A 230,845-nucleotide genomic window follows, 5' to 3' on the forward strand; every position below is an offset into this window, starting at 1 on the left:
AAAACATTAAGGTTTCCAAAGTGTGTGTGGGTGCGTGTTAAAATGTGCAAAAATTAATGTTTCCAAAGTGTGTGTGTGTGTGTGTTAAAATGTGCAGAAAATAAAGTTTCCAAAGCGTGTGTGTTTTTGTGTATAAATAGTGCAAAATCAATATTAGAGGCTACAATACACATCATTCAGTACTATATTGTCTAAACACTATGGGGCGGTTTCCCAGACAGGGATTAGTCCTAGACTAAAATAAATGTAAGAGCTTGTCCAAACTGAAAACTACTTGCACTGACATTATCTTAAAATACATCAGTGCCCTTTGTTTGGCCTAAAAATGCACACAAGTAATGTTTTTAGCAAGGCGTGTATGTTAAAACTAGTTATTTTCCTAATTAAACTAATGCCTATTCCTGGCTTAAACTAATCTCTGTCTGGGAAACCACCCCATAATGTTGATTGTTGCTACAACTTCCACATGGGGGAGCAGTGATCTTTTTGGTGAAAGCTTAGAGACTTTGAAGTATATCTAAAATCTAAAAAATGCACACACACACCCATACACGTAGACAGCCTCAAAAACACCAACTTTCTATAATTTTATATACACCTAATATTTACTATAAAATATAACCCTAATAGAAATTTTCTTTACATTTTTTATAACACTTCAAAATTATTTAAAAATGACATAATATTAGGCCACCCCAAATGTCACAAAAACTAAATATGGTCCGATTTTGCTCACTTTTAGGAACAAATCTGTTTTTCGTAGATGCACAAACATGAGAATGCAATAAATCTACAAAAACCAAAACAACCAACGTAAGTGAATACAGCATTTATTTTCACATAAATATTTAAAACAGAATCAATTAACATACCAAACTTTCTTGTACAAAAATGACATGGGCTCCTGTCCAGGCTGAAGAGCCCAAAACATTCATAACAACACTATATGACAAATCAAAGCAGTAACTAAATTAAGGACGTAGTCACACAGAGCTTCGCAATTCCTGTCCCATTTCACCATTAGAGCAGTTTCAGATCAGATCGAATCAATGCACTGGTTCCTTCAAGGACAGTTACAGTTTTGCTATCATACACTCTGAACTCAATGTCACATTGAGGGTGGAAACAACAGGCATACATATATTACATGAATTAGCACCTACTGTACGTGGTCAAATTCTCCCCAAGTTTTTTCATAGGGTGTTATGACAAATGTGTTACCAACATGTCTACACTTTTCCAGCTTAGGCCAAAGAGCTAAACATAAATTGTTTCTAAAACATCAATAAAACAAGGTGATCGCCATGATGAAGGAGCTGTGAGGCTTTTGTCTCATTCACATTTCATTAATGAGGAACTGGAAACACATTAAGTATGCAGAAAACAAAGAGTTAAGGAGTGGCAATGTGAACAGCCCTCAGGGCAACGCGCCAGAATTCGACTCGAATGCCCCGTAGAAAGGAAGAAACAGCCCGGACTGCAATACCCACTCATTACAGTAACTTACCCAGGACATTGAGATAAACCACATGGTATACATATAAATATTCCCGATATAAAAATTCAGCCACACAGCTGTCTTAGGAAGATTGTCATTGCTGATTGCTTGATCAGGTCACACCAGTTATTCTTTTTTGAGATGCACATCATTGTTGTTTTGTGCCATGGTTGCATTTCTTTGGCTCTTGGGAAGCCTCTTGCCTTTCGTGTAGGCGTGGTACCAGAAGTTGAGGAAGAGGATGAGGAAGATGAGGCCGTAGAGAGCAATGATGTAGATGAATATGGGATACTGGTGAGGACAGTCTTTCATGAAGAAGTACTGGCTAATATGACAGGTTACAATGACAAACTGGATCTGGGGAAAGATAATGATTATAATAAACAAAGATTCGCTAAATGGTCTTATATTATATTTTTGTAATACATACTAGCTGCATTGACGTCAGATGTTTCTTCCACCATAGAAACTTCTGGTAGGCAGGCCCCAAAGCTGACAGCCCGTAGTATGTATACATGATGACATGAACGATGCAGTTAAGAAGGCCGTGAAATGTCCCCGATCCACCTGTAATATCAAATCAAACAGAAGCCCAAAATAATGGAAATCTGCATCATTTTTGGTATACTTAGAGTCCCAGAAGATGAAACATACCTGGAGAGAACCTGACTCCAAACCACCAGGTGAAAGGCATGATGGAGTGATGGAAGACATGCAGGAAAGTCACCTGACTGTGCTTTTTCCGGAGCACAAAGAAAACCTGCCCAGAACAGGAGCATAAAGTGTATCATTAACCTTTTCAATGGGTTAAACACTCCTATGACAATTTTAAGAGCTGTTTACACAACAACTGTTTCAACCATAAACGAAAAAGTTTTTATGTAGTTTGGCTGTTCGTTTACACGATGGCAGCATTTTAAAGACGGGTTTTTAAAGTGCAAGTTTTTGATAACCTTGTCATCTCTATGTAAACTACGTAACCGCAAATCTGAGACAACTGTGATGCCATGCGCATGTGTTAAAGAGCCCCCCAATTTACATTGCTTTTGGTGTGTCTGTGTGTCAGGACATGTTAAAGAACTACTCCACTTTCTTAAAAAAAAATCCTGATAATTAACTCACCTCCATGTCATCCAAAATGTTTATGTCTTTCTTTGTTCAGTCGAGAAGAAATTTTAGTTTTTGAGTAAACATTTCAGGATTTTTCTCATTTTAATAGACTTTATTGGACCCAAGTAATTTACAGTTTCAAAGCAGCTTCAAAGGTCTCTAAACGATCCCAAACGAGGCATAACTGTGGGTTCACACCAGCCGCGTTTGAGGCATCAAATTTGCGTCTACCACGTACCGTTTGAGTTTACTCGCTTCATTTGGATGTGAAACCCGTGCGTGAAATTCTAGTCAGAGACATTCACGCGGAATTTCAATCATGGGAGGGGCTTCTGCGACTCTGCTCCCTTTCTATAATCATGTCACTTATAGAGCAAGCTCCTGATTGGTTAACGTGGTGCGTTTTTCCGCCAAACTACAAATTTTTCAACTTGCCGCGGCAATGCTCAATTCGCGCGAATGAGGCGGAATCGGGTATAACGCGCCGCGCTAAACGCCTCATTCGTGCCGCGAGACCTCCAGACGCACATCAACGTGTCTTCACATTGACTTAACATTGAAATCACTCGCGCTTGACGCCTTTACCGCGGCTGGTGTGAACGCAGCATAAGGGTCTTATCTAGCAAAACGATTGTCACCTTTGGCAATAAAAAATAGGCACTTCCAAACCACAACTTCTCATCTTGCACCATGCCAGCACGACCTCACGTAATGCGTTAATGACGTCAAAAGGTAACGCGTTACATGTGAAACACATTTTAAACAATAAACTGACACAATGACATTAATTAGTATAATTCAAATACAACAATGTTGGAACGGTCGTCTTTCTCCACACTTGTAAACACCGGGGCGTGACCTTTTGACGTGCTTACGCATTTTGTGAGGTCGCGCTGGTGCATCACACTTCTAGTGCAAGACGAGATGTTGTGGTTTTTAAAGTACATTTTTTATTTCCTTTGCCAAAAATGACAATTGTTTCGCTAGATAAAACCCTTATGCCTCATTTGGGATCGTTTAGAGCCCTTTAAAGCTGCATTGAAATTTAATTTTAAACTGCATTTAAACTGTAAACTGTTGGGGTCCAACAAAGTCCACTAAACTGAAAAAAATCATGGAATGTTTTTCCTAAAATACTTTATTTCTTCTCGACTGAACAAAGAAAGACCCTAACATCTTGGATGACATTGGGGTAAGTAATTTATCCACATTTTTTAAGAAAGTGGAGTAATCCTTTAACGAAAGTCTACGATGACGCGAGTTATCATCTCCAACTACATTCTCTTTTCTTGGACTACAATAAACATAAGGATTGTAGGTAACAGTTTACTTCCGCAGGAAGTTGACGTAGAAACATGCACAATATCCTAACTCCACCTGTTCTAGGTTTTCATATTTAAAAAGAATTCACCATTGACTATTCAAACCATGATTCAAACACACGTTTTGAGCAGTGTAGACTAGAAGCGCTTGTTTGTCATTTCTACGAACATAGATGTTATGTTTTAGTATCCTTACTTTACCAATCTGTTACATTCTGCTATGGTCTGCATTTTCTAGATCAGATTCGGGCTCGTATTGTTTACAGGTAGTAAAGACAATATTAACTTCTGTCAGTATTGCATTGGGTGCTGATCTTCCAAATATGGTAAGGAGCGCCACATTTCACGCTTGAGGTGTTTGGCCAATCACAACACCCTGGATAGCTGGACAATCGGAGCACATTGCGCTTTTCAGAATGATGAACTTTGTACAAATTGACACGTTTCAGAAAGGCAGGGCATAGAGGAACAACAGTAATGTACAGTATGTATATTTATTAATGCTTCTTTAACAAAGTACAACATTTTGGCACTTTATAGTCCAGGGTAGTAAAAAACCACATCATCGTCTTCCAAACAAAACTACTCATTGCTTCTGTCATCTTGATTATGTGTATTTATCAGATCTGTATGCATGCAGGCTTTTAGTGTTTCTTCACAAAGTAACATCGCCATCTACTGGTCTAGCATGAATAATACAGTGGATTTGACTTTCACGGATCTGTGTAAACGCAGATCTTTTTGACACAGTGTCGTGTGTATGTCAAATTTTTCTTAAAGGCAAAAAAAATTTTTTACTTTTTCACCACCTCCTTGTCACGTAAACATAGCCTTGATGTGCAAATCCACAATAGAAAATTAACAGGTTGACTCCCATAGAAAAGCAGGGATGAGGGACAGGAAATTAATTTGAAAACATTATTCTCCATATCCATTTTACGTTCACATTATAAACTTGCATGCCACAGATGCTGAAAATAGACTTGAAGCTTCATTGTTGCTCTACTAGACAAACAAGCACCTCCGGCATAAGGTTCCTCCCAACAACCAAAAATGTTCTCCTTTCCTATAAAACTCATCCCCACCCTTATCCTACTAATAAACAGTTACTAAAACAGGCTGCCTGCCAAATTACCCTTACTCATTTATCCTATATGGCTACTTTTCCAAGTGTTTGACCATATTTACAACAAATGTGACAAATTGTGACCCTGCCTGTGACATCCAGAGATTTGGAGCATCAAAGTTTAATTGCACATTAATTTCATTTTTTGACACGACGTACTCACTCAATATTAAACATATTGAGGTGGTTTCCCGAACAGGGATTAGCTTAAGCCAGGACCAGGTCTTAGTTAAATTATAAAATATAACTAGTTGTAACAAACGTGGCGTACTAAAAACATTATTTGTGTGGATTTTGATGCAAAACAAAGAGCACTGATGTATTTTAAGATCAGTGCTAGTTGAGACAGCTCTTACATTTATTTTAGTCAAGGACTAGTCTAATTCCTGTCCGGGAAACCGCCCATCATGTTTTTTACATTATGTAGAAAACACAAAAAATGACTTTAGCACAATTCATTTATAAACTAATGAACAAAACCATTTATTTCAATAAACATGATTGACACCCCTATTCAACTGGTGTGTGGACGTAGCCAATGTTGATCAGAGGTCATAAAAAGAAAGTATTACTCACGGTGTCTAACATTTCAATGAACTTGGAAAAGTAATAGAGCCAGCAGGTCCATGCCATCTGGAGACAGAGAGACAGACATGAATGCCACCATTACATTCAAACCACTTATGCAAACAAATCTTTTACTGTGTCACTTAATGCATCAGATATATAAATTCAAATTATATTACCAAAAAATGAGTTGGGTTCACCCAAAAATAAAAATTCTATCATCACTTACTTTTTACAAACCATGTTTACCTGATGACCAAAAATGAAGATATCTTAAGAAATGTTCGAAATCAAACAGTTTGTGAGCCCCATTTACTTCCATAGTATTCTCTTATCATACTATGGAAGTAAGTGAGGTTCCTCAAAATATCTTCCTTCGTGTTCATAAAATATATACAGGTTTGTAACAACACGAAAGTGTGTAAATGACAGAATTTTCATTTTTGGGTGAACTATCCCTTTAAAGAGGTCTAGAACCGTGCACCTATTGACCAAGTTCACATTTTGGTTCACAAAAGGCAACTTGACAAACAACTTTCCAAGCCAAATACCTAAAACTGTCAGATTAGGTGATAAGCAAACAAAACAGGTGTGATGGGTGCAGCTAGCACTTTACACAGCAGGTAAAACAGCATTTCTCCCGTGCTCATCCTCATGGCTTGTGGCGACTGCGAGTAGTCCACCAGATCGCAATGGAATGAATACCCTGTTCCCCAACCTGACATGACAAACTGTAGAGAGAGAAAAGAATAAGCCTTGTTGAAATGCAGTTACACAACATTAGCTAATTTACCGACACACAGCTATTGGCTTGCTTAGTTAAAAACCAGTTACAATTCTGTAATATTATCGAATGCACTATTGGATGACAGCAAAACCTGAACTGCATTGAGCTAAACGATGACATAGTTTTCCAGAAAGCTTTTTATTGGACCATATATTGATCATGTATTCCTGTTTATTACTGTTAAGCTGCTTTATAACAATCTGTATTGTATATAAAGTGTTGTACATGACTTAACGTTAAGATACATTTAATGCTTTTTAGACTATTAAAATTTGAAATACCCACATTGTGCACAATTATATAAATATATAATTATAATACAAATATTTAACTTAGACTTTAAGACATACTTCACTACAAGCATACTCATTCCACCCTTTAACACGACATTAACATATCACCAAAAAGGATCATCACTCAGTGGCGTGGAATCCAGCCAAGCTCGTTCATCATTACAAAACACACAAAAAAATTTGTTGTCAAAATATAACGCGACTCCCGACCCCCCCCGAGCAAAATGATTTGAAGCAGAAATGTGCATGTGTGTTTGCTAATAAATGAAATAACTTTACCTCATAACACATGTAAAGAGAATAGGCCACGACGCTAAAATTATAGACGACGAGGACCCGCTTCAGTTCGAATGGCTTCCTGTTCTCCATTAATCTCGGCCCCAGCGACACCACAAAGTAGATATATAAAGAAATAATGATGGTTTGTGGCAGTGGCGATGACATGAGAAGCCAGTCTTCTGTCCTGGGGTCTAAAATCACATCACAATCTGAACTCATGTTGCACTGTGACATCTATTGTTATTGAATTATGTTTATTTAAAGTGGATTTGTGTTTTTTTTGCTAACATAGATGTATGAAAAGCAATAAGTAACCATAACAAGCTTGTCATTTAAGATTCAACAAATAAATTATCTTGTTATAAAGACTAATAGTATCTATATATAAAGTATTTATATGTATGTGACTACAAATACTACATTTTGTTGAGGTGTAAATGTGGGCATTAAAGGAACACTTCACCCATTTGCATTAAAGGAATAGTCTACTCATTTTCAATATTAAAATATGTTATTACCTTAACTAAGAATTGTTGATACATCCCTCTATCATCTGTGTGCGTGCACGTAAGCGCTGGAGCGCACTGCGACGCTTCGATAGCATTTAGCTTAGCCCCATTCATTCAATGGTACCATTTAGAGATAAAGTTAGAAGTGACCAAACACATCAACGTTTTTCCTATTTAAGACGAGTAGTTATACGAGCAAGTTTGGTGGTACAAAATAAAACGTAGCGCTTTTCTAAGCGGATTTAAAAGAGGAACTATATTTTATGGCGTAATAGCACTTTTGGGAGTGCTATTACGCCATAGCTTTGTATAGTTAGAACCCCAGTCATGTTTTTGAATGGTCGTGCATCATTTCCTCAGTTGCCGCTGAGACAGGAGAAATACAGATTTCAGTGTTGCACTTCCTTCTTTCAATGATGTAAAAATCATCATTTTGCATCATTAAAAGAAGGAAGTCCAATATCTTTGTTGAGGGGATGAGACTACAAACATCCCTTTTCTCGGTCAAATAGGCACCAAATTCGAAATGTATGTTACATTTCGACTACAAATATGATGCACGATCAATAAAGATCAATGTTTCTATGGGTGAAATGCTCCTTTAATATGCTTAATTTATGCTTCCGATGTCAGAATTTATACGATTTTAAAGGTGTTTTACGACAACAAAAAAACACTTTACCTGCATCTTTGATCCAGTTGTCATACAGTTGTGCAGCTGTGGTTGTGAAATCATGAATCCCCATTGCTGCCAATGATCAGAGCCTAAGAAATTCAAGACCAGCAAAATTACAAACTACGAAGTGGAAATTAACACAATTAGTTTTTAGTTTCAAAATCCACGCAGCAAAAAAATAATAATTATGCGTCAATAACTGATCGATTGTGACACAGCCTGTGAAAACCCAGCTAAAGTCACTTTTTGTGAACATAATGTTAAAATATAACCTTGAAAAAGATTAAAATTAGATTAGATTATGAGACTTTAGCCTGGATTTCACAGACAGGATCCCAATTTTTCAAATGTGAATTGTTCCTCGATTCACTTATCCCATAAACTTTTAACATTTGAAGAAAAGTACTTGAATGGCACATACAAATGACACACTACAAGCAGTTTATTGAATACACCGTTAGAGTACTGCTATTGTCCTTATTAAATTGGCATGATGTGTAACCTAAGGGCCATAAAATGACATTCGAGATGCAAGGAGGACTCGTGCATGGAGGCACGATGAAAGGTTGTATTGTGATATGAAAACACATGAAATGTTAAAATGGCCAGCAAGACCATCCTCTTCGGCAAACTCGGAGCTAAACAAGAGGATGAGTGTTGGGACACAATGGACAGCAGCCAGTGTATGTTAGAGACACAGAAGTCAGGGCAGCCCATACAATAATGGGGGTGGATAACCAAAGAGATGCACAATGCAGAGAACAATTTACAATAACGTACTGAATGCAAAATACAATGGTTCAATTCGTAGACATATGAATAATAAGAAGATACAATTCAAGTGAATAAGGGGTTTTCATTTTATAGCAATGGGCAGCTTGGATAGTCTTATTATCAGTAATGGGAAAACTTGAACTATTTAATGTGTACTGTATACAGATATAAAAATGTGTAGTATGTTAAAGGTCACCACTTCTTTAGATGTCAGCTCAAGTGTTTTTTTAAAATCCTTTCACCACGCAAATATTCATCCAATGTTCGGAAAAAGTAATCCAACATGTGTTTCAGGGTGTACCGGTTGAATTATCGGCACAGAGCTGCCTGCCTGGATACTGTCATCTTTACCGCAAGCCTTGACACGCCTGTTGCTATGAGATTAAGAGGTTGCCGGTGCACAATAAGGAAACCACCTTCGCTATCAACAGGTGCATTTGACTCTATAGCTTGAGAAACCTCAATACTATCAAAACTGACCCCAAAAATGCACTTTTATGGTTAATAATGGTACTGGTAAAAACATAACAAGGCTTGTCTGTGTTTTTATTATCAAAACTGTGACAGAATTCTCTCTTTGTCACTTTTGCAACAAGTTCGGGAAATAGAGATTAATGTTACATTTTTTGTCTATCATAGTTATATATTCACTAGAGCCATGATAAATATCAGCAAAAATATTTATTACTGGTCAACCAAATGTATACATGTAGTCTCAACACATAAGACTCTACATTGAGCAAACCAATGAGATTAATAAAAATAATTTTTATACCTGATGAGTAAGGACACTATAAATAAGGTCTTATTATACAGACTTCTTAACGTTACTGTATATAAATAACTAGTGTTTAACCATGAAAGACAAAAGTTGAGATGACACTGATGGGAGAGATTTGAATCCAGTCCCAGTGTTTATCAGGAAAGACAAAATATTCTTGCTTTTATGATAGCTAAACATCACAACAATACCAGATCGCATGAAGTTGACCACCATATATAAACGAATCCAGGTGCGCGTGCACCTGTCCTACCGTAAAACAGTCTCAGAATTCAAATTGGTATTACCACTCACCCCTTGAGATCCTCCCACGGTCACCAGCACGCACGTTTTCCACCCTTCCTCGGTCAAAGTGGTTTAAAAACTTAAAGTTAAGGGTGTGTCGACACGAACTCCATCAATTATGTTTCAACAGCGGGAGTTCGTCTACACACTACTGACACTAGCAGCGGTGGGCGGAGACATTCACCTGATTGAGAGACTGATGGATCTGATTGGTTCAACGTCGTATCAGGATTTATAATACCTGCCACTTATTGGTTATGTGGCTCGCATAAAAAAGCTTTTATTATTTTAAAGCAATTTATGTAGCAACAGTACAAAAAGGTGTAGACAGCGTATGATATCAAAGTACTGCACGGGGCACAGCTTTTGAATCGCTCTCGCGGTACTTTGATGTCATAAGATGATGTGTCTGCGCAGCGCCGCATAGAGTAGAACACGCCCATCAACGTATGAAATATTAACCACAATGACTTTATCCGTTTAAACATGTTTTGGACAGATTTAAGCGTAATATTTCATATTCTTGTGAGTTTTGTGGACAGGAAAAGGAAACAATTTTGCATTTTTAAAAATTGTATCTACTCAATACTTTTTGGAAATATGTGGAAATTTATATTAGTAGAAAATTGGGTTGTGTGGTAGAAATTGGTGTATTTGATGTTTTTATTTTTATTTTAAGAGAGCTAATTTGGGAAATAATGAACAATATAACAGTTATTTATTGTATTAGGAAAGTAACAAAGTAACATTTACACAAAACAAAATGGGCCCCTTGCAAACCAAATCTGTCACATTTTATGAATGATTTCAAATTATAATGTACCCATTTGGAAAAAGAAAAAACAAAAAAAGCTCTGAAAACATGTTTTATTTTAAAAGTACTAATTTTATGTAATTTTTCTTCTTTCTTCTCTGGTAACATGTGATTAATTCCTCTTGTTCATGTGGCATTGAGCAAAATTAGATTTTTGTATTTAATGTCATTATTCAATAAAAAAATGTACCTAAGACTTTTACATAAAAAATGGAAGAAACCAAAAACCTCCAATTACAACATATGCAGTGTCTGTCTGCATTTTGTTTCCTAATCGTACATCCATAAAAACTATTACAGTAAATAATAATTTTAACACTTTGTTAATGTATAGTATAACATTCTGTAGCATTTACTATCTTGAATTGATAAACTGTAGAAAATAATGTAGTATATTTTAATGTTTACTACAATTAAGTAAAAAACACTACAGTTGAAGTAAATACTAAAATATACTACAGTATTTTTTGTGTGGAATGTTGCATGATTTATTCAATAACCTGTTTAGCACCATTTATGTACATCAACAAACACAAACAAACATTTCTAGTAGGCTCTAACATGCTTAATGGTCTTCTAATGGTATAATTTCCACCTCAAGGCAAAAATGCAAATCCTGCATAAGCAAACCTCAAGACACCTGTTATGTAAAATATAAACATCCACTAATCTGCTTACGGTGCCACAGGCCCACAAAGTTTGTGTTTGGTATTTTCCAGGGTAAAATGCCCACATTTCTGATTAATAAATGTACAATTTGTGCAATCATTGATGCAGTATGCAATTACACGTAGTAAAGGCACGTTGACCTCTGAAGGAATGTATATAGTGGTTTATGTGGGTTTTCATTAACAAAGAGCTGGACTGTTAGTCTTCATCGCTGCTCCAAGCATCTTCAAAAGCAGGATTGATAGCAGCTTGTGGTCCACCCTATGAAAAAATAGAGTATCCAGAATATTTTGAATTAAATTCTATGTGATTCAATGATGCTATAGTTTTGCAAACAGATGCTAAGTGTGTGGTCACTGTACAAAATTCCTTGTTGCACTTAAATGTTGTGCAAAAAATGTGAACTGTCTTGACTATTGAGGAGTTGCTAGTGTATAAATGATTAAAAAAAAGTTGAAATAACAACATTGCAAAAAATATTTTTTATTTGTCTTATTTTTTTGTCTTGTTTTCAGTAGAAATATCTAAAAATTCTTAAATCAAGATGTATTTCTTGATGAGCAAATTACCTAAGAAAATAAGTCTAGTTTTTAGACGAAACGTATCAAATTTAAGTGAATGTGTGCTTAAAACAAGAATTTTTTCTTGAATTTACTTAATAAAAGAAAAATTCAGCAAAAATATTTCTAATTCCATTGGCAGATTTTTTTGCTTGTTTTAAGCACAAATTCTTTTAAATTTTATATTTTTTGTCTAGACTTATTTTCCTGGGTCATTTTGCTTATCAAGAAAATACATCTTAATTTAAGAATTTTTAGATATTTTTACTAAAAACAAGACAAAAATACTAGATATGAAAGTCATTTTTTTGCAGTGAAGCTTATGCAACTTTACTTTCATAATTTAAGCAAAACCTCACTTGTTAAGAAAGTTGAAATGAATTGTAAATTTAAGTTGATTCAACTTCAAAATTTAAGTGCAACAATAAAAAAATGTTCAGTGTACTATTAACAACACACTGACATACTTTAAATGTGTAAACCAGTTTATTTACAACTCATTATTTAAACACGTTTTTTTGGGTTGAAAACTGGTAAAACAGGATGTTTGAGTTTTGATAAACCACAAACCATCTAGATGTGACGGCACTTGAGTTTATATGTGCACCTCACACGTACAACGTGTGTGAATGCATACATGACAAAGTGGACATAGTCTTTTCTGATCTAATCTTATCTATTGGCTAAGGTCAATGAGGGCATTAACAAAGAGTGTTTATGTGAGCACAAATGAATATTTGCTTTCAATGCCCCACCTAATTCAAACCCTACTTGCAGATCTGGAACAGAAATACCCATTAATATTTTACTATAGAAACATTTTCTAGACAAGATCTTGGATATTGCCATTTTTCATGTTCCCACACCTTAGTTAACTTTAAATTCAAGGACCTTTCAAGGACTTTCCAGGTCCAATACCCTCAAATTCAAGGACTAAATGTGGGGACACATTTCAAGTGAAAGCAAGGTTACATCGTGTTACCTTTTAAGATACATTGTTTCAGTTCCCTTTTGAGGGAACTCGCGCTGCGTCACTGCGGTGACACTTTGGGGACACTTCCAGGGGTAAGTGCGTCTGAATGTATATATCAAATTAAACTAATGGTGAGGCTTAATGACAAAGACAGGGTGACGCGGAAACCATGAAGTATATCGCTATCTGAAATATTGCCAAAGATGGAGTTCAGGGAACAACAGTTACATACTTAACCCGAGATGTTTTCATGTGTCAAACACAACTATGCAAAAAAGCATTTTGGTATGAATCAACATTCGCATACAGAAGATATAAGCATTTAAAGCGAACAGTTTAGCACGTGTGCTTAAAAAGTCTAGAATTTTTATGATATTATCCTACACTACACAGGGAATAATATGGATTTTTTTCCAGAAAACTTCTTGCATAAAATAGATTCAAGCACTTTCAATGACCTGTATCTATGTATGTATATTTTCAAAAACTTCCCAGGGCCTTGAATTATTTTCCCCAGATTCACAAACTTTCAAGGACCCGTGGGAACCCTGCATGTATACATTCGGCTGACACTTTTATCCAAAGCAACAAATAGGTATTATTACATTTCATCACCACATGCCTTGCCTGGGAACCAAACTTGGTGTACCATGTTTTACCATTTGCTCTTACCTTTGCAGTGTTGCTTCCTTCATCTTCCATGTCAGGCTGTCTTAGCACTGGGACCCAGGCCAGGATGTTACAATCTTTACCTCCACTGTACAGTTCCTATAGATCCACAAATAAGACTTGACTTACAGGGTGAGTTAATGCTGTGTAAATATGACAAACTACTAATGAATAAACTTGATAATCAATCAAACAATGAAGACTCAATTAGTTCAAAGCAATATTACCTGGTAATCTGGATGAAACTCACAACAGTCTACATAATTATAATGTCCTCTCAGCATGGTGATCAGCTCTCCCGAGTGAAGCCCATAGACTGCCACCGAGCTCCCACATGGCACAAACACAAACTCCGGGTTGCAGCCCTTCGATACGGTGAACTTGAGGCCTTTCCGGCTCTCATTTACAACCTTTCCATAGTTTATCTGTGGGGAGAAATAACCACTTCCATTGTTCAAATAATGGAACTATTTAATACAAAAATGCAGGAAATATTCTGAACATTAGGCAAGAAACCAGTTTAGACAAAGTGGAAAAAGTATTAGCCATTTTCAAAGAGCAAGTTTCTTGTGAATAACAAAGAAAAGGTTACCAAACAGACCAACCTTATCTTGTTATAGCCTAGTGATAACCAAGTCGTCTAGCAGCATTCTAGCTTAGCTGCTAGTAAAATAACAAACTCCTTTGAGTAGTATCGGTTCATTAGAGAAAGCAAATTCCTTCTGCAATATGAACCCTAGGTTATAAAGACAACGTTTAACAAAAGATTTACGTAAAAGCCTTAAAGGGACATTCCACTTTTTTGAAAATATGCTCATTTTCCAGCTCCCCTAGAGTTAAACATTTGATTTTTACCGTTTTGGAATCCATTCATCTGATCTCCGGGTCCGGCGCCAGCACTTTTAGCATAGCTTAGCCTAATCCATTGAATCTGATTAGACCATTAGCATTGCGCTAAAAATAACTAAAGTGTTTCATATTTTCCTATTTAAAACTTGACTCTTCTGTAGTTACATCGTGTACTAAGACCGACATAAAATTAAAAGTTGCGATTTTCTAGGTTATGTTAGGAACTATACTCTCAAACTGGCGTAATATTCAAGCACTTTGCTGATGTAACATGGTGGCAGCAGGCGTAGTGATATTACGCAGTGCCTGAAAATAGTTCCCTGCTATTGAAAGTAATATCACTACGCCTGCTGCAGCCATGTTACATCAGCAAAGTCATTGATTATTACGCCAGTTTGAGAGTACAGTTCCTAGCATATCTGCCCAGAAAATCGCAAGTTTTAATTTTCAGTCAGTCTTAGTACACGATGTAACTACAGAAGAGCCAAGTTTTAAATAGGAAAAATTTTGAAACACTTTGGTTATTTTTTAGCGCAATGCTAATGGTCTAATCCGATTCAATGGATTATGCTAAGCTATGCTAAAAGTGCTAGCGCCAGACCCGGAGATCAGCTGAATGGACTCCAAAACGGCAAGACTCAAATGTTTAACTCTATTGGAGCATGACAATCAGCATATTTAAAAAAAAAGTGGAATGTCCCTTTAAGGGGGCACTTCATACAGCAATAAAAAAACAAATGTTTAGACTTCCCTGCTTGTGTTACAAATGAGAACATGGGGTCTAAAATGACATAAGAGTAAATATTTAATGATGACCCTACAAATTAAAGGCACAATATGTAAAATTTTTCAATTCTCAGTCGCTAGCACAATGTTATTTATTTTCTTTACATGTGTACTTACATTATCCCAAATGTTTTCAAAATAGTTTGAATTCAGAGAATTCATAGTTTTTTTGTCCATTTTTGCCCTTTATTTGATAGACAGTAAGGAAAGGACAACTAAGAACAGGGTGGAGAACGGGGTACGGCATCGGCAAAGGATTAAAACTCGGATCGCTGAAAGTTTGTCTGCACCATATGTCGGAGCAATGCCCACTACACCATCAGCTCCAACGAGAATTCACTGTTTTAATCAGGACCCCACCACTCTTCATAGTATGATAAAAAGTTCCTGGACCCTTTTTGACTGCTACTTACTAGCGTGTTCTCCCCCGTGGCACTATTCCACAGCCGCATACGATCGTCTGTGCCCGTGGTGAGTAGATAAAGTCCGTCATCTGTGAAGCACAATCCATTCGCTCGCCCATTGTGGGCTGTATTCACTGAAAAATGAACAAAAAATTTTTACCTGCAACATAAAGGCAATGAATCTAAAAAGACTCTATTAACTTTCTATTCACAAATTTATTCAGATTTTGTTTTGATATACTTAGAAGACAAGAATGCAAATTATAAGTGCACAGGTGATGATGAAAGTCCAGACCGGCCTATAAAGCGTATATTGTAAACAGTGTTTATCTAACACTGTAATATGATCTAACAGCAGTTGCTTTTAGACAGAGCGGTTATTGTCCCAGTTCCTCTCACTGCACTCGTCTCTATGGTAACAGCTCGATAATAGTGATGAAGGCCTATGATGTGACTGTAAAAGTCCAGCCCAAACTCACGTGAATTCGTACGTACGTTTTATGAGTTGGACTGATTAGTATGAAATCGTTCAATGTGAATCGTACAAAAACGTACAAATGTCATAAAAACAATAAATGAACCCAAAGCTATCTCATGGAAATATGTACGCATTTTACGAGGTGGTTAACAGTATTAATTTATACAATCACAATCATAAATTTTTGTTCGATTTCCTTGTGCCCCGTGACGTTGGTGTTAGGAGCGAAGTTAGGAGTGTGATTTTGTTTTTTATGATGAATTTACGCTTTTGTTACGATTCACTTTTTTAATTAATACGAATTAGCTTACTCATAATATACACAAGGATTCTTGTGAGATCAGGCACACTCCTAACCCAAACGTCACATGGGCGGGCGAAAGCAAGTCATATGAAAACATATGAACAGTACAAAATAGGGATGCATAACGATTAAAGCAACACTAAAGAGTTTTTTGCTCTTTGCTCCCCCTACAGGTTGGAAGCAGAATTGTCCATTACCACTGTCGCAAAGCTGGCTCTGATTGGATTGTAGGTCTGCCGTAAAGCAAGTTTTTGTAGTTTTTACTCGAACTACAGGACCGCGACCCTACGGTTGGAAACTTCTTTAGTGCGGTTTTGGCCTATAGAGGGCTGCAAATCGAATGTGAAAGTGCCGTTCACCCTGTTTCGGATGGATGAACGACTGAAACTTTTTTGAAAACGTTATTTTAAGGTAAAAAAAAATCTTTGGTGTTGCTTTAATCACGATTAATCTATAGCAGAATATAAGGTTTTGTTTACATCATATATATGTGTAAACTGTATGTAATAATTATGTATATATAAATATGCACACATGCATGTATCATTTTAAGAAAAAAAATATGCTTATATAAAGTATTTATATTTATATATAATATCAATTGTATATTTTTTATATCTTAAATATTATACATGCATGTGTGTGCATTTATCTATACAAAGTTATTATACACAGTTCACACACACAAATATCATGTAAACAAAAACTTTTGTTCTGCTATAGATTAATTCCAATTAATCGTTATGCATCCCTAGTACGGATTGACATGATATTGCACTGAAAACTACATAACACTTCTCATTCTCACCCAAAATCAATTTTTACTACTATCAATGCTTAAATGCATTATACACATTACATACTGCTTCATAAATCTACCCATTATGTGTATCTCAGTTCAGAAATATCAGATTACAAATTGTAGCATTTTCAATGAGTATCGACAAAAAAAGTTTGATTGATTTCACCTCCTTCAGATGAGACTTTGGATTTGTCCCCATTGTGTTCATCCAAAGTGAAAAGACTCCCTGTAGCTCTCCTAACGTCCCAGACGCGGACCCTGCTGTCAGTGCTGGCAAAAAAATCCCATAGACAACAGTTAAAGTCATCTTTAGCCATCCACATTATAGTCAAACTTACTTATAAATGCATTTCAAGATAAACACAAATGAATCCCTCTTCTAATAGGTCTAGACAGTCAGGTCTTTAAACCAATTAGATCCTTCTGTTTAGTTAATGCTTAGTGTTTCTCATACCTACTGTATGATGTTGTTATTGCAAACATCAGCCTTCGCATTTGGGAATGAACAACAAAGCACATGCCAAAGTTACTGAGTTATACTCCTGTGGCAGAGCATTGCATTAGCACCACAAAAGGTAATGGGTTCAAACCCATAAAACACAGATTCTGATAATAATGTATACCTTGTAATGCAATGCAAGTAGCTTTGGATAAAAGCATCTGCCAAATGTATAAATGTAATTTTCCTCATAGATATTTTTGCTGGTAAAATTGTGCTACAGTAAGTTTTGTTTAAAACGTTTACAGTATTTGTAATTGATACAGATCTCACAAATTAATAAGTAAAAATCCTGCTCTGCATTCTTAATTGTTTTCCAGGACAGTTTCAAAGAAATCCCCTAAGGCTCTAATTCCCATTCCCATTAGGGCACAGGTGAGCAATGAAGCTGTACATAAGCCTGACAACAAAAATGCACAAGACTGCATTCAGACTTTAGTATTAAACAAAACAAAAATAAATAAATAAAAAGGCCTCAAGTAAATAAACAGAAATTTTGTATTATAAATCCACATTCTCCTATGTGCAGAAAACAACTTGGAAAATAAAATAGCATTAATTAAACATGTGGAAATGTCAAGGAATACTCAATGGATAAACAAACAGCATCAAATAACACAGGATGAGTTTTTTGTCATTGTGGTACTAAGCGAGGTAAAGCCAGGTGTAATTATATTTGCACAGGTGTTGAAGTCCTTACCTGGCAGTGGCCAGGATGTGCTCATATCGTGGAGACCATCTCACTGAAAGGATCTCACCCCTGTGACCTGCCGGGGAAGACACGCTTCAACAAAACTGACATTTGATTCAACACTCTTTATTTCTCACATAACCATCATATGGCAAAACAAAATGTTCATGATCACAAATGGTCTAATATACTGGGTAATAAAAGGTTTAAAGTACAACTTGTCGAAATTAAGCAATGGGTTTTTGTAACACAAGCCTCCAGCCTGACCTTAACTCTCTCCTGAACACACATACGGCTGTAGTTTATTAAGTTTGAAACAGAGTTTCCTCAACAACAACAAAAAAAAACATCGCTTTACCCCGGAAGATATTTAATAACTGTATGGATTCGTTTTTGATGTGCATTTTGAAGCTTTAAAAATGGAGTACAATGCAATATTTTAATATAACTCCAACTGGGTGATTATTATGAAATCCAGATTTAGAAGGTGTCCAGGATCAGAATTTTTCAAAAGCCCTTGAAGCCAATTTTTTGCACATATAAGATTAAGGTCTGAACTTACTATAACCATCATTTTTAGAGGATTTAAAAAATATTTCCTATAGAATTATTTAAATTTTTTATATTATCAATATAAAAAAATATCATTACCGCAACATGATATTACATTAAATATATGCATTTACAAACTCATTTTTCAGTAATAAGAACTAAAAATTTGTCTATGTACTATGACAAACAAAATTTAAACTTTTATCTGGGAAGAAAAAATAAGAACGGCTTACCTGGTAGCCATCTTGAGTGTCACAGTCAATTATGTCCCTTCCAAAATCTTTTGCGAAGAATGAGAAAATTGGTCTTGGACACATTTATATTCCTTATTATTGTCTCTACATTTACCAATGATCATCAAATACCACATGTTTCTTTACTGTAAATGTTTATAGTATAACATGCACTGAAGCTTTTTATTTTTTAGATTTTTTAATTATAAATATTTCCATGTCAAGGACCCAAATCCAGTCATGGACACGTTGCGGTAATGAATATTTTCCCCTTAAATGTGAAAAAAAAAAACAAAATTGGTTTGTATGAGGTCATTTGAAATCATGTGCAAAATAGTACATGAAGAGATGTGTGTAACTGCATGCTTCTTATTTTGATATCATTTACTTTTTTTATCAAAAATAACCCCTCATAAGTCTAATTTCGTGAGAATCACCCAACTTTGTTTGGCTAAAAGAGGAAAGTCTTATATAACAAAGATGACACGAGGGTATTTTCATGAGTTTTTAAAAGTAAACATTTTCATTTGGAGGTGAACTTTAAGAGTCAACAATTGCTCTGTTTAAAACATCTTTGGCTTTTAAAAGAGTACAATATCCATCAACCAGGGCTGTCTCCATTCAGACAAAACAGGCATTACTTACCCTGTAGAATGTGGATGCGAGACCCAGACTTCAGATCACAAAGCTGCACTTTAGGGTCTTTAGTACCAACTGCCAGCACAGAGCACAATAGAACGGAGAGAGAACAATAAGACAACAGCACGAATACACTAATTCACTGATTTGTGAAATGGACTCAGAAGTATAAAGAAAGCCACATGTAGGGGTGAGCGGGGCACAAACTAATGCACGGTTAATTGTAACACGGCTACTTTACATATTTATACAGGGCCGAGCAAACTGTGCTTTTTGTCTTCATCTCTTACTGTCAGAAGATGATCTCCTGTGAATTTGTGAAAATTTTTGATATATTTTCGTTAAGATATTGAACAAAGAGTGTTCTGATGCCATGGAAGTAAATTTCTTCATATTATGTTTTTTTTCCGATTTCTGAGTTAGGTGTGTAAGTCACCAAATCCAACCTTATATTATTTTAATCACTGTCTTGTTACCCAAAACATTAAACCAATTTGAAACGTCAAAAACTCTTAGTAACTGATAGCGGGGACTAAAAACATTTTTACACAGCAGGGTTATTTGTCACACAGTGTTACAATTAATAGAAATAACTCACACTTATGATTTTCTTACCGTATTTATATGCATTGATGTATATAATACAAGGATGGTTAGATGAAGGATCATGAATGGATAAATGTGTGGATATCTATCTATTATAGGCAGATATATAAACAATATCCACCTTTAGTATATAGACAGAATTTTAACAACATTTTCTAGCAGGTGTTACAACAAACCTTCTGTTTGTTACAATAACCCCACCTAAACCTAACATTTGCACTCCTGTCACTTTCGGTGTAATTGTACAATAACTGTAGTTCCCACAAACAAAAGTTTAAAGGGACACTCCACTTTTTTTTGAAGGTATGCCCGTTTTCCAGCTCCCCTGGAGTTAAACATTTGATTTTTGCTGTTTTGGAATCCTTTCAGCTGATCTCCGGGTCTGGCGGTACCACTTTTGGCCTGGCTTGGCATAATCCATTGAATCCGATTATACCATCAGCATCGCGCAAAAAAACCCAAAGAGTTTCGATATTTTTCCTATTTAAAACTCTGTAGATACATTGTGTACTAAGACCGACGTAAAATTAAAAGTTTAAAAGTTGCTATTTTCTAGGGAGATATGGCTAGAAACTATACTCTCATTCTGACGTAATCATCAAGGAAGCTGTAGTAACATGGCTGCAGAAGGCACAATGATATTACTCAGGAGCCAAAAATAGCCCCTTAGTAACTTTCAAGGGGACTATTTTCGGGCAACGCGTAATATCATTGCGCCTCCTGCAGCCATGTTACTTTTTTAGAGTGATGCTAATGGTCTAATCCAGTGGTTCTCAAACTGGGGGCCGGGGGGGGGGGGGGGTCGGGGGGGGGCGAGATGGTGCCAGGGGGGCCCCAGTTTTATTACATTTTATAAAATACACAAATTTATCGTGAATTCTGTGTAATATATATAAAAAATATATAAGGCTAGTAGGCTACTAACCAACAGCACTACTTTTAATGTTTAATTAAAATGTTACATTTTAGAACAAATTTGTCATATATTTTCTTTGGGGGGGGGGGGGCGCAAAGAAATGCACTGTACACAAGGGGGGCCGCACTCTGAAAAAGTTTGAGAACCACTGGTCTAATCAGATTCAATGGACCATGCCAAGCCATGCCAAAAGTGGCACCGCCAGACCCGGAGATCAGCTAAAAGTTTTCCAAAAAGGTAAAAATTAAATGTTTAACTCAAGGGGAGCTGGAAAATTAGTATATTTTCAAAAAAAGTGGACTGGCCCTTTAAGTGTTCATTTGTAGCAGAGATGTGTGTGTTGATAGTGTAAAAACTTATTAATCTAACTTAAATATTTTCTGAATGAAAGTCAAGGCTAAAAAGCGTTACTTTGTGCCCTGCTCTCCACTACAAGGATTGGTTTAGCCTTCAGACATTCAGCAGAGAACACACCTGCTATAAGACAGTGCTTCCTAGCTATAGAAGACATGTGATGGCAGTAGACATTGCCATCAAACTGGAACTCCTCAGCTGGCTGAAAATAAACACATAAAACATGCTAAAATAATAGTATATGATAATTTTTTGGTAGATAAACCATGCACTACAAATTCACAATTGGTTTGTTTGAGGTGGAAGGATGTACCTTCAGAGTTTCTGTGTCCCAGACTTTCATGGTTTTGTCAAATGAGCTGGATACGAACATACCAGTGTCATGTGGGTACCACTGCACTGTTTCTACACTGAATTTATGAACATACCGGCTGGACCTTTATATAAAAAAAGAGTGGTCACACACGTGCATCAAACCAACATTAAAATCAGATTATCAATTACTGCCATCTTGTGGTCACTGTAAATATTGCATGATGAAGGAGATATGCTGGACCTGCCTACTGTGCAGATTGCTTTGCAAGTGTAATGAGGTTTCTTGCTGCTATTTTCCAGGTCATAGACCACAATTACTCCATCAGATCCACCTGATAACATACTGCAATGCAAAACAGCCCAGATATGAACTTAATTTAGGTTTGTGTGAATGCTCCACCTTGGGTATTAAAATTATAGCATATCACATAAGCCAACAGCCTATAAGTTCCTCTCTTCTGACATTTTGGGTAAAACTTACTATCTTCCTTCAATAGCTTCAATGTCCAGGCTGTTAATGCCGTTGCCATGGATACGATCAACATCTCTGTCGTGGTTCAACTCCAGACTCAGGACCCTAAACATACAGTACACACATGATTATTGATGACATGCCAAAGAAGACATATTAAAGGATGGATTACACAGATGGAAATCATTAAATTGAATATACCAGTACCTTCGTGTGGACTCTGCACGTCTCAGACGAACCGGATCGTCAAGCCCTGACTGCCTGGCATAAAGAAAACTGAGCATCGTTAACGTTACATACACATCGAGGCGTTATGAGTTTAACTTCAGTTTATGTATTGTTTGTTATGACTGTGTTGTTGTCAGATTAAAATAACTAGGATGGCTGGCTACAATATTCAGCAAAACCACAGAGAAATTGTGGTGCTTAGTTGCCGTGTAAAACCGCGTTCTTAAAGTAAATAAAATCATTCTGCATTACACATTAAACGCTATTTCGTCTTTCATATCTGACTGTTTTTGTTTTAGAGGAGGCGGCCATGTTCTGACGAATAACACGTGCCTACATCGTGAACTCTGATAGGTCGGGGCCAGTGAAAGAGCCAATCACACGACACTGTTGATTCTACGTCATTGCGCAGCCGTGGGACGCAAGCGGGGTATGTGTTTATGTATGTGTACTTGAGCGGTATGTATTGACTGAAATTTATCGTAAAACTTTAAGCGATGAGCCGCTTTACATCCCTCTTGAGGAGAACCTTCGGAGTGGTTAAAGAGCACGTGGGTACGGATCATTTAGGAAATAAATATTACAACATACCCGAGCAGAAGACATGGACAGGTAGGTCAAGAAACTATCGACATGTAAACACAGTAAATTTCAACTTGAGTTAGGTTTTTGTTGAATAAATACGAATAAGATTGAGACTTTAATGTTTTTATTTTTAGTGTAATTTAGGTTATGTTTTTATGGAGAGATGATATACACCATGCCCAATCCATAGACCCTTTTACAACGCACGTGATCATAGCCTGCGCGCACATTTTGGCAACAGAAGTGGTGTTATTCCTCAGTGGTTCTAACGTGTTCGCAACTCAGAAAGTTTATCAAAACGGTTTCCCAGCATCAAAATGTCTGGTTGTTGCGTTTGGTTGCACTAATGTAATATACATATGTATCTGGCAATCTTATCTTATCTATCTAATCGTATCTTTATTTTTGGCCATCTGCTAACGTCTTCTATCCACTCAAGTACACGGTTCTGGTAGCTGTGTTGAAAAAGTTGATAAAGGTCAACTTTTTAAAATAACTTTCTCTGTCTGTGTTGCTTCACTGCTGATTCTTGCCATACTTTCGTTGCCAAGATGCGCGCGCATACGCTGCACGTCATCAGTGTGTACAAACAGTAAAAGGGTCTATTAGTTTCACCCTACTTTTTCTTGTCCTGCAGGAAGGGTCATGCGGCCCAGACGTCTGGTGGAAACTATCAATACATCAGAGTTTGAGTACTCAGAAAACAGCATTCCCTCTGAATGGGATGGTAATAAAGAAGGCATTCATAAATCTCACTGTAATCCAAACCAATAACAACATAAATCACACTCAGTACTTCAGTTCTGCATATCTAGTCTTTAGAGTATATACACCTTTTTACAGTATTAAAGGTGCAGTGTGTAAATTTAAGCGGCATCTAGGGGTAAGTTTGCGAATTGCAACCAACGGCTCAGTCCACTGCTCACCCCTCACTTTTGAAACATAGAGAGAGGCTACGGTAGCCGCCACCGAACAAACATGTCATCGTCGGAGACAACTTAGTAAAAAAAGTTGTCTGTTAAAGGACAAGTTCGGTATTTTACACTTAAAGCCCTGTTTTCAGATTGTTTATGATGAAATAGAACGGTTTTAACTGAAATTTGGACATATGATGCTGGCCCGAGAATTTTCGGGTGTTTCTTGTATCACCTCCCACCTCTATTATGGCTCTATAGGTGCACGGGAACAATCCTTCCTAAAATGCATTAAACTTTCATTTACAAAGATGTGAAACTCACCGAGTGGTCAGGGGTGTTCACTGATATGCTCACACAAAAATCGCTGCAAAAGACGCATTCCAACAGGTTTTATCGTAGTTTTGTCCAACTCTATTGACTTGTATTAGATGTGCTGTGAGGTACGGTATTACTCCGCGCCGGGAACTTTGTTTGTATTCTTGCAATTGGCAAAGGTGGATTATCGCCACCAACTGGGCTGGAGTGTCTATTTTTCAAGCTCTCAACGGAAGAATATACGGGTGTGGGGCGTTTGGAAAAATAGGTCCACAGGTTTACAACGAATGCTAAAACACCTGTTGGAGGGCGTCTTTTGTAGCGATTTTTGTGTGGGCATGTCAGTGAGCACCCCTGACCACTCGGTGAGTTTCACGTCTTTTAAATTGTTTACATATTGTCTTAGAATTTAAGGATTACATTGGTATTAATTTTAACAACTAGTATTTCTTTTCATGATCTTAATATTTTAAACATTGTCATCAAATTATCTAACTATGGACTTAATCTCTCATTTTATCCCTTAGCTTGGATTAGAGGCAGGCGGAAGCAGCCACCTACTGTAGAGGTATTATTTCTGTCAGATCAAGAATGGCTACCCATCTATTTCTAAGAACCTGTATAAGCAAAGCCAAAGAGGAACATTTTACATGTTTTACATTAGAATAGAAAATGATCTGTCAACATACGTTTCTTTCACTGTCTATAGGAGTTGCTAAAGAACAAGCACTACAGGGAGAAGATTAAAATCAAAGCCCAAGAGGCAGATGAGAAGGACAAGACCCTGCAGTCCATCGAGTATGAGGAAGGTTTGGTGGCTCAACCTGCTCAGACTCAGATCAAAGGTCACGCATCTGCCACACAGTTTGGACAGTCTGAAGTTAACGAGGACCCTGTAAGCACTGCCAACTCATTTCAGCCAGGATCCTGGACACCCCCAGGAACCAAGAAATAAGACAATTTCAAGACAAAATGGCAGTTTAAATGAGTTATGGGTTGTGATCGCATTTTAGTGTTCATTGTCTTAAATTATATTCGGAGGGCTATAGCTACAACTCAGTGTGAATGACATAAAGATGATTGAATAGCTTTATAATGTTTATAACGTACAATTCAGACAATCATGCAATAATGCATAGCATGCATTGGATTAAATGTAATGTCATTTCATTAAAGTGGATCAATCTATGCATTTTCTTGAAGAATCTCAGCAGAGTGAAGATTTTACATCATATAGACTAATTTCAAATTACAGAAATTTAAAAGTTTAGTGTTTCATTCAATTCATCTCAAATTATGTCATGCAGTCTGTGTAAAATAAGATTTAGGAATATAGTAATCACAGACATTAGACCATTTTGAGGCAAATCACGTTAATATGTTTTATTATTAAAAAAAAAACATAAATTAACTGTTAAGTGGATTTAACTTGGAAATGGCAAGAATAAACAAAACAGTAAAAAATGGAATGCAGAATACTGCACAAGTGTGCAGAGCATTATTTACTGCATTAATAATAGTCTAGAAAAGTACTGCAGTCCTGCCACTGAGATCAATCAACCCCTCAGAAAGGCCTCCTTTAAGCACAGTCTTGCTCCAGATCCCATAAGGCATAACTGTCCTGGGTTATGATGGAAGTTGATTTATCAAGAGAGATTGGGCTATTTATTTGACCCCTCTACGTCTCATGATGTCAAGCTCAATCTTTCTTGGCTCTCTTGGCTTTTGCAATGTTCTCCTGTCGTTTCTGTTTCTTCTTCTGATCACGGTCCTTGGCTTCTATCATCTTGGCGAGTTTCCAGGACAACAGGGCACTGACGATGAACAGAGGAGTCAATGCCAGGATAACCGTGGTGAGAAAGCCATACGGGTCTTTGGCTGCCCACTCCACCACATATTCTGCCCATGCTTTAAAATCAATCATTGTCTTCTGACTCTGTCCTCAGCACCAGATGCTAAAAGGGAAGGCAGAATGTCAACGTTTCTTTACAAGAGATTGACATTATTAGCAGTTATGACATTGAGGCATGCCTAAGTTTTAAGATGAGGTTTTAAAAGTTTTCTGTGTTAACTATTTTTTAGAAAAAATACACTGTTCAGGAATTATGAATAGTTAATTACATTCTTATGTAATACTATGTAAACGTAAGATTTAATTTATCTTTTTTTTAATCCCGGACAGGGATTAGACTAGTCCTAGACTAAAACATTTTTAACCCTGGAGAACCCACAGGGTCAAATTTGTTATATAGAATATATGGGTTTTTGGATTTTCCTGAGTTCTCCAGGGATAAGAGCTGTCCAAACTGAAAACAACTTATACTTATATATCTTAAAATACACCAGTGCCTCAAAATGCAGACAGGTGATGTTTTAGTAAGGCATGTTTGTTAAAATTAGTTATATTACCTAATTAAACGAAGGCCTAGTCCTGGATTAAACTAATCCCTATCCGGGAAACCGCCCCTATGTGGTTTAGAATAAATATTCCGGTTGATTCATCACACTGCTTGCTTGCTAGCCAACGTTAGCTAGCTAGTTAACTAGTTTAGCAAGCAATCGTGCAGAATAACATTTTTGCTTTTTCAGTCTGAACAAAAATATTTTAATTTATACTTTTTTGAGAAAAAGGTAAATTAGTTACATTGTCTAGCTATGATAGCTACAAGTTAGCAACACAAACATTTCTAACGACCCCTGCTCCCATTACGATTAAATAAAATCGTAATTATCATTACTTTATATATGTATAATAGAATGTTTATCAATTTGATCAACTGAGAATAAAAACGACCACCCACCAAATAAACCGTTCAGTATTTGCCGAACAGTTATGGGTCGATAACTGTAGCCTGAATCATACGGTAATACAAGCGGAAATGAAACTCTTAACTTGCGTTTCTAGTGCAGTATGGGAAATGTAGTCCCTTTCTCTTTCTTGAACATTGGAAAATAGAGTTACAAAATATCTATATTATATATTCAAAAATATAAAAATATACAATATAAATATACAAACACCATTTATATAAAATCGATAGTTGAGATATACCTCACTTGTCATATCTACCTAAAAAGTTAAATAAACAATAACATTTCATTAGAAATGTCTATTCAAAATATACAATAAACAACATCTTGCAAAGTTTAGTTTATTATTTATTTATTTATTTATTTATTTATTTATTTTTACAATTTTTAAACTTTATATTTAAATTCCTTAAAACAAAAATATGCATTGTAATTAGACTGAAAAAAAATTATTGAGGAAAGAGGACAAACAAAAAGCATATCATCAACTAACAGCCTCACTATATCGAATATGGTATAAAATATGTAACAGTAAAAACAGTAAAATATATATAAAATAAATATATCGAATTAAGTATTTATTTAAAAATACCTTTAAAAAGTTTGTTATGCGTTATTCAGACCATTATTTTGACATCCAAATACATCACCAAGAACAACCAATGGCTGTCGTGTTATCAGTCATGTGACCAAACAAACTATCCAATCACAAGTATCCGAAGCGTTGCGTCGTAATTTCAAACGGGTGCGAATCTATTTACACAACGAGTCGTAAGCTAATGTTTAGCGATTTGTTTTATATACATTCATTTGAGTAAGTAAGTTACAGTTTACAGATGCTACAGTAACCTCGCTCGTTTCTGCAGGTAACGTTAACAATGAAAGCGGTCATATAGGTGTTAATACATCCCTAAACTTTTCAATGAGTTCTCACATCGTAACCCCAGGTCCGTACAGGGCCACTAAACTGGTGAGTACCTTTAAAAAAGAAATTTAACATTATGTTTATTCAGTTGGATTTTATTGTAAACGAATGAAAACGACGGGAACCTGTTTTTTTATGTTTTGATGCAGGCTTGTATCAAGCTCCTTCTAGTGTATGAATTTTTGTTTAGTAGGATGCTGTTACATATTTGTGTCGCAATTTTTGTCAGATTAATAAAAAAATGTGGAGTCTCTCTTGCTTTTTGATGCATATGAAATATTTTCTGATTCTCACTTGGCATCTTCTGTGTGTTTTTCAGTGGAATGAAGTGACAAAGTTGTTTCGGGCAGGGATGCCCTTGAAGAAACACAGGCAGCACTTCAGACTTTACGTGAACTGCTTCAGTGCATCAGCCGCTGTGGACTGGCTACATGAACTCCTGAAAAGCAACAGCAATTTTGGACCAGAGGTCACCAGACAACAAACTGTCCAGCTGATGAAAAAGTTCTTGAAGAACCATGTTATTGAGGATGTGAAAGGTCGATGGGGCATGGAGGACCTGGAAGACAACAGCCAGCTTTACAGGTATGACACTGCAGACCTTTTAGGAATGTTTTTGTTGTAAAGTATAGAGAGAAGTGTAATAAACTGGATGTAAATTGTGTTTCAGATTCCCATCAACATCTCCACTGAAGCCGATTCCCAACTGCTCCCCTGTTAAGAGGAAAAAGAGCATATCTATGATGGACAGGGAGGGTTTTTTCAAATTCAGGAGCTCTAAGAAGTTAGACAAAGAAGTTTTGGTAATTTTTGCTGTTTGGTGATTGTTATTGTGACGTTTAAAATGCATCATTTTCGATACGTAATATCACCTTGCTATTTCACGCAGGAAAATGTGGATCCAGAAATGCAAGATTTTCCCGTAGAATCTGCCTCCGCTGAGGCGGAGCGCTGTAGGGAACTCGCAGAGGAAGACATTCAAGTGATCTGGAAGAATGTGACACTTACACAGTAAGTTTCTCACCTCACCATTTGTCATTAGTTGCATAGTTTGTATGCGTTGAGATACTCTGTTTACACCCTAAGCAGATCCTGTTCCCTTTCTGCAGGTGGCACTGTGGTACAATAATGATAATTAGCAGTTAATGCTATGGTGTTGACATGGTGCTTCAAAATATTAGTGGTGCATGTATAAAAAATTAAACAAGATATCATACTAATTTTTGGTGCATTTGTGAGAAGTGAGCACAAATGGACAGCTGTACTTGAGGCGTTTGGCGATTATGTGATTGTTTCACCCGTTATTGTAATCCCGATTAGTTTTCAATTAATTGTGCAGCACTACTTCTTATTGTATCTGTAAAAGATTTTCTTTTTGCATAAAATTTTTAGATTTTGTCTAGCTTTTCTATTGCCTTTAAACATGCCTAGCTGTTTTTAATTAAGTCTATGACACAGATAAATCTGATCATTTTTTTGGTATGTCAGTTTGCAGAAGTTGTTGGGATCCTGGTGTCTTGAAGATGTTTTGGATCCTTCCCAAGTCAACCCTCAGTTCATTGTACATAATATGACCAAAGTCAATAAACATGGAGTTGTTTCCTTGGAGGACAAAACAGGTAGGTTGAATGCATGTGTCATTTCAAGGTTTCCAATCAAATGATGGCCAAAGTCACCTTTTGAATGCTATTTTTTATTTCCCCTTGCACAGAGGATTTGCCACACTGGGTTTTGTCTGCCATGAAATGTCTTGCAAACTGTAAGTTAAGTTTTTTTTTTTTTTTAAGAAAACATCATGAAAATTGGACTTTTTCCATGTTTAAGTGCTATAATTGTGTCCCCAGTGCTTCTATCAACCTAGAAAATATTAAAAGAACAACCCAGTAACTTAGTATTGGTAAACCATTCTCTGCAAGCATGTGGGAAAAATAGGTTATTGAAATTGTGATGTCAGAAGGGGATAATACTGCCCCTTAATCTGCATTATCCAACCACAGCCCTTCCATTTAGTGCAGAGATCAGCTCATTAACATTTTAAAGGACACACCCAAAACAGCACATTTTTGCTCACACAAAGTGGCAATTTTAACAAGTTATAATATATAAATTATCTATATGATATCTTGAGCTAGAACTTCACATACGTACTCTGTCTGGAGAGACCCATAGATTTATATGACATCTTAAAGTCTTGTGAAATGTCCCCTTTTAAGAGCATGTTAAGTTTTATTGTTGTAATCAAACTAAGATTAAATAAAATTATTTAATTCAAATTAATTAAATAAAATTGCTGATTGATAATAATGATATAATAATGCATTGCTATTTTCCAAACTACAAAGGGCCAAAGTATGACTCAAACCAGCCATCGTACCCGGGCTTTGAGCGAGATGTGTTCAAAACGGTCTCCGGCTATTTCTACAGTCTGTCTCAGCCACTGCTTACTTATCAGTACTATGAACTCTTTGTCAACATCTTGGTTATGTATGAAGCACTTATAATTGTTTCACTATTTAAGACAAACGTATTGTCTTTTTGCATTTAGGCATTTTACAAAGCTATACATATAATAGTATGTTATGTGTGTTGCCTGGGGGTTCGAACCCAGAGTTTTTGCACTACTAATGCAATGCTCTACCAATTGAGCGAGAGTACTTATAGTCTTATTATTAAACTTGCCTTAAAAGGATAGTTTACGCAAAAATCCGGTATAAAGTAAATCCTGAAACAATCCACCATTTATATTTCATGGAAAGTCACACAGGTTTTGGGTAAACTGTCCCTTTAATCGCTGGTTTCAAGGATGAAAATATGGGATGTGGGTCGTAACAAACAAAATACAGTACTGTGCAAAAGTCTAAAGCCACCATGCCAAAATTAGATTTGTTGTTTTTGCAATGTTATAGTGATCATATATAATTGTTTCTCATTCTGTTTAATAGAATACAACAAGAAAATACAGGAAATGTGTATGTAGTATTAAGACCAATATAAAAATGTAAACTGATGTGTTAAGTTTTTATGGTAAACTCCACTTCCACTTGAGGAACAGCAGGATCTCTTAAACCTAAATAAAATTAAATCCTAATATCTAATTTTAAAGAAATTAGTCTTTTTACTTCATTCTGCTCAAAAACGCTCAAGATGTGTTTAGTGCCAAGAGAGGTCACATTAAACACCGACGATGCCTGAAGAAGACATTTAGTCCTGAAAACTAATTAATATTTCCTGTATTTTCTGTTTGTATCTTAATAAAATAGCTTGAAAAATAGATGTGGATGGACATTGAAACTTCTAAAACAACAAGTGTCTGGTGGTGGTGGCCTACGACTTTTGCACAGTACTGTACTTTGACAGAACAAACGGTTAAGTCACGCAGTTTCTTTTGACTTCACTGTTTTTGTGTTGTCAAACTGTGTTTGATACTAACTCAGTCTGCTCTGTTTTTAATGTCTTCTTTCATTCCTAAGTGTCTTTGCCTGCCTGTTTGTTGTTCATGTTCTGTTGTCTGGTCCTTTGTCAGTTATGTGTGGCTACATCAAGGCTCCTAAAAGTCAGTGTGGGAAGCGTAAAAACCAGGAGGAACCGACCTGCCCGCAACCAGCCAAAACCCTTCATCTGAACGCTACCAACCTGTTCAAATCAACCGAATGCTTACTCATGAGCTTACTAAGAAAGGAAGCCTATGATGAAGTAGATTCTCCCATGAATGAAGTGTTTAGTTTTAAAGCAGAGACTCAGTTAGAAGCTCATAAAGCACAACAGCCCGTTTTTAGAGGTAGAAGGGTCAGCGCTGGAGATGGACTGGAAGGCAGCTATCTAGAAGCTCCAGCCTGCAGGCTGCGATCCAGAAGTTGCTCTTTGGAGGGAATTGTAGATAACTCTGCAGATTTCTGTTTCAAGAATAAACTGTTTAGGTCATCTGACAGTTTACATTCTTGCGGGAGCGATAAGTCGTTACCTCAGACAGATTCTTTAGTAGATTCAAACCTCAAATATGAGATTCAGGGTTCTGCAGTATATAGAAACCCTTGTTCAAGTGTGGCTGATCCAAAGATCCAAAATGTGCAAATGTCCAGCAACAAGGCAAACTTCCCACTTCCATCAGACCTCCGGCGAACCAACCAGAGACCCTCCAAAGCCCGGCCCAGAAGCATCGGTAATTTGTTTGACATTGAGGAGACCAAAGAAATGTCTGCTAGCAGTTTTAGCATCCACGCCCCTGTGGCTGAAATTACCATGAGACCGGACTGTTCCTCTAGCATTGACCTTAGAGTTCCCGGTTTGCCTGTGAGTTTGCATGGAAGCTGCATGGATGTTAGAGCAGGTCCGACCATTAGCAGGCGCTGTCAGAGCTCTTTGGACCTAAGCAAACCTGCACCCGCTCGGCCCCCTTTGGCCCCATTAGCACGCCGGCTGAGTCCTGAGCAAAGTAAGATCATAAGTGCATGCATATTTAAAAAAAAAATCAAAACCTTAGGATGTGCTTGTTGTTTGTGCTTGAGCATGTGTTTGTCGCGGCTGCCAAACTAACATTGATTGTAATTCCTAATACTAATTCATGCTAAAGATGCCGTCCTTTCGGTTTAACTTAACTAAGGTAATATTTGAATTAAAGAAGTAGTTCACCCCAAAATAAAAAATGTGTCATTTATTCACCCTCGTGGCATTTGAACCCCCATCTTTGTTCTTCAGAACCCAAATGCAGATAAAAAAAGTGTTGCCTCTCTTTCAGTGCACATTTTCTGCCCAAACTGTTGTTTAGTTTTAGGATGTTTACTTTAAAGGGACACTCCACTTTTTTTGAAAATATGCTCATTTTCCAGTTCCCCCAGAGTTTTTATCTTTTTGAAATCCATTCATCTGATCTCTGGGTCTGGTGCTACCACTTTTAGCATAGCTTAGCATAATCCATTGAATCTGATTAGACCATTAGCATCGCGCTAAAAAATAACCAAACTTAAAAATAACCAAGCAATGCTATTACACAGCAGCCGAAAATAGTCCCCTTAGTGTCTTTCAATGGCAGGCGACTATTTTCGGGCAGTGTGTAACATCATTGCGCCGCCTGCAGCCATGTTACAGCAGCAAAGTCACTGATTATTACGCCAGAATGAGAGTGTAGTTCCTAGCCATATCTGCCTAGTAAGTCGCAACTTTAAATTTTTTATTGGTCTAAGTACATGATGTGAATACAGAAGAGTAAAGTTTTAGATAGGAAAAATATTAAAACTCTTTGGTTATTTTTTAGCGCAATGCTAATGGTCTAATCAGATTCAATGGATTAAGCTAAGCTATGCTAAAAGTGGTACCGACAGACTCTGAGATCAGCTGAATGAATTCCAAAACGGTACCAATCAAATGTTTAACTCTAGGGGAGCTGGAAAATTAGTATATTGTCAAAAAAAGTGGAGTGTCTCTTCAAATAATGTGTAACAATTGAAACAACATGGATAGCCACAACAAGAAAGTGAAAGAGTAGATGTCTTTAGGACACTCCACTTGACTTGTGTCATATATTTGAAGTTATTTATTTTAACATTTTTGGGTCACTTTGAGGCTTGAAGGGTTTTCTGGTTCCCAAGGTGGCCAACATCCACTCCCATAGTAACCTGAAAACCCCTTCAAAAACTTCATTAAAAATCTGTAAAAAAAAAGACATTGGGGGTACAAACAACATGATAGTGAGTAAATGATGATAGTTTTAATTTGGGGGTGAACAATTGCTGAATTTTAAATGTGCAATATTGCACTGTAAAAAATACTTTGCTGCCTTAAATTTTTTTGTTAAATCAACTCAGATTTACAAGTCATGTCAACAGAGATGAGTTGTCACAACTTATAAAATATAGTTAACACTAGTAGTTAATATAGTTTTCACTATAGTTAGTGAAAAGTCAACTTAATTTTACAAGTAATTACAACTCACCTGTAGTTATAACAACTCATCTCTAGTCAAGATAAATAATAGTAAGTTGAAATGACTTGTAAATCCGAGTTGATTCAACAAAAATTTTTAAGCCAGCAAAGTTTTTTTTACAGTGTGGGTGGCTTTTCTGTATGGTACTCTTTTCAGTTAACTAGTTTTAAAATAATTTTTTGCATTGTAGGTTTTTTATTTTTTTCAAAATCTTAAGTGTGTAGTTGGCTTTATTAAATTCTGCTAGAGAGTGGTTATCTTATTAGGTGCTGTAACAGTTGTGTTGGGTTTGTGTTTTTGTCTTACAAGGCTATTTACAAAGTTGGTCATCAGTAAGTTTAAACATACTGTTCAGTTTGATTGTATTTAAAGGAGTATTTCACCCCAAAATGAAAATGTGTCATGACCTCAGTCATGTTGTATCAAGTTTTTCTTCTGTGGAGATTTTTATTGAATTGTCTAAAGCTCCACCTCTTAAAATGGATTGAAGGCATAGTTCACCCAAAAATGTAAATTCTGTCATCATTTACCCACTCTTATGTTGTTACAAACCTGTATACATTTCTTTGATCTCATGAACACAAAATAAGATATTTTGAGAAATGTTTGTAAACAAAGAAAAAACAAAACTATGGAAGTAAATGGGGTCCACAAACAATTTGATTACAAACATTTTTTTAAATATCTTTCTTTGTATTCATCAGAACAAAGACATTTATACAGGTTTGTAACAACATGAGAGTGAGTAAATGATGACATAATTTTCATTTTTGGGTGAACACTTTAAAGTAGATATGTCTTTCTATGGTTAATAATGTAATGTATTTTCATTTTGGTCTGAACTTTACCTTTAAGGTTGTAGTCATAGTTCAATTCTTTGCTGTGTTTGCTTTTCGTGCTGTTATTGATGTATATGGTTTACCCGTGGGACACATTGCACCATTCCAGGTCTGTTGCAGCCATCACTGGAGCGTGTGGCCATCGAGGCTCTTCAGCTCTGCACATTACTCCTACCGCCCGCCAGTCGCCGCAAGCTGCAGCTACTCCTGCGAATGATCTCGCGCATGAGTCAGAACGTGGACATGCCACGACTGCATGATGTCATTGGAACTCGCACACTGGTTAGGAACAGCAACACAAACTTTACAGCTCCCGTTGTCTTTTTAGCAAGAGCAATAGGCCTATATAGTTCATTATGAACAGATTTTGAGATTTTTTTAGTATCTTAGACTTATAACACAGGTTGTAATATAAATATGTAAAATAAATATATCACATAAAGGTTTTTAAAATATCACTTTATCTGCTTTAAAGCGATAGAAACCCAAAACTCCAACTTAAAACCCTGACATAATTTACTTAATCTATTTTGGGATGGTCTTCTGGACAGGTCTTATTCTAGTCCCAGACTACAATGCATGTTTGAGCTGCCTTAATTAAAAAAAACTCTTGCACTGACATATCTTAATATATACCAATGCCATTGTTTTGTCTTTTGCACACCAGTATTGTTATTTTGTAAGGTATGTTTGTAAAAACTACTTAAATGTCCTAATTTAACTAAGACCTAGTCCTGGATTAACCTAATCCCTCTCCGGGAAACTGCACACAATCTGTTACAAACTAATATGACTTCTTTCAAGTTAAACACAAAAGGCACCATTCACTTTCATTGCATCTTTTGAATGCTATTGGACTGAGCTCTGCTTTTGTGTTTCACAAAAGAAAGAAACTCATGTTTGAAACAACATATACCACATCATTAAAACTAAAGTGACTAAAATATAGTTGTAATATTTTGAGAAAAGGTCAAAATTATAAAATAGGTTTAAAAGAATATTGATGTAATATTTAAAAAAATTATAAAACAAGAATATTGATGTAATCTTTTGAGGGAAAAAATACAAATTATAAAATAATATACAAGAATATTTAAGTAATATTTAAAAAAAATTATAAAACAAGAATATTGATGTAATGTTTTGAGGAAAAAAATTACAAAATAATATACAAGAATATTAATGTTATATTTTAAGAAAAAGTCAAAATTATAAAATAAGATTATAACAATATTGATGTAATATTTTAAGGTAAGGGCAAAATTATAAAATAAGATTACAAAAATATTGATGTAACATTTGTAGAAAATGAAATTATAAAACAACAATATTGATATAATATTTTGAGGGAAAATTTAAAAAATAATATACAAGAATATTGATGTAATATTTTGAGAAAATAAAATTATAAAACAAGAATATTGATGTAATATTTTGAGGGAAAACCAAATTAAAAAATAATATTACAATAATATTGATTTAATATTTTTAGAAAAGTCAAAATTATAAAATAGGATTACAAGAATATTGATGTAATATTTAAAACAATTATAAAACAAGAATATAGCTGCAAGCAGCAATTGCGGGGTCAAGCACCTTCAGCGCAATGAGCACCCAAAGCACAGCAAAAACCACACGACGCAGAAAATGCGCAAAGCGCAGAAAGCAAGCAATACAGAGCCCGAACCCGAAGCAAAGCAAATGCAGAGCAGAACCACTGCAGTGCGGAGCAACAACAGAAAATATTTCAAAAATATAACACGTGTGGAAAACCAGACAGGTCGAGAAGATCGTGTTAAAGGAAACGCAAAAGGAAATCTCAATAAGTGAAAGTAAGAGCTGGGATTCAAACCCATGACCCCATGTTCCCAAAGCACAGCACTAACCGCATGCGCCACTGAGTAAACGATTAAACCACTGAGTTGGTGTGTCCAAGCTATAGAATACAGCTTTACAGCTATAAACATTGATATCCAGCAATTACCAAAAGTGTAGAAATGACAACAGAGAGCACAAATAACTGAAATACAATGTATAGTATGAAAATCACAATACTTAAGTGAGAAAAAAAGTTAAGACAAAAAACCACTGCACATGGGATTTGAACCCATGAACTCAGGTTCCCAAAGCACAGGACTAACCGCATGCGCCACTGAGGAATCATGGGTTGAAAGGCTGTGGAAAAGAGGCTTCAAAGCTGCAAACATTGACATGCCAATCACTGAAAGGGCAGAAATAACACAACAAAGCAAAAAATAAACAGAAATACAAAGTGTAGGGCAATCAGATAACTTAAATGGCACTGAATTCGTGAAGAACATTTTGTACAATAATGAACAACATGGGCAAATTTTGTCAGATTCTTTTTAATATGACAAAGGGACAGCATGACAGGCATGGTCCGCTTTACAGAGGTATTTCTCAAAAATTTGACACTCAGCAGAAAAATCTGTTCAGTCATGTCTGTGCGGATTGCTCCAAACATTATACAAGCAGAACCTGGCATAAAATAAACAAAATTTGTAAAAGGAGTAGCGAAAAAATCATTTACCATATGCTTTACAATAACACATGAACAGAATGATGGAAAATGCCAAACAAGGTATTGTTGCGATCGGCAAAAACCAGTGAATAAAATGTCACAAAGAAAATGTATATCAGTCAAAGTATTCTGAAGATATAAGCAGTTCTATAAGAACTGTTATAGTTTATAACCCCTAGGTGGCGCTGTACTCTGACTTCCCAGGAAACTTTTAGGACATCATGCCGAAGCTCCCTAACTATTTTTGCACGAATATGTCCAATAGTTCAAAAGATATAACAATTTATGACCAATTTCAAAATGGCGGACAGGTGGTGTGGTCAAACCCGACATAATACATATCGACAGATTCTGCATGAGCCAAGGAATCCGTAAACACCAAGATCATAATTTTCTGACAAACATTTCAGTAGTTATGGGCAAAAAAAGCCATTTTCCATATCTCATGACCCATAGGTGGCGCTGTCACCAAATTTGGCATGGACCCCCAGTTTATGGTCGACATGACGTGTACCAAATTTCATTTCAATTGATGAAAGAATGACAGAGATACAGCCTCAAAACTATTTTTGTGTCAACCTCGTTAAGTTTGCACATTTATTACTTTTGAACAAAGATAAATATCAAAATTCTGTTTGGTCATTTCTGTGCGGCTCACTCCAAAGTTCACCTGTGCCAAATTTCATAACAATTGAACCAAATTTGAAGGAGGAGTAGCGAATAAACGGAATACTGTATATTTCAAAATGGCCACTACTGTAATGGGTGGAGTTTTACTGTAAGGTATTAAAAACAACAAGCATGAGGAGAGCAATCACGTGTACTAAGTAGAATTTTCATAGATCAAGCGGATCAGCAGTTATAACCATTTGAACATTGAATTTTTGCACTGCTGGTGGCGCTATAGAGTTAGTACTAGAGACCCCATTTTTGGTCACATGACTTTTTAAGACCACCACTACAACTGTGCTAAATTTCATCATTTTCCTATGTACGGTTCATAGGGCTGCCATAGACGACTATGGCTAAGAAGAGGAAGCAGAATAATAATAATAATAATACTAACAATTCCAATAGGTGTCACAGCACCTTCGGTGCTTGACCCCTAAATATTTATGTAATCTTTTGAGGTAAAAAAATTATAAAATAATATACAAGAATATTTAAGTAATATTAAAAAAATTATAAAACAAGAATATTGATGTAATGTTTTGAGGAAAAAAAGTACAAAATAATATACAAGAATATTAATGTAATATTTTAAGAAAAAGTCAAAATAATAAAATAAGATTACAAAAATATTGATGTAATATTTGTAGAAAAAAATTCAAAATGATAAAATAGGATTACAAGAATATTGATGTAATATTTTGAGATAATGAAATTATAAAACAAGAATATTGATGTAATCTTTTGAGGGAAAAAATACAAATTATAAAATAATATACAAGAATATTTAAGTAATATTTAAAAAAAATTATAAAACAAGAATATTGATGTAATATTTTGAGGGAAAACCAAATTAAAAAATAATATTACAATAATATTGATTTAATATTTTGAGAAAAAAGTCAACATTATAAAATAGGATTACAAGAATATTGATGTAATATTTTTAGAAAATCAAATTATAAAAAAAGAATATTGATGTAATACTTTAGGAAAGTCAAAATTAAAAAATAATATTACAATAATATTGCTGTAATATTTTGAGAAAAGTCAAAATTATAAAATAGGATTACAAGAGTATTGATGTCATATTTTAAGAAGGTCAAACATTTAAGAATGTAGTTAAAATACATTTTTTAATGACTTTATTTTCTTCGTTTTATTCTCAAAATATTACAACTTTAATCTAATGTTGCTGTGAATTTAATCTTGTAATTTTTACTTTATTTTCAAGGTTTACTTTTACAATGCTATGACCATATTCTCAAAAATATCAACAAAATATTACAACTTTAACCTCATTGCTGCACCTTTATTTCTCTAATTTTAACTTTATTCTCAAAACATTACGACTGTTTACGACTACATGGCACTAAAATGCCATAAGGGTGGTGAATCTACAGTGAGATTTTTATTTTTGGATGATCCCTTTTAATGTCCTGTGCTGCTTTTGTGTACAAACATATTTAGATTTTTTTTTTAATGATACCTCTGTGCTCTAGTTTATATAATCCTTTACATATTAAATGTATGTTTGTGTGTGTGCAGTTGGTGCAGACGTTCTCTCGATGTGTTTTGAGTTGTGAGGATGTGGATGATCTGGACGAGCTCTTGGCCACAAGGCTTTTATCGTTTCTCATGGATCACCATCAGGAGGTCATGCAGGTGCCTCTGTACTTGCGCAGTGCCGTGGAAGATCACATCAGCTATCTCAAATCACTGGTGCGTCCTCATAACATATTATTTGTTCATTAAATATGGCTTGCCATGTTATATTTTAAGTTTATCCTCCTAAAATTGATTTGCATGCATTCCTTATCACTGACCACATGGCCAGGCTCTGGCGTTGCCATGCCGACGTACTCATTCTGCAGGCAGATTAGCACTCAAGAGTTTGAAGAGCAGAAGCTCTCCGTATCCCAGGCAGCTTTAGCTGATCTCCTGGAGAATCTCATCAAAGACAAGACCATGTCTGTGAAAGAGAAGAAAAAGAAACTGAAACTGGTATTTATTTAGCATGCTTTTAACATAGTTTATTCTTTCAATAAATATGACACACATTGCATTAAAATGAATACATTTGGGATGTTTATGCATTTGGCTATCATGGTTCATTTTACCTGTCAATGTCCCATTGCTATTTTACAATCGTGTTACATATATGCAGCACTTCCAAAAGCACCGTTTAGTACTCTGGTATGTGTCTAAAATACCATGGTAATGCAGTGGTACTTTCTGGTTATTTGGTTATGCATGTACCCATTTGTTAAAAAGTTAAGGCCTTGTTTGTGAAAAGTTGACTTTATTTCTTGATGACGTTTTTTATTTTTTCTCTTAGTTTCAGAAGGAATATCCTGACATCTACTCGAGACGTTTCCCCACGACAGAAAGTGAAGCTCAGCTGTTTGCAGATAAGCCAAAGATAAAGCCGCCAATGTTGTTAAACATCAAAAAAGGCAAAACATTCAGTATTCGAAACTGAAGACCTCTTTGGGTGATGTATGTATTTGGGAGACTGCTTGTGAGTTTTGAGAGTTGATCTGATGTGGTGGGATGCCTGTATGCTCTGTTTTTTACTTTTCTAAACTGACATCAGATCACCTCAGTTTGAAGTCTTTTAAGTTTCATGTGGGTTTTGGCTCAGTGACTTTTAATGATTTTTTCAGTTATCATAGGTGTCAGACAGTTTTAATGTTATTTATTTTGTTATAAGTTATTGGGAGTTGTCATATTTGTAGTGTCACAGGGTTCAAAACTCAAAAGGCCCACGGCAAATGCTATGCAAATAGTTTAGATATGCTCTAAATATTGAGCCTCTATTAAACAAAATGAAGTCCGATTTGTTTTTTACAATTACTGGTGTGACTTTTTTTATATTTGTTTTATTTAGTTTCATCTTTGTGTGTGTTTACAGAGTTCAGGTGCACAAAAAGTGCTACGTTTTAATATAATCATTTTCTATGTGACATGGGTGTTTTCTATCTACTAAGCCTGTATGGGCTAATTTGCACATCTTTTCAATCTCAAATATGCTAAATTGTCATCTTTATGTACATAAATTCAGTGCTCATTATTCATCAGAATATTTTGTTTCATTGGATCTTGCACTCTGTCTCTGTACTGATTTAAATGTTTATATTTGTAATCCTCAAATTTTATGTTTACATTCATTTACTTTTTATCAATTTATTATATGAGCCCATATGTTTTAACCCTGTTCTATGCAATAAACTGTTTTGAAATGAGAATTTGTTTGTTTTGTGGGGGTTCATAAATGCAACTATAATAGTTCAAATATACATCTATATATTTTACAGGGGACATATCATGAAAATCTGACTTTTTTCATGTTTAAGTGCTATAATTGGGTCCCCAGTGCTTCTGTCAACATAGAAAATGTGAAAAAGATCAACCCAGTAACTTAGTTTTGGTAAACCATTTTCTGCAAGCATGTGAAAAAATAGGTCATAATAGAAATTTGGCTCCCCTGTGATCAGGGTTCCCACGGGTCCTTGAAATCCTTGAAAGTTTGTGAATCTGGGGGGGGTTCAAGGCCCTGGTAAGTTTTTTAAACTATACATGCATAGATACAGGTCATTGAAAGTGCTTGAATCTATTTTATGCAATACGTTTTTAAAAAATCATATTCCCTGTGTAGTGTAGGATAATATCATAAAAATATCATAGACTTTTTAAGCACACATGCTAAACTGTTCGCTTTAAATGCTTATATCTTCTGTATGCGAATGTTGATTCATACCAAAATGCTTTTTTGCATAGTTGTGTTTGACACATGAAACGTTTCATGTTACATATGTAACTGTTGTTCCCTGAGAAGGGAACGAGACGCTGTGTCTCCCTTGCCATACTTCCTGCATTCCTGTAACACCGTCTTTGGCAATAGTTCAAATAGCGATATACTTCCTGGCTCCCGCGTCACCCTGTCTTTATCGTTAAGCCTCACCATTGGTGGAATTTGATATACACATTCAGACGCACTTACCAGTTTCACCGCATTGACGCAGCACGAGTTCCCTCAAAATGGAACTGTAACAATGTAACTTAAAACGTAACACGATTTGCTCTTACTTGAAATGTGTTCCCACATTTACTCCTTGAATTTGAGGGTATTGGACCTGGAAAGTTTTTGAAAGGTCCTTGAATTTGAAGTTAACTAAGGTGTGGGAACCCCATGTGATGTCAGAAGGGGATTATACCACCCCTTAATCTGCACTATCCAACCACAACACTGCCATTTAGTGCAGAGATCAGCTCATTTGCATTTAAAGGACACACCCAAAACGGCACATTTTTGCTCACACCTACAAAGTGGCAATTTTAACACGCTATAATAAATTCTCTACAGCATATGGTATTTTGAGCTAAAACTTCACATGCCTACTCTGGAGACACCAAAGATTTATTTTACATCTTAAAAAGGCATCAGTATTTAAATCATATCACGCTAGTCTCTGTTTATGAATATGTTACTCCAACCCTGGAAAACAAATCATCTGTCATCCAGAGACATGAAAGGACGTGTGATTAATGAAATTCATGCTGCCACATTCCATTGTCCTTTGTTATTATGAAGACAAACTTCTTCATCACAGAGTTTAAATTTCTTCATTTTAGTCATAAATAATAAGAGCTTCAGTGTCAAAAAGTAACTTTTTACATTACTTTGTCTTTCTTGGCTGAGGCTTAATCTCTCTCAGGCCTTTCAAGTTTTCATGACTGAGAAGAAATTGCATATTTTCATTGCAAAAATGTCAAGCTCTGACCTGCCATCTCCGTTTCTGACTCAAAAAGTCCCGCACAGGCGTGCACGCATAGGGTTTAATTCAGTACATTACTTTAGTTTTAAAGTAGTTACTTCCATTACTTTTTTAAAAAGGTAACTTAAATATTAATGTGTACATTTAAAAAAATGTATCAGTTGCTTTACTCATTACTTTAGAAAAGTAATATTATTACATAATTGATGTTACTTGTAATGCAACAGAGGAGCCATGATGCAAATGTACTTTTACAGACATCCTCATGACATCAGAGCCTTCTGATTGGTTGGAGGAGGAGTCCTAAGATTCTCTAGCAGTGCCTGTGGTTTACACAGGGACATCATCCACTCTCACATTCACTTCATGTGCACTCATTCAGGATGGCGAGCCGGTGAGTAATGGAACTTTGTAGAAGTATTTAATTTTGGCTAGTACGTAGGAAAACATTCTTTTTTCACAATGTTTGCAAAAAGGTCCTATAATCATTCTTGATTTTCTTAAAAAGTTACATTTTTTGCTTAAGTTTACGGTGATATTTAGTATACCCAAAAATTTATATTCAGTTGTTGTCTATTTCACATTTTAATAAAGTCTAAAATGTTGACATCTGTTTTCATTTTCAGTCTTGAACACCCAGCTGGTGGCTATAAGAAACTGTTTGAGACGTGTGAAGAATTGCCAGAGCCCATTTCTGCTCAGGTCTCAGGTCTGTAACTTTGCAATACTTAAACTTTTATCAATGTTGAACTTTTGAATGTTTTAAAATTATACAGAGTGAAATTTGCTTACTACATACATTTTATTGTGATTTGTTTGTATTATATTTGTCAAATACTATTAAAACACATGGCACATTCTCAATCCTTTTATTAAAATTATGTTAGATGAGCAAGCTACAGTAATGGCTGTAGATGCCTTTGTTTAACCTCTTAAGACCCGAGCTTTGGTTTGACTTGCATTTAAGATTTTTTTCAGCTATTGGTTAGGAAGAACCAATAAATATAATAAAAAACAATTATTTGAACATGAAGGAGTGTAATTGTCCACGTTTGTTTACAACAGGTTCCAGTTACACAGAATTAAAGGTGCAGTGTGTAATTTTTAGAAGGATCTCTTGACAGAAATACAAAATAATATATATGATCAGGGGTGTATAAAGACCTTTCATAATGAACCGTTATGTTTTTATTACCTTAGTATGAGCTGTTTTTATCAACATACACAGAGGGTCCCCTTACATGGAAGTCGCCATTTTGTGCCACCATGTTTTTTAAAGAAGCTCTTAACAGACACACTTTTTTATTAGTTATCTTCAACAGTGATATGTTTGTCCTGTGGCGGCTACCGTAGCTTCTCTATGCATTTCAAAAGCGAAGGATGAGCTGTAAATTGAGTTGTTGGTTGCAATTTGCAACCTCACCACTAGATGCCATTCAAATTTACACACTGCACCTTTAAGTATTATTGTGCAAACAACAAAAAAATGTGATGTCCACGTGTGTGGACACATCAGGTCTTAAGGAGGTTAATAGATGTTTTACAAGGACCGTAGTATGTGTAGTAAAAAAGTAAGAATTCTCTTTCCAGGCAAAATCCCTACATGGCTGACCGGCAGTCTTCTCCGTCTGGGCCCCGGACTCTTTGAGATCGGAGATGAACCTTTTCACCATCTTTTTGACGGACAAGCTCTCATGCACAAGTTTGACTTAAAGGATGGGCGTGTGACCTATCATCGCAGGCAAAGTCTTCTGTTTAATTGTGCCTGTAAAGCCTGAACGATATGTTTTGCAATCGTTCACTGGATTTAATAAGTCATGTTGAGATGAATTCCATTGAGCTGATCTTCTTAATGTTTGTGGTTGTGGTCATATTAAAATAGAGGAGCTGGCACAGAAGAGTCATTCATTACAAACAAATAAATTTGAATTTGATGCATTTTCTTCTTATAACTTTACTGTTGAACTTCAGGTTTATCCGAACTGATGCGTATGTGCGTGCCATGACTGAGAAAAGGATTGTGATCACTGAGTTTGGCACCGCTGCATATCCAGATCCGTGCAAAAACATCTTTTCCAGGTTTGGAAAGTATTTTGCACTTATTTTATAGGAATGAAACAACTTTCTTTTTAAAGTCGGTTTATTTTGGTATACTTCCTATTTTGGCATCAGGTTTTTCACTTACTTCCAAGGCATTGAGGTGACGGATAACTGCCTTGTTAACGTCTATCCCATCGGTGAAGATTTCTATGCCTGCACGGAAACCAACTACATAACCAAAGTCGATCCTGATACATTGGAAACAATTAAAAAGGTTTCTGTTTGCACAGATTTAAGCCCATCAACAAGAACACGAATCCTTAACAATCTCTGCTCGCACACAGGTTGACCTTTGCAAGTACGTTTCGGTCAATGGAGTGACTGCGCATCCACATATTGAACAAGATGGTACCTTATATAACATTGGAAACTGTTTTGGAAAGAACATGTCACTGGCCTACAACATAGTCAAGATTCCTCCTGCACAGGATGGTTAGTGTTTTTATTTTTATTTTGCTATTTTATTGTTATTCATTCTGTATGATGAGGTTTTTAATGACAGTATGATTTGTTTATTCAGATAAATCAGATCCCATTGAAAAGTCAGAGGTTTTGGTGCAGTTTCCAAGCAGTGAGAGATTAAAACCTTCTTATGTCCATAGGTTGGTTGCAATTATTTAATAGATTTGATCAAATATCTTGATAGTTATATAGTTTTTAAATATATTTTTATATACAGCTTTGGCATGACAGAGAGCTACTTTGTGTTTGTTGAGACCCCAGTGAAGATCAATCTGTTGAAGTTTTTGACATCCTGGAGCATCAGAGGGACGAATTATATGGACTGCTTTGAGTCAAATGACCAAATGGGTGTAAGTCGAGGCTTATTTTTTCTTCTGAATGGTTTTTAAAGAACCTTTAACATCCACAGAACCATTTAAAGGGGTCATATTATAAGATTTTTTTAAAGATGTAAAATAAGTCTTTGGTGTCCCACAGTGCATATGTAAAATTTTAGCTCAAAATACCCCACAGATAATTTATAGTAACTTTATGATGTTAAAGTTACCACTTTGTAGGTCCGAGCAAAAATGTTGTCTGGGTGTGTCCTTTAAAATGCAAATGAGCTAATGAAATGCAAACACTGATCGCAATGATGGTGGCTTGTTGAAATTGCAACTCAATTGTGCTGTCAACTTTTTTCTCTTTACTCCTTTCTAAATGTCAGTGCCGTGGTTGGATAGTGACGATTAAGGGGCGGTATTATTGTAATTGGACTTGCTACCTACGTCACAAAACAGGCAAAATCTAAAAACAGGCAAAATCTAAAAACAGGCAAAATCTAAACTACATATTTTTTCACATGCTTGCAGAGAATGGGCCCTATGGTCGAAAAGGGTTGGACCTATTTTTTTAATGAGTAATGGGAGTATTTTGGGCGTAACGTGGAATAAATCAGTAAGAGTCTCAGCTCTCATCCCCTTAAAAAGCCAGTTGCGCTGGCGCTATGTCTAATCCCTATTTAGATGACGGACTTTGTAAACTGAAAAACTAAGCGGAGGAAGAAGATCCCCAGTTTAAGATTAATGTTAAATAATTGTGTTGTTTTTCACTTGTATTGAAATTGTTATTTTTTTATTAAAACCTTTAAAACCCGTTTTATTTAGCCATGGAAGTTAAAAAGCAGGCTGTTAATTGGTTTAAATGTATGGCTATCCAATATCATCAAAAATAATTTACAAGTATGTAAGAAAAGGTTTGTACTGTAAAAATACTTTATTGGTAACAAACAGGAGATAAAGAATTTACAAACGGCTCTCCGCACGTTTCAGCACTTGGACAGCGTCATGGTTTTTTTTAACCATTACTTCAAAATGTTTCTCATCTCACCATATCCACAGGTACAGAGTCATCATATACAATAAATCCGTGAGGTAGCATTAAAAAAACATTCAAAAACAGATGCATTTGTTTAAAGCAAAGCATTTATTTACTTACCAGGCTGCAGATGAAGCAGCTCTTTGCGCCTTCTAACATCTCATAATTCGTCCTCATTTATGTCTAAGAGACTCAATAATAATCTTTTACATTCAATCCTTTAATCTTTCATATTTAAAAACGTTTTTGTGCTGCTGCACATTCATGTATGTGATAAGCAAACCCAGTTACAGCTTTTCAACATGGAAAAAGTCCGGAATATAAGAAAGACATTTTTTTATTAACGTGAAGGTTCTTTGGGGAACCAAAAATTTTTTTCTATGCCAATTTTTTCTAGCTCCATTACTAAAGGGTTGAATCACTTTTATAAGTTTGGAAATCATGTGGAGCGAAAAAACCACCAAACATTCGGTTTTATTGCCACATCCATTGTATCTGGTTCCATTCCCAGACTTGGTTTCATTTAGCCACCAAGAATCCTGGAATAAACATCGAGCACAAATTCAGAACATCTGCCTTCAATGTGTTCCATCATATTAACTGTTTTGAGGACCAAGGCTTTGTTATTGTTGACCTTTGCACATGGAAGGGGTAAGGTTGTATTTTCTTATGTCTGGACAAATAACATCTCATGATGCACAATTGCTAAACAGAGAAATGAAACAAAAACACTCACTGTACTTTTTATATGTTTTTGACAGGCATGAGTTTGTGTATAATTATCTGTATTTGGCAAACCTAAAACAAAATTGGGAGGAAGTGAAGGCGGCAGCTTTGAGAGCGCCACAGCCAGAAGTACGGAGATATGTGCTTCCTCTGGATCTTCACAGGGTAAGAGACATCATGCTCAGGAGCAAGTGAATTGGGACATTGGTTTTACTGTTTTTTGTTTGTTTCTAGGAGGAGCAGGGGAAGAATTTGGTTTCTCTACCGTACACCACAGCCACTGCGGTTTTATGCACTGATGGGACAGTTTGGCTCGAGCCTGAGGTTCTGTTTTCTGCACCACGTCAGGGTGAATGCTAAGCCCTAAATATCTCAACAATTAGCAAATTAAGCAATACAGCAATTGTATGAGAAATTATTGGATTTAATACAAACTTCAATCATGGTATATTTAATACAGTTTTTTAAAAAATCAGTGGCGGTCAGTGACTTCTTTTTTCGAGGGCCCACGAAGCAAAGTTCGTCACAACATGTATGTAGCCCGTCATGGGTGTGGTTCGTAATTTCAAAATATGTGTTCTGCGCTTCGAGTAAATATGTGCATCTCGTGTCTTGTCAAAATAAGTGCCTGCTGCAGACGTGTCTAAAGGGTTAATGATAAAAGAGACGCTCGCGTTTGCCAGATACTCGCAAAATCTCATGCATAATCAGAGTTTACTGTTAAGGGAGTGTCTTGCATCTCTTTTATCATGAATGGTTTTCACGCGTGTGCAGCAGGCACTTATTTTGACAAAACATTTGATGCACATGGTTCACATGACGCAACAAAACATATTTTGAAAACATGAGCAACACACGACACTCTCGGAAGAGCAGTCACGAGCCGCCACTGAAAATATTTCTTCCAAATAAATTTTAGCTGAAGTTTAAAGGTGCATTATGTACATTTTTGTGGCATCTAGTGGTGAGGTTGCGCATTGCAACCAACGGCTTAGTCCACTGCTCACCCTTCACTTTTGAAACGCATAGAGAAGCTACGTAAGCCGCCACGAAACAAACATGTCATCGTCGGAGACAACTTAGTAAAAAAGGTTTGTCCGTTAAGGGCTTCTGTAGAAACATGGTGGCACAAAATGGCGGCTTCCATGTAAGGGGACCCTCGGTGTATGTAGATAAAAACAGCTCATTCTAAGGCAATAAAAACATAATGGTTTATAAAGAAAGGTCTTTCTACACCCCTAATCATATAGTTTTATTTTGCATTTCTGTAAAGAGATTCTTCTAAAAATTACACACTGCACCTTTAAGCTGTTTTGTGTTCATTCTGTTTATTTTTTTTGACAATTTAAAAATGAAAAGTAAATAGGATTTAATGTGTTTTTTCTTTGGGTTGTTTGTGTGCTCCAGCATTTGAGTTTCCTCAGATCAACTACCAAAAACACTGTGGGAAAAATTACACTTTTGCTTATGGACTCGGACTGAACCACTTCATTCCAGACCGGGTAAATGCGACAAGATATTTTCCAAGTTCAATAATTGTTTCATTTGGGAGCATGTTAGTTTATTTATCTATATGGGCTTCTAGATTTGCAAGTTGAATGTGAAAAGCAAAGAAACATGGATATGGCAGGAGCCAGACGCCTATCCGTCCGAACCTCTGTTTGTACAAAGCCCTGATGCCAAAGATGAAGATGATGGTATTACTTAAATGTTACTAAACAAATGATTTCAGATTAGTTTATTCTCTTGACATAAATTAATCTTTACTTTGCTGTTCTCAGGCGTTCTTCTGAGTATCGTGGTTAAACCAGGGGTTATCCAGAGGCCAGCTTTCCTTCTCATACTCAATGCCACTGACCTGACAGAAATAGCTCGTGCAGAGGTTGATGTCATCATACCGGTCACCTTGCATGGCATGTACAAACCGTAATGAACCAGAAGAGCACAGACTACGTTTTCAAACAATCAAGTGGAACATTTAATGCTAATAACATAGGTACAGATTTTTTATAATGTATTGCTTTTTCTTTTTTTTAAATGAATGAGAACATAGCTTTCATGTTTAATAACAGTTATTTATTCTCAAGAAAAATGTACAAATTATTTAACTATCTAAAAAAATTAGTCTTGGCAATTTGTAATAAAATAGACATTTATTATTCATTATATAAAACACATTATACGTGTTTAAAGTCCAATGAGTTACAGTCGGAGAAGAGGTGTCCTCATCTTTTCCCTGGACAACTGATATTCTTGTTGTTTAATAATTTTCAAACACTTGCCTAAAACCTAGTGAACAGAAAAGAGAAGAATATTTTAAATTGTTTTTATTTTCTTTCTTTTTATCTTAACATGCAATCATTTGAAGAAATTTTTTTATGTGAATATGTGTGTATACAAGCACAGAAGATTAACCAATAAACCACTTAATCAATCGAAATTATGCTGAATATATTCTTTACATTCATACATTTGTGAGACGCTTTTATGCCCAAGCGAACTACAGTGCATTACGTCTATACATCTTTTTTTAATCAGTATGTGTGTTCCAGTGGCGGTCGGTGACTTCTTTTGATCGAGGGCGCTCGATGTGAAGTTCGTCACAACATGTTTGTAGCCCGTCATGTGTGTGGTTCGTAATTTCAAAATGTGTTCTGCGCATCGAGTGATCCTATGTGCATCACATTTCTTGTCAAAATAAGTGCCTGCTGCAGATGCGTCTAAATGGTTTATGATAAAAGAGACGCTTGCGTTTGCCAGATACTCGCATAATCTCATGCATAACCAAAGTTTACTGCTAAGGTAGTGTCTTGCGTGTATTTTGTGAACGCAAGCGTCTATTTTATCATAAACGGCCTTGACGCGTGTGCAGCAGGCACCCACCCCGACAAAACACGTGATGCACATGACGCAACAAACACAAGCCACACATATTTTGAATTTGCACCTGTCCGATGAGCAGTCACGAGCCGCCACTGATGTGTTCCCTGGGATTGAACCCATGACCTTGCTAATGCAATGCTGTACCAACTAAGCTTTACCTTTCTGGTGTCTTGAGGTAGAATAACTCCATCATCCCACAGTCGGCCAGTGGAGAAGAAAGCTGAACTCTCATCCTCCAACCTTTACATCAACACAGACAATCTTATTGTATGAAAATCTCACGCACTTAAGGTTTTAAGTCACCAAAACATTTCGCATCATGTTTTAGTGGAACCATCATGTCGCCTCTTACATCTCATTAATCTGAGTGATTTCCTCTTCTGTCTGCACCAGTGCATCCGAGTGGCCCGGTGCCAAAATGGACACTTTAGCATTGGGCCACAGGAACAGAAAGTTAGGGTCGAAAGCCCTTCCACACTAAACGTCCAAACAGACAGAGATGGAGTAAGTAGCCATTTAATAAATAAATAAAAAATTAAAATTTTGTTTAACTCACCATAGCATAGCTATCACTTCCGTGGCATCCTCCAATTACAACAGTGATTTTGGGAACTGAGGCACAGGCCACAGCAGACATCATAGATCCCTGAGCTTTTAGTCTGTTAGTGTTGGACTCTGCCTATGAGAGATAGGAAAAAGAAAAAAGATGTAGGCCATTTAAATCTAGAATGAAGGAAAGACAGCAACAAAGTAAAAACTTCAGTGGCATCTGGTACAATTTAAAAAATCTAGTTTGTTTAAAGGTGCCATAGAATGTAAAACTGCATTTACCTATGAATAAATGAAAAATAAGAGTTCTGTAGGTAATGACATATTGTGAGCCTCAAACACGAATGTTTCCTCCTTATGTAAACCTTGTGCATGCAAAAGACCGCTGGAAAACAGCCCAATTTCAACATAACACTAACTCTGACCCCAACATCAAATTACACATTAAATTAATAACAATGTTGTTACAATGCTAAAAACATAGCTGTAACTGCTAAGTTAAAGGTATAGCGGAGGATTTTCTCGAATTTTAGAAAAGAACCGCCTTCTCCACTTTCTTAAAAAATGCAATTGCACAACACTCTTGATTGACAACTTGGAGGACCAATAGTCTTGATGATCCACCAGGAAATAGAAAATCCTCCGCAATACCTTTAACGCCATATGCTAGTTAATGCTATATGCTAGCATTTAGCCTGAAGTTCTAGTATTGATGCCACGGTTATGTTTTGCAGGTCCATACTGAAAAAAACACAAACAAACTTACTACACGTACATCAACAATCTCCAAACAATTGATTATTCCTCAAATTCTGTAACACAGGCTCAAACATAAGGTCTGTTTACACACACACAGAGCTACTGAAGGAGGTCAACATTATTATTCATGACCCTATCAAATAAGGTAATAATAGACCATTTTATTCTATAGGTTGTAAATGGTAAATGTAAAACCGTGTTGGGATCATTTTCGCACCTAATAAAGCCAAACACATTCTATGTAGATATCAAAGAACACTTTAGCCTATTATTTCAATGCATTCTTTGGCACCTTTAAAAAAATTCACAAGAAAGGACTCAAGCAACATTTTTTAACAATCTTTAAACATTTGCATGCAACGAATGCTGATTTATTGAATCAATGTTAAGTTACTATAAAAATATTCAAGGAAATTGACTGAAAATCTATTTTACACATGCATAAATGATGCCTTGTGATGTACCTTGGCTTGTGAGAGGGTGTGTGGAGGCACTGGTGATGTGTTCTGTAGGAAAACAAGGGGGATGTCTCTTTGATCACACAGCTGGACAAAATGACTGCCTTTCAGGGAAGCTTCATATGTCAATTCTCCATTATTGGCCACAATTCCAATCTGATGACTAAAGATTTATGAATAAAATGAATTTACTTTAAAATCGGACAACAGTCAAGTAAAAGTTAATATTCTATACAAGTATTGATACCTTACCCTTCAACTCTGGCAAATCCTGTGACAAGGGTGGTACCATAACGCGCCTTGAACTCCTGAAATCGACTCCCATCAGTCAGTCGACTCACAATCTGAACAAAAACATTAAATATGTCAAATTAATAACCTTAAAATGTGTCTTTAGAGTCTTATTAACTCTTTCCCCATCAGTGTTTTTTTTTTAAAGTTTTCACAAAAGATTAAAGGGACATTACACTTTTTTGAAAATATGCACATTTTCCAGCTACCCTAGAGCATTTGATTTTTACCGTTTTGGAATCCATTCTGATCTCTGGGTCTGGCGGTACCACTTTTAGCATAGCTTAGCATAATCCATCACATCTGATTAGACCATTAGCATGGCGCCCAAAAATAACCAGATTTTCAATATTTTTCCTATTTAAAATTTGACTCTTCTGTGGTTACATCGTCTACTAAGACCGACGGAAAATTAAAAGTTGTGATTTTCTAGGCAGATATGGTTAGGAACTATACTCTCAGGGGCGGTTTCCCGGACCAGGATTAGCTTAATCCAGGACTAGGCCTTAGTTTAATTAGGAAATATAACTAGTTTTAACAAACATGCGTTACTAAAAGCATTACTTGTGTGCATTTTGAGGTAAAACAAAGGGCACTGATGTATTTTAAGATATGTCGGTGCAAGTTGTTTTCAGTTTGGAGAGCTCTTAAAAGTGTTTAAGTCTAGGACTAGTCTAATCCCTGTCCGGGAAACCGCCCCTCAATCTGGCGTAATAATCAAGGACTTTGCTGATGCAACACGGCTGCAGGATGTGCAATGATACCACGCAGCAGCCAAAAATACTCCCCTTAGTATCTTTCAATACCAGGGGACTATTTTCGGGTAGTGCATAATATCATTGCACCTCCTGCAGCCATATTACGGCAGCAAAGTCCTTGATTATTACGCCAGAATGAGAGTATATTTCCTAGCCATATCTGCCTAGATAATCGCAACTTTTAATTTTCCATCAGTCTTAGTAAACGATAACTACAGAAGAGTCAAGTTTTTCCCCCAATGAGGGGAAAGAGTTAACACATAGGTTAGTTACTAAATATTGCAAGAACACTTACTAGTCTGATATCCATACTGTACTCATAGCTCCGTGGGGCAAGACCCATGAGATCATCAATACTGTACAAGGGCTCCTCAGGACGAGTGCTTGTCTCCTCAGGGAGCTCATAGTTTAGGGTGGAGATGATGTTTCTGGCATACTCATATGCTTCACTCTCAACTGTGGCAAAATGATCCACACAGCCGCTCACTCTGAGGATTCAGGTAGAGAGATGAGACATCATTAATAAAAACTGACATAATGCGTTGAACACAACCATGCAAGATCCTTTTAAACCCACAATTCAACACATTTCACTGAATTACTTTACTATAACCCCTATCAACCTATGACTTTAGACATGATACTATAAAAGTAGCTTTGAATACCATGTAAAAACCATAATACATACATTTCAGTACCACCTCTACAAAAACCCAATAGTACAGTCAGTGATAGTATCAGATTGTATAACCATAATACATTTATGGTGTTTATCAAAGTTTCTGTGTATGACTATAACTTGTTAACAGCATACTCTGAGTGTAGCGTGGCTCCTCCCAGGTCCTCTGGAGAAACCTCCTCCCCAGTCGCAGCCTTTACCAGTGGTGGACCTCCCAAAAATATTGTTCCTATCCTGTGGACAATCACCGCCTCCTCAGCCATAGTTGGCACGTAGGCACCACCAGCAGTGCATGACCCACACACTACTGCCACCTACAGGTATGAAAGGATATTGCAGTAGTGTTAGGTAGTAAATAAAGAAAAACTTCAGAAAGTAAACTTGCATGTAAAAAACAAGTCTTGTTACCTGTGGAATCTTCATTGCTGACATAACCGCTTCATTGTAAAAGGTCCGACCTCCTTGATTTTTATCAGGAAAGATTTCTGACTGTTGATTGTGAAATTCCACATAAATCAACAATGATGAGAAATGTCATATGTCACATTATGAGATACTATGGTAGTACCTGTAAAGGCAGAAATGCACCACCGCTGTCTACCAAATATACACAGGGCAGGCGATTCTGCATGGCCACGTCTTGCGCCCTAAGCTGCTTTTTAACTGTGATGGGATATGCTGTGCCTCCTTTCACAGTAGCATCATTTGCGATGAACACACACCATAGTCCATTAATCTGACCGATTCCTATAGAACAATTAATTAAGAAGTTATTGACTTTATTGAAATGTTTTAAGAAGAACATCTTAGATAATTTATTACAATATTATTATAACCATGTACCTGTAAGACAGCCTGCTGATGGGATGTCTCCATAAGGCAGTCCAAATCCAGCGAAAGGAGAAAGCTCTAAATAATTTTCATCATCCAACAGCATGCGGAGTCTTTCTCGTACCAGGACTTTTCGATTCCTCTGCGTATGTCTGGCTATGGCGTTTTCACCACCCCCTTTGAAGACCTTTTGCTTGTGGTCAAGGTACCTGATGTAACAGAGCAATATTATTATCATTAATAATATTAATAATAATTTTAAAAAATGCATAAAAGGTATGCATATAAGATTTTAAATGCATCACACTTACTTTTGCTGACATATCAGGCTGTTCCTGAGATTTGCTTCATATACGTGCTTGTGAAATGGATGAAATGTTCCATCTATAACTGGAAAGGCACTTGGCATCCGTCTCCTTCGTACAGTGGAGCTCATACAGCGATATGATGCTGTCTGAGACCTGTGTCTTTGCAGAATGTGTGTCAAGGGTGAAATAGGTGAATGTGTGGTGTGACATGCGGTGCAAAGCTTTAATGATGTATCCCATAACTGTGGATTCTGTGAGACTGAAGCTCTTGCGAGTTGTATGAAGTTATTCCCCCTGAAAGACCTGTTGAAATAAGAGGAGACATGCATGTTATTGTAAGAACTTTAGGCTTTTGAGCATTGGGGCGACAATAAAAAAAGACTTGATGAGATATGCATGCTATTTGTAACTCATTTTGACACGTTTTAGAATGACCTAACGTTATATGCTTACTTGTTTCGTCTCTCGTTTTGTGTGTCAAAGGTCGTAATGTGTCAGTGCGGTTCTTGTCTCACATCGCATCAAACAGTATAATTTAGAGCCGTAAAACCACATAATGTTATTTTAGCATACAATATATGAGCTTACCTTAACATACAGTAGTACATTACGAGACAACAAGTAAGCAGAAAATGTGATTGAATAGTGGCTGTGGAAGTTCGCGTTTTTTTTGCGAATTCTCGCGCAGGCGCAAGTAACTACGTCTGGTGGAAGACAAAACGTTTGTCTTTATGATTTCATAGTTTATATCACCGACGATGTTAGGAAGATATCAGTGTCTATGTATGGAGTGTATATGGTGTAACAATGTTCATAATACGGGTTAATAATCCACAGAACAGCACGTAAATGTGCAAAGGATTTTTTGTCTGTGGCACGCTAGACCAAGTATTCTCGCGAGAACACCACAGTACCAGCGCTACAAGAGATATGTCTACAAGTCAAATGATACACGATGATGACCTGTAGAGAGCACTATATACTAGCAAATACGTGTTTATATCTCTAAATGTTAACATTCTTTTAATATTTTCCTGGTACCTTAGTGAATGTTTATATACAAATTTTCACATAACAATAAATAAAACGGACATATTCTTATTTTTCTAAACATAGAATTAAAGGGATAGTTCACTTTAAAATGAAAGTTCTGTCATCATTTACTCATCATCCTCATGTTGTTGTAAACCTGTATGAATTTCATTTTTTTGATGAACACAAAAGAAGATATTTTGAGAAATTATGGTAAACACACAGCAGATAGTGACCATTGACTTCCATAGTAGGAAATAAATATTTTGGAAGTATTGTGATAAATGATGAAGACAATTTTTTTTATTCCTACTATGGAAGGTAATTATGACATTGTTTTCATTTTAAAGTGAACTATCCCTTTTTATATATATATATATATGAAAAAACATTTAAACCACAATTAAAAAAATGAGATCACCTTTACGTTTTACCTTGCTTTTTGATGCCCTGCCCCTGAGTCTCATAACTTGCATTTCAATGTAGAAATTGTCACTGCCATGGCGTCTGTGCAAATGACAGATACATTTGATACTTGAAACTACCAGGTAAAAAAATTGTACGTTCTTGTCCTATTCAAACTTTGTAAGTATTTGCACAGTTTTCGACATTCTTAGCCTTTTTTATATAAACTTTTGACCTGCCTAATAGCTGTTTGTATACGTATGTATATAAAGCCTTTTTTATAGTCAACTGTATTTTATACAGCTTTTTTACAGTGTAGTTTCAAATCAGCACATGCACATGTGAAAAAAGAAATCCACAGAAAATGGAAACATATTAATATAATATATATAATTGTATTATTCCGAATTTTTATATTTTATTAAACATAATACACTGTATTAATAAGGTTGTTGACTAAAATAAGCTAAACCTTCAGCTGGTGACGTCAGGCGCATGTTTTTTTCTCGCTACTCGCTCCTCCCCCCGAGCACTCTGGCGAAGTGTAAAAATGGCGTCCATCATGGAGGGGCCGCTGAGCAAATGGACTAATGTCATGAAGGGATGGCAGTACCGGTGGTTCGTGCTGGACTATAATGCCGGGTTATTGTCATATTACACCGTAAGTCTTTCTCGCACTCTTATGAGATATGAGACGTGGCTAAATGCTTAGTGGCTCATTCTGCGATCGGTTATTGCCATGAAGCGACGAGTATTGGGAGGCCTGTCAGGAGTTGGAAATCTCAAAGGGGGCGGGGCTCTGCTAGAGTGATTGAGACATTAACCAATCCGAGCTTGGCTCAGGCAGTCTTAAGCCAATGAGCAGTTTGAATCGATGTGTTGCCAACAGGAAAGCCACCTCCCTTGAAAAAAATGCTTACTGTAGTTTAGTTGGCGAAATGAAAAGGGCGGAGGCGCCCACATGTGACAGCTGTTAGGAATGTGGTAGCTTCGGGTTATTTACACCATGAAGACGAGGTTTTTGCTTTCGTTTATTGCTCAGTTATGAATTTTACAGCCAGACTAGAGCTGCAGTAGTTGTCATCAGTAAATCATACACAACTTGACCTCTCAGGCTTGTCAATGTCTGCCTTTAGGTCATGTAGGTAGTAATTGTTGACACTGTTACCTAGGAAAAAATGGACTAAATACCATGCAAAAATGTAATTTGACGCAAATTTAAATATCTGCATAAAGACTGAGGTGCAGCAACTCATGTCAAACTGAAGTACAAAGCCAAGATGATACTGTATGTACATAATTATTACTGTACATATATACCAAAGGTTTGGAATCGCAAATATTAATGGTTATTTTCTACTATTTATGCATAATATGTGTTTGATGTTGCATTTAATCAATATTTTGTGCACAGCCTCATTTCTAAAGGGGTTATTTGGATCTCAGAAGTCTTATTATGAGCACAGAAAAACACTCTAGGATGCAGGTTTTTTTTTAAAGAAACATGCAGGCTTTTGAGGATTTTAGCTTATTCACCGTATCCTCCAGAGTTAGATAAGTCCATACATAACCCTTTCCTCTCTGTGCACCCCGTAACTCTGTCTGATGCACCCACCACCGCTAGCCTAGCCCAGCACAAAGACCGGAAGTAAACGGCTCCAGCCAGCACACTGCTCCCAACAAGCGACAAAACAACGCCGACATTTTCCTATTTATATGTTGTGATCTGTATACATTTGTATATTTGTTCACAGCACCCGAGAAGCCCCGTGGTGACGAGTTCGCTCAGAGTTGCGCTAATCACTCCGCCAGCGTTGCAGTACGTTGCCTTCTGAGAATATAGTTCTCAGTATGTATACGGTTAAAAATTTGGCTGTGTCTTATAAGACCTTGTTATTTGTACACAATGCGACTATACAAATCACAGGAACATTTTGGTGTTGTTTTGTCGCTTATTGGGAGCAGTATGCTAGCTGGAGTCATTTACTTCAAGTCTTTGTGCTAAGCTAGGCTAGCGGATGGGTGCGTCAGACAGAGTTACGGCACGCACAGAGATGAAAAGGGTATGTATGGACTTTTCTAACTCTTGGGGATACGGTGCATGAGCCAAAATCCCACAAAGACTACGTATTTCTTTAAAAAAAAATGCATCCTAGAGTGTTTTTCTGTGCTAATAATAAGACTTCTGAGATACAAATATCCCCTTTAGAAATCAGGCGGTGCACAAAATATTGATTAAATGCAACATCAAAAACACATGAGTAACCAAGTAAAAATGCTATTTCAAATAAATGAAAGGGCAAACTGGGTTTAATAATCTAAAAATTGGTTGGTAAACATTTAAAACAGACAATCATAAATGGATTAATCTAATTTTGAGATATTAAGATAAACAGTTTGATCATAGAGCTGTGGGGAGTGAAGCAAAAATCATTGACTTAAACTTTACCTTGATATTTTAATAAAACTGTGTGCTTAAATGTCCAGAAACTAATAGTGCAGTAAACAAATAGCATTATGCTGCGTTCACACCAGCCGCGGTTGAGGCGTCAAGCGCGAGTTAAGTCAATGTAAAGACGCGTTGACCGCATCTGGAGGTCTCACAGAACGAATGAGGTGTTAAGCTCGGTAGACGCAATTCCGCCTCATTCGCGCGTCTAGTATTTGAAGCAAATTTTCGCCTGAATGTCTCGATGACTAGAATTTCACGTGCGGCTTTCACGCGAGAATGAAGCGATTACACTCAAAATGTTTAAGCGTCCAACTACGCACAGTAGACGGAATTTGACGCCTTATACAAATTTTTTTAGTGATCTAACAATTGTGAACAGTTCAAACTTCATTTTTATGTCTTTAAAAAAAACTTGCAAAAAAAATAGCAGTTTACATACCCAAATGAACAAAAGACCAAATACTCAAGTTTTCACTGTATTTTAAGCCCCAACAAATGGCGCTTTTCCATTGCATAGTACCCCACGGTTTAGTTTAGTTTGGGTCGGGTCAGCTCACCTCACTTTGGCGTGGTTAGCTTTTCCATTGAGTTTAGTATCACTTCGCAGTGGGAGGGATTATAGGCGTGTCGTTATATTTGCGCTGCATACGGCTGTGACATCATACAAGTGAGAGGAGAGCGTTGTTCTACATTCCCATTCATTTATTTATTTCTCAGTCCGCCACAAAATTAAAATTGGCCACCACAAATAGATGTTTGCACGTCGCGTTTATCACTACCTCTGTCTCACATGACAGTTTCTCGGTTCAAACACCCGCGGCGTCAGCTGACGGCGCTCCGCTGAGCCTCACTGAAGTTGCATTTAAGCACATAATGCGGACGTGCTCGTCGCGAATGTTTCGCCACAAACTGCAAGTCTGGAAAAAACTGTTAAGGTGTCCCTGATACTCAACATGTGGATGTTTTTCATCGCTAAAAGGGAGTTTTGGAACTTATAGCAGAGCACAGATGACAACATGTTTGCTCCAGACAGCGCAAGCTAGCCTAGCACAGGTAAAGCTAATTTCCATTCTAGCAATGACGCTGATAGTGACGTTTCTTTCAGACCAATCAGTGATCTACAATGTTTTCGCGTCACGTTTGGTATCAGCTCGGGTCGCTTGGAACCCAAACCGAGGTGGTACGAAAAAAAGTATCGGGTACCACGTACCGCACCTAATGGAAAAGCTCCCAAAAGTAAACTGACCCGACCCAAACTAAACCAAACCGTGGGGTACTATGCAATGGAAAAGCGCCAATAGATATTTTTTTCAAAGACGGTAATGGTTAAAGCGAATGTTTTCTATCAGTATTTTGGTCATTTATCAAGATCTTTTGATGATCTTTTTCTTGTTTCTTTCAGTCCAAGGACAAGATGATGCGGGGCTCTAGAAGAGGCTGTGTGCGACTCAGGGTAAGAACCTTTATTTTAAAGAGCAGGACTTGTTTCCCTCAAACGTATTGCTGTTTAGTAGATTGGTTGTAGATGATTGATCAATATCAAACTGTCATTAAAGGTCCCGTCCTTCCTGTGTTTTTAAAGCTTTGATTGTGTTTACAGTACGCAGTATAACATGTGTTCATGTTTCACGTGTAATAAAAACGCATAATTTTTTTATACAATTTACTTATCTCTCTCGATACCGCTGTTTTCACTGTCCTAAAAACTTGCTGATGTCTTCCTTGTTCTATGAAATCCCTCCTTCAGAGAAACGATTGACGTATTCCTGTGGGCGGAGTTTAGTCAAACATTGACACCATTTAAAGGGGAAGTAGAGGGCTGTAGTTCAAACCGGTCGTTTGCTGTAAGCATTGAAAGGCAAATTCTGTTAAAGAAAATATATATCGCCTGGCAGTGAACTTTGAGCTTTATCATTTTGCAGGTTTTATTTATGATCTAACCGCAACCTTAAACACTAACTAAAGTTTAAAAAATGGGATCAGGAAGAACGTGACCTTTAACCCAGTTTATGTGGATTTTGTTTATCATGTGGACATGGTACAAATGCATAAGGCACAGTGCTGAAAAACTCTTTACCACCAGATGGCACACTGGGCATCATACATACAGAACACAGAGGACAGTTATGAAATGTACAGCGTACACATAATTTAAAGAGCATTTTGATTAGACCCAAAGCCTTTTTATATATGGATTGAGTAAGAATAGAGCATACACATACGTAAGTAATTAGTTATTATTTCCAGGGGCTCTTGCATACATACATAAATACATATACTGTATAAACATTAAAAATAAATATTAAAAGGACATAGAATAAAAATGTTATGTTGAACTTTAGTCTGCATGGCTTTGTGTCATAAACCATAATAAACCAACAAGAAACAGTTAATGTTAGTTTATATCAGATATATGGCTTGTGTGTTATAATCCTTCTCGAGTCGTTAAAAGCGTTTCAGGGCAAAGGTTTATCTGACATCTGCTTGCAATAAAATGTTTAGTAATGAAGTTTTTCTGTATCGTCTTTAATGCGCATCTATTGCACAGTCACTAAACTTAATCTGAACCCATTAGTGAAACTAAACGCTGATTCCCGACATTGCCCAAGCGCAAACTGTTTGTTTAAATTTAAGACAGATGTAAAATTGCTAAGGGTCTGATTTGATCTGAATGTTTTTCTCTCAGTTGCCAGTACAGACAATGCTTAGTTCATCTTTATTCAAAGTCTAGACCTTCTTAATATATTCAGCCTTGTGAATTTTCCACTTTCTGGGATGAGATGATTTATACCAGATGTCAAAAGGTCACCACAGACTTGCGCATATTGTGTGATACGCATTATGTGACTCGCATAGGGTTCACGGTCTGTGAAACACAATTTATTGGACTGTGATGATTTTAATTCCTTGTGGAAAGTGGTTTGTTTGGAAATGTTAGTTTTTTCATAAGGATTATAAAAATCTCGGATTTCTGAATTGCACTTCTTGTGTGGTAGTGGATGAATTGAAAGAGTTTAATTGTATGTTATTCTTGTGGTCTTACAGACTGCTGCAGCAAATCTCTCTCTCTCTCGCTCGCTCGCTCACTCTCTCCATCCTCCATTCTCAATTTACATCTCCTTCCTCTTTTTATTTTTCCTACTTTACTCCACCCAATCTCTCCCACCCCTTTGCTTCTATCTCTCTCTCTTTCTCTCTCTCTCTCTTTCCTCATGCATGTGAGGGAGTGGACCAGAGGAGCGGAGAGAGCGAGCGAATGACGTGTCCCTCAGTCTGAATGGTTTTGCTTGCGTTCCTCTTTCACAGGGAGCTGTGATTGGAATCGATGATGAGGACGACAGCACGTTCACCATTACTGTGGATCAGAAGACTTTCCATTTTCAGGGTGAGGTCTCAATTTTCTCTCTCTTTGGGGCTATTGTGTTCATCTTTGCTCTCATCTTCTGTCTCTTGCCGTGCTGCTATTACCACTGTTTGTACTGTGGCTATTGGCCGGCTGCTCACGTGTGTCTGGTCTCTCTCTCTCTCTCTCTCTCTCTCTTTCTCACTCACTCACTACTCACGCTTGCTTTTTCTGTCTCTCTCTTTCCTCCTCTCTTCTTCCACTCAGTGTTTTGCTCCTGCTTACTCAGTTTTCCCCTCACGCTGTTTTCAATTTGATTTTAAAGAGGATTATGACATCAGTAACCTGCCGTCTATTGCAAACATTGCTCACACTCTAACACACACACAGTTTCCAAACATGCATTAGGCCTGCGGTGCATTTGTCCAGCTTATCGGCGTGTTTAGCTGCAACCACTGACCATCTGAGAATTTGCAGTTGTACGAATCGAGGTCTTTCCCATCATCGCAGCGATGCATAAATTACTACTTGGAATTTGAATTTCTGGAAAGTTTGAAATACGGACAGCAGAACGGGAAGGACCCAGCGGACGGACAATATCCCTTCCTTCCTTCATCCGCAGTTACGCACGTCTGCTGAGCTTCAGGTTTTTAATCTCTAGCCTCCACCTTTTTTCACTGGCTCATCTATCCTCCTCCACCCCCCTGGCATCCGCCGTGCCGGGGGTGCGTTCACTCTCCTCATGCCCTCACCCACTGCTATGTTTCGACACTGTATGCTGTGGCTTTACAATAAGAAGGGTAAGGTCATGCTCATCTACATCCTGATCTTGGGCTCGTCTGGTTGCTTCTTCTGCAGTAAATGATTTAGAATTGTTAATTTAGCTGTTGTTCATTTGTTCATTGAGATCCAGAGGTTTGTTTTGATTTGCTTATAGCAAGCTTAACACTGACCGATGGTGTTGTTAACTATGTGTGCCTGACTGTCATTTATACTCAGGAGTTACAGATTTTGTAAGTAAGTAGGGCTGCAGAATATATGGAAATATATGGAAATGAATCAAATGCAAATGTGTAAATCGCAGTGGTTTGCTATATCTGAATGATTTTTTTTACTTTGTTACGTATAGTTTTTGGTTGATGCGACTGGCTAGACAAAAAGAGGGGTGCTTTCAATTTTCAAAAAATAATGTAAAACGTGTATTTTGGTTATATAATTTTATTTTCAAGCAATTGTTTAGTTTGATTTTACAAACTTTAAGCATGATCATATCGCATTGTTTAGCAAGTTATCAAGAATTTTTTGTCTCTGGTTACGTATGTAACTGTTGTTCCCTGAGAAGGGAACGAGACGCTGCGTCTCCCTTGCCATATTTCCTGCGTCCCTGTAACGCCGTCTTTGGCAATATTTCAGATAGCGATATACTTCCTGGCTCTCGCGTCACCCTGTCTTTGTCGTTAAGCCTCACCATTGGTTGAATTTGATATACACATTTAGACTCACTTACCCCTGGAGGCGTCCCCAAAGCGTCATTGCAGTGACGCAGCGTGAGTTTCCTTAAAAAGGGAATTGTTACAATGTATCTTAAAAAGTAACACGATGTAACCTTGCTCTCACTTGAAATGTGTCCCCACATTTAGTCCTTGAATTTGAGTGTATTGGACCTGGAAAGTCCTTGAAAGGTCCTTGAATTTGAAGTTAACTAAGGTGTGGGAACCCTGTATAACCCTGTTTTGTAACTTATTTTTATTATTGTTGTTTAGGGTTAAATCTTGCCCTAAGGCTTGCTGCTTTTACGCACATATTGAACAAGAATTACTATTTTTCTCACTTATTAGTTTTCACTTGAAGCACATAATGCCATAGCAGTGTTGTGGTGTGCCAATCCAATGCCTTCTTTGGGAAAGAATATCCCAACGTGCCGTGTCATATTTCCCGCCGTGCGTGTGTGTGTATGCCTGTGCCTGAATGTGTGTAAGCTTGAAGCATGGGCTTCTGTCTCCGTGATCTTCTCATAACATCCACCTCTCCAAATCCTCAGGGACTCATTCTATCAATACTCGCATCTCCATTGCAGCAGAAGCCATTTACCCTCTAGCGGAAATGGTTTTGAGCATCTCAATGTACTGTACCTTAATTGCAGCACACTTTGTTCATGGCGTAGTTGCTTTTGGCATACGCGGTGTTCACAATGAAGCGATCTTGAGCGAGGTAGTGTATTTTGTTGTTGCTGTAAGCAGCAAGTACAGTAGTTATATGGTAAATTGAAGAAATAAAGATTTAAATTTTCTGGCTTGTTGAAAACCCTGCTCGTCTCAACCCCGGGTGGCTCGCCCACAGGCCATTCATGAAGCGTCTGATGTATATTGCACATAAAAATAGCAAGAGCTGGCTCATATCGCTGTTATGATCTGATTGGCTGGCTTCTAAGCAATATTCGTCAGTCGGGGTGCCCAGCTTTTATGAGTCCACTGGGAAATAAGAGGTTTCAAGGTACTTGTTTGATGTAATAAGTTGTTTACAAAGATGTTTATAAACAGTTTCTTTAGCACACTGATTTAATATTATTATATTGATTTTTTTTAGATTAACAAAACAACCCATGGTTAGTTGGTTTAAATGTCAGCCATGCAGTTTTCCGGTGCACGTGAGCAGTTATGGCCTAAATCGAACTGCGTTGTTGACCAGGAGGTACTATGCTACCTGAATACGACTAAAACCAGGTCTTTGAATTGTGAAATGGTTTTCAAACTTTGTTTGCTGGGATGCATTTTAACATCAACAGGATTACAGTATATGTAAACCTAAAACTGAACAACACCCTATCAGATGGCAAATTTACACTAGAATTGCGCATACTAATGGGAATATGACGTACCAAACCACATGAATATAAAATCTATTTGCGTTTTAATCTTTCACAGCCATGATTTTGCCGTATGAATTTGTATAACCGTAGGTCAGCACAATACCATCCACTGCAGAGGCTCAGAGGAACTGTACTATTCAGAGGACCATTCATAATTCATTATAGTCATCTCTGCCCCAGTATCGGCCCTGCCTGGAAGCCCCTTTTTTCCACTGAGCTAAAAGCCTCTACCTGTCTTCCTCTCAGACGCTTGACTGGAAACAAACAGTCAGCAGTTTAAAGCTCTCAGCATCTGACACTGAGCTCCTGCTGGCAGAGGATCAACGTGCACATTCATTCTCTCCGGGGGAATGAAATAATAGAGAGCAAGAAAAAGACGTAAAGGGAGCGTGATGTATCTTTCTTATCGTCATCAAACTCTCATGTTTCTACAATTTATATTTATGCACTTGACTCTTTTATCCAAAGCGACAAGATGTACGTTTTTGTCAGTATGTGTGTTCAAACCCTCTACCTTTGCACCTCTTATGCAGTGCTCTGCCAATTCAGATACAGGAGCACTGGAAAGATGCAGAGATGTTGGGAACACGTTCTCCAAAACCACTTTATCTGTTTGGAAAGCTTCATGCCACTTAGGTGTAATAGCACACTGTGTATTTTGTTTGTCCACCTTGAAAAAATCTTTACAAGATTGATGCATGATTTTCACGATCGCTAATGTTTGAAAGATGCTTAGGTTTGTTTGGAAGCAGGTTGTAGCATGTTTGCCAAATATCCACAAGCCGAAATGTATTTTCCATTGTTTTTTAAATTGTCAGTGAAATGTCAGTATTATCTTTTGTTAGGAAACTATGACTAGGTGGGTGGTTGTTCACCTAAATAATTTTCTTGTAACACAACTAGTAGAGGAGTGCATTGCAACGTGACAGATCATGGGTATAATCCCAGAGGAGCAAAGAACTGCAACGACTTATCGATGATTTAATGATGACCGATAATGAAAATCGTGTTCAACGAATGTCATTATTGATTCATTTGGTCTGTGACATCACTTGCCTAACGCCCCACTGCAACAGTGCTGGCTGTGTGATAATAAAGTAAGGTGAATCTGTTTCAAACAAAGACAAAGTAACTTCTATTAGTAAGTAACTTCTAACTTTTAAAGTGATACTCCAGCCAAATATCAAAATTACCTCATGATTTACTAACCCTCAAGCAATCCGAGATACATGTGTCCATCATCTTTCAGACGAGCACATTTGGAGTTATTTTAGTAAATGTCCTTGCTCTTCCAAGCTTTATAATGGTAAAAGATCAGGGAACAACAAAATTTGGCGCCCGGAGGGGTGCGTTTATCCTTCGTGGAGGTAATCCACACGGCTCCAATGGTTCATAAAGGTCTTCTACGGGTTATCAATGTGAATAATCCATATTTCAAACTTTATAAACTGTAATAACTAGATTTATTGGACTCATGCGATTCATGCGACAATTTAAACATAGTGAGCGCTCGTTGCCATGGGTACATTGCGCAGTGACTCCCGTGAATCGGCAAGTCCAAGATGGCGTCATTGACGGAAGCTAGTTATTATAGTTTATAAAGTTTACAATATGGATATTTTTTAATAAATTACCTGCAAAAGACTTTTATTAACCCCTTGGAGCCGTGTGGATTACTTCTGTGAAAGAAGATTGCACTTTTTTGGGCTTCAAAGTCAGAAGTTGTTTCCTGATCCCTGTTTTCAATTCAATTTGTCAAACAATGTTTGCCTCTTTTATCATCCTGTAAATCAAACTCCTAGGGGCGGTTTCCCGGACAGGGATTAGACTTCTTTCACTTCTTGGAAGAAGTGAAAATAAAAGTAGAGAAAGCGATAGTGTGTGTGAAAATGCTGTCTATTTCCTTTGTGTCGTTTTTGTAGTGGAGTGCCTCAATGTTTTCTCGCGCATGCACTGTTCAAATTCGCGTCTACCGCATCTAGTTTGCCGCTTGAACATTTTGAGTTTACTCGCTTCATTCACGCGTGAAAGACGCACGTGAAATTCTATTTATCGAGACATTCACGTGGAAATTCGCATCTTGGGAGGGGCTTCTGCGACTCCGCTCACTTTCTGTAATCACGTCACGATTAGTTAACTTGGCATGTTTTTCCACCAAAGTTCACATTTTTCAACTTGCGCGTTTCCCGCAGCAACGCTCAATTCATGCCATTCACGCGAACTAGACGCACGAATGAGGCGGAGTTGCGTCTAACACGCTACGCTACACGCATTCGCGCCGCTAGACCTCCAGACGCGCATCAACGCATCTTTACGTTGACTTAACATTAAAATCACTCGCGCTTGACGCCTCTACCGCGGCTGGTTTGAACGCAGCATTAGGGCCCATTAATGGCAAAATAGTCTTTAAAACACCAACATGAAAAAGAACCATGATTAAAAAAAGAGTGTTACGTGATACAATATTTTTCCCATATCACAGACCAAACATCGCAGACCAAACAAATCGAAAATGACGTTTTTATAATCGATTATTTGATTAGTTGTTGCAAGCATAAAGCATCTCGTAATGCGCTGTAGATTGCTGCTTTGCGTAAAAGCGTCTCCCAAATGCAAATTATTTTTGAATAATCTGCACCTGAGACCTCACAGCTATGCCACAAGCAACTGCATGTGACCTGCAGCTAGTTTAGAAATGCACACATGCTTGCTTATTCTCATGGCCTCCTAACTGGAGAATTTCAGTGTGTTGTTTCGCTGTCTTTTACAATTTTCTTGCAGCTTATTAGCAGCGAAGAGATCTCACCCTTTGACAGCAGCTACTAGTTTAACTATAACATTTATTAGGTTTAAAAAGCAAATGATGTTTCACCTCAGTATGTTTGCGAACTTGGGTCTCTCACTTTCCTTTTCATACCGCTGGGTTGTCATTAGAAGGGCACGTTGCATAAGATGCCCTCATTTTCTGCTAAAGTTCCCCATTACTTTTCAGAGACACGCTGCACCTTACTTCCTTACTTTCAAATAATGATGTGCAATATTGCATTTTACATGTATTACTTTGACTTATTTTTGTACTTTGTATTTTGCTTTTGAGCAGGTCTGTGTTGTTGTGCCCTCAATGCCAAATAAAGGCAGAGTGCACTGTGTATTGTAATCAACTCCACTAGCTCACCTCTTGAAATCTCATTGGCTAGTAAATAGAGGTAGCCCAGCATCATGGGTCATGTGACCTCAGCTCTTGCGCCAGTAAAGCAGGGAGGGGTCATGTTTGTTTTAGGCTGTGAATATCACACATATCTGGGACACAGTTTCAAACATGTTTCATAGATGTGAAATGGCACGGCTGGAGGAAGGATAACACTGTTGTACTTCAAAAGCAGGTATTAAAGCCATTTTCTGGTCACTTTTGGAAGCTCCTAAAGCACTTTCTCTTATTGATTGTTTCTGATTGATGTGCATTGTTTTTTATCTGGGTTAGTGTATGTAGTGCTGCACTACAGGTCACACAAACAAGGGTTTAGGGTTATTCGGCTTTATTTGACTTGGAAATGAGATTTTGTGTAAATGCACACATGCTCGCCTTGCTTTGTGCTGCTAAAAGCTTTTAAGTTTCTGCTGAGCTTTGCTGCCTCATCCATTGAAGTGTCAGCTATATCTCACGCTCAAAGTACAGATTCTCCTCAACCGCTCCCTGAGGAAATGGTTAAATGTATTCCTGAAGACTCATAAAGACAATGAGAGCGAATTTTAGGCAAATATCTGTCTGTGAGCGTTATCGTGCCGTGCCTTCTTGCTCAAATCAGTAAAGCAAACTGGCATTAAAAGATTTTCTTGCAACTTCCTGTGAAATCATTCTTTTGAAATGTGAATTTAACCAGATACCGACTCCTTTAAAGGTATCTTTAAAGGTAAAGTTACCCTCTTTTGAGGTGAATTTCTTTTTCATCCCTCTTTTTCATGCAATTAAAGGGTAACCAGTGGCTCTCAAGCTTACAACAGTACCATAACAATGGTCTGCACTTTTTACGTCAGTCATTTGAGACCATTCTTTGTATAAGAAATAGTTTGAAGTAGGGGTGGGCGATATGACCAAAATCTTCTAGGATAGGATTCATTTTATATCATTATAACGATATGTATCACGGTAGAGTTTTTTATGTTTTAATAAGGTTTTTCTGTTATTAAAATATTTAATACTATAGAAATTTTCATAATTCTCACAAAAACCTTATACAAGCATAAAAAGAAGATAAAAACAAACAAAACTCAAGCTCTGTAAAGATAAACAGTCAATGATAAAGGGATGATAATAAATAATTATGTATGTATATATTTTTTTTATTTAAGGTAGAAAAGTGATTTAGTCAAGAGCAGTGAGAGATTTTCTCTTGCTGTTTGATGAACATGAGTAACAGACAGGAGCAAAATTAGGTAACTTCCCCTTTAAGACCGGATCCAATATACTGTTACACATGCGTTTTATCTTTTAGCTGTTCACTTTCTCTTAAGCCCTAAATGGTCGTGTTTATGAGGATACTTGCAAAAACAGGAATTTTGACGCATAAATGTATTTAAAGCGAAAAAGAGCGGGAAAAATGCTCACAAGCTAAATGAGCAACGGTTGCGTGACTTGCACGCTCCTCATAGACAGAAAGAGCAGCGGTTGCGCGACTTGCGCGCTCCTCACAGAAAGAGCAGCGGTTGCGCTACTTACGTGCTCCTCACAGACAGAAAGAGCAGCGGTTGCGCGACTTGCACGTTTCTCACAGGCAGAAAGAGCAGCGGTTGCACGACTTGCGCGACTTGCGCGCTCCTCACAGACAGAAAGAGCAGAGGTTGCACTACTTGCGCGCTCCTCACAGACAGAAAGAGCAGCGGTTGCGCGACTTGCGCGTTTCTCATAGACAGAAAGAGCAGCGGTTGCGCGACTTGAGCAATCCTCACATAAAGAGCAGCGGTTGCGCGACTTGCGCGTTTCTCATAGACAGAAAGAGCAGCGGTTGCGCGACTTGCGCGCTCCTCACAGAAAGAGCAGTGGTTGCGCTACTTGCGCGCTCCTCACAGACAGAAAGAGCAGCGGTTGCGCGACTTGCGCGCTCCTCACAGACAGAAAGAGCAGCGGTTGCGCGACTTGCGCGCTCCTCACAGACAGAAAGAGCAGCGGTTGCGCGACTTGCGCGCTCCTCACAGACAGAAAGAGAAGCGGTTGCGCGACTTGTGCGTTTCTCACAGACAGAAAGAGCAGTGGTTGCGCGACTTGCACGCTCCTCACAGACAGAAAGAGCAGCGGTTGCGCGACTTGCGCGTTTCTCATAGACAGAAAGAGCAGCGGTTGCGCGACTTGTGCACTCCTCACAAAAAGAGCAGCGGTTGCGCTACTTGCGCGCTCCTCACAGACAAAAAGAGCAGCGGTTGCGCGACTTGCGCGCTCCTCACAGACAGAAAGAGCAGCGGTTGCGCGACTTGCAATGCTCCTCACAGGCAGAAAGAGCAGCAGTTGCGCGACTTGCGCGCTCCTCACAGACAGAAAGAGAAGCGGTTGCGCGACTTGCGCGCTCCTCACACACAGAAAGAGCGCACGCATATAGATCTGTTGTCTGTGTTTCAATGGCTTAAAATAACTTGTTTTAAAACTGCAGTGCTTAAATACGTGTACAAATGTTACGTTTTCGTGAACATGTGCACAGGAGCGTAACGTGGGCACGTAACCTCGATAGAGCCGATAGTCCAAAATCTCTACCGGTTCACTAATTTCTACCAGTTAATCATGGCTACCGGTTTATCGCCCACCCCTAGTTTGAAGTGAATATAACCTTGTTCGCCGTAGCTCGTAATTCTCATCTTATTCACCCTTAGATGCATTACATCAAATTTACATTTATGCATTTGGCAGACGCTTTTATCCAAAGCGACTTACAGTGCAATAGAAACAATTTTTTTTTATCAGTATGCGTGTTCCCTTGGTTCGAACCCTTTACCTTTTGCGCTGCTTACGCAATGTTCTACCACTGAGCTATACCCGAAAATTCAAACCCATTAAACATATTGGTTCCTGTGTCTATTGATCGATGGCTACTTGTCCGCTATATACTGCAAGTTAAAAATATTATAAAAATATAAAATCATTTTTAGATGTACGATTCCTTTTAGAACGTACATCTATGGTGACCTGACATTTAAAAATGCGTAGTGCATGATTTATAGCTTAAGCCCATTTTCTAATTGTTTTAAAGTACAGAGGAAGTGTTTTTACTCTTACGCAAAAAATTTCATCCCTCATTTTCTGCAAGAAGCTGTAGTCAGTTGCGACTCGCAAGCGTTATTTACCTTTCGTATTTACTCAAGGGCAGAGGCATCAACCGTGAGTATTCCTGTTTAACAACCCTTGCCTTCTTGAAACTCTCTCCCTTTCGTAAAGGAAAACAGGATACAACTACAGAGCTCCGGTTACCATCCACTGTCACCCCAACACTTCCACTAAAACCATTCTGCACTCTCCATTTCACATGTGCCAGTGTGTGTTTACAGTCACCCTGTGTGTTGCTAATGGATGTGTCTTTGGATGTTTGCCCCACAGCCCGTGATGCTGATGAGCGTGAGAAGTGGATTCAAGCCTTAGAGGGAACGATTCTTCGTCACACCCTTCAGCAGGTAAGACCTTGACCACATGTACTGCATTCACCAACAAAGTTAGGTAACACACCCAAAATCTCCTTTAATAATGCGAACAACTACTTTAAGTTTTAATCTGGGCTCTTATTGGCTGTTTTTCCTTTAATGTTCAGCTTAAGTCATCTATTTCAAAAATAATATTTTAAAATAAAATGTTAACTTTCTAATAACAGAAATGAATCTGTTTGGCACAGGTATATTTTTGTGTACAAAAGAAATTTAAAGCATTTAACCATACACCATCAGATTAAATGATTTTTAAGATCATAGTTAACATTTCCGTCAAGTGTTTTGAAAACTATGACCAGTAGTATTGTGTATACAAACAAAGTAAAGTATTTTCTGAATAGTGATACTACCTGTCATCTAAATCATAAATGCTTCATGCCTTAAATTATCAATAGTAGTAAGAAAATCAGTTCTGTTTTCGATTTGTGCTAATTCTAGTACTTTCATTTTCTTACTAGTTTTTGTAATTTAGTCTTTATTTTTTTCTCCCAGTGTGGTTGTGCTTATATGCAAAGTAGCGTTCACATTTGTAGATCTGTTCTCTTAGTTCTTTTGTTCTGGTTCACGGTTCACTTACCGTACACTGGCTTTTTTTTTTTTTTTTACAGCAAACGGAACCTAAAGTCATAAGGATAAGGTCACTACTACAGTGAGGAAAATAAGTATTTGAGGGGTCTGAAATTGTCATTGTAGGTGCATGTCCACTGTGAGAGACATAATCTAAAAAAAAAAAAAATCCAGAAATCACAATGTGATTTTTTTTAAACTATTTATTTGTATGATACAGCTGAAAATAAGTATTTGTACACCTGAGAAAGTCAATGTTAATATTTGGTACAGTAGACTTTGTTTGCAATTACAGAGGTCAAACGTTTCCTGCAGTTTTTCACCAGGTTTGCACACACTGCAGGAGGGATTTTGGCCCACTCCTCCACACAGATCTTCTCTAGATCAGTCAGGTTTCTGGCCTGTCGCTGAGAAACATGAAGTTTGAGCTCCCTCCAAAGATTGCTACCACCTCCATGCTTCACAGTGGGGTTGGAGTTCTTGGGATGGTACTCATCATTCTTCTTCCTCCAATCACGTTTAGTGGGATTATGACCAAAAAGTTCTATTTTGGTCTCATCTGACCACATGACTTTCTCCCATGACTCCTCTTGATCATCCAAATGGTCATTGGCAAATTTAAGACGGGCCTGGACATGTGCTGGTTTAAGCAGGGGAACCTTCCGTGCCATGCATGATTTCAAACCATGACGTCTTAGTGTATTTCCAAGAGTAACCTTGGAAACAGTGGTCCCAGGTCTTTTCAGGTCATTGACCAGCTCCTCCCGTGTAGTTCTGGGCTGATTTCTCACCTTTCTTAGGATCATTGAGACCCCACGAGGTGGATCATGCATGGAGCCCCAGTCCGAGGGAGATTGACAGTCATGTTTAGCTTCTTCCATTTTCTAATGATTGTTCCAACAGTGGACCTGCTTGGCAATTTCCCCGTAGCCCTTTCCAGCCTTGTGGAGGTGTACAATTTTGTCTCTAGTGTCTTTGGACAGCTCTTTGGTCTTGGCCATGTTAGTAGTTGGATTCTTACTGATTGTATTGGGTGGACAGGTGTCTTTATGCAGCTAACGACCTCAAACAGGTGCATCTAATTTAGGATAATAAATGGAGTGGAGGTGGACATTTTAAAGGCAGACTAACAGGTCTTTGAGGGTCAGAGTTCAAGCTGATAGACAGGTGTTCAAGTACTTATTTGCAGCTGTATCATACAAATAAATAGTTGAAAAATCATATTATGTTTATGATTGTGTCTCTCACAGTGGACGTGCGCCTGCGATGACAATTTCAGACCCCTCTATGATTTCTAAGTGGGAGAACTTGCAAAATAGCAGGGTGATCAAATACTTATTTTCCTCACTGTAATTGTGTCCCCAGTGCTTTTATCAGCCTAGAAAATGTGAAAAAAAAAATATAACATGTGGTTTTGGTGAACCATTCTCTGCGGGCATGTGGAAGGAAATTGGTCGTTGGGGTGCGGCTCCCCTTGTGATGTCGGGGGGGGATAATACCACCCCTAAATCCAACCACAGCACTGCCATTTAGTGCAGAGATCAGCTCATTTGCAAGGACACACCCCAAAATGGCAAATTTTGCTCACACCTATAAAGTGACAATTTTAACATGTTATAATAAATTATCTATATGGTATTTTGAGCTGGACACAGAGATTTATTTTACATCTTGCGAAATGTCCCCTTCAAGGCAAAAAAATATACATTGTAGTTTCAGCAGTGTGCTTTTCCTTTAACAACGCATATAAACAACACATTTTTAATGATGGTTTGTTGAAGATTTACTTTGAAAAATCCAAATGCTATAAAAAGTGTGTGAGGTTATTAAATGAGTCTGATAAGCCCCATGTGACCCATTCTAACAGCTATAAACCAGGACAGGCTGAGAGAGACCGCATGCAGCTAAAGTTTCTCTCTCTTTTATACTCTTTATTTAAAAATATTCTCTTTCCCTTACTCTATCCATATCTGTGTTTTTTCCTTTGCTCTTCCTGCTCTTTCCTTTTTTAAATGCGCTGACTGGCAGCTGCGTGCACGTACACGCAGAGAGTCTGCAGTCATCCTGTCACATGATCTACTTAAGCCAATCACAGCTTTGCTTATTCAGCTAGTCCCTCCTGTGCAGCAGATAACAGATCCAATCACAGCGTTACGTTACAGCCCGTAATGTTAGTGCTTTTTTACTTCTGCCTTTGTTTTATTTTTAGAAAGTCTGTTTTCTCAGATCAGGAGTGGTTTACAGGACAGCTTTTAGTTGGTTTGCCGAAAAGCCAGTTGGTACTTGAAATATTGTCTCTCCTATTAAGGGGAAACATACAGGAAAGGGTGTGTGGCGGTAAATGGTGACAGATACAGAAAGTGTTTTGTGGAGAGGTTGGGTCAGATTTGGAAGTTTTTAGAAGAGGCATGTACCGCAATGGGAAATACCAAGTAAGTACCTTTGTTTTGCTAAAGTTCATCCATGCGTTTTAAATGGGTCACAAATGCATGTGTGCGCATGTAGGGCTGTGTTTACATGTGCAAGAATATGTGTGTGTTTTTATGAAGGTAGGAGGGTGTTTATTTTTTCAAAGAGAAAGAGAGAGGTCAAGTTTGTGTAGCTCAGATAAACTTTGACTCTACTTGTGATTTCAGATGGTTTAAAGCCATAACATAGGTTTGTTGTAAATAATGTGTCTCTGTTGACATAATTGAACGCTTGACTTTAAGTTAAATAGTCTGTTTTTAGTACGTGTTGTATTCATTGGAACTGCATTGGGATCAAAGACTTTCCTCTTGGAAACCATTGCCCGGCTCAAATTCTTGCTTTTGTTTACAAAGAAACAAGTCAAGTCAAATTTATTTATATAGTGCTTTTTACAATGTTTTATTGCTTTAAAGCAGCTATACAAGAAAGATAAAGAAAAAAATATTTTTTATTGATAATATATTATATAGTGTATATATGTGACCACAAAACCAGTCATAAGTCGCACGGGTATATTTGTAGCTATAGCCAACAATTTATTTAAAGGTGCAGTGTGTAATTTTTAGAAGCATCTTTTGACAGAAATGCAAAGTAATATACAAAACTATATTATCAGGGGTGTATAAAGACCTTTAATGAACCCTTATGTGTTTATTACCTTAGAACGAGACCTTTTTATCTACATACACCGAGGGTCCCCTTACATGGAAGTCGCCATTTTGGCCGCCATTTTTCTGGTTCTCAAACTTTTTCAGCATGTTGCCCCCCTTGTGTACGGTGCATTCCATTGCGGCCCCCCAAAAGAAAATTTAGGACATAAACAGTTCTAAAATGTAACATTTTAAATCAAAAAAACATATTAAATTATACCTAGTAGTGCTGTTGGTTAGTTGGCTTATTTTTTTTAGGTTTAATTACACAGAATGTCATAAAACTGAGGCCCCCCCTGGCACCATCTCGCGGCCCCCAGTTTGAGAACCACTGCATTAAAGGACAATTTCTTTTACTAAGTTGTCTCCGACGATGACATGTTTGTCCGGTGGCGGCTACTGTAGCTTCTCTATGTGTTTCAAAAGCGAGGGATGAGCCGTGGACTAAGCAGTTGGTTGCAATTCGCAACCTCACCACTAGATTTTGTTAAAATGTACACACTGCACCTTTATTGGGTCAAATTATCTATATTTTTATGCAAAAATTATTAAATATATAATTTTCCGTGAAGATAAATTACCGTAAATATATCAAAATTTATTTAACATTAGTAATATGTTTTGCTTTATTTGGGCCATTTTAAAGGTGATTTTCTCAATATTTGGATTTTTTGCTCTCTCAGATTCTAATAGTTGTATCTCAGCCAAATATTGTCCTATCCTAACAAACCATACATCAAATGAATGTTTATTGAAAGAGTGACATATTTAGGATTGTAGCTGGACCATTACAAGATAAGCTATATTAACATAGTTTACAAAACGCTAAACTAATCTCAACAGTCGCCCACAAAGCATGCCAAAGGGCGACAGCGGCAAGGAACCAAAACTTCACTTGTGGAGAAAAACACAGCGTTGTCTTGATGCTCTCTGCAGTTGGATTTCTCTCCTTGCGTTCAAAATCTTATACTGTAACAATATGTACCAAATTTGATGAGATACCTACTGCTTGACTGGTAAAACGGTATGTACTATATAATTGACTAAGATATTGTTAAACAAGTACAATTTCTCGTGGTCCATACTTCATTACAGTGATGTTTTTAATGTATTCAGTTTTTGAATTTTGTAGCTTCCATGACCATACGGGATAGAAATGGTTCCATCTAATGCATATTCGTTCGAGCACCTCTTGAGGTTAGGGAGTGATGTTTACTTACTGCACAGCTCTTACTCACTAGCTGGCCTCCATTACACTAAGAAATCTTGGAGGAAGCAGTAGACCAGTAGACCATCCATTATTTCTCACATATTTCTTACATGTTTTGGATATACTGTTCATTACGCATACAAGTTTTGTCGACTGTATAGGTTGGAAGTAGGCGATTTTGGAAGCAGGGTATGATTCAGACTGTAGGAGTGAGTCAATGGGAACAGCTTCCTATCTGCACTATCTATAATTGCAGCTGCCATGTAGATCTCAGTTAGCCTGAGCCATGGCTGCTGCTTCTGTCAGGCACAGGCTTGAAATAATAATGTAGCAGTCTCACAGGGTTCTGGCTTGCTTGTTAGGGAATGGTTGAGTAATTTATACATAAATATATGAAGAGTTTGGTTCCAAAATGCAATAAATCCATTTTGACTTATTTCTAGGGCTGGGTATCGATTCAGATGTTTTCAGATCGATTCAATTTCGATTCGCAAGCTATCAAATCGATTTGATTTCGATTCTCGATTCAATTTTCGATTCCGGTTCTCGGGACAGTTTTTATAATCGATTCTCGATTCAACTCAATGAATATAGATTTAATACAAATACTATATTAATAAAAAAGAACAGTGAACAGCAGTTTACAAGTGGGTAATTAATAAAAAGAAATTAAAAGCCACAACACTATCGTTGTCGTCTTGCTTGCGAAATTCAAAATGCTTCCATACCTCTTACTTTTTATGTGAAGGTGGCATCAACGGCGATGAAGCACCTAAAACTGCCATTTTAAGCACTGAATGAAAAAATGACAGGCTCCTTGGTAACATCGCGCAAGGCAAAAAAGAGGGTGACATCTAGTGTAGAAGACTAGTAATTAGATTAACGTTAATCTTACGTTCAATGTTTGCAGAAAAATATATGGAGAAAAATCGATTCTGCTCTTTGAGAATCGATTCTGAATCGACCACGTTTACAAAAAATTATTAATCGAAAAATCAATTTTTTTCCCAGCCCTACTAATTTCGGTGAAAATGTGAAGAAAGTGACATAATGAAAACCACTATTTTCTGTTACAAACTTTCACATAGCATCTTTAGGTTGTAATAACATTAAAAATTCAAATCCATACTTTGATTTTCAAAGATTTATTATAAAAACGAATAATTATTTCCACAAAATGCAATAAATCCACGTTTTTTCTTCAAAATGCTATAAATCTATTGAATCAATATATAAATGTGCATTCATTTTTGCCATGTTATATTTAGTCATTTAGTTGACTAGTTGTATACACTGATAAAAAAACATTAATGGCATTAATAAAAAAAAAAAAAACACTTACTTTGTCATATTAAGAACACTGTCATTGCTGCCGTTATCCTTGGGACGTCGTCGCTGAACGTTTTTGAGAGCGATCAGCTGTAAAATGTTTTGGTCCTGCTCGATTTTCGTTGACTTTGCGTAAAATTAGGGGTGGGCGATATGACCAAAATCTTCTATCACGATAGGATTAATTTTATATCATGATAACGATATGTATCACGGTAGAGTTTTTTTATGTTTTAATAAGGTTTAAATCTTTAATACTATAGAAATGTTCATAATTCTCACAAAAAAACATATACAAGCATAGAAAGAAGATAAAAACAAACAAAACTCAAGCTCTCTGAAGATAAACAGTCAATGATATAAAAATGATAATAAATAATTATGCCTGTATGTATAAGCCTACATATATTTTTATTTAACGTAGAAAAGTGATTTAATCAGGAGCAGTGAGAGATTTTCTCTCAATGCTGTTTGGTTAACACGAGTGACAGACAGCAGCAAAATTAGGTAACTTCCCCTTTAAGACCAAAGTCCGGATTCAATACACTGTTACACATGCGCTTTCTCTTTTAGCTGTTTACTTTCTCTTAAGACCTAACTGGTCGTGTTTATGAGGATGCTTGCAAAGATGGGAATTTTGACGCATATGTGTATTTAAGGCCAATAAAGCGTGAAAAATGCTCACGAGCTTAATGAGCAGCGGTCGCGCGACTTGCGCGCTCCTCACAGACAGAAAAAGCAGCGGCTTCGCGACTTGTCGCTCCTGACACACAGAAAGAACGCACACATACAGATCTGTTGTCAGTGTTTCAATGGCTTAAAATAACTTGTTTTAAAACTGCAGTGCTTAAATACGTGTACAAATGTTACGTTTTCGCAACCACGTGCACAGGAGCGTGACGTGGGCACGTAACCTCGAACGGTTGACAAATTTCTACCGGTTAATTATGTCTACCGGTTTATCGCCCACCCCTACGTAAAATAATGGAAAGTTTTTCATAAGATCCCCTGGGGTCAATGTGTTAGCATGACAGAAGCTTGATGCTGTTGTGTGAGAACAAGCAACAGCCAGCATTTTTCCTTCTCCCAAGTGCCTCTCGCGTAAATTATTCGTAAATTATTTGATTGCTTACGTTTCTTCCCCGCCACAGAAAACCACCAGAGGTTTGTCAATGTCATCAAAATCACTATTTAGTTTTTGTTTGTTTGTTAATCACGAAGTACGAAGTAAATGAGGAAAACTTGGATTCTGTGTGTATTAAAAGCGCCGCCATTGTTGTTTACAATGCATGGAATGGTGCGCTGTGATTTGTTGAGTGGATTCATTGCATTCTGCAAAGAAGGAGAACTGGCGTTTGTTGCGGTTTGGAAAAAAAGGGAGAGAAGATGACAGAATAACATGGTGGATATCGGATTTTGGATAAAATTAAAACTGTACTTTTATTACTGACCATATACAATAACGATTTTGGTGGTAACTAATTAAAACAAACTGTTTATCGCGTTTTGTAACCAAACTCTTCATATATTTATACATCCATTCACATATACATATAAACAGCCATTATACAAGGCTGGTGGAAGCAGTGGTGATGTCATAATGGCTCCAGGGTCAGAAGTCATGTTTTTTGCAGCTTAGGTGATTGGCTCAAAAAGTTTTGTGTGTCCATGAGCCAAGATAGCAAGCAAGCAAGCAGATAACGTCCCTTATGGCAGTGCTGACAATCAATCACATACTTGCATTGCCATGTGACTTTACACACTTGAGAGCAACATGTAAATCAAAAGGGTTTGTGCTGATATAGGCTGAATGTGCAGACTGAGTATTGCTTTGTCAGGAACCGTTTACCAATTTACTATTCACTCACTGTATAGCAAATAACATTTGAGTCCAATATATGGGAAAGAATGAATAAACCGTTTCAGACACTGATACCATGCATCGTGGACATTTTAACAATATAAACAGTAACACTATCCTGTATTGCCATCTGTGTGGCATTGTATCGTAAAATCACTACAAAACGATCAATACCAAATATATAGTGCACTTTATGGGAAACAGGGAGCGGTTTCGGACATAATTTATGTTTTAGGTGTGTGGCTATTCAATAACCCTGCTCTCATTGCTAAGGGTGTGTTTGATTTAATAGTATTACATTCTCACACACATTTATATCTCCAGTAATTCTTCTAGATGACAGGGGTACACATGACCTGTAGGTCAGCACAATCAGGCCACGCCTCCAGGGTGTTGAGTGGGAGGAGCTTGATTTTTATTCCATTTCCAAAGCAAAACATCTCTCTCATTTGCGGCTTTAATGGCATTTCTTTTAACTTTTAAGCACATGGTTTACATTGGTATACCCCAAACCTTTGATTTATGTGCAGGAGACGCTCCAGTCCTGTATAGTTTGGCCTATTTTTAGATTGTTTACTGTTTTGATTGTGGTAGCATGGGCGCTGGCTGCATATGGCTTTTCTTCATTTTCCTATGCAGTTCAGTTGCACGAATCTTCATCGCAAAGTAGTTCGCAGTATCTGGCGAGACCCAAAAATCACGGTAGGAAACCCCCGGTCAAGGGTTTTTATTTTGTGTTAACCAGAATCTGTTAGCATTGCTGTAGGTTTAAAGTCTGATTGTTGGCTAAGTTCAGAGTTTACTTCTAGCCTAAGGTTTGTTTGCAGATTCGCTCTGTGTAAAAGACAAATTGTGGTTGGTCTTTCTAAATGTTAGCACATTCTGATGCGTTACGGCAATATTCAAGATGTTATCGTTTTAAGGCAGCTTCATTTCTTTAAATTGGTGATCAGAGATTTTTTATCTTGGTTCATTTAACATTATTGTTTTATGCAAATTTTTAAGCTTTATCTTATAATTATGTTATAATGTTATATAAGTTATGTTTATGAGTTTTTGGGTATGCTAGTATTTGGTTGATGATCTTTGAATTCACTCATAATAGGTTGCACTCTCAAAACTCTTATGTTTCGTTCTGGTCCATGAATGGTTTAGATGTTTGGGTTGTTGAAGTGAAATCAATCCATGAAATCTTTTTATATGATTGATCTTGAAAGCATGCTGATCTTTTTAAAGGGTTTCTCAATTCTTTTACCGCAACCTTGAATTGCTTGATTCAGTTATGTTGAAAGAAAAGGAGAAATGTGTGCTCATGGAGATAACCTTACGAGGTTTATTAAAGTCCCCCTATGGTAAAAATCTAGTTTTTATTTTTGTTTATATGTCTATGTGACACTTTTAATAAAGTCATACTATGTGCAAATTCATCATTCAAAGTTTTTTTCTCCATAGAATTTTAGTTTTCCAAATACAGTTTTATAATCATGATTTGAAATCGACTTGGTTTCCTATGTCACAAATATCCAACCAATCACGTCAACACAGTTTAACGAGTGGATCAGGCATAGTCTGAGCCATAGATATTTATGTGCTGAAATGATCGCACTACCTGTGTTGGGGAAATTTACTTTTAAAAGTAATGCATTACAATATTACATTACTCCCAAAGTAGCTAATTGCGTTACCTAGTTACTTTTCATGTAAAGTTATGCTTATGTTACTTTTTAGTTAATTTTGCGTTAGTTTTTCTTGGCTGAGGCTTGATTTCTTTCAGGCCTTGAAGGTGTTTTTATGACTGAAAAGTTCTGCATTCAGAAATTGCATATTTCATCACAAAAATGTCGAGCTTTGGCCTGCCATCTCAGGTCCTGACTTAAACTGTTTCCAGACAGGCATGTACGCATAGAGTGCATAATGTGACTACGGTACGTTAGTTTAATTCAGTACATAATTTTTAATTGAATCAATTAAACTAAAAAAGTAACTTGCATTACTTTAAAAAAAGTAACTGAAATATTAATGTGTTAAAGATGGCAGCTTTTTACTCTGCTTCAGTGTAACTTTTTAAAACTCTGCAAGATAGACTCACATACACACACAGCAGTTTCCATACATCAATTGCATTCAATACTCCGACCCCTTTCATCACTTCAGCACTACTTTTTCCAAAAAAAGAAAACAAAAACCTAGAGACAGGAACAATTCTAAAATTAAGTTGATTTGACATGGAATGACCAGCATGTGTTCACCACTAATGTTTTAATCAACACTTCATTATCTCATTAACTTTAACACTGATTCAGTGTAAATTTAACACTCTGTAGAGTGGGACCATATATGCTCCCAGCGGTGTTAATTCAACACTGAGAGTTTTACTGTGTACATTTAAAAAGTAATGCGTTACTTTACTCATTACTTCAGAAAAGTAATATTATTACGTAATGCACGTTACTTGTAATGCGTTACACTGCGCAGCACTGATGCTGTAACTTTACTTCTACGACACAAGAATGTGCTGCTCACACGTGCATTGCTAACCTGTTAAGAGTACAGGTTGCACATAACGGCATAATCAGCAGCAAAAAAAAAAAAAAACTCATGAAATGCATTGTGAAACCATAGCCTCATTCACACAGCACTTTGGTCCCAGAAATACCCGTAAAATTGGCAGACAGGCTTCTGTGTGAATTCAATCACATCCCATAAATGTTCTGGGATTGCTCCCAGAAAGAGGACCTAGTAACATTCCCATAACATTCCCGGAAAGCCCTCTGTGTGAACAAGACAGAAACAATGCTGTAAGGGGCGTGTTTTCGCAACAATGAAGTTCAGCTCTTTAAAATTAGGGATTTACATTCACGACGAGAAATGTCTGCTGACTGGACTGAAGCAGAGATCGGGGAGCTCGTCACTATCTGCGCTGAAGCTGAGGGCATTCAGCAGCATAAAAAAGCATGTCACACGCTCATATGAACTTATAATAAAAAAAAATGCCCGGCATCATCGCAACAAGATGTTTCGTTTAGCTCTTCAAAACGGGGGTTTTAAATGCACATTAACAATCACGATGAGAAATGTCTGCAAACTGGAATGAAGCAGAGATCAGGGAGCTCATCAAATACCAGCATACTAGAACTTTATAGTCTTATCATAAACAAAAAATTCACATGAGTGGTGTCTGGAGAGAGAAATAATGGATAATAAACAAACTTTCTGGAGAAAAAACTACCAAGTACAGGTCATCTAATGTCTTTCCAGGAACCCACATTCAGATTTCAGAAAAATCATTGACAGTGTTAATGAACCAAAAATCAAACGATCCCCGGCAAATTGCGAATGCATTTCCAGTGTATTTTCCTTTATGTCTGCCAAATGTGGCATCTATGTGCGGATATGTCTTTGGTCTGAGCTTGTGCGATTAAGTGGAGGCGGGGACTAATTTGCATAGATCCACTTACTAAATGAGGCAAGGCTGTAAAGTTACATTCAAGCTATTTGTTTTCCTGTGTAAATATTATCACAGGAAAAAACTTTTACAAATGCTGTTTTGATGCTGAAAGATGAGTTTAAAGGGATAAAATGCTTATAGTAACACAGTCTCTGCTTACTTAATTTGATATACATTGTTGTAGCCATCACAGCATCTCTTTATTCTGTATAGGAGTTAAGTTTTAACTTTTAACTTTTCTCATGACCTGATCTCTGTTTAATTGTGTAATTCGGTTAAAGTTATAAAAAGAGAAAATGTAAACAGGCAGGGCACAGTTCTGCTCTGTCCACTGGTCTGTTTCCTCTCGAAAGCAGAACGTTACCGATTTCAAGACACCATGGAAGCTTTGATGTGCAGAGGAAACACTGAAACCTCTCTTTCTCACTTTCAATTGCAGGAGGCAGAAGCAGGATTCGTTCCCAGCGTTCAAGACTTTGACAAAAAGCTAGCCGAAGCAGACGCATATTTGCAGATTCTGATCGATCAATTAAAAGTACGTTTTTGAAGTATTTTATATGAAAAAAATTCACATTTCCTGTTTGTTTTTTTAAATTCCTTCACTTGTTGCATTTCTTTCTCAAGCTTTTTGATGAGAAGATTAAAGACAGCAAGGAAGATGAGTCACGCAGGGTAAGACATACGTTGTTTGTTTACACTGGCAATATACTCATTTGTACATTATGCATGTGATTTATTTTATGGAGTTTATGTGCATCTTTAAAATGACAGGCAGCTTGTACACCGTCAGAAAAAAAATGGTCAAAATATGGTCCCGGGGGCAGTACTCTTTAAAAAGATTTTAATACCATTTATTTTAATACCATTTAGGTATAGACCGTATCATCGGGCGCACGCGCGGTGACGCGATAAGCGTCTGGTCCGAACTTTACTTCTGGTTTCTGTTTGTTTAATGGTCTGATTAGTTGCTGAAACTGAACTCTTAAACAAATACCTCGTCAAAAATAACAAATGTTTTGCGTTCCTATGTAATCTACGTGTTGTTTTTTTGCTTGTTATATAAATAAACTACTTTAAAAGGACTTGTTGTTATTTATTCTTCGCGGAGTTTACCGGAAGTTACGTGATGACCACGAAAGCCGCGTGTTTATGTTGTTACTGTCCATAGATATGTATAAGTTTGTTACCAATATTTATCTTTTGAGGTACTAATTTGAACTATTTAGGCGCTATGGTGTATTTGTTTTGAAAGGGTACTGCTTGGGACCTTTTTATGTGTATGAAATGGCCTTTTTTTAAATATACGGTCCACATAACAAATATTATGCAAATGATTTAAATCTGGGGCTGACACATTACCATTCTCCTCCCTTATTAAAATGATATAATTATAATTTGTGTATGTGTTGTGTGTGTTTGTATATGTGTAATTACATAAACATTCACAATTATATAGTGTAGAATAGAGCTGAGCAATATACTATTGCGAAATGTCAACCGCAACAGATTTTTCGATTGCATTGTGTACTGTGGTATGTAAATAGTAAGTGCGCGTGGCCAGCTGTCACACAGATAAAGAAGACACACAAATGGATTACACAAATGTTGTTACCATGAAATAAAATTAATCATTACATGAAACAGATTTTTGGTCAAACCACTCACCTTTATTTTAAAGGAAAACACCAGTTTTCAATATTTTACTATGTTCTTACCTATCTTTTTTCAATGTGTGCGCTTTTAATCTTCGTACAATGCTTTGTGAATGTGTTAGCATTTAGCTTAGCCCCATTCATTCCAATGGCTCCAAACAGGAATGAATTAATAAGCCACCAAACACTTCCATGTTTCCCTATTTAAAGACTGTTACATGAGTAGTTACAGTAAGTATGGTGGCACGAAATAAAACTTTTGTTTGGAGCCATAGGAATAAATGGGGCTACGCTAAATGCTAACATATTCACGAAGTGCTGTACAAAGATTAAAAGTGCACACATTGAAAAAAGATAGGTATGTATTAATTCATCTAAGTTGGGGTAAGAAAAGTAAAATATTAAAAAACTGTGGTGTTTTCCTTTAAGATGTGCTAAGCTTTTACAAAATTGCTGCAATCTGTGTATGACTTAAAACAAAAGATTTTAAAATTTCGTTTCTGCTTTTATAAAGGCTTGTTAAAGATGCATGTATTGTGGTCTTATTTGAGGGAATTTCACAGTTTTAACTCTTTATTTCTCTTCTATTTTCTTATCCGCAGAAAATCGAGAACCTGAAGGATACGACTTGTGTAAGACCGTCTGCACCTTCACCCTGCTTATGCCTCTAAATTTGGTTGCAGAATGCGTTTTCATTTCTTGTTTTTTGTTTTGTAGACTATGATAGAGTCCATCAAACATTGTATCGTACTGCTGCAGATTGCCAAGGTAAAACGCTCGTCTTTATGGTTCGTGTTACATGCCCTCGTGTTTTGTTTGTGACCGTGCTCATGTGCCAATGCTGTGCAAACCCAACCTGTAATTTTCCACAACCCAGTTAATGTTTATTTTGGCCAGATTATGTGCATTCCAGTAGTTATCATATTAATGGTTTGGAGTGGTGATTCGTATGCACACCAAGTGATTCAGGAAGTTAAAAATACCACAAGTGACCTTTGTTATTGTCTCAGTAATGAAAGAAAACAATCTGTGAAGGTCATTTGAACAAGATTTGAGAGTTTTTCTTTTTAACTTATGTGCCTTTGGAGTTTTATTTCTCAATTTGTGTTTTCTTTTTTAAAATTTTAAGGATCAAAGTAACGAACAGCAACACGCAAACGGACTGCTAGTAAGTTTTGACGTTCCTCAGCAGTTAACTAGTTTAAATGAAACAGTCCTTCTTTTCTTTTCCATTGAAATCATATTTTCACTTGAATAAAACTAATTCGAGATTTGCATGAGATTGATCTGATCACGTCAGCTCTATCTCGCTATCTCTCTTTTCGTTTTTTCACTCTTTCTCACTCTTCCTGTTGGGACATTTCTTGCCCTTTACTTACGGTACGAATGGCAGTAATTTAGTAACAAATTGACGTGACATTGAACCAAACTGTTCCAGCCTTGTAAGCTTAAAATATGCACATAAATTCACACAGAATAACTGTTAACTATCCATTGTCATACATACTATTGAACCATGTAGGACAAATAGATGGCTTGTTACGACCTACCCGCAGGCTTTCATTGGGTTAATAGCCGTCAGGGTAGCGTAAAATACAATTATATTTAACCTCTCTTAAAGACTTGTAACTTATTTATTGTGTCTGTCTATTTGACTGCCGTGTATCTTTGCCACTGAATCATTTTTATACATTGATTTAATCTGGTTCTATTGTTTATGTATATCCAGCAGAGCTTTGCTGCAACAGCCTCTATCGCAGTCACATTGGTGTTGTGATTTAATCCTTTTCAGAAAAGCCCCTCCAAATCTCATTCCTGACAGTCACACTCATTTCCCTGCATATCTTGATTTCTGGGTGGAGTTACCTCAATGCTGTGTCTTGTTGCCTGGTGCATTATGGGTATAGAATTGTCATCTCTCCACCTCGCTGCCTATTCGGTGCACGCATTTAGACTTATAGGCTTGTTGTCGTGGAAGCATAGCTTCATAGCCTCCTATCTGAGTCACTGTCGACTGACAGATGCTCAGTGTTTGTTTACCATATGGCAGAGATTGACCCGTAGCGATTTTGTGCAATGACAGAATCAGTGTGACGGACACAAGCCACAGCTGAGAGGTAGCTCAAATTGACACAGTTCATTAGAAAGCAGTGAATGTGATTTACTTCTATTCTTTCTCTTGATATATTAAGCTCCATCTGTTAAATAAGTGCTTTTGCCAAATGAAATGAAATGCTTGAATATGATCCATGTTCCGGTGGTCAGTTTGGCCACTAGTCAGACCAATAAACAAACACAGACCAGCACGTTACGGTCTGATTAACTGTGTATTTCTGATTGTTGATTATTTCGCTGATTTCATGTTGTCTCGAACAATAAATGACTTGTTTTTACAGTTTTATATAAAATATAAATGCTTAAAGGTGCAGTGTGTACATTTTGGAACCAATGGCTCAGTCCACCGCTCACCCCTCCCTTTTGAAGCACATAGAGAAGCTACGGTGGCAGGACAAAGATGTCACCGTCTGAGACAGCTGAGAGTAGCCAGTCAAGCAATGACGTTAATATAGTAACGTTGTAAAGCAGTTTGTACATTTAGGGCTACTGTAAAAACATGGCGTTGCAAAATGGCGACTTTCCATGTAAGGAGGTTCTAGCTAGAGGGATACAGATACGGCCAGTTCTCGCGAGATGTTAGGTTTAGGGTTAGGTTTGGTGGTAGGATTAGGATGAAAAACAATGATTTGGCTAGATAGGATACAGCTACAGCCTAAATCCTGTGAAATGTTGGGTTTAGGGTTAGGTTTGGTGGTAGGATTAGGATAGAAAACAACGATTTTGGCTAGATAGGATATAGCTATGGCCTAAATCCTGTGAAATATTGGGTTTAGGGTTAGGTTTGGTGGTAGGATTAGGATAGAAAACAACGATTTTGGCTAGATAGGATACAGCTACGGCCTAAATCCTGTGAAATGTTGGGTTTAGGGTTAGGTTTGGTGGTATGATTAGGATGAAAAACAACGATTTTGGCTAGATAGGATACTGCTACGACCTAAATACTGTGTAATGTTGGGTTTAGGGTTAGGTTTGGTGCTAAAATTAGGATAAAAAAACAACGATTTTGGCTAGATAGGATACAGCTATGGCCTAAATCCTGTGAAATGTTGGGTTTAGGGTTAGGTTTGGTGGTAGGATTAGGATAGAAAACAACGATTTTGGCTAGATAGGATACAGCTACGGCCTAAATCCTGTGAAATATTGGGTTTAGGGTTAGGTTTGTGGGTAGGATTAGAATGAAAAACAATGATTTTGGCTAGATACGATACAGCTACGGCCTAAATCCTGTGAAATGCTGGGTTTATGGTTAGTTTTGGTGGTAGGATTAGGATAGAAAACAAAGATTTTGGCTAGATAGGATACAGCTACGGCCTAAATCCTGTGAAATATTGGGTTTAGGGTTAGGTTTGGTGGTAGGATTAGGATAGAAAACAACGATTTTGGCTAGATAGGATATAGCTATGGCCTAAATCCTGTGAAATATTGGGTTTAGGGTTAGGTTTGGTGGTAGGATTAGGATAGAAAACAACGATTTTGGCTAGATAGGATACAGCTACGGACTAAATCCTGTGAAATGTTGGGTTTAGGGTTAGGTTTGGTGGTAGGATTAGGATGAAAAACAACGATTTTGGCTAGATAGGATACAGCTATGGCCTAAATCCTGTGAAATGTTGGGTTTAGGGTTAGGTTTGGTGGTAGGATTAGGATGAAAAACAACGATTTTGGCTAGATAGGATACAGCTACGGCCTAAATCCTGTGAAATGTTGGGTTTAGGGTTAGGTTTGGTGGTAGGATTAGGATGAAAAACAACGATTTTGGCTAGATAGGATACAGCTATGGTCTAAATCCTGTGAAATGTTGGGTTTAGGGTTAGGTTTGGTGGTAGGATTAGAATAGAAAACAACGATTTTGGCTAGATAGGATACAGCTACGGCCTAAATCCTGTGAAATGTTGGGTTTAGGGTTAGGTTTGGTGGTAGGATTAGGATGAAAAACAATGATTTTGGCTAGATAGGATACAGCTACGGCCTAAATCCTGTGTAATGTTGGGTTTATGGTTAGTTTTGGTGGTAGGATTAGGATAGAAAACAACGATTTTGGCTAAATAGGATACAGCTACGGCCTAAATCCTGTGAAATATTGGGTTTAGGGTTAGGTTTGGTGGTAGGATTAGGATGAAAAACAATGATTTGGCTAGATAGGATACAGCTACAGCCTAAATCCTGTGAAATATTTGGTTTAGGGTTAGGTTTGGTGGTAGGATTAGGATAGAAAACAAAGATTTTTGCTAGATAGGATACAGCTATGGCCTAAATCCTGTGAAATGCTGGGTTTAGGGTTAGGTTTGTGGGTAGGATTAGGATGAAAAACAACGATTTTGGCTAGATAGGATACAGCTACGGCCTAAATCCTGTGAAATGTTGGGTTTAGGGTTAGGTTTGGTGGTAGGATTAGGATGAAAAACAACGATTTTGGCTAGATAGGATACAGCTATGGCCTAAATCCTGTGAAATGTTGGGTTTAGGGTTAGGTTTGGTGGTAGGAATAGGTTGTAAAACCACGTGTTTTGATAGTTCGGATACAGCTATGTCCTAAATCCTGTGAAATGTTGGGTTTAGGGTTAGGTTTGTCGGTAGGATTAGAATAGAAAACAACGATTTTGGCTAGATAGGATACAGCTATGGCCTAAATCCTGTGAAATGTTGGGTTTAGGTTTAGGTTTGGTGGTAGGATTAGGATGAAAAACAATGATTTTGGCTAGATAGGATACAGCTACGGCCTAAATCCTGTGAAATATTGGGTTTATGGTTAGTTTTGGTGGTAGGATTAGGATAGAAAACAACGATTTTGGCTAAATAGGATACAGCTACGGCCTAAATCCTGAGAAATATTGGGTTTAGGGTTAGGTTTGGTGGTAGGATTAGGATAGAAAACAAAGATTTTGGCTAGATAGGATACAGCTACGGCCTAAATCCTGAGAAATATTGGGTTTAGGGTTAGGTTTGGTGGTAGGATTAGGATAGAAAACAAAGATTTTTGCTAGATAGGATACAGCTATGGTCTAAATCCTGTGAAATGTTGGGTTTAGGTTTGGTGGTAGGATTAGGATGAAAAACAACGATTTTGGCTAGATAGGATACAGCTACGGCCTAAATCCTGTGAAATGTTGGGTTTAGGGTTAGGTTTGGTGGTAGGATTAGGATGAAAAACAACGATTTTGGCTAGATAGGATACAGCTACGGCCTAAATACTGTGAAATGTTGGGTTCAGGGTAAGGTTTGGTGGTAGGATTAGGATAGAAAACAATGATTTTGGCTAGATAGCATACAGCTATGGCCTAAATCCTGAGAAATGGTGGTTTAAGGGTTAGGTTTCGTGGTACGATTAGGATAGAAAACAACGATTTTGGCTAGATAGGATACAGCTACGGCCTAAATACTGTGAAATATTGGGTTTAGGGTTAGGTTTGTGGGTAGGATTAGGATGAAAAACATCGATTTGGGCTTGCTAGGATACATCTACGGCATACATACTGTGAAATGTTGGGTTTAGTGTTAGGTTTGGTGGTAGGATTAGGATGAAAAACAATGATTTTGGCTAGATAGGATACAGCTACGGCCTAAATCCTGTGAAATATTGGGTTTAGGGTTAGGTTTGTGGGTAGGATTAGGATGAAAAACAACGATTTGGGCTAGATAGGATACAGCTACGGCCTAAATCCTGTGAAATGTTGGGTTTAGGGTTAGGTTTGTGGGTAGGATTAATATGAAAACAGCACTGATGAGATTTTATCCATAGCTGTATCCCTTCTAGCCACATCCCATGGTGCATATAGCTAGAAATGGCTCATTCTAAGTAATAAAAACATAAGGGTTGATTATGAAAACATAGTTATCTATATTTTATCGCATTTCTGTCAATAGATACTCCTTAAATTTACACACTGCATCTTTAAGTGTCCACTATAAAATATGCCCTGTATGGAAAGAATAGTAATATCTAGAAATGAAACATCCAATTACACACCCACCAAACAATAGACTTTAATTCTTCTGTAAAACATGAACGTTTACATTTTACAGAATATTCTGGCTGCTTTATACCAGCTGCCAGGATCTCCCATTTATTTCCCAGTAACTCCATCACAATTGCTAGATGGTCTACTGGAAAGTCCAGTGATAGTCAAATTGGACGTTGGAAATTTGTAGGGTGCATTTTTAACGTGTTCCTATGAGAGCTGTGTTTTGTATCACGTCTGTGGTTCTCCACAGAGCACCATAAACCCAGTAGATGGGGTATACCATCCCTCCCCGCTCAACTCCTCTGTAGTCACTTCCAGTGCCATGCCAACACAGACCACCCTCCCCACAGGTGAGCTCTCTCTCTGTCTTCTTAAAAAGCTCTTTGGTTATAAACATCTGTGTATTAGTTGTCCACTGATTTAAAAACTCAAACATTAGATTTGGTTTGCAAATTTTGTGTGGGTTTTTTCAGAAGGTCATATGAGGGGTGTGTCTGTGTGTGTTCATTCACAGATGGAGCTCAGCTGTGTAAAATGGACCAGAGGCCTTCTTCTTTACCCATGGGCCCTGTTGTCACGGTGATGGGCAGCCTTCAGACCCCTACTCCTACCAGTACAGGTACGAACTACTGACCAGCTAGCCATTAAAGAAAGTGTAATAATTTAGGAAAAAAACAAAACAGAAAATATGAGGAAAAATAGACAGGATAAAAATTTTGCTAAACTCAATGACAATTTCTCTGTTGTTTCATGGTTATTAAATTCCGTTTGAGAAAGTATATTTGTTACAATATGATATGTCAATATCCGAGTTACAAAAATCAGACTTGCCTTGAATGATTTTTGTTTTTTTCTTCATTATTTATGAGTTACTTTTTTATGAGTTACGTACAAATTAGTTTTGTAGATGTGAACACAGTTTAAAGGATTAGTCTATTTTCTTAAAAAAAAAATGCAGATAATTTACTCCACCATGTCATCCAAAATGTTGATGTCTTTCTTTGTTCAGTCGAGAAGAAATTATGTTTTTTGAGGAAAACATTCCAGGATTTTTCTCATTTTAAAGGACCCCAACACGTAACAGTTTTAATGCAGTTTAAAATGGCAGTTTCAAAGGACACTAAACAATCTCAAACGGGGCATAAGGGTCTTATCTAGCGAAGCACTTGTCATTTTTGGCAAGAAAAATAAAAAATATGCACTTTTAAACCACAACTTGTCTTCCTCCGGCTGTGTGACGCGCCAGTGCGACCTCACGTAATGCGTCATCACGTCAAAAGATCACAGATGAGGTATGTGAAACAACACCCCAGTGTTTACAAGTGTGGAGAAAGAGGACCGTTCTGACGTTGTTGTATGTCGAATGATAATAATGAATGTCTTTGTGTCAGCCTTTCCACGGCATTACGCAATTACTTGAGGTCACGCTGGCTTGTAACACAGCTGGAGGATGACAAAAAGTTGTGGTTTAAAAGCATATTTTTTATTTTTCTTGCCAAAAATGACAATCATTTCACTAGATAAGACCCTTATGCCTCGTTTGGGATCGTTTAGAGTCCTTTAAAACTCTTTTGAAACTGCATTAAAACTGTTAAGTTTCGGGGTCCATTAAAGTCAATTAAAATGAGAAAAATCCTGCAATGTTTTCCTGAAAAAACATAATTTCTTCTCGACTAAAAAAAAGAAAAACATCAACATTTTGGATGACATGTACTTTAAATGTAGTTTATTTATATAACAAGCAAAATAAACAAAAAGTAGATTACCTAGGAAACCAAAACATTTGTTATTTTCGACGAGGTATTTGTTCAAGGGTTCAGTATAGCAACTAGTCAGACCATTAAAAAAAACTGAAACCGGAAGTAAAGTTCAGACCAGACGCATATTGCATTACCGCATATGTGTCCGATGTAACAGTCTATAGCAGTGGTATCCAAACTTTTTCAGCATGCGGCCCACCTTGTGTACAGTGCATTTTTTTGCGCCCCCCAAAAGAAAATTTATGACAAAAAACAGTTTTGAAATGTAATATTTTAATTAAACAAAACATATAAAATTATACCTAGTAGTGCTGTTGGTTAGTTGGCTGATTAGTTTTTAGGTTTAATTACACAGAATTCATGATAAATGAATGTATTTTATAAAATGTCATAAAACTGGGGCCCCCCTGGCACCATCTCACGGCCCCCAGTTTGAAAACCACTGGTCTATAGCATGGCACTGGTAACGGCAAGGCTATGGGTTTCATTGTCAGGAAATGCATTTCATTTAAAGAGCACCTATCGTCCGATTCACGGTTTTAAATTTCCTTTGGTGTGTAAGTGTGTATTAATAAATGTTAATGATAAGCAAAAGATACAAACCCCAAAGTAAACAATGAAGCGAGTTATCGTCTCCAAAGTAAATCTCTTTTCTTGGACTACAACAAACAGAAACACATGTTTTGTAGGCAACAGTTTACTTCCTGGGATTGGTGATGTAGACAAGGCCGACATTATCATAATTCCTCACGCTTCGACTCACAGCCTGTAAGTTAACTCCTGTTAGCAACCCAATCTTTCAAACATGGTAAGGAGCGTCACGTTTCCGGCTGACGTCAGTATTCAGGTATTTAGGCCAATCACAACGTATGGATAAGCTGGACACATATCTTTCAGGGGTGCAAACTTGTCACCTTTCGGCGAAATTCGCCGTTTTTGATCCAAAATAGGTCATTCTTGTGATTCGTCTAGATCCGATGAGTTTTTGAAAATGAGGGGTGAGGGGGGTCTGCGACATGGTAGCAGTAAATGAAATTATGAAAATCATGTCCAGCTATTGTGGTAACGATGTCAAATTACTAGCCAGTTTGGCGGGTTATGTTTTACAATTTATAGCCACCGAAGTTTAAGCAGTCTGCAGATTGAGTGCACACACTTAACTCGTAGTATTTTCTCATTTGAGGTTACGCGCCCACGTCACGTTGCTGTGCGCGTGTCATAAAGCTTAACATTTGTTCACGCACCGCAGTTTTAAATTAAGTGATTTTAAGCCGTTGACAACAGTGCTATATGCGCTATATACCTGTTTCTGTTTAAGAGGAGCGTGCAAGGCGTGTATCCGCTTCTCCTTAAGCTCGTGAGTATTTTGCCGTTGTATTAGCCTTAAATGCATACACGCGTCAAAATTACTGCCAACCTGTACGCATTTTGCGTAGCAGGTACTCATTTTGACCTCAAAGTACGGTAGTACGATTTGTCACTCTAAACTACGCAAAAACCTGATGATGCGCTTTGCCGCGCGAAGTACTCAAAAGAAGCAACAGAAAAAAGAAAAATATGTCCAATCATAGCACTGGGCTCATCCACCACATAGAAAGTGGGGATGATTGACAAGTCGCATGGCCAATCAGTAACAAGAGTCTGCTATCGATGGAATCACAAAATCCAGCGTGATCTCCTTTCTCCACCCAGTTTCTGACCATCTTTTTCAACGAAGAGTCAAGACGTCTGACCCGCTAAGGTAAACTGGTCAGGGTGGATGTGCAAATAATCCTTTGAAGTCGATGATCGAGCTGGCTCCGTTTCATAACGTGCACTTGCCGCAAGATGCGCTAACATTACTTCTGATTTGTAAATGAGCATCATTTATAATTAAGCGCTTACGAAAAAGTACAATGATTTTACCATGGGGCAGATCATCCAGTTTTAGTCAAATAAAAACGGAAAGTTCACTCTCAGTGAAGGGAATCCACCTGACATCCGAGTGAAGCGGATTAGATGCGTTCTGAAATAACGCGCTCTTGATAATTGTCAATAAAATAAAACGTCATATACAAACCACATAAAATTAAGTTTAATAAAGGGAGAATATCTCGTGTCTCGAGCGCCCACGTGATAGGTGCCTATGCCGTCCTGTACTGTACTGTAAACAAAGCTACAATAAATTACAGACAGACATATAGTTAACAGCACTACTGTCACAGTTATGGTTGAATTTAAAGCAGTGTTAACTCTAAAATACTGTCTTAAAGGGATAGTTAACTTAAAACACGTATTTCAGTCATAGTTTACATAACAGAACAGACTATCCAAACATTTCAGTTTCTTTATTGTGTGATACACAAGTTATTTTAAAGTGTTGATAACCACAGTGTCTGGTCCCACTCCATTGTATTTTTTGCTAGTCAGGGAAAAACAAAAAAACATTTCTCAAATGTGTGTTCACATTAGTAAATGCATTATGAACAAAAAATGAACATTATATTGTATATAAGCATTCATTAATTCTTGTTTATGTAATTACAGTAATTGATGTTAGTAATTGATGTTGCATTAACTATGCTAACAGGTTCAAATTTGATTTAAATTAAAATGCTAAAATCATATATATATATATATATGAGCGCTTGTGTCTTTGTCACCTTTTTCACCCCTGATGAGTTTGCACCCCTGTCTTTTCAAATCCGTGCGTTTCAGTAAGAGAGTAAAATCTGGAGCTACAAAAATGTACGGTATGTTGAAAATAATGTGTTTTTTAACCATAAACCACGCGAACGCAGTGTATTATACCAAATACACAAAATGACATTGTTTTCAAGCAATGAAATGGGTACTCTTTAAAGAAGTCATTTTAATGTGTTCCAGTAGGTCAGCTTTCAGTCACCAGAGCAAAAGTTGGTTGGTTCGATTCCCAGGACACAACATACTGATAAAATCTATACCTGGAATGCACTGAAAGTCGCTTTAAAGTAAACGCGCCTGCCAAATAAATGTAAATATAATGTTAAAATACGCAGTATTCCAATAGTATTCCTCTGCAGTGGGAATGCAGTGAGTGCCGTCCTCTCTGCATTTAGTCGGTTTTCCCTGACTATCATTAGCGATCTGGATGGAGGACTCGGAGAGTTCAGCTTCTGCTGAGGCAGTACAAGAAAAGCAAAGCTCAGCAAAAACCTTTCAAACAACACTGCAGGAATCTGTACACAAAACACAGCCAAAAGCTTCAGCGTGCAAAATACGAATCAAGGTTTCTTATTATAAGGCTCGGCGTGAATCATTTTGATATATCGTTATATCAATATTATATCATTGGAATTGATGTTGATACTTAGTTTTTTGATCTTTGTACATTATTTACCTGCATTGAATTATTTACTCGGCATTATAAAACAGTGTGACCGCATGAGTTATCTCAAGGGCTTTGAACTCATTTGCATAAGAAGGGGCATGAGTCTTATATTTGAATATGCATGTTGTGCATGCAAGAAGTAAAATGGCAAAGGTGGAGCTTGGGTTCATGAGTCATGAAACTCTGGCTTTGAACTGAATGTTTTAAGTATAAAATTGTTGATTAAGTCACCATAGATGTACAGGTTGGCTGTTTTGATATGTTAACATCACTGTCATATTGCAAGTTTTAATAATCTGATATAATGATGTGTAATATATTACTAAGTGTCTCATTTAACTCTTCAGCCTTGTTGTTTATTTCAAGACTTGCCAGCCGTTTATTCAAAAGCACAAAACCTCAGGCCACGACAGGAAGCTATAATGACCACAGGCTGTGCTAGATTTATAAATACATGCTGTACTCATATTTGACCGGTACACACACAGTTGCATATATACATACACATGTTAACAGCCTTATTTCCTGTGGTTGTAGGAAGTGGACCCTCAGCTCCCAGCAGCAGTGTGACGTCGCCCAGTCACATGAACGTACCACCCCACACAGTTCCTGACTTCTCCTATTCCAGCAGCGAAGACGAATTTTATGACGCAGATGAGTTTTATCAGACTAGCACCTCACCAAAACATTGCATAGAGTGAGTGACACACACACACACTTCACAGAAACACTGCATAGATTGAGCTACGTAGTACTTAAACAAAACACTGCATGGGAAATGGGCTTTTATTTACATACAATAAAAGCCCATTTAAACACTGCTGTGTGAGTAGATTATAGAAGCACCTGCCCACATGCACATTAAGTAACGTTGCGTAGTGAGAAAACAATACTGCTTAGAGATAAACAAACTCCTCCACTTTGTTTACTGCGAATCCCAGAATACCCTGACCTAATTAAAACACTACAAAGACTTGATAACACACACAAACACGTTTGCTCTCCTCATCATTTAAACTGGAATGAACAAACATAATGCTTTTGTCTCTGAATCCAGTCTTAACAGAACCGGTGCGGTGAATAGTGAAGACAGTTCTGCCCTGAAACGGCCGGACACCAACGAATCCATCAACTCCTCAATGTCTAATGGCACCAATGATGCAGGTACGCAAAATGCACACCCATCACATCTTCAACATTTCCCAGTATATCACTGCGTATAATGTATCTTTTTATTGTCAGAAATGAACAACGACAAAGGAAAAATATGACATATTTAAAATGTGAAGGCAGAAAGTGAATTCTTCTGTTTTTACCATTCAAAATATTTCATAATATAATATTCCAAAATTTAAATCCGGGGGCAAAATATTAGCCCTTAAAGGGACACTCCACTTTTTTGAAAATATGCTGGTTTTCCAGCTCCCCTAGAGTTGAGGGTGTGGTTTTTACCGGTTTGGAGTCCGTTCGGCTTGTCTCCGGGTCTGGCCGTGCCACTTTTAGCATAGCTTGGCATGGCCCATTGAATCTGATTAGACCATTAGCATTGCGCTAAAAAATATCCAAAGAATATTTTTCAATATTTTTCCCATTTAAAACCCGACTCCTCTGTAGTTACATCGTGTACTAAGACCGACGGAAAATTAAATGTTGCGATTTTCTAGACCGATGTGGCTAGGAACTATACTCTCATTCTTGCGTAATAATCAAGGACTTTGCTGCCTTAACATGACTGCAGGAGGCGCAATGATCTTACGCAGCACCTGAAAATAGTCCCCTTGGTTACTTTCAATGGCGGGGGACTATTTTCAGGTGCTCCGTAATATCATTGCACCTCCTAGAGCCATGTTACAGCAGCAAAGTCCTTGATTATTACGCCAGAATGAGAGTATAGTTCCTAGCTATATCTGCCCAGAAAATCGCAACATTTAATTTTCCATCTGTCTTAGTACACAATGTAACTACAGAAAAGTCAAGCTTTAAACAGGAAAAACACTGAAACTCTCTGGTTATTTTTTAGCGTGATGCTAAGGGTCTAATCAGATTCAATGGATTATGCTAAGCTATGCTAAAAGTGGTACCGCCAGACCCAGAGATCAGCTGAATGGATTCCAAAACGGTAAAAATCAAATCTTTAACTCTAGGGGAGCTGGAAAATGAGCATATTTTCAAAAAAAGTGAGGTGTCTCTTTAATTATATGGGATATTTATTGTTTGCCGGGTTCATGTTGTGTGTGTGTGTATGTTTCTCAGATCAGTTTGACAGTCAGGATGAGAGGGATGATGATGGTGAGGGTGAATCGGTGGAAGAACACAAAAGTGTCATTATGCATCTGCTGTCTCAAGTGCGACTGGGCATGGATCTTACCAAGGTAAATACAAACAGCCTTCTTCTTTTTACATGATTTCATCTTTCTCCCAAATTGACATTTTTAATCCATCTTTTCATACTTAGGTTGTCCTGCCGACATTTATTTTGGAGCGGAGGTCGCTACTGGAAATGTATGCAGACTTCTTCGCACACCCGGAATTGTTTGTAAGGTAAAGCTCAAAGTTTCTTGGATATGGATCTCACATGCCTTTGTTCTTTATTGTGTGTATGCTTACTGCTGTTGCTGTCTAGTTAACTAACTAAACATAAGTCGGTGTGACATGTTTTGTAAAGTATGTTAATCCATACTCCATAAGGTGCCTTGCTCAAGGGCACCACAGACGCAACCAAGCGAGCAGAGAAAAAACCTAAAACTGCTAGATCATCTCTCATAGTATTTGGATGGCTGAATCGATTTGTTAGGCTGATTATTTATTCATATTTTGTAAATTGAGTAGTGTTCCCTCGTAAGTTTTAGTACTGATCTCATGATTTATTACTCTGTGTTGACAGTATCGCTGACCAAGAAGATCCAAGGGACCGCATGGTGCAGGTGGTAAAATGGTACCTCTCAGCCTTTCACGCTGGTCGGAAAGGATCTGTGGCCAAAAAGCCCTACAACCCCATTCTGGGTGAGGTGTTCTTTTGTCACTGGGACTTGCCGGAAGATCCAGAAGATCCTACTTCTTCTGTAAGTGTGTACTGGAAGGTGTAGGAAGCAATTACAGCATTAGTATGTTATATAAGTAGTTTGATTCAATGAAATAAAATTGTGTTGCTTTTCACAATGCATATTCCTCTCTCTCTCTCTCTCTCTCTCTCTCTCTCTTTCTCTCTCTCTCTCTCTCTCTCTCTCTCTCTCTCTCTCTCTCTCTCTCTCTCTCACACACACACATAGGAGTCTGTATCAGATGGGCCAGTGCCATGGAGTAGCAAGAACAGTGTTTCATTTGTGGCAGAGCAGGTTTCTCACCACCCACCCAGTGAGTGTTTAACTAACTAGTCACTTAATTAGTTAACCATAATCTGATCCTAAATGGCCAAGAACTGCTAGTTTTATTTAAAAAAACTATTTCTAAGCATGTCATTTTATGTGTGTAATTTATTTAATTATTTATAAGTACTTTAAAGAAATATTTTTGTATTATTTGACAGCCATACACTAAGAATGCTGTTGTATTTTAAAAGGTACAAACCCAGCCTTTGGATTAAATTAACCCAGAAAATATTTTACCCAACAATGGGTTAAAACAACACAGCATTGGTTAAATAACAACCCAACCGGTTGTGTTCGTCCCTTATTGGCCCAGTGGTGTGTTAAAAATAATCCCAGCATTTTCTAGAGCAGTGATATATATATATATATATATATATATATATATAACGGGGAAAATAAGTATTTGACACATTAGCATTTTTATCAGTAAGAGGATTTCTAAGTGGGCTATTGACCCAAAATTTCCACCAGATGTAGCCATCAAGCCAAATATTGAATTATATACAAAGAAAACAGAACATTTAAGTATACAAGTTGAGTCATAATAAATGAAGTGAAATGACAGGGAATAAGTATTGAATAAGTGTCAAATACCTTTTTTGTGTGTGTGTGTATATATATATATTTATATATATATATAAATGTATATATGTATACACACACACACACAAATGACCTGTGGGGTATTTTGAGCTGAAACTTCACACATTATACACATTCTAGGCACACCTGAGACTTAAATTACCTCCTGTAAAAATAATATTGGCACTTTAAATGTCAGTTAATTGTTTATGTAGTTATTTAAACACTTAATCAACTTAAAATATGCTTTCTTACAAGATGTGTATGGTGTGTTTTTGGGCACATGTAGATTTCCTAACATGTATTGTGTTCCACAGTATCAGCGTTTTATGCTGAGTGTTTCAACAAAAAAATCCAGTTCAATGCTCACATATGGACAAAATCAAAGTTCCTGGGAATGTCAGTTGGTGTCCATAATATCGGTCAAGGTAGGTAACGACATCAGTCAATAGTTAATCCATACATCATCGGTGCTGGTGTAATGCTTACTCATTTTTCCTGTCTACCGTAGGTTGTGTGTCTTGTCCTGAATATGATGAGCACTATATTCTTACTTTTCCTAATGGCTATGGGAGGTAAATAGGTTCTGCTTATGTAATTTTCGTTTTATAAAGGGTGGAGTATCTTATCCATCTTAACTGTGCCCCCATAGGTCAATCCTCACTGTTCCATGGGTGGAGCTTGGTGGCGAGTGTAATATTTCCTGTTCAAAATCTGGCTACAGTGCCAATATAATTTTCCACACCAAACCCTTCTATGGAGGAAAGAAGCACAGGATAACGGCTGAGATATTGTAAGTCAGATTTCTGTTAAAAAATAAATCACTCAAATTAAAAAATTCTGCATTAATTTACATATATTATACAAAGCTACTTAAAAATAACGTTCACCACTTGTATTTATATAAAAAGTCTTAAACTTGCATGTTAAAAATAATATGCTAACTAATTAAAAACCTCTTTTAGTGCCCCCAATGATAAGAAGTCATTTTGCTCTATTGAGGGCGAGTGGAATGGAGTAATGTATGCAAAATGGGCCACGGGGGTAAGTTTGAACCCTATTGATCATACAGAGATGGAAGATTTAAATGAAAGAGAGGTTTTTGAGAGAGGTTAATATTTTTGGTTTTCTCCTAGGAAAACACAGTATTCATTGAAACAAAGAAAATGGGAATTATTAAGAAGAAGGTGAGGAAATTGGAGGACCAGTTGGAGTATGAATCCCGAAGGTGTGTAGTTCTTCAAAAATACATTTCTTAATACATCTTTAAGGGGGCGTGTACACCAGAGCTTTTAAACGCGTCTGAAAATGCCAGGCGGACACCGACTGTGGGTGCTTGCCAGCGTTTTTAGCTTTGCTTTAGCTTTGGTTGCTATGATACAGTCATTGAACGATGCACCAGTTGGTTGTTGTGATATTTGTCCTGCCCCTCCTCCATTGTGATTGGACGGCCGAATGTGAAAAAATGCAGAATGCGAAAAAATGTCAAACGCAAACTACTGCCATTTTTAAAAAAAAGCACGACACAAATGAAAAAACGCTGTCCGCCTGTGTAAATGCCTTGGTGTACAGGCCATTTTCTCTTAAGCTTCAGCTCAGATTCACTATTGAAAACTTTGGTAAGGTGCGTCCCAAATCGCACTCTCTTACTGTGGGTTCACACCAGACACGTTTGAGGCGTCAAATTCGCGTCTACCGCCCGTAGTTGGACGCTTGAACATTTTGAGTGTACTCGCTTCATTCACGCGGAAATTCGTGTCATGGGAGGGGCTTCTGCGACTTCCTGTAATCATGTCACTACTAGAGCAAGCTCTAGATTGGTTAACATGGCGGTTTCCCCATGCTGCCTTGTGCGCAAATTTATTCAGGCTGCAAGTCTAGCATGGAAACCATGGACCAATTTTTCCCCTGAAATAGGGAACCAATCACAGAACGGAGAGGGGGAAGCAAGACGATAACGACGTCTATGCGACACACCGAAGCAGTTTTCTTTATCCAACATGGCGCAGACATAAAGTTACTTTTCAGTGCAGACTTAGATAATGTTCTAAGTAGTTTTGAACGCAAGTTTATTTAAAAAAATAAAAGAGCAACTTTGGGCGTTAAACAATTTCATATCCAAGAAGGATGTTTGGATATGGCAAGATATGATAGCCACAGAGTTTTATAGGACCAACCTGCTAGACATTGTCGTCAACAAAGTCCAATTAACTTATAAATGGTAAGTGGTATTTATTAATATCATATTGTCATTATGCCTGTACTGTGGTTGTCACAGTGCCACTAAGTTGCGTTGCTTTTCAATATCAATATACACCTACCGGATTAGTTGCATAGCTTTCAGCTGTGTGCACACGTACCCGATAAAAGTTGTTTACGTATGAATTTATCTCGCTCTACATCTGTCATCTGGTATAATTTAAACGATTGGCTATGAGCTACGTACAGACGCATTTGATAGACATTCGTAAAGCCCAATAAACGGCTCTGGGCATTCGTAAACAACGCCTCAAATACGAGAAAATGAGCATGTGGTTTCCAGACCACGTCTCATTCTCTATAAGACTGGTCTGATGTTAGCCAGGCTAGCGGCAACGCTCAATTCGCTCAAACTAGACACACCGCGCTAAACGCCTCATTCGTGCCGCGTGAACTCCAGACGCGCGTCAACATGTCTTTACATTAACTTAACATTGAAATCACTCGCGCTTGACGCCTCTACCGCGACTGGTGTGAACGCAGCATTATGCACCATTCTATGCCATTTACACTGAATAATACCAATTACACTGAAAATACCAAAAAAGAAATTGTACTTTAAGTACCTGGATGATGAGATCAGATGCTGTGAGAGAAAAGTTTACCCGTAGAGACGGTTTCAACTCAGTCTGCCACTTACTGAAGTCATGCTGAAAAAAACAAATAAGAATGACATTAAAAGAAAAGTGATTTTCATTGATATTGTATTATGCGTTTGACGTCATTTGCCCTCATCTGGGAAACCGCTTATACTTTTGGTTACAGGGTTCTCATGGGTCCTTGAAATCCTTGAATGTTTGTGAATCTGGGGGAAAATTCAATGCCCTGGGAAGTTTTTGAAAATTTACATACATAGATAAAGGTCATTGAAAGTGCTTGAATCTATTTTATGCAAGAAGTTTTCTGGAAATAAAACATATTATTCTCTGTGTAGTGTAGGCTAATATCATAAAATTTCTAGCCTTTTAAGCACACATGCTAAACTGTTCGCTTTAAATGCTTATATCTTCTGTATGCGAATGTTGATTCATACCAAAATGCTTTTTTGCATAGTTGTGTTCGACATGAAAACGTCTCGGGTTACGTATGTAACTGTTGTTCCCTGAGAAGAAAACGAGACGCTGCGTCTCCCTTGCCATACTTCCTGCGTCCCTGTAACTCCGTCTTTGGCAATATTACAGATAGCGATATACTTCCTGGCTCCCGTGTCACCCTGTCTTTGTCGTTAAGCCTCACCATTGGTTGAATTTAATATACACATTCAGACGCACTTACCCTGGAGGCGTCCCCAAAGTGTCACCGCAGTGACGCAGCGCGACTTCCCTCGAAAGGGAACTGTAACAATGTATCTTAAAAGATAACACGATGTAACTTTGCTCTCCCTAGAAATGTGTCCTTGAATTTGAGGGTATTGGACCTGGAAAGTCCTTGAAAGGTCCTTGAATTTGAAGTTAACTAAGGTGTGAGAACCCTGCGGTTAGTAAAAAACCATTAAGTGTTCCATTTGGGACGATACTATTCTAAAATTCATACACAGATGGTAAGTACATAGTGCATAGCATGTCATTTGGGACACAGCTTTAGTCTTAGGACCAAGTCATGGGAATCCAGCCTTAAAAACCCATTAAAATTTTGTGTATACAGAAATGAACTTTAATCCCCTGGTTCCTAAATCCTCTTCATTTGTATAACCATGCAGTCTCTTATTTTCTTACTCAATCTGGCAGCTATTCATGCATTTGATTTCTAGTCAGTTTTTTTACCCACTTTGTCTGCTAAATCTCAAGGCATTCGTTTTTTTGCTGTCTGCTCTGGGGATCTGCTGAAGTGATGGTTATTACCTCAGTTATTTCTCTTCCTCTATACCTGTTATTTTTCTGTCTGTCAATCAGGTTGTGGAAGGACGTGACAATTAACCTGAAACTGAAGGACATTGATGCTGCGACGGAAGCCAAACACAGGCTGGAGGAGAAACAGAGGGCGGAGGCCAGAGAGAGGAAGGAGAACGAAATGCAATGGGAGACGAGAGTATGTTGGCTTATACACGCACACACACATAGAGATGATTTGTTAAATGAATAGATGCCTATATGGCTCTGATAAATGGTTATTAGTTATGGTTGTTTATAGCAAAATTTTTGAAAGCTAAGCATTACCCATGATGCTTAGAGTTATAATTGGCAGTCAGCTTACAGGAGTGCAGTATTTTATCATTCATTTTCATTCTAGTAAACTCGAGTTGATATTAAATTAAAGTCGAAAGAATAGTTCCCAAAAAAATACTTTTGATCATAACGATTTGGGCTGAATGGTGCCGGCTGCGCTCATGTTAGTCTGTGCGTTAACAGTTTGCTTATGTTTCCTACAGCTGTTTCACGAGGATGGCGAGTGCTGGGTCTACGATGAGCCTCTTCTGAAACGACTAGCGTCACAGCGACACTGAACCCGTTTCCAAAACCACAGAGTCTAAGACAAGAACTCTTGCAAACCACTTTTCTTACTCAGCCTTGGAATGACTGATGAATGAACATTTACAAGCTTTGCATTTTTGAAATATGAACAATCGAAAAGATGAACCTAAATCTATACAAATAAAAGCTCCCTGCTCGCTAGTTCAACACTTCAACACCTCTCCACCAACCCACGGGAAAAGAAACACCACAAAGACACGTGATCAGCTGACTTTAAACATTTCACACAGATCCCAGAGGACGCCACACCCGCTCCTGAGGGGATGGGGTGTTTTGATCGAACAAACTCTTGACAATTACAGCGTTCAGCATCTCAGGGAAGCAGTGGACTGAGGATTGAAAGCTGTATCTCCTGACCTGATGTTCAAAAGGCCGTTATGGTGAAGACATAAAATGAGAACTTGGTTCACATATTGCTAGCTACAGCTATTTATATAGAAAAGATATGATATATATTCTTGTTTTCCTTTTTCATCTTTGCGGCAATAGTTGATGTTTGCAAAAACATACTTGATGACAACCATTCCTTTATGTTTCACTTCAGTTGATGGCAGAATGTTCATTTTAAAACCGCCCCTTTAAGAGGATGCTTTTTTTGTGCTTGTTCAAATGATTTTTCAGATTTATTAGATCGCCATGGTTAAAATCCATTCCAATGTCTTGATTTTTTGTATTTTCAGTAATGATTTGTTATCATGCTCTAAAGCCTCGGGGAGGCAGTTTTTTATCGATTGCTGCTTGAGCATCCACGTAATTTATCAACTTACATTAAAGTTGGACGGTCCAATGAGAAATTACAATTGTGCACAATGAACCATTTAACAAATACGTTCTTATTCCAATGAGGTTCAGCAACATTATCACATATTACCCTGCAATCTCTCTGTGCAATGTCACATTTTAATCCAAATAAATATACATTTCAAATAGTCGTGTGTTGCAGAAATTGGATTCTCTTTTCTGTCTATCCACACAATTTCACAAACATCTTTTAACCATGGAAAATCAAATGTTATTGTCTTTGTTTTCTTAGATTCAGTTCGAGTTCAATCTGGTAAAACTACTTAAGGTTGCTATTTCTTTCTCTTTAAAAAGACACCAAATCTAAATTAAATTAATCCTAAATGAATGTCTTGCCACGTGTAGTAATGTTCACCTATGTCTATTGCTTTGCAAAAGACAGCCCAACAAAAATGTTCTTCGCCCGACAATGATCGATTGTATCAGATTTCTATGTATCAAAATATAATATTAAATTTCAGTTGAGACGAATTTGTGTGAGAAGGTTGAATGAATATCTTGTCGCAGACATCCAAAAGATTGTATTGAGTTGAATGATGCTTATATTATAAATGTTTATATATAATGTATTGAGATATATATATATATATATATACACTAGTCAACATTCGAAGTGGATCAAAACCTTTAATAAGAGTTTACATAAAACCAATCTCTAATACCCATTCTTGGCTTAGGAGAATTTTGATAAACTTTTTTGATCGACTTCAAATGTTGACTAGTGTATATAAACTGTATGTATAGATGATAGATATAAAGAGTCATTGCAATTTGATATTGAACCAAGTGCATGCAAGCTTTTTGGTAAAAACCTTCGCTTCAAAAAAACTACTTTTTTGGATGAGACATAGTTAACAGTTGCAAAATCATTAAAGATGCAAATAGAAACATCATGGAAGTAATAACTTTGAATTTTTAAATGAAGAAACCACACATTAGGGCAGTGGTTCTCAAACTTGGGGCCGGGCCCCCCTTTGGAGGTTCCAGGGGGCCCCAGTTTTATGGCATTTTATAAAATACATAAATATATTATATGTTTTGTGTAATTAAACCTCAGAAAAATAAGGCTACTAACCAATAGCACTACATTGTATCATTTCATATTTTTAGTTTAATTCATATTCTTTTGAGATTTGAGATTATTTAATGTCATGACATTTCTTAAGGGGGCTGTGCTAGTGGTGGAAAAAACAAAGCTTTTCGAAGCACTGTTTCAATGCGTTTGAAACTCCATACACGCTGGCGACACCTGCTGGTCTAAATGTGTAAATGCAACGAGATGGCCCAAACATAATCTACAAACAATTGCAAATATGTTCAGAACAGTGAAATGTTTTTAATATAATTTGCTAATTATTAAATGTCAGTAAATATTAGTATTATTGTGGTATCTCAGGTGATTACATAGACCTAACAATTCTGTTTTCCAAATTTTATAAATGTTCCCAAACAATCAGCCTTTGTCACTCATACAAAAAACTTTATATGCCAAATAACCAGCAAACAGTGGGTACTTTTTATTTGATTAACATTCATAAGTAAAGCGTAGACATGATTCATAAGTTCATTTTTAGAACAAACCCCCTAGTGGTGAACCATTGGAGTTTCGAAGCGTTTTGAAACAGTTATGACATAACAGCCTTGTTTGCTAAAAACACGCTATGAACCAATGATACGAAACAAAATAATCATAAAGGTTTCGAAGCCTTAGTGTTTCGAAAACGACCAAATCCTTGTGCAAAGGAATGCACCTTACAGTTACACACAAGAAGGGGGCACGCGAAAAGTTTGAGAACCACTGCATTAGGGGGTGCAGTGGGGCATTTGGCTGCCACATTGGAATTGTATTCAGGTCCAAGTTTTCAAAGGGTAAACTTTTGCCTACAATCCGTGTGTTTGTTATAGTCCAAGAAAAGAGATTTACATTGGAGACGATAACTTTGGGGTGTACCTTTTGCAGATCGTTAACATGTACTATTACACACCAAAGGAAATGTAAAATCGTGAATCAGACCATTGGTGCTCTTTAACCCATTGAATTTTTGGATCTTTGTATAATCATTGAGCAACAGATCCCATGATTACATCTAGTCGTGTAAAGCTGCTTTGAAACAATTAACAATTGTGAAAAGCGCTATATTAATAAAATAAAATTGAATTATCGTTAGGAACACAGATGTAACAAGACCATATACTAAGATACAATAAAATACTTTTGAGACAAAAACTCCATAGTTATTAATTTTTAATGAAACAAGCCATCAACATAAAAACAGATGGTAAGAACGTCAACAAAACAATTAATTGATTTAATCATTTATGTGACTACCAGACTTTGGTCAGCAGTCTGACTAAACGAAGGTAGGTGCATTTCGAAAAAATGGCACCATATATGCAAAAATGTTTCTGTTTGTAATAGTCATGTTTATCATGATAAAACGTGTAAATAACATTTTATTCAAGGATCTTCTGCAATGGTCTACAAATCTTACAGGATCTAACGACCGGAAAAAGAAAAGAGCAAGTCCTGCGCAAAGTGATCCGGCTATGACATTCAAGTGTCGCGAGAGTGATTCAAAAGCACAATTTTCGCGATAGTTTGATGTCATACCCTGATCGATCTGCATTTTGCCCCATTAAATCAGCCACACATCTCAGGTCCTGTCATAAGAAAATGACTACAATTGGAACAGACCAGAAAATACCCCAAAAAACATCATTTTAAGTGTTATATACTACGGATTCATAGATATAATCTATACATTTTATTCTTTTTCTTTTTTTAACGTGTATTTGTTTGTAAAATGTTTATTTAATGTTTCCAACAGGCCATTTTGAATCATGAAGGGACTGCAGCGCCACCTGGTGAGTCAATGCGGAAGACTTTTCCCAGAAATCATTGCGCTGAAGGCCTATAAAAAGAAGGAGAAGCGTTCATCCGGTCTCATTCAACGATGGACCGTTCTGGAAGGTACGTTTGGAGTCTTAGCTTTATTTCAATATCTTTAAATTACTAAAATGTGTGTGTATTAGCCCAGGCTAAACATTGTTGAGTTAGTATTTGTTTTGTTAATATGGTTCATGCTTTGTTAGAAATTGTATTTGCTGAAAACTTTGTGTTTAGACCCACGTGTTCCTAGGCCTTAAGCATATCTATTAAATTCTAGTTTTATTTGTTTAAGGTCGTCTGCAATGTTAAATTTGTTTAGTAGTTTAACCTGTTATTTTAAAGGAGTGTTTATATTAAAACGCCTTTAAGGGTAGTCCACGTGGTTGGGTTGCGTTTGCCTAGCATGACTTATGGCCACGTGTATGATGAAATAAAAATGTTGGTAGGGACATCTGAGAAAAATTGATGAGTACCAACATTTCTGATACGTGTGTTTCGTTCTTTTTGCAGTTTATATTTATAACATACAACACTTAACTGGTTTATTTCGGTTGTTTTCAGGTCCAGTTTGATTGGAGTCTATGAGCAGCAGGTAACTAAACCAGTAATTTTAAGTCTAGTCCGTGCCTTCTGGGTGTTTTAAGCCTATGATGAAGAAAAACGTATAAGAGTAGTGGACAGAAGTGATTTCTGAGAATCTGTATTCTGAGGCATTGCAAACATTTTTAATTTGCATTATTTAAAATGAGTGCATGTTGTAATGAGCTTCTCTTTGCAGGTATTTGAAATGCTGCCGGTCCATTGCAAGTCCAACAAGGTATCTAATGGTTGCATAATTGCTTAATTTTGAGTGATGCTTATGATGACCCTATTTGCTACTCTTGATTTCAGAGTGATGAGACTTGCAACCACCAAAATTGCATATCTGAAGCACAGCATTTTAATACTGTGCTTTTTCTTTATTTCTTGGTTGTCCTCACCTGTTCCGTTTTTATCTTTAGGAGCATGTGCCATGCGGATGAATTGAAAGGTAAACTTTTTAAAGTGACCTCTTCAACCACAATAATTAACTGTTAATGATGATTGTTTTTAAAACAATGGGAATCTCTCTGAATTAGACTGAAAGACATCTTTGTACTGAAACAGTGTAGATTTGTAAACCAATATCTTTTTATCTTTGTCCTGTATTAAATTGCTTTATTGTTGCTGTAGGTTCCACCTGATGCAGAAAACTGGTGCACGAAGATGCCATCAGCTCCACACGGTACTGATTTTAAATGCATTTTGATAAAATCCCTGTGATGCAAGTGATGACTGCATAGTTCAGCAGAAAAACCATGTAGAATACAGAGCAATGTCTTTCGCTCCTAGCTGATGCATCACCCATTTTCTATATTTCTAATGTAGTTGTTGCTTTGGGTGTCTTACCGTGTTTTCTCTTTGCAGGAGTTTACCAAAAAGTGGTGTAAACTGGTAAGTTGCCACACTTTGCTTTTTTCTTCCCAAGTTCGGATGCAGATGATGACTGCATAGTTCAGCAGAAAAACCATGTAGAATACAGAGCAATGTCTTTCGCTCCTAGCTGATGCATCGAAGACCATAAATGTATCATTCATGGCTCAATCATGCCATGGTTTTAAATGCCTATATTTCTTGTAGATCTTCAATGTGAAGTCCTGACTGTGGTGGCAATGGTGGTCCTCATGTTAGTTCTGGTAAGTGTGTTAAGTAACATCTCAAAGTTGGGTGCTGTCTCAAAGTGATGCTTTTGAATCAGGTCTCCTATTTTTGTTGAGGATATAAATAACACTTTCTGATTGAGACGAATAACATTTTGCTTGATCTATTCTGCATTAATTGCCTCTTTGTTAACAGTTTGCTTGTTCAATCTTTAGGTTTAACATGAAGCAGGGCTGAAGATCCTGTTTCACTTATGGAGTCCAATGTGCAGAAGACCCTAAATTTCTTCTCCCCTCTGTGCTGCAGGGTATGTATGTTTTTATGGTTATGGTGTAATGTTGTAGGTTTTGACCATTGTGATGAATTAAGTCCACTGACTTTACCATGGGGGATGGATATTAGCTCTGGCTGATCTGGTCTGTTAAGATCTAAATCCTGAACCTCATTGTGGATGTTTTTGATTCTAACAGGTGTCTGATCATTGACAGGTGGTGCAACCCTTGAGGTGCTGCATGGAGTTGTCATTTGCCAGTTACAGGTTGGTTTTGTCTAGATGTATCTTTGTCGTGTAGTTTGGTTTTGTGATGTTATACAAATGTCTGACCTGAATCCATAATGTGGACAGTCTTGAACTGAAAACCACGTCCTGAGTTGGACCAGAATTTCATTTTGTAATCAACTAACCAGTTGTAATCTCTGTAGGTGGCTCTGCAGCACGAGGATGTCTCTGGAAGGTTTTAAGGTATAAATTCTCCCAAATTCTTATTTTGCTTATTCCTTGCAACCAATGATGTCACGATTCTGCCAAATGAATCCGATGATTATACCCATAACCGTTCCATTTATATCTGAGGTTGATTCCTTATTAAACCCTTTATGTTGGTGTTTGTGCTATTTGCTAAACTATATTTTCCCCTTCTCGACAGAATGACGATTGGCGGACATTTTCTTTCCAAAGCTGTTATCTACCCAAGCTGAACCTGAAGTACTTGTGGAAATTAAGCTTTATGTAGTTTGGAAGTACCATGTGTTATTTTAACGGTTCTGAGTGAATAAAATCATTTTGATACTAATTGTCTCTTGCATTTGGTGGTTGTGTTTATGCTAATGTATTAGTTTTAAAGGAACAGTATGTAGGATTGTGGCCAAAACTGGTACTGCACCACTGTTGTCAGTGATACAAGTTTTTAAGATGAAAATTATTTTTTAATGTCTAGGGACATCAGGGCCATTTTATGATTATTGATAATTTCTTAACTACTGTTCCTTTAACTATACCAGTCTCTAGAAAGCATTAAGTAATGCTTGTGTAGTCACTGTATCAAGATTTGCTTGCTGTGGGATATAAAGTTGCAGTGTGTTAATGTACTTTAAAGATTCAGTAACATTTCTGCTTCTCAGCATTGTCTTCCTTGCTTTATTGGAGGATTTAAAAAAAAAATTAACGTGTAATTTTTGAGTTAAAACACTAGTCGTACATTGAAGTAGACAACAGATCTCTCTAGTGGCCAAGTCACGAAGTTGCATCCTAAGTTACATGTGGGCAAGATGGTCACCTTTTTACACTTTTTATTTTTAAAATACACGTTGGTTTTGTAAATATAGTACTATTAACTAAAATTGGTTTAAAATTTTCTAGTATGTCATGAAGCTGCATCACATCCTAATTCCGTAACCATGCACCCTTTTTATTCGTGCATATGGACGGCAGCGAGGCAAAGAGTGACGTGTACCACGTGACAAGTCAGTTTATTCTGCTGTTGTTTTAAGTATAATTATTTATTTTTGAATAAGTAACCATTACGTTAAAAATGGCGTACTGGTTATTTTTAATTATTCGGACAAAAAAAATCAGACCCATTTTGTCCGAGAAAGTGAATCCACTACGTTAAGCCCCGCCTGATGCTGTGACGTCGACGTGGCTCGCGGAACACTGGTCTCTGAAGAAGCTGTGTATCTGAATGGACCTTACGATTACTTCTGATAGCTCAATGATACAGTTGTTGCATTATCTATGTTTTCGTCGGCACCGATGATTTCAATCGTAATCTTGCTCTTGGCTGTTTCGGCTGAAGCGGATTTATTTCAATTCGAAAGCATTTCAAATGTTTCTACCTATTATTTCAATTACATCTATTGCAATATATGGGAAGGGGACTGTCAGCCAAACCAAGATGATGCGACCCAGCAAGGTACAATAAAGATCTGTATATAATTTAGTTATTGTTAAACAATAGTTCAGCGATGCATAATGGATATTTTTCATATAGGCATATTGTCTACTCCATGTATATTATGCATAATAAATGGTGTAATGGTGCTACATTGCTTTGAATAAAAAACATGACAAAAGATGCTCACGCAATAATAGTAAGAAGTAATAAAAGTAGCACATTTAAAACGCATTTCATTTATTTAGGCTATTCATTTGTGTATTTGTGGTTAGTTGTAATATGATGCAATGCAATCTTCGTAGTGCCTACATGGGACATTTGGTCAGGCTTTCCCCAGTATTACACTGGTATGCTGATGGCTTGGTACTGCAGCCTGGGTCAGTGCTGTGATACAGGAGACTGTAGGATTACAAATAATATCACAGGTAAAGCAATACTTCATTATTAGCACCTTCATTTATAACAACATTAAGGAATTCCACTATCATGGAAATCTCAGAAAAATTTACACATCTTATTTCCAGCTCTCAATAACCTTACAAAGTCATGTATATTTTTGGAGCCGATGTGTTTTATACTCCAAGTTATATAAAATAATTAATTTTTATCAATATTCAGGACTGGGAAGAGATCTGCAGGTAAAGCTTCACGGTCAGCACCTGGTCCAGTCAGTGGTTCTGAAAGCGATTCAAGGCTTCATCAACAACCCAGAGTCCAATAAGCCACTGACTCTCTCCTTTCACGGCTGGTCTGGGACAGGCAAGAACTTTGTGGCCCGGATGGTGGCAGACAACCTGTACCGGGATGGTATAAAGAGTGAATGTGTGCGTTTGTTCATTGCACCGTTCCATTTTCCTCACGTGAGACTAGTGGACGTGTACAAGGTGAGCAAAGTTTGCAACAGTGGCCGGGTCATTTTTTCTTATTCAGGGGTTAATTTATTACATTTTAACTAGATCATTGCTTAGATCCTCAGACGTCAGTTTAAATATGTGTACAATAAAAAAAAGTCAAATAGTTCTTGCAACACATTTCACGTCACGAAGGCAATGGTCCAGTACACTTACACTATTTGGATATTAAGGGAACACTGGGCCACTGCCATTACTAGATATCTTCACAACTGTGATATCATTGTATTATTACACAATTCTTGACCTTAGGTATAGCTGGACACAGACATAGTCTAGATCAAATATTTATTCATGTGCGTACAATTGATTGCTTTCTAATGTGAACATTTTTAAGAGTACCTTTATGTGTTATTTAAAGGTGCAGTGTGTAACTTTTAGAAGATTCTCTTGACAGAAATGCAATTTAATATACTGAACTATATTATTAGTGGTGTATAAAGACCTTTCATAATGAACTATTATGTTTTAATTACCTTAAAATGAGCTGTTTTATCTATATACACAGAGGGTCCCTTACATGGAAGTCGCCATTTTGGGCCACCATTTTTCTACAGAAGCCGTTAACGGACAAACTTTATTTACCAAGTTGTCTCTGATGATGACGTGTTTGTCCTATGGTGGCTAGCGTAGCTTCTCTATGCGTTTCAAAAGCGAGGGATGAGCCGTGGACTGAGCCGTTGGGCGCAATTTGAAACCTTAGCACTAGATGCCGCTAAAATGTACACACTGCACCTTTAATCGTTGGGTAGTGTTTGTTATATTTGTGTATTTGTTTATCAGGGCCAGCTGAGAGAAGCTATTCGAGACATGGTTTTGAGATGTCCACAGACTCTCTTTATCTTTGATGAGGCAGAGAAGCTGCATCCAGGTCTTATTGATGCTATAAAGCCATACATGGACCACTATGATAATGTGGATGGGGTCAGCTATAGGAGAACCATATTTCTGTTCCTAAGGTTAGTGAGTTCTTAACGGGACAAAATATTTATACAGACCTATTCAAATTTAGTTTCAAATGTGTTCACAAAGTCCTACAGATTCCCAACTCCTTACACTTTACTTTTTTTGTATTGACATGCTTTAGCAATATCGGTGGTGGTGCCATCAATGAGGTGGCATTAGATTTCTGGCATTCAGGACAAAACCGGGAAGACATCGGCATGGAGGACTTGGAACACCTTTTGAGAGCAGAAGCTATGGAGGCAGAAGGTATATAGTCAAATGTAGTAATTATATCACTGTATTTTTCACACATACTGTATGCACTGTTCAAAAACATATTCATAATGCTCCGAAGTCTTACTCTTGATATAACAATAATTCCATGAAATCTTGTGAGGTTTGCAGGAGGTTTTGCCCAAAGTGAGCTGATGTCAGGCCATCTGATTGACTTCTTTGTACCATTTCTGCCACTGGAGTATCGGCATGTGAAATTGTGTGCCCATGATGCATATGCAGCTCGTGGCCTCCAACCAGATGAGAGAACGCTGGATGAAGTGGCCAAAGCCATGATGTATGTTCCTAAGGAGGAGAAACTTTTCTCAGCACAGGGGTGCAAATCAATTCCTCAAAGGATCAATTTCTTTTTACCATAACGGAGCGTAACATCAGTAAAGATCAAGAATCACAGTGTGTGTGAAGGTGAAATGAAGCTGCTTATATTGTAATGCAAAACATGGGTTATGCAACACTGAAAATGCATAAGAAACTTAGAGTTGCAACTCTATACCTCATTCTTAAAACACTCTTGAGGACAGGGAGAGTAGATGACAAACTCTACTTTAATAGTTTTTTAATAACTTTATATCTGCTTTGTTCTTATCTACTCCTCCCAACTAACAGAAAAGTTTACATGAATAGAGTGCCGCAGGGATGGCGTTTTTTTGAAGGCCAACTTGGAAGTTTGCGGGACACTGGTTCCCTCACCTAATAGACCCCTTCAAGGTTTGTAAACATTGAATGACTATCGGGTGCGCGCGCAGCATGGGGTCAAACTGTTCATACCATTTAGGCTTTCTAGTTGAATCTAACAGGGCTGAAAAATGATGACTTACCTGAAATGAAATGAGCACTACAAACACAAGCCTCTTTGATCTTTGCATTGTCCCAGTCTGCACGTTTAATTGCTTGCAGCACAGATGTTGTATTTTTTTGTTTTTGAGATTCTACAGGGATCCCGAAAAACTTAACGGCAGACCTGGTGCGATTTTCAAAGCCCACGACGCAAGTAGGCATTTTTGACGATACCGAATAATACGCAACTCAATCTGCTGTAATGACTTTTCTGACCCCGACATGCGCAGTGGGAACCTCCTGTGACGTGAACTGTGAAAGGGTCTATAGCCCATTCGGTTTTCCCATAGATTTTGGATTATTGCAAAAAATGAGGTGTGTTTAACAAAAGTTTGCACATTTGCACGTTTTATCAAACAAGGTCTTTGCAGATGAACACAATCTTTATAAAGTTGAAAGTATTTAAAAGCTAACCTTAGGCCACAAGCAAACCACACCGCAGTCTCTTGATCTCAACCATCCCCACCAAGCTTCCGACATCTCTTTCATACTTCATTAAACACATTTAAAAACATGTTTTTTGATAAGGAAATACTCTGAGGATGAATGTTTGTTGGGAATTGTGCCCATGTTGGATTGGTTTTGAGATCAGTATTCGATGATGTTTAAAGTCCCCAACAACGTCTCTAGTCCCATATTTTTTTTCTTGTTAGCAACCACCCTGTTAAAGCTTAAAAAAAATCACAAGTAGGGGTATTATTGTTTTATGCCGTAGAAAAAAATGTGACAATATATTAGGCTTATTCAAAAAACCTATTGACTTCAGGACGATGAAACCGGAAGTGCTAACATGCTAAATTCCGGGTTTTGCCTACAAAAATACATCATCTTTGCAGCACTCTATAATTTGTCTGATCGTAAGGAACAAAAATTTCTGAAAAATTCAAATGATTTTGTGTAATGATGAGTAGTTGTTTTCCGACAATGCTGTGGATGCAGCTAAATATTTAACCTGGAATATTTTATGTTAAGTGCTATGCACTGCACATTGTGGGCATATTTTGAAATTCAGTGTTTTTATGGGCATTTTTTTTTAAATCTGTGTCTGCATTAATGGTTACACATCTAACATATTACAATCTTATGTTATACTGGTATTCTTGTTTGGTGAATCATGGTTGTTTTAAGGTTACAATGTGTTTATTAAAAAAGACACGCCAACCATGCCAGTGTTCCAATAGCTGATTTTGGGGCGGTTTCCCAGACAGGGATTAGACTAGTCCTAGACTAAAACAATTGTAAGAGCAACTTGCACTGACATATCTTAAAATACATCAGTGCCCTTTGTTTTGCCTCAAAATGCATACTAGTAATGTTTTTAGTAAGGCATGTTTGTTTTCCTAATTAAATTAAGGCCTAGTCCTGTCTTAAGCTAATCCCTGTCTGGGAAACCACCCCTTTGTGTTTGATTAAAACAAAACTTACAATGGGGCGGTTTCCCGGACAGGTATTAGACTAGTCCTAGACAAAAATAAATGTAAGAGCTTTCCAAACTGAAAACAACTTGCATTGACATATTTTAAAATACATCAGTGACCTTTGTTTTACCTCAAAATGCACACAGGTAATGTTTTTAGTAAGACATGTTTGTTAAAACTAGTTATATTTCCAAACTAAACTAAGGCCTAGTCCTGGCTTAAGCTAATTCCTGTCTGGGAAACCACCCTTATAAGTTGTCATTTCTTTAATTGTACCTGTTGTATTTTGAGTCTTGTAAAAGGAAAACACCACCGTTTTTAAGTGTTTTGCTATGTTCTTGCCTCGACTTAGATAAATTAATACATACCTATATTTTATTAATGTGTGCACTTTTTATGTTCAACGCTTTGTGAATGTGTTGGCATTTGGCCTAGCCCCATTCATTCCTATGGCTCCAAACAAAAGTTTTATTTTGTGCCACCATACTTACTCGTGTAACTAAACATGTAACAGTTTTTAAATAGAGAAAACATGGAAGTGTTTGGTGGCTTCTAAATTCATCCCTGTTTGGAGCCATACGAATGGATGGGGCTGGGTTAAGTGCTGGCGCATTCATGAGGTGCTGCTGTACAGGGATTTAAAGTGCACGCATTGAGAAAAGGTGGGTGTGTATTGATTGATCTGAGTTGAGGTAAGAACATGGTAAAATATTGAACGGTGGTGTTTTCCTTTAACTCTTCAATGCCAGCACTTTTTTTATGCAAGTAGATCTTTGATCATTTCCTTGCTATATGGTACATAAGCTTTTGTTTATAATTGTTAGCTTTTGAATTTTTCAGCCTTAATAATGTTTTTGCAATTAAATAAAGGTTTAAAGTGGGAGTTAAACTAAGGGGTAACTGACACTATTTTAATGTTTTAATGTACTATTCAAATTCACCAGCTGAAATGACATTTTGTAAATGTTTTCTCTACAAATATTATCCGGATGTAACAACAAACTCTGTGGTAAGCTTGGCTGTCTGTCAGCAACATTTAAAATATATATATATATATATATATATATATATATATATATATTTCTGTTTAAGGTTAGCATATCCTAGGCTGTTATTTATGTGTACAAAGCTTTACATTTTGGATTTTTATTCCCCTAATACATACACCAGTGAGAAATGTTTAAATGCTTGTTATTTATTATTTGTTTAAAGTGGAAATAAAATTCAAATGTGCCAAAGATCTTAAAACTCCTGACTTAAAATGTGAATTTTGCTGATCATCAAGACCTTTGTCTGAACAACTCTGCATCTTTCCAATGTTTTTGAAGCTCAGCTGGTCTCAATTGATCCCCAGGGAACACAAATAATGATTAAAGCAATGTATAGATCGTATTCACCGTAGGTTGGATAATAAATGTAAATGATGCATGATTTATTGACCTAAATATATATTAAATACATGAAAATCATAAGTAGATGCTATCCCTGTTTTAAACAACTGGTCAGAAACATTCAGGGTCTTATATCTTCCCCTATGGTCATCCTTTCTGTGTCCTCCTATGTGTTTGTCTGTCAAATGCGTGGTCAGCTGGCATTGGTCAAACAGGACGTTCTCTGTTTTCCGCAAATTAAGCTGATTGGCTGGACGAAGTGACGCTGTAGTCTCCAGCTGCCATCCAATCAGATGCAGCCATCTGTTCTCAGTCTAGAGGCGAGACTGCGCGAACGATCATCAGGAGCGCACATTGATTTCGGCAGGCATGCGAAGATCCAAACAGAACTAATAAATAGGCGAGCCTTAAATTGCTTATTATAATAAATTACTTTTATATTTTACTTCGTTACCCTTCTAACAAGGGAGTACATTGTGTGCAAAAATGACAACGCTATCATTGCTGTTTATGGCCGTGTCGGTCGCTTTAATAACTGCAGAATCATCTGTTCATTTCCGAGAGCAATTTGAAGACGGTGGTAAGTTTGAAACGGTGTCGTTTAATGTTTGTTTTTTAATATTATTTTTGACTTTCGAGTATGTGATGGAGTCACCTTAGATTTGTTTATCTATGTTATGTTGTTACTGTAAAATTAATAATTATTGTAAGTAATAAAGCAAAATCTACGCTTGATTTAGACACTAGAGAATACATTTAGATGCATGCTAAATACTAAATACTATACTCTAAATACTACATAATAAGTAACGTACAGTCGTTGTAGAATGGTTAAACACTAACCAAACAAGCTTCGTTGATTTTCACATATTTTGTTTATAATTATGCAATATGCATACTGATAATGGTTTTAAATTTTATATTCATATTAAACATTTTTCCTTGTAATCTGTAATCGCAGACACCTGGAGGAGCCGATGGGTGGAATCAAAGCACAAATCCGACTACGGGAAATTTGTGCTCACTGCAGGCAAATTTTATGGCGATGCCGAGAAAGATAAGGGTGAGTGGTGTTTTACCTAATTGTAAAGGGACACCGGTTTGTTTGAATTTGTGGTTTTCTTCTGGTTTGCATGATTTTAACAATGCGCGGGGGTGGAGCTACAGTATGTGACGTCATCGCAATTCTCTTCCGTGCTGTAGGCACGTGACACCATTTGAAATTTGCTGTGTTTTAAAATATTATAAGGCCACGTGTACTGTTAGGACTAGAGGATTACTCTAATCTAGTTTGATCAATCCAACAATAATTATAAAATTAAAAAATATTAGTAACGGTAACAAATTGAGCAATACATCTGACCTCATTTCTTGTTACTCAGATATCTTGTTATATTGCTTGTTATGAATGTACAGGTCTTCAGACAAGTCAGGACGCCCATTTCTACGCCCTGTCATCTCGATTCACGGATTTCAGCAACGAGGACCAGCCCCTTGTCATCCAGTTCAGTGTAAAACATGAGCAGAGCATTGACTGTGGTGGTGGCTACATCAAGCTTTTCCCATCAGATCTGAAACAGGAAGATATGCATGGAGACTCCGTATACAATATTATGTTTGGTGAGTGCTTCAAATATATAGCTATAATATGCATTTACAGTTTGTTTGCATTGGAACAAACAAGATGTTTTTTGAAGACCCAAAGCCTTTATGTTCTATCTCTTCCAGGCCCTGACATTTGTGGCCCTGGCACCAAGAAAGTACATGTCATTTTCAATTACAAGGGCAAAAATCATTTGATCAACAAAGACATCAGATGCAAGGTAATCCTGTTGTTTATTTTTCTCTATAAATCACTGTGACAGACTAAAATCTTGAAATTCTAACTCTAATCTCATATTTAATATAATCCAGGATGATGAATACAGCCATCTGTATACATTAATTGTCAATCCTGACAACACTTATGAAGTCAAGATTGATAATAAGAAGGTGGAGTCTGGATCTCTGGAAGAGGACTGGGACTTCCTGCCAGCCAAAAAGATTAAAGATCCCGAAGCGAAAAAGCCTGAGGATTGGGACGAGAGGGAGAAGATCGACGATCCTGATGATACGAAACCAGAGGTGAGAACAGTGGTCGTGTTTGTAGTCCGAAACCTAGAAAACGTTTCTTTTTTCTCTTGCTTGTTGCAAAACAGGTTAACTGACAACTGTTTAGGATAAATATTAGTGCCCTGTTCAGACTAATGCTATATTTACATGACAACAATGTAGTAAAAACAGAAGTTTTTCCATGGCGTTTTAAAACAAATTTATGTGCAGACAGGCAACAACACTACCAAAAATATACATGCGCATTTTCTACAAAGCGATTAACATAAACAATTAAGGCGGCAGTTTTGTTTAGACGGACAATGAAGTAGGTTTTGTAACCCTTGAGTATAAAATCCCTAAATGTTGGAAACTTTGTTGGAGGATCCAATTTCCTTATCTTGAGCAGCACAAATACAGTCCTGTAGGCTACCATTGTTTTGGTTATTCGCAGACATGCCTATAGAGACAGAGCGCAATGCGTCATAACCTGTAAACCACGCCCATCCGTCTCCGTTGACTTTGTGTTGCGAGAGGCTGCCTCCTTGTCATTTCTGGCTTATAACAAAAAACAAAATGATGCCTAAAAGCTGCTGTGTGGGGGGATGTACAGCTAACAAGTCAAAAAACCCAGAAATAGGTTTTTATGGGCTGTCGACCGCAAAAAACGTGCGTTTAAAGACACAAAAGTGGAAACAGGCAACTTTTCATAGTACTACTATTAGTAGAACTGCGCCCACTAGAGAGAAACGTAGTCGGGGACTCACTTTTTTCTCCCTTAAAGGCTGGGTTTTACGGCTCAACAGCTTATAAAAACGTATTTCTGGGTTTTTTGGCCGGTTAGCTGTACATCTTGTCACACAGCAGCTTTTAGGCATTATTCTGTTTTTTGTTATAAGCCAGTAATGACAAGGAAGCGGCCTCTCGCAATACAAAGTCAATGGAGACAGTTGGATTGTTTTCCTCTGGTGGGCGTGGTTTTCAAATTAGCATAACTGCACTATGTCTCTATAGATTAAATTACCACATGGGCAAAAGAAAAAAGCCAATATGCCATTTAAGAAATGTTCATCTTTTTATTCGTTAAGCGATTTTAATTGTTAAAATTGCCTATTCAAAATCTGAACAAAGTATAATTAAAGGTACACTTCAGATTATTTCTTGATTTAAAGGACCAATGTTTAATTTTAAGCGGCATCTAGTGGTGAAATTGTGAAGTGCAGTCAATGGCTCAAAACGTGTAGTGAAGCTACGGTAGTCACCACAGAACAAAAACGTCATCGTCTAAGACAACATAGTGACCAAATGTGCTCTGTAGAGCAGTTTATCTGTTTGGGGCTACTGTAGAAACATGGTGGGGCGAAATGGCGACTTTTATGTAAGGGGACCCGCAGTGTATGCAAATAAAAACAGCTCATTATGAGATAAGAACAACAATAGAGTTAATTTTGTAAGTTTTTCTTACAGTACTGATAATATAGAGATCCTTCTAAGTTACACAATGCACCTTGAATTTTTTTCTGCTGAATTAAATGAATGAAAAATTAGGACTATGTGAATGACTGGAGTTACTTACTGATTTTTATGCAATTTCCAGCTCTGTTAAACTGCCTGTGTGCTTTTGTAGGGTTGGGACAAACCTGAGAACATCCCTGATCCTGATGCCAAGAAACCCGAGGACTGGGATGATGAGATGGATGGGGAATGGGAGCCACCCATGGTCACCAATCCTGAATACAAGGTACTTTTTCATCCATCAAAATACATACGGCAGAGTTCTTGACCTGTTGTCTTATTTCCAAATTTATTTTTGAATCTTTAAGGGTGAGTGGAAACCCAGACAAATTGACAATCCTGCTTACAAGGGGAAATGGGTACACCCAGAGATTGATAACCCGGAGTACACACCCGACAACGAAATCTATAAGTACAGTAGCTTTGGAGTAATCGGACTGGACCTGTGGCAGGTATATATATGCTTTTTAAACGCGTCTTAAAGGTTTTTTTAGTAAGTGACTTAATAATGTGTTAAACCACTTTGCTTTTATTTTATGACAGGTGAAGTCTGGCACAATTTTTGACAACTTCCTCATTACCAATGACCCAAAGCTGGCAGAAGAGGTTGGCAATGAGACATGGGGTGCCACAAAGGATGCTTTTAAACAACTTATTTATCTTCTAATTTTCTCTAGTGTTTTCATATTCTTAAGTCTGAAAAAAAAGTAATTACAATACGTTTGCTTTCTGTTTTTCCTACATAAGGATGCAGAGAAGAAGATGAAGGAAAGCCAAGAAGAGGAGGAGAGAAAGAAGCGGGAGGAAGAGGAAAAGACCAGAAAGGAGGATGCAAAGGACGAAGAGGAAGATGAGGAAAAGGAGGAGGAGGAAGACGAAGAAGAGGAGGAGGGGGAAGAGGAAGAAGAAGAGGAGGAGGAAGAGGAAACAGACTCTAAACTCAAAGACGAGTTGTAGATTTCAATAAGAACTTATGAAGAAATGTCTCGTACCTTATGATTAATGAGGTATAAGGCAGAGAACTGGACTAATGCTGGACCTTCTCTTCAGTTGGGTGTCAGATGATTCTGACAGATTTTTTCCTTCCTACTACTTCAGATCTATTTATAGAGTAACTTTCATGATTTTCATTTGCATTTGAGCAGGTCCCAAACATTTTCTGTCAGGGAGAATAGGAGCAGCAATTCTCCATCTGTATTGAGACATCTATTAAAACACTTGTGTACAGTGTCAGATATTATCCAGTAGCATCTGTTTTATTTACGCAACTTTGTGACATAAAACTTGAAACATAGCAGTCATCAGACATTACCTCAATAAATATTTTCTTTGTCAGTTTTGTTGACAATTAGGAGCAATTTGGAGGTACTGTAAAGGTAACTTTCTTTTCTAACTTGTCACCATTTTGTTCATTTCTGTTAGAGATTGTTTGTCTTTCATCGAAAGCAGTTTTGCTGCACTGGGTTCAGATATGTATCGGTTATTTCTCATTCACTGCATTTTGGGCTTGGGCTCTGTGTGTGTTTGTGTGTGCATGCGCGCGTGTTGGTTGAAAGCGTTTGTGTTGTGTTATGTCTTAACCCAAACCTCATATTCACAACATTGTTACTCATGTTTTCGTGTCAGTAATCAGGTTTGTTTATTGGCTGTACATTTTCCTGTAAGCACTGGATGGCACAAGCTTTGCTTTAGTCTTGACTTGGTCAGTTAGCAAATGTTACAGTGATAATTCATACCTGGTAATTCAAATGTGATTCACAACTATATTGGGTTGTGTACAATTTGCATATCCAAACAACTGAATATTTGGCGTATCCGTATTCCTGAGCAGCCACAAATACATGTGTGGTTTTTGAGTGTCTGTTTTGGCTACGAAATTATTTAAGCAAAGACTAATTATAATCAGGGCCCAGCTGAACCTGTGGAGCGAGAAATGATTAAAGCTTGTGAGATAAAGAGTTTTACAAGGAAAGGTTTCATCCTATGGCAGACTCTAAACACTTCTTTGTCTCAGAGATTTCACAGCCATTGTGAATATTGCACTGCTGTACTGCTTTCAATTGTGTTTCTCCCAGCAAACTAGATTTTGATCTTTTTTTTAAGATTTTGTACTTTTTGTTTGACAGATGTGTTCCTTGACTTAATGAAATGAAAAGCTCTGGTAAGGAAGATGTCCAATAATAAAACTACAAAAAGAGTCATTTATATCTTGGCTGCACTTTTTCAATCCATTTCTTCAGGACACTTTTATAAAAATGAGTAAACGGGGTAGATTCACGTAGAAATTCTCAGAGGGTTCCCAATATTTGGGGAGATATCACCTATGCTCTTACAGGTATTAGCCCAGACCCATTATTAACATTGAATAAATATGATGAAAGTTTAGTATCTGCATGTTCACTTTTGAAACTGTTCAATTACATTTTATCAACCTTGTTAATGTACATGTATAGCATGCAACCTTTCCATTAACTCTTCTCAAATATGACAAAGCTTAGTTCCTTGAAGAAATGTATTTTCCATTGGAAAATACTATATAAGCATGCTTCTATTTGTTTTAAGCCATATATATTGTCCTGTCTAAATTTAACTAGTCATTTATTTACAGCCTCCTTGTATTGCTCATTGTCAGTTGCTGCCCTGTTGACTACTTGTCATGCATCAGTAAGGGTATCTTGGTATCTTTGGCAACGTTGCTAGCATAGTTAGCCATACTTGTAGTTTCCCTAACTACACCATTATGGGGGCAAAAAGCCTGGATCTTAACTTGACATCAAGGCCTCACGTTTATTTGAAGCACGACAATTTTTCCCCAATGAAATAATCTCGAGTTTGCCCTAACTAGAAAGGTGTTTGTTAAAAAAATATATATATACATTTATTTATTTATAAATATTATTTTAGCTTGAGCTTCGTAAATTGCTGTAATTTGCTTATGACTTGCGAATTTAATGCCGCGTTAACTTCAATAAACCAGGCTTGATGACGTATGCAGCCTGCATATGCGACCTCTGGAGGCTGCAGCCTTTGGATTGAGAAACGGACTTTTTATTTGTTTTACCTTTATGCATGGTTTTTTATTATTTTAAATAATTTTAAATAAATTAATAATTTTTAAATCTTGAGGTTTGTAGTTGGAAAACAATAAGTGATTAATATTTTACAGAAAAAAAAAAACGCATACGGGTACTTTTGAATGACTGTCAATAAACAGTTCGACGATCCCTTGTTGTGTACGGCCTCCTCATCCACTAGGCCTCCAGCGCCGTGTTTTGGGCTCGCTCTTCATTCCACTTTCACTGATAACTCCAGTGCCTGGTTTTGCAGTGTCGCTGTACAGATATCTCCCTCTCCCTTGACTCACAGGCTTCCGATAACTCCAGTGCCGGGTTTTGTATTTCTTTAATCCACTGAGTGAGTAAACCGAGTACTCTAATCCAGTGCCAGGTTTTGTAGCATGCCTATATTGCCATTGCCTATCGCAACGCAAGATGAACTAGTGGGAACAGAAACACTATGGCTGCCAGTCTCTCCCTGACTCAGGTAATGCTCGCTTTTTAGTCAAATAGCACTTTTCAGATCACTTTCTAGCACGTTTCGCCTGTTCATTAAATCCGCTGAACTTTATTTTTGCGGGTTGAAATGGTAAAGGGTCACGCCCTTGTGTCTGATCGCAGCTGTTTAAAGTTGTTTTCAGCCATTTGCTTGAGGAGAGAAAAAGTTTCAGTCTGCTCTTTTAGGGACTTGCATAAGGGCGTAGCTTAGTGCTTCAGTACTGAACTTGGGTGGATTAAAGTGTATGTAATTTGTAGCTCTTGCTTTCTTTTAATCGCCAAAATCGATTGTCAACTTTAATATCATCTTGTCGTTCACAAGTCTTGGCTTTAAACGTGTGAAGGCGCGTGTAAATTGTGTATTGTTAACTAGAAGAAGAACTCGTATGACTATTATTTATTTAATTAAAGATTAAAGCAGCCTTGACTTTCACTGGCGATTGGTTTCGGTTGATTTAAACACTTTTGTAGCAGTAACGTTATTATAAATCAGCAGGAAGTTATTGTGCTGCTTGCTAGCTCGCTTTCAGTTTTTTTGTCTATAAATAAATAGGAACTTCACATTGTTTTCTGCTGATGGGGTGTGTGCTATGCTAGTTCAGTCACTTCGTGTTTTTATCTTGTTTATAGACTTCATTATCATATATTACAGCAACTTTTTTTCTCATGTCCACTGAGTTTGCAAACTAATTAGCCTGTTAGCTAAAGCACATTTGACAGTAACGTTAGCTAACTGGCAAAACTGCCAGTCAACCGCCAAAAAGTATACAATCTAAAATTAAAGAGTTAAAATCTGTCAGGGTCACATCTTAAAGAGCCAGAAATAAAAACAAAGATTTTTCATGTGCATGTTTATGGCACATATTCTTCTTTAAGGATAAAGTCAGACATCATTACATTCATAGAAACACTTACAGCTGTTTTAAGCCCAAATTTTTCACTGGGATTTTTGCATTGATCAGGTTGATGGCCTTGAAGTGTTTCTTTGTATGTCATCTTTTTTACTGCTTGAAGAAAAACACTGTTCTCTAATGGCAAGGATTGAAGTGTTGACCACATGGTTTTTAAAGTGATGAAGAAGGCTTGCTTGCATGAAATATGCATGGCATCCTTTCATTACTGAGAAGACCTTCATGTGTATGATGTGTCTTTGATGTGCTCTGGTTCATACAATTCGTGAAATACCCATTGATCGGTGTGCATATAGCTCATATGAAAAAGCTTTATATTAGCAAAAGATATGGGTTCGATCCTCAGGGAACACACATACTGATAAAATGTATATCTTGAATGCACTGTAAATCGTTTTTGATAAAAGCATCTGCCAAGTGCATAAATGTAATGTAATGATCTATATATGTGAGAAATATAGCACTTTTGTAGTGAAATTCAAGCAGGTTTACTTTTTTCAATGGAATTGTAAAAAATATGAATGGATAAAGCCAAGGATGTAACGCTAAATTTTTTTTTTGCCGATACTGATATTTGATTACTTTGAGAACCGATGACATCTACCACTGAAAGATGTCAATTGTTTTGCTTTTAAGGTTCACTGTAAAAAAATTGCTGTAATTATGCAGCTGGTTGCCAGAAACTTACTGTAGAAGATAAAGATTGAAAATGTTTCATGTTCATTTAACTTTGAACAAACTGTTGCCAGTAAATAACATAAATGTAAAATCTACACAGTAAGTTACTGGCAACTAGTTGCCAGTAATACCCAGTAATACTGTAATTTCTACAGAATTTTTTTACAGTGTTGCAAAAAGTCATGGGTTCAAACCCAGAGAACAAACATACTGTTCAAATATACCTTGTAATGCCATGCAAGTCGCTTTGGATAAAAGCATCTGCTAAATTCATAAATGTAAATGTTTATGCTCTAAAATCCTAGAAAATTCATATCATACAAATTCATATCATACAAATTCATATCGCATCCTTGGTTTTCGCTCTCCCGCTGATTGACGTGTGGGTGTGTTTTTCCGGGGGAAGTGCCCATAAAAAGAAATGATACGTATGGCTTACCCCTGAAACATCAGCTGGACTCGTATTAGAAAAAAACGCTCCGAAATTGTACGAACACTGGCCAAGTGCATTCGGCACAGAAAAACTCTCTAACACATCCAACAGTTTCTTTGACACTTTTCATTTGTTTAGCATGAGGAAACCAACTCTTAAAGTCGCCATGAAACGAAAGTAGCGATTGCCTTATTTTCCCCAGGGTGACGTATATCCCAATGAAACGGCTTTTGAGATGAAATAAGGCAGGGCTGGATTTGAATATGTTCAATTTCATTGTGACTTTAAACTGTGTTAAAGTCAGAAAGCATGAAATACCCTTTAAGTGTACATGTTGTGATTTGGTGAAAGCAATTTGGTAAAAAAAAACTAGGCACTAACCCATCCTTCATGTTTAACCTGGTTTACAGATTAGAGAAGCAGTCATCAGTGACTTTTGTGGTATCGTATATACATTTAAACTACTGATTGTTCACAGCCGCCTTCTTGGGAGGCGTAAATTAACCAAATTGGCTTTTACAGCGCAGAGAGAGAGAGAGAGAGAGAGCACATCATTGATATGATGTAGTCCACAGCGCTCGTGTATTCGAGAGACAACGTAGAACGCATTGAAAGGCGTAACGTCACAACTTTGTGAAAAAAGGAATTGAACTCTGTCTGGACATCTCGTTCCAGCGACTTCGAGTCGATTCTTTCTTTTGATAGCCATAACTTAAGTTACGATTCACTTTCAGCTTTGCAGCTGTTGCAGATTGTTTACATTCACTTACATGATCTTGGACATGACACGCTGCATGAAAGGTTATTTTAGCGATGGCATTTTATATGCTCTTTAAACAATTGGCTGATAGTGGGAACATTTGCTAATATCTGCTGATACAGATTATAGGCCAATATATTGGTGCATCCCTAAAAAAGCTTAATATTACCCTTGCACAGAGTTAGTAAGTGTGTTTTGTTGATGGCATTTTATATTGTATGTTTAATCATGACCTACTAAGCCTTTGCAATAAGTAAACGCAGAATATGCCAGAATAAGTTTTAGGAAATGAGGTGGTGTATGAAAAGACTGAAAGGCCCAACAAGTCGTTTCGTTCTGTTAAAAGCGCAACAAAAACTACTGTTCTTTTCTCGGCAGGGCAAGAAAAGGTTTGGTGGCTGTCTACTAAATATTGTCTGCCAGCATCACATTAGCATGCACCAGTAACCACCTGGCGAGAGAAAAAGTTGTTGTACTACAACCAGAAACCAGCTAAGATCTAACAGAATTTAGTGTTTACAGCAATATGCTCATGCATTATTATACAGACATGTTTGTCGGAGTTTCCTGATGATGGATTGAATGTCGAATAGCTTTTTATTGAGAGGGTGTTTTAAAGTTTGTTCATAATAACACTTGCAACATTCATATATTTGTTTCTTTTATACTTCTCTTTTCACTCGATTTATCCATCTGGTATAGATTAGTCTTTTGAGCATAACTAAAGTCAACAGATTGGGGCGGTTTCCCGGACAGGGTTTAGGTAAATCCAGGACTAGGGCCTAGGCCTTATTTATTTTAGGCCAATTAAGAAGTTTTTTACAAACATAGGGGAGAGCGGGTCACAACTTAACGCTTTTTGGTTTTGGCTCAATCCTTCAAAAAATATTGAGTTTGATTAATTATATTTTTACACAAGCAACACACACATCTCTGCTACAAAGGACCATTTGAAGTTTGTTTCTAGTACTTACCATTCTTGGACAAATACACCAAACGTGATAGAAGTGCAAACGTTATAACTTACCCCATACTAGATGGGATTAATTGTAACAGGCAGGGGGTTAGTTGTAACACTTGCTAAAATTAAGTTTGCAGGAAAAATCAATACTATTTTGTCTATATACGTGAAGTGGATATTGTTTCTGTCTATAATAGACACTCAGGTATCCACACTGTATTTATTCATCCAGCCCTTTTCTAACAATAGTTCAATTATAAATGAATACAAATGTCTAAATATGTGAGAAAAATTATGACAAAACATTTTTTTTATGTGACCCAGTCTGTAATAATCATACTACAGTATAAAAAATCAAATTCTGAGATTATGAGCCTCAAAGTCTGAATTTAGCCATTAATTTCATTATGATTTAAATCTTTGACGTGACCTTATTCAATCAATATTAAAGATATGAACAAAAATAAATGTGACAAACGATTTTTGATAAGACAGACACATTTATTTTGTTGGCAGACAGCAATCATTTGTGTGTAGTCTATTTGAAACAACGGCATGAATTACGCTAACATTAGCGGTTTTCATATCGTAAGTGCTGAGGGGTTAGTTGTAACACAGTGTTACAATTCACCCCGCTGTGTCAAAATATTTTCAAGCCCACCAAAAAAGTTGCCAAGACCTGTAGACATATTTCAAAACGATGCTATGTTTTAGTCAACAAGACACTGATTAAGATGACATAGCATTGGATTTTGATCTTACACACCCAAGTTAGAAACCGAAAAAAACATATTATGAAATTTATTTACTTACATGCCACCAAAACACTCGTTCATTAATAACTCTCTGGAAAAACATTATACATTTCCAATAATTTGCAGGAGATTGTCTTTTTGCAGCGTGAAAAAACAAAATGCTCAACCTTGTGCAACAATGTAAAGAGTCCGTGTTACAACTAACCCCGCGTTAGTTTTTGCCCCGCGCACCCCCCTACCTTACAAAAAACACTACAGATGTGCATCTTGAGACAAAAGAACGTCATCGATATATGTTAAAATTAGTCAGGACAAGGTGTTTTTAAATTAAAGCATCTTAAACATGCATTTCAGTCCGGGACTAGGATAAGCCCTTTCTGGGAAACCACCCCTTAAGGTTTGGCTATCGCAAAGCAAATTTGTTGTAACGCAACTAAATGTGTTTGTGTTGTGTATGTCAGGGAATGGCAAAGCACTGAAGTAATCCTCAAATACTGTGTTCACGACTGCTTTATCTTTTTGCCCAAGCATGACTTTATAATCTGTCATATAACACAACGGTGCGAGTACTTGAACTCATTGTGAGACTGTCTATTACCACATGCCTATTAAACAAACATTGCCAGATGGTTTTAATGCTTTCGAGATGTGACGAATTCTGCCAAGTAATGGACAAATGATGTTTTAGAAAACTGTGACTTGTTTACATCTTTTAAAGACTTTCCTTACTGTGTTCTCTTTCATTCGATTGCAGCTTTCAAGTGGAAATCCTGTCTATGAGAAATACTATCGACAGGTAAGTGTTTAATCAGCTTTATCTGTGTTATTATGTCTCGCTTTGTCATTATATTCAATGCAAGAAAATAAAAACCTCACCGCACTGTCAGTTTGAGCTGAGTGCCTCCCATAAGTGTCGTTCTCTCAGTAAGTGGATGCCTCTATGAATTAGTGATGAATTTTGCCAACCGAACAGGGGAGGATGAGCGAATCTGCCTTTTTTAAACTGACATGTGGTTTAAGCTTCTTGTTGCTGGCCTCTTTTTCCAGGGATGAGCTCCAGTTAAGCATGTGTGCATTGCATTGTTTGTTTTTGGTGTAATTTTACTTGTGTTAAAATACTTTCACATACCCTGGAATAATATGCCATCTATAAATAAGCCAGTAGTTTGATTTTCCCAAAGTGTAAACAGTGTGGCACTAATAAAACATTGCACTATTTGTCTGAGCATTCCGACAATGAAATGAGTTCGAGTTTGTTTGTTTGGACAAGCAATGGAAGATGAGAAGTTTTTGCAGTTCTGGTCGCTGATACTAGTGATGCAGACATTACATGTGGAAACTTAAATCTTCTAATTTGTTTTTGTCTAGAAATTTGCATGCTTGAAGGAAAAGTTAATCAAAATATGAAAAATTGTCTCATAATTTACTTATTCCATGCCAGACAATCCAACATTATAAAGTGCTTTAATGCAGACTCTTTCCTATTTAGGGCAGCCGTGACACAACTTTACATTAGGTGTTGGTCTAATAAATTAGTTAAGGACTTACTTTCTTCAGTTAAAGCCACAATGTGTGGGAAATTGACAAATTAACCATACATGTGTCATATGGTGTTACATAGAAAAATTTAGAATACATTTTTCAAAAATGTAAAGTGAAAACTCTCATGTTGTTTGTAACTCCAACATTAATATAAATCTCTCTCAAGCTATTTGTATATTGTGAGGGTTTTTCCCCAATTTTTTTCGTATGGCACACCATATGACACTAGATTTTTTTGTAATATCCAAAAACCACTTGCATAGTGTGATATATATTTAATGCAGTTGTGTACGCTTATATTATCCCAAAAGTTCCCAAGGATTTGTAAGTCCAGAGAAATTCCTGTTTTAAATAATGGCTTGTGATTTAGTGATTTAAAGGAAAACACCACCATTTTCAATATTTTACTATGTTCTTACCTCAATTTAGACTCATGAATACATCCCTATCTTTTTTCAATGTGTGCACTTAATCTTTGTACAGCGTGTCGTGAATGTGTTAGCATTTAGCCTAGCCCCATTCATTCTTTAGAATCCAAACAGGGATGAATTTAGAAGCCACCAAACACTTCCATGTTTTCCCTATTTAAAGACTATTACATGAGTAAGTATGGTGGCGCATAACAAAACGTGGTGATCTTTGGCGAGCACTTAGTTTTCAGCACTTTGACCTCGGTGCGCAGTAACATCATCACTTCTGTCAATATTACTGCGCCCAAGGCTGAAGTTCTGCAAGCTAAGTGCTCTTCTGCCATACAATATAGTTTTCCTTTTTTATCTGCTTAAAAAATCGCCACGTTTTATTTTGTGCCACCATACTTACTCGTGTAACTACTCATGTAACAGTCTTTAAATAGGGCAAACATGGAAGTGTTTGGTGGCTTTTAAATTCATCCCTGTTTGGATCCTAAGGAATGAATGGGGCTAGGCTAAATGCTAACACATTCACAATGCGCTGTACAAAGATTAAAAGTGCATGTATTGAAAAAAGGTAGGTATGTATTAATTGATCTAAGTTAAGGTAAGAACATATTGAAAACGGTGGTGTTTTTCTTTAATATCCGTGCTATTTACTGAATTTTCTATTGGTATACACATCAAATACTTCTTACATTGGCATTTAAAGGTGCAGTGTGTACATTTTAGCGAAGTATAGTGGTCAGGTTGCGAATTGCAACCAACGGCTCATTCCACTGCTTACCCCTTGCTTTTAAAACGCATAGAGAAGCTACGGTAGCCGCCACCGGAAAAACATATCGTCGGAGACAACTTAGTAAAAAAGTTTGTCCGTTACGGGCTTCTGTAGAAACGTGGCGGCACAAAATGGCGACTTTCATGTAAATGGCGACTTTCTGTGTTTGTAGATAAAACGTCTCATTCTACGGTAATAAAAACATTACGGTTCATTATAAAAAGGTCTTTATACACCCCTGATGATATAGTTTTGTATATTTTTTGCATTTCTGTCAAGAGATCCTTTTAAAAATTACACACTGCACCCTTAATTACAACAACCAGTTTTATTTGTTAGTTGGTTTAAATTAACCGTCAACATGTTGCTTTAAAGAATTGAACTAAGAAATAGTGAAAACAAATAAGCGATGAAACGTTTGTAATGACTGTCTGCATTATTCTTCTACAGGTAGATCCGTCCAGCAGTGGACGTGTAGCAGCTGGTGATGCAGCCTTATTTTTAAAGACGTCTGGCCTTGCCGATCTGGTCCTTGGCAAGGTAAAATCAATTATACAGCATGTCTTCACTACAACAGTGGGGGGGGGGGCATTGAATTGATTGGCATCTACTGGAAATATCAAAATGATCCAAAATAGACAAGAACAGATTTTATTTACTTTCCTGCAGTGTACTCTGTAGTAATTTTTGTGTTGTGTTGAAAACTAGCTAGCTAGTACCTCTTTCTACTGAAACTGCTTAGTTTGCACGTTTCTGTCTTGTGAAACAGGTTGTCCTTAACTAAGCCTATCTTTGTTATTTCGTCCACAGATATGGGATTTGGCAGATTCAGAACGCCAAGGCTCACTTAACAAGCAGGTATTTTTCACTTTAAACTCCTGTTGTTGCCGATTCTGTATTTTAAACAATATTTTTAACCACTTTTGTCCATTCTCAGCAATTTTATGTAGCCCTTCGTTTGGTGGCGTGTGCTCAGAATGGATTGGAAGTGTCTCTCAAAAGCCTCAATGCTGCTGTGCCTCCCCCAAAATGTGTGAGTTAGCCCTTTACTTCCTCTTCCTGTTCACAGCACCAGGAAAACGACAGCACTGTTTCCTCATAAGCCAGGAAGACCTGGGAGTGAATTTCCTTATGACTAAAAACAGCTGAGTCTGAATTATTTTTCGCTTGCATTGCAAAAACAGCTTCATGTGCTTTCTGAGTTAATGTCAGTATTCTGTTTCCTGTCTAGCATGACACTAGCAGTCCTCTTCAGTTTGGACATGTGCCCATTGACTGCCCATGGATAGTTAAGGTCAGATATCACCATCAGATTAGTTAATTGTTAGAAATTGAATCGCTGGCAAATATCTTTGTTAAAACCACTCACAATGTTGACAAATTACTTTTGCACATTCATTTTACAGTTTAATGCACTGTTTGTTTAATTGCTCATTGTGTTGTGTGTGTCATGTAGCCAGAGGAGAAGCTGAAATTTGACGCCATCTTTGACAGCCTCTCCCCGGTGGGTGGCATGCTCACGGGTGATAAGGTCAAACCAGTGCTCCTCAATTCAAAGCTCCCTGTGGACGTTCTTGGCAGGGTAAGATGAGCAGGCTGACAACCATGTTTAGTAGTGAAATGTTTAAGGTTTTATACATGTACATCTTATGCTTCATCATAAAAGTGCACATTTAGGTTTAACCACCAGGCTGCGCCCCAGAGTCACAAAATGAGTGTGTTGGAGCAGTGTTGTGCTCTATCAAAAGAAAAAGATTGTGGTTGCTAAAAATGAACTGAATTAATTAAAGAGTCATTTTGCAGGTATTGGGCAAATTTAATGCATCCACCAAGTGATGAGAGTATAAAGATCAGTCCCAGTAAGCAATAGCCATCATTTCACAATATAGTCTAGGTCAACTATACTTGATATAGTCGGACTGTGAGTATAACCCACTTCAAGACAAAATAAACTTGAATCGGTTAGCTTTTTTGCCTAAATAACTTGCAAGATTTATGATAAAGTTAACAGTGATTGCAAGCTGTTTGGTTTCTATAAAGGTTGTTGTGCATGTTTCTCAATGGTTAGACATTTGTAAAATTTTCACTGACAGACCAAATTTTGCCTTTATTTAGCCTAGACTTCTGGAGCCTCATTCATAATCCTGCGTAGAAACTATCCTATATGTGATCTTACGATACTTTTTCTAAAAGCATGCGTGTGATTCATAGAACGAACGTACATGCGTAAAGAAAACGTGCATATGCCTTAATTTGAGTTGTGAAATCTAAAATCGCAAATGATCTTCAAATTGTGCGCAGCTGAACAGTTTAAAATGTTCACCTTTAAACGATGCCGAATTAATCAGTCCTTACAGAAAAATGCAGAGGTTTTTTGTGATTGCTGCGGGCAAAAATCCTTGATCTTGCGGCATGTTTTCTTAAAAATGAGATGGAATATGCGGGATATTTATGCAATTTTATTCGATGAAATTGCGGGAACTTGCAAAAACTGCGGTTGGGGTTTGCAGCTTTTCAATGATGTTCACATCACGTAATTACGTCACTTCATAACGTTCCCATAGCAACAGGGGGCATGGCTGTGCTTGTGTGAAGTAAATGCAACATTTTTCAACTTTCTTCTAAGATATATGTGACTTTTTGCTATGAAAATGCGAGGAATATGAAATCATGCAAGCCCTGCATATTTTGCGAGTGGAAATCTGCAATTTATGTGGTGAAACTGCAGCGTATTTGAAAAAATGCGGCCCCCGCATGAATATGCAGACTTTTGCTGATTATACATTGAATCATGCGATCGCATAATTGCATTTTCTGGAGGGACTGATTAATGTCGTTGAATTCTAAAAGAGCACCTGACAATGTTTAAAGGTGCAATGTGCAATTTTTAGAAGGATATCTTGACAGAAATGCAAGATAATATACAAAACTATATTATCAGGGGTGCAAAAAGACCTTTTTATAATGAACAGTGATGTTTTTATCTACATACACATAGGGTCCCCTTATGTGGAAGTCGCCATTTTGTGCCGCCATGTTTCTACAGAAGCCCTTAACTTTTTTACTAAGTTGTGTCCGTCAATTACATAGCTTCTCAATGCTTTTTAAAAGCAAGAGGGTGAGCAGTGGACTGAGCAGTTGGTTTTAATTCACAACCTCACTACTGGATGCCGCTAAAATTTACACACTGCACCTTTAAATCCTTTATATTTTTAAAAACTTGGACAAGTATAAGTGTGTAAACCTGCTCAGACCCTGACGTTGCGCTAAGCACATTTCTACATCAACTACCTTTTTCTAAAATATGAACTGTTGCTGTGGATTTTTGTGTACGAACACTCTACGATCAAATCTGTGCGTACGCATGCTTTATAAATGAGGCCCATGTGCTGTGTTGAGATTACATCTTTTAAATGCAAAATTGCTTGCTGGGATGATGCCAACACATTTTATGTATAACGTAGGTCTGACCAATATATTGTTTCTGCATTGACACTGAAATGTGCGCATCTGCAGTAGTCACATTACAGAGCATTTTTAAAAAAGGAAAACTTTCAAATGCCTTTGCCACACTAGCAATTAATGCAGTTACGTAGCAGGTTTTTATAACACGGTCTACTTGCTATACAATACCATTGTGCAATACCAACTATTAAGTTCCCAGAGCTATACAAGAAATGCAAGTCATTTCCTCTCAAACAGAGCTTTTCCAGTCATCTGGTGAAGTTATCCTTCATAGTAATGCACATTGCAAGGGAATCAAATACCACTGATGGCCATAACATTACAGTTCAGTAGCAAATATATTACAAAAAGCCTTTTATTGAAATAGGATTGATGTGGTCTCTCTTTTGGCAATGATTGTTGCAGGTTTGGGAGCTCAGTGACATTGACAGAGATGGTATGCTGGACAGAGATGAGTTTGCAGTGGTGAGTTCTGTCATATTACAGATGCGTTTATTGCTCGAGTCTAGAGCCTAAATCCAGTCTGTAAAAACCTGGCTAGTCATTCAAATATAATCATACTACATCAGGGATGTCACTTTTGAGAAAAATCAAATTCGAACGGCGCATCAAAAAAAAAAAAAAAAAAACGTAAGGGAGATTCAATTTATTAACCGTGACAGTCATAAACAGGGCTGTCTGCATTACTTTTTTTACTTAATGTTTGAAGCAGCAGGTTATCAACTTATGAATAATAATGTCTCAGAACAGGTGACAACTTAAACAGCAGCAGTAAGCCATATAGCCAAGCCCAAACGAAATCCGCGCCCGCAGATTTCGGCGTAAAACTCCGCAGATTTAAGAGTGAGCCGTCATTGACAAGTGCATTATCTCTGCGCGTGCTGTTTGCTTGACCGTTTTTAAAGATAGAGAGCACAAACCATTTGATATTTGAGATTAAATGAAACTTACAGCTGAGTTAAGTAGATCTCACTTGACTCTGTCGTCTATGTGATGCGCGACAGTAAGCACATGATCATTTCAAATCAGTTTACAAGACAAATGCTGTTGTTGTTTAATATAAAGCTTACATTGCGTTGTAAAAATAATTATCTTCATACATGCTAATTTCATAATGCGAACATATTAACACAAGCTTTTAATTGCTATAATATTTAACACTATAATAATATGTCATGTTATATACAAACTATAATTATATCTTGACATGCACATTAGGTTCATGTTGGTCCAATTTGATTCCCTCTCTTGCGCACAGTTGCCGTCGGTCTCACTCTCAGCCTCCTTCCCCTTAGAGAGTTGTTTCTGTGAAAAATGCGCTAAACATGTCATTTTAAAAACCGGATGGTTTATTTAAAGTTCGAATACGGATATTTCACGTCATGTTCGAATGCATATTCGAATATCGAATAAAAAGTGACAGCCCTATACTACATAATGTAAAGAACATTTATGTGAATTACAACTTTTATATCTTAAATATTGTGGCAGGTCATGTCAAAGATTAAAGTCAATGAGTGAAATTGAACTTTGATGCTCCTAATCTCATAATTAGATTCAGACTGCAGCCTGGATTTCACTGACAGGATCACATATATTAAAGTCTAGACCTCAGCTGACCTCGTAGCAGTTCCCATATCTTTGACAGTTTGTCTGGTTCCTCTGACTTGAAGATAAAAATGGTGTTATCTATTCTATTATAGTGTTGATCTTAGCTCATGACCTCTGCTATATTCTGGTTATCTTCCCGACCAGACTGACTTTGGGTCTGGTTATGCTTTGTTAAACTCTCTTTCATTGTAAAACTGTAAAAACGTTGTGACAGCAGGCTAAAATATACAGCAAATATAACATTTGTTTCAAAGCAGATGATTTTTGCCTTTGCTGCTTTGATGAGTTTGCAGCAAAGATGCAGTAGCACATTTAAACAAGTAGCACATTTTGCATATATGTTTAGCATTTATACCCTTTTGACTTCCATAGTAGGAAAAACAAATACGATGGAATTCAATGGGTACTGTCAACTGTGTGCTTACATCATTTATCAAAATATCTTTTTTTGTTTTCATCAGAAAAAGAAATTAATACAGGTTAAGAACAGAATGAGGATATGAAAATGATGACAACATTTTTATTTTGAGGTGAACTATCCCTTTAAGTAAATGCATTGACTGTAAGGTTGCTCCGGATGTTTGTGTTTTAGGCCATGTATTTAGTATACAGAGCCCTGGAGTCTGAGGTGGTTCCCATGACTTTGCCTGCCGGTCTGGTTCCACCGTCAAAAAGAAGAAAAATGACTCCGCCCCCAGTGTTGCCCCTCCTACCGTCACCTGCACAACATAAAGAAAGAAGCCGCGCCCACTCTGGCTCCAAAACACTTCCGGCAAAACCCGCCCCGCCACAGGTCCTGTTCATCTTACATTTCCAGCTACAACAGATTCAGTTTTTACAGCTTGAAGATGAATCAAGTGTATAGCACTTTTACAAATGTACAAATGTCTCAAAATCTCTTTAACAAAATTTGTGTGTGTGTGTGTCTATATACAGTGGGTGGTATCACCAGTAGATAAAGCCAAATATGATGACTTATTCACTATGACAGACAGTGACATGGATGGTTTGGTATCAGGTGCTGAGGTCCGAGATATATTTCTGAAGACTGGTTTACCATCAGCCACCTTGGCACGCATTTGGTGAGTTGCCACTGCCTAAGGGTTTAAATCTCCATAATTGATAAAGTTTTGCTTATGGAGAGCTGAATACCACTCTTATTATAAGTAACATTTTAGTCCTTTGAAACTTGATTTTTGTAATGACATACTATTTAAAATTTGTCGGTTACATGTATATTTCTATAGGGAACTTTGTGATATAGGTGACATTGGAAAATTGACCAAAGACCAGTTTGCATTGGCCCTCCATCTAATTAATCAGAAGCTCTCAAAGGGAATAGACCCACCCCAGACGCTCTCTCCAGAAATGATTCCTCCTTCTGATAAGCTTGCACGACAGGTGAGAAGTTTAATAAGTTGATGTCTTCTTTTTTAAAATCAAAACATTGTACCATAGATGGTTTCATCGGACGCACGTGCGGTGACGCGATTGTGCATCTGTTCCGAACTTTTCTTCCGGTTTCATTATTTTTCTGACTAGTTGCTAAACTGAACTCTTGAACAAATACCTCGTTGTTTATTTTGCTTGTTATATAAATAAACAACTTTAAAAGGACTTTGTTGTTAGGGCTGAACGATGTGAGGAAAAGTTGCGATGTGCGATGACATTGTTTAATGTTGCGATGACGATGTGAGTTGCGATAAATATACAGGGAGTGCAGAATTATTAGGCAAGTTGTATTTTTGAGGATTACTTTTGTTATTGTACAACTACAGTGCTCTTGGTCAATTCAAAAGGTTAACAAACCCTCAAACCTGAACATTTAAGTAGTTAAAGTGAAATGTTGGCTTTCTTAAGAGAATATTTCTATGTACATCATTATTAGGCAACTATTAGTGTGCAGAATTATTAGGCAACTAAATGAAAAACAAAGATTTTACCATCTCACTTGTTTTTTTCACCTGTTAAAGTGAGAATAATAAACAAACTCTACATTTACAAAAAATAAAAATAAAACAATAAAAAATTAAAAAATATATAGACTCAGTGACCAATATAGCCACCCTTCTTTTCGATAACAGTCACAAGTCTTCCATTCACGGATTCAGTCAGTTTCTTGATCTGGTCTGAACCAACATTTTGTGCAGACGCAACCACAGCCTCCCAGACACTGTTCAGAGAGGTGTAATGTTTACCTTCACTGTAAATGTCCTGCTTAAGAAGGGATCAAAAGGTCTCAATAGGCTTTAAGTCAGGTGAAGAAGGGGCCATGTCATTAGTTTTTCACCTTTAAGGCCTTTACTGGCCAGCCATGCAGTGGAGTACTTGTGATGCATGTGCTGAAGCGTTGTCTTGCATAAAAAAGTCTTATTGAAAGATGCAGATTTTTTCCTGTACCACTGCTTGAAGAAAGGGTCTTCTAAAAATTGGCAGTAGGTCTGAGAGTTGTTTTTTATTTCCATTTTCAACCCAAAAAGGTCCAACAAGCTCATGTTTAATAATACCTGTGCCTGCCTGCCTGTAACGTAGAAGACACTTTCTTCAAGCAGCGGTACAGGAAAAAGTTTGCATCTTTCAAGAAGACTGATTATTTTGTAAGACAACGCTCCATCACATACATCACAAGTACTCCACTGCATGGCTGGCCAGTAAAGGCCTTAGAGATGAAAAACTAATGCCATGGCCCCCTTTTTCACCTGACTTAAACCCTATTGAGACCTTTTGATCCCTTCTTAAGCAGGACATTTACAGTGAAGGTAAACCGTACACCTCTCTGAACAGTGTCTGGGAGGCTGTGGTTACATCTGCACAAAATGTTGGTTCAGACCAGATCAAGAACCTGACTGAATCCGTGAATGGAAGGCTTGTGACTGTTATCGAAAAGAAGGGTGGCTATTGGTCACTGAGTCTATATATTTTTTTTATTTTTTATTGTTTTATTATTTTTTTTTTGTAAATGTAGAGTTTGTTTATTATTCTCACTTTAACAGTTGAAAAAAACAAGTGAGATGGTAAAATCTTTGTTTTTCATTTAGTTGCCTAATAATTCTGCACACTAATAGTTGCCTAATAATGGTGTACATAGAAATATTCTCTTAAGCAAGACAAAATTTCACTTTTACTACTTAAATGTTCAGGTTTGAGGGCTTGTTAACATTTTGAATTGACCAAGAGCACTGTAGTTGTACAATAACAAAAGTAATCCTCAAAAATACAACTTGCCTGATAATTCTGCACTCCCTGTATGTTTTTTTCATGTTTTAGGGGCCATTCATATGTCGCGCCTAAAAACACGTGGAAAACACTAGACACGTAGGTTATTGTCACATGACCTGCACGCTGTGCTTGTGTCATTCTGAAAAGTTAAAATGTTTTTGAAATACCTGGAAAAAACGAGCGTGTCGCGACCGCGGCGCTTCCAGAGCACACATACATTTGAAATAATGAACTTGAGCGCGCAATAGACGCAATATGAGAATCACCGCTTCCACAGTACTTGTGTTTGCGGCGTCATCTCTCCTAAATCTAAAATAATTCCATGATATAGCTGAAGTGCTGTTCATTTTCACCACAAGGTCTTCGTCTGACAACACATTTTCCTCACTCTTCTCTCCTTCCTCTGCCATCGTTTTTGCTAACAGGCACAGCGTCGCAACTGACACCTCACAAATCAATCTGAGCGTAGCTGACTTGGGGGTTCCCCTGATTGGCCTAATAGCATGAACGCGCAAACCATCGCTGCGTTCGAAACCGCCTACTTCCATACTATATAGTAGGCAAAGTAGTGCTTTTTGCATACTATATAGTATGGTAGTAGGCGATTTCGGATGCAGCACATGTCTTCAGGACTAAACGTGATAGGTAAAACGTTTATTACATGCGCTTACTGTTTTCCCTTCATTCAGCGCGTCAAGGCTGTCTGTTGCGATGTGTTCAAAATTTGATGTATCGTTCAGCCCTATTTGTTGTTATTTATTCTTAGCGGAGTTTACCGGAATTTACGCATTGACCACGAAAGCCACTTGTTTATGTTGTTACTGCTGAAACCGTCTATAGACTGCTATAGGGTTCGTTTTAGTCAAGTGATGCTGAACCAAGTCCTTTTAACGAAGTCGCGTCACTTTGCAGCCATATTTGCAACGCTTCCTGGTCTTGTTAAAAGCCCATGCGCAAAGTCCCTCTCCCAGAGGATTCAGATTGACGATTGGCTCTTTTACTGGGAGGCGGAACTAGAGCGGCCATTCTGACCGTGGCAATTTCTCCCATTTATATCAATACCAGTGACGCATCTTGTAAATGTTTACTATCTTTGGCTGAATTTATAGAATGTTCATCAGAAACTCAATTGTGCCATAGTTATAAAAAGCATAACATAAATTAAATAAATAATGAAAATAAATGAAGAGTTTGGTTCCAAAACGCAATAAATCCATTTTGACAAATTTCTGTAAAAATGTGTTTTCTATACCAAGAAAGTGACAAGATGAAAACCACTATTTTCTGTTGCAAACTTTCACATATCATCTTTAGGTTATAAAAACAAATTCAAATCCTTAATTTGATTTTCAAAGATTTATTATAAAAACTGATGCAATAAATCCATCACATGTTTTTTTTCAAAATGCTATAAATCTATTGAATCAATATGTAAATGTGCATTCATCTTTGCCATGTTATATTCATTTAGTTGACTAGTGGTATACACTGATTAAAAAATAAACATTAATGGCATTAATCAAAACACTTGCTTTTGTCATATTAACTCTTTCACCGCCATTGACGAGATATCTCGTCAATTAAGAGAAAACGCTTCCCCGCCAATGACGAGATTTTCCGTCTTTCCACAATACCGCTATTATCCACAAGGTGGCGCCCTTCCGCAACTTTTTAAACCCGGAAGTATTGCCCTAGGGCAGTGTTTCTCAAACTTTTTCTGCCATTCCCCATTTTGGAGGTGGGGAAGGGCTTCAAGCCCCACCTGTCCCAATCGCCCCAACAAAATCGTAATCAGCTAGGCTTTAAGTTACCGCGTGACATTTTCTACAGTCTGATTTATTTAAGTTTTAAGCTAGGTTTATGTTTAAATGTGCCGTTTTGAGTGTATGGTGAATAAATAATTGAATTAATAGATTTTCTCCCATTTGTCATGCCCCACTTGTAATGTTCCTATTCCCCACCAGTGGGGCCCGCCCCACACTTTGAGAAACACTGCCCTAGGGCAAGCGGCTGCATGTCCGTGTTGTTTTAAAGATCGCTCTGAATGGGATCTCTATGAAAAGTCCGTCACAAAAATGGAATTATCTCTGCTTTTTGCTCAAAATATGGTGTTTTTGCAGAAACCTACCCATATTCAAAAGCTGATTACAAAAGAACCACTTAAGGTAGGATAAAACGTTTTTTTTTGTTTGAAAGCAGAGGATCTGTTCTTTCATTTGGTATATTGTATGTTTATTTATTTAAAGAAGAACATTTTCTGGAAGCCATTAAACTTTGGTAAAAATCATGAAAAACGCTGGCGCTGGCTGGCAACTTTTTTAAAAAACGCTGGCGGTGAAAGAGTTAAGAACACTGTCATTGCTGCTGTCTTCCTTGGGACGTCGCTGAACCTTTTTGACAGCGATCAGCTGTAAAATGTTTTGGTCCTGCTCGATTTTTGTTGGCTTTGCGTAAAATAATAGAACGTTTTTCATAAGATCCCCTGGGGTCAATGTGTTAGCATGAGAGAAGGTTGATTCTGTCAGGAGAACAAGCAATAGCCGGCATTTTTTCGTCTCCCGAGTGCCTCTCGCATAAATTATTAGATGTTGATGGCTTACGTTTCTTTCCCATCACAGAAAACCACCACAGATTTATCAATGCCTTTAAAGTATTATTTTTTTAGTTGTTTGTTGATCACGAAGTACAAAGTAGATGAGGAAAACTAGGATTCTGTTTATTCAAAGCTCCGCCCTTATTGTTTACAATGCATGGAATGGTGCGCTGTGATTTGTTGAGCGGATTTATTGCATTCTGCAGAAAGGAGGAGTGGCGTTTATTGCGTTTTGGGAAAAAAGGGAGAAAAGATGACAGAATAACTCGGCGGATATTGTATTTTGCGTAAAATTAAGAATTTACTTTTAAATACTGACCTAATACAATACTGATTTTGGCGGTAACTCATAAAAAAAAAAGCGTATATCGTGTTTTGGAAGCAAACTCTTCAAATACTAAACTAGTTTAGATAATTTGCCTCTGATTTCCACCCTATGAGTCGGTTTAACTACATAATTGCACCCTTTTCAATAATATTAATAATATTTATTTTTTTATTTTTCATGCTACCTCCATCCCTGCTACTCAGCAGAACCTTGCCTTATCTGTTCAGGCTGCAGATTTCTCAGCTATTAAAGAGTTGGACTCGCTCACTAATGAAATCATGGATATACAGAGGGAGTTACTCTTTCGTAAAACAGCTGGTATGAATGTGAAACACCTGATTAAACCTGACATTTCAGTCCTAAATTGGTATACCACGTTTTTATCTTTTTAATATACCTTATTGCAAACTTCTGAAAATATAGACATATTAAAGGCGGGGTGCATGATTTTTAAAAAACACTTTGGAAAAGGGAGTCGGGCCGAGTACCAAAACACACTTGTAGCCAATCAGCATTAAGGGCATGTCTACTAACCGTCATTGTTGCCTGGGTTGCGTATGTGTGGGGCGGGTCTATCAAAACAAGGTCCAGATTCTATTGGGGTAGGGGCGTGTTTGTTTTTCAGGTGATTTCACATATCAACATTAGCTTTCAGAGATCATGCACCCCACCTCTAAGTGGTTAAAGAAAGCTTCATTACCCTTGAAATGTCTTACTGTACATCTAACAAATCATTGAATACAATATTTTTATTTTACTGGTTTGGCAGACTTCTTATCACCAGGCCACCTGTGTTAGTATAGCACTTATGTGATTAAGGTTTTTGTGTAGTTCCTGTGTGTTGTTGTTGCCACACAGGTGCACAAGTGTATCTGAAACCGCAGAAACAGAAGTGTGTTGGTGAAAGTAATCTCAGTATGTCTTATGGACGAATCTTTCTTTAGGTCATAACAGATGCACTCAAACTTATGAATGCTTTCTTTAATGAGTATCCTGTTACTTTGTTCTCTCTTGAAGGTCATCTCAAAATAAACTGGATGGGCAACACTAGTATCATATACAGTGTGTGGATTATTTTAATTTTGTTTGAGTCGTTTTTGAGTGGTTTTATGTGGATTATGCAGCAGACTGCTATGATCTTGCATATTAACTTGCACTATAACCATACTTGATCTCTTCATTACTGTGGTCCAGACATCTGAATCAGCTCTGTATTATCCTGAAAGTACCGAAAAGTTTTTTTTTTGCAATGCACAATTTAAGATTTACAGAAAATCATTTGCATTGAATTGTTTTTATACGCTGCACTGTACCAGCGCACATAATGCTTTATTAAACTGTAATATTGGTGAATTACACAATTGGTGGCATACTGTAGTTTTTTTTTAAATAGGAAATTTGTTAAGCAAATGTGTACATGTGCGACAGTGAAGGTGCTTGGTGCTATATGTGTGCGTAGGGCGTATATCCAAATCCTTAAGTCTCTTCCTGTAAGCAGCGAGTCTCCAGAGGTTAACGCTCCTAGATGAGAACAGAGGAGGGGCTCTTAGACAGAAAAAGCAAGACTCCCCATCCCATAACTATTGTTTTCCCTCCATTTCTCATTTATAGCGTTTGAGAGTGTTGGAAGCTGACAGGTGATGCTCTTTGGTTTTGCTCGGTGTGTTAGATGGACAGCGGTTTTAGCACTTCTCACTTCCACATTCACAGAAAGTGAAAGTGAGTTACTGTAGAGATAACAATCAGTCACTTTGAAATGGTGAGAGAAGATGATGATCAGGAAGAATAGATAATGCAATAATTCAACAAATACGATGAGCTGTTATTTTATCCTAAAATGATGCGGGCGGTTTGGGATTGCCTTAATTCTCCACGGCAACGTGACGGGTAAGGATAGGCCACACCCTCTTTCTAAAAGAGGAGCAATTATAAATGCTCTGTTTTTGCTGAAATTGGCTGTTTGATGCATGCTGGGAAGTTTATGGATGAACATAGGCCTGTTGCCAAGATTTGCCGTTCTGTTAACCTATGTGTTAACTGTTAACCTTTACTATCCTGCTTTAGTTTCTCTCTCTGCTTATTTTTTTCTTGCTCTCTTTTCTCCTGGGAGTCTCTGACTCATTGTGTGTTTGCCTTCTGGTCGGTTCGCTGTGAATGTCTTTCTGGTTGCTGGGAAGATTACAGCAGGAATACTGGAAGAAACCTTGAGTCAGAGCTTAAAGCAGTTAATCCTAATCAGGAATGATGGTTATTTTGTTATGAATCCTGTTGGAAAAGATGACTAATAATCGTGTGACTGTCTTGCCTAATCTTACTGGGCGTTCACACCAAATGCGGTAGATTTACACAAGCGCAGGTGATTTACATGTTAAGTCAATGCAAAGTTATTGGCATCCTGTGGCGCGGTACTTGCAGTAGGCGCAGCGCAAATGGTGTGTTAACCATTTAGGACCTTGCTGTAGTAGTGACGTGATTACAGGAAGCGAGCGGAGTCGCAGAAGCCCCTCCCATGATACAAATTTCCGCGTGAATGTCTCGAATTACTAGAATTTCACGCACAGCTTTCATGCGCAAATTAAGCGAGTGAACTCAAAATGTTTAAGCGTCCAACTACACACAATTAGCGTGTTTTTGCCGCCTCTACCGCGGCTGGTGTGAACGCACCATTAGAGATATTCCACATTGAAAAATTGCATTTAAATTAGTCATCATAAATAAGTTATTGCCATTATAGCCTCAGTTTGGTGTTGGGTTTAGGCTCGCTCGACCTGCTTTATAACCTCTAGCTATCTAGAAATGCCCTAGCAACCACTTAGCAACTGCATAGCAATATTCTATAGCATCGTAGCATAGGTTTTGCACAAGCAAACATCACCCACCCTTGTTGGCTAAATCTAACCTGCATGACCTAAAAAAGATGAGTGAAAACATGGCTCTAATTTATTCCACACCCCCATCATCATCATTCTCTCTCTCTCTCTCTCACACTCTCTCTTTCTCTCCACTTCCCTCCTCCCATTCATCCTGACGTTAATAAACCATCTGCTCATGTGCGGCTCTGACACTCGTACATCCAGTACGCACATTCGCAGCTCCAGCAGCAGATACAGAGATGGTGCTGGAGGGAGATGCCATCCACCCTGCTCCCACCGGCTGGCTGTCTGTGCCCGCCGTCGCTTCTGTGATTAAATATTCGTGTCTGTGTTGGTCTTTCAGGGAGAAGGGTACAGTGGAACAGGAAATCAAGGACCAAGAAGAAACTATAAGACAGAGGACAACCGAAGTACAGGTAGGAGTGAACCAATGATTTTAAACATACAGTATTGTCATTTTTATTTGACAAGTCAGACAATGCTGGAATGACAAAGATATTCAGACATCTATGCACCTAGACAGATTGTAAGCATAACTTCAAAGCATATTAGGAGAATATAAATGAGATAAAGAATACTTTATAAAAGGCTAGTGCCTAAAAATAATTTATATGTTCGCCCTTATGTGGTTTCAAATATGTGTGACTTTCTTTAGTGGAACACAAAAGCAGATTTTTATCAGAATATAAGGGATTGGTGGCATTGTATGAAAAAGCAAAAATTTAATAGTCATGATGAATCTATGCAAGACAGTTTTGCTTTTTTAATGCGTCATGTTTATTGACCCTTATTATTGGATCAATAAAGGGCTGAACAAAGTGAACAGAAGCCAGCCGTTTTCGGTCTATTTTCTCCCTATCACCTGTCTGTCTTATCTGCTGATAGACGGTGATAAGAGGACGTATTTGTGATTGTGCAGAGTTGTGAGGAGTTCAAGGTCTTTGAATCTACAGCAGCATCTTTCTGTGTCATAAATTTGCACTCCCCCTCTTTCCGGCACTGTATGATAATTCAACTTCCTGTGCATAATGCCAAGACAAAGTCATTGTTGGATACTTTAAGCTTCTGTGCAGAGTATTTTACTATGATTTAAGTGTTCAGGTTACTGTGTTAATAAATAATCATTTGTTAAGGGTGCAGAATGCTGCATGCCAGTACTGGTGTTGTTGACAGATGGGCAGCTAATGGAATGGAAACGCAATTGTGTGTGTGTTGTGTGTAATCACACAGGAAGTAAATGCAGCAGTTATGTGTGTCTGTAGCTCCATCTCCACCATATTGACAGCACAGCTGGTTCTTCTCTCTAGGGTTCTCCTTGTCTGTCATCCAACGAGGCCACTTATCCTCCTGATTTTCGGTTTGCATTTTTGGATCTGAAAATGTGCCACCTGTGGTCTCTCAATAGTCAAATGAGGGCTGTGAATTTTATTATACAATAAAGAGACCTGACCTGCATGTAATCTTTATAGCGAAAATGTTTGGTGATTCTCACGAAATCCAAACTTCGACGGCATCAGATTTTTTTTTAAAGCCCTTTAAGCCATTTCTTTTCCACATATAAGGCCTGAACTTAATATAACCATTATTTTTAGAGGATTTAAAAAATATTTCCTTAAATAATTTACATTTTTTAGATTATCATAAAAAATTATCATTACCGCAACATGATATTACATTAAATATATGCATTTACAAACTCATGTTTCGGTAATGAGAACTAAAAAGTTGTCTAGGTACTATGACAAACAAAATTTCAACTTTTATCTGGAGAGAAAAAATAAGAACTGCTTACCTGGTAGCCATCTTGAGTGTCACAGTCAATTATGTCCCTTCCAACAATTTTTTTTGAAAATGTTAGTTCTATGACGGCCTAAACAATAATTGAAAATTGTTGCGGAGGATGAGAAAATTTTCCTTGGACACATTTATATTCCTTATTATTGTCTCTACATTTACCAATGATCACCAAATACAACATGTTTCTTTACTGTAAATGTTTATAGTATAACATGCACTGAAGTTTTTTTTTTTAGATTTTTTAATTATAAATATTTTCTTGTCAAAGAATCCAAATTCAGTCATATACATGTTGCGGTAATGAAAACTTCCCCCTTAAATGTGGAAAAATACAAAATTGGTTTGTATAATGTCATTTGAAATCATGTGCAAAATATTACGTGAAGAGATGTTTGTAACTGTATGCTTCTTATTTAATAGTCTTACTTTGCATTTACTTCAAAATGTTTCATGACACCTCATAAGTCTAATTTTGCGAGAATCACCCATATAAGCTTGAAGTACAACCTATGCAAAATATGTATTTGCATGCCTCTATGTTAATTGCATTTATCATTCTTTAAATGTTATAATCAATCCAAATCCCTAGGATTAGGTATGGATCTTTTCATGGCTCAGTGCAATGGGCATCCATTAACCCTAAAAGAAGGTTGGATTAATGAACTCACTGACACGAAAGGGAAACAACGATTATTGAAAGATCAATAATGGAAGCTACAGCTCACAAATTATAAATGTGATCAATAATTGTTTAGGCTTTTAATAGGTTAGCCTTGAAACACAGTCTTTGTAGACAGCAGCAGTCCTTGAATAATTAAAAAATAAATGTATGTTGAGTGTAGGTTACTCTCTCCGCTGTGCTTAAACCTTGGGATGATGAATAGGATGAATCTATTTCGGGAGCTGTCGGCTGGCTCGGCTCCCAACGCAGCTTTTGATTGGTGTAGAGGACGTTTGTGCATTAAACGTGTAAAGATTTGTATCTTCACCATAAAAATGTTTTTTTAGCTTTGCGGATATAGAGCTGTTATTTTTAGCACATGCACACAGAGTCGCTCGCAGTCTCCCAGCCTGCTTATGACACTGATAGCTAAAAAGGAAATGACATGGCTGTTCTTTGCCAGCAGTGATTGAAGAACTGGTCTTTGTCTTTTGTTGCATTTGTGACCTTTCTGCTCTTTCATCTTTTGAATAGGCAAATGCACTGATCTCTGTTGTATTGTATTGTTTTTATAGCTCATGTAAATGAGCATGACACTGGCCTGGGTCATGGGTTTTACTCCCAGGAAATGCATGAATTGTGTTAAGAAACCCAGGTTTTTCTTTTATTTAAAAGCACCATCTTTAAATACGGTGCTCTTTTTCACTTCTGTCAGGGTGTTGATAAGTGAAAGCTGTTGTGGTACTGAAAGGTGTCATTCCCTTATTTGGAGTCTCATATTGATAGTATCAGACTGTTGTGTTATTATTAGTTAGTATGAAAGTGCAGGCTTTCTCTTTGATGTTTATTTTTGCTTTTCCGACTGGTGTGCTTTTATAAACTTGTATTACCGTATATTGTATCTTCTCGCCCCTATTGTTTTTTTTATCTTTGTGTAATGTAACACAGACCTGTTGTTTGATAATTTCCTCTAGCTTAAAGTTCATTAGGGAACATACACACTGTATTTAAAGAGTTTGGTTCCAAAACGCGATAAACATCATTTAAAAAAAATAATAAAGTTACCGACAAAATCGGTGTTGTATCTGGTCAGTATTGAACAGTAAATTCTATTTTACGTCAAATCAGATATTCGCCATGTTATTCTGTTATCTTTTCTCCATTTTTTTCCAAACCGCAATAAACGCCAGTCCTCCTCTGCAGAATGCTATAAATCCGCTTAACCAATCACAGCGCACCATTCCACGCATTGTAAACCGTGATGGCGGCACTTAAATACACACGGAACACTAGTTTTCCTCATCTACTTTGTACTTCGTGATCAACAAACAAACAAAAACAAAATAATACTATAATAATTTGAAACACAGTTTAAGATGTTTTCTATTTAGTCCGAGAGCTTTGAAAATCTACGTACGGTATACTGTCCATGTCCAGAAAGGTAATAAAAACATCATCAAAGTAGTCCATGTGACATCAGTGGGTCAGTTAGAATGTGTTGAAGCATCGAAATAACATTTTGGTCCAAAAATTACGACTTTATTCAGCATTGTCTTCTCTTCCGCATCTGTTGTGAAGCGCATGCGCAAGACTAAAGTCACGTGACTGCAATGACGCAGATGACGTATGACGCGGCTGACATGTTTTCTGGTGCGCCCCAGCTGTTTTTTTTTTGCGCCCAGGCTTCGTTTACAGTCTGAGGGAGATGCACGCTGTAAGGATAACACGTCAGCTGCGTCACTGCAGTCACGTGACTTTAGTCTCGTGCATGCGCTTCACAACAGACATGGAAGAGAAGACAATGCGGAATAAAGTCGTAAATTTTGTTATTTTTGGACCACAATTATTATTTTCAATGCTTCAACACATTTTATTGACCCACTGATGTCACATGGACTACTTTGATGATGTTTTTATTACCTTTCTGGACATGGATGGTATACCGTACGTACATAGATTTTCAATGAAGGGTCAACAAGCTCTCATTAATGACATTATTTTCATTTTTAGGTGAACTATCCCTTTAATGTTTATTTTTTTAATCAATGTATACCACTTGTCAACTAAATGAATATAACATGGCAAAGATGAATACACATTTATATACTGATTCAATAGATTTACAGCATTTTGACAAAAAAAATTGATTTATTGCAATCTCATTTATTATAAATCAAATTATGGAATTTTTATGTTATTATAACCTTAAGATAATATGTGAAAGTTTGTAACAGAAAATAGTGCTTTTCATCTTGTCACTTTATAGAAAATATAGAAAACACGTTTACCGAAATTAGTCAAAATGGATTTATTGCATTTTGGAACCAAACTCTTCATTTATAAAAGTTGCTTTGGATAAAAGTCTCTGCCAAATGCTTATGTTAACAACACTAATCTCTCCCTCTCAGGACCTTCAGGAGGAGGTGCAGAAGGGCTCAGACGAGCTGGGCCGTCTGCAGGCGGAGAGACAGGAGGTGCAGGAGAAGGTTGAGAGGCTGGATGAGCAGAAACGATCTCTGGAGGAGCAACTCGCACTCATACAGCAGCAGTGCAGCCAGGAAAGCCAACTAGTATGCGACCGTGAAACTGTTACAGTAGTACTGCGTTTCTCTTTTGTGCCACAAATGTCCTTGTTACATATACGTTTGGATTGAACTGTACTTCCATAAATCCAGATCCAGTCACTGCAGGTGGAACACTCGGAGCAGGAGCAGAGAATTGGCGACTATGAGGAGGAGCTGTCCAGGGCCCGGGAGGAGTTGCTCCGTCTGCAGGATGAGACGCGCTGCCTGGAAGAGAAGGTTCAAGCTGCTCGTGCTCAACTCTGCCCTCTAGAGGACGCTGTTAAGGAATCTCACACACACATTGCTGAGGTTAGTGAGCTATTTCTTTCTAGCTTCTTCTGTCTATCTATCAGTCTATCCACCCATCTCTTACTTTCATTTGATCAGTCTATTTATTTTTCACTGTATCACACACCTCTTTCTTGTTTGTTTCTTTGTTTGTTTTTATCCATCCATCTCTTACGGTACATTCACACGGGGCATACGCGTTAATGCTTGATGGAAATCTTGTCTGAAGCGTGGCCAACAGCCAATCACACTGGCCGCAACAACGCTCCGGTCTTGCATAAACGTAATTGGTTGGCTCGCACTAGGTCATTTGCATACGGCGATCTGATTGGCTGACGCCGCATTGGCGCTTGAACAGTTGAGAAATGTTTAACTTCTGCTGCGAGCAACGGCAGTGGTGCAACGTTGATGATCCATAATTCAGTTTGGCAACCCATGGCGTCACCCATTAAAAGTAAATGAGAACCGTTAACGCTACGCCCCATGTGAATGTACCATTACTTTAATTCTATCCATTTTTTACTGTTTCAAACTCGTTTTTCTTTCTTTGTTTCTTTCTTTCATCCATCCATCTATAAATCCATACATCTATCTTTCTTACTTTCTTTTCTATTTTTCACTATATCAAACACCTTTTAGTTTGTTTGTTTGTTTGTTTGTTTGTTTGTTTGTTTTTTTCTGTATGTATGTCTGTCTGTCTATCTATCCATCTATTACTTTTGATCAGTCTATGCATTTTTCACTGTATCAAACACCTTTTTCTTTATGTCTGTCTGTTTGTTTTTTCTGTTTGTCTGTCTTTATGTCTGTCTGTCTTTATTTCTGTTTGTCTGTCTGTGTCTGTATGTCTGTCTTTCTTTCTGTCTGTCTGTCTGTCTGTCTGTCTGTCTGTCTGTCTGTCTGTCTATCCATCTATTACTTTCATTTGATCAGTCTATCCATTTTTCAAACAAACATTTTTTTGTCTGTCTTATGTCTGTCTTTCTTTAAGTCTGTCTGTCTTTCTTTATGTCTGTCTGTCTGTCTGTCTGTCTGTCTTTATGTCTGTCTTTATGTCTGTCTTTCTTTCTTTCTTTATGTCTGTCTGTCTGTCTGTCTGTCTGTCTGTCTGTCTGTCTTTGTGTCTGTCTGTCTTTTGTCTGTCTTTCTTTCTTTCTTTCTTTATGTCTGTCTGTCTCTCTTTCTGTCTGTCTGTCTGTCTATCCATCTATTACATTAATTTGATAAGTCTATCAATTTTTCACTGTATCAAACACCTTTTTCTTTATGTCTGTCTGTCTTTATTTCTTTATGTCTGGCTCTATTTCTGTCTGTCTGTCTTTCTTTATGTCTGTCTGTCTTTCTTTCTTTCTTTATGTCTGTCTGTTTGTCTATGTCTGTCTGTCTTTCTGTCTGTCTCTCTTTCTTTCTTTATGTCTGTCTTTCCTTTTTTCTGTCTGCCTGTCTTTCTGTCTGTCTGTCTATCTATCTATCCATCTATTACTTTTATTTGATCAGCCTATCCATTTTTCACTGTATCAAACACCTTTTTCTTTGTGTCTGTCTGTTTGTTTTTTCTGTGTGTCTGTCTTTATGTCTGTCTGTCTGTCTGTCTGTCTGTCTGTCTGTCTGTCTGTCTATCTATCTATCTATCTATCTATCTATCTATCTATCTATCTATCTATCTATCTATCTATCTATCTATCTATCTATCTATCTATCTATCTATCTATCTATCCATCCATCCATCCATCCATCCATCCATCTATTACTTTCATTTGATCAGTCTATCCATTTTTCACTGTATCAAACACCTTTTTCTGTCTGTCTGTCTGTCTGTCTGTCTATCTGTCTATCCATTTATTACGTTCATTTGATCAGTCTATCCATTTTTCACTGTATCAAACACCTTTTTCTGTATGTCTGTCTGTTTGTTTTTTCTGTTTGTCTGTCTTTATGTCTGTCTGTCTTTCTTTATGTCTGTCTTTCTTTCTTTATGTCTGTCTTTCCTTATGTCTGTCTGTCTTTCCTTATGTCTGTCTGTCTGTCTGTCTGTCTGCCTTTGTTTGTCTGTCTGTCTGTCTTTCTTTCTTTATGTCTTTGTGTCTGTCTGTCTGTCTGTCTGTCTGTCTGTCTATCCATCTATTATGTTCATTTGATCAGTCTATTCATTTTTCACTGTATCAAACACCTTTTTCTTGATGTCTGTCTTTCTGTCTGTCTGCCTTTTTTTCTTCTCTGTCTGTCTGTCTGTCTGTCTGTCTTTCTTTGTGTCTGTCTGTCTGTCTATTGTCTGTCTGTCTGTCTTTCTTTCTTTCTTTCTTTGTCTGTCTGTCTGTCTTTCTTTGTGTCTGTCTGTCTGTCTTTTGTCTGTCTGTCTTTCTTTCTCTCTTTGTCTGTCTGTCTTTCTTTCTGTCTCTCTGTCTGTCTGTCTGTCTGTCTGTCTGTCTGTCTATCCATCTATTACATTCATTTGATCAGTCTATCAATTGTATCAAACACCTTTTTCTTTATGTCTGTCTGTCTTTATTTCTTTATGTCTGTCTCTATTTCTGTCTGTCTTTCTTTATGTCTGTCTTTGTTTCTGTCTGTCTGTCTGTCTGTCTTTCTTTATGTCTGTCTGTCTTTCTTTATGTCTGTCTGTCTGTCTGCCTTTGTCTGTCTGTCTGTCTTTATGTTTTTCTTTCTTTCTTTGTCTTTCTATCTGTCTGTCGGTCGGTCTGTCTGTCTGTCTGTCTTGTCTGTCTGTCTGTCTGTCTGTCTATCCATCTATTACATTCATTTGATCAGTCTATCCATTTTTCACTGTATCAAACACCTTTTTCTTTATGTCTGTCTGTCTGTCCGTCTGTCTGTCTTTATGTATGTCTTTCTTTCTGTCTGTCTGTCTTTCTGTCTGTCTGTCTGTCTTTCTTTCTTTATGTCTGTCTGTCTTTCTGTCTATCTATCCATCTATTATGTTCATTTGATCAGTCTAATAATTTTTCACTGTATGAAACACATTTTTGTTTGTTTCTTTTTGTCTCTCTATCTATCTGTCGGTCTATCTGTCTGTCTTTTGGTCTGTCTGTCTATCTCTCTAATCTCTCTCTGTTTCTCTCTGTCTGTCTCTACTGTATGGTTTATCTTTATTATTCCCCTGCCTGATAAAACATAAAATAGTTTCTTGTTTGCATTCATTGTAGGAACAGGAGCGTTTGGCTGAACTGAATGAAGAGGAGCGAGAAGTGACAGCCCGGCTTACCTGGAGAGTCCTGGAGGAGCCTGTGCTTGTCAATGGAATGGCACCCTCATCTGAGCACCCAGAGCAACTGCAGTGGCCTCAACCCACAACATCTCCACCTGAGAAACCCAAGGAGAACAAAAGCCAGAATGAAGAGACGTCCACAGACGAGATGCAGGAGCTCAGAGTTACAGGGGAGCAGCCCGCATCCAAAGCAGAGGTCAGTCCAGAGGAGCAGGAGCCTAAAACTGACCTTTACTCCAGCGACCTTTTCTCGTCTGTCAGTTCCAGTTTTTCTGCCTGGCGTAAGGGTAACATGGTGAGCTATCACTTTATTTACGCTTATAGACAAAATCCTCTTGTCTATAAATGTGCTTCAATCCCAATCTGTTCTTAGGAAATGTATGCAGGTCCAGCTGACACAGAGCTGGAGGGGGAGGTAGAAGAGGAGAAGGAAAAGGCAGATGAGCAGCCGGCAACCAGCACACCAAAGGTAAGAATAAAGTTTCATTCCTCAGAATATTGAATATTGTGCTTACATACTTATAGACAGTATGTGTAAGTTATAATTTTAATAAATACGTTCATGCTTATTGATTTGAATTTAATGACTTGTAGGCTGAAACTGTGGAGCTAGAGATAAAGGAAACCTCTCACCCGATTTCAGTCACCCCCACTAACCTGCCCACTGGTCCTGCCATTGACTTTTTCCAGTCTGACCCATTTAAAGACAGTAAGAACTGCACACATGAAATCTTCGGCAACCCAATTGCTCCAGGGATTGTGCTTTTTATGTATACTTTAATTTGTTGTTATTAAAAGCATCACCTTATTTGCAGGTGACCCATTCACTGATGACCCTTTCTCAAAGGTTGTCCCTGGTGAGCATATCGTAAAGTGTGTTTGCAATGTGACCATTCACAACCCAAGTTAATTTTTTAAGTGTATTACTTTGTTCATTTTGTCCAGATCCATTCGGTGGCGACCCATTTAAAGGCACAGACCCATTTGCGACAGACAACTTCTTTAAACAGTCATCTAGTTTCCCATCAGGAGACCCTTTCAGCTCTTCGGATCTCTTTAGCACCACCACAGGCCCAAAAGAGACCGATCCATTCTCATCTAAGACCAGCAATGCAGTCCCTCCAGATCCATTTTCTTCTAACAGTAGTAACATCCCAGACGCGGATCCGTTCGGATCCAAAATGGACTCGCTGGCAGACTCTGATCCCTTTAGCTCGACTGGCACAGGGCATGATCCATTCGGAGGGCCAGAAATTCCTGCAGTAAGTGCCTCTAAAGCTGAAATCTCTTTGAAATCTAAGTATGCATTGTTTAAAGAACATTCTGTGAAAATGAAACCTTGATTTTTTTATTAATACTTTTCTAGTAAGGTAAATCTATGTGAAATCAATGAGGGAAATCAAACTTAGAAAATTAGATTTTGAGACTTTAGCCAGGATTTCACAGACAGGTTTACATTTGGTTGAATTTAAATTTTAACTTTGACTTTTCATCTCAGAGAGATGTGCCAGCAGCGACCAATGATCCATTTGCTCCAGGAGGAACTACAGTGACCACTAACTCAGACCCGGGTAGGGCATTCATTAAAGGGCACATATTATGCCCACTTTTACAAGATGTCTTAGGTGTGCCTAGAATGTGTCTGAGCCAAAATCCCCAACAGGTCATTTGTTATAGCAGTCCAAAATGCCCCTATTTGGGTAGGAGCATTAAAGTGCTGTATTCATGTGCAGGGTTTCCCGCAGAAAATGTGTTAGTTAATGTGGTAGGGTTTGCCGCCATACCGGGGGGAGGGGGTGCTTTTTTGTGCAATAGACTTCAGACTCTGTACTACATTTAACAATTTTTTATTAAATTTAAAATATAAATTGTATTAACAAAAAGGAAAAGCCATTTTATTACTTTTGTGCAGTGGATTTTTTTGGACGACCTAGTTAAGGCGGTAGGGTTCCCCAGCTTAGGCGGGCTGCCCGAACTGCAAAGTGCTGCGGGAAACCCTGATGTGTGTACCTTTAAATGCAAATGAGCTACAGCTCCTCACTCCCTTACCAACACACAGTGAGCACTTTCGGTAAAAGGAATATTCCACTTTCATTAAAAAACTCCTATATTTTACTCACCCCCATGTCATCCAAGATGTTGATGTCTTTCTTTGTTCAGTTGAGAAGAAATTAAGTTTTTTGAGGAATATAGTAGACTTTAGTGGACCCCAATATTTCTCAGATTCAATGCAGTTTTAAAATTGCAGTTTCAACGCAGCTTTACAGGGCTCTAATGGCGCTTTTCACTTGCATAGTACCCCACGGTTTAGTTTAGTTTGGGTCGGGTCAGCTCACCTCACTTTGGCTTGGTTAGCTTTTCCATCGAGTTTATTATCACTTCACAGTTGGAGGGATTATAGGCGTTTAGTTATATTTGCGCTGCCTTCTGCTGTTACATCTTACAATTGAGAGGAGAGCTTCGTTGTACATTCCCATACATTTATTTATTTCTCAGTCCGCCACAAAATAAAAATTTGCCACCACAAATAGATGTTTGCACGTCGCGTTTATCACTACCTCTGTCTCACATGACAGTTTCTGTAAAAACACCCGTGGCGTTAGCAGTTGAAGAGTCTCATTGAAGTTGCATTTAAGCATATATAATGCTGACGTTCTCGTCGCGAATGCTCCCCCACAATGTGCAAGTTTGGAAAAAACTGTTATGGTGTCCCTGATTCTCAACCTGTGGATATTTTAAATCGCTAAAAGGGAGTTTGGGAACTTATAGCAGAGCACAGATGACAAGCTAACCCGACCAAAACTAAACCAAACCGTGGGGTACTATGCAATAGAAACGCAATCTCAACTGAGGCATTAAAGGAATATTCAATTTTCTTAAAAGAAAAATCCAGATAATTTACTCACCACCATGTCATCCAAAATGTTGATGTCTTTCTTTCTTTGTTCAGTCCAGAAGAAATTATGTTTTTTGAAGAAAACATTGCAGAATTTTTCTAATTTTAATGGACTTGAATAGAACCCAACATTTAATACTTAACTCAACACTTAACAGTTTTTTTCAATGGAGTTTCAAAGGACTATAAACAATCCCAAACGAGGCATAAGGGTCTTGTCTAGTGAAGCGATTGTCATTTTTGACAAGAAAAATTAAAAATATATACTTTTAAACCACAACGTTTCGTCAAGGTCCGGTCCAGCGCGACCTAACGTAAATGCGTAGTGACGTAGGGAGGTCGCGTGTTACATATATAAAACACACATTTGCGGACCATCTTAAACAATAAACTGACACAAAGACATTAATTAGTATCAGTTGACATACAACAACGTAGGAACGGTCCTCTTTCAAGACGCTTGTAAACACTGGGGCGGAGTTTCGCGTTCGTCCTCTGTGACCTCTTGATGTCATGACGTATTGCGGTGACGTAGTGGGGTCAGCTGGCGCATCACGACCGGATCTACACGACGAGAAGTTGTGCTTTAAAAATGTTTATTGGTTATTTTTATTGTCAAAAATGACAATCGTTTCGCTAGATAAGACCCTTATGCCTCGTTTGAGATTGTTTATAGTCCTTTGAAACTCCGTTGAAAAAAACTGTTAAGTGTTAAGTATTAAATGTTGGGTTCTATTAAAGTCCATTAAAATTAAAAAAATTCTGCAATGTTTTCTTCAAAAAACATAATTTCTTCTGGACTGAACAAAGAAAGACATCAACATTTTGGATGACATGGTGGTGAGTAAATTATCTGGATTTTTCTTTAAGAAAATGGACCAATTCTTTAAGGTCTTAACTAGCAAAACGATTGTCAGTTTCGCAAAAAAAGTATACAAATATGTGCATATATATATATATATATAGGAGGTTTTTTTCTCTTATGGGTTTTTTTCAACCCCTGGGTTGTCAGCTGACATTGGTTTAACTTAGCACCCTTTTCTATATGTTACATTATTACTACGCTTGCTAGTACAGTTTAATCTTAGCCAATGTATTCTGCTGCTTATGTTGTCCATCGTTTTTTCTGTGTTTACCCCGGAATATTAATGTAAAGCTGGTTTGAAACAATTACACAATTGTGAAAAGTGCTATATAAATAAAATTGAATTATAGATTTGTATTAATAGTAATTAGTATTAATAACTAGTTAAATAACTCTGGTACCTGTCTTTTCTACTTTCAATTTCTACTGTACTACTTTAAACTTTCTAGATTTGGGTGATTCTATTCCAAAACATCATCTGAAAGTATCTAGAAATCGATTATTTCACGCCCTTACCTATGCTGTTCGTTACAGATCGATTTGCTGCAGTATTTGGCAATGAGACCTTTGTGGGAGGATTTGCAGACTTCAGCAGTTTAGCAAAGGTAGGAATGTCTTGGAATCCAAATAGTGTTGACTTAACATGATTTAGATTAGATGGTGAACTTCTCCTTTGCCTTTCAGTCTAATGGTGATCCATTCGACTCGAGTACAAACATAAATGTATTTAAGGAGAACACGCAATCGGATGTTCCTCCAGCATTACCACCCAAAACGGGAACACCCACCAGACCTCCCCCTCCACCCCCAGGTGAGTCCTGCTTTGTGTTTGGGACAAATTCAATGTTTTGTATCGCTTTAGTGATTCGTCTGTGTGTGTAATTTAAGGTAAGCGGTCCAACATCCAGAGATCGGAGTCATCCGAGTCATTTCAGAGGCGTGGTCTGTTCAAGGCACAGGGATCTGGAGAGTTCTCCTCCCTCCCAGCTAAAGACTCGGTATCAGACCCTTTCGCCCCTTCCTCACCCAACCAAGCCCCGCGTGACCCCGCCCGATTCGCCAGCTTTGACAAAGTGAGCTCCTCCCCCTCTTCCTCTCCTGAACCCCAGTAGTGTGAACCCTGACATTTCATCTTTGCCGAGCGGCAGCCTTGACCTCTCCTCCCTTCACAGCCAAATCTTTCTTTCATTTTGTTTTTATACAAAGAATTGTTTCCTATTCAGTATTTTATGTCCTCTGCTGCTTTATAATCTTCGTTTCTGACAAGCTGATTTACTAAACATGCGACTGTGGATTTACAGTTATATACAGCCGTCATTGTTCATATATTGTTTTTTTGTAAATATACTGTACTCAAATGGTCTGGGAAAGACTTATGCTTTACAAGAAGAGTACATATGAATGTTTAGTGTAAAATATAAATATATATATTCATCACAGTGTTTCTAACATCACGCTTAAGTTCTCACTGGCTGTGGAAGGAGAGGCGGGGCTGCTTGCTATTGGCTGTTCTCAATTCATCCTCATGTTCGTTTTGTCATGTTCTCCATCATTGGTCAAGGCTTTATTCTATCTTGCACGTTTACTTTGATTCACTGATTTGTCTTCCCTTACTTTGCACTGCACAAACTAATATTTTCCTGTCTGATTGGCCTTATCCTTTCCACCATGTGACCGTATTTTCATTGGTTGAGCACTTCCTGGTTGCAGAGGCATTCCAGCTACATCCCATGAGTCTTTGCACCATCTTCTTAATATATAGATGTATATTTTTTGTTCTTATACTGAAATTTTTTTACATAATGGACTAGGGTGCTGACATTACTTGTAATTAATTAAAAAATATTATAATTAAAGAGCTTGTCTTCTCAGATTTTGCCATCTTTCTTTAAAATAAATACATCTTTATCATTAAATAAAGAAGATTGGTAACAATGACAAACTTCTCTGATCTTTCAAAACGACTTTTTCCAATGAAGAGACTTCTTATCTGTTGCCGTGAAGAATGATCTAATCTTCATTGTGTGATCTTTATGTTGAAATGCTTTCTGGCCGTACTGTGTCTGTTATAACATCTCTACATCCATGGTTGTTCACATTTACACGTCTTGGTGAAATGTCTGCTGCATGTCCAGCATGATGCATATCAGAGAACTCTTTTAAAGACTAAATGTCTCCCTAAACGTTGATGCCTTCACCAAATATGTACAACAATTTCCTAAAACAATATTAGTTACATCATTACAATCCTTCACTACTTAATCACTAAGCAAAGTTTCTCTGTAAAAAAATGTAATGAAAAGGGCCGTCACTGGACAGGGCTTATCCTAGTCCCACACTTAAATGCATGCTTGAGCAGTCTTAACTGCATTTACATTTCTCAAAATATATTAGTGCCATTGTTTTGTCTCAAGATGGACACCAGTAACGTTTTTTGTAAAATATATTTGTAAAACTCCTTAAAGGGTTAGTTCACTTTGAAATGAAAATGCTGTCATCATTTGCTCATCCTCATGTTGTTTTGGACCTGTATGGATTTCTTGTTTCTGATGAACACAAAAGAAGCTGTGTGTTTACCATCATTTCTCAAAATATCTTCTTTTGTGTTCATCAGAATAAGGATATTGGTGCGGGTTTGGAACAACATGAGGATGAGAAAATGATGAGAGAATTTTCATTTTAAAGAAAACTATGCCTTTAAGTGTCATAATAACTAAAGGCCAAGTCTTTGCTTTATCTAATCCCTGGGAAACCACCCAATAAGATTGGATTTCGTTACATTTGTTACAGGTCCATATTTTCGGGAGAAAATAATTATTATGTGCTTTAAAACCATTAGCCTTAAAAAAGTTTTTGTCCACTTCGGGGCCAACTTTTACTTGCATTTGTTGCTTGGTGAGTAGGGGAGAGCAGGGACGAAAGTACATTTTTTTTAAAAACTTAATTTTAAAAAAGATAATGTTTTTAACAAAGATATATTTTTGCTTTGATCAATAACTCGCAAATGTGGTCTATCAATACCAGGTGTAATTTTGATCAAATGTTAAACGACTTCAGTATAATATCACTTTGAACATAAGTAGCACATTGTTACTTTTGACCCTCTCAGCTCGGACGAAAGTAACACAGGTGGGTCAAAAGTAACACAACAGAACAAGATAGATTTTTGTGTTATACTTGTTTTTGTAAATTACTAAGAACTTGTTAATATGTAACTGCAAATCTATCTTTGCAAAAAAATTATTAAATTACATTTTCATTTTAAATTTCAGTTTCATCAAAAGCAACCTGTCCGACAGTACAAACACTTGAATTTTTGAGAGTAAAAAAATTTCAACAGTATGAACACTTTGAAAATAAAATTAAATAAAATTAGAATCAGTGTTGGGGGTAACGCAAGTATCGTGCATTACGTAATAATATTACTTTTCTGAAGTAACGAGTAAAGTAACGCATTACTTTTTAAATGCACACATTAATATTTGAAAAGTTACTTTTTTAGTTTAATTAATTTGATTAAAAAAATTATTTACTGAATTGAACTAAACTTAGTCACATTATGCACTCTATGCATACACGCCTGTGTGGGAACAGTTTGAGTCAAAAACTGAGATGGCAGGCCAGAGCTCGACATTTTTGTGATGAAATATGCAATTTCTGAATGCAGAACTTTTCAGTCATAAAAACACCTGCAAGGCCTGAAAGAGATCAAGCCTCAGCCAAGAAAAAGTAACGCAAAACAAAAGTAACTAAAAATCAACTTAAGCATTACTTTCCATGTAAAGTAACGCAATTAGTTACTTTTTTGTGAGTAACTTAATATTGTAATGCATTACTTTTAAAAGTAACTTTCCCCAACACCGATTAGAATAATATACATTTTCAACATAATGCAACAGTATTAACAGCGGGAGAAAAGTAACAAGGGTAACTTTTGTCCCGACACGAACTCTTGACATTTAAACACGATTTACTTTTATTTTAAAAAACTTTAAGGCAAACATCAGGATGTGTTACAGCACTAAATAATCTGTAGATTGATCAGTACTGTAACAAATGAAACGAGAAACGTATAAGAAAAAAATTACCTTTTTAGGAATTTACTTATCAAGAGTGAAAACAGCTCCTACACGCACGAAATGATGACGACATGGCGTAATATATGTCAGCTCTGCCAAGGGTTTCATGTTAAAGATGCTGCCATAGAGCCCTGATTTGCATTCCAAACTGAGAAAATCAATGTTAATTTCGTCTGGCGTTACTTTCGCCCCAGTTCTCCCCTATTAATTGGGGACCATGTGAAATGTAGGATATAACCTGCAGTTTTAACTGATCCATACATACATTTTATAGAATAATTTTTCCTCCTTTGTATACTGTAGTTATGTAGAGATGTTGTTAGGTGTTGTGTTTCAGCATGACCTTTATTGCAGATATGTAGAGAAGGTTTAACTTGTGTTTTCCTTAAATTTAAAGTTGGCACAGTATGCATGACTCCTTCATTAGCATAACAAACAAAGAAATCTTTCTTAATGTAAGTGCGGTCTGATGGGGTTGTGGTGTGTGTTTGTGTGTGGAGCAGTACCCCACGGAGGAGGACATGATAGAGTGGGCGAAACGGGAGAGTGAGAGAGAGGAGAGGGAGCGTGTGGCTCGTCTGACCCAGCAGGAGCAGGAGGATCTGGAGCTGGCCATAGCCCTTAGTAAGTCGGAACTGTCCTGACCCAAACTGGGTCACGGCACTAACAGCACCCCGTCACATCGAGGAGGAGAGGAAGAAGATCTTTAACCACATTTACTAGCAGGATCCTTGGTTTGATCTTAAACCACATGATGCTCCTTCTGTGTGTCGACTGCGTTTTCCTAGTTTGCTGGGAAAGTGAAAAGTAGAAGGTAACAGACTAATTGCAGCCCTATTGGCTGAAAACCTCCGATGTGATGCCCAAGTTTTTAAAAAACCTCAAATCAAGATAACGCTCTTGAAAAGTGGACGACTCAAAATTCATGCAACTAAGACCCGTACAAATTCAGGTGTTTCCCAATGATTTTGAAGTTTTAATAGAATTGTACCAATATATTTACTTCAGCTGTGACATTCAGATGGGGACAGGTTGAAGAAATCCATTACAAACATACTCAAGGTGTTAGGTTTGCTCTCATCCTCTTTTGAATTATAGTTACACATTTGTTTAACGTTTACAAGTAACCAAACTTGGCAGCTTCATCCACCTTTCAAAGTTTCAGCAATGCTTCTCTGACATGAGAGGTTTATTGTGGGCATCCCTGTCCGGTCTCATGATCAAATCCCACAAGCTTAAAAGCCTCAGATCTGCAACCTGTAGGTGCTTGTGTAGTACTCCATTGTGACAAAATCATCTTTCTTAAACCGCTAATGGAGATACTTTTTGAAGAGAACATTGGTGAAATTTTGGAAGGAACAGCATAACCACCACGTTTGATCTCTGTTCCTACAGTACAGCATTTATACTTTATGGTGACCTTTTGAAGAATCAAAATCTTTAAAAAACTGCTTAAAGAATCACTATTTGAAAAATTACAGATTTTGTTATAAATAATGAACATGTACATATTGTGAATTTGTTTGCCAGTAATCTTGTACTACAGTGTATACATATCCTAAATCATATTGTATTTTATCAGTGTCGTAGTGAATGCAGTTTGCTTTATACTTCAAAAAACAAAATGTCCTTCGTCTCATGTTGACAAAATGCCGAAGCAAGATTATTTAGGAATATACCCTCTCAAAAAGTAGAGCAAATTGCTGTTATAAGCACCAGAAAGTGAATTATGTCTAAAGTTAAGTATACATAAAAATATAGCCATATTTAAGCAGGCTTTAAAAGTGCCTAACCATTATGCCTTTCCTTCAATTTTAAACAAGGAAAGAATAAAACTGCTTGCTAAAAATTCAATTGATGAATAATTGGTGTGGTTTCACCTCTAAATGTTTCGTTGTTCACAGTGTCATTTTAAATCCATATGAGGCTCACTGTTTTATATACACACACGTTGGTATAAGATTATATATAGAGCTATGTAATAACTAAATTTGCTACATCATAACCATTTCAGTTGTCTATACTGTATGTAGTTTCACCAGTAGGTGGATCCACTTAAACACACACTCCATATGCCTGAAATACAAGAACCTGCTCCCCATGTCCAGCCTCGTGGGCATTGTCTGGAGTCTTCATTGGCTAGTTTCTGTTCCCTGTTTGTACAATAGATTTCTTTTGTGAAAGTTTGCTTTCCCACAGCCTTTATATATGAAAGCATTTGACAGCAGGTTGAGAATATGGACTTCTTGCAAATGCTTTCAGATGTTTTCAGTATTGCCCTCTGGCATCATTATGCTTTGGTTTTAAGGACACTAGTTTGCATTTGGGCACAACAATATGTGGTAAAAAGAGCACAGCAGATAGAAACAAGTAGCCAACAGTTACATTAAAATTATTAGTATTTGGAGCATTACTGTAAGTCAACAGCATTACAAAATACCTGTTTGCACTTCTCATTTCAAACCCAATGCTTTATGTTCTGTTTATGACTGCTGCTTTCTTATTTTTATCTGTCCTGCTTATATCCTCTTATGCTCTATTGTTGATCATATATGTATGTATGTATATGAATGTATATGCTTTGTGTGCCTCTTAAGGAAAACCACTTATAAATGTTGACCACTGACTGCCTTTTAAGAACGGGCTAATTGTATTTTATTTTTTTAACTTTCCCTATTGGAGGCAATTGTTTAATATGTTAAGTAACATATAATTAAAATGAACAAAAATAAATATTAAACTATTAATATGGTGGTGTTTCTTGTGATTTTTATTATTAATATATTCTATAGGTAAAATAATTAAGGTAAACATTTATGAACTGTAGTCAGGTAGAACCTTTTCAAACAAGACTCCTTAATGAAAAGGGAAGAGAAGCAGAGACCCCTACTACATTAAGACCGTATTTATTATTATAACACACAGTTTGTTACAATGGTTATGTTACAAACATTTTCAAATATATTTTTTTGTCATACTACATAACATTTTAATTTAACTTAATGACGAACATTTTATCGTGGGAAGATTTGCTCTTCAAATTTAAAAATGTTTATTATTAACTTATTAATGCATAATTTGATTTTTCCAAAAAATATTTTGAACTCGAACAATAGTTTGATGACCCCCTGTTGAAGACCCATGATCTAGATATCTTGAAGTTTCAACATTTTTGTAGCCTAGCCAATTAAGTTTTATTTCACTTTTTCTGTTTTCCAATCTGTTTTCTGTTCTCCAACCAAAGCTTATTAACTTAATCTCTATCTCAGAAGTTTTTAAACCTGTTAAAAATATTTAAAAAATAAAAAATGCTTCATATGAACACATTATATTTGATGCAGAACAGGTAACCATGGCAACAGTGGGCCAATAGTGCACTTTGTTACTTAACTGTGAATTAATGTAGTGTACACAAGGTCACGTGTAAGGACCTTCCTCATTTGGACTGCACTTGGTACAGTAATGACTAATTTATTTCTAACGCCATGACAATGATATAGAGTGCCGCAGGGATTATGTATTTTTTTAGGATAACCTATAACCTATAAATAAAAAGATAATTTTTTCACATAGACTTTTGGATTAAACAATAAGCTCTGTGTTAAACGTTTATGACACTTACACGTTTTGTCCAACAAATTAGTCTTCACATATGAAAACTATTTATATGAGTTTTGAAGACAAAATGTAGCTTTTTACATTTCTAGTAAACACATTTACAATTCAAAATTCATCAAATTTGTATTCATCTGTGAAGAATAATTTGTTGGACAAAACATTTAACTGTCTTTAACTTTTGTTAAACACAAAGCTTATTTTTTTGTGATTTTCCAAAAATCTATTGGAAAAATGTATTGATTTTTTTGCGAGGGAACCAAACCAGTGTCTGGCTAACTTCCGGGTTCCATTTTAAGTGGCTCCTCCCTCTTTTAAATAGCAAATACCATAGTTTACCTCACAGCTCAAGTGCACAATGATGTCATAAAAATCGTTGATCCGTGTTAACCGAAGAGAAGTAATAAGTTTTGAATTTTGTGGATCACACTAGTTTATAAATATCCTTTAGACCAACATATTTATTCTAAAAGTCAAAAATCCTCCATTTTGATTTCATAGGGACTTTAACGTATAACATAGATTAAAACAACATTGATAGGCTACTTAAATTTTCATCTTACATTTTTTTTAAGTTGACTGACAATTATAGTTGCACTTGGGTGAGACAAACCAGCTAAGCATGTCCCGAAAATTACTTGTAGATGAAAGTACACACTTTGTATGGCCTATTACGTCACACATCATCATTTTCTGTATGATTTACATGGAGGACTTTAAGACCAGGGAAGAGTTGCTGCGCTGCATTCCAGTACTTTTAGCAAAGGATCGCTTTATTGTTAAAATGAGTTTCTCCACACCTCCCTGTCTCGCATCACATGTAGGAAACAGGCAGGCAGAGATTCGCGTCCAGTATTACTTTTGAAACAAAACTTGATTTAGTGCTCACCTGTGAGGTAACGAATGTCCAGGTAGTGATTATTAAACTCTTCACCGTCTTATTGGATTAACTGTGCGCTCTTCCTCTTTGGAATGAGTTTCTTAAGACGCAACAAGAAGAATGAGGACAAAAAGTAAGTTGGCTGAAGTGATTTACTTCATTTCTTTTTTGGTCATAATAATCCATAAGAGAAATGCATAAGCCATCATGATTTGCATAAAGGAGACGTAAAATACACTGGGCTTTATGTTTAATATGCTGGGGGTGCTCTCAACACACGAGTCTGGTTTGTCCTGTATTAAGCTGGACTTTAATAAGAAAAGTATTTTCAATTTATATTTTAAACGCTGTGTTCTAACGAATATATTTTTGGGATTTTTTTCGGATGCTGTGATTTAGCGTTTATTGATGCGCGTTTGATTGGTCGGAGTCCCTTACGAAAATTAGCAATACTTTTTGTTCTTATTTGTGGCAAAACCAGTCACACTTAAGCCATAGTCTAACTTTGGTTTTGTATTTTAACTGTGGTAACTCAAATGGTTATCAATCTGCCAAAAGAGATGGTTCGTTTACTTTTATGACTCCATGATAAATTATCCTAAAGAGGAAGCAGCTGCATAACTTGTATCGAAGTATGTGAGTTACCTACAATTAAATTGTATTCAGGAGATTCTCTGTATTGATTCCATATTGACTTGATATCATGGGAAAAAATAATGGAACAATAATTATTTGTAATTTTTTCTCAATGCTATTAAAATGAATAGTAAAAAATATAGATTTATCGATGTAATTTTTTTGCATGTATTTTTTGCAAAATAGTCTCAATCACAAATATACAGCAAGTGATGTTTGACTGTCAAATGAATAGACACGTTTTAACTTAACGCTGCGCAAAACCGATCAGGTATGACATCACAGCACCGCGATAGCGATTCAAAAGCAAACCGAGCAGTCTGCTCTCGCAGTACTTCGACGTCATACGGTCGTTCTGGTTCTGTGCAGCGCCGCACAGCACACTCCTAAGCAACCGGCCTAATGTCAACAACAACGGAGCTGTTGATGTCATAACATTTATGAGATTTGGAGCAAGCTAATTGGATGATCATTCTTATTTCGCTGTAGGCTCACCCCGCCCCCCTTGATTAAAAGCACGTCACGTGCTGTTCAACTGTTGTTAATACTTAACACCGTTTATTATTTTATGACAGGTGTGAAGTTTCCTCTCAGTTCTTTGTAAGAGATGGAGCTTAAAGGGATAAATCACTCAAAAATTAAAATTCTGTCGTCGTTTGCTCATCCTCATGTTGTTTTGAACCTGAATGAGTTTCTTTTTTTCTGATTAACGCAGGATATTTTGAGGGATGATGGTAAACACACAGCATATAGTCTAGTGTCCATTGACGTCCATAGTAGGAATAAAAAATATGATGGAATTTAATGGGTACCGTCAACTGTGTGCTTTCCATCATTTACCAAAATATTTTCTTCATCATTTATCACAATACTTTCAAAATATTTGTTTCCTACTATGGAAGTCAATGGACACTAAGCTGTGTGTTTACCATCATTTCTCAAAATATCTTCTTTTATGTTAATCAGAAAAAAGAAATTCATACAGGTTTAGAACAACATGAAGATGAGTAAATGATGACAGAATTTTCATTTTTGGGTGAACTATCCCTTTAAAAACGCGAAAAGAACTTTGTGTATCTCCGGCACAATTAATTGTTCTTTTGGTACAAAAACTTGAAGTGACAAGAGCCTCTGGGTACTATACAAAAATCTTATCTTGCTGGGTTTTCCAAGGACAAGATTATGATATTAAGGAAAATCAAAATCATATAATGCTTGTGTTTAGGAAACAGTACATTACATCCATCAATAAAGAAGCAAGGATCAGATTTTGCTAAGATGCTTTTATTCTTGTTTTAGGGGTTCACTCAAGACTAAAGATGCACTGGACAGCCCCACCTCCCCACTAGAGTGAGTGTACCACACTTTGTAACCTTCATGATATTTTTAACAGGTATACTCTGTGTGGACCAAAACACAATGCTGGTCTAAAATCACATACCTGTCATTTAGTTGTAAATGTTAAAATGTAAATGCAAATAAAATCCCTTATTGCCCAAAATAGGCCCTTATAGTTATTACAGTAGGAGAGGAACCAAGGTGATATTATCTACTATTTATAATGGCATCGTCTGTTAATTTTACCCCTGACACCCTATAATCTGGGAAATAGGGAACATATTTGCACATCCACACTGTGTATACTGATAACTGATCTGTAGCTTATCTGTCCAACATAGAAATGTGATAAGAGTTACAAAAGCTCTATTTTTGTTCCCTCTTTTTTTAGGTCCCCTATCATAGAGGATGACGTACTGGACCCTGTCATCACTGATTATGGGTAGGACTCCACCTCCACATTTACTTTTTAAATCTTACCATGCACTTTGCTCTGCTATGTCTTGTTTTGCGAAGAAAAATATGTATTCTTGAGTGCTCATGCATAACTGAGCATGAATACAGATCTCTTGGTAATCCTCTGTGGTGTGACTCTCGAGTAAATTAGATGCTGCTATCGTGTTACTTTCCCACAATGCACTCCATTAGTCATGTGTTTTATTCCTAACAGTGGCATACTTTGTATCAGCACAGGTAATTTAGTAACATCGAAATTCTTGATTCTTTGGAGATTAGTGCCACAGGATTTAATGATTTTTCTCATGAAGCGCAGGTTCATACCATTATACAAATTTATTACTCAAAAGTTTGCTTTAGTTGGGATTCATATCAGCTACAACCATAATAAGGCTCCATAATGTTTGTTCCCCATTCAGTAGAAACTGATAGGGCTTAGACATATGGATGGCAGCTGACCTGTTTCAGGGTGAGAGAGTTTTAAAACAGTTGGGAGGAAGTGATGTTCAATTATGTTAATTTTCACAACAGATTGTCTCTTTCTGTAATGGCTTTGCCATGCTGGTTCCTATACTACGATAACACAACATTGCTGCTATAGATACAGATGAGCTATAAGGATTTTCTGAAAGCTGTTTCCTTGTAGCTTTATCATGAGGTTAAATAATGACTTTGTTTGTAGTAGAATCACTCTTGCAGGGTTCTCACGGGTTCTTGAAATCCTTAAAAGTTTGTGTGTGAATCTGGGGGGAAAAATTCAAGGCCCTAGGAAGTTTTTGAAAATATACATACATAGATACAGGTAATTGAAAGTGCTTGAATCTATTTTATGCAAGAAGTTTTCTGGAAAAAAATCCATATTATTCCCTGTGTAGTGTAGGATAATATCATAAAAATTCTAGACTTTTTAACACACGTGCTAAACTGTTCCCTGTTAATGCTTATATCTTCTGTATGTGAATGTTGATTCATACCAAAATGCTTTTTTGCATAATTGTGTTTGACACATGGAAACGTCTCGGGTTACGTATGTAACTGTTGTTTTCTGAAAAGGGAACGAGACGCTGCGTCTCCCTTGCCATATTTCCTGCGTCCCTCTAACACCGTCTTTGGCAATATTTCAGATAGCAATATACTTCCTGGCTCCCGCGTCACCCTGTCTTTATCGTTAAGCCTCACCATTGGTTAAATTTGATATACACATTCAGACGCACTTACCCCTGGAGGTGTCCCCAAAATGTCATGGCAGTGATGCAGCGTGAGTTCCCTCAAAAGGGAACTGTAACATTGTATCTTACAAGGTAACACGATGTAACCTTGCTCTCACTTGAAATGTGAAAATCCTTGAATTTGACGGTATTGGACCTGGAAAGTCCTTGAAAGGTATGGGAACCCTGTCTTGAAGCTAAAGAGAATGATTTGTAGGGTCCCTGATAATGTAAATTATGTCACTTTTGCCAAATTGAGCCCACCATGTGCACACCTGTCTGTGTAGCTCATACATTTAATTCACATACAGTGTATTATATGATTTGTTCAAGTATTAATGTGCATTGAGTAATCAATTATTCATTATGTCTTCCGTAAGAGAATTTGTTAACTGCACCTTATGTCAAATACCACTCCAGTGTCTTTAAATAATTTTACATCAATGCTTTTGGTAGATGCTTTCATGCGAATCAACCTACAGTGCATTAAAGCTATATATTTTATCAGTAAATTTTCTCCCTATATGGTATGATGAACCCATGACATTTGTATTGCTAACACAACGCTCTACTAGTGTAGCTAAAGTAATAACTCAATATAGCGTGCTGCTTAAGCATCAGACCAAATTATTACAGTTAAGGATTGCAAGTGGTTCGTTTCATGGACAGTGTTTTCAGGTACAAATTGTATTTGTGCTGTGCGTATCAGAGTGTTTACAGCAGTGCTTCTCAAATAGTGGGGCGGGACCCCCAGGGGGGGCTCGAAGCAACACCAGGGGGGGCGCGCGAGACCCTGGGGAAAATACTTTTTCAGGAAGAGATTATTTTTTGCACTGTCACTTAAAGACATTACACCCCAATCACGCTGATAAGCCCCTTGAGTTTTTATTATTATTTATTGATTATATTTAATTAAATTTTTCAGTATCAAATGGTCAAAAAATATTATACTTTAAATAAGGATTGTTTTTTTTTCAGGCAAATTGATGCATTTTAAGTCTTTTTTGTTACAGACTAAAAAACAATGTTAATAAAGTTATTCTTTGTTGTAAGTTGATCGATATTTCTATTTTTGTGTTTTCTTTAATGTTAATAAGGATACAATGTTTTGCAGATGTGTCATTTTATAGACAAATTATACTATTTACAGTCGCTGCGGAGAGTTGGGGGGCGCGAAATGTTTACTTCTTCCTAGGGGGGGCGTGCCAGAAAATAATTGAGAAGCACTGGTTTACAGTGACAGTTTTGCATTCCATCCCCACCCCCCCAAAAAGCGAAATGTACCCGAAACCACCTCTGTGAAGCGTACCTGGGTACTCTTAAGTTTACCGCACGCACCCTGGTACAGTACGAAGCAATCACAATAGTTAAACGAATCGTATCGGGGTTAAACGTTCTTCGTGATACATGCCAATCAATAAACCGGCTATGCAGACAACTGCGTTTAGATGGGACTTGGAGATTTGTCAGGTTTCTCGTAAGGTAGTGACGTCATCGCCTATAGTACATAATAGTCGATCAAAAAGCCGACGGCATATCTGTCTTAAGCTATATTGTTTTATCTCTTTTTGTGTCTCCAGAACCTGTAAATATAACATCAGTTTTTATTTTCGCACTTTCTCTGCCAACTGCTTTAGTAGAGCAGAGACTTTTATGCGTTACTTTGCGCTTACTTCCGCGTCTGAGGCTTATCTTTCACACGTGGAGACATGCACACGGACAAAACCGCGAGACAGCTGTTTAAGGTGTTTACATGCCACGCGAAATCGGGGTAATGAGCAAAAACTACCGATGTCGATTGATTTTTGCTTACGCCGTTTATGAGCTTTCCCCGATTAAAGAAAACCGTCTTACGCGTTTACATGACCCCACGTGTTATCAGTTTATTAAGCATAATCGGCGTAAGACTGTGCAACTGAAAACACACATTTGTGTCCAGGCACCTTGTAAAAGTGAATTTTGCATAATATGTGCCCTTTAAAGATCCAGTTTATTTTCATAATTAATGTCCCTGGTCTTACCGTGCTCATTTAGCACTTACAATTGGCAGACGGTTTTATCAATAGGGTCATTTAAAAAAAAAGGTGGAAATGCTTGTCCCTTGCTTTTGCAGACCCCTTAATCATTTAATTTGACCCAATAATCCCATAATGATATATATTTAATAAATATAGACTGTCCTTAAAATGATGAGAGAGTTTATTTATTTTAATTTCTTTTTTTCCCCTTTTTTAAACTTTTTTTTAAATGTCTGGTCCTGAAAATTGCCCTGTCCATTTGATCATACATGGAAGTTAAACTGTGTACTTATTATTTAAAACCATGTTTTTATAAAACAAATCTAATTTACATTTACCTTTAACCCTGTATGAATGTACTACAACACTGAAATGGTAAAAATACACTATTAATATGAGTAATATCAAATAAATATTTGTCCACCAAATTTATGTCATTGGTGTTACCCTACCCAAAGCACTTTATTTTGAAACAATGCATCAGCTCTTTGAAGTTTTTCTTGGGTCAAGAGGTCAGTGAAAGAAGTGCAGTGGAGGAAGGCACAACGTTTTTGAGATGTCTTACCTTATTTGTCTAATATTTCATGATATATGTAAGAATTTTGAGATAAAATTTTTTGGATGTCATTATTGTTACTGTTTTTTATAGCTGGAAGTGTTAAGATCTTTACATAAAAATACATTATACTGAATAAGTATGTGATTGATCATCTCTGATGAAATAGCACATGGCTAATGGCAGTCATTTTGTTAAAATATTAGTTTTTTCTGTAAATTGTCATTGGTGTTACTGTCATTGGTGTTACTGAAATTGGTGTTACTTCTCTAATGAGTACTTCCTAAGCACTATTCCTTTAACTGACCAACATAAAAGCATAAAAACAAAACAAGATGGAACATTTTTTAATTTTTATCATATTCATTATCTATTATTATATTCTAATGTTGTCATTGGTGTTACATTGTGTCATTGGTGTTACATTATGTCATTGTTGTTAAACCAAGTGTTGGTGTTATGAATGTATTTTCTTGTACTTTCTAGAAATATTTTGTTGTTGATATGGGACGTAAGACATTGTTGATATTTCAGTCTTTGCATCAAAGCCTTTTTGCTTGAATATTTTTTTTGTTGGTTTTTAAAGAAAAAAGTCAAACTGAGAATCAAATAATTTCATACAATGCTAGGTAAAGATGAAGAATTTAATTAAACAAATATTAATAATCAATTATTTTTCTTGCTGTTATCATTCCTCTACTCAACCATTAACTAAATATACAGGCTGTAATGAGAAAAAATATTTCATATCAACATTAATGTTGTTTAAATCACAGGTAACACCAATGACAAATAAATGACTCATGGATTCTTTATTAAAATGTATTAAAAAGTTACAAATAGATTAAGCTTATTAAAGAAGTTTTGGGTATGTTGAAAGAAGTTCATTTAAGCAGATTTCCATCACCCAAATTCCACCTTTTCCGTAGAATGACCCAATAACAGCATATATTTACAGTAAGTGCATTTACATATTTTATTAGAATAACTGTTTTACAAAGTCTAGGGCTTGTCACAGAGACAGGTTGATATCTGTATCTGTCATGCATTATTGACGCATATACCCCACCCTCCAAAAAAAGAGCCTTCAGCAATTGCATCCAGCAAAAGCAGTGTGCCCTAGATTTACAGGCTGTGATTAATGTGATAAGGCTAATGTCATTACATATGGTGTTGGTTTTAACATGATTAACACACTACTAGAAAGTTTCTAGTTGAAAGAATCTGATGTATAGTTAGAAAGATTAACCCTTTGTAGTTTTCATCCTCATTTTTTGTCTTCAAACTCCTTAACTTGCCTCAGGCTGTAACTTCCCTGACCTGATCTGCGGTCAGCAGCTGTCCTCTGTCTCGTGATATCTCTCCACAGTTGACCACAGATTTACAGGCCTGTCCTTGTCTCTATTGCTGTTGAATATGTTCAGATAAGTTCAGATTGTCCTCTTTATCACTTAAAGAAAAAGATACCTCCCCTGCTGCATCACTGACCAATGAGAAGCCAGGATGCAGCGTACAGCATCAGGGCGATGCTGCTGAGAAGAGGAGGAGTAAGGGGTGGTGAGCTGTACATGTGTGTGCACGCATTTATTCCTCTGTATAGTATGTGTGTGTGTTTGGTTAGGAGGCGGGCAGACGGCGATATAGTTAATGAGAATGTTCACTTTTTCTCTGTATGATAGTCATCCCAATCTTATTAAGCTTCAATGTGTATTTGTGTGTGTGAGAGAGAGAGAGAGAGAGAGAGAGAGTGCGTTTGTGCTGTAGCCAGAGGGAAGCTGCTGCTGATAGGAGCCAAAGCGAAGGCCTGATCTCACTGTGATTTACTCTGCGTCTGTTCTTTCTCTCTTTTTTTATATCTCCATTAACTCTATCTCGCTTTACCGCACTCTTCGATCTCACTGTACCAGATGAAAATGTCAGGAGAAGCAGAAACTCTGTCAGATGGGTAAGAACGCCGCACAGCTAATAGCCTATTATTCTGTGTCATTGTGTGTTTTAGCAGTGATTGAGAACTATTTAAAGCTTTCTTAAGAGAACAGTGATAAATGAGAATGCTTATAAGTTGCATAACCAGAAAAGCAGGGGAGGATTTGGAAATTTTAGACAGGTAATTGTTTTGGATGCCCTTGCTTTCAGAGCTGTTGTGTTGTGTACAATTCAGTTGTTGAAGTGTAGAGAATGGCTTTTGTAATAGTCGTGGGAGTCTCTTAGCTTTGTGCATGTGCGTATGTTTTTTGTTTCAGTTGTTGGGGTGATGAGCTTTTGGACTTCATTTAGTCTCCGGGCAGCATCAGCTTTTCAGTATCGCTTAGCATCACCACGGTTATTTGCTGAGTAGTGTACAGATGGTCCAAAGGTTGCTGTCTCTGAACAAACCTCAGCCCACATCCTCAATGTAGCATACATGGCGTTTCATTCACTAAAACGATCCTCGTCTGATATCAGATGTCAGGGAGGAAATAGTCTCGTGTTTCTTCTGTGGAAGATCTGATTGTTATTGACTGTGATGTAGTTTTACTTGGTTGTTTGGTGGTTGAAGGGCCTGGCAAACTCATTCTGCAGTGTAAGGTTGGATGTTTGAAGTGATTAAATTCAGATTTTTTCCCTCATGTGGCACAAATTGGATATGACCCACGAATGTGTAAGCAGGAAAAAAGCCCCTAGATTCTGTTATTCTCTGATCAGTTTCAGGCCTTATTTACATGTGGAAATTAATCGGATATGAATCGGATACATGGATTCGCATTCGCAATGTCTCAAGACAGGTTGTGCGTCATTATTGCTGGGCAAATAAGTGGAGTAATAATGAAGTTTCATGTGTTGTTACAGAAAGAAAGCTCTATAATCTTGTATAATCATTTTGTCTATGTCCATTGCATATCTCCACATTTTACTTCCTCTGTGGTTTAAGATGTTCCTGGTCAGAATTGCTGCGTCCGAAACAGCCTACTGCTTACTATATAGTACGCGAAAAGCAGTAGGCGAGGCGAGTAGTATGTCCGAATACATAGTATTCGAAAAACAGTATGCGAAAAGTACCCAGATGACCTACTACTTCCGGTTAGATTTTGCAGTGTGCATACGATGGACGCTTCACTATCCCATGATGCCCCGGGAGAGGAGTTATCCAACGAAGAAGACGAGGCATGCGGTTGTTTTCGCGCTGAAATGACATGACGTGATGACGACGTATATCACGTGATGTAGCAACATGGCGGATGTAGTATGTCCGAATCTCATTCATACTACCAGGATTCATACTATACAGTACCTACTGTTTTAACGCTAAGTAAGTAGGTACTTCATCTAATTCAATACCTACTATACAGTATGCGGTTTCGGACGCAGCCTATGTCTACCTTGAATTGTTTTTTCAAGTGTTTAATGTAAATGCAAGGTATAGACGGTTTCATCGGACGCACGTGATACACGTCTGGATCCGAACCTTATTTCCGGTTTCGTTGGTCTGACTAGTTGCTAAACTGATCTCTTGAACAAAAGCCTCTTCGAAATTAACAAATGTTTTGGTTTCCTAGGTCAGTGGTTTTCAAACTGGGGGCCGCGAGATGGTGCCAGGGGGTCCCCATTTTTATGACATTTTATGAAATACATTAATTTATCATGAATTCTGTGTAATCAAACCTAAAAAAAATAGGGCTACTAACCAAAAGCACTACATTTTTGTATAATTGAATGTTTTAGAACAGTTTTTTGTCACAAATTTTCTTTGGGGGGCTGCAAAGGAATGCACCGTACACAAGGGGGGCCGCACGCTGAAAAAGTTTGGGAACCACTGTCCTAGGTGATCTGTTTTTTTTTTTGCTTGTTATATAAATAAACTACGTTTAAAGAACTTTGTTGTTATTTATTCTTAGCGGAGTTTACCGGAAGTTACGTGCGGACGCGACAGCCGCTTGTTTATGTTGTTACTGCTGAAACCGTCTATTGGATACGAGTTGCTTTTAAAAAAATTATGTAAGCAGGTCGTCTCAAAACATTAAGTTTGCATGTAAATCCAGCCTATGAGACCATTTGAAAATATCTTATATATGTCAACGAGATTAAATAAGCAAATAGAGACTTCTGCATAGACTTTTTATCTTCCGTTGAGTTTAAAGGGCACCTATTATGCAAAATCCACTTTTACAAGCTGTTTGGACATAATGTGTGTTGGCAGTGTGTGAACACAAGAAATCCACCACTCCATGTTGTTTAATCCCCATTGAACTAAAGCCGTCTCATTAGACATGCCATTTTGATTCTCTTATCAATGTGAGGTCACATTGATAAAGCCCCGCCCACTTACAGTCCTGCATTAACTGTAATTCTCTGTCCACTAGATACTATTGTCTCAGACTGCATTAATCAGATATATTTGAACTGAAAGCACTCACTGTCTGTTTGTAAGGAAATGAGGAACTGAAGCTCATTTGCCATTGAAGGGGACATATCATGTAAATCTGACTTTCCATGTTTAAGTGCTATAATTGGGTCCCCAGTGCTTCTATTAACCTAGAACATGTTAAAAAGAACAACCCAGTCTTGGTGAACCATTCTCTGCAAGCATGTGAAAAAATAGGTCATTGAAATTTGGCTCCCTTGTGATGTCAGAAAGGGATAATACTGCCCCTTAATCTGCACTTTACAACCACAGCACTGCCATTTAGCGCAGAGATCAGCTCATTTGCATTTAAAAGAACACACCCGAAAACAGCACATTTTTGTTCAAACCTACAAAGTGGCAATTTTAACATGCTATTATAAATTATCCATATGGTATTTTGAGCTAAAACTTCACATACGTACTCTGGGGACATCAATGATTTATTTGACATCTTAAAAAAGTCTTGTGAAATGTCCCCTTTAAAGGTACATTTAAGGACATTTTTTGCTCCCACCAAAATAGGGGCATTTTGGACATGCTATAACAAATGATCTTTGGGGTATTTTGAGCTGAAACTTCAAAGAGACATGCTGGGCACACCTGAAACTTATATTATATCTTGTAAAAGGGCCATAAGGTGCCCTTTAGAAGAGATCTTGTTTCTCAATAAGCCACAATAGGTTTTAATATAAACTCAAACAAGACTTTTTATTTCTCCTACAGAATTTCGAGTCAAGGTTGAAATCGAAAACTTTCGAAAACTACACCTTTGTACCCAAAGAGTTCATTTTAGTACCTCAACAATACATATTAGTATCTCAAAGGTGCATATTGGTACCAAATATATACACTTACCTAAAGGACTATTAGGAACACCTGTTCCTGAACTCCAAACTGAATGTTAGAATGGGAAAGAAAGGTGATTAAGCAATTTTGAGAGTGGCATGGTTGTTGGTGCCAGACGGTCTGAGTATTTCACAATCTGCTCAGTTACTGGGATTTTCACGCACAACCATTTCTAGGGTTTACAAAAAATGGTGTGAAAAGGGAAAAACATCCAGTATGCGTCAGTCCTGTGGGCGAAAATGCCTTGTTGATGCTAGAGGTCAGAGTAGAATGGGCCGACTGATTCAAGCTGATAGAAGAGCAACTTTGACTGAAATAACCACTTGTTACAACCGAGGTATGCAGCAAAGCATTTGTGAAGCCACAACACGCACATCCTTGAGGCGGATGGGCTACAACAGCAGAAGACCCCACCAGGTACCACTCATCTCCACTACAAATAGGAAAAAGAGGCAACAATTTGCACAAGCTCACCAAAATTGGAGAGTTGAAGACGGGAAAAATGATGCCTGGTCTGATGAGTCTCGATTTCTGTTGAGACATTTAGATGGTAGAGTCAGAATTTGGCGTAAACCGAATGAGAACATGGATCCATCATGCCTTGACTCTTGAGGGAAGTTTTCTTGGCACACTTTAGGCCCCTTAGTGCCAATTGGGCATCGTTTAAATGCCACGGCCTACCTGAGCATTGTTTCTGACCATGTCCATCCCCTTATGATCACCATGTACCCATCCTCTGATGGCTACTTTCATCAGGATGATGCACTATGTCACAAAGCTCGAATCATTTTTTAAATTGGTTTCTTGAACATGACAATGAGTTCACTGTACTAAAATGGCCCCCACAGTCACCAGATCTCAACCCAATAGAGCAGTGGTTTTCAATCTTGTCCTAGGGGACCCACTGCTCTGCACATTTTGCATGTCTCCCTTATCTAACACACCTGATTCAGATCATCAGCTCATTAAGGGAGAGATTCATAAACAGAACTGGGTGTGTCAGTTAAGGGAGACATACAAAATATGCTGAGCTCTGGGTCCCCTAGGACAAGATTGAAAACCACTGCAATAGAGCATCTTTGGGATGTGGTGGAACGGAACTTCGTGCCCTGGATGTGCATCCCACAAATCTCCATCAACTGCAAGATGCTATCCTATCAATATGGGCCAACATTTCTAAAGAATGCTTTCAGCACCTTGTTGAATCAATGCCACGTAGAATTAAGGCAGTTCTGAAGGCGAAAGGGGGTCAAACACAGTATTAGTATGGTGTTCCTAGTGTATATCTGTACCTAATAGTACATATTAGGACATATACTGCCCCAGTGACAGCTGTAATATATATTTTGACCATCCTTTTTAATAAGCCAACAACCATTTAGTTAATAGTTTAATCTCTGGTTAAACTCTATTGACTCCCAGTCTGTTTCATGCTGCTAGAATATGATTACGTTGTTTGAGCCGGAAGTGCCTTTAGCATCAGGAGACGACAGCATGGAAGTCATCTGCCAGTTATTACTCAGGCGAGAAGACCCGATAGCAAACCTCTCTCTTATTCTGCTGGTCTGACAGTAGCCTGAGGCACTAGACGTGATCCTATTGGCCGAAATGGTTCCTCCACAAAGAAGGTCTCTTTGTGGACAGCCATTTGGAATGTAAAGATGTGGTGCTCATTTAGTCACACTTTTTAATTTGATTTGCCTCAGCGGAGAATGGACACATCCATCCACATAGAGAAGCTATGTGAACAGTTGTTTTCAGGATGTTTAGGCGAGGAAGACTGTATCTAAGGGTATGTTAAGTATTATCAGATTAGGCAGCGTGCTTAGTAGGGCAAGGCAGAGGTCAGGACCATTACAAATTTGAGCTCAATTTATAAATTAAATTACATGGTTTGAATGTAAAGGAATATGTCGTTTTTGCAGCAATACATTAGGCTTTGATCTTGTCTTTCATTTTTAAAGGAAAACACCACAGTTTATCAATATTTTACTGTGTTCTTACCTCAACTTATATGAATTAATACATATCTTTTTTTCAATGCGTGCACTTTTAATCTTTGTACAGTGCGTCATGAATGTGTTAGCATTTAGCTTAGCCCCGTTCATTCCTTAGGATCCAAACAGGGATGAATTTAGAAGCCATCAAACACTTCCATGTTTCCCCTATTAAAAGACTCTTACATGAGTAGTTACACGAGTAAGTATGGTGGCACAAAATAAAACGTTTGTTTGGATCCTGAGGAATGAATGGGGCTAGGCTAAATGCTAACACATTCGTGAGGTGCTGTACAAAGATTAAAAATGCACGCATTGAAAAAAGATAGGTATGTATAAATAAAAGTTGAGGTAAGAACATAATAAAATATTGAAAAACTGCAGTGTTTTCCTTTAAAGATACTACTAAAATGCTTAGTGTTGCTTTTGGCTGAATTGGTGGGGTATTTGTAGGCCACTGTTTTTCTTAGACTGTTTGGGATAGTATGTATGACAAAAAGCATTATAGAAATAAACATTCAAAAATCTCATTCCTATGGTATCAGATCCACTGAGGTTGTGATTCATCAAATTGTAACAAGTATGAACAGCAGCTCCATTAAAAAATCTCATTTTATGAGCTGTTAGGTCTTGTCTTGTGCCTTGGATGCCTCTTTCACATTTCACATTCACAGACATTTTATGAAAACCCACAAATGCAGTAAACAAATGCAATATTACACAAATAAACTCATATTCCTAGATGTACACATACACATTAACTCACCCATGTGTCAGTGTGTTTGAATGTAACAGCAGTCTCTTGGATCTAAATTGGAGACTCTGTGGAAAGTCTGTGCAGCAGAGAGTTAAAGCTTCACGTTCACATGAAACAGCCTGTGTGGAGGCAGTGTGAGATTTTCTGCAGATGCTCAGAAAGACCTGCAGCGTGAGCATGAGCTTCCTGTCCAGATAAAACACCTGATCATAGAGACTTCACAATAGAGGTCTTCACGGGCCTACTTAGATCCGAAAACCAGAAGTCCGACCTGAGTGTGTTCAGGGGCTAAAAGTTTATAATATTAGTGGCCTCGGGTAATTTAAAAGGAATGTTTTTTTGTCAAACGGACCCAAAAAGACCGAACTATCTCACCTGTGTGAGTCCTTTTCCAACCCCCCTCTGTTTGCCAAGAGTGCTTGCGACATTGTGTGGCTGGCAGTAGGTTAATTTTGGTTGAGCCAATCCTGTCAATCAATTTTGAATGCACATTCTAGCGGTTACCTTGGTGTCGTCGTCAGATAATAAATGGAGCACCAAGCCAAATTGGTGGGTAGGCCACCGGGGTTTCTTTCTGTCTGACTGCAGCTGTCTGGGTGGCTGTGGTTCAGTGGGCCATGTAGGTTGTCTATCGTAAGGTTGGTGGTACCCTGGCTATGCCTGACCAAGGGTCGAAGTATCATTGAGCAAGACACCTAACCCCAGCTGCTCCCGACGAGCTGGATGGTGCCTTGCATAGCTGACATCGCCGTCGGTATATGAATTTTTGAGTGAATGTGAGGGAATATGTAAAGCGCTTTGGATGGCCATTGGTCTATGAAAGCGCTATATAAATGCAGTCCATTTACCATTTACTGGTGCGTTCGGGGCTGCAGACTGCACACATGTCTGTGATGTTTACATTTGGGTCCAGTTTGGTTAAAGAATTGCCACTGGGTCGGATTTGAGTCTTATTTTCTCAGTTTTTTCTCCGGTCAGGTCTTTAAAAACAATTATTTATGCATGTCATGTTTGGGTAAAAAGTGTTTTGGGTCATTTTGTGTTGGGTACATTTCTTTCGACCCGAGAAGACCTTTATTTCACAAGCTGTTGTTTTGCCTCAAAACACAACCATTAGAGGAATGCGATCAGTAGTACTGATGTCTTATTGCTTGTGTTTCTATTTGTGTATTTTATTACATTCAAATAAAGGAAGGAGAGCTTTCAGTGGGGCAGTATATTTTTTTTAAGTATTAAATTAAGTGCATGTAACTCATAGGTACATATTGGTAGCTAATGTATACATATCTGTACTTAAATGGTACATAATTAGCCTCTTTCTAACTGCTTATTTCTGGTTCGGATTTCTCGTGGGGGTTTTTTGTCATTCAAACTTGCTAAATATGACCAGATTCCAATTACACATGTAGAAAAAGTGTGAACATGGTATAAATTTTCCCCAGTATAATTTTCCTCTTTATCCCAAAAAGCAAGTAGTCTTACAAATAGTTTGGATTCCCATGGTGCACACGGGGCTTTTACTAAATATTTTAAGGTGTACCGTCCCAGTGACGGCATTTGTAAAAAAAAAATTCTGATAGTCTAGTACCTTTAAAATGAATTTGGTTTGGTTAAAGAGCACAAATGGTCCGATTCACGATTTTACATTTTCTTTGGTGTGTACGTGTGTATTAGTACATGTTAAGGATATGCAAAAGGTACAAACCCCAAAGTAAACAATGACGGGAGTTATCGTATCCAACATAAATCTCTTTTCTTGGACAACAACAAACACACGGATTGTAGGCAACAGTTTACTTCCTGGGATTGGTGATGTAGTAAAGACCGACATTATACTAATTCCTCCCGATTCGGACTCACAGCCTGTAAGTTAACTCCTGTTAGCATTGCATTGTGAGCGAATCTTTCAAACATGAAAAGGAGCATCACATTTCCGGCTGACGTCAGAGATATTCAGGCCAATCACAACGTACAGATTAGCTGGACAATCAGGGACACAACACTTTTCAAATCTTCTAGTTTTGTACAAAATCTGTGCGTTTCAGGAAGAGAAGGAAATCTGGAGCTACAAAATATGTGGAAAATATATATATTTTTAACCATAAACCACGCAAACACATTGTATTATACCAAATAGACAAAACAACATTGTTTTTTAGCAATGAAACAGGTGCACTTTAAAATCATTGGAAATAGAATTTTTAAAGATATAGTTCACCCAAAGATGAAAATGAATTTGTGATCATTTAGTAATGCTTACATCATTTAAAAAATGTATGGCTTTCTTATGTGGAACACAAAGATAAACTTGGAGGACATGCGTTGCATTGACTACTTTTATGACGTTTTTAAGTTGCCTTGTCATCTTGGATTCTTCACATTTCTTTCATTTTTACTTTCATATGATCCATCACTCACCTCTGTAATTATTTCTGTGTGTTAGGTCGTCGAACTCTGACCTGTCTGTGGCTCTTCAAGACTGCATGACAGCACTGGATCTTTTTCTTTCAAATGAATTTGAAGATGCTCTCACCAGACTCAAGAGCAGGTAAGCCTGAACGTGTTGACCTGCTGGGAGCTGGAATGATTACATAATTCGGAAAGCCCAGCTGAAAAAAACAGCATACTAGCAAGACCAGCATATGTTGTGTAAAACCAGCACCAAACCAGCATTAGAACCAGCTAAACCAGTACCAAACCAGCATAAGCACCAGCATCCCATGCTGGTCATACCAGCAAGACCAGCCTATGTTGTGTTTTGGTGCTGGTATGCTGGTGAAGACCAGCTAAACCAGCATAAAACCAGCATAGACCAGCATAATTCCCATGCTGGTTTGATGCAGTTTTTTTTATACAGAGCAGGGAGGTTCTGCTCTGAGAACATGTCTTACTAAATTGAACCCTCAATACACTATTAGCCACTATTATTTATTTTAGGTGTAGACTTGGGGTGGGCTTTTTTGGTTTTGGCCAGTACACTAAAAAATAAATAAAAAAAATGCTGGGTTATTTTCAACGGAGTACAACAGAGTGGGAGGGATTATAGGCGTGTCGTTAATATTTGCGCTGCCTACTGCTGTGAGATCATACATGTGCAAGTGTTGTTGGAATGCTACATCCCCATACATTATTTACAAAATTAAAATTGGCCACCAAAATATATGTGCGCTCCGCTGAGCCTTATAAGTTACATTTAAGCATATGTGTACGAATGTGCCGCCACAAACACTGGTATTGTGTTCCTGATTCTCAACCTGTGGATGTTTTTCATCGCTAAAAGTGAGTTTGGGAACTTATTGAAGAGCATAGATGACAAAATGTTTGCTCGAGACAGCGCAAGCTAGCATGAAGGTAAAGCTAATCTTTTACATTAGCGATGACGCTGGTAGTGATCTACAGTGTTTTTGCGTCACGTTTGATATCAGCTCGGGTCGCTTGGAACCGCAACTGAGGTGGTACTAAAAAAAGTATCAGGTACAACATACTGTTACCACTGGAAAAGCTCCAAACAGTAAGCTGACCCGACCCAAACCGTGGGGTACTATGCAATGGAAAAGCATCAAAGTGTAAGCAACCACCTATCTACTCCCTAGCATCTCCATAGTAATGTGCTCATGTACAACAATGGGTAACAATAATCCAGGATTTTGGGTGGAAACATCCCAGCATAGGTTAACTAAATTACAACCTAACGGGTTGGGTTTGTTCCTTTTTGACCCAACAATGGGTTGAAAATAATAACCCAGTTCTATTTATATTAAACCTCCTCACCTAAGTTAAGAACAAAGCTAGGCAGACTATTTTGGGATCTTCCTTGTTAATTATTATGTGTGTTGCAGGTATATTGCATAATCTGCATTAAGTTCCTGTAACATTGTGTCCCAGTATTTTGTAAATGTGAGGTACAGTTATCCACAGTCAGTCATTTATTGAATGTTTCTCTGTTAAATCTCACAAAACCCAAACCGTACTTACCGGTAATAAGTTTAGCTCTCTTATGTTTACATCTATACCTTTTCTTGTTCTCACACCGCACCCTGTTTTCATATGTATGCTGATTTAAAAGACTTTCACGTGGTTATCTTCCTCACCACTTACAGCTGTGGATGGGTTTGCATCATTGTGGAAATTATAAAATATGTCATAATTCATTTCTACATTTGCCCCATTTTTGTGTCCTTAAGTCTTTTTGGGTTTTACTGTTAATAGTTTTGTTTCGTCAGTCAGTATGAATAGCAGCTGTCGTTTGACACTTTCATCTATGCAGGGTATAAACAAGCATAAAAAAATGCTTTCAGGAAGGAAATGGTTTGAAGGAGTTTACCTAAGGACACAGACGCAGACGCAGCTCACAGATTACTCTACACCATTAATCCTCACTGTTTGAACTTGCACAGTGAAGTCACAGTTTTGTGATAGACCTAATGGGTTTGCTTAAGTCGCGTCCCACCCCATTCCAACCGGCAGGGCTTGGCCGCTAAAGGCGTGGAGCTAATGAAGATACATTTGTGAGGAAGGAGGAAGGGAAGTTACAAACAGAGAAAAATAAAAGGAAAGAGAGAGAAATTGTGAAAGAGAGAGAAATGCTTGACTCACAAAACTCCATGTCTGTACAAGTCCAAAGATGGAAACGATGCAGAATATTAAAGAAGATCAGATCAGAATTGAGGGGGAAACCAAACTCTAAAAAAAACATTAGTGCTAAATAGCCTTAAAAGCTCGTAATCATAGGCGAACCATTTTTAGTGCTATATAGCACCTATAAAGCACCTATAAAGAACCATCCAGGAGTGATATAGCACCACTATAGCATCAGATATGGTTCTATATAGCACAATATGGTTCTATACAGGTGCTACACGGGTACTTCATAGGTGCTATATGGCACTTAAAATGGTTTCCCTGTGATAATGACCCAATGAACCACTTTTAGTGCTATTTAGCCCTGTTTTGTTTTTATACATTTACATTTAGTCATTTAGCAAAGTGGTTCTCAATTCCAGTCCCCTCCCAGATCATTTTAGATGTCCCATATATAAAAACACCTGATTCAGTTCATCAGCTTATTAGTGTGTTAAGTAGCCTGATGAGTGAAATCAGGTGTTTCATATAAGGAGACATCTAAAACATTCTGGTAGGGGGGTCCCGAGGACTGGAATTGAGAACCACTGATTTAGCAGATGCTTTTGTCCAATGCGACTTACAAGTTAGAGTCACTTTACCCAAAAATTTAAATCCTGTTATCATATACGCGTGCTTACAGACCCATGTGAGATTTTTTATTCATTCGAACACAAAAGCAGGTTATTAAATGAATAATCAATTGGGCAAAATCAATACAATAGCATTATACTACGGGTCCATTAAAAGCTTGAATTTGATTGGCTGATGAACGTTCAGAGGTGTGCAATTATTTTCTGGGAAACGCACAGTAGTTCCAGGCAGCTCTCTTGCCCGCATTACAGTTCACTTCGCATAGTTAACTGTAATAACGGACTAACAAAAACAACATGACAGACGATTTTCCGAGGTAATAACAGCACTGTTTAGAGACGCACAGAGATAACGTTAGCCTTGTTCACACAATCTCTCGCTCTCACTTGCCCTCTCTCTCTCTCGCTCTCTCTCTTTCTTTCTTTTTCTATCTGTGTCTCTGTCGGTCTCGCTCTCTTTCTAATAACTTCATTAATAACTGCATTAGTATGCTATCAATGGATTAAGCCTCCATTGCCAGCTTTAAAATTACGTTTTGGAACAAGCAAAAGAGCCGTTGTATGAGACGCAGAAGAAATAGTCATACTCACAATAGCAATTTATGTACAAAAACCGATGAATCCCTTTAAATATATCATGTGATCGATGTCTTGAGGTGTGGTAACCATAGTATAAGCGAAATAATTGACTCCGGCCCGTTGAATTATTGAAATTAATGCACACTGGAGGTGTGCATTATTTTTCTAATAATTCAACGGCCCGTCGTCAATTATTCCTTACATACCTTATCATTTATTTTGAATGCTTAAACCACTCAAGAGTGCGGCTCACTAATCAAGAGTTAAATATAACACTATTGACAACTTTATACAGCTCATTTATAATGATTGTGTTCCATTAGAAAGCAGGTTTGTCTCCATGTTAAACATTGAATTGCACATTTGTGTGGTATGCCTTTGGTATGCATTGTGTAGAGATGGTTATTTAATTAAAGGGATCGTTCACCCAAAAATTAAAATTCTGTCATCATTTACTCACCACTTTGTTGTCACAAACTGTATTCATTTCTTTGTTATGCTGAACACTAAGAAAGATATTTTGAGCAATGTTTTATAACCATTTTGGGCACCATTGCCTTCCATAGTAGTATTTTATTTTATACTATGGAAGTGCTTCTGTTTCATGCTTCATTACAAATATCTTCCTTTGTGTTCAGAAGAACAAAGACATTTATACAGATCTGTAACAACACAAAAGTGAGTAAATGAGGACAGAATATACATTTTTAGGTGAGCTATCCCTTTAACTATTATTTACTGACGTGATATATACCTGTACAGCCGTCACATCGACATAAGTCTATTTCTAAAGGTGAACCTGTTTAACTTGAGTCTCAAGCCAGGAATGTTGGACCAGTAGTGTCACATTCTGTCTTGTTTGTGAGAGTCATAATAAAAAATAAACACACTAAAAAGTTATAAAAAGCAGTATACACTATAAAACAAATCAAAGTGGGCCACAAAGGCACAAACCTAGCCAGTTGAGTTGTAATTTAACCTATGCCTTGTTGTTTCAACCCAAAATGCTAGGTTGGTGAAAATAAAAACGTTTTCTGGGTTAATTTAAAGGTGCATTGTGTAACTTTTTAAAGGATCTCTTTACAGAAAGGCAATATAATATACATAACTATATTATTAGTGGTGTATAAAGAGCGTAAAAAATTAAGTGTATTGTTTTTGTTAGAATGCTTAGAATGAGCGTTTTTATCTACATACACCGCGGGTCCCCTTACATGGAAGTTGCCATTTGCGTTGCCAAGTTTCTACAGTAGCCCTAAACAGTGTTGGAGAAAGTTACTTTTAAAAGTAATGCATTACAATATTAAGTTACTCCCCCAAAAAGTAACTAATTGCGTTACTTAGTTACTTTTCATGGAAAGTAATGATTACGTTACTTTTAAGTTACTTTTAAGTTAATTTTTCTTACATGGCTGAGGGTTGATCTCTTTCACGCCTTGCAGGTGTTTTTTAAGATCGCAAAACTCTGGCCTCCGTTTCTGACTCAAACTGTTCTGGCTCAGGCACACAGTGCGCGTAATTCTACGTTAATATGTTCAGTTTAATTCAGCACATTATTTTATTTTTAAATTGAATTAATTAAACTGAAAAGTAACTTGCATTACTTTTTAAAAAAAGTAACTCAATTATTAATGTGTACATTTATAAAGTAATGCGTTACTTTACTCGTTACTTCAGAGAAGTAATATAATTACGTAATGCGCATTACTTGTAATGCGTCACCCCCAACACTGACCCTAAACGTAAAATCTCCTCTATAGAGCGCATTTTGTCACTACGTTGTCTAAAACGATGACATGTTTGTGCTGTGATGACTACCGTAGCTGTGGACTGAGCCATTGGTTGCAATTCACAGTCTCACCACTAAATGCCCTTTACCCAATGACTGGGTTTGTCCCTTGCTTTTTTTAAGTTTATATTGCTTGTACATTTTGTATTGTTATTGCAATACCATTCTGTATGAGCTAACCTCTCTTTTCCGCCCAGGTCTCACTCTTGTCCATTTAATGTTTTTAAGTGGTTCAAAGATTAACTTTCTCTCACAGTCATTGAGTCACGCCTCATCTGCTGTTCTATATATAGATCTAATGCAGCATCTTGCTTTGTGTTCTTTGGCAGAAATAAGGACAGCATGTATCACGCGCTCACGTATGCCACCATACTGGAAATGCAGGCCATGATGACCTTCAACCCCGAGGATATCTTGACAGCGGTAAACACTATGAAAGAAGCACAGGCTTTGTGCCAACGGTGCGTTCCCTAATTTTCACAATGTTATGATGTCATTTCATGGTTTGTTTTATTATGTACAAAAGTATGATATGCATACATTGAGGTCCAAAAATCGGAGACATTTCCATATGAAGAGTTTGGTTCCAAAACGCAATAAATCCATTTTGACTAATTTGGGTAAAAATGTGTTTTCTATAACCTGAAAGTGACAAGAGGAAAACCACTATTTTTGGTTACAAACTTTCACATAGCATCATTTGGTTATAAAAACATAAAAAAATTCTAATCCATAATTTGATTTTCAAAGCTTAATTATAAATGCAATAAATCTATTGAATCAATATATAAATGTGCATTCATCTTTGGCATGTTATATTCATTTAGTTGACTAGTGGTATACACTGACTAATAAATAAACATTAATGGCATTAATCAAAACACTTACTTTGTCATATTATTAACACTGTCATTGCTGCTGTCATCCTTGGGATGTTGTCGCTGACCTTTTTTTGTGACAGTGATCAGCTGTAAAATGTTTTGGTCCTGCTTGATTTTCGTTGACTTCGAGTAAAATAATGAATAGTTTTTCATAAGGTCCCCTGGGGTCAATGTGTTAGCATGACAGAAGCTTGATGCTGTCGTGTGAGAACAAGCAACAGCCAACATTTTTGCCATCTCCCGAGTACCTCACGCGTAAATTATTAGATTTTGAAGGCTTACTTTTCTTCCCAGCCACAGAAACCACCACAGGTTTATCAATGCCATCAAAATTGTATCAATGGGCCGCCATTGTTGTTTACAATGTGTTGAATGTTGTGTAAAAGTTTAAGCCATAAATAGTATGTAAGCATCAAAAGATGTGGACATGGCAACACAACAGGACACTATTTTGAGGTTATGTCACATTTGTATTGGTGATGTAATTCTCTAATGCTGCTGGTTTGAGACTATCACTGCATACCAGATGGCAGAGGAATTTCAGAAGCCAGCGTCACACTGTTTTGGGGGGGTGTAAAAATCTGCTGGATGCACACACACACACCCTTTGTAACTCATTGTCATTCCAAGCCTTATAGCAATGAAATGTGACTGCCAGCTGATTCCACTAACAAGCACACACATAAGCTCTTTAACCACCATACGTCAAATTTTGTCTGTGATAATAGCAACCAAGTACAGGGAGGTTAACCGGTTTTGTAACAAAACATTCACTTGTAAACCTTTTTAAAGCAGCATGACCTCAATTTGTACAAATAGACTTGTAATGGATACGCAGATCTGTGCTATGGAGCTAAGTCAATGTATGTTGCATGTCTTTCATACATTTGAACCACTCAGGGCCAATTATAAACAAGACAAAATTGCTAATTTTTATAAATTAGAGGCAGATGGGATATTTAAAAAAAGTAATAAAAGTTTAATAAAAGTCATTTGCACAACTTGTGTGGTAGAACATAAATACATAAATACTATAGAAGCTGATGTTTTAATAAGAAGTTACGACTTAAGGAAAAGACTAATCTTTCCAAGTAGCCCCTGGGAATCTGCTTTAATACTGTTTGGTGTGCATGTACCCCAGATTGGGAGACAGTGGAGTGTGGATTTACACTGTTAGAAAAAAATGTCAATTCATGGTTCCTTCGAAAAAGTCCTAATATGTACCATTTAGGTACATATATGTGCACATTTGGTGTCAATATATACTTCTGAGGTACTAATATGAACGGTAACACTTTACTTTGAGGGGTGTTCATAAGACTGACATGACGCGTGCTATGAACATGAAGGAGATTTTATGCATGTTTATGACAGCTGTCATTAAGTATCATTCATTCAATTATGTCATTTTTAATACAAAGATGACATTGTTTGAGATGTCTTTGTTATGACAACTTGACATTAACCAATACATCATAACTTGTAATGACAACTTGACATTACCAAGACAACATACCTGACCTCTTTTTACCAGTGATACAAATTGAATTCGTCATTAAAATGTCATTAAGTGTTAATATTCTGTCAAATAGTTTTACAAAAACGTCATAAATATTTTTCTTGACCTCAACTAAAGTGGTACAAATATAATTTGTCATTAAAATGTCATTAAGTGTTAATACTCTGTCTAATAGTTTTATAACAACGTCATGAATATTCTTCAGTTCATAATGTGTTTTTTAAAGTTTCCTCCAGGTGTTTAAGAAATAAAATCAATCATTCAATAATAATAATAATTGAAATTAATAAAATTATATTTCATTGCATTTGGAGACCGATTCACCTAAAATTAAATGAAAACAGTACAATAATGGGTTGAGCCATGCAGCGTTGGGTCCTTTGCTTGAAATACACTTAATTACATTAAATGAATGAAATGTTTTGTTAGTTTTTTCTTCTGTGTCAAAAAATGTCAGTTCAGTTAATTGTCAGTTTTTTATATATTGAGCACATACAAGTGAAATATTTTGATGTGTTTGTTGCTTTTTGTAAAGGTATTTAAAATTATTTGACATAGTATTACATATAGACAGTTTAATAATGTTAACCCATACTAGGCACTAGGTAGTTTCTTAAGTTTGATCATTATTTTTCTGTCATGTTTATGACAGATTTATGTTAAGTTACGATGTACTGGTTTATGTCAAGTTGTCATAACAAAGATATTTTAAACAATGTCATCTTTGAACGAAAAATGCCATAATTGAGCAAATGACACTTGTTTTCATAAATGTGCATAAAATCTCCTTCATGTTCATGACATGTGTCATGTCATGATTATGAAGGCATCATGTCAGTCTTATGAACACCCCTTCAAGAAACTCAAAGCTTTGCGGTGTTTATGTCACCTACAGGTCTGACCCCCAGCATGTCTTTTATTTGTGTAAAAGCCAGACTAACCCAGAATAAATTATGTTTGCCCCTTCGAGGTTTTATATCATGCAGAAAGCAAACAGCCGCATCTCGGATGTTTTAGGTCATTGGTGTCCAATCCTGCTTCTGGATGTCCGGTGTCTCTGCAGAGTTTTGCTCTAACCGTAATGTTGAGGGAAGTTTCAGCTAAACTCTGCAGGACACCAAGTTTGGACACCACTGTTTTAGATTTTTCTTTAGAGATACAATTAATCAAGCATTTTTTTATTTTTAAGTTCATCTGCTGTACTGCGACACACTCAGATTCTAACAGAGAATTTAGCAAAAACTTTAGCAGTCGCCAGCCACTGCCAACTGGGCCAACAGTTGGTGTTATACTGAAAGGCCATTGTGTTGTTTTAATACAGGACTGAAAAGACTGTGTTTGTCATTACAGGTACCGTAAAAAGTCTTCTTTAAACAGCAAAAACATAACAGAAGGTGGGTGTCTAAATATCTCACCAAATTATATATTGAAAATAAGTATGTATTGATTAAAAAGAAATATTTTGAGATTGTTATTATCGGCCCCAGAATAAATTTGCACATTCAGGCCAAACATAAACATGCATGAAATGTTTGCATGTATATAATACAAAATATAAAACAAAGTAGCTGTTTTGTAAAGTGATATAGCATTGAGGCAAAACATGAACAATATCGTTTAGATTTAAGACAAATGTATCTGCACACTTTCTAGTCATGTTTGTAGATATAGTGGTCAGCTATAGCTTTGCAATGGTTTCTTTGTCTTGGTACTGTTATGATTGTAATATTGTTATGTTTTCAGTGGAGCTCCATGCTGAAGTGTGTTATGCCGAATGCCTCCTCCAGAGGGCAGCACTCACTTTCCTGCAGGTATGTCCATATGCCTTTCACTCTGTTGCTAATGTTATCTGCTTTGCTCTGTTGTTGTTTGTTTAAGTGAGTTAAAATTATTACTGATAAGTAAATGAAGTAGTTTTTCTGAGATTTATGTTCATGCGCATCTGCTTTTGCAGGATGAAAATATGATCGGCTTCATTAAGGGAGGAATAAAAGTGAGAAACAGTTATCAAATATACAAGTAAGACCTGATCATTGTCTATCGTTCACATTTGAGTTAGTTATTTGATGTGAATTACGGGAGACTTAAATCTGTTGCACCTAAATGTTGTTCTATGTATTACAAAGAAAATTCCCTAATGCAAAACATTAACAAAAAGTATTAAGGAAAACAAACACATTACAAAAGAATTGCATGAATATTTGTAATTCATAAATATGACCTCATAAATAATATTACTATAGTAATCATCTCTCAAAACCGCTTGTTTAGGTTAATTTCAATAGTAAGTTGCTTCATATCTAAAGGTGCTAAAAGATGTCTCTGTACTGTAAATAATATTTTGTCAGAAACCCCAAAAAGTGCTGCATTCGCTACAATTTACCTTAATGGGTTATTTAAGTCAAAAATTACACATAAGGTAATTCTCACGAAATCCAGATTTAGAAGGTGTCCAGCATCAGAATTTTTTAAAAGCCCTTGAAGCCCTATTTTTGCACATATAAGATTAAGGTCTGATCTTACTATAACCATTATTTTTAGAGGATTTAAAAAATATTTCCTATAGAATTATTTACATTTTTTAGATTATCACTATCAAAAATTATCATTAACGCAACATGATAGTACATTAAATATATGCAGTTACAAACTCATGTTTCGGTAATGAGAACTAAAAAGTGGTCTAGGTACTATGACAAACAAAATTTTAACTTTTATCTGGATAGAAAAATAAGAACTGCTTACCTGGTAACCATCTTGAGTGTCACAGTAAATTTTGTTCCTTTCAACATTTTTTTATTTTTGAAAATATTAGTTCCTTGAGGGCTTAAACAATGATTGAAAATTGGACACATTTATAATCCTTATTATTGTCTCTACATTTACCAATGATCACCAAATACCAAAATGTTTATAGTATAACATGCACTGAAGCTTTTTATTTTTTTAATATAAAAATTTCAATGTCAAAGAACCCCAAATCCCGTCATGGACACGTTGCGGTAATGAAAATGTTCCTCTGAAATGTGGAAAAAGTCTTATTTCGCAAGAATCACATTAAGATTCAGAATAGGTACATAGTTTTATAAGATAACAACTACAATTTAAAGATGTACTTTTATGCATCTGGCAGAACCCTGTGTTCGAACCTTGGCCTTTTGTGGTGCTAACACAATGCTCTAGCAATGAGCTATACAGGAACACATCAATAAAAAATAAAAAGTTTGTGTACAAATTTGTGCTAAGTTGCACGCTTAAGCGTATCTATTTGCATAAGTAATGAATGATGTTTATTTGTGTGTGTCTTTATTGTAAGGGAGCTACATACAGTCCTCAAGTCCTCAAGTTATGTAAATGGTGACAATCACAATCATTTTGAAGGAGGCGTTAAGCTTGGGGTCGGGGCATTTAATCTGGTAAGTGTGTTATGTTATATGTTGACTTGTGTCTTCTCTTTTAGATGTAAATTGAATTAAAGTTTAACAACCTCCTTAAACGTGCAGTGTGTACATTTTAGCAGCATCTAGTGGTGAGGTTGTGAATTGCAACCAATGGCTCAGTCCACTGCTCACCTCTCGCTTTTGAAACACATAGAGAAGCTACGGTAGCCCCCACTGGACAAACATGTCATCGTTGGAGACAACTTATTAAAAAGTTGGTCTGTTAAGGGCTTCTGTAGAAACATGGCTGCACAAAATGGCGGCTTCCATGTAAGGGGACCCTCTGTGTATGTAGATAAAAACGTCTCATTTGAAGGTAATAAACACATAACGGTTCATTTTTAAAGGTCTTTATACACCCCTGATCATTTAGTTTTGTATATTATTTTGCATTTCTGTCAAGAGATCCTTCTAAAAATTACACACTGCACCTTTAAAGTGAACTTTTATGAATCCTTGCACTGAGTTCACTGAGTACAGGGCTGTTTTCTCAACCCCTCACCTGTTTCTCCTAGATGTTGTCGCTGTTGCCAACAAGGACTCTGAAGTTGTTGGAATTTGTGGGCATCTCTGGTAACAAAGTGAGTATTGTGTAGTGCCGAGCTTAAAGCTTCGCCTCTGCTCCCTTTGGCGTGTGCAGACGAAATTGAATCTTACCTTGCTTATTTTTTCTAGCAGTAAAGTGTATCTAGGTGCATGCTGGTGCTTTAAAATTGTGTCGGGTCTACAGTAGCAAGCGCAAATATGTGTGAATGACAGCCCGATCTGTTTTCAGTGTGTGTTTTGTCTGTCTCGGGTATTTTCAGTAGCGCCTCACTGCAGAACGCGACATCCAGGGGGCGGGGTTGGATCCAGATCCTGAGGCGGAGCTGGATCCCGATCCAGAGATCCCATTGGTCGGCAGTTTTACCACAAGACACGTCATACACGTGTTGCTGCGTTACCATTTCCGCATTAAGTCGTACCTAAATTAAGTTATTATTTTGACATAAAAACTAACTTTACTTATGACTACAATAAAAGTAGTGCCTTTAGGGTGAAATGTAAGTTTTTTGCTATAATCTTTTGGAGTAAAACATTTCGGGTAAGCCTACTATGAGTAATCTTACCACATGCAGTTTAAGACCTATTAATGGATACAGTATAAATATGCATAATTATTAAAATATATAGGCTATGGCATGTTATTTAGAAATTAATAAATTGAATGTTTATCTTGTATGGACTTTGAACTTGTTTTACCGCGTCTTTGCTTACAGCCATTAGGAAACAGGTTTCCCTCGTAGATGGTTTACTTTTTTTATTTGCTATTAAAGGATATCAAATAAATTTGTTTTTATATTTACTCGTATAGGAATAGCTGTGTTATAAGTGGGATAATGTACAAATAAATATCTTCAGTGATATCAAACTGTCGGGAACGTGTCCGTATCTCTCCTTATACCTAACTGTGATACTTTCTAAATTATAAATCTTTCTCAACAATATTATTAATCAAACATACACTTAAATTGATAAGAGCAAACGTTGGCGACCACAGTTTGCAACTAATTGCGGGCTGCAACAACGCAAATATACTGTTTCATTTGGCGAAACAAAGTATATAAAGTGGGAGGAGTTGGATCTAGATCCAACCCCGCCCCCTGGATGTTGTGTTCCGCAGTGAGGACCATCTCGGTATTTTTGATATGGTTATCCTTCAAACCACTTGTTGTGCGTGTTATAGGAGTTCGGCCTAGAGCAGCTTCAGGAGGGCTCAGCTGAGCACACGCTTAGGTCTTTAATATGTACCTTGATGTTACTTTGCTACCACACCTTCATGAGCTTCATATTGGGTAAGAAAGATTTTTTAACCAGGATGATGTCATTAAAACTATTCTGCTTTTAAAACAAATAACAAGACATAAAATAAAATTTTACAGCAACATTGTGTGACATTGCGATGTTCTGTGTCGACTTGTGTTTTTTAGGCACTGGAGAGGGAGATGTGGAAGATGCTGAAAAACTGTTGGCACCTTATCTGAAAAAGTATCCAAAGGTAACCAAAACAGGAGGAATCTGCAGTATTTACAAATACTCATTTTGACACATGATCTGTTTAAAGGCGGGGTGCGTGACTTTTGAAAAACACTTTGGAAAAGTGAGTTGGGTCAACTACCAAAACACACTTGTAGCCAATCAGCAGTAAGGGGCGTGAGTTGCGAATGTGTGGGGCGGGTCTATCAATAGAAGGTCCAGATTCTATCATTTCAAATGTCAACATTGGATTTCAGAGATCATGCACCCCGCCTTTAATGATGTTATAAATGTGACCCTACATGTGAAAGCCCAGCTAAAGTCTTTTTTATTTACTGTTTTTACATAAAATATAACATTGATATCTTAACATTCCTTCCAGAATTTTTTTTTGTGATTGTCGCAGGCAAAAATCCTTGATCTTGCGTAGTGCTGCCTCATTATTAGTCGCGACTAATCGTTTGCAGAATAAAAGTTTTTGTTTACATAATATATGTGTGTGTACTGTGTATAATAATTATTTATAAATTTACACACACACGCACACACACGCACGCACACACACACACACACACACACACACACACACACACACACACACACACACACACACACACACACACGCATGTATATAATTAAGAAACATTTGCATGTGTATATACATGTTTATATTTACATGTAATTTATATTATATATAAATATAAATATTTATTAAATACATATTTTTCTCATATTTTTCCTTAAAATTATGCATTTATATATACATATTTTTTTTAAACAGTACCCACACATATATTATGTAAACAAAAACTTTTATTCTGCAAAGGATTAGTTGCGACTAATCGTGAGGCAGCACTAATCTTGCGGCAAGTTTTCTTAAAAAATGCGATGGAATATGTGGGATATTTATGCAATTTTATGCGAAGAAATTCTGGAACTTGCAAAACTTGCGGAAATTTATAAAAACTGCAGTTGGGATTTGCATATTTTTAATGATGTTCACGTTGCGTAATTACGTCACTTCATAACGTTCCCATAGCAACAGGGGTCATGGCTGCGCTTGTGTGAAGTAAATGCAACATTTTTTTTATTTTTTATTTATGATTTATTTATTACATTTTCCACAACAACAAAAGTAAACAATCATTGTAAGTAGCAAAAATTAGGAATGATGATAAATGCAACATTTTTCAACGTTCTGCTAAGATATATGTGACTTTTTGCATATTTTGCGTACGGAAATTTGCTATTTATGCGGCGAAAGTGCGGCGTATTTGAGAAAATGTGCTTACTTTTGCTGATTATGCATTGAATCATGCGATTGCATAATCGCGTAAGGTCAAAAGTGATCAAATCAGTGAATGAAATCAAACTTTGATGCTCCTAATATTATAAATAAATTATGAGACGTTAGCCTGGATTTTACAGACATGGTCACAAACAACATGATTTACAATAGTTAAATAGACACTGAAAACTACTCTGTGCCCTTCAGGGATCCATCTTCCTGTTTTTCGCTGGCCGAATAGAGGAAATCAAAGGAAATATAGATGCTGTAAGTGATTGCTAGTCTTATCTAATGCATTAAAAGATATGGATTTTACTAGTGGCACGCATGTGCTTATGTGTGCATGTTTGTGTCTTGCAGGCTATCAAGCGTTTCGAGGAGTGCTGTGAGGCTCAGCAGCACTGGGAACAGTTTCATCACATGTGCTACTGGGAACTGATGTGGTGTTTTACATATAAGAGGGAATGGAAGATGGCCTACATCTATGCAGACCTGCTCAGCAAGGAAAACACCTGGTCCAAGGTGAAACCCTTAACACACGGTTTATTGGTGAAGGTTACTTGATTCATTTGGGTGAAACAAAATTGACATATTTTAATGGTCACCTTTGCACTGGCTACATGTGTTAAAATGTGGAATTGAGGATTTGGTTCTGAGTTTAAAGGTTGTGCTGGTTTAAAATGAATAAAGGATGCAGACAGTTAATCTCCTGCTGGGGTATTTGTGTTTGCTATGCAGTTTTAATCCCATCTGTTTCTTTCACACACTTTTTCCTGCAGGCCATGTATGCATATATGAAAGGTGCTTACCTCAGCATGCTGAGTCGTGAGGAATGCCGGCCGTTCCCAGAGAATGAGGTGGAATTGTTTAGGTAATGGCAAAAGAAGCGCTTTATAAAGGATGTATCTGAAAGCTGACTAAACAAGTTTTTCATTGATGTATGATTTTTACATACAACTGAGATACATACAACTATTTTAGATAATCTGGAATCTGAGGGTGCAAAAAAATCAATTAATACCAATTTATTGTGGTCTGTTTCATACTCTTTAGACAAGTTCCTGGTCTGAAGCAGAAAATAGCTGGAAAGTCATTGCCCACAGAGAAGTTTGCCATCAGAAAAGCTCGACGCTATAATACAGAAAATCACATTCCTCTCCCTGCACCGCCATTGGTCAGTACCTAGACTGAATGAAACAACTTTGCAGTAACCTACCTACATTTTATAGAGTTGTATTATGGCCAAAAACATGCATCCGGAGAAAACGTGATGTGTTTTTGCATTTGTGTCCATGCTTGGTCTAGTTACATACAGTATGCATTTTTTTGAATGGCTTTATACAGTAAAAAGGTCAAGAAATGTGACCGTCTTGACTCTTGAATCTTGAAAAGGGAAACATCTTGATGATGCATTTACAGATTTTCACTTATCATGCCGATATGTTAACTCAACAGGAAATGATGTATATTTGGAATGGCTACACTGTGATCGGGAAGCACAAGGACTTGACTGAAGGCATGCTGAAAACCCTGAATGAGGCCCAGCAGAAGATTGAGCAAAGTCCAAGTAAGGTCTTGCAGAGATTATAGCTGTGTCCCAATTCTAAGGCTGGATATTTTGAAGGTCACTTCTTTCGAAAGTGAGGATCCGAAGTTCGAAAGATGCAGCATTCTCATTTCGGTTTGCTTGGTGGACTTTGGAGGCTGCATGCCTTGAAGAATTCTCTCTTTGAAGGATGCAGTCTCCAAAGGCTGTGTCCTTCAAAGGACTTGGTTTTGGAAGGATGCAACCTCCGAAGTTCTCGCCGTTCAGGACTCGGTCTTCGAGGGATGCAGCCTTCTCATTTCAGTTTGCTACGTGGACTTGGGAGGCTTCGAAAACTGCGTCCTCTGAATGTCTCGTCCTTCAAAGGACTTGGACTTTGAAGTATGCAGCTGCTTTGTGGACTTTTGAGGCTGTATCCTTCAAAAACCGAGTCTTTGCCTTCGAAGGCTGTGTCCTTCAAAGGACTTGGTCTTCAAAGGATGCAGTCTTCTAAGGTCTCGTCCTTCCAAGGACTCAGTCTTCGAAGGATGCAGCCTTCTCATTTCAGTTTGCTACGTGGACTTGGGAGGCTTCGAAGGCTGCGTCCTTCAAAGGATTCATCTTCGAAGGATGCAGTTTCCGAGGGCTGCGTCCTTCAAAGGCCTGGTCGTCGAATGATGCAGTCTCCAAAGGTCTCATCCTTCAAAGGACTTGGTCTTTGAAGTATGCAGCTGTTTCATGGACTTTTAAGGCTGCATCCTTCGAAAAAAGCCTTCTCATTTCAGTTTGCTACGTGGACTTGTGAGGCCTCGAAGGCTGCGCCTTTAAAGGACTCGTCTTTGAGAGATGCAGTCTCTGAGGGCTGCACACTTCAAAGGCCTGGTCTCTGAATGTCTCGTCCTTCAAAGGACTTGGACTTTGAAGTATGCAGCTGCTTTGTGGACTTTTGAGGCTGTATCCTTCAAAAACCGAGTCTTTGCCTTCGAAGGCTGCGTCCTTCAAAGGACTTGGTCTTCAAAGGATGCAGTCTTCTAAGGTCTCGTCCTTCCAAGGACTCAGTCTTCGAAGGATGCAGTCTTTTCATTTCTGTTTGCTTTATGGACTTTTGAAGCTGTATCCTTCAAAAACCGTGTCTTTGCCTTCGACGGCTGCGTCCTTCAAAGAACTTGTCTTCGAACGATGCAGTCTCCGAGGACTGCATCCTTCAAAGGCCTGGTCGTCGAATGATGCAGTCTTCGATGGTCTCGTCCTTCAAAGGACTTGGTCTTCGAAGGATGCAGCTGCTTTGTGGACATTTGAGGCTGCATCCTTCAAAGGCCGAGTCTTTGCCTTCCAAAGGGCTCGTTATAGTTGTGCGTAGGTCTTACGGCATAGCCGCGACGGCGTAGGATCCGCATCGGTTTTCATTTATACTTTTGCGTCGTCGTCCGCGTCGACGTGCAAACACACGCGCAGACCGCTGGTAGGCAGTAACCACACGTGTAACCACAGTAGCAGCGCGAACGTCAAAGAAGAAGAAGCTTAGCAAGTTAACCCACAAACGAAGAAGAAACAGCAACTTGTTGTGTATAATTTGAGAAGATCAACAGTGATAGAAGTAAATAAACAACGACTTTTGATGCAGTTTGAGTTAAATCTCTCCTCAACTTGGCTCATCTTTGTTTTCACCGTCACAAATGAAAATACCTATGACGCAGTTTTTTTACCTGACGTGAGGGGTTGTGGTGGACCAATCACAACGCTTGCGGTCCGCGTAGATCTGACGCGCTGTTAAAACTATAAATCGCCCTTAAGGCTGCGTCTTTCAAAGGACTCCATCTTCCAAGGATGCAGTCTCCGAAGGTCTCGTACTTCAAAGGACTCGGTCTTCAAAGGATGCAGCCTTTTCATTTCAGTTTGCTTCGTGGACTTCGGAGGCTGCATCCTTCGAAGGACACAACCGTTACAGGATCCAGCCTTCAAATTGGGACACAGGTTATCTCTCACTATTAGCTTATTTTCTATATTTTTACAGCAATATCTCTCTGTGTTTTCCACAGGAACTCAGTTCACCACGGATGACCTGTGTGTTGTCAGTCTGCTGAAAGGACTCTGTCTTAAACACTTGGGCCAAAAGCAGGAAGCCGAACATTACTTCACTCTGGTCCTTTGCAAGTCAGTCTGAATCTTAGTATTCTTAGTGATCATATAAAGTGTAGTGTTGCAGAACTTTTTTATGAGGTCTAAAGTGAGACACAGACTATTTCCTAGTTTTGGCCCTAACAAACTTGTACAAAACATACAGTGATGTGCATTTAAATGAGTCTGACCGGTAACATTATGTGTTTGTGGAATTCTAAATGTGATTTTAAGTTTTAACAACAATCTAATCAATCTCTCTCCGTATGCCTGTTTAGTGAAAGTCAGATAAAATATGATCACTACCTGGTGCCAAATGCTCTTCTGGAACATGGTTTACTGTGCTTGGAGGACGGCAGAATAGAAGAGGCCATAACACATCTGGAGTCAGCCAAGTGAGTTCAGTAAAAAGTGCTCTCGTTTTTCCTCTGTGTATTTTAAAACATTTATACTGCTACATAAAGATCAAATTTATATTCAGTCGTTCCCTTGTTAGTCTTTAACACTAATAACCATAATTTCTTTGACATGCTACTAGGCAAAATTACAAGAACTACTCAATGGAATCACGGACACACTTCCGGATTCAGGCAGCATTACAGAAGGCGCGAGGGACGGCTGTGAACGGAGACCAGTGCTCAGCCTCCAGTCCTTAACAGGGGTCACCAATGGGGTCATAGCAGCCGAGAGGAATAAAGGAAGCCTAAAACTGCAGAAATAAACATATGAATCATACAGGACATACAACTACAGGCGCATGAACAGTTAGGGCACAGAAATGACGCTATTAAAATTAGTAAATGTACCATTATTGTTTTTATTAATAGTAGTACACATAGTACAGGAATAATAATAATAGCTAAAGAAATTGTGCCAGCTCCAAAGACCATTGGAGATATTTAGGCTACCTTTAGATCTTATATTGGTAATGCTCTCCACAACCTTTGGCCACCATGTGACATAAGGAGCCCAGACATAGCTGTGCCTTTTGGCCAATCATAATGCATTTTTTATTTGGTTTTGAACACACAACTTTGCAATCTTTGGAGGTTAGATAGCTTATAAGAACTATGCTCCAGAGGTAAAATGATAAATGCAAATTTTCAAAGCATGGATAAATATTTGGTTATAGTATATACAGTAGCCTTGTCGAATCTTATGCAGAGGATGAGTCACATGTCTTTGTGTACATAATCGCTTTTAGCAAGAAAAGAATACAATGTACACTGGAAATTTGGGGGATTTATTTAGCTATTTCTTTATTTAGTATTTATTCACTGTTACATTGGCTTCTAAAACTGTCCAGGTTTAAGTGGGCAGTTGAATGTGTCTTTTAGAAAGGCGGTCTCCTTCATGTGGACTTGGTCCAAATCGTACTCGAGCTCAAACAAACAAGTCTTTGGATACATGCAGGGCAGGCTGGTGTGCCAGTTTTAACCAACATGAGGGATGCATTGATAACCACTACAGCCTTACATTATTAAAGGAGAGAAACTTTAAGCTGGTTCAGGACAGAGGAATAGATTTTGTTCAGTGTATGAATGCTACTTTATGGAGCTCTTCACCGTAGTGTGGAATTAACAGTGGCAATTTTGTTCTCAATTGCAGTGTATTTTTTGTTTTAATTGTGTTTTAAATGTATTTATCCCAGATTGCATTGAAGGATTTTTCCACTGCAATGTATTTATCAGATCCACTTCAACTGAAGTCATATTTTCATCAAGCAAAAACAATCATAAAACCATGTACTGGATTATAAATGTCTTAGCAATGAACTATTGAATGACATGACCAGTCAAAAATTACATAGACACTCATGAATGGCAAAGAAGAAATGTGTGAAAATGAATGATGAATATGAAAATATTTTTTTATTTGTAACCCTACCTGTGAAATCTAGGCTAAAGTCTCATTATCTAGTTAGGATATTAGGAGCATCAAAGTTTGATTCCACTTCAAAGGGCACCTTTTATCCCCATTTTTACAAGATGTAATGTATGTCTCATGCATTCCCAAAATGTGTTTCAGCTCAAAATATCCCACAGATAATTTATAATAGCATGTCCAAAATGCCCATTGGCCCCTGTGTGTACCTTTAAATGCAAATGAGCTACTGCTTCTCACTCCCTTACCAAAACAGACAGTGAGCACTTTCAGTTAAAACATTGTGTAACTCGCTGAGGGAAAAACTATGGTAATGCAGGACTGTAGGTTAGTGGCCGTGGGCGGGGCTTTATCAGTGTGACATCACATTAACAAGAGAATCATAACAGCATGTCTTATAAGACTGCTTTGGTTTAAAAAAGAAGATGAGGGTGGAATTTTTTCATTATAGGGTGGTTGAGTGATTTATGTCCGAACACCTTGTAAAAGTGGATTTTGCATAAAAGGTGCTCTTTAAAGGGGACATATCATGAAAATCTGACGTTTTCCATGTTTAAGTGCTATAATTGGGTCCCCAGTGCTTCTATCAACTTAGAAAATGTGTAAAAGAACAACCCAGTAACTTAGTTTTGGTAAACCATTCTCTGCAAGCGTGTGAAAACATAGGTCATTGAAATTTGGCTCCCCTTGTGATGTCAGAAAGGGAAAATACCGCCCCTTACATTTTTGCTCACACCTACAAAGTGGCAATTTTAACATGGTATAATAAATTATCTATATGGTATTTTGAGCTAGAACTTAACATACGTGCTCTGGGGACACCAAAGATTTATTTGACATCTTAAAAAAGTCTTGTGAAATGTCCCCTTTAATCTTTTGACAGGACCGTAGTCATTTTCACTGAATGTTCTGTACATTATATAGGATGATTTTATGTAGAAAACTGTAAATCATAAAAAAAATGACTTCAGCTGGGTTTTGACTGGCACATTTATCTCATTGAACATTCTTACTGATTGATTTTACAGACTTTGGGCTATAGAGGTCAGCAAATCCTGTATGTGGTGCATGGCTACTGTACAAATAGACAATCCTGTAAATACTGGACTTACATTTTCTAATGTAAAAATTAAATTATATAATATCATTCCAGACATTGCTTTTCTCTATTTGGATTAAGGAGACTTGCCTCCTTGTGTGGTGTAAATGACATGACCGTGACTAATCCATACACAAATATCTCACCTATTTATTTTAAATTGTTACACATTATTTAATATTAAAATATAAGCCTATGTTTGTGCACAAAATCTATTTTTTTTTAAAACAGCCTAAAATATTTAAAATTAATGCAGATATCCTGTCTACCTGTGTATGTGTCTATAGATCGCTTCATTAAACCCACACGATTAATACGTCTAGTAATGCGGTCAAGTTTACAGGCTTTAAACCCTCTGTTGTTGCTGTTGTATATCTGAAATCTGATTGGGCGACGAGTATCCACTAACAACTTCCTCCCCGAAGAACACATCCGCTGATAGGCCGAGAGAGTTTCCGAGGCGGGACTTGGACTGACTGCCTGAAAGGCAACATTGCCCGACTGTGTCTGTCGCCATTGAGAACGAGTGCTGAGTTGTTATGGTGGATATTGATAGTTAAATGGTCACTAGTATTTACTACCGAGTCGTCGAAGAAAAGATAACAATCTTTACATGGTTTTAAAACAGACTGAGTATTAGTAGACTATATGTGTTTATTAAAAAAACGTCGTTTCGTATTTGTACAGGGGCTGCGCGCGGCTGACATTTCTCGTCCAGGCTCTTTGTGTGTCGACAATGGTTTGTTTTTCTCTGTCATGACCTTTCGTAGCTCTGATCGGACCGTTTTTAATTAACGATAGAGTTGTAATTACTTATTATTAATCGACGGAGGTCTGGTTGGAGTGATTAAGGGCGAAAAGGAGGGGATTTCAACATTTAGATAACGAGGACTTTGGAAAAGGGAGATGGGAAACTGTCTAAAATCTCCCACTTCGGATGACATCTCCTTGCTCCACGAATCGCAGTCAGACAGGGCCAGTTTCGGTGACGCCAACGATCCCGATCTGGAACCGCCGCCTCCATATCAGGTAAGTGAAGGAAAATCATGAAAATAAACAAAGTTGCCCTAAAACTTGCGTTTTGACTAAAACGCTGTTTTGAAGCAGAAAAGCAGGTCGTTAAAATTGTCATGCTATCGTCTGAATGTAGACAATTGCACTGCTAGATGTTTAATTTATAATATCTTTTATATTTATATTATCACTATAACGTTGCATGTATCCGTAACACTGGGCACGTCTATTGTGCTCCATTTGTGGACAGTGTGCCGTACTAAATCCTCTTTGTTTGACATAAACTTCAGGCCGTCCAGACAGACAGACAGACAGACAGTTATTTAATTTTTCACCGCCGCCTTTATTGCGGCAAAGTAACACAACTGATGGTGACGCGATTTGTTTGGAATGCTGTCATTGTGACGTCATAACGATGGGGGATTTCCATCATGTTCTAAGGATATATGTAGCAAGATGGGAGCTCGTGTGTGTTTAATTATTATATTTATAGGTTTATTAAGTTTAGTTTAAATTGTAGACATTTTTGTTAGGCCTACAGGGCGCAACAATACCATAGGAACTGGTTTTGACTGGATGAGGAGTCTTTGTGTGGAGATACATATCCTGTAAACACGGTGCACAATAGACAAATAATTTATGGACTGTCAGTGTTGAGAAAGAAGAACGTGGGTTGTTGTGTTTATGTTTTGAACTGATAGGATGGCAAAGCTTTATATTGGTCTGTACTCTGACGTGATTTGATCTTTGCTTCATTTTTCATTATCATATAGGAGGCTTTAGGCTTTTAGGAGTAGCTTTATTTGTCATTTCAACCATATACAGCTTGTGCACAGTAAAACGAAACTTTGTTTCTCCAGGATCAAGGTGCTAAATGCTAGATAAAGGCTGTGTCCGAAAACCAAGGCAGCTGACTTGTTGCCTCGCTGCCTCATGAGACAGTGACTTCTGAGTCATGAAGGCAGCTCAGAAAAACGCATTTGGACAAACTTGATAGGCAGCGTAATAGAATTCTGTTTGAAAGATAAACAGAGAGCACAGGGATAACTAATCCCATATTTGAAAACTGCAATACTAATTTCTCACTAAATATAACCTTATTTACACTAAATTTGTGCTCCAGTCGCTTTCTTGGCCGTCATTTTATTTTTTCGAATTTGACTAGGCTCGACCAATCACATTCCTCACTCACACTAGACGATTAAGGTATCTCAGTATTTAGGAAGCATAGCAAACATTGGATTCGGACGTGCCTTGATGCCTTTCTGCCTTTGTAATGTTGCCTCTAAAGGCAGCAGTTTAGATATTTCGGATGTCGCCATAGTTTATTTAATCGTACATATAAACAGATGTTAGACGCATGCACTAACTTTCCTGGCATGCATACAAAGTATGGGCGGTTACAAAAATCTGGTGGTGCACATTGTACCCTAACACCCGGAGTATAACACTTTTTTTGACGTGTAGACGAGCGTACACGCACAGTTGAATGCACAGCCTAGCAAAGCATAGTTTATTGACTCATACGTGTACACAGATCCCTGCTGAAAAAAACAATAAAACCATTACAGAAAATTCAAATGGTTTCCATTAAAATACCAATAGGAACCATTAGCTTTTACCATTAAAACCACTACACTGTAGTGTGTTTGGGCCATATTCCATTAGAAAAAATACATAGAACCAATACATACCATTAGAGACCAACAAAGACCAATACACTGTTGTGTGTTTTGGGCCATATTACATTAGAACCAATACAATTCCCAATAAAACCAATATCATTTTTGTGATGGTGTCTATTGGTTTTTTTAGTAGGGAGGTTTAACGCATGCGCATTACGACAAAATGCAATGCATGTCCTGGGCTACATACTAAATTCTCTAGGGATGCTCCGATCGATCGGCCGCCGATCGGTATCAGCCACTGATGGCATTAAATGACTCGATCGGTACTCGCTAAATTTGCCAATCTTGTGAACCCACCTTTCTGTTCACTTTTGTCATCATAGGGGTCATGAATGCGGCTGCAATTACAGACAATTTTTTACATAGTGCGAGCATTTTTATAACCCGTTGCTCATGTGCGACGTGCAGATTTGGATTTCTCCCTTTGCCTTTACAGAGATATGTGTATTTTCTATGAGAACGCGACCCGTCAACAGCGCAACGCGTCTTCACATCCCAACTTTTTGTTGATGTTTGAACTGTTTTCAAACAAACGGAGCGTAGCTAACTCCTCCCTGTCCCCCTCCCTTTCGTGCTTTCATGAACGCGCCTAACCCCCACCCCCCAAATCCTTCTTGTCGTTTATTGGCTGGAACACTTTGTTATCGTTTCTGGTGGTAGGTTTGGCTAATTTGTTTTTATTGCAGTTTGTGAAGCCTAGGCTGTCTACAGAGATCACGTTTTTTTACAGTTTGATCAGCGGACAGGCAGCAAGCAGATAGTGAGGAGATTTTTGCTGTATGTAACAAAAATGTTTTATGGTCTAAATCGCGTTTAAAGCTACAGTAACCTAATTCATCTGTCAATAAAATCACTCTCTGCTCTTTACTGAAGAACTGTTATACTTCATCCGAATGAGTGTATATTTAATTCATACAGTAAAGCATGTGAAGTGTTTAATTTACATTCATTTTAAGAGACATAAACTTTTTTAAAGAGATATTAAATATCTCTTTGCAGAAGAAATCTTTGTTGTGCTTATTTATTTGATTAGCTATTAACGCAAAAATATACCTAATTACTGCAAGTTATATAACAAAGGCAACATATGTGGTATTACTTTATCTAGAAAAAATGTTAACAGTTACAGTCATCAAAGAGCTTGCATGTCAGCTTAAAAAAAACGGTATCGGTATTGGCCGATCACGAAGATAACAAATCGGCTGCAAAAATCCTGATCAGAGCATCCCTAATAAAAAGGACTAAACTTTAAAACACCAGTGCACTGTCCGATACTTGACCCAGATAATCGAATGTGTATCTTTTAGACAATGATGCAGGCATTTCCTCAGATCCACTGAGACACAATTATGTTATAAATATTTTATCTGATGTTTACAATGTGCTTTTCGCTCTTAATGTTACTTTTGCCTGAAGAATCTGGATCTTGAGATCCTCAGTATAAGCAGAAGGTACAAACTAGGACGTTTTGTGCTGTACCTCGCACATTTGTTTTATCAGCTGTACAGACTGTGGTCTAACCATTTTTAGCCACTTTCTCCTTCACATAATTGTCTGTAAACTGCTTGAATGTTTTGATGTGCCAAGAAGAGATTAGAGATTTTAATATAGCTTATACAAGTCTTACATCATTGGCTCCAAAACAGAAGTCTTGATTACAAAACATTTCAAGGAAGTGTTGTTATTTGCGCTGATTATAGAGGACACTTCTCAAACTAGTTTTGTATTTTCTAGTAGTCAGTGGTTAGCATTAGACAGAAAAGATGATCTGAGATCAGAACACAAATTTGCTTCCCTAATACTTACTGGTAGTTTGTTTTCATTCTGTGCAGTGAAAGATTGCGATTATAGGAGGAGCATCAGTTTTGTTGTGTTTCTTTCACAGCTTATCGCTCCAGAGTTGAAGTACTGACAGAATTTCAATAGAAGGAAAAATACACTGCAAAAATCTCTTTCACTTTCTCCTTTTCTTGTGTTACCGGTGTGTTTTCAAGTGAAGGAGGCTCTTTTTTGATGAACCCCAGCAAAAACTGTGCTCAGCTGTTCTGTTTGGTGAAGTTATTGAGTCTCCAGGGTGCAAGATCAGACGAGGCTGTAAAAAATAAGTTGAATCTGCACTGGGCCTTATTCAACCACTTTCAATGCTGCTGTGTGCAATATTCTGATACACATTTTTCACACTGTCATGAGTTTAATTTGTCCATCAATTCTGTGACGGCATCATTGGGATTATTTAGACCACAATCTTTCACAGTTTACCACATCTTTCATACATATTATGCATGTATTTTGGAATATAGAGTAATGCAATTAAAGTTTTTTTGGGAAATGACAAAGTTTTAGTGACACTATTGGTTGCACATAAGTTTCACCCAATAAACAAAGAGCTCAGATGCAAAAGCCGCTTATTGCCAACTCAGTCAAAATTGAGATAATAATATTGACGTGACATTAATTTTTTTGTGTCTGTATGGTTCAATTAAATGTAAAAGGGTTCAAATGTGCATTTTCTCAATGTATTAATTTTAATGAATTACGGTGAAATCCCGGCACATCCCAAAGCCAGGGGGCGCTCTCGTGCAGAAACTCCCTTTGTGCCACAGAAGAAGTAGCATAATACGAACGCTATTCCAGGATGTCTACATGAATATTTATATCGCTGTTCTTCAAATTGTTACAGGTATTTTCATGATAATAAACAATATTTTGAATGATTTTGTTTAACGAGTGATGCTTTTTTAAATGCACGTTATAAACGACTCTGACACTTGATAATTATTTTAGATTGATAAGGACTTCCTACTGACCAAATGCCGTAGTACACGCACAAGCTGTGCATGAAACATAGAATCGATTCTGTATCTATTTCAGAGGCATTTTTAATGGGGCACGTGATTAATTGTTGCAGCCCTAAAATGGTTAAAATTTCAAAATAAATTGACAGATTACTTGCATACATTTTCTATTTTGAGGACCAACCCTAAAATTTCTGGTTTTATTTTGTTTTGAAAGACTATTTGGGGTATAATTGCAAAACTGTCAATGTAGTGTAACCGGTCTGTGTCAATTGGTGTAACTAGTATTTTTAAAAATGAAAATATAAATATATTCATTAAACATGTGGAATAAAATATAATCCTCTTATTTTAATGTAATTTGATTTTTTTTCTTTCATTTGTCAAAGATTATTTAGAAAACAGAGCTGTTTTTGGCAAATGTCAGGACAAATATTACAAAAACACATTAACATTTACATTTAGAATATTTCTTTTTTGATGATTACGCTGATTACATGCCATCAAGGTAGATAAAATATTTAATATTTCTCATTCTTTGGCGCAATTGGAGGTTACACCATTTGACATTTTCAAGTCCATTCAGTCTTAACTTTCATAAAAATAGTGCAAATGTAATTTTTTATTGCATAAAATCAACATAAATATAAATATATAAATATAAATATGTGCATTAATTTTACCTGATGCATGCTTTTAAAACAAGCAAAAAAATGTTTTCGGCTTTCGCTTCAAATTTGCTTAATCCATGTCAGACGCACTTAGAGGTTTTTGCATCTAAGCTATTTAAATAATAAAAATTATTAATACTTTATTATTATTTCTCTCTTGTGTAGTTTTTATAATATCATGGATATTTTCATAATGCATTTTCATAGTCAAGATGAAAAGGGTCTGGGACTTTGGGACAAGAATGTTAAATTGTGTCAGACAGCGCTGGTCTGAATTTAGCCAACTCCTCCGCTGCATGCAATATTCTGATGGCACAGTTAAGTCTATTGTTGGAATGTTGGACAGACAGGAAGGCTGTCTGAATCACGCACTTGACTAAAAAAATGCACAGCCTCCTTAAGAACCCAAAACATTCCTGATCTCAGCGCATTCTTTCGTCGCCTGCCAAAAATACTTGCCGTTTTATTTCTCCCAGAGTCTTGGGCAGGGGCTAAAATGGGGTTTCAAGTATGTGCAGAAAAAAACTCTGCTTATGTAAACCTCTGCTTAACATAAATCTCGCCCCAACCTTTAGCAAAGTTATGAAGGGATCTTTATTAAAAAGATACAAAGGGAGGCTATATAAGTTTAACATATAGTGATAGCGACAGCTTTGTTGGTTTCACAGAGAGATGTACCCATGTGTTTGTATTTTTCTGTGATAACAACCTATGAACATTTGATTTACTTTTTATAGTTGTCTAACTAAAAAGTGATGTATTATCAAACTGTCACTGATCCTGCGGTTTTCTTTAGCCGGCTTTGTTAAGAAGTATTAGTGTCATTGTGTAAGGAGCTCAGTAGCTTTAGCCTAGTTTCAACACTCCGGGTCTCAGACGGAGATTAAACAGATGAGAACTCTATTTCATAATTAAAGGCTGATCTAGAATCAGCATTCGTTGTTATATACTAAGTTTGCTGTGTTGGGTAACTGTGTTGTGTATCTATTCGGACTTTCTTTCTCTCTCTGAGGGTAGCAGCTGACAGCATTTGCTGACTCATGTGAACCTGGCCATGGTGAGATAAGCGTCTGTGTGTGTAGAGAAAGACAGGAGCCAACATTAGGAATAATGTAGGGTTCCCTTTAGCATGCAGTGCAGTGGTTTTCCACATCTCCAATTAATCGTTACTGTACCTCTCTGGTTCTTCATTGGTTTACTTTAAGTTATGGCTGCTTTATCTAAAAGGCTGCTTGCTGTTCTCAAACACGAAGAGCTGACGTCATACAGAGCCAGACAACTCGGATTAAGTGAGGCAATCTTTAACCTCACTTTACCTCTCTCTTACGCAATTTTTGTAACTAACTTGTTGTGTTTATTAATGTTTAAATGATAATGGTGGAAGTTTTTAAGCATTTTTGTAATAAAATGGTAGTCATCTTTTCTGGCTTATACTAATTTCTTGCTAAATCCAGCCTTTATTAATTTAACTATTCTAAATGCAATTACCGTACTTTCCGGACTATAGGCCGCACTGGAGTATAAGCCGCATCATTAAAAAATGCGTCATTAAGACGAAATAATAATATTTAAGTCACAGTAGACTATGCGTCCCGTTTATTTAGAAAATTATTTCACAAAATCCAAGCCGAAGAACAGACATTTAATCTGGAAAGACAAGTTATTAAACTAAACAATAGCTGACAGAAGAGCAGGCTGAATAGATGTTTGTATGTTAAAGTAATATTATCAGTTACTTAAATGATAAACCATAGAATAAAGAACTTACCTGGAAGGTTGAATAGGCTAAATTAACCGAGCAAGCTAACTAGCGTGAAGTTCGCATACTTGTCATTCCACATTATTGAATCCATTGAATTACAAAAATACAGAAGCAGCATATGGCGGACTCTTTTTCATTTTTGGGTGACTTTTCGTTTCATTTTTCACACTTTCAACATATACTGACAATATTAGAGCTTTAATGGAAACAATGTTGTGCTGATGCTTTTTATTTAGTTTGGATTAGGATTGCATAATGATTAATCGCGATTAATCTATTGCAGAATAAAGGTTTTTGTTTACATCGTATATGTGTGTGTACTGTAAATAATAACTTTGTATAAATAAATACACACACATGCATTTATATATTTAAGAAATGTTTACATGTGTATATACATTTGTATATTTATGCATAATTTATATTATATATATAAATACTTAATATATCAATTAATAATATTTATTCTCAAAATTATACATGCATGTGTGCATATTTATATATACATAATTATTATTCACAGTTTACACAAATATATGATGTAAACAAAAACCTTTATTCTGAAATAGATTAATCGCGGTTAATCGTTATGCAACCCTAGTTTGTATTTAAAGGGACAGTGCTCTATAATGTATTGTCCAAATGTCCAAATTCATTATTTTACAAGAAACTGATTATTTTTTTAATGATTGCACAATGTTTTGTCAAGCACTTTTTAATAACTATAGGGCTTTTCACACTGCGCTTAACCCTGGGTTATCTTCGTTGAAACCCTACTTTTAACCCTGGGTTAGGATCGTTTCACACTTGTAATTTAGAAGCAGCGTTATCCCTGAAATTAACCCAGGGTTATGAAACCTGTTTTGGTGCCAAACACATGCAGTGTGAAACGAAGCAGGGTTAGAATGTTATGACCCTAATTAAACACAACTGAAGTAGCTAATCAAGGTGTTCATGGTTGCTTGATAATTACGGGCAGGTGTGTTGGAGCTGGGTTGGAGACTCCTGACCCAGGGTTTAGGAATGCACAGTGTGAAACGTCAAATTATGAATACCCAGGGTTATCTCTTAACCCCTGATTAAGTTTGAACAGTGTCAAACATAAAAAAAACAGGATTCCGTTAACCCTGGTTTTAGAATAACCCAGGGTTAACAATTTCAGGTCTGAAAAGTCCTTATGTGTGCCAGTTGATCCATGTAAAAGAATGAGAGAGCTTAGAGCAGAAGGAGGATCTTACTCCCCTCTTAATGTGGCTGTTTCCCGATTTTCTTTGAAAAAGGTTTGAAGAAAGGTGTTGATTACTATGAGGGGAAATCCATGTGGAGCACAATGAAACCATTCATAAGAGGTATACGTTTGCAAACTGTGTCCTGAGGCTTCCAGTATCTGACACTTTAAACATCCAACAGTGTGATGTCCTAAATCTGTGGTGCATCAGAACATATGGTGCACCATAAAGAAAATTTCCATTAACTGATGTTATGCGACTAAAACGTAATGTTTTTCGTCCTCATACAGCGTCACAAAAACCGACATGCATATGTCATCAAAATACAGCGAGAGCGGTTTGAAAGCATACAGAGCAGTCGACTCTCGAATTGCTCTTGCTGTATTTTTATGTCATGCTTGTCTGTATTTGTGAGTGCGTTCTTTTCTGTAAATTTTCTGAAGGCTAGTTACATTTCTGACAATTTCATGTGCCACACTTTTTTAGGTGTTTATAACTAGCACATTTTACATATTTTAATCAAAATTTTGATAAAAACAAACTAATTAATATTTCCTAAATGTCCCCTGATCTTGAAATCATCATGATGGCAGCCTCCGTTTTAGAAAAGACTGGATTTAGGTTAATTTGTCTTTATATTTCAAATATTGGTAACACCACAGACATAGGTGAATGTTTCAGCAGTGCTTGATTAAAATTATTTAAAATTAAAAATGTTACTAACTAAGCTTAAATTTTAATGGATATAGCATTAAACTATAATATTAAACAATTTTAAAAGAAAACAAACAAGCTTTGTTTTACAATTTCTGCCTCTCATTAGCCGATTTTCAATTTTCACATTTTCATTTCGCTACTTTAATTTGCACAGTTTGAAGGGTAGTGGAAACGTAGCTACTGTAAACCAATTGGGCGCATTTTCAATTCGCTACTTCAATTTGCACAATTTGAAGGTTAATGGAAACGTAGCTACTGTAAACCAATTGGGCGCATTTTCAATTTGCTACTTCAATTTGCGCAGTTTGAAGGGTAATGGAAACGTAGCTACTGTAAACCAATTGGGCGCATTTTCAATTTGCTACTTCAATTTGCGCAGTTTGAAGGGTAATGGAAACGTAGCTACTGTAAACCAATTGGGCGCATTTTCAATTTGCTACTTTAATATGCGCAGTTTGAAGGGTACTGGAAACGTATCTACTGTAAACCAATTGGGCGCATTTTCAATTTGCTACTTCAATTTGCACAGTTTGAAGGGTAGTGGAAACGTATCTACTGTAAACCAATTGGGTGCATTTTCAATTCGCTACTTTAATATGCGCAGTTTGAAGGGTACTGGAAACGTATCTACTGTAAACCAATTGGGTGCATTTTCAATTCGCTCCTTCAATTTGCGCAATTTGAAGGGTACTGGAAACGTAGATACTGTAAACCAATTGGGCCCATTTACAATTCGCTCCTTCAATTTGCGCAGTTTGAAGGGTACTGAAAAAACGTAGCTACTGTAAACCAATTGGGTGCATTTTCAATTCGCTCCTTCAATTTGCGCAATTTGAAGAGTAATGGAAACGTAGCTAATGTAAACCAATTGGGCGCTTTTTCAATTCGCTACTTCAATTTGCACAGTTTGAAGAGTAGTGGAAACGTAGCTACTGTAAACCAATTGGGCGCATTTTCAATTCGCTACTTCAATTTGCGCAGTTTGAAGGGTACTGGAAATGTAGCTGTAAACCAATTGGGTGCATTTTCAATTCGCTACTTCAATTTGCGCAATTTTAAGGGTACTGGAAACGTAACTACTGTAAACCAATTGGGCGCATTTGTAATTTACTACTTCAATTTGAAGGGCCTTTTATCCAGCTATTTTATTTTTATCTATTTTTATTTAAACATTCCCCTTGGCCTGGCATGAGTCAAAAAGAGTGAGTATTAATGTATCTAAGCAGTGTTAATGTGTCGTTTTTGTGCCATAGTGCTGTACATACAACCATGTTTGTTTGGTAAATGTGTGTTTCTGGGTGCTAATAGAAGATCAAATTTTGTGCTGGTAAAGACTGTTTCTACACCACTGCTAACATTTAAACAACTATTTGTTTAACCCTTCTGTATGGAGGACTGGGGGTGCAAAAATATAAATAAATACATGTACAAAGATAAAAATACAAAAATAAATATGCAGAGAAATATAAAAAACAAACTGAGTTTTTTTATTTTATTTAAAAAAAGAGTATTGCAACTTTTATTTCTTTATTTTTGTATTAAAATATTTTTAACACATTTATTTATTTCTGTATTTATTTATACATTTTTTTTATTCCTTAATTAATTTACACATTTATTTATGTATGTATTTATGTGAGCATTTAAATTATTTTTTACATCTATTTATTTCTACATTTCTGTGTCTAATATGTTAATCAGGAGGGGGTGTGTTTTTCTTCAGCTATAGCAATGGAGCACAGAGTGGCAATGCTAGTGTAGACACGTGTTCTGACAGTCACATCTTTTGCTCTTACAAAATGACACGCAAGAGCGTGGACAAGATTTTGAGTGTAGTGCAAGTGAAATGAATGTTGAGAGAGGTGGGCAATATGGCAAAAATCAGAGTTTAAGTAATTTAATATTACTGTTTCTGTATGTATTTATAGAATAAGCATACATATTCTTTACCCCGGACATTGCGTTATGTCCGGGGTAAAGAACTCCCAGTCCTCCATACTCCTGTGCTTAGATAAGAGTTTATCTCCCAAGCATACTCACTTCTTAATTAAAATTTGTGTGTTTGTTTGACAGAGAAAAATTAAGTTCCAACACAGGTGCATATTACTTTGGCAGGTTTGTTTGTCTAAAGTATATGTCTGACTATTCTCTTAAATTTAGAACTATTTATAAAACTTTATAGTTATCGTCCTTGCGTCTATGGACAGTTTTTTAGTCTCAGTCTGCTGTGTAGGTTGGTTGGGTGTTTGGCAGAGTTATACTAGCCTTGTTTTGGGATAATCAGATGACATTCATACAAAGGAATTTGCCACACACAGATACAGTTGCTTCAGTGTTTCTTAAGAAAACACTACAGTGACATTGGTTTGATTTCTAATGAAATGAGTTTAGTAGATGACACTGTTATCAGGAATAACAAGTGTTGTATTGGCAGCAGGTCAACTTGAGATTCAAAGCTGTGTCTCAAAACCAGACAGCCGGTAAAGGTTTTGACTGTTTTGTCTAGTGAGTCCAGTGAGTCTTGGAAGGGCGTGGTGCCTTTAGAACTTACTGGAACAAACGTAGAAAAAGCCAAGCAGAAAATGGACCACATGATGGTTTATATGTTCCAGTTTTAAGTCAGGGCCGGATACTGGACGGCCGGATTTGTTTAGCACCCAAAGCCTACCAGACCAAACAGAATTCACTTGCTCTATGCTCTCGTTTCTTCTTTTCTTTCATTTTGTTTGTCTTGTCTGTTTATTTAAAGCGATTAAATCATTGTCTCTTGCGAATGGTGCCTATTGTTGTTTTAAAAAAGATGACTTCTTGATGGCTGAAAAATGTCGCTTTCTGAGACAATATCAGAGCTAGGAAAGCATCATGGCGTTTTGGAATCCAAAAATCATGTCTGCTAGGATGCTACCATTTGGGAAAGTTTTTAAGGGTAGTATAAAAGTATGCTTTAAGTAAGGGATAATGTATAGGCAGCAGGTTTTGATCTTAATTGTATCACACTGTAGGGGCTTTTTTCAAGATAACAACCTGCTGCCTGTACATTATCTTGGTAATTACATGGCTATATTTACCTCATATGTAAGGTAGGGAATATGGATGCATAACGATTAATCGCGGTTAATCTATAGCAGAATAAAAGTTTTTGTTTACATCATATATGTGTGTGTGAACTGTGTATAATAATGATGTATATATAAATATGCACACATGGATGTATAATTTTAAGAAAAAAATATATTTATATATATATATATATTAAGTATTTATATTTATATATAATATAAATTATACATACATATACAAATTTATATACACATGTAACATTTCTTAAATATGCATGGGTGTGCATTTATCTATACAAAGTTATTATACACAGTTCACACACATATATGATGTAAACAAAAACTTTTATTCTGCTATAGATTAATCGCGGTTAATCGTTATGTATCTTTGGTTAGAAACATTAAAAAAATTAGAAATATTTTATTTGCTCATTTTTAACTAATGCAGACCTTCAGCGAGGAAAACCCGTTTACTTTCGGTTTTAACTATTTCCCCGCCATTGACACGTTATCTTGATGAGTTATCTCATCAATTAAGAGAAAATGCTTTTCTGCCAATGACGAGTTTTTACAGCAATCATTATTTCCGCTATGTTCTTCCACTAAGTGGCACTCTTACCTAACTTATAAAGCACTAAGGCATCCACTGATCCAAAAACAGTAAAAACCCCATGTATGTTTTGATCAAGGTTCTGAATCTTATCTCTAACAAAAGTCCTACAAAAATGCAATTATCTCAGCTTTTTGGTCAAAATGTTGTATTTTTAAGAGGTGATAAATGAACAAAAACTTTTTTTCATTTTTAAAAGCAGAGGCTCTGTTCTTTCATTTGATATATTGTATGTTTATATATCAAGAAGAATATTTTCTGGAAGGCATTCAACTTTTGTGAAAATCATAAAAAATGCTGCCGCTGGCAGCTTTAAAGGGGCCATGGCATGAAAATCAGACTTTTTCCATGTTTAAGTGGTATGGTTGGGTCCCCAGTGCTTCTATCAACCTAGAAAATGTGAAAAAGATCAACCCAGTAACTTAGTTTTGGTGAACCATTCTCTGCAAGCACATGAGAAAATAGGTCGTTGAAATTTGGCTCGTTATAGTTGTGTGTAGGTCCTACGACGTAGCCGTGACGGCATAGGTTACGTGTCGGTTTTTGTTTATACTTTTGCGTCGTCCTCCGCGTCGATGTGCAAACACACGCGCAAACCGCTGCTCGGCAGTATCCACGCGTGTAACCACATTAGCAGTGCGACCGTCAGAGAAGAAGAAGCTTGACAAGTTAACCCACAAACGAAGAAGAAACAGCAACTTGTTGTGTATGATTATAATAGTAGTAGTTATAATAATACCGCCCCTTAACCTGCACTATCCAATCACAGGCACTACCATTTAGTGCAGAGAAAAGGAGAGAGAGAAAATAATTCACAGCACAATTGAGTTTCAGTTGCAACAAACCGCTCATTTGCATTTAAAAGGACACACCCAAACCGGCACATTTTTGCACACACCTACAAAGTGGCAATTTTAACATGCTATAATAAATTATCTGTGGGGTATTTTGAGCTAAAACTTCACATATGTGCTCTGGGCACACCAAAGATTTATTTGACGTCTTAAAAAAATATACGTTGGCGGGGAAAGAGTTAAGGTAGGACAAGACATTTAAATGTCACGAACACACAATTTGGTTTAATTATTTGTAAATATAATGTCATTTATAGTATTAAAATATAAACATATTTATATTTAATTTTTGTGTAATATTAAACTTTACCTTTTTGTGTCTTTTGAATAGTTGCCTGGTTGTCTCTAAAGCTTACACAAATTTGTTATAAATCATCAGATGTGACATAATGGTGCCTTGTAATATTTGCCTTGCATTTGTAAAGCATTTTTATGTTAAAGTACTACTCCCAGCTTAATATGTGGAGATGTTAAAGTAAGGCATTTATTTAGCTTAAAGGCATAGTTTACAAAAAAAAGTATATTTGCTGTCAGTTTATTTACCGTCAGGCCATCTAAGATTTTCAGAAGTAGAAGAGTAAAGAAGATTTTCGGTCCTTAGTGTTTCATAAAATGCAAGTCCACATTTGTTATTTAGAGACATAAAAGCAGATACAGGCAACATAAAATAAATACCAATGGGTCCTAAATATATATTGATGTCTTTTAAAGTGAAACAATCGTACCGTGCGTAAAAACAGAACGATATTTACAACATTACTACCAGAAATCGTTTTATTCTCTTTAAACTCACTGTTGTGCTAAACATTGCTCTGTTTGTTTAAGAGACATCAACCAATGGTCTGAATTTACAGAAGAGGATTATGTTCAGGAAACCTGTTTGAAACCAGTGCTTATTTTGTTAATGATGTTTGGTGTGGTGACACCATCTCCAAACAGTCCTGCTTATTAATATGCTGCCAGTTTTGGACATATTCTCATAAGCTTTTAGTGAAGCAGAACAAAAGCATTTTATAAGACAACACCATTTGCTTTCAGAACGATCATGTTTCTAGTTCAAAACACATGCGCATTTCTTTGCTAAATCAAAAGACTGCTGACCACAACGTTGTGAGTGTTTGCCTGCTGTGCAATTTGGTTATGCACTGAGGCGGTGTGCAAATAAGTGTGCTTGTGTTCCAGTAAGCAGTATAACCTGTCGGATTCGATGTCGTCATGTGACTTCAGAAGTAGCCAAGATGGCTGACACGCAATGACCTAATTCTTAAGCGTGCACTGAACCTGATCTCAAAGCTCACCTTTAATCTGATCCGAAATCAGAACTGGGCTCGCGACGTACCACGGTTGTTTTTCCCGGCGCACCTCCCATACCTTAAGTCTGGTTTCCAGAGCATCTGTTATTCACCTGCCTATGGGCTTTACTCCCCTGTGTGGATACATGTCCTATTTATGAATAATTACTATCGTGTTGTGTGTGTGTGCATATATCTGGATGTGGATTATATTTTAACGGTTATCATATCTGTAGATGTAACCATTCACAAATCAACACTCAAAAGGCTAATTTTATTAAAGTGCACCTATTTTATTGCTAAAAACAATGTTATTTTGTGTATTTGGTATAATACAATGTGTTTGCGTAGTTTGTGGTTTAAAAACACATTATTTTCCACATACCGTACATTTTTGTAGCTCCATATTGCACTGACTTTGTTTAAAACTCATCGATTTGAAAAGTGCTGTGACACTGATTGGCAAGCTAATCTGTACGTTGTGATTGGCCTGAATACCTCTGGTGTCAGAGGGGATGTGACGCTCCTTACCATGTTTGAAAGATTACCTCACAATGCAACTTACAGACTGTCCAGAGAGTCCAAAGCGTGAGGAATTATGATAATGTCGGTCTTCTTCACATCACCAATATCAGGAAGTAAACTGTTGCCTACAATTCATGTGTTTGTTGTAGTCCAAGAAAAGAGATTTACGTTGGAGACGATAACTCGCATCATTGTTTACTTTGCGTTACCTTTTGCATATTGTTAAAGGTGCAGTGTGTAAATTTTAGCGGCATCTAGTGGTGAGGTTGCGAATTGCAACCAACGGCTCAATCCACTGCTCACCTCTTGCTTTTGAAAGCTACGGTAGACGCTACTGGAGACAAGTTAGTAAAAATGTTTGTCCGTTAAGGGCTTCTGTAGAAAAATGGCTGCACAAAATGGCGGCTTCCATGTAAGGGGACCCTTTGTGTATTGGATAAAACGTTTCATTCTAAGGCAATAAACACATAACGGTTCATTATGAAAGGTCTTTATACACCCCTGATAATTTAGTTTTGTATATTGTTTTGCATTTCTGTCAAGAGATCCTTTTAAAAATTACACACTGCACCTTTAACATGTACTAATACACACCTACACACCAAAGGAAATGTAAAATCGTAAATCGGACAAAAGGTGCACTTTAAAGTTTTATAAAGGATGTGGACTTCTGGGCAATATTTTAAGCAATGTCGCCCTCAGGGTGTAGAGTTATTTAATGTTACTCGTAACTGTATGATAACTGTCTGCGTTGTGTCTCGTCGTGTTTCTAGTGCACTAAATTGTTTCTTGAGGGTTTGTACGCTCACAGCTTTAAAGCGACCCGAAGTCATTCATTTTCAGTGAGATTCATGTGATGTGATTTGGAAGTATCTTGAGATTCAAAGAAGATGAGAAAAGTTTCTCTTTGTGCAAATTAAGTTAACATTGCACACTAGAGGTCGACCGATAGTGAATTTTACAGATACCCAAAACTAAGTTGATCCCTATTTGCCATTAACCGATTAGTTTTAAAACTGATACTGAATTGAAAAAATAACACTCAACGTTAAAAAAAGAGTGCCAGAATTTATTAAAAAAGTAATAAAACTACAGTACTGAACCATAAAATGGGATAAATGAAATAAATATATAAATTATATATTTAAATATCAAAATATATTAATAATTATATAGTTAAGTATTTAAGTATATACTTTTGTGAAATACTCCTACTGGTAAAATTTAAATTACATACCGTATTTTCCGGACTATAAGTCACACTTTTTTTCATAGTTTACTTTGGCGGGTCCTGGAACTTCTAGTCAGGTGCAACTTATAAGTCAAAATTAATTCATATGAACCAAGAGAAACCATTACCGTCTACAACCGTGAGCGTCTGCTGTATGCTGCTCCTGTATTTATGTAATTCAATGGATTCAACGATGCGGAATGACTTCAGGACCTTTTTGAACTTGATTTGGCTTGTCGTGTTAATTTAGCCTATTCAGTTTCCCAGGTATGTTCTGTATGCTATTGTGTTAGCTGAATAAATGTTAATATTACGTTAACATGTACAGACACCTATTCAGCATGCTGTTCTGTGCTCTTGTTTAGTTGAATAACTTGCCTTTCCAGATTAAATGTCCGTTCTTCAGCTTGGATTTTGTAAAATCATTTTCTAAACGCGACATATAGTCCAGTGCAACTTATAGTCCAGTGCGACTTATATATATTTTTTCCTCTTCAAAAGCATTTTTGACTGATGCAACTTATACTCCGGTGCGACTTATAGTCCGGAAATGTGTATTATATGTGTAGTACTTTATTTGCTTCTATTTTAAACATTTAATGTTTATCTAATCAAAATAACAAAAGATGTATTACAGTGATGAAGAAAAAAAGAACTTAATTCAGATTTTGTTTAGTTGGATATGTTAATGTAGCCCACAGCTGCAATATAATTCACTTTCTCTTGTTTTTGACTTAAATATGGATAAAAGTTGGAAATAAACAAATGCAAATTGATTTTAATAATCATGACATTAAATTGATTGTAATAATCATGACATTATTGCCCTGTCAGTCCTGACGACAAACTTGGGTTCCTTCTGTTGTTTTTCTGCTAATGCAGCATATATTCAGCAAATTAATTACTTCATAATGATATGAAGCAATGAACGCACTCGTAAAACTATCGGCATGGATTTTTTTGCCGATAGCGATTGTTCCACCAATGAATGATCTGTGCCGATTAATCAGCAAAACCGATTAATCGGTCTACCTTTATTTGTATTATGAGAAATATACACATTTTTGTCAATAATAACAAAACAAAAAGTTTTTAAAAAAGACGTTGCTTGTGTATTTAAGCCATTAAATATTAAACATATTTAACTATATACTTATATAAGTATGGTTAAAGATGTTTGGTAAAAACTTTATGGTAAGCAAGGTTAACATTTGCATTAAATGAGTCATTTTACACCACACATGCAGGTTTGAATCAGATTTGGTGTTTTTTTAGAGGTTCAGAATAGTTGATATGTAAAAAAAATCAGATTTTGCTTCCTGCCTGAATTGATGCCTAGCCTGTTTGTCTGTCTTTATCTGTATATAGTGGTCAAATTTGATGCATACTTGCTGCAGCAGGTTATTGATGTACCACAGCAGCCAATCAGAAACCTGCTAGAAATATAGATCTGTGCATTAGGTCATAATGAGTATAAAGCCGCCCCTGCCCTGTCCCTAAAAGTGAATTTACAGTTTTAAATTTTCATATATGTATAATTTATATACATTTTGCTATATAATGAATGCAAATAAGTGGACAATTTTGATTTATTTCTAATGAAAGTAATTAATAGCTTACATACTTGTTAGCATTCAGTATTGTGTGGAAGTACACACACACACACACACACACACAACTTTCCCAAACAGTTTTCACCAGTAAGTGCTGAGCTGGCTCAGAGGGCTATTGTTCATAAGTACTCAATGTGGTCTGATTTGACTGCAAAAAGCGAGAGATCGCCCCCTGGTGGAGCTTTGGTTGAGCATGCTTCCAGTATTCAAATATTTTAAAATGATTATTCATAACTGTATTTGACATTGCACTCAACTGTGTAGTCAACTTCGTGTTACCCTAGTCATATAGGGGGTCCCAAAAACCACTAATACTCGACGTTAACCTAATATTGAAGTCTAAGTGGCGTGTGATGTAAATGTGGTTAAAGATCTGTGCTTGTAACTGAAAGATTGTAGATGGTAAACCCTACCAGTGGTGATCCACAAACGATTACCACTGTACCCAATTGAATCTTAGCACGAATTTTGTATTTTGCACCTGCTGAAGTAGTAAATCTCGATCTCTCTGGTGGAGTACCAATATAAAATAAATAATTAGCTGTATGTGCAAATTTTTTTTGTGTGTGTGTTTTTAGGAGCAGATTCATGTGCCAGTTTACCACCCGACTCCCAGCCAGGCCCGACTGGCGACCCAACTGACTGAAGAGGAGCAGGTGCGGATCGCGCAAAGAATCGGCCTCATTCAGCACCTTCCCAAAGGTGTCTACGATCCAGGCAGTGATGGCACAGAGAAAAAGATTCGAGAGTGAGTCATCATATTTTTTCTGTTTCGCAACTTATATTCAATACGTTGAATCATCACCTAAGACTTCTTACAATGCTCTAAATTACTTTGATGTTTTCATATCGAAACCAAACAACATAAAGCAAGTTAACGCAATGTAATTGCACATATTTTCTGTTGTACTTCCTGTTGAGTGACATCAACATCAGTGTGGCGGCGTGGACTATGACTAATTCATTCTTCCTTTGCACAGGTGTGTGATCTGCATGATGGACTTTGTGTATGGCGATCCCATCCGGTTCCTCCCCTGCATGCACATTTACCACCTGGACTGCATAGATGATTGGCTGATGAGATCCTTCACGTGTCCTTCCTGTATGGAGCCTGTAGATGCTGCCTTGCTCTCATCCTACGAAACTAACTGACTACTGCCTGATGTCCCTACAACCTGCACACACACACACACACACACACACACACACACACACACACACACACACACATACACAGTCAGCTCTTGAGTCCTGTTTTCGCATTGCCCTTTGTGCACAAACTGTGGAATGGTTTGCATGTGGCACTATGGGATAGAGGAGGACCTACTGATCGTTTTACTTCTCCTGCGTTGTCCTGCTGGACGGGTAAACCCACAGGAGACGGTTTTGCACCCTGCCGACTTTATGACGGATTTCCTTTCTCTCTTAAATGACACCGAGCCGGTCACGCACCGTTCCACAGTAGCTACACTTACACTGGAAGGAGACAAACTATCGAGAAACATACTGGAGGACTCGCATATAATGACGTGTTCAACATTTAATCTCTATTTCTTTCTTTCTCAGTGTGTTTCCATAAAGGGCTCATTTGGTTTCTGATGAAAGCGCTGTGGAGCAAAACAGTAAATTGCATTGCACACACAAATACAAAAAATGAAAGAGAAATATCCCATAGTAAATTTTGCACTTTCGTCTTCGATATTATCCTGACTATAGAGATGCGCACGCAGGAGTCATCCCTTGCAACTTTTATTTAACAATCTTAAGGTAGTTTTTTGAGTGTGTATGTTTGTTTGTTTTAATCTGCTTTTAAAATCTGCTTATTTCAAACATTATGATTTTTAAATAATTTTCATATTTGTTACGTTTCGATAGTACTTGTGAGTACCCTGACTGAATGGACAGTTTTGTTACAGACACTCCTACACCGTTACCAAAACCGGGTGTGATGTGAAAATCTTTCCTTTTACACCTGAGTTTTCGAACAATGGGACACGCTGTTAATCACTTGGTTTTTATTTTTGCGCCATCTTGGTGGGTCCACATAGTTTTAAAATCACAATTTTTATTTGTGTAATAACTAGCATTAAAAAAACATATTTACAGACAAACACTGAAGTCATGGAAAGCCTGATGGGGTCAATGATGTGATGTTGGTATGATTAATCCAATGTAGGCCATTGTGAAAGTACACAGATGAGTGTGCAAAACCGCTTGTTTCATCTTCGTTTAGAGAGTCTGCTTGTGCTCGTGTATTTTGGTAACCTTATTATAATTTTTATAATATTATATATATATTTTATTGTTCCTAATTTTAATTCCCAATATCACATGCTTTGAAATTAGTCTGTATGACATCATACAGTTAATTAAATAAACACATCTGAATCCTTTGTTAGATTCAGTTGAGTAAATATGTGTGTGTTTATTATTATTTTCTTTAAAAAAAAATTACAGTAGACCTCTAATTCATGGCTAATTCATTTGACAACAAGCAGAAATGCAGGCACACTGCAAAAAATGATTTTCAGGAAAAAAATTCTTGGTATTTTTGTCTTGTTTTCAGTGGAAATATCAAAGAATTCTTGGATGAGGATGCTTTTTCTTGATGAGCAAACCGACCCATGAAGATGGGTCTGGTTTTTAGACCAAAAATATCATGTAAGAATGTAAGAATGTAAGAAAAATATGCTTACCCCATTGGCAGATTTTTTTTTTTTGCTTGTTTATGCACAAAATCACTTAAATTTGGTATATTTGGTCTAAAAACTAGACTTGTTTTCTTGGGTTGTTTTGCTCATCAAGAAAAAACATTTTAATTTAATAATTTTTTGATATTTTTACTGAAAACAAGACAAAAATACTAAGACATTCTTGAAAATCCTTTTCTGCAGTGCAGTAGATGTTCACCCCCAAACCAAGATGCGCAGGTTTGCTTGTTCATTATTTATTCCAAATGAATGATTTATTGGTGTCCACCTGTGTTTGGTGTCCAGACCTCTCTCTACACTCTCAGAAAAAAGGTATAAAAGTGGTCACCGAGATGTTACCTTTTAAACTTTGTATCTACACTGCAAAAAATGATTTCAAGAAAGTGTTCTTAGTATTTTTGTCTTGTTTTCTTCAGTAAAGATATCTAGAGGTTCTTGAATTGAGATGCTTTTTCTTGTTGAGCAAAACGAACCAAGAAAATAAGACCAAAAATATCAAATTTGGGTTTTTTTGTGCATGGAACGAGCAAGGAATCTGCCAATGGGGTAAGCAAAAAAAAAAAATCTTTAATTTTTTTCTTAAACACTAAATTCAAGAAAAATTTGCTTGCCCCATTGGCAGATTATTTTGTTTGTTTTGTTCACAAAATCACTTACATTTGATATTTTTGGCCTAAAAACTAGACTTATTTTTTGGGTCGTTTTGCTCATCAAGAAGAAGCGTCTTAATTTAGGTGTTTTTGGATATTTTTACTGAAAACGACAAAAATACTAAGAATTTTTTTCTATTTTTTTGCAATGTAAAGATTGCATATAAGTACCTACAACTCATAGATGCATATCTGTACCTAAATGGTTGTACATTTTCTGATAGTGATGACTGTAAAAGAAAGCACAAGAGAGACTTGAAAGTTAATATCTATTTTTCTTATTCTCAGATTTTGTATAAGGGTAACATAAATTAGAAGTGGCAGTGCGAAATATGTCTCATCTATGCTTGATATTATCAATGTGAGGCATATTAAATCTGTCCCCTTACTCAAAATAAAAAAAGAGAAAACCATTCTGGTGGTTAGTGGCTGCTATTGAAGTGACGATTTGTTATTGTGCTTGAAAACATGCCTAGTGTGGAGTGACTGTATAGGATGTGTATAGTTAATGAAGGTGGGTGATATATTCTCCATAGAAAATCCATTGACCTGGTTTTGCACAATACTTTAGTTGTAGTTTTTGTCTTTTTTTTGGCCTACATACAACTCAGAGCTCCATTGCCTTATACCAGACAAGCAGAAGATTTTCAGCTGGACATCCTGGGACGGCAGAGGTTTGCATCAGCAAATAATTGCATCAGGAGTGATAAGTGACCGCTTGATAACGTTCACAGATGCTCCTGAGAGACATGTCATCAGTGCAATGCCATACAAGAAAGTGATACTCCATGATGTGCTGGGAGCACATGGACATGATCTACGATCTGTTTGTATGTGACACGTGTGTAAGGCTGTGAGGGTCTACCGTTTGTCTGTCTGTGAATATATATATATATACATAAATATGTATGTATATATAAAGTTATGCATCTTATATGTACTACAGGCAAATAATAAATAGAATTTATGCTATGGAACTGTCTCTGTGTGTGTTTATCTTTGTTAAACTAGTGTCTAATATTAAAGGGGCCATGGCATGAAAATCTGACTTTTTCCATGTTTAAATGATTCAGTCCACAGTGCTTCTATCAAACTAGAAAATGTGAAAAAGATCAACCTAGTAACTTTGTTTTGGTAAACCATTCTCTACAAGCATATAAAAATAGGTAGTTGAAATTTGGCTCTCCTTATGATGTCATAAGAAGCTCTTATTATAATAATACCACCCCTTAATCTGCACTATCCAACCATAGCACTGCCATTTAGTGCAGAGAAAAGCACAATTGAGTTTTAATTGCAACAAACCACCATCATTGTGATCAGTGTTTGAATTTCATCAGCTCATTTGCATTTTAAAGGACACACCCAAAACGGCACATTTTTGCACACACCTACAAAGTGGCAATTTTAACATGCTTATATGTTATTTTGAGCTAAAACTTCACATATGTGCTCTGGGGACACCAAAGATTTATTTGACATCATAAAAAAGTCTTGTGCCATAGCCCCTTTAAGGGTCTGTCTTTTGCAGTAACATAAATTTGTTAATAATATTAGGGTCTAGGGTGTATTATAGCATAGTAGTTTATTAGATTTGTTGTTTTTGCAATGTTATGGTGATCATATATAATTGTTTCTCAGTCTCTTTAATAGAATACATCCAGAAAATACAGGAAATGTGTGTATAGTATTAAAAACTGTATAAAAATGTAAACTGATGTGTCAAGTTTTTAGGGTAAACTCCCCTTCCACTTGAGCAATAGCAGGAAAATGCAGGATCTCTTAAACCTAAATGAAATTAAATCCTAATTTCTAATTTTAAAGAAATTTGTCTTTTTTACTTTATTCTGCTTAAAAACGCTTAAGATGTATTTAGTGCCAAGAGAGGTCACATTAAGCAGAGACGATGCCTAAAGAAGACATTTAATCCTGAAAAAATATATTTTTTATTTGTGTGTACAAATGTCCTGTATTTTCTGTTTGTATCTTAATAAAATAGATAGAAAAATAAATATGGATGAACATTAAAACTTCTAAAACAACAAGTCTGGTGGTGGTGACCTAAGACTTTTGCACAGTACATATATTTATAAACAATAGTATAGTCAAATTGTTAAAAATTTCATTATGCACTTCCATATACTTTTATACCATATATTGTGTACTTTTTGGAATAGAGGGGAGTTATAATTTTATAATAATATAATCTAATATAATCAATAATATATCACCTATATCTGTTTTATAATTATAAAATGTGTAATTTCTTAAAAATATAAATAATAAACAAATAAACTGTTACAGAAGGTTGAATAAACAGCTAATTTATGTCATAAATCGTATCTGTAATAGTAATAAAATGTTAAAACAAGTTTTAGAATATGGTAGCATCTAACTTTTTTATTGAATCAATTATATTCTTCAATTTTTTACATTAGCCAGGGGATAAAAGAAGATAAATTAAATAAAAACATGGAAATCCTTACATACATTAATCCATTTAACCGCTTTCTTTAGCATCTAATAACTGCAGGACACTGCTTGATAAGAAATTGCGTCACTGCACGTCATTCCTTACTGGCCACGAGACCCGTGGTCACTATAGAAACAGTGTGCGTATGCTGCAGTATCATTAATACACCACTAGAGGGCGCTTACCGCAGACATATGAACTGCTGAGTCACTTTTGTTGTAGGCCGTGCCCAGTTTTTGCAAGAATCCAACAGAGTTGTCATTTCGATGTGAGAAACTCAAATTTTGTCACATTTTCGGCTTTGAGTGACTAGAAAAAAACTGGGTTATGTAATGCTTAACCAGGTAGCTGTTCTGTAGTGTTATAGTATTTTGGTACAGTACTACCATGATTCTGTTTTATTGTGTGTTAAGTATGTCGTGAAAATTATGTTGTTGTTTTTTAACTGAGATTACATGTTTCACAAGTATTTTAGTGAAAGTGTGTTTTCGATGACACCAGTTTAAATATTTCTTGAGAAGAAGTGGAGAGGTGAGTAGGCTAAACCATGGTGCGGTCAGTGGATGTAAACTTTTTTTGACTTCAAGGCTT

At 37.1% G+C, this 230,845-nt stretch overlaps 13 protein-coding genes and 8 non-coding genes across 31 annotated transcripts; 17 read left to right on the plus strand and 4 right to left on the minus strand.

Annotated features, from left to right (window-relative positions):
* Positions 1-814: 814 nt before the first annotated feature.
* On the minus strand, positions 815-10,207 carry elovl7a (ELOVL fatty acid elongase 7a). Its single transcript, XM_073868015.1, has 8 exons — positions 10,017-10,207; positions 8,174-8,256; positions 6,983-7,173; positions 6,271-6,354; positions 5,633-5,686; positions 2,153-2,258; positions 1,929-2,065; positions 815-1,855 (listed from the first exon to the last, which is right to left on the minus strand). The coding sequence occupies exons 2-8, from the start codon at positions 8,235-8,237 to the stop codon at positions 1,625-1,627; spliced, it is 867 nt and encodes a 288-aa protein (XP_073724116.1). The 5' UTR covers positions 8,238-8,256; positions 10,017-10,207; the 3' UTR covers positions 815-1,624.
* Positions 10,208-11,638: 1,431 nt separating this feature from the next.
* Positions 11,639-23,122, minus strand: ercc8 (excision repair cross-complementation group 8). 2 transcript variants are annotated; one of them, XM_055167643.2, is made up of 12 exons: positions 22,800-23,116; positions 22,602-22,697; positions 22,362-22,463; positions 22,119-22,242; positions 21,926-22,007; positions 19,936-20,004; positions 18,515-18,581; positions 17,482-17,585; positions 15,741-15,865; positions 13,920-14,117; positions 13,696-13,791; positions 11,639-11,751 (listed from the first exon to the last, which is right to left on the minus strand). In XM_055167643.2, the coding sequence occupies exons 1-12, from the start codon at positions 22,874-22,876 to the stop codon at positions 11,689-11,691; spliced, it is 1,203 nt and encodes a 400-aa protein (XP_055023618.1). In that variant the 5' UTR covers positions 22,877-23,116; the 3' UTR covers positions 11,639-11,688. The 2 variants fall into 2 exon arrangements, with proteins under 2 accessions (XP_055023618.1, XP_073724115.1); XM_073868014.1 differs by lacking the exons at positions 11,639-11,751; positions 13,696-13,791 and adding an exon at positions 14,298-14,355 and having other exon boundaries at positions 13,980-14,117; positions 22,800-23,122.
* A 42-nt stretch (positions 23,123-23,164) lies between these two features.
* Positions 23,165-25,825, plus strand: ndufaf2 (NADH:ubiquinone oxidoreductase complex assembly factor 2). The gene is made up of 4 exons (XM_055167645.2): positions 23,165-23,432; positions 24,043-24,132; positions 25,165-25,205; positions 25,347-25,825. The coding sequence occupies exons 1-4, from the start codon at positions 23,318-23,320 to the stop codon at positions 25,590-25,592; spliced, it is 492 nt and encodes a 163-aa protein (XP_055023620.2). The 5' UTR covers positions 23,165-23,317; the 3' UTR covers positions 25,593-25,825.
* A 168-nt stretch (positions 25,826-25,993) lies between these two features.
* Positions 25,994-27,596, minus strand: smim15 (small integral membrane protein 15). Its single transcript, XM_055167646.2, has 2 exons — positions 27,439-27,596; positions 25,994-26,592 (listed from the first exon to the last, which is right to left on the minus strand). Exon 2 carries the CDS (start codon positions 26,559-26,561, stop codon positions 26,337-26,339), a length of 225 nt encoding a protein of 74 aa, XP_055023621.1. The 5' UTR covers positions 26,562-26,592; positions 27,439-27,596; the 3' UTR covers positions 25,994-26,336.
* Positions 27,597-28,153: 557 nt separating this feature from the next.
* On the plus strand, positions 28,154-41,591 carry depdc1a (DEP domain containing 1a). The gene is made up of 12 exons (XM_073867393.1): positions 28,154-28,418; positions 28,693-28,958; positions 29,044-29,176; positions 29,263-29,384; positions 29,862-29,992; positions 30,085-30,132; positions 30,716-30,897; positions 31,827-32,805; positions 35,242-35,414; positions 39,892-40,058; positions 40,161-40,347; positions 40,682-41,591. Exons 1-12 carry the CDS (start codon positions 28,371-28,373, stop codon positions 40,823-40,825), a joined length of 2,580 nt encoding a protein of 859 aa, XP_073723494.1. The 5' UTR covers positions 28,154-28,370; the 3' UTR covers positions 40,826-41,591.
* Positions 41,592-43,382: 1,791 nt separating this feature from the next.
* Positions 43,383-49,793, plus strand: LOC129413845 (retinal Mueller cells isomerohydrolase). Its single transcript, XM_055167642.2, has 14 exons — positions 43,383-43,515; positions 43,748-43,830; positions 44,712-44,862; positions 45,093-45,200; positions 45,294-45,435; positions 45,506-45,653; positions 45,742-45,823; positions 45,901-46,033; positions 47,551-47,690; positions 47,801-47,930; positions 48,000-48,114; positions 49,173-49,267; positions 49,351-49,462; positions 49,547-49,793. The coding sequence occupies exons 1-14, from the start codon at positions 43,505-43,507 to the stop codon at positions 49,693-49,695; spliced, it is 1,599 nt and encodes a 532-aa protein (XP_055023617.2). The 5' UTR covers positions 43,383-43,504; the 3' UTR covers positions 49,696-49,793.
* A 106-nt stretch (positions 49,794-49,899) lies between these two features.
* LOC129413844 (biotin-dependent 3-methylcrotonyl-coenzyme A carboxylase beta1 subunit) lies at positions 49,900-56,021 on the minus strand. The gene is made up of 13 exons (XM_055167640.2): positions 55,870-56,021; positions 55,285-55,584; positions 54,986-55,182; positions 54,711-54,889; positions 54,551-54,631; positions 54,278-54,456; positions 53,759-53,951; positions 52,667-52,758; positions 52,421-52,577; positions 51,205-51,327; positions 51,001-51,125; positions 50,807-50,888; positions 49,900-50,054 (listed from the first exon to the last, which is right to left on the minus strand). Exons 1-13 carry the CDS (start codon positions 55,887-55,889, stop codon positions 49,968-49,970), a joined length of 1,815 nt encoding a protein of 604 aa, XP_055023615.2. The 5' UTR covers positions 55,890-56,021; the 3' UTR covers positions 49,900-49,967.
* A 1,203-nt stretch (positions 56,022-57,224) lies between these two features.
* Positions 57,225-106,050, plus strand: osbpl9 (oxysterol binding protein-like 9). 6 transcript variants are annotated; one of them, XM_055167635.2, is made up of 24 exons: positions 57,225-57,379; positions 60,573-60,623; positions 62,477-62,555; positions 71,963-72,036; positions 84,040-84,135; positions 84,225-84,272; positions 85,855-85,884; positions 85,970-86,020; positions 86,382-86,420; positions 91,583-91,682; positions 91,847-91,951; positions 96,979-97,138; positions 97,499-97,605; positions 98,695-98,813; positions 98,897-98,982; positions 99,326-99,503; positions 99,711-99,795; positions 100,709-100,819; positions 100,903-100,966; positions 101,044-101,184; positions 101,357-101,435; positions 101,528-101,619; positions 104,543-104,678; positions 105,019-106,050. In XM_055167635.2, exons 1-24 carry the CDS (start codon positions 57,269-57,271, stop codon positions 105,091-105,093), a joined length of 2,217 nt encoding a protein of 738 aa, XP_055023610.2. In that variant the 5' UTR covers positions 57,225-57,268; the 3' UTR covers positions 105,094-106,050. The 6 variants fall into 6 exon arrangements, with proteins under 6 accessions (XP_055023610.2, XP_055023611.2, XP_055023612.2 ...); XM_055167636.2 differs by lacking the exon at positions 86,382-86,420; XM_055167637.2 differs by lacking the exons at positions 57,225-57,379; positions 60,573-60,623; positions 62,477-62,555 and adding an exon at positions 63,263-63,313.
* A 3,176-nt stretch (positions 106,051-109,226) lies between these two features.
* On the plus strand, positions 109,227-109,306 carry LOC129415127 (small nucleolar RNA SNORD74). The gene has a single exon (XR_008634714.1). It is a non-coding gene; the product is annotated as a small nucleolar RNA SNORD74 (small nucleolar RNA).
* Positions 109,307-109,454: 148 nt separating this feature from the next.
* LOC129415131 (small nucleolar RNA SNORD75) lies at positions 109,455-109,525 on the plus strand. The gene has a single exon (XR_008634719.1). It is a non-coding gene; the product is annotated as a small nucleolar RNA SNORD75 (small nucleolar RNA).
* Positions 109,526-109,666: 141 nt separating this feature from the next.
* Positions 109,667-109,745, plus strand: LOC129415124 (small nucleolar RNA SNORD24). Its single transcript, XR_008634711.1, has one exon. It is a non-coding gene; the product is annotated as a small nucleolar RNA SNORD24 (small nucleolar RNA).
* A 135-nt stretch (positions 109,746-109,880) lies between these two features.
* LOC129415125 (small nucleolar RNA SNORD79) lies at positions 109,881-109,960 on the plus strand. Its single transcript, XR_008634712.2, has one exon. It is a non-coding gene; the product is annotated as a small nucleolar RNA SNORD79 (small nucleolar RNA).
* Positions 109,961-110,110: 150 nt separating this feature from the next.
* On the plus strand, positions 110,111-110,195 carry LOC129415128 (small nucleolar RNA snR60/Z15/Z230/Z193/J17). Its single transcript, XR_008634716.1, has one exon. It is a non-coding gene; the product is annotated as a small nucleolar RNA snR60/Z15/Z230/Z193/J17 (small nucleolar RNA).
* A 126-nt stretch (positions 110,196-110,321) lies between these two features.
* Positions 110,322-110,406, plus strand: LOC129415129 (small nucleolar RNA snR60/Z15/Z230/Z193/J17). The gene has a single exon (XR_008634717.2). It is a non-coding gene; the product is annotated as a small nucleolar RNA snR60/Z15/Z230/Z193/J17 (small nucleolar RNA).
* A 665-nt stretch (positions 110,407-111,071) lies between these two features.
* On the plus strand, positions 111,072-111,132 carry LOC129415130 (small nucleolar RNA SNORD78). Its single transcript, XR_008634718.2, has one exon. It is a non-coding gene; the product is annotated as a small nucleolar RNA SNORD78 (small nucleolar RNA).
* A 142-nt stretch (positions 111,133-111,274) lies between these two features.
* On the plus strand, positions 111,275-111,348 carry LOC129415126 (small nucleolar RNA SNORD47). The gene has a single exon (XR_008634713.1). It is a non-coding gene; the product is annotated as a small nucleolar RNA SNORD47 (small nucleolar RNA).
* Positions 111,349-112,101: 753 nt separating this feature from the next.
* tor3a (torsin family 3, member A) lies at positions 112,102-115,227 on the plus strand. Its single transcript, XM_055168900.2, has 6 exons — positions 112,102-112,684; positions 112,969-113,091; positions 113,285-113,550; positions 114,361-114,536; positions 114,665-114,789; positions 114,928-115,227. The coding sequence occupies exons 1-6, from the start codon at positions 112,507-112,509 to the stop codon at positions 115,173-115,175; spliced, it is 1,116 nt and encodes a 371-aa protein (XP_055024875.2). The 5' UTR covers positions 112,102-112,506; the 3' UTR covers positions 115,176-115,227.
* A 3,541-nt stretch (positions 115,228-118,768) lies between these two features.
* On the plus strand, positions 118,769-124,273 carry calr (calreticulin). Its single transcript, XM_073868016.1, has 9 exons — positions 118,769-119,042; positions 119,424-119,525; positions 119,879-120,082; positions 120,191-120,285; positions 120,377-120,586; positions 122,181-122,294; positions 122,377-122,520; positions 122,612-122,701; positions 122,813-124,273. The coding sequence occupies exons 1-9, from the start codon at positions 118,949-118,951 to the stop codon at positions 123,023-123,025; spliced, it is 1,266 nt and encodes a 421-aa protein (XP_073724117.1). The 5' UTR covers positions 118,769-118,948; the 3' UTR covers positions 123,026-124,273.
* A 1,182-nt stretch (positions 124,274-125,455) lies between these two features.
* Positions 125,456-164,928, plus strand: eps15 (epidermal growth factor receptor pathway substrate 15). Of its 2 annotated transcripts, none has more exons than XM_073868017.1 (25): positions 125,456-125,611; positions 130,875-130,916; positions 133,304-133,393; positions 133,664-133,711; positions 133,791-133,886; positions 134,085-134,147; positions 134,310-134,435; positions 136,724-136,783; positions 138,522-138,722; positions 138,866-139,011; positions 139,177-139,330; positions 144,273-144,359; positions 147,284-147,358; positions 151,809-151,970; positions 152,076-152,273; positions 155,417-155,773; positions 155,852-155,947; positions 156,073-156,187; positions 156,294-156,335; positions 156,424-156,740; positions 156,977-157,049; positions 159,774-159,844; positions 159,924-160,050; positions 160,128-160,312; positions 163,822-164,928. In XM_073868017.1, the coding sequence occupies exons 1-25, from the start codon at positions 125,585-125,587 to the stop codon at positions 163,960-163,962; spliced, it is 3,099 nt and encodes a 1,032-aa protein (XP_073724118.1). In that variant the 5' UTR covers positions 125,456-125,584; the 3' UTR covers positions 163,963-164,928. The 2 variants fall into 2 exon arrangements, with proteins under 2 accessions (XP_073724118.1, XP_073724119.1); XM_073868018.1 differs by having other exon boundaries at positions 144,276-144,359.
* Positions 164,929-167,664: 2,736 nt separating this feature from the next.
* ttc39a (tetratricopeptide repeat domain 39A) lies at positions 167,665-205,408 on the plus strand. Of its 4 annotated transcripts, XM_055167463.2 has the most exons (20): positions 167,665-167,946; positions 169,749-169,799; positions 170,179-170,229; positions 184,453-184,557; positions 189,920-190,051; positions 193,341-193,384; positions 193,734-193,801; positions 193,945-194,009; positions 195,307-195,406; positions 195,946-196,011; positions 197,157-197,265; positions 197,401-197,468; positions 198,942-199,001; positions 199,095-199,256; positions 199,514-199,605; positions 199,788-199,908; positions 200,190-200,301; positions 202,299-202,413; positions 202,656-202,772; positions 202,916-205,408. In XM_055167463.2, exons 1-20 carry the CDS (start codon positions 167,906-167,908, stop codon positions 203,031-203,033), a joined length of 1,797 nt encoding a protein of 598 aa, XP_055023438.1. In that variant the 5' UTR covers positions 167,665-167,905; the 3' UTR covers positions 203,034-205,408. The 4 variants fall into 4 exon arrangements, with proteins under 4 accessions (XP_055023438.1, XP_055023439.2, XP_055023441.1 ...); XM_055167466.2 differs by lacking the exons at positions 167,665-167,946; positions 169,749-169,799; positions 170,179-170,229 and adding exons at positions 175,544-175,595; positions 175,933-175,970; XM_055167464.2 differs by lacking the exons at positions 167,665-167,946; positions 169,749-169,799; positions 170,179-170,229 and adding an exon at positions 175,507-175,595.
* Positions 205,409-205,826: 418 nt separating this feature from the next.
* On the plus strand, positions 205,827-226,834 carry rnf11b (ring finger protein 11b). The gene is made up of 3 exons (XM_055167467.2): positions 205,827-206,389; positions 224,999-225,168; positions 225,401-226,834. Exons 1-3 carry the CDS (start codon positions 206,267-206,269, stop codon positions 225,570-225,572), a joined length of 465 nt encoding a protein of 154 aa, XP_055023442.1. The 5' UTR covers positions 205,827-206,266; the 3' UTR covers positions 225,573-226,834.
* The last annotated feature ends 4,011 nt before the right edge of the window (positions 226,835-230,845 follow it).

This window comes from Misgurnus anguillicaudatus, chromosome 5, assembly GCF_027580225.2.
Source record: "Misgurnus anguillicaudatus chromosome 5, ASM2758022v2, whole genome shotgun sequence".
NCBI lineage: Eukaryota > Metazoa > Chordata > Actinopteri > Cypriniformes > Cobitidae > Misgurnus > Misgurnus anguillicaudatus.

Excerpts from the sequence above, each read along its gene's own strand:
- smim15 (XM_055167646.2), bottom strand. The coding sequence starts at position 26,561 with ATGATTGATTTTAAAGCATGGGCAGAATATGTGGTGGAGTGGGCAGCC.
- LOC129413844 (XM_055167640.2), bottom strand. The coding sequence starts at position 55,889 with ATGTACTACTGTATGTTAAG. Across the intron at positions 52,578-52,666 it reads GGATTTGCCAGAGTTGAAGG|TCATCAGATTGGAATTGTGG; the intron begins GTAAGGTATCAA and ends ATAAATCTTTAG. Across the intron at positions 51,328-52,420 it reads ACACCCTCTCACAAGCCAAG|GCAGAGTCCAACACTAACAG; the intron begins GTACATCACAAG and ends TATCTCTCATAG.
- elovl7a (XM_073868015.1), bottom strand. The coding sequence starts at position 8,237 with ATGGGGATTCATGATTTCACAACCACAGCTGCACAACTGTATGACAAC. Across the intron at positions 2,259-5,632 it reads TCATTGAAATGTTAGACACC|GTTTTCTTTGTGCTCCGGAA; the intron begins GTGAGTAATACT and ends TGTTCTGGGCAG. Across the intron at positions 2,066-2,152 it reads TGGAGTCAGGTTCTCTCCAG|GTGGATCGGGGACATTTCAC; the intron begins GTATGTTTCATC and ends TTGATATTACAG.
- LOC129413845 (XM_055167642.2), top strand. Across the intron at positions 45,436-45,505 it reads CATTGGAAACAATTAAAAAG|GTTGACCTTTGCAAGTACGT; the intron begins GTTTCTGTTTGC and ends GCTCGCACACAG. Across the intron at positions 49,463-49,546 it reads TGCCAAAGATGAAGATGATG|GCGTTCTTCTGAGTATCGTG; the intron begins GTATTACTTAAA and ends TGCTGTTCTCAG.
- depdc1a (XM_073867393.1), top strand. The coding sequence starts at position 28,371 with ATGAGTTCTCACATCGTAACCCCAGGTCCGTACAGGGCCACTAAACTG. Across the intron at positions 30,133-30,715 it reads CATGAAATGTCTTGCAAACT|GGCCAAAGTATGACTCAAAC; the intron begins GTAAGTTAAGTT and ends CAAACTACAAAG. Across the intron at positions 40,059-40,160 it reads GATCACATCAGCTATCTCAA|ATCACTGACCACATGGCCAG; the intron begins ATCACTGGTGCG and ends CATGCATTCCTT.
- ttc39a (XM_055167463.2), top strand. The coding sequence starts at position 167,906 with ATGAGTTTCTTAAGACGCAACAAGAAGAATGAGGACAAAAA. Across the intron at positions 199,606-199,787 it reads AATGAGGTGGAATTGTTTAG|ACAAGTTCCTGGTCTGAAGC; the intron begins GTAATGGCAAAA and ends CATACTCTTTAG. Across the intron at positions 202,773-202,915 it reads ACACATCTGGAGTCAGCCAA|GCAAAATTACAAGAACTACT; the intron begins GTGAGTTCAGTA and ends ACATGCTACTAG.
- osbpl9 (XM_055167635.2), top strand. The coding sequence starts at position 57,269 with ATGGCGTCCATCATGGAGGGGCCGCTGAGCAAATGGACTAATGTCATG. Across the intron at positions 85,885-85,969 it reads ACCTGAAGGATACGACTTGT|ACTATGATAGAGTCCATCAA; the intron begins GTAAGACCGTCT and ends TTTGTTTTGTAG. Across the intron at positions 101,436-101,527 it reads ATGCAAAATGGGCCACGGGG|GAAAACACAGTATTCATTGA; the intron begins GTAAGTTTGAAC and ends GTTTTCTCCTAG.
- eps15 (XM_073868017.1), top strand. The coding sequence starts at position 125,585 with ATGGCTGCCAGTCTCTCCCTGACTCAG. Across the intron at positions 133,394-133,663 it reads CCGATCTGGTCCTTGGCAAG|ATATGGGATTTGGCAGATTC; the intron begins GTAAAATCAATT and ends TTTCGTCCACAG. Across the intron at positions 156,188-156,293 it reads GTCTGACCCATTTAAAGACA|GTGACCCATTCACTGATGAC; the intron begins GTAAGAACTGCA and ends CCTTATTTGCAG.
- rnf11b (XM_055167467.2), top strand. The coding sequence starts at position 206,267 with ATGGGAAACTGTCTAAAATCTCCCACTTCGGATGACATCTCCTTGCTC. Across the intron at positions 206,390-224,998 it reads AACCGCCGCCTCCATATCAG|GAGCAGATTCATGTGCCAGT; the intron begins GTAAGTGAAGGA and ends GTGTGTTTTTAG. Across the intron at positions 225,169-225,400 it reads ACAGAGAAAAAGATTCGAGA|GTGTGTGATCTGCATGATGG; the intron begins GTGAGTCATCAT and ends TCCTTTGCACAG.
- tor3a (XM_055168900.2), top strand. The coding sequence starts at position 112,507 with ATGTTTTCGTCGGCACCGATGATTTCAATCGTAATCTTGCTCTTGGCT. Across the intron at positions 112,685-112,968 it reads AGATGATGCGACCCAGCAAG|TGCCTACATGGGACATTTGG; the intron begins GTACAATAAAGA and ends CAATCTTCGTAG. Across the intron at positions 113,092-113,284 it reads GATTACAAATAATATCACAG|GACTGGGAAGAGATCTGCAG; the intron begins GTAAAGCAATAC and ends ATCAATATTCAG.
- calr (XM_073868016.1), top strand. The coding sequence starts at position 118,949 with ATGACAACGCTATCATTGCTGTTTATGGCCGTGTCGGTCGCTTTAATA. Across the intron at positions 120,286-120,376 it reads ACAAAGACATCAGATGCAAG|GATGATGAATACAGCCATCT; the intron begins GTAATCCTGTTG and ends AATATAATCCAG. Across the intron at positions 122,295-122,376 it reads TCACCAATCCTGAATACAAG|GGTGAGTGGAAACCCAGACA; the intron begins GTACTTTTTCAT and ends TGAATCTTTAAG.
- ndufaf2 (XM_055167645.2), top strand. The coding sequence starts at position 23,318 with ATGAGCCGCTTTACATCCCTCTTGAGGAGAACCTTCGGAGTGGTTAAA. Across the intron at positions 23,433-24,042 it reads CGAGCAGAAGACATGGACAG|GAAGGGTCATGCGGCCCAGA; the intron begins GTAGGTCAAGAA and ends CTTGTCCTGCAG. Across the intron at positions 25,206-25,346 it reads AGCAGCCACCTACTGTAGAG|GAGTTGCTAAAGAACAAGCA; the intron begins GTATTATTTCTG and ends CACTGTCTATAG.
- ercc8 (XM_055167643.2), bottom strand. The coding sequence starts at position 22,876 with ATGCTCAGTTTTCTTTATGCCAGGCAGTCAGGGCTTGACGATCCGGTT. Across the intron at positions 22,698-22,799 it reads CGTGCAGAGTCCACACGAAG|GGTCCTGAGTCTGGAGTTGA; the intron begins GTACTGGTATAT and ends CTGTATGTTTAG. Across the intron at positions 11,752-13,695 it reads AAGGAAGCAACACTGCAAAG|GGTGGACCACAAGCTGCTAT; the intron begins GTAAGAGCAAAT and ends ATTTTTTCATAG.